The sequence below is a fragment of the Chamaea fasciata genome, unplaced genomic scaffold (genome assembly GCF_029207755.1).
Source record: "Chamaea fasciata isolate MVZ Bird 193981 ecotype frontalis unplaced genomic scaffold, bChaFas1.0.hap1 SCAF_30, whole genome shotgun sequence".
Classification (NCBI taxonomy): Eukaryota; Metazoa; Chordata; class Aves; order Passeriformes; family Sylviidae; genus Chamaea; species Chamaea fasciata.
In genome coordinates, this window is record NW_027094115.1 from 1,582,244 (window position 1) to 1,830,740 (window position 248,497).

General features: G+C 48.9%; 13 protein-coding genes and 2 long non-coding RNA genes across 26 annotated transcripts; 7 read left to right on the plus strand and 8 right to left on the minus strand.

Annotated features, from left to right (window-relative positions):
* Window positions 1-11,850: 11,850 nt before the first annotated feature.
* Window positions 11,851-15,918, minus strand: LOC136302735 (uncharacterized). Its single transcript, XR_010724125.1, has 7 exons — window positions 14,954-15,918; window positions 14,834-14,875; window positions 14,604-14,743; window positions 14,417-14,495; window positions 13,264-14,339; window positions 12,433-12,655; window positions 11,851-12,271 (listed from the first exon to the last, which is right to left on the minus strand). It is a non-coding gene; the product is annotated as an uncharacterized lncRNA (long non-coding RNA).
* Window positions 15,919-24,270: 8,352 nt separating this feature from the next.
* On the minus strand, window positions 24,271-25,394 carry LOC136302816 (uncharacterized). Its single transcript, XR_010724144.1, has 3 exons — window positions 25,179-25,394; window positions 24,655-24,877; window positions 24,271-24,493 (listed from the first exon to the last, which is right to left on the minus strand). It is a non-coding gene; the product is annotated as an uncharacterized lncRNA (long non-coding RNA).
* Window positions 25,395-25,514: 120 nt separating this feature from the next.
* Window positions 25,515-35,334, plus strand: POLB (DNA polymerase beta). 2 transcript variants are annotated; one of them, XM_066206243.1, is made up of 15 exons: window positions 25,515-25,670; window positions 25,748-25,805; window positions 25,880-25,946; window positions 26,468-26,542; window positions 27,015-27,073; window positions 27,796-27,845; window positions 28,265-28,316; window positions 29,276-29,354; window positions 29,442-29,514; window positions 30,008-30,078; window positions 31,124-31,210; window positions 32,147-32,211; window positions 32,727-32,866; window positions 33,477-33,587; window positions 35,098-35,334. In XM_066206243.1, exons 1-14 carry the CDS (start codon window positions 25,610-25,612, stop codon window positions 33,569-33,571), a joined length of 1,032 nt encoding a protein of 343 aa, XP_066062340.1. In that variant the 5' UTR covers window positions 25,515-25,609; the 3' UTR covers window positions 33,572-33,587; window positions 35,098-35,334. The 2 variants fall into 2 exon arrangements, with proteins under 2 accessions (XP_066062340.1, XP_066062341.1); XM_066206244.1 differs by having other exon boundaries at window positions 29,300-29,354.
* A 695-nt stretch (window positions 35,335-36,029) lies between these two features.
* On the plus strand, window positions 36,030-49,100 carry VDAC3 (voltage dependent anion channel 3). 3 transcript variants are annotated; one of them, XM_066206247.1, is made up of 9 exons: window positions 36,030-36,121; window positions 38,620-38,691; window positions 39,819-39,868; window positions 43,883-44,035; window positions 45,108-45,160; window positions 46,432-46,659; window positions 47,557-47,707; window positions 48,598-48,655; window positions 48,903-49,100. In XM_066206247.1, the coding sequence occupies exons 2-9, from the start codon at window positions 38,625-38,627 to the stop codon at window positions 48,992-48,994; spliced, it is 852 nt and encodes a 283-aa protein (XP_066062344.1). In that variant the 5' UTR covers window positions 36,030-36,121; window positions 38,620-38,624; the 3' UTR covers window positions 48,995-49,100. The 3 variants fall into 3 exon arrangements, with proteins under 3 accessions (XP_066062344.1, XP_066062342.1, XP_066062343.1); XM_066206245.1 differs by lacking the exon at window positions 36,030-36,121 and adding an exon at window positions 36,488-36,727; XM_066206246.1 differs by lacking the exons at window positions 36,030-36,121; window positions 38,620-38,691; window positions 39,819-39,868 and adding an exon at window positions 40,873-40,970.
* An 88-nt stretch (window positions 49,101-49,188) lies between these two features.
* On the minus strand, window positions 49,189-60,023 carry IKBKB (inhibitor of nuclear factor kappa B kinase subunit beta). Of its 2 annotated transcripts, XM_066206241.1 has the most exons (21): window positions 59,909-60,023; window positions 59,742-59,836; window positions 58,910-59,027; window positions 58,120-58,189; window positions 57,614-57,702; window positions 57,059-57,148; window positions 56,548-56,672; window positions 56,111-56,218; window positions 55,671-55,800; window positions 55,034-55,228; window positions 54,667-54,781; window positions 54,189-54,312; window positions 53,784-53,935; window positions 53,609-53,670; window positions 53,083-53,192; window positions 52,776-52,825; window positions 52,190-52,289; window positions 51,856-52,003; window positions 51,525-51,652; window positions 50,716-50,806; window positions 49,189-50,193 (listed from the first exon to the last, which is right to left on the minus strand). In XM_066206241.1, the coding sequence occupies exons 1-21, from the start codon at window positions 60,011-60,013 to the stop codon at window positions 50,125-50,127; spliced, it is 2,274 nt and encodes a 757-aa protein (XP_066062338.1). In that variant the 5' UTR covers window positions 60,014-60,023; the 3' UTR covers window positions 49,189-50,124. The 2 variants fall into 2 exon arrangements, with proteins under 2 accessions (XP_066062338.1, XP_066062339.1); XM_066206242.1 differs by lacking the exons at window positions 49,189-50,193; window positions 50,716-50,806 and having other exon boundaries at window positions 51,572-51,743.
* Window positions 60,024-60,107: 84 nt separating this feature from the next.
* Window positions 60,108-77,620, plus strand: PLAT (plasminogen activator, tissue type). Of its 3 annotated transcripts, XM_066206409.1 has the most exons (15): window positions 60,108-60,221; window positions 61,841-62,053; window positions 66,183-66,284; window positions 67,314-67,353; window positions 67,756-67,887; window positions 68,271-68,384; window positions 68,757-68,931; window positions 69,480-69,571; window positions 69,831-70,005; window positions 70,352-70,437; window positions 70,878-71,073; window positions 71,569-71,705; window positions 71,794-71,934; window positions 73,322-73,470; window positions 74,328-77,620. In XM_066206409.1, exons 3-15 carry the CDS (start codon window positions 66,222-66,224, stop codon window positions 74,484-74,486), a joined length of 1,659 nt encoding a protein of 552 aa, XP_066062506.1. In that variant the 5' UTR covers window positions 60,108-60,221; window positions 61,841-62,053; window positions 66,183-66,221; the 3' UTR covers window positions 74,487-77,620. The 3 variants fall into 3 exon arrangements, with proteins under 3 accessions (XP_066062506.1, XP_066062507.1, XP_066062508.1); XM_066206410.1 differs by lacking the exon at window positions 61,841-62,053; XM_066206411.1 differs by lacking the exon at window positions 67,756-67,887 and having other exon boundaries at window positions 60,109-60,221.
* AP3M2 (adaptor related protein complex 3 subunit mu 2) lies at window positions 77,608-85,292 on the minus strand. Its single transcript, XM_066206412.1, has 8 exons — window positions 84,960-85,292; window positions 83,480-83,651; window positions 82,812-82,949; window positions 82,187-82,272; window positions 81,521-81,654; window positions 80,515-80,722; window positions 79,667-79,811; window positions 77,608-79,232 (listed from the first exon to the last, which is right to left on the minus strand). The coding sequence occupies exons 1-8, from the start codon at window positions 85,230-85,232 to the stop codon at window positions 79,132-79,134; spliced, it is 1,257 nt and encodes a 418-aa protein (XP_066062509.1). The 5' UTR covers window positions 85,233-85,292; the 3' UTR covers window positions 77,608-79,131.
* Window positions 85,293-87,955: 2,663 nt separating this feature from the next.
* On the plus strand, window positions 87,956-124,691 carry KAT6A (lysine acetyltransferase 6A). Its single transcript, XM_066206413.1, has 18 exons — window positions 87,956-88,045; window positions 89,752-89,794; window positions 89,936-90,679; window positions 101,597-101,705; window positions 102,256-102,371; window positions 102,621-102,702; window positions 103,489-103,624; window positions 105,395-105,708; window positions 106,894-107,012; window positions 108,509-108,624; window positions 109,488-109,629; window positions 110,076-110,237; window positions 111,146-111,239; window positions 112,498-112,729; window positions 113,821-114,031; window positions 114,697-115,389; window positions 116,097-116,415; window positions 119,650-124,691. The coding sequence occupies exons 3-18, from the start codon at window positions 90,077-90,079 to the stop codon at window positions 122,232-122,234; spliced, it is 6,033 nt and encodes a 2,010-aa protein (XP_066062510.1). The 5' UTR covers window positions 87,956-88,045; window positions 89,752-89,794; window positions 89,936-90,076; the 3' UTR covers window positions 122,235-124,691.
* Window positions 124,692-132,875: 8,184 nt separating this feature from the next.
* ANK1 (ankyrin 1) lies at window positions 132,876-185,779 on the plus strand. 6 transcript variants are annotated; one of them, XM_066206349.1, is made up of 44 exons: window positions 132,879-133,105; window positions 156,938-157,039; window positions 160,789-160,887; window positions 161,928-162,026; window positions 162,695-162,793; window positions 162,896-163,081; window positions 163,218-163,316; window positions 163,853-163,951; window positions 164,277-164,375; window positions 164,825-165,022; window positions 165,099-165,197; window positions 165,552-165,650; window positions 165,880-165,978; window positions 166,166-166,363; window positions 166,535-166,633; window positions 166,717-166,815; window positions 167,919-168,116; window positions 168,320-168,418; window positions 168,957-169,055; window positions 169,235-169,333; window positions 169,447-169,539; window positions 169,698-169,770; window positions 170,168-170,191; window positions 171,088-171,190; window positions 171,474-171,621; window positions 171,831-171,928; window positions 172,017-172,241; window positions 172,639-172,793; window positions 172,968-173,179; window positions 173,298-173,502; window positions 173,670-173,766; window positions 174,142-174,370; window positions 174,553-174,678; window positions 174,759-174,878; window positions 175,091-175,175; window positions 175,414-175,488; window positions 175,964-176,095; window positions 176,299-176,445; window positions 178,074-178,626; window positions 179,327-179,585; window positions 180,852-180,935; window positions 181,182-181,349; window positions 181,651-181,772; window positions 183,531-185,779. In XM_066206349.1, exons 1-43 carry the CDS (start codon window positions 132,980-132,982, stop codon window positions 181,747-181,749), a joined length of 5,904 nt encoding a protein of 1,967 aa, XP_066062446.1. In that variant the 5' UTR covers window positions 132,879-132,979; the 3' UTR covers window positions 181,750-181,772; window positions 183,531-185,779. The 6 variants fall into 6 exon arrangements, with proteins under 6 accessions (XP_066062450.1, XP_066062449.1, XP_066062446.1 ...); XM_066206351.1 differs by lacking the exon at window positions 132,879-133,105 and adding an exon at window positions 149,321-149,432; XM_066206350.1 differs by lacking the exon at window positions 181,651-181,772 and having other exon boundaries at window positions 132,880-133,105.
* Window positions 185,780-186,424: 645 nt separating this feature from the next.
* NKX6-3 (NK6 homeobox 3) lies at window positions 186,425-188,702 on the plus strand. Its single transcript, XM_066206068.1, has 3 exons — window positions 186,425-187,003; window positions 188,020-188,189; window positions 188,264-188,702. The coding sequence occupies exons 1-3, from the start codon at window positions 186,622-186,624 to the stop codon at window positions 188,492-188,494; spliced, it is 783 nt and encodes a 260-aa protein (XP_066062165.1). The 5' UTR covers window positions 186,425-186,621; the 3' UTR covers window positions 188,495-188,702.
* A 3,745-nt stretch (window positions 188,703-192,447) lies between these two features.
* Window positions 192,448-199,144, minus strand: GPAT4 (glycerol-3-phosphate acyltransferase 4). The gene is made up of 12 exons (XM_066206066.1): window positions 198,979-199,144; window positions 196,360-196,429; window positions 195,738-196,035; window positions 195,580-195,654; window positions 195,073-195,162; window positions 194,865-194,958; window positions 194,613-194,728; window positions 194,329-194,384; window positions 193,915-194,000; window positions 193,567-193,695; window positions 193,410-193,489; window positions 192,448-192,831 (listed from the first exon to the last, which is right to left on the minus strand). The coding sequence occupies exons 1-12, from the start codon at window positions 199,141-199,143 to the stop codon at window positions 192,723-192,725; spliced, it is 1,368 nt and encodes a 455-aa protein (XP_066062163.1). The 5' UTR covers window position 199,144; the 3' UTR covers window positions 192,448-192,722.
* A 735-nt stretch (window positions 199,145-199,879) lies between these two features.
* GINS4 (GINS complex subunit 4) lies at window positions 199,880-208,420 on the minus strand. Its single transcript, XM_066206069.1, has 8 exons — window positions 208,317-208,420; window positions 208,065-208,151; window positions 207,671-207,784; window positions 207,108-207,205; window positions 206,707-206,795; window positions 206,266-206,356; window positions 206,072-206,176; window positions 199,880-199,962 (listed from the first exon to the last, which is right to left on the minus strand). Exons 1-7 carry the CDS (start codon window positions 208,401-208,403, stop codon window positions 206,080-206,082), a joined length of 663 nt encoding a protein of 220 aa, XP_066062166.1. The 5' UTR covers window positions 208,404-208,420; the 3' UTR covers window positions 199,880-199,962; window positions 206,072-206,079.
* LOC136302605 (protein phosphatase 1 regulatory subunit 3C-B-like) lies at window positions 201,674-203,059 on the minus strand. The gene has a single exon (XM_066206067.1). The coding sequence runs from the start codon at window positions 203,057-203,059 to the stop codon at window positions 202,196-202,198; it is 864 nt and encodes a 287-aa protein (XP_066062164.1). The 3' UTR covers window positions 201,674-202,195.
* Window positions 208,421-209,163: 743 nt separating the features above from the next.
* Window positions 209,164-213,934, minus strand: GOLGA7 (golgin A7). Its single transcript, XM_066206332.1, has 5 exons — window positions 213,749-213,934; window positions 212,694-212,846; window positions 212,320-212,421; window positions 211,278-211,341; window positions 209,164-210,418 (listed from the first exon to the last, which is right to left on the minus strand). Exons 1-4 carry the CDS (start codon window positions 213,857-213,859, stop codon window positions 211,294-211,296), a joined length of 414 nt encoding a protein of 137 aa, XP_066062429.1. The 5' UTR covers window positions 213,860-213,934; the 3' UTR covers window positions 209,164-210,418; window positions 211,278-211,293.
* Window positions 213,935-223,810: 9,876 nt separating this feature from the next.
* Window positions 223,811-237,293, plus strand: SFRP1 (secreted frizzled related protein 1). The gene is made up of 3 exons (XM_066206329.1): window positions 223,811-224,476; window positions 229,533-229,610; window positions 235,162-237,293. Exons 1-3 carry the CDS (start codon window positions 223,942-223,944, stop codon window positions 235,482-235,484), a joined length of 936 nt encoding a protein of 311 aa, XP_066062426.1. The 5' UTR covers window positions 223,811-223,941; the 3' UTR covers window positions 235,485-237,293.
* Window positions 237,294-248,497: the final 11,204 nt, after the last annotated feature.

Here is a 248,497-nt window from a genome sequence, read left to right on the forward strand (position 1 = left end):
CAGGGCACCCCCAGAGACTCCTAGGGGACAGCCAGGGCACTCCCAGGGACACTCTGGGCACCCACAGGGACACCTTGGGGACAGCCAGGGCACCCTAGGGACAGCCAGGGCACCCGCAGGGACACCCAGGGCACCCCCAGGGAAACCGAGGGGACAGCCAGGGCACCCCCAGGGACACCTAGGGGACAGCCAGAGCACCCCAAGGACAGCCTGGGCACCCCCAGGGACACCTAGGGGACAGCCAGGGCACCCCAGGGACACCAAGGGGACTGCCAGGGCAGCCCCAGGGACACCTACGGGACAGCCAGGGCACCCCAGGGACACCCAAAGCACCCCCAGGGACACCCAGGGCACCCCTATGGACATCTAGGGCACCCCCAGGGACACCTAGGGGACAGCCAGGGCAACCCCAGGGACACCCAGGGCACCCCCAGGGACACCTAGGGGACAGGCAGGGCACCCCCAGGGACACTGACGGGACAGCCAGGGCACCCCCAGAGACCCCTAGGGGACAGCCAGGGCACTCCCAGGGACACTCTGGGCACCCACAGGGACACCTTGGGGACAGCCAGGGCACCCCAGGGACACCCAGGGCACCCCCAGGGACACCTAGGGGACAGCCAGGGCACCCTAGGGACAGCCAGGGCACCCCCAGGGACACCCAGGGCACCCCCAACGACACCTAGGGGACAGGCAGGGCACCCTCAGGGACACTCGGGGCACCCACAGGGACCCCGTGGGGACAGCCAGGGCACCCCCAGGGACAGCCAGGGCACCCCCAGGGACACCGAGGGCACAGCCAGGGCACCCCCAGGGACACCGGGAGGACAGGCAGGACACCCCCAGGGACACCTTGGGGACAGCCTGGGCACCCCAGGGACAGCGAGGGCACCCCCAGGGACACATAGGGGACAGCCAGGGCCCCCCCAGGGACACCTAGGGGACAGCCAGGGCACCCCCCGGGACACCCAGTGCACCCCCAGGGACACCGAGGGGAATGCCAGGGCACCCCCAGGGACACCTAGGGGACAGCCAGGTCACCCCCAGGGACACCCAGGGCACCCCCAGGGACACCTAGGGGACAGGCAGGGCACCCCCAGGGCACCCCAGGGACAGCAAGGGCACCCCTAGGGACAGCTAGGGGACAGCCAGGGCACCACCAGGGACACCAAGGGGACAGCCAGGGCACCCCCAGGGACACCAAGGGGACAGCCAGAGCACCCCAAGGACAGCCAGGGCACCCCCAGGGACACCTAGGGGACAGCCAGGGCACCCCTAGGACAGCCAGGGCACCCCCAGGGACAACCACGGCACCCCGGGGACACGTAGGGGACAGCCAGGGCACCCCCAGGGACACCTAGGAGACAGCCAGGGCCCCCCCAGGGACACCTAGGGGACAGCCAGGGAACCCCAGGGACACCAGGGCACCCCCAGGGACACCTAGGGGACAGCCAGGGCACCCCAGATACACCCAGGGCACACCCAGGGACACCTAAGGGACAGCCAGGGCACCGCCAGGGCACCCCAGGGACACCCAGGACACCCCCAGGGACACCTAGGGGACAGCCGGGGCACCCCCAGGGACACCTAGGGACACCCAGGGCACCCCCAGGGAGACCTAGGGGACAGCCAGGGCACCCCCAGGGACACCTAGGGGACAGCCAGGGCACCCCAGGGACACCAAGGGGAAAGCCAGGACACCCCCAGGGACACCTAGGGAACAGCCACGGCACCCCAGGGACACCATGGCACCCCCAGGGACACGTACGGGACAGGCAGGGCACCCCCAGGGACACCTAGGGGACAGCCAGGGCACCCCAGTGACACCCTGTGCACCCCCAGGGACACCTAGGGGACAGCCAGGGCACCCCAGATACACCCAGCGCACACCCAGGGACACCTAAGGGACAGCCAGGGCACCGCCAGGGCACCCCAGGGACACCCAGGACACCCCCAGGGACACCTAGGGGACAGCCGGGCACCCCCAGGGACACCTAGGGGACAGCCAGGGCACTCCAGGGACAGCCAGGGCACCCCCAGGGACACCTAGGGGACAGCCAGGGCACTCCAGGGACAGCCAGGGCACCCCCAGGGACACCTAGGGGAAAGGCAGGGCACCCCCAGGGACACCAAGGATACAGCCAAAGTAGCCCAGGGACACCTAGGGGACAGCCAGGGCACCCCAGGGACACCTAGGGGACAGCCAGAGCACCCCAAGGAGAGCCAGGGCTATCCCAGGGACACCTAAGGGACAGCCAGGGCACCCCCAAGGACACCTAGATGACAGGCAGGGCACTCCCAGGGACACCGAGTCGGCAGCCAGGTCACCCCAGGGACACCGAGGGCACAGCCAGGGACACCTAGGGGACAGCCAGGGCAACCCCAGGGACACCCAGGGCACCCCCAGGGACACCTAGGGGACAGGCAGGGCACCCCCAGGGACACTGACGGGACAGCCAGGGCACCCCCAGAGACCCCTAGGGGACAGCCAGGGCACTCCCAGGGACACTCTGGGCACCCACAGGGACACCTTGGGGACAGCCAGGGCACCCCAGGGACACCCAGGGCACCCCCAGGGACACCTAGGGGACAGCCAGGGCACCCTAGGGACAGCCAGGGCACCCCCAACGACACCTAGGGGACAGGCAGGGCACCCTCAGGGACACTCGGGGCACCCACAGGGACACCGAGGGGACAGCCAGGGCACCCACAGGGACACCTAGGGGACAACCGGGGCACCCCCAGGGACACCGAGGGCACAGCAAGGGCACCCTAGAGACAGCCAGGGAACCCCCGGGGACACCTAGGGGACACCCAGGGCACCCCCAGGGACACCTAGGGGACAGGCAGGGAACCCCAGGGACACCCTGGGCTCCCCCAGGGACACCTAGGGGACAGCCAGGGAACCCCAGGGACACCCTGGGCACCCCCAGGGACACCTAGGGGACAGCCAGGGAACCCCAGGGACAGCCAGGGCACCACAAGGTACACCTAGGAGACAGCCAGAGCCCCCCCAGGGACACCTAGGGGACAGGCAGGGCACCCCCAGGGACACCTAGGGGACAGGCAGGGCACCCCCAGGGCACCCCAGGGACAGCAAGGGCACCCCTAGGGACAGCTAGGGGACAGCCAGGGCACCACCAGGGACACCAAGGGGACAGCCAGGGCACCCCCAGGGACACCAAGGGGACAGCCAGAGCACCCCAAGGACAGCCAGGGCACCCCCAGGGACACCTAGGGGACAGCCAGGGCACCCCTGGGACACCCAGGGCACCCCCAGGGACACCTAGGGGACAGCCAGGTCACCCCAGGGACACCCAGGGCACCCCCAGGGACACCGAGGGCACAGCCAGGGCACCCCAGGGACACCTAAGGGGCAGTCAGGGCACCCCCAGGGACACCTAAGTGACAGCCAGGGCACCCCAGGGACATCGAGGGACAGCCAGGAACCCCCTGGGACAGCCAGCTCACCCTCACGGCCCCCTCCACCTCCAGGAGCTATCAAAACCCTCGTCAGGTTCTTTGATGCCTCAAATGGGCCGCCCAAACCTCCCGAATACCCCCAAAAACACCCAAAGCAGCCCCCAGGACTCCCCCCAGACCCCCCACAACCCAAAAACCCCCTCCATGACAACTCAGGACCCCCAGGATCCCCCCAAATCCGCGCCCCCCTCACCCTGAGGTCCCGTTTGAGCCGCTCCACGTTGCGGACAGGCACCAGCTCATCAAGCCCCAAGCACCAACACCTGCGGGACTGGGATGGACTGAGAGCACTGGGAGGGTGACCAGAGAAACCTGGGATGGACGAAGAGTGGACTGGGATGAACTGGGATGAACTGGCAGGCGTGTGGGGGTTCATGGTGGCCACTCGGTGCCTTACTGGTTGTTGGTGGTTAGGTTTGTTCCTTCTTTCTCCAAAGAATTTTTTCCCCACAAGTTACCAAGGAGACTAAGTGTTGGATACTTGAGAGTACTTAACCGAAACAAAGAGGTGGACAAAAGGTGGAAGGGGGAGATAACGCAGGTCAAAGACAAAGCTTGAGGCAGCTGCGTGCTTTTTCTTTTTCCGGCGTTCGGGGAGACGTGTGTCTGCCGCTCCTCGAGGAGCTCAGCCGCCGCAAAGCACGCCGAGCGGAGAACGGCTGTTGCTGGCTGGAGGAGTTTCACTGCGGCCAAAGGGATCCAGTCCTGGGAAATTACTATCACCGGTTCGACCTGAATCCTGAGTTTTCTCTGCCACTCGCGGAAGCTGGGCCGCGTTCTGCCTCGCCTTCGGCTTCTTCGGCGCTGCTCCTCTTGCTGCAGCGTGACCCTGCACCCCCTGCGCTGCCGGGACACCCTGCCATCCCAGCTACCAGCCCAGGACTTTTCCACTGTTTTCAGCTTGGTGCTCTGAGGATCCTGCAGGGACACCGAAACCAAACTGCCCTGGGTTTTGTGAAACAAAGCCCTCAAGGTTCTTGGTACTGTTGTCGTTTGTCATTAACGCTGTAGTTGTTTGGTGGGGGGGGGAGTTTTTTTTTGTGTGTGTGTGTTTGCTTTTTATTACATACTAGTAAAGAACTGCTATTCCTATTTCCCAAATCTTTGCCAAAGACCCTCTGATTGTAATTTTACCTAGCAGATACCTGTCTTCCTAAACCAAGACACTGGTCTATACGGGGATGGGTCGGATGGCCCCAGGAGAGGGGGTGAGGCCACACAGGTCCAGACTGGGAGGGGTGTCACCATGGCGCCGGAGGCGGAGTCGAGGATACGAGCGAGGCAGGGACACCTAGGGGACAGCCAGGGCACCCCCAGGGACACCTAAAGGACAGCCAGGGCACCCCCGGGGATACCTAGGGGACAGCCAGGGCACCCCATGGAAAGCCACGGCACCCTCAGGGACAGCCAGGGTACCCCAGGGACACCTAGGGGACAGCCAGGGCACCCCCAGGACACCTAAGGGACAGCCAGGGCACCCCAGGGACACCTAGGGGACAGCCAGGGCATCCCCAGGGACACCTAGGGGACAGCCCGTGCACCCCAAGGGACATCTAGGGGTCAGCCAGCGCACCCCTAGGGACACCAGAGCCCCCCGAGGGACACCTAGGGGACAGCCAGGGCACACCCAGGGACAGACAAGGCACCCCTAGGGACACCTAGGTGACACCCAGGGCACCCAGAGCTCCAAGTGCTCTCCAAGGCAGGCTCAAAACCCTTACCAACGATTGGCTTTAATAAAGCAACTCACACAAAGTCACCAACACCACACGGACACAGCACCATTCTTTTGGAGTGGAGTTCTAGAGAAATACGGAAGAATAGAAAAGCCTTCCTAAACCCGGAAACTCTTTGAAGAGATTGACAGGGCACAGCTGCTGACAGTGCCTTGGGATTCAGGGGGGAAACCCCCAAGTTTTCAGTCTTTAGCGTCTTCCACTCTGCCATCGTTGACAGCAAACACGGCTTCAGCCTCAGGGAGACGCGGAGAACTCCGAGATTTTGCAGATTCTGCTCTCACGTCTCGCCTGATATTTTTCCTTTCTTCAAAAACGATGACAACAAGAAAAGTCAACTATTGCATTTTTGCTTGCTTGATGTATTTTTTGGTTTTACTTACACGTGACTTTCAGATCCCCATCCACACTCAGAATCATTCAAACCTTTGAGCACAGAGCCTCCAGGCACCGCTTATTTCTTCTGAGATTTGATTCAAGAAGACCATTTTTCAGAACCTGACATGAGATTGGCAACTAAGTTTCATTTCACAGCTCTTCCCCTTTTTAAACTGTGTTTCCTCAAAGCTTCCCAACTGTGCTAAGCTTAGAATTCACCACAAGGAAGACCTGCAAAATGCCTTGCCATTTCCTTTCCTCCTCCCTCAAGCTCCATCAGGCTGGCAGAAGGCATTAGTACTGTTTCCAGAGCAGTTGGCCTCACTTGTACTGTTGGTCTGTAACGGCTGCAACAAAATACGCCCTCCTGGAAGCAGTTCAGCACTTACTGATCACTTCTTTGTTTTGGCACTTCCCAGCCAGGGCCTGCGGGGCCTCCTGCAGATGCAGGTCTTCGCTGACAAGGCTCCACTTGTGCAGCAGCAGGAGCAGCTCTCTGAAATTTTAGAAAATATTAGAAAAATACAGGCAAAAATCTCACCTCTGTCCGCCCCTAAGGACATCCCCAGGACATCATCCCAGTTTTTCCCAGCTAGGAGCTGCAAGGAATTCAGGCAGGGGAAATGACATCAGGGAACAGCTTTGTAAAGTCAAAGGCAGAAAGAGAAGATCCACCAGCAAAGGGCAGGAAAGGGGAAAGGTTTCTGAAAACATTTCTGCAGTCTAATTAATAATTATTTCTGCTTCCCCAGCGAGAAGAACACAAACTCACAGCCATTCAGGCCTGACAGTCCCCTGCAGCCAGAGCTCAGCACACATCCACAGAAGCAAGTCCAGCATCTGAAAGAAAAAAAAACAAAACAAAACAATCAAACCAGAAGGAAAAGGTGATCTCTTTGGCTTCAAAGTTATTTCAAGTTCTTAAAGCCCAACACAGCTGATAGGAGAAACAGAGTCAGGGCTCCTGGCAGACAGAGGGTGTTTTCCCCCCGAGGGGATTGCAGAGGAATTGTCTGGGACTTGGACTGTCCCTCGGGGTGACACCAGTTGCTGTGACTTCTATCATTCCATATGTTTGACTCCCAAAACTTCCCAGCCCAGGGGCTTGAGCTGACAGGGCAGCACAAAGATTGTTCTCTGTGTGGTGCCCAGATTTGGGGTTCACTGTCACCTTTGCTAGTTTAGATGAATTATACCCACGGCCCCGAATTCCCTGCTCAGTTCCCGCTGCAATAACCTCACAGTGCCTCACAGAGCACGAATATTCCCACGCAGAGCTGCTGCTTGAATGCCAGAAGTGTCAGGAACCAGCAGAGCTTCCAAGGAAGCTCAGCAGGATGGGGACAGGATAGGTTTCTATTCCATAGATTTGGTTAATTATAACCCTCATCCCCTGGGGGTCACCTGTCAGATTTCCCTGGAATTCAGCCACCCCCTGAGCTCGGGCTCCAGGTGATGTTTCAGAGCAGGAGAAGGCACTGGCCAGCCTGTGCTGAGGCAGCCCCTGTGCCCTCGGGAGGACACAGCTCCCTGCAGGAGCTCAGCTCCTTTCCGAGCCCCAGCAGTGGCCTCTGCAAGTGCCTTTCCCTCAGGCAAGGGATGCCCATCCCTGCCTTCAGCACACCTCCAGTGGGACCCACCTGCAAAAGCTTTCCATCACTTCTGCACTCCGGCTGGCTCCCTGGAAAAGTCCAGACTTCATCCAAACGAAACTCCATCCCACTCAAACCTTTGATTTTGAGGCATCTCCGAGGGCCGTTGCTCTGGATTTAATTTCTGTGAGGGAGGAGTACCTTGGCTTTAATGCTGCCGATGGGTGATGTCCTCAGGCTGAAAGGGAGGGGATTTGGGGTGGCCAGGACATCCCTGGCAACTGTGTGGGAGCTCCGGGAGGTGGGAATTGCTGTCTGAGCCCCTCTGCAGACAGCCCGAGCCGCCGTTCCCGGGCAATGCCAGCTGTTCCCTGGGGAGCTCTTGGGCTGTGGGTGCCTCTGTCCGGGCTGCAGCATCTCCCCGTGCCCGGCGGAAGCAGCCCCTGGCCGAGGAGCCGCGGCAGCCCCGGGGCCGTGTCCGTGCCAGCCCCGAGCCCGGCCCCGGGCCCTGCGTTTGGCCGCCGCTGCCACGGGCGGGGCCCCGCAGGCACAGCTCCTCCCCTGCACATCATCCCAGGGCTGCTGGCCCCGCTGGGGCTGCTGGCCTCCTTCCTCCCTGCGCCTCCGGGCACCCGGGACACCTGCAGGAAACACCGAGGGACACTGCAGGCGGCACGGGGGGGCACCGAGGCCTCCGGCCAGAAAAGCAGCCCCGGCCTCAGCAGCTGCCATCAGTTTGGCCCGGCAACACTCACCTGCAGGAAACGCCCCTGTGCGGGTGGGACCGGCCCTGCCTCTCTCCAGAACTTTGGCCGTGGAAGAAGGGAAGCCTCAGGACTTGTCCTGCTCCTTTCCGCCCAGAAAGAGACTTTGTGTAAGTACTTTTACGGCAGCTGTTGGGAAAATCCTGGAAAGGACAGGAAATCAGCGTCACTGGAAGAGCTTTGTGCTGTCGTGAGCTGCCAGCCAGTTCTGCCCTCGAGCCATTCCAGGGGCTGCTGTGTGAAGCAGCTTTGGCAGAGAAGGCGGCACTGCACTTACCTTAGTGGGGCCAAGCGTTGCCATCCTATGGAGGTCCATCCCCATAATGCAGAGATTGGTTCAGCTGCTTGGAGCAGAGTCCGGGTAATGCCAAGGTGCTGAGTTCGATTCTCAAACGGTCCGTCTGCTTGAGAGTCAGATTTTAGGATCCCTCTCAGCCTCAGTATATCCTGTGACCTGGAAATAAGAGGAAAATTCTCGGCTGAGTTTTAATAAAACAGCTTTTGCCATTGCAGGGTGTGAGTTGGAGTCGGCGATTTTCGGCCGCGATGAGCCCCACGAGCCTTCCGCCCTTCCTTGCCGCCATCTTGGTTGCGTCTGAGGCCACTTCCGGTCCCGCCGGCATCTTTTTTGCGGCTCGGCATAGGCCCCCGGAAGGTGTTTACACAGACGCCTGACTAAATCCACGAATCCGAACCCGGAGGCGGCGCGGATGAGCACATGGCCGGTGTCTGCACACCTGGAAACGCCGCGGAAAATTGCGCCCCGGCGGCGCCGTAGTCGGGGTTTCGTGCAGGCATCTGGCTAAACGCCTATAGGGTCCTTATTTTTTCCCGCCCTTTTGGCCGCCCTTTTTGGAAGGTCAGCCGCCTCGCGCCTCGGCGCCATTTTGTGAGGGGCGACGCGTGACTTCCGCTTTTCCTTGCCGCCATCTTGGTTGCGGCTGAGGCCACTTCCGTCCCAGCCGCCATGTTCTTTGCGGCTCGGCATAGGCCTCCGCCAGGTGTTTACACAGACGCCTGACTAAATCCACGAATCCGAACGCGGACGCGGCGCGACTGAGCACACGGCCCGTGTCCTCACACCTGGAAACGCCGCGGAAAATTGCGCCCGGGCAGCGCCGTAGTCGGGGTTTTTGTGCAGGCGTCTGACTAAACGCCTATAGGGTCCTTATTTTTTCCCGCCCTCTTTAGAAGGTCAGGCGCCTCGCGTCTCGCCGCCATCTTGGTAGTGGAACCCACTAAAATGCCCTCTCGGCTGCTCGCACAAGCGCCTGACTCAATGGACTGCCGCCCGCGGCGCCGCTGCGCCCCCATCCCGTGTCCGCACACCCGGAAACGCCGCGGAAAATCGCGCCCGGACGGCTCCGGGGTCCGGGTGGCGCGCGCAGGCAGCCGGCTGCCACGGGCCCGGGCTCCTTGCCTTTTTCCCTCCCTTTCGGCCCCGAGCTGCGGGCGGGCGGGCGGCAGCGCCGCCCCCGAGCTCACAATGCGGGGCTGCCACGCGCGTCGGGGACGGGCGGGGGGGGACAGCTGCACTACCGCTCTTTGCCCACAGGGTGGCAGCACTGCCGCACGGCTCCGGCGGGACGGTCATGGGGGACAGCTGCACTACCGCTCTTTGCCCACAGGGTGGCAGCATTGCCGCACAGATCAGGCGGGACGGGCGGGAGGGACAGCTGCACTACCGCTCTTTGCCCACACGATGGCAGCATTGCCGCACAGATCGGGCGGGACGGGCGGGAGGGACAGCTGCACTACCGCTGTTTACCCACACGGTGGCAGCATTGCCGCACAGATCGGGTGGGCCGGGCGGGGGGGAAGCTGCACTACCGCTCTCTGCCCACAGGGTGGCAGCACTGCCGCGCGGCGGCGCGGAGCGGAGCCATAAACGAACGTGCCCAGAAATGCCCTTGCGAACAGCCTCCGGAATAAATGGCCCAAAAGACCCCCGAGCACACCTGCGAGAACCCTGCCAGCAACCAGACCGAAACAAAAAAGCCTTTCGTTCAGGCTCTATTTCAATATTTTATATCTTTGTGATTCTGATATTTACATTAATCATTACAATTCATCTTTTATATTATGTACATTATACATCATGTATCATGTTTATTATACTATTATATTTATTATATATATTAAATATAGAAAATTATATATAAAATAATTTATTATTTATTATGTAATGTTATAAATAATAATACATTTCATTGAAATATCATGATTATGTACATTATAGATGTTTATATTATGTATATTATATATATTTATAAAACGTGTAGTATGTAATAATATATTGTGTATTTATTATTTATATTATTTTTCATATCCTATACTTTTTGTTATTTTTCTGTTTCATTATTTTTTAAATTCGTTTGTTTATATTTTAAACGATATTTTACACTAGATGAATTCATTAACCTAACACATCAGAAACACAATTAATTTGAATTAAATGAGCCTGGTTTTCTAAGGGGTAAAGTTTTAATCTTTATTCAAATAATATGGGCATGTTTTCTCTTTCTCTATGGTTTTTTTTTGGTGGGTTGCGGGGGAGTTTAGTTTGTGGGTTTTCTTTTTTTGTTCGCTTTGTTTTGGAGTTCTTTGCTAATAAACAAGCAGGGTCGGAGAGTTCAAAATAAAACGTCTACTTTGTTTTTATTGCCCCCTCTGAAATACGCCTCGACAGCCTGGACAGCAGGCTGCTGCTGGTAACACTGTGCACGGGTAGGAGGAGACCTGGTCGGGGCTGGGAAGGAAAAAACGGCACCACGGTGGTCACAGCTTTCTCCCTTCAGGAGTTTTATGGAGCAGAAAATACAGAGCTTTTGCCAACTGCGCTCTCTATGACATCCCGACGTCCAGCGGGCACGGAGGTCATTTCTCATCTTTCTTGCCAACAGCCAAACCCCCAGGCGCCCGGGGGAAGAAAGAGTATGGGGAAAAAAAAAAGGAACAAAGAAAACATGAAAAAATAAACCAAAACTATAGAAAATAATAAATAAAATTAAAATACCAAAAGAAAAAAATTTCAAAGTAACAAAAAAGTGGAAAAAAAATTTAAACAAAAAATTAAAATCAAAAACTAAAAGTAGTTTTAACAAGTAAATAAATAGCTAAAGAAAAAAAATAAAAATTAAAAAAGGAAGAAAAAGTCTTTGAAAAACCACAAAACGCAACATGAGAAACCACAACAAAAGAGCATAAAAAATACAAAAATAAAAATAAAATACAAAATTAAATAAATGCAGCTCTCACCTCCTGCCACTGCCTAAAAAAGCGCCATGGCTTTCCTCAATTATGCAGCAATAAGGGAAACAAACCCAGTGCCCCCCAGAAACGAAGGTTTTCTAGACAATTCCCACTTTTGCTTGGAAAAAAATTCTATTTTAGTGGGAAGCTCATTTTGGACGAACATCCAAATGTGCCAAGGTAGGAAAGAACCAGCCCCTTGTGTCCAAGGAACAGCAGCTAGGCCTGGATTCAGGTTTTAATGGCATTTATGTAATTAAAAATGCAGTAAATTGAACTTTACAAAGAGATGAATCATGGCAAATAAATACTTCAACGTTTTCTTGGGAATTCACAGAATTTTGTGGAGATGGTGCTGGACAATTCCTGATTTACCAACATTAATTGGGTAAATTTCCTTGGAAATGTGCTCTACAAGGTACAAAAATTCCAATTAGGATGGAAAATTGGAATAAATAAATATTCCTTTACTAGAAGCAGAGAGAGAAAAAACATCAAATAAACGGAAGGAATAACATCTAAATCCCAGCTTGCCTGGAAAACAAGCTCAGGAATTTCTAACATTGAAAAGTTTTGAAACAGTCATCAAGTTGGTGGAAGTTCATGGAATGATGATTTAAAATCTGCTTCCTCTGCCCTAATTTTAAAGGGAAGTGGAAATTCAACAGGTCCAGTTACTCCTATCCAAGAATGATCTGTGTTTTGTGGGAGTAACAATGCAAAGAAACTCGAATCTTACTTGTATTTGACATCTGAAACTCTCAGCAGAGTTGGGAAGTTTCAGTGGAACAAAAGCACCACACTTCCTGCAATAACAAAATTGGACTCGGCAAAAGTCAGGAATTTTATTTACAAATCCATGGATGAGGAGGGGGATGACACCAGGAATACACTCCAGCTGAAAGCAAGGATTTATTGGAAAAGGCAGGAAATCAAACTGACAGTCTCTGCCCAGTTATGGCCAGGCAATTATCCAGGAGTCAGAGAGAAAAGTGGGAACCTTGGACTGGGATAAGGCCTTCCAGTGGCTTCACTTCCTACTGGCTCTCTCCTTTTTGCCCACAACCTGGAAGAGGAAAAGCAACAGGAATAAAGTCTCAAACAGGATGTCCTTGGTCCAGGCAGACTGAAATGCAGCTCCCAGGGAGGGAGGCCAGGCTGTGCCTCGGGGAGCTCCGGGAATCTGGGATTGCCCGTGGGATTAAAGGGCTGGAAAAGCACACCCACCTGCCAGGTTCAGTGCTGGGACCGAGCAAGGCCGGGGCTCGGGGGCAGCAGTCAGAGCTGGGACTGCAGGAGAACACCCCAAACCCGGGTTAAACATCCGGCATGACACGCAGCACGCTCCGGGAGAAACTCGGGTGGGAGAAGCCCCGGGATGCTCCACGTTCCTTGCCCTTGGCAGCTGTGCCAGGGCCTCCCTCAGAATGCTGACCTCACCGTGCAGCTCCTACAAAATAGGAGAACTTATGGGAATCGCCCAGCAATCCATGGACTTCCAGTTATTAAGAACCACAGCTGCAGCGAAAGGTGCCCAAACTCTACTGCAAACCAGTAGGTCTGAGGAGACGCAGGGATTTATTCCAGAGGTGGCATGTTGGTGTTACTACTTTAAGCTCCTGCCGCTAGAACATATTTGTACAATAAATTCATTATTGAGGCAGCTAAATTGAAATTAGATTTTTTACAGTAAAGTTGGCCAAAAAAGAGAGTCTCAAAATTAAGATACAGGCCGTACAGTTACTAAAATAAATAGTTCTCATTCATGAGCATAACCTGCCAGCCTCTCATGTTTTCAGTCCTTACCATTTATTTTTACCAAGGTGATGATTAAAACCTTGTCAAAAGCTCAAAAAAACCAATCCAGGACAAGGCAGGTGTTTTCCCAAGTACCCCCAGTGTGGAGCTGTGTCAGCCACAAGTGTTTGCTCCCTCAGCCCAGCCCGGAGCAGGCTCCAGCTGCTGCCCAGGGGTTACCAAGGGACTCACTTGTTTGAAGCTGTAAACGCAGGTGGCCTGCACTGGAGTGCCAAAAAATGTGAAATATGTGACTCTCACCTTGAATAGCGATCGATCTTCTCAGGGGAGCCCCTCACCCAGGCTGGGGGGCTCTGCCATGGATTTCATCCCTCTGCATCTGAAACAAAGTTCAGACAAAAGTCAGAGTGCTGCAGGATACCTTGACAGCTCCAGACATCTTGTGGCAATCTAGGAATACCCTCTACAGTCTAACTACACCCCACATCACAAATTTCAAGCCCCCGGCACTATTACCCTTGTACCCCTACACCCAGACTGAGCAGCAAGGCAGAGCAGCTCCGGGCCAAACACACACCAACACCCGTGACACAGCACAGGACAAACGAGGGGACACAACAGGGACAGAAAACTCTGGGCAAGAAGAATGACCCTGAGGGTCCAGAGAACTCAGAATGAGATGACCGAGGTAAGATGGAAGGTGAGCTGGCCAGGCTCAGAGAACCCTGCAGGAACAAGATGCCATCGGGATGACTTATCCCAAGAAATGCAGAGATGGATGCCCGAGAATCCTACGGTCAGAATCCTCGACCTGTCTTTGCATTCTCACAAGACCTAACCCGCCGGAATGGATCAGGGCGGTGCACGGCTGTCAGTACAGCTCAGAACAAGACCTGAAAAGGCATCGGACTGGATGCTTGTGAAGAGAGATGGATTCTCATGAGTGTCCGAGCACCAAACTCAAAAGCACCTGGCTGAGGAATGCAGAGATCAGAAGTGCTAAGACTGCTGCCAGGATTTTTGATACATCCCGCGAAGGGCTAAGAGAAAATACATGAAAGACACGACACCTAAAAGACACAGAGTGCACAACAGACAAGTAACACAAGACATGCCAAGACTGCTCTGCCCTGAACCCTTCAAAATGAGATCCAGAATGAGACTTTCCCTTGATGTAGCCTAAGGGGTCACATCTTGGACATCCCCATCTCCCAAACCGGACTCAAGTCCCTCCCAGTGACCCCCCCCTCTGTAGCTCCAAGCCTTCCACTTATCTTTCAGATGTCCAGGCATGAGAATCTGCGTTGGGTGCCAAAGAAGGCCGCCTCTCCCTCAGGGAAACTCCTGCTGCCGCCGGGCTGTTGTCTCTTAGCCAGCTGCAACAAAGAAAACCAAACACGAATGCGTGATCTTAGCAGCCCATCACCCAAAACCCGACAATTCTGCTACTCACTGTCTCCTAAGCTTGCCTGTGTCCTCGGCCCCGTGCTTCAGCTGCGCTCAGAGGCCAACGCCGGCGTCGCAGGGTCTGCCTGGGTAAAGAGCAGACAAGGTGACGTGGCAGCGCTGGAACTTGAGGGGACCATCCCTCCTTCTCCTCCCTGACTCACCTCAACTCCTCGCCCATTATCCAAGCCTACCTGGATGGGGCCTTCACAAGGAGAAGATCAAGGCTCCATCACAGACTCCTGGAATGCTCCCGGAGGGCTCACGGGTGAGGTGACCCGGGTCTGTCGTCCGGTTGGTGAGAGGGGAGCTCGGCCTCCTGCGAGTGGACTCCCTAAAACACACAATAACGGAGGCTTAGAGTTGCACCAGCGAGTGAGGCTTGAACAATAGCAACGGCTTCTGTCCACCCATCGCTGCTCACCTCGCCCACGTCAGCTTGACTGCTGAGATCCGGCTTTACCACCTAAAAATAAAGACAAAGAACAGAGCTGTAACACAGCCATCATTTACACCTCCCCTGCAAACACAAACAGGGACTGACCTTCTCAGGGGAGCCCCTCACCCAGGATGGGGGGCTCTGCCACAGATTTCATCCCTCTGCATCTGAAAGAAAGTTCGGACAAAAGTCAGAGTACTGCAGGATACCTTGACAGCTCCACACATCTTGTGGCAATCTAGGAATACCCTCTACAGTCTAACCACACCCCACATCACAAATTTCAAGCCCCCGGCACTATTACCCTCGTACCCCCACACCCAGACTGAGCAGCAAGGCAGAGCAGCTCCCGGCCAAACACACACCAACACCCGTGACACAGCACAGGACAAACGAGGGGACACAACAGGGACAGAAAACTCTGGGCAAGAAGAATGACCCTGAGGGTCCAGAGAACTCGGAATGAGATGACCGAGGTGAGACTGAAGGTGAGCTGGCCAGGCTCAGAGAACCCTGCAGGAATAAGATGCCATCGGGATGACTTATCCCAAGAAACACAGAGATGGATGCCCGAGAACCCTATGGTCAGAATCCTCGACCTGCCATTGCATTCTCACAAGACCTAACCCGCCGGAATGGATCAGGGCGGTGCACGGCTGTCAGTACAGCTCAGAACAAGACCTGAAAAGGCATCGGACTGGATGCTTGTGAAGAGAGATGGATTCTGATGAGTGTCCGAGCAGCTGAGACAAAGGCACCTGGCTGAGGAGCACAGAGATCAGAAATGCTAAGACTGATGCCAGGGGTTTTGACAGGCCCCTCAAAGGACTAAAGGAAAAGACAAGACACCAAACAGACAGAGTGCACAACAGACAAGTGACACAACACACACCAGGACTGCTCTGCCCTGCACACCTCAGCACTGAGACGAAAAATGAGACTTTCCCTTAATGTAGCCTAAGGGGTCACATCTTGGTACCCCCAACTCCAAATCTGACTTAAAAAACCCCTCCCGGTGATCCCTGCCCTGGCATCCTGCTTTCATCCCCTCTGTGAGCCATCACCCTCCACTTATCTCTTAGGCATCCAGGGAGGCAAATCCCTGCCAGGTCCAAAGAAGGCTGCCTCTCCCTCAGGAAAATTCCTGCTGTCGCCGGGCTGTTGTCTCTTAGCCAGCTGCAACAAAGAAAACCAAACATGAATGCGTGATCTTAGCAGCCCATCACCCAAAACCCGACAATTCTGCTACTCACTGTCTCCTAAGCTTGCCTGTGTCCTCGGCCCCGTGCTTCAGCTGCGCTCAGAGGCCAACGCCGGTGTCGCAGGGTCTGCCTGGGTAAAGAGCAGACAAGGTGACGTGGCAGCGCTGGAACCTGAGGGGACCCTCCCTCCTTCTCCTCCCTGACTCACCTCAACTCCTCGGCCGTTATCCAAGCCTACCTGGATGGGGCCTTCACAAGGAGAAGATCAAGGCTCCATCACAGACTCCTGGAATGCTCCCGGAGGGCTCACGGGTGAGGTGACGCGGGTCTGTCGTCCGGTTGGTGAGAGGGGAGCTCGGCCTCCTGCAAGTGGACTCCCTAAAACACACAATAACGGAGGCTTAGAGTTGCACCAGCGAGTGAGGCTTGAACAATAGCAACGGCTTCTGTCCACCCGTCACTGCTCACCTCGCCCACGTCAGCTTGACTGCTGAGATCCGGCTTCACCACCTAAAAATAAAGACAAAGAACAGAGCTGTAACACAGCCATCATTTACACCTCCCCTGCAAACAGAAACAGGGACTGACCTTCTCAGGGGAGCCCCCTCACCCAGGATGGGGGGCTCTGCCACAGATTTCATCTCTCTGCATCTGAAACAGAGTCAGGACAAAAGTCAGAGTACTGCAGGATACCTTGACAGCCCCAGGCATCTTGTGGCAATCTAGGAATACCCTCTACAGTCTAACCACACCCCACATCACAAATTTCAAGCCCCCGGCACTATTACCCTCGTACCCCTACACCCAGACTGAGCAGCAAAGCAGAGCAGCTCCCGGCCAAACACACACCAACACCCGTGACACAGCACAGGACAAACGAGGGGACGCAACAGGGACAGAAAACTCTGGCAAGAAGAATGACCCTGAGGGTCCAGAGAACTCGGAATGAGATGACCGAGGTGAGAAGGAAGGTGAGCTGGCCAGGCTCAGAGAACCCTGCAGGAACAAGATGCCATCAGGATGACTTATCCCAAGAAATGCAGAGATGGATGCCCGAGAATCCTACAGTCAGAATCCTCTACCTGCCTTTGCATTCTCACAAGACCTAACCCGCCGGAATGGATCAGGGCGGTGCACGGCTGTCAGTACAGCTCAGAACAAGACCTGAAAAGGCATCGGACTGGATGCTTGTGAAGAGAGATGGATTCTGATGAGTGTCCGAGCAGCTGAGACAAAGGCACCTGGCTGAGGAGCACAGAGATCAGAAATGCTAAGACTGATGCCAGGGGTTTTTATAGGCCCCTCAAAGGACTAAAGGAAAAGACAAGACACCCAAAAGACACAAAGTGCACAACAGACACAACACACCCTGGGACTGCTCTACCCTGCACACCTCAGCACTGAGACGAAAAATGAGACTTTCCCTTAATGTAGCCTAAGGGGTCACATCTGGGACATCCCCAGCTCCAAACCCGACTCGAAAAATCCCTCCCGCTGACCCCTGCCCTGGCACCCTGCTTTCATCCCCTCCCTAGTTCCGAGCCCTCCACTTATCTCTCAGATGTCTGGGGAGGTGAATCCACGCAGGGTCCCAAAGAAGGCCGCCTATGCCTCTGGGAAATTCCTCCTGTCACTGGGCTGCTGTCTCCTAGTCAGCTACAATAAAGAAAACCAAATATCAAAGCATAATCTTAGCTGCACATCAGCCAAAAACCAGCAGCTCTGCTACTCACCGTCTCTTAAGCAGGACCGGGCCCTCGGGCCCCGTGTGTGCTTCAGCTGAGCTCGGAGGCCGACGCTCGCAGCGCCAAAGCCTTAGAGGCATTACTGGCACTGAGCCCACCCACCGTGGCCTCCATTAGGGCTGCGAGCATCCCCGGTTAGAGCAGGACAGGAACGCAGGGTGGACATCCCCGGTGAACCTCAACCCTGTGGACTCGGCCCCACCACTGTCACTTCCTGCCTGGCCCTAGCTTAGGGTTACTGCCTGCACCTCTCAGGACTTCTGGCATTGCCTTGCCATTAGGATTGCTGCCTGCACCTGCTCTCAGGGAAACAGTGTTGGCAGCAGCGCTGTGAGGACCGGGATACCTGTACTCTGACTTGTATCCTAGCCTGTACCCCTGATTTTCACTGTGTGTTCTCTAGTCCTTCAGTCCTTTACCTCAGCCTCTGTGTGTATCACTGTAACCTCCCCCCTTCTGAACCCTGCTTCTTCAGAGCCCTAGACCTTGCAGCCGGGGACGCTCTGCACCGTTAGGGTCCCAAGAGCTGTCCCGCATGCAGGACAGGTACATCCACAGTTGTTCCCTGCCTACCCTAAGAAACGTGGCCCTGAGACAGGGCAGAGGCTGACAGAGCCGAACTCTTTGCGGTGGCAAAAGGCACGAAGCCTTACCAACCGCCGCCTCGAGAGGGAAATCAGGAGCACTTCCACCGGCTGCGGAGAGACAGGGAATCCCAGGGTGGGTGGGGCGGGAAACCCCCGTTATCCCCAGCCCTGCTGGATCCTGCTCCCCACTATCGCTTCCTGCCTGGCCCTAGCCTGACAGTGTCTGCACAGGTCAGAGCTTCTGGTGTGTTCCTGCACTAGGGCTGCTGCCTGCACCTGCTCTCAGGGGAAGTGTGCTGGTAGCAGTGCTGTGAGGGCCGCTACACCTGTACTCTGACTTGTATCCTAGCCTGTTCCCCTGGTTTTCACCGTGTGTCCTCTAGTCCTTGAGTCCTTTACCTCAGCCTCTGTGTGTGTGGCTACACCTCCCCCCTTCTAAACCCAACTTCTTTAGAGCCCTACACCTCGCAGCCAGGCCTTCTGGCATTGTCCTGCATAAGGGCTCCTGCCTGTACCCGCACTCAGGGAAACGGGCATGTCTTTAGGGCTACTCCTTCGGGTTTGGGTCGGGCTGGTACACCTGTACTCTCAATTGGCACATCTTGGACATCCCTATCTCCAAACCTGACTCAAAAACCCCTCCTGACAAGTCCTGACCCAGCACTCCACTTTCATCCCCTCTGTGGCTCTGAACCCTCCACTTATCTCTTGGACGTCTGGGGATGAGAATCCATGTCGGGTGCCACAGAAGGCCACCTCGCCCTCTGGGAATTTCCTGCTGTCACCGGGCTGCTGTCTCTTATTCGGCTACAAGAAATAAAACAAACATCGATGTATGATCTCAGCAGATCTGTTGGCCAATCGGTCAGGGCGTAAGACAAGTGGACCACCTCAAACACACAAACAATAACATAAGCTGAAGAGTTACACCGGAAACACCACTACACTTAACTGCATAAATACATAAATTTTCAAACAGACAACCCCAAAAAAATTCCAGCAAAAAAAGCCAACTCTTATCACCCCCAGTCAAACTACCGAATATAATAAAAACAACCCCATGTCCAATCCCCTCAATAATACTCCAGAACATATACTCAGAGCCCCCCCAAAGTTAAAGACCTCCCGCTAGCCAAATAAAAAGGAAAAAGCCCCTGTCCTGCAACCTATATTAATTCATTAACTTAAAACTTTAAAAACAAACATTAAAGTTTAAACCTTTAGACAACACTAGCACACCATAGACGCCAATCCCATCACTACATGCCAAACCAAAACTTATTTCAACCTTTTGTGCTGCTGCTGCTTGGCACAAAGGTTTGTCCCTCAGCACCTCCTGAAGTAATGTTCCACGCCCAAGGCCTCCCCCAGCCCCTGTGAGATGAACTCACCATCCTTCCATGAGCCTCACCTGGGAGCCCAGCATAAACCCCTCTCCTCCCGCAGCTCCGTGCCAAACTGAGCTCGGGCTCCCCTCTTAAAGCAGTGCTGGCAGGACCCGCCCCCTCGTTATCCTTTACAGCTTACACCTGTCCCCTCATCAGTGTGACAGCTCTCACCTGGGGCTGCTCTGTCCCCTCATCAGTGTGACAGCTCTCACCTGGGGCTGCTCTGTCCCCTCAATCAGCCTGTGACAGCTCTCACCTGCAGCTGCTGCCAGTCCCTGCTGCTCATTTCCTGGACATTGCACTGTGTGCACTGACACGCTGGGGCACCGGGCTTTCCTTGCTGTGAATAAGGATCCCTCTTCTCCTGCACGTGCCCAAGGCTGAAACTGGGATTCCACCTCCTAAATTCCGTATGTGTGAGGTTCACAATTCCTAAGGAAATTTCCCAGCAATCGTTACCCTTCATTTACATTTTCTCCTTTGGAATCATTACTACCTTGTCTTTCTGTGCAAGGGTTTCCAAACGTTCATTGGGAGTTCAGTAGCCGGGTTGGCTTGTTTATAACATAGCTGACAATCCCAGGCTCAATCCAAACACCCAGAGATACAGGGAAATATGGAGACAGTTTATAAATACTGCCCACCTCTGACCCTGAATTCTTCATCGCACATCCTTGGAGCAGATTTACTCCATCCTTTCTTCCCAGCAGCACCTCTCCAGCACAAATCTCTCTTCTCACACCTGTTTCTTCCCACAAACCAAACAGAAATCTACTACAGGGCGAGGCGGGGAGGGGCAAGGCCGGTCTCGGCGCAGAGCCCCCGGGCCCTCAGGGCGGGCCGGGGGGACCGGAGCAGAGCCCGGGCCGGGTTGGAGCCGGAGCCGGTCTGAGGGCGGAGGCCCCGGGCCCTCAGCGCGGGCCGGGGGGCGGGGGCGGTTCCCGGGGCCCGCTGTCCAATCAGCACTGCCGATGCCTCAGCGAGCCCGCCAATCGCGGGGATTCAAAAGGGTGGCGGAAGTAGCTGCTGCTCTATGGGCTCGGTGAGGAACGCCCCGGTGGGGTCCCGGCGCCTTGCACTTGGGACCCGCCCCGCGCCCCTGAAGCCGCGCCCCCGGTACTGCCCGGCCCCTGCTGCCTCCGGCCCCGCCTCACAGAGCCCCGGCTCCGCCCCGGCTCTGCCCCTGCTCCGCCCCGAGCCCACCCCGAGCCCGCCCCGGCTCCGCCCCGAGCCCGCCCCGGCTCCGCCCAGAGCCCGCCCCGGCTCCGCCCCGAGCCCGCCCCGAGCCCGCCCCGGCTCCGCCCCGGCTCCGCCCCGAGCCCGCCCCGGCTCCGCCCCGGCTCCGCCCCGAGCCCGCCCCGGCGCCCCGCGCTGCCCGGGATGGGGGCGGGACCATCGCCCGCGGCCCCGCCCCGCCCCTCGAAGCTGAGCCGAGCCGAGGTTGCTCGCGGCCCTGCGCGGAGCCAGGCGGGGCCGGGAATGGGAGCGGGCGTTCTGGTTCGGGTCCTGTCAGTGTCGGCTGCGGCTCCCGAGCGGTGCGGTCCCCCCCGGCGGGCGGGCTGTGGGTATCGGGGCCTGAGGACCGGGCTGGCGTTGCGGTCGGGATCGGGACCGGGATCGCTGCGGGCGGCAGGAGCCGCTCCTGCTCCGCCTGCAGCCGGAGCTGCGCTGGGGTCCTGCCGGGGCTCTGGGCACGGGAGGACGGCGGCGGCGATTTCCTCGTGCTGAGCGGGACCGGCCGGGGCGCGGGGAGCCCCAAACCCCGCCGCTCCCCGCGGTGCCGGGGAATTTTTTTTCAGCACAGGCAGAGAATTCCTTATGAGAGAACTCAGAACTCAAGGATACGGGGTCGGAGGGGAGAGGAGAGATTCTGGTATAAATTCAAAACGCATTGGGAAAAATAAATCTATGCAACAGCTCATTTCCTCTCCCAGACTGGCTTCTGTGTGATCGTCTGTGATTTCAACTGCTACGATGGGCTTTTCGACCTGTGCGGCTACAATGACCTGCCAGGTTCTAAGCACGACAGAAAATAATGGGAGAGCTCTCTGGGTCAGGCAGCCGAGTAAACGCCCCCGTGGTCCTTGCAATTTTCCCGCCCTTTTTGCCGCCGTCTTTAGAAGGTCAAGCGAGTCGCGCCGAGACGCCATCTTGGAAGTGGCGACACGTGACTTCCGCCCACCCCCGCTGCCATCTTGGTTGTGGGCGAAGCCACTTCCTGTCGTCCCGCCATCTCTTTTGTGGCACTTCTAAGGCCCCTCCCGGCGCCTGACACAGGCACCTGACTAAATCCACTGCCTGAACACGGCCACGGCGCCGCCGAGCCCACAGCCCGTGTCTGCACACCTGGAAACGCTGTGTAAAATCGTGCCCAGGCGGCGCCATGGTCGGGGTCGCGAGCAGGCTGTCGGGTAGACGCCACTGGGGTCCTTGCCGATTCCCGCCTTTTTGGTCCCCATCTTTAGAAGGTCAAGCGCGTCGCGCTGTGCCGCGGTGCCATCTTTTTTGTGGCACACCTAAGCCCCCCTTCCCCGGCTCATCACAGAGGCGCCCGACTGAATAAAACGCCTGAACACGGCCACGGCGCCGCTGACCCCACAGCCCGTGTTAGCACACCTAGAAACGCTGCGGAAAATGGTGTCCAGGTGGCACCGTGGTTGGGGTCGCGCGCAGGCAGTCGCCTGCCACGCACCCGGGGTTCTTGCATTTTTCCCGTCTATTTTCCCACAAGCTTTGGACAGTCGGGCGGCAGCACTGCCCCCGAGCTCACAGCTCGGGGCTGCCGCGCGCATCGGGGACGGGGGATAGCTGCAGTACTGCCCTCTGCCCACACGATGGCAGCATTGCCCCACAGTTCGGCCCGGGGCTGCCGGGGCTCGCTGCAGTACCGTTCTTTGTCCACAGGATGGCAGCATTGCCCCACAGTTCGGCCGGGGCTGCCGGGGGACAGCTGCAGTACCGCTCTTTGTCCACAGGATGGCAGCATTGCCCCACAGTTCGGCCCGGGGCTGCCGGGGGACAGCTGCAGTACCGCTCTTTGTCCACAGGACGGCAGCATTGCCCCACAGTTCGGCCCGGGGCTGCCGGGGGGACAGCTGCAGTACCGTTCTTTGTCCACAGGACGGCAGCATTGCCCCACAGTTCGGCCCGGGGCTGCCGGGAGGGCAGCTGCAGTACCGTTCTTTGTCCACAGGACGGCAGCATTGCCCCACAGTTCGGCCCGGGGCTGCCGGGGGACAGCTGCAGTACCGCTCTTTGTCCACAGGACGGCAGCATTGCCCCAGAGTTCGGCCCGGGGCTGCCGGGGGACAGCTGCAGTACCGCTCTTTGTCCACAGGATGGCAGCATTGCGCCACAGTTCGGCCCGGGGCTGCCGGGGGACAGCTGCAGTACCGCTCTTTGTCCACAGGATGGCAGCTTTGCCCCACAGTTCGGCCCGGGGCTGCCGGGGGACAGCTGCAGTACCGCTCTTTGTCCACAGGATGGCAGCTTTGCCCCAGAGTTCGGCCGGGGCTCCCACACGCGTAGGGGACAGACAAAGAGCAGAGGCAAAAAAGAACGTGGCCAAAAGTGCCCTTCCAAAAATCCTCTCAAATAAATGCCTCAAAAGACCCCCTACCACGGCTGCAAGAATTCTGCCTCTAACCAAATTCAAACCAAAAAAGCCTTTACTTTACGCTATGTTCCAATATTTTTTATATTTATTATTTTTATAATTTATCATTACCATTTATCTTTTATATTCCTATGTCTACTATATATAATACACCTCACATGCAATAATATGTATTGTATTTATTTATATTATTGATTTTTTTTGTATTTTATATTTCTATCTTTGTTGCTAATGTTTTTCTATTTCTGTATTCATTTTTAAAATTTGTGTTTGTTTATATTTTAAACTTTGTTTTATTGCTACCTCTGAAATGCACCTTGACACCAAGTTACTGCTGGGTATACTGTGCATGGATGGAATGAGACCTGTGTGGGAGCTGAAAGCAAAAAAATAGCACCATGGTGCTGAATGGTGCTGAATAGCTCCTGATTTACCAACATTAATTTGCTAAAGTTCCTCGGAAATGTGGTTTAAGATGCACAAGCATTCCAATTAGGATGGAAAATCGGGAAAAAAATATTCCCTTAATAAAATCAGAGAAAGAAAAAACATCAAATAAAAGGAACAAATCCCAGTGTGCCTGGAAAACAAGCTCAAGAATTTCTAACATTGAAAAGTTTTGAAACAGTCATCAAGTTGGTGGAAGTTCATGGAATGACAAAATCTGCTTCCTCTGCTCTAATTTTAACGGGAAGTGGGAATTCAACAGGTCCAGTTACTCCTCTCCAAGAATGATCTGTGTTTTGTGGGAGTAAGAATCCAAAGAAACTCAAATCTTACTTGTATTTGACATCTGAAACTCTCAGCAGAGTTGGGAAGTTTCAGTGGAACAAAAGCACCACACTTCCTGCAATAACGAAATTGGACTCGGCAAAAGTCAGGAATTTTATTTACAAATCCACGGACGAGGAGGGGGATGACACCAGGAATACACTCCAGCTGAAAGCAAGGATTTATTGGAAAAGGCAGGAAATCAAACTGATGGTCTCTGTCCAGTTATGGCCAGGCAATTATCCAGGAGTCAGAAAGAAAAGTGGGAACCTTGGACTGGGGTAAGGCCTTCCAGTGGCTTCACTTCCTACTGGCTCTCTCCTTTTTGCCCACAACCTGGAAGAGGAAAAGCAACAGGAATAAAGTCTCAAACAGGATGGCCTTGGTCCAGGCAGACTGAAATGCAGCTCCCAGCGAGGGAGGCCAGGCTGTGCCTCGGGGAGCTCCGGGAATCTGGGATTGCCCGTGGGATTAAAGGGCTGGAAAAGCACACCCACCTGCCAGGTTCAGTGCTGGGACCGAGCAAGGCCGGGGCTCGGGGGCAGCAGTCAGAGCTGGGACTGCAGGAGAACACCCCAAACCCGGGTTAAACATCCGGCACGACACGCAGCACGCTCCGGGAGAAACTCGGGTGGGAGAAGCCCCGGGATGCTCCACGTTCCTTGCCCTTGGCAGCTGTGCCAGGGCCTCCCTCAGAATGCTGACCTCACCGTGCAGCTCCTACAAAATAGGAGAACTTATGGGAATCGCCCAGCAATCCATGGACTTCCAGTTATTAAGAACCACAGCTGCAGCGAAAGGTGCCCAAACTCTACTGCAAACCAGCAGGTCTGAGGAGACGCGGGGATTTATTCCCGAGGGGACACAAGGATCCCTCAGCCAGCCAGGATTTCTCCCAGGCTCTTCCCACTGCTCTCTGAGGACACAAACAGCACCTGGTGCTCCCCTTTCCATCAATGCGGAGACTTCTGTTCTCCTCTAGCCCCATGTTCAGGAAGGAAAATAGGAATGTTATCCTTACACAGACGCTCCAGGAGGACGTGCGTTAGGCAGGATCACCAGCTCCCAATCCACTGCTGCTTCTGGATTTCTGAGCAGTTTCTTCCCATTCTGCCCTTCCCAGCACCATTCCCTGGGTGCCATGTCCACAGAGACCTTCTCCATGCAGCTGAAAAAGCCACAGAAACCAAAAGAAAGAAGGTAAGAAGTCAATCCACGTGTTTGTAGTCTGGGGAGAATGAGGGAGGTGTAAAATCTTTATTTTAGAACAGTCGAGCAATTTTTAACGACCGCGGCATCGGCGGCCCCGCCCGCGCAGCGAGAGCGGACGCGCCGTGACGCCGCTGCCGGAAGCGCCTCCCCGCCATCGCCGCCTGGAGCTCTCGCGGGCGCTCGGTGCCGGTGCCGGTGCCGGTGCCGGTGCCGGTGCCGGTGCCGGTGCCGGTGCCGGCCATGAGCAAACGCAAAGCTCCCCAGGAGAGCCCCAACGAGGGCATCACCGACTTTCTCACCGGTAGGTGTGTGCGCTCGGTCATTTCCGTGGGTGCAAAGGGCCGCGGCCCGCCTGCTCTCACCGCCGTTCTCCCGCAGAACTCGCCAACTACGAGCGCAACGTGAACCGGGCCATCCACAAGTACAACGCGTACAGGTACCGCCTCCCACCCGCCGCGCCCCCGTCCCGGGCCCCAGCCCGTTCGGGCGCTGACCGGCACTGTTCCGCAGGAAAGCGGCCTCGGTCATTTCTCGGTATCCGAGCAAGATACGGAGCGGGGCTGAAGCCAAGAAGCTGGTAGGTGCCCGTGCGCGGGTTGCCGGCGGGAGGATCTGGGGCAGGCGGAGACGAGGTGCCGGAGGTTCGTGGGAAGCGGGGGGCAGCCCCGCTCCTGCCAGCGCCTCTTTCCGCTACCCGAGTCAGAGTTCGGGGACGGGGCGCGACGTGTGGCCGCTGTGGGGGTCTCAGAGCTGGAACTGGGCATCCCATCTGAGTCTCTGCCTGTAAAAATATATTTCCCCTTTGCTCTTACTCCTTTGTTAATTCAGCGATCTTGAGCAGTAAGAATCAAAGCCTTGTTCAAACTTACAGCTTCGGGGAAACTTGATATAGCCCTTGCAGTACAGTGTTTATGCCGTTTGTGTTGTACCCTTGAATTCTTGTGCTCTTTTACAGTCCAGTTTTTTACTGTGGTCTTGGGTGTCCCATGATTCTTTCTTCTGGACTCTAAATTTTAGGGAGTTTTCCTTGCTTCCCACATAAAATGACTTTAAGTGACTTTGACGTTGACTTGTTTGTACTCACCCCCCAATATTTAGGATGGAGTAGGTGCTAAAATAGCTGAGAAGATAGATGAGTTCTTATCCACTGGAAAACTACGCAAATTGGAAAAGGTGGGTTTCTTTCTTGTGTTCTCCGTTTCTCAATAATTGCTTTTCTTGATAACTTGCAAAGTAGCCCGCTTGCTTTGCGCGTTTCTGCTGTTGTCCCTGGAGAGTCTTAGGAGTGGTGAACACAAGACTGTATGGTAAGTAGAAATCCAGGATTGAGAAGCTCAGCCAAAGCCTCAAAACTGTCTATTTATGAAAATGTTTTAGCTAACATAATCAGCATATGCAAGTCTTATGTCAGAAGTGGAATTCTGTCACTGGAAGGCTGTGGAGTTTTGTGCTTTAGGCCTGCTGTTTGCCTTAGCGTGGCTAGTTGGGTGGTTTTCAGGCTGGTACCCTTGGTTTTGCAGTGACTTATAGTGAACCTCCAAACCATAGTCTGGCTAAGCTGTTTTATCTTCTCAAGGCTTATTTTTGTTTGTTTATTGCAAATGGAGTAAAGAAGGATTTGGGTTGCATTGTTTTGTTTTTGTAGATTCGACAAGATGATACAAGTGCTTCAATCAATCTCCTGACACGAGTCACTGGCATTGGGTAAAAGTTTCTTGGGGTGGTTTTAGGGTTGTTGTTTTTTCTACCTTCTCTTATTCGTTTGATAGACTTATAAGCAGAATTTGTGTGATTGCACATAATGAAGAGAATGAGCCTGAACTGATGATGTAATGCCCACGCCGACACACTGCAGTCATGACCACAGGACTGAATGAGACAAAAGGGTATAGGATCACGAATTATGGACGTTGTGGTACGGGAGTGGAAGTGGGAAGCTCCTGTGTGCAAGCTGAGAGGGGAAGGAGAGAGAAGCGTGTCAAGAATGGAACTGTGAAAGTCCAACCAAAGTGGAAGTGAGATTCTGGCCTCGGGGTTTTTGTAAAAGGAGAAGCAGAGCCTTGAAGCAGGCAACAAAACAAAAACAAGCGAACAAAAAAGTCCATCAGAAGTCTGCTTCAATGTTCTCATGCATTTGGTATTATTCTCTGAAGCAGTATTGCCTATTTGGTGTGATTTATTTAATTTTTACAGTTATACATCGCTGTGTAGTTATACCAACGCTAAAAAATGTGCAGGCCAAGCTTTGGATCTCTGCTGACCAAAAGCATAAACTGAAAATGAGTATGCTGAAAAGATGTAAGCATCACAAGCAACCTCAGTCTTGGCCTTTAAGAACCTAGACAGTTACAAATAATTCAAATGTCCTGTTCAGTGTTGTAAGATTCTTGCTGATCCTGATGCCAGATTGCCTTGTCTCTTTGCAGTCCTGCTGCTGCTAGGAAGTTTGTTGAGGAAGGAATTAAGACTTTAGAAGGTAAGTGTTAGTATAGGGCCTCGGTTCACACACCAGTAATCTTTTTTTTCTGTCGAGCTGCCTCTTCTACAGTGGTACTCTGGTAGCATAAATGCTCTAGGCTTTGCGGAAGGTGTGTGAGATGCTGAAGCTAGTACACAGGCTTGAGGCATTTCACGTATATTCAAAGTAAATACGTGCAGGTTATGTGGAAGGTAGCAACGATTTTGGCTCTTTGGTGGTCTATTAAGTCGTTATCAGAAGTGCTCTGTGCATTTGTGGTCATCCTATCCTTTGTTGTGTTGGTAGTTTGAAATTCCCTCCTTTGAGGTTGTATTCTCTTTACGTATTCTTTATGTGCATCGTCTTTGCATTGGTGGAAACTTACTCTAAGAGTTTTAGTCCTCAGTTAACTATTTTGTTTGGATTTCTTTTTCTAGATCTAAGAAAAATTGAGCACAAGCTGACCCATCACCAGCGAGTTGGGTTGAAGTAAGCTTTCTTGGGTACAAGTGCTTGGTGTTTTTAGTAACTCCCTCAGACACCAGGGTGTAATGTAAGGTTACACATGCCAAGTAAGGTTCTCTTTGCTCTGTGCTCTACGTGCTTTTTGGCAGTTGTTTAGAGCTTTTGTTTCATTCGGGTTGGACGGCTTTGTCTCCATTCAGAGGGAAGTTAATAGCAAGTGACTTCCTCAGTTAGCTCATGCAGAATCACTTTAGCGAGGTGGTGGTGTTGCTTCTTCACAATCTGCATAGAGGTGTGGCCCAGGCTATTTTTTTATGTGCTGTGAACAAGACCTTTGCATGACTGAACTTGAGAATGCTGTGCAGAATGTGTTTGTCCCTCCGTATTCATCAGCTTGCATGCTGCATGTTGAGTGCCTCTTTGGTGTGGTAGTTCCGGAAGAACTATAGCTGTATTTGTCAGAAACTGCGAGTGAACCAAATAAAGCCAAATGGTGTTTCACTTGCCCTCTTTTTGTCCACAGTCAAGCAACATGCTGACAATCTTAGTTTTACAGTTGAAGGCAAATATATCTGGAGCTGGATTTGAGTTGCGAGCTACCATTTAGCTCCTTCCAACATAGATCACCTCTGACCCCTGGGTGAGGGACCTATTCCTCCTGCTCGCTGGAGGGCTGAGTTTTGTCAGGAACCTTCCGTGTTTCCAGAGGGCTATGTAAATATTAAGCAATTGGTTATATGGTAATAGTTCTCCCACTTCATAGTGGCTATTTGTATACAGTGGAAATACTGAAACCATGTTTTGAACATTGTCAAACTCGCCGTTGTGGGTTTTTACTGTCACCTTGCAAGATATTTTCTAAGATGTTTGATGACAGTCTGGAGCTTTTTGTGATGCCTCAGTAGTGTAAGTTAGTACTCTCTCCTCTGAAATACATTTAATTGACTAAAACTTTTACCTTGCTGTTCCTGCCACTCTTTCAGATACTTCTATTTTAATATTTGCAGATACTTTGAAGATTTTGAGAAAAGAATCCCAAGGGAAGAAATGCTGCAAATGCAGGTAAGAATCTCCTTCTTGAGAAAGTAAGGTACTGATGGCCAGGGAATGGCTGACACTTCTAAACACGCTTCGTTCCTTTTTACATAGGAAATTGTGCTGAACGAGATAAAGAAGCTGGACTCAAACTATATTGCTACCGTCTGTGGCAGTTTTAGGCGAGGTTGGTACTCTGTGATCTCGTATCTTTATTTTGGGATAAGAAGCAAGACAAGTTACTATGTATGTTGTTCTTCTTGACAGAGTCTATGCTGGAACCTGGCCTTTCCTGTTAGTATTGTCTTGACTAGCTTGTTCAGTGATGAGACATCCACATAAATCCTTGCTTCTCCACCCTTCCCCCATAAAGAGTAGTCTGTTGTAATGTGAATTGTTTGCTTTGTTTTTACATTAACAACATTTGCGCTTCATTGCTATAGAGTACAGCAAGAAATTCTTGGATATTTTCTTAGGTATGGGGAATATAAACTTTCTGAGGAAAGCGCAAGGTTCTTTTACCTTAGGATTATTTTTTTGTTTTGCTAATGTTCTCGAATAGTGACCGTTTTCTGCTAGAAAAACATCTTTACAAGAAGTAAAGGTAAGTTGTATGTTCACTGACATTAGTATACTTTGCCATATAAGGAAGGATTTTTCTCTGCTTCTTTCTTGCCTAGGTGCAGAGTCAAGCGGTGATATGGATGTTCTCCTAACCCATCCCAGTTTCACATCTGAATCACCCAAACAGGTGTGTTTCTCAGATGCTGTGCATCAGTACTGTACATTGCATATAGTGTCAGATTTATAGTACAGCTTTTTGTGGTTTTGTATTTACTCTAATAGTAAACTTTTCTTTTGGATCACCATGTTTATTTTGAGGAGTTACAATTACTTCTCAAGTCCACATATTGTGTTTCTCTTGTGTTGTAATTCTTTAGGGGAATGGTTTCTCCCCTTTGACCTCCTAGAATTTCCTCCCTTTGACCACATGGAATGACCCTCCATACCTTCCTTGACCTAATTGGCTGAATGCCAGGATCCTCCCAGAATGGGAGACTAGATAAGACCCCTGTACTTCTTTGTTCTCTCTCTTTCCCTCCTGGAATTTCGAAGAATAAACGCCTGGGACAAAGCTCCTGGGGAAAGGGCCTCTTCTGATATCTTTTATCTCGTCCTTGGTAAAAATTCCCACTAAAGCCTCCTAATAACTGAGTTAGCTCAAGCCCACAGAGGCGGGCTGGGGGTAATTTTTACACTCTTGCAGAACTAGTCAATATGCTTATTTTTACCCTTCTGTCCTTCCTCTTCCTGTCACACATATTCGCCCACCCCCTTCAATGCATGTGCTTTTATAATGCAGAACTGTAAAGCTAGCTGGATTAAAGATAGACTGAGTATCTCTTTATGTAGCCATAATCATTTAGATGATAGGAAACTGCCCTGCTGCCCTCGTAATCTTTTGGGACTGACTCTGAAGCAGTATTAATGACAGTGTTTTTTTTTTTTCTTGTGTTCCTTTTATAGATTCATTGTTTAAAAGCTGAATTAGGTTTATCATTTCCAGCTAAAGGCAATCTCGCATGGAAATTGTTTTTATGTTGCACAACTGTAATTTTATTAGCTTTTTCCCAGTATTACTGTTAACATTTTTTCCCTTTTGGGTCAAATTTCCCGTAGAATAGTACATATAATTATGATGATGTCCTGTACTTACAGAAGCCTCCGTCTAGTAAATAGGTAAGACATTCTTCTTATTTGTGAAGTAATTTCTTCTTTGTTATCATTGTTCCTAGCCAAAACTTTTGCGTCAGGTTGTAGAACAACTGGAAAAAGTCCACTTTGTCACAGATATGCTGTCTAAAGGTGACACAAAATTCATGGTAAGAGCTTTTTGGTGGTGAAGGATGATGTGGGGGGGATTACTCTTCCTGACAGAAGCTAGGATGAATACAAGATGCATTGCTTGGACTGCTGGAATTGGGGGTGGGGGTGATATTTGTTTGTTTTTTTATTTCTCCTGCTTGCAGCTCCTAAGAACTTCCTGCAGTTAACTCTTAGGGAATACCTTATGATAAGATTTCAGCATTAGAAACTGTACAGATATTTGTGTAGTTCTGATTCCTGCTGGCATAACCTTCATCACATAATGTCAATTGTGTCTACATTGCTCAGTGTTTCCTGGAATCTCAGCACAACATCACTTTTCTTCAGTTGCACCAGTGATTATGTCTGTAATTGTGTCCTCAGGATCTTGGAAACGTTTAGCTTTGATCTCGGAACCGTGTTTACCTGATTTTGTCTAATACATAATATACTTTTGTCTCCTTTTGTGTCACTTTTCCTGCAGAACAGATTTAATGGACAAGCTACTAGACTTAGGATATAATAGGGATTATGCAGGATGCCTAAACCAAGTAATGAATTACAAGAATATCAATTTTTTTAGATCCCATGCTGACAGTGCAGGGCTCTTTTTGTTTTCTTTACCTCCTGATACTCATGCATACTGAAAAGCCTGTTAATAATTAGGACAGGGAAATGATGAGTCTTGTAATCCTTCCTGGTGCACTAACAATTTAAGAAACAGTTATACGCTACACTGAACAACAGTTCTCATAAAGTGTAAAATAGTCATTCACTGTATTCTGATATCTGGCTGTTCTAGTAAAGTATTTATTCAATTCAGCAGGGATTTAACTTTGCTTTTCAGGATGACTGAGGATTATTTAGAGGTTGTTTATGGGTGGGGAGGTAAAGATGGTTCTTAAATCTGTTTGATTTCATTTGAATTTCTCACTTGCCTTATTTCCTCACAGGGTGTCTGTCAGCTGCCAGATAAAGAAGATGGAACGGCCTATCCACATCGGAGAATTGATATCCGGTACACGCATCAAAACCCCCAACCCAAACCCCTTGTTTAGCTGTCTGCTACAGAGTAGGCATTTGCATCAATTTTTCCATTCAGATGTCTACTTCCGTATTCAGAACACGGCATTTAGTAGGTCTCTGATGCCTTTGCAGTGTAGCAGCCTCTGGACAATTGCCAGTAATTGCAACATGTTATTAGCAATAATGTTGTGCTTCAAATCATGATATTCTGTTCGGATTCAGAATTGTGTCCTATTTCCTCATCCTGCTTTGACATTGATTCTTGGCAGGAACGCAAGCACCATAATGAGTAACTTCTGGGTAAGGGTAGATATGCTGAAACTTTCTTTCATATGCAGTTATTTCACTATTGCATCTAGCTTGTGGGAAAATTAAATGTACTGAGTTGCAGAATGTAGACACATAAATACAAAGTAAGCCTGCGAGTATATGAATGATTGAATTCTAAATGGTTTGTTACTTTGTTATATACTTGTTCTAAGTCTTCGCTTCTACTTTTTATTCTAGGCTTATCCCAAAAGATCAGTATTACTGTGGGGTACTGTATTTCACAGGAAGTGATATATTCAATAAGAACATGAGAACCCATGCTCTGGAAATGGGCTTCACAATCAATGAATATACGATACGCCGCTTGGGTGTTACTGGTCAGTCTGGGCCTTTGCACAGAGTATTCTTCCTAGTTATGCACTTTGTTTGATCTCCTTCAATTGGTTGCAACGTTTCGGAAATACTTCTGATAAATGCTATAGTTTGTGATTTTTTTCACAGTGTCCTTTTTGCTACTGGGCACCATTACAGCAAGAAGGGGGAGCCTACTTACAGGCAGCTCTGTGGCACAGTTACCTCTTTGGGCCTCCTAATCTACTTAAAGTCTTAATGATTTAAAGATTTTCTCTGTGCCATGCACAGCACATATTTGGTTTCCTACTCTTTTCAGAGGGGAGGTCATGTCCTTCAGTTGCTTTGCCTTGGAGGAGAGCTGTGGGTATATATACCCACACACAATTATAAATTTATTTATCTGCATAACCACATGGCCCCAAAGTTAATTCATTACCTTATTTCTTTTGACACTAATAAGAATCGGTATGTAAACACTGTGAAAATTTTGCGGAGGGTGGGGAGGTCGTTCTGGGTGGGTTTTTTAGGTTTTTTACCTACAGCAGTTTTGTCTTAATTTTGCAATGCATTTGGCATTTCTGAATAGTACAGACTTTCCACCTTTCAAAGAGCCTGTGTGTAATTTGCTTGCAGGAGTTGCTGGAGAGGCCCTGCCAGTAGAGTGTGAAAAAGACATCTTTGACTATATCCAGTGGAAATACCGAGAGCCAAAGGATCGGAGTGAATAACTAACTGCTTATCTAGGTTTGTAACCTAGAGAGATATTTTCATAGCTTCTTATGAACATGTGAAAGTGCATAGTCTTACTTTGGATGTTACTTGAAAAACTGCCTCTTACTGATGTTTAAAGCATATCCATGGCACTTGAACAGAATGTGTCATGAAGATAAATCCTGTCAGATTTCATTTTCAAATAGTCACAGAATAGTTTGGGTTGGTAGGGATCCCTAAATGTCATGCAGTCCAGTCCCCCTGCCATAAAGCAGGGCCATCTGTGACTAGAGGAGATTGCTTACAGCGCAGTCCTATCTGACCTTGAATGTTTCCGGGCATGGGGCATCCAGCGTCTCTTTTTGTCTCATATATATCTGTAGATACCAGAATGAAAAAGCGGGCTATATCATGAAGCACTCCTAAAGAGTACCATTTTCAACTACTGTCTGTATCTCCTCATACCTGCGTTGTTTTGGTGCAGTGTTGAAGCTCATGATGAGTTGTTCCTGTGTATTTACTTCTAAAATCTTTCAATATGGGCTAAGGTGGCCATTCTCCTGTAGCATGTGACCTGTGAATTTTGTTACTAGACATGTTGTAGTACTATTGATTGAAGTGCTCCGTGTTTCATTCAACTTATTCAGCTGGGTCTGATTAATTGATGCACTACTACCACTCCTGTAGATTCAGTCTGCCCTTTTTTATATGCAAACCTCTCAAATCTTATTTTATACTTCCCCTTTAATTGCTGGGAAAGGTAATGAGGATTTTGGATGTGAGACAAGGTCTAGGTCTCTTCAAGAATACATTACTAGTTGTATTTGGGACAGGGATTCTCTGTTGGTTAACTTAAAACTTTTCAAACTAGTAAACTACTAGCTTCCATGTGTTACAGAGCATGAGCATGGAATGTGTTGCTGATACTGTATTTGAATACCTTGTAGCAGTAAGGCAGCTGTATTACAGAACTGCAAGCTTGAAAAGATGAGACTTTTGTACATAGTCGAATTGACTATTCCTAATATATAAGACTTCTCTTGGTTTCTTAATGCTAAGGTTGTCTATCAGCTTTTATGAGGGCAGAGAGGATTTTGTGTAGTCAGACCACTTAACCTGACCTGAATCATGAAAGAGACATAATACTATTTCTTATTTTTATCTCACTTAAGCCTGCAGAACAGCTACATTTTAAGCTTATACAAGAAGAGTTGATCAATCTTAGTAATGGAGATTATAGGCTGATGCTCTTACTTACCCATTTATTTTCTTCCATTTTTCTAGTTAGGAGCTTTAATTATTTTCTGGGATTGTTCCCGTGCTATTGCATGCAGTAGTATGTAAAGAAACTAGAAGTTAACTTGGTGCTATGTGCAGTATTCTGATGCCTTATTGTAAAAATATATAGAGCTGGTATATTTAGTATTTTCTTCAGTAGTCAGTAGGAATAAACAAATTGAATATTCCATCATGAATGTGTAATGGTGTTTAATTATTATTTTAGAAGATCAAAAAAGCAGTAACACGTTTACCATGTTTACAGATGGTTCCTGGACAGCACACAGCATTACACTGATGCATTTTCCATCATCTTCAACGGGTCACCCGCAAGACTACTTTGTCTTGGGCCTTGAGACAGAATTTCTTGGCTTTGCAGTCTCTCTTCATAATACCGTGAATTCTGTGTGGGGAGAAAAAAAAAAAAAGCTTCTTCAGAGAGCTTGCTAGTTTTTTTGTGAATGATATAAATAAACATTGTGCGTGTGGTTTTTTTCCTCTCCTTTCTCTCCCCACTCCCTATATCTCAATTTTCTTCTAGACTTGTACTAGGCTGCAAGATGTCTGGTAATCATGGGAGGCAATAGCTGTGAACCTTGTCACAGGGAATCTCTGTAATTGGGCGTGTACTGTACTCTTGTTTGGGTGCACGGACAACCTGATTTGCGTGCAGAATAACAGTTGGGCTTTGTAAACTATGCTGGCTCCACCATTCTGTCAATGTTTGGTTTTGTCCCAGTAGCCGAGTCTTACCTGAAGATGGCGTGGGCCTGTCTCCTTCCTTTGATTCAGGGCTATAGTGACCCTAGGGGGTTTGTCTGTGCAAAAGTTCCAAACGGGGCTGACAATGACTTACAGGAGGTTTTGTTGATAACGTAGGTGAAGGATTTGAGAAGACCTTTGATGCCCGCAGGAGTCACATACCGACTCTGACAGGCTGGGTGAGGCAGAGCTGCCCTGCAGCTCCGTGGGCGCGGGGCCTGAGGCACTGAATACCGCCGCAGGCCTCCTCCGTCCCTCCGAAGCACAACTTTGTACCGGCCGCCGACACTGGAGGCGGCTCCGGCTGCAGCGCCGCCTTTTCGTCGCACCGGCGGGAGGCCGCAGCGCGCTGCTGCGCGCTCCCGAGACGCCGCCATGCCGTGACCGCGCGCGGGGCGGAGCGGAGCCGCGAGGCGGCAGCCGGCCCAGGTGGGCGGGGCCGGAGCCGGGGCGCGTGCGCCGAGGTGGCGCCGCGCATGCGGACCTGGGGGCCCCGAGAGCCGTACCGGAGGCAGCGCGGGCGGCAGGTAGCGCCGGGGCCGCGGCGGGGGCCAGGGCCGCGCCGGACCGGGTGGGGTCGGGTCCCGCGGCGCTGTCCGGCTGAGGCCCGGTGCTGTCCTCTGGGCCTCGCCGAGGCGGGCGTCCCCCGAGTCACCTTGCCGCGGCGGGGCTGGGCTAGAGGCCCGAGGAGGCGCCGGCCGCTCGCTCCGGTGGCAGTTCCTCGTCAGCAGGCCCACGGTCTGCCGAAAGGGCAGCCCCGGGACGCGGGCCGGTTCTGTCTCTGAGACCGGGCGGCCGGGGGTCTTGCCAGCCGCTCCGGTTTCTCGGCCGGGAGGCACGAATTTGTCGGGCGGCTGCGACCGAGTGTTGCCACGGCGCCGGCATTTCGCCAGGGAGAGGAAGAGGCGCCGGAGCGCGCCCGCTCCGTTACCCGTTGCGTGACGCGGGCGGTGCCGGGGCAGGGGCGGCGCTCGCCCTCCCGGGGCCGCGCAGCCGCCCCCGCTCCGCCTCCGCCGCCAAAGGTGTGTGGCGGTGGTCGTGGGCAGCGCCCCGCCGCATCCGTCAGGAAACAAACCGGCGTCACGGTTACTGCTGTTTCTTGTTCAAGGTTTCTTTGAGGGGGATTGTTTAAGGTTTGTTTTGGGGTTTTTTTTTTTTTTTTTTTTTTTTTTTTTTTTTTTTTTTTTTTTTTTTTTTTTTTTTGTTGTTGGTTGGTTTTGTTATTTTACGCTTATTCCACAGACCGATGCGTGTATTCTTGGGGTTTTTTTCCCACTTCACACTGTATTTCTTTAGCTGTTGCCGTTGCACCTGGTTGATTCAAGTTTATGTTAAGAGTTGTGAAACCGAGCTCGATTCCTCTAGACAAGTCTGTTGTGCAAGTAGAGATGCTTGTTGTTAGCAAAAAATTTACGTGTTTCAGTATGGGCTAAACTCGAGGATGTCTTTTAATACTGTTTAAATGCTTGCATAAAATTTAACATACACATTTAAACACACAGAAGATGTAGCTGCATAGTGTAAAGAGAGTGAACAAGCTCACAGTGTTCAAGATGTCTCAGTAGCCTTATTAAAACGAGGTGTAATCACAACAGATTGTCACCCCAAAAGGTGAGATTTCGGTTGAGAAGGTGCTGAACAGGATGGTAAGGTCCTCATTTACTTCAGGTGTTTTCAGTGAAGCTGCTGTGGACAGCCCCCAGACTACTGAGCACTTGTCATTTGTCTCTAAAGCCCGTACCCCATCTGTGCAGGGAGGCAGAAAGACTTGGGAGACAGCCAGCAAAGCGTGAATGAGGTAGAGGGGTAGCGTGAGAGGTTATTATTGTTTGATGTAAAGATCTCAATGTAATTTGAAAGTTAGAATAGGCTGATCTCTTTTGAACTGTCAGTCGGTCAGTCCCAACTCCTGGAGTATGTTGTGGCTTACCACCAACCATTATGAAGCTTTCAGGCTGTGTGATTTAGAGGCCAGCTACAAATCCATGATCGTGGAGTGTTCTGTAATGTTTCCATGGGCTCCAGATCCTCTAAACCCACAGGTATGTTTAGAACCATAGAATATCCTGAATTGGAAGGAACCCACAAGGACCATTGAGCCTGTGTACTGATAGATATATATTGCAGGTTAGTTACTAAGTCACTGAACAAAGAGTGTTTGAGTAGTATGCTGTGTAAATTGCCCAAGTGCTTCATTTTAGAAAGGGCTGGCTGTCTGAAAGCAGGACAGCGGTGTTGCATTTGTGACAGGGAAACTGAGTACACTGGTAAGCGACTAAAATGGTGGAAGGCAAGTGATAACTCAAGTACTTCCACTGGGGAAGAGTTTGCCTGCTTCTTTACTGTGGGCTTTCTGATGCAAAATCCCTGAATTGTGGTAACTAATAAAATGTATCGTCTACGCTGCAATTTTACATACCTATCCTTTTGAGCTATATCCTCCGATGTAGTTGTAACAGCCTTAGGAAATGTATCCCTATTAGCAAATTTAGTTTTTGCTGCTCTGTGTACGCAGTGCAGAAATACTCACTGATAGCTACTGGACAGTATACAGAGATCTCTTATATTTTTCATATCTCTGAAAAAGCTTTCTATGAAGTCACAAGTGCAGATGGAAGTGAGACCTGTTTTCCTTTGGGATTGTTAAGTGTTGACATCATTTGTCATTTGGAGACCCTTTCACAATGTTCTGTCACAAGAGCAATGTTTCCTCGTAAGGCTCCCATGAGTTCTTTTTTGCAATGTAAGACCGTGAGGCCAGCATACGTAGTTGAATGTAATAGCTGGGGTTCAGAAATTCTGAATAATGGATTGGCTTTCATAAATTCTTTGAATCAAAACTTGTTTTTGACAAAGCAACAAGGATGTGAGGATGACTTTGATGAACACTCTTCAAAGATCTGACAGTTCTGTAGTGGTCGTGTACTCGGAGACTACTAATCATAGGCATTCATTAATGCTTTGGCTGTAGTTTAGACTTCATGCTGTTACAGCTAAGATTCTTACAGCTTCCCGTATGTTTCAGATCCAATGGCTGTCCCACCGTCATACAGTGACTTGGGGAAGTCTGCCAGGGATGTTTTCAACAAGGGATATGGTAAGTAAGATGAGCATAGTTTGATCACTTTTGATATTTTTTCCTTAGGCATCTTGAAAATGCCTGTAAGAACATGAATACCTGAGAGATTCCCTAATACCTTATGGCAAAAAATCAGCAGAGCCCTGGAGCATCTAGCCACTTCTGATTCTGAACTTTGGACATGCGCTATGATAGTAATGCAGCGGCAAAGAGTTGGAGGGGAAGGTTACAAGTTTCACCTTAATACGCACTCCAGAACAGTCTCTGAAAAATGCTGCGCCCTTCTTTTACCTTCTGATTTTTCTGTTTAGGGTCATTAAATCAGGGATACTGATGTAGATTGCTGTAGGAGACCATATGTGGCAGTAAACAGGTTCCTGAGGTAGAGTGATCTTTATGTTAATCAGAACAGCTTGTTGTTAAAGCTGGAGTGCAAATATTTTCACAGTATTTGCATTTGTCCTTTTTCTGGAAACAGTATGAGAAAGTGTTGATGTTTTAAAATCTGATTTTGTGTGCAATAAAGATTTCATTTGTATCCCAAATCCATATGCTACATAAAACTAAAATGCGCTGTGGTCTGGTCTCTCCCACCCTGGAATTCAGGCTTTGCTAAAAATCAGCTCAAGTTCCCTGCTTTAGTGTCAGTTACTTCAAGCTTTTCTACTTAGTGCAAGGCCTGGATATTTCCCTAGCTTCAGAGCAGGCAGAAAAGGAAGAAAGCAATAGTACTTCTGCATATGGCACTGACTGAAGTAAGTTGAAATATATGTTTCTTGGAGTAGGGAAGAAAAAAATTTCCTGCCCTGCAATCAGAAATAAAATGTGAACTAAGTAAATCAGAAGAGATGGTTAATTGTATTGATGAGTCCCAGACTGCAGGCAGCTACAGAAGGTGGAGATACTTGATGGTCGGTGTCTGTTATGACTATAAATTATGAGGCAACGTACTCTGAGTCATCAGAATTCCTTCAGTCATTCTTCTCATAATCCTCGTAACCCTCACTATGATCAACAACTGTTTAAACATGAAAATACCCTGTTTCAGGTCAGCATACCCTACCTGGCATACTTTGGGTATGTTGAAAATAAGCCTTGTTTGTATCTTTCAGTAAAACAGGTGCTGTGTGCTATTTCATTTTCAGGATTTGGATTGGTCAAGTTAGAGTTGAAGACCAAGTCTTCCAGTGGGGTGGTAAGTATTGGGGGCTTTCAGCATCACCAGCATAGCAATGGAAGGACAAATTCCTGAACTGGTAACAAGTATTAACTTGCTAACGAGTGTTCCTTCTCTCTTTCATTTCTCATTTTAAAACTCATAGCTGACTGAGATATGTCTGCAATAGTATGAAGCCGATGTAGCAGTACTTCTTTTCCTGTGGCACGCAAGAATTTTCACACGCCGTGTTGTTCCTTTCCTCCCTGTTCCATTGACGCATGCCACACGAGTTTCTTCACCTTACATAGCTTTCATTTCTACTTACGAATGCAATTGAGTTTCCCTGCTGTTACTAGTTTTCCTCAGATTTTTAGTCCAGAGGGACTTTTATCCAAAAGGTCCAGGGACAAATAAGCACCAGAGTTTAACTTAACTGTGTTTTCATTCATTTCCACTGTGCTTAAAATTCAAGACTTGAATAAAACTGAAAACGCTCCTTCTGCAGTACCCTATACGTAGAATTTGAAAGTTTAAGTAAACTTTAGCATTCCAAGTAACAAGAATATCCTGTGATCCCCATTTTAATGATGGAGAAGTGGAGCTTCCTCACAATTTCACAGGAGAGCTGGCAAAACCAGGAATGGGTGTCATAATTTCGATCTTTAACCACAGGCATATATTATTTGCTAGATAATATTTTTCTTACGTTGTCTCTGAGTTCTGCACATCGTACCGCTCAGTGCTGTTCTGATTAGTAAGACAAGCTGCTTTTCAACCTACTTTGTAACTGTATTTGCCTGAGCTCCCTCCTCTTATTGCAATCTTATGGTGCAAATGGTGTAAGTCGTTAATTTTCTATTACTGTATCCTGTCTCAGTTGCGCTTTTGATGATTACTTGCATTGTGCACTGGGAACGTGTGGGCACGAGGAACTGTGTGGTCTCTGTACTATGGCTGCCTCTGCTTACTGACATCTCTTGACAGGCAGTTTTTCTTGCAGGAAGCTTTGATTCTCAAATAATATGCTAATAGTTAATTATGCTGTCTTCTGATTGTGATGGAATGTGAACAACTGTATTAAGTTCTAAAATGGGCTTTTTCTTTTCCATGCAATTTTCTTTGGATGTTTATCCAGTTGGTAAGAATAGTAACTGTTTTGACATGCTGGCTCTTTATTGCTTTGTCTGACAAGGCTTTCTGTGCTGCATGCTAAGTCATTTGTAAACTGTTGAATTGTTTTTAGTCGTGTTATTATTCACGTTGTACAGTTTGACTGTGTCCTTAACTCTCGATCTGCTGTATGATCCATGTATGTAAAGCCATTTGCAATCTTTGTCCAACAATCCACTACAAGAACACTGTAGAAACAGCAAGAGGGAAAACAAGATTGATATGGTATTGGTACTTTTGTCTGTTGCTTCAGATTTTGAGCTTGTAAGTGTTTCTGATGAGGATTCTGATGCAACAAAATAGAGTTTTGGGGAAGGAAATGAAGTTAGGAACAAAGTGTGAGATCTAATTCATGCATGGACACTAACAGTACCTCCAGTTGTTAGGACACAAAACGCTTGGGTGTTTTTCTGGTGGACTTAGAAAACAACAGTGATACCTGTAGACTTAGAAAACCTCAATGACAGTGTCTATTGATTATAACTGTTTCATAGATTGCAAGTGGTTTTGCCTACTAAGTGCATGGCATTCCTGTAGATGCCGGGCACCGTGAACTAGAAGTACGATGAGAAGATCCGCTTAACTGCTGATGCAGACTGGCATGTGACATGGAGCCAGAATGAGTTTGATTTTTCAGCAGAAAATTCAAGAAATTATGGTTTGGTGAGATGTTCTGGTTTACACAGATAAAGACTGATGACAACAGACTTCGGTGTCTGTGGCTTCTGCTTCCAGAAGCAGATTGAGTTCTTGATGCCTGACAGAATGCTTTGGCTTTGGATCATATGACAAAGTAGGGGGTTTTATTTGCTTTGGCTTTCAGACAAGTGTTTACAATCTGTCCTTTGCTTGATCTGAGAAAGAAACTGAGCTTTTTTAATCACTTACCTGTTCTAAGATTAGAAGAAAGTTACTTCTGAATTCTGATGCAGGTTTGAGATGTCTTTACACTGAATTTGTGGAAGTGACATTAGAACACTGTAGAGCAATTATGTCTTAAAGTAGTCTTAACGCATCCTGACTTCCGTCACGTTTTTGTTAGCTGGCTAGATGTGTTACAACTGCTGTGCTGTTGCAGTAGTGCATTAGCTTAAGTAAGAGTCCCATTCTCCCCCAGCAGCATCCCTCACCGCCCCAAACTGTGCGTAAGGAATGTGGCTCCCTAGCACTTTACAACCATTTTTCCAGTCTTTGTGGCCTTGTATCCTCGGCAAAGTCCAGAATTGTCAAAGTAATGTACATCCAGGGATACCAGCCTGGAACGAGAAGTATCTGGAAAGTCAGGGTTCCAAAGCTTGGATGTGTTGGGAATGGATCCTGCTCTCTCTTAAGCACTGTATCTTTCAATATTTAAACTTCAAGAGAGATAAAACTTGTAAATGTAGTGACAGATTATTTATCTTCCTTCAAGGGAAATATTTCAGAGATGATGATAACAAATGAGAGCAATTCTCAGATGCTTCTTAAAACCTAACTCATCCACCTTGAGCTTACTATTGTGGTAATATGCCTGTTCACTGCTTAATATTCAGCTGTGCATGAAACACTGAGTAGACTGTGTCTTGAGCTATTCCAGAAGAGATATATATTGAGACTTCAAGTCCACCAAATAACAGGAAGCTCTGACGTGTGAAGAACTGACCGAATAGCATATTACAAAATACATGTTATACAAAATTCAAAGTTGTTGGTTCCATTACACTGCTCAGTGAAGGACCAGCCTGACAGACGTCAAGGTGCTGGGGTCAGGTTACTTTCTGATACTGTAAAGGAGAAAAGGTCTGCAATTTGAAAGTGCCTTATGAAGGGTAACTTGCCTTCTGAAGTGGGGTTGCTGGCTGAGGTAATGAAAGAGAAGTTGTGGGGGAAGGTACTAAAGTCATCACCACAGTATGTGAAGAGTCTAAATGACAATAGCATAAATGGTAGGGGGAACCACAATGTTAGGGTGCAGCAGTTGGTATGAAAAGCATCAGTTCTCCAGAAAACATTTTCACTGCTGAAACACGGGGGGAAAAATGATTGCAATGAAGAAACACAAGAGATGTTTGGAGAAATGTGAGAAATAACTCTTTTTTTCTTTTTGCTATACACCTAACTTGAATGTAGGATTGCTTTTCCTAAGGGGGAGAGGATTTCCAGGACTGCAATAGGTGCTTTTTCATCCACAGTTGGGACAGTAGTAGTAAGATGATAAAGGGAATTAGAGGAGATTGTGGAGAAAAATCCAGGAATATATACAGCTTTGTATCCCAAGCATCTTTTTACATCTGGGTATGGAGTCACGTGATGGTACAGAGCAAATTGTGGAATGTTGAAATAACTGCCATTTTGGCAGTGAAAGTCAGAAAAAAAGATTATTTTGATGCATAAGCTTGGGAAAAAGTGCGGTGAAGTTAAGATGAGGGGTAGCAAGTAATCAAACCCCCATGATAAAAAGTAAATCAAGGTGTCAGGTCTTTGTGTAATAGGGCTTTTGCCAACCTAGGCAAGTTCCAAGGCTCTATCAGTACACCTCAATAAAAGAAACATTCGGAACAGAGCTGCCAGAAGGAGTAGCATTTTGTGACGCAAAAGAAATTATTTAAGGTGGGGATAAGGAAGAGGAGGATGATGATTTTGAGGGTTCTGTCAAAAGGCCTAAGGGTGTGAGTACTGGCACTTGACAAGTGGAAAAACTGAATGTAATTAAATATAAAGAGTGCTGAAACTCCTGACCCTGTGATTAGCTCAGTAGATCAGAGCATGGTGCTAATAACGCCAAGGTTGCGAGTTCAGTCTCCGTATGGGCCATTCACATAACAACTGGACTCGATGATCCTTGTGGGTCCCTCCCAACTCAGACTGTTTTGTGATTCCGTGATATTGTGCTCTTGACAGGAATTCACTGCAACCGGTTCTTCCAACACAGACACAGGCAAGGCTTCAGGCAGTCTAGAGACCAAATACAAGGACAAAGACCATGGACTTACATTCACCCAGAAGTGGAACACAGATAACACACTGGGAACAGAGGTTTCTGTCGAGGATCAGGTAAGAGCAAGGAGATAATTTGGAAATGTTTCTGCAACGGGTATGAGACAGTATTGAGTTGAACAGGAAGCACTGGAGAATGAAAATTGCAGAAAAGTATCTGGAGTGTCAGAATTGCATATATTTGCTGAACATGCAGGCTGGGAGTGGGGTTGCTGGCATTCTCAGTCATGTGCTGCTAGGTAATGATTTGGGGGTACAGTCACTGCAGTTACAGGTGTGTGGAATTACTTAGCTGGCTGAATGAATCTAGCTCTTTAGAACTGTCACTGCTGCAGTCAGGCTGGGAAACCAAAGATGGGTCTCATCATTTTAAATGCTTTAATGTGTAAGAACTCAAGTTTGGCTGCCTTGAGATTGAATATATTTTATAAGGTTGAAGAGAAAGATGAGTGTTCGCAGCTTGGCACTACTTACACAAAGGGTTGCTAGTGTACAGCACTCTCAAAACACAGTTCTTTTTGACATTAATAGGTTTGTGCCTTTCACATAATGCCTCAAGTATAAACTAACGATGCCAATGATAAAATTCAAAGTAAAAATTCTGTGGTGTTGTCCGCAATGTATGGCCATTCATGTCCGTACTTTTACTTGTGCTTTAAAATGGAAAATGCTGTCTAGCTAGTAACAAAGGTGGAGGAAAATGAGTGGGTTTGTGCTTTGGCCTGTGAGAGGTACTGTGTCTTAACAGAGTACCTGTAGATTATGTGAGAGATTTTTGAACTACTGTATGGACTGTTCGAACTATAAAGAATAAGCAAACGTGAACTGAGTAGTTTTCTGTCATTATTCTGTGAATAACTTTCTTGTTGTCAGCACTAGGTGTGTCATTTTCCTGTGTGTAAAAACATACCTACAAAGTCTATGCTGTTAAAGGGCTTCATTGTGGGAAGAAAAGGTCCTATTTTAATCCGTCATCATGCAGCATCTTCAGATTTCGTTGTAAATCACGAGGGAGACATTATGGTCCTAGTCTGTTTTCTCATTAGACAGGATGTAGAGTTCTAGTAGTGGAATATTAACAAATCATGATTCAACTGATTTTTGAGCAGATGTGTATTTTTCTTTGCAGGTGGCTCAAGGGTTGAAGCTGGCTATTGACACTACGTTTGTACCAAACACAGGGTAAACATTTTCTATTACCTTTATTTAAGGAATGCTAGAATTTCCTGTAACTTCTAAAAATACTTACTCTGCTCATTGTGTAAAAGCTCAGCATTTATTGGAGAAGATTCTGCAGTCGCTCTAGAATCTTCTGCAGGCAGTGGATAATACTCTGCTTGAAAGCATTCTTCAGCTTTTTGGCCAGTGGCAAATTTACTGTTTTGCAGTAGGTACTAGATCTCTAACTCTCCCTTAAACAATTAGTCTTCATGGTGTTGGCAGTCCTAAGGCTGTCAACTCCGTAAACCAATTTTTTTTTTTTCTGATGCTTTTGGCCAGATGTCTGTGCACAGTTGAATGAGGAGGTAGAATGGGCAGTGGAATAGCACTTAGATGTCTTTCTCAATTCTCATGTACTTAAATTTGGTAAGTAGTAGAGCAGAGGAGGGGTGTTTATGTCTGAATAATGCACAAAGATTGAGACTGCTTTGCAAATAATGACTGGTATTAATTTATTGTTGGGGAGGGCCTGTCAGAAGAATCTTGCGTTTGAAATACTGCTTGGATATGAGGAATTAGAAGCTAAGTGAAAAATGTGATCCTGAGGCCTAGGTGTGAGTGACAGGCAGCACAAGTGTTCTGCTGTGTCTTGAGTGGAAGACAAAGGAGGTTGGGGAGAGAATTAGAGGTGGTAAAGTTTTGTCGTAGTTGTGTTTGAAGTGGTAGCAAAATCAACAGAGACGTGCATTGGAGAGAGGAAGAGGTTCCACTAGAGGGACAGAAAAAGGCAGACTAAGTGGATGATGTCTGGAGGATGAAGAAATCTGTTTTCAGTAGATGAGACTGGTACCCAGCAGTGCAGAAAGGAAAGCAAGCACTGCACAAGGAAGGAACAGTGGAGAGAACCAAATAGACAAAAATTCATTGACAGACAGCTGTTGGTGCAGGCTTATCGATGCTCCTGGAAGAAAATTATGATGCCATAATGCGTTAGACTCTCAGAGAAAAAAGATTTGAAACCAGATGGGTTTTAAAGCATTAAGGAGAAACAATTTTTTCTTGCTTCTTGAGGATTGTACAGACTTTGAGATGTTAGGGGGAAAAAGTGGCACCGTGTGAATATACGTAACACTGTTAACCTTATCCTGTGCCCTCTTCAGCAGCCATTAAGTTTTGAGTAGGAGTTACAGTAGTTTCATTAGGTGGCCTTACGGGAACTACATATTGGAATAAAACTACATATATTGCATACTCGTATACTACTGTGGATAAAACTGCACATTTCTCTGCAGGAAGAAGAGTGGAAAGTTGAAGACTTCCTACAAAAGAGATTATGTACATGCAGGCTGCAGTGTAGACATCGATCTCTCTGGACCAACCATTTATGGCTGGGCAGTGTTGGGCTTTGAAGGCTGGCTTGCTGGCTACCAGATGGCTTTTGATACAACCAAGTATAAGCTTACACAAAATAATTTTGCCTTGGGATATAAGGCAGGAGACTTTCAGCTGCACACTAATGTGTAAGTATTACCTGAGCCTAGAAAAACATTATCAGAGGAGCCAAACGATAGGAATAGTTAACAGTAATGGCCTTAGGTCAAAGGTGGGTGGAGGGAAGGGGATACTGATTTGTTTCCAATAAATTTATATTCGGTGTTTTCCTTTCCAGTACAACTAAATAAGGTGCAACTTCCCAACTCTTGGCTGTCTTGATACCTTGTTTTAGAGAAATTTTGGGGTCTGTATATCTAAGATGGTGATGTAAAGGCACTTTATAATAATTTGTAATTAAAAGCTCTGAGCTTAAACTTCTGTTATGGCACAAGACAAGAAACCTTCCATTAAACTACTGTACCTTCTCCCCCTCTCCATCAGACAGAAACTTTCTCCCTCAGAAATGCCCAAGGTGAAGGAGAAAGGCATGCGTGGCATTGTGTTTGTTTCCAGCTGTCATCGCTGCGTAGCCCTAATCTTGGCATTCAGGTGGCCTGAGATGCTTTGAAGATGGTGTATTTAAACGATTATAATGCAGCAACATTGTTTTCAGTCTTATTCTCATAACTGAAGTCTCCTTTATGTGTTACTGCACACTGGCTTACTTGAGACAAGCAACCAGGTTATCTGGGTGGGTTGGTTTTGTTTTTGGTTTGTTTGGTTTGGTTTTTTTTGTCAGAACCTTAAACTGTAGGTCTCTGGCAAGTCTTGTTCCGTTCTGCAAGCAAAACATGTTTTGTGCAAAAAAATATAGGAGCAGGAGTCTGCCAGCTCCAGCTAGGAAGTAGTGAGCCTGGGTTCAGGGAAGTATTGGATCTCTTGGTTCATTTTAGGAGATAACGTCAAATCATTGTGGGGAAGGGTTAATCTAAAGAGTTACTAAACAAAGCAAGGCCTGACACACTTGCATCTATTACAAACAGGAATGACGGCACTGAGTTTGGTGGGTCTATTTATCAGAAGGTTACTAATAAGGTTGAGACATCAGTCAATCTTGCATGGACGGCTGGCAGTAACAACACACGTTTTGGTATTGCTGGAAAGTACCAAATGGATGAGAAGACTTCCGTTGTGGTAAGAATTTTGTTACAGAAATGAGTATTTCAAGCTCCCCTAAATACTGAAAATTTGTAATGAAGCAGTTGCTTTAACTAGTTACTGAGGAAGTATGGTAGATTGCGAACTGTGGCTTCTGTTGTGGTTCAAATTTAAATTGGGACCTCACACATCGTACTTGTGAACTTATGGAGGAAAAGAAATCTTAAATATAATTTTGTCCATAGTGAAATAGTCTGACTAGTGTCCTTGGAATAGCATGCTACTGTGCTGAAAAATGTCTTTTAAAAGACAATGAAAGTGTCCTTTTAATTCTTAAATCCATAATGTAAAACCATATTATAATTACAATGGTGGAAGTTTACCTGAGCTTACAGCCTTCTCCTAACAGTAAGTTAACCGTTGAAAGCCAGCTGACGTATGTGTTTTAATACCAAGAACTGAAGTAGCAAGCATTTATGTTTCAAAACAACAGTGAGTTCCAGGACCACTGAACCAAAATTGAAAATGAGAAATACTGTTGTTAAGAGCTCAAAACTTAGTAATGCAAAAAGGGGATTGCATATTCATGTATTTCTTGCTCATTAGAAAAAAGAAAATCACTCCTGAGTGATGTGAACAAGACAGGCTCTGAGGGACTGCAGTAAGTAGCTCTTTAAAAGATATAAAGACATAATAGAGGAGGCAGTGAAAAGCAGCATGGCATTCTCTGAAGGCAGAATTCGCACCATTTGCTTAAGCTGAAAACTCCTGAGAAAAGGAAAAGACTGGAACATGCTTCTAAGAGAGGTTGGTCTCCAAGTAGCTCAAGAGTGTTAATGCATAGGCCACCTTCTCAGGGGACTGGGATACTTCTGTATGAATACTTACACAGTTTATAAATACTGTGATTTTTTTTTTTCTTATAGGCTAAAGTGAACAATGCCAGCCTCATTGGAATTGGTTACACTCATGCCCTTCGACCTGGTACGTAGTTCTCACTGGTAGCAGCAAATTGTGTTAAGTACTACACTATGGTTTAATTCACTGTCATCTTAAGAACAGACTAGATGAACAAAGGAGCTAGAAGTCTACGCAGACTCAGAGAACTAAAGGATGTCTATGGATGCAAGTTCCTGTGGCAACTGAGCCACATTAGTGAGGTCAAGGACCTGAGGAAGAGCACTGTACTGGGATGTCAGTGTATGATGGTTCTCATGACTTGCTTTTATAGGTGTAAAGCTGACCCTCTCGGGCTTGATTGATGGCAAGAATTTCAGTGCTGGAGGTCACAAAATTGGGCTGGGATTTGAGCTGGAAGCCTAACACAGCTTTAAGTAAAACAACTGGTGGTGCTCTGGAAGATGAAGGAAAAGTGTACCCGGTGCATTTCAGCCTTAATATTACTCTGAAATTTGAAGAAGTGTGAACTTTCTACTCTGCCCAAGAATGACTTTAACCCAATGCTGAAGTCCAGAGTGTGCCAGCACAACAAAGGAAGACACTTGAAGGCATGCATGGAAGTTGTGATGTTTGTGCCACATTTCAGTTTCCTGTATTTTAAATCTGTTCCAAAAAAACCAAAAGAAAATCCAACCTCTCCCCATTATTGTATTGCATTTTGCATGTCCTATACTTCACAGCCTTTTATAAAAGGAGGTCTCTGTGTTGTAGTGGAAATTTGGGGTTAGAACAGAATGAAATAAATTGGTCACAGTCAGAACACAAGGTTGGTGTGTGTTGACTCTCACCAAGGTTCCATCCAGCTGGGTTTTTTGGTCTTTTTTTCATCTTTTCATGCGACCTTAAGCATGGTTAGTAGATAATCTGCAAATGCTTTGTTACACGATACCTGTACACTGAAGATTTCCTTCTTTGGTTTCTAGGCTAACATTCTTACACCTCTCACGTTTTAGAGACCTGCACAGTGAAAGCAGCTTTTTCCATTATAGTGTTATTGAGCGCATCAAAAAGAGCAAACCAAAAGTTTACATGTTTTAGATAATTTCGTTCCCATACAGGAAACAAGTATTAGGTAAGTACAACCATTACACTTGAAGAAAAAAAGTGCAAATCAGCAAAGTTAAGAAATTAAGTTCACAGTTCATTAGGAAGGTGACATCTGCCAGTGACTGGGTATACCTTGTCCATTGTTCATTAGAAAGCCTAAAATGCAGCAAAACAGCCACAGGCGATGCCCAAGGGAAGACATATCAGGACAGAGATCTGCTGTCTTAAGGCACAATTAAGAACATTCTCCAAGCAGTTAGAACAGGCATTCCCTAATGTATCTTTGTGAAAAAGTGTCTGAGAAGTGGATACTAAAAGCTAAGCCATATGTATCACATAAGCAGTTGGTGACAGTAGAAGGCAGTTGATAATCCCTTCTCAGAGGCAGCAGCTTTTCACAGTTGGCTTCCCGAAGTAGCATGGCTTCAGAGGCAACCAGAGCGATTCTACATCTGGGTTTGTTCTGGATTGTTTGTTTCTTCTACCTGAAGCTGCAGCCAGCTCCAGTCTAGAGCCTAAAGAATAAATGAAATTCAACACTAGGTTACAGTTGAGCTTTTTCTAAAATAAAGGTAAAGTGTGTTAAGAGTTATAAAAAATTTACTGTGAACAAGTTGGTCAATTTCCTGATGAGCCACGTGACTGCTGTCAAGGAAACAACCTACTTGCACTCTCCAGTATTTTACTCTCTCTTCAATATTCTGCATTGTTAAATTAAGGATCCCTGACACCCGCTCATCCCAAATTTGTGTGCAGTTTTGCAGTAGTTTTGTACAACAGCCAAGTGCTTTGCCCCATCCTTTACTGTTTAGCGCAGCAAGTTCCCAGCATGTGGCTCCCAGTTTTGGCAAGCAGAGTAAGTCAGGCGGCAGATTATGAGGGAACCGGTGCTTCCTATCTCTGTGCATCTCCTACTCTCCCCCTTGGCCACGAGTAAAATGCAGATTTCATTTAGCTGTGTTAGTGGTTAGTTGCACATTCAGAACTTCGAAGCCAGGCACTTCCTTAGTCCATTTACAGAAGAGTGAATACATTACCAAGAAACTCTGCTCTTGATCCTTCATTGTGTCATGCATCACATTTTCTAGTTGGCTACAAAGTTCCCGAGATTTCAGCAGCAGCTCCTCACTGAAAGGGGCAATTATTACACTATTAATTTCTGTGGCAGTTTAAAGAGATGCTGCCTCTGTCATCAAGAAATACTTCTGGCAGATACGCTGCACAACACTGAAGTTAGTCAGGTCATAGGCTTGTAATTCATACTGCAACTTGAAAAGTTGGTGGCAGCCCCTGATTTACTAAATGGGGGAAAGGAAATGTATTCCAAGATGGAACTGGGTTCTTACTAGGTGGAACCACTGTTGCTAGAGGAAAAGCTGAGAAGCCTATAAACTTAAGGATGGGGCAACAGGCAAAAAAAACAAACCAAGGTCTTTCATTCCAAGTGGTAACCCAGTTCATTTAAGCAAGCCGGAACTACGCATGCAGCAGTCTCAATGACACAGCTCAGCTACTGTGACCTTACATGACAATACTTCAACAGTTCTTGCTGGCAGTGTACTTCCAAGTGAGCCCAACCATCTCAGATTAGAGGAAGAAAACCAAAAAACCACTTTTGTTACTGAGGCTGGGGGAAGTGAAGCCATACATGATACCCAATTTTCATATGGAAGATCTGAAAGCCCCAGGAAGTCTTAACTACCAAGTAAACTAAGGCTGCTGACAATGCAAGCTGAACACAAAGTGTAAAATATGAGAAACCCTGTGTGCCATTATTTCACAAAGCAGGAAGCCTAGCTTTGTAGTGGTGGCATTAGCAGCCGAAGAACTCCAGACTTTGCCTCACCTTTTTCTTACAGATTCTGATAAATTGAATGTTCCAGAAGGGACTTGCAGCAGCAGTTGACCTGAGCTACCAAGACGGGATGTGTTCATGCTCTCTGGACTGCCAGTAACAGGACCACGCACTTTACTCTGAAGAAAACACAGAATATTCAGAGTGCAATTGTTCCCACTAGTTTTCAGCAGCCGGGAATATGAGGCAACCTGGAACTTGGCTTTAATACTGATTCAAAATAAAGAAAAGAACCATAGGATACACTCAATTTACTATTGTTTCAGTAGCCTGTGCTACAAACCATATTCTCAGGTTAAAGGGGAGTTCTTATTTTACTTACACAAGCAATTTTCAGCAAGTTCCACAGTTCTTTCTGTCGTTTCTCCTGAAGCCTAACAACTGTTTCCTCATCTTCGCTCATCAGATTCATCACTTTCTCTACTCTGGGGAACAATTCCAATGCCTTCTGTTTGCAAACTACAGTTTTACTATTAAAAAAATAAAAACTAATCAGATCACACATGGGCCACTGCAGTAGGAGAACAGTTCTGAAGTTAATTATTTTCTGTTAACACTGCAAGATCTCAATAGCCATATGCAATGAGTTTTAAACCTTCTCTTGCTGGAAGAGAAAATACCTTCTCTCAACTCTGAATAAAATGTACAAAGCTCACCTGAGCTGAGCATAAATGACTCGAACTTTTTTTTCAAAGGTCTGGATTGCCTGTAGAAGCAGTCGTACTATTTCCTGGCTGTCACCGCCTGTCCTCTGATCTGGAATGAGAGCCAATATTACACAGAAAGGTCGGTTTATAGGACAGAGTGAGAAGATTCTTAGCGGCTCATTTCCACTACTGCTTTAATCCTGAAACAGCCAAAGTTCAGGATATGCGAGTTTGAGTGGGATGAATTACACTGAATTTTAGCCACCTTCTTCAGAATTTAAAGAACTTGAAAAGGAGAGTTGGGACTGTATCAAAGGAACAGTCGTGTCTTTCATCCTTTCTACCCAGAAAGGTTGTTTGTTGCTTGTGGCAACAGCCTGCTCTGAGAAGAGCTCACAAAGCACCAAGAAAGGAAGGCTGGCCCAGTGTGAAACTGACTCCCTGACTTCCCTCTCGAGAAAAGGCAATCCAGGAGAGCCCAAGTGCTGCTAGTGTCTGGGCAGGCCTACAAGTCAGATAGTTTTCTCAATGATCGTTACTACATCTCCAAAGTTACACACAAAGCAAGCTGACCTTGAGCTAAAGCGTCTTTTACCTCTTGGCTTCTCTCTGAGTCTTCGGTACAGCTCTCTGGCTTGTTCTTCTCTAGAAGAAAAAAAACAGGAAAGAAAAGGATTTCCAAAGAACCAAAACATGGAACAAATAGTTTGAGAACTCAAATCTTTTCTAAACCTGTCTGCCATTTCAGAACAATGACAGATGAGTCAAAAAACATCTTTAGTGTTAAAGTGCTCCCAGTCCCCCACAATTTGGGTGGAAGAAACAGCCCTTTCACTGTCCTCCAGTGAGTAAGCTTAGCCAGAAACACTCCTGCATCTGAAGCTCAAGGTAGTTCAACTCACAAATCCTCCAGTGTTCCTCCTTGTTTACGACCTAGCGGGCTTCTCTGCAGGTCCACGATGTCTGTCTGCAGGGCCATCATCCTCTTCACTAACTGCTCCACATCATCTTCCTGAAAGCAGGGTAGAACATAAGCAACAGAACAATCTCATACCTAGAGACACTACCACTCACACTCACACTGGTTCTTCCTTTCTCATTCTTATTTCCAAACAAACCAACAAGATGCAAACAGCAGCCCTGGCCAAAGACAAATGAGTCGTTTCAATTCAAGGAAATTCCAAGATGTTTCTGGGGCTTCGCCAAGATATCCCTTTTCCCCCTAAGCCTTACAACAGAATGAGCTTCATGTAGTACTAATAATGGACAAAAATTGTGCCACACAAACCAAGGCAATGTGAAATCTGACATCAGTGCAGATACAAGGGGCTTCTATTTAAGGCAGGGACAATGAAGCTAAAGGGGGAGGAGGGGAGAGAGAACAAAAACAAACCTCTTTATGATTAGCAGTTAGATTTAGAAACATACCCGCCCACAAAGTTCCACAGCTTGCTCCATCTCTTTCCAGGCAAACAGCAGCTTCTCAGAAGCTAGAGGAATCAAAGAAGAGTGACTGGCTTTCTCAGGTTCACAGAGAAGGAGGCAGGTGTTTTTGTGAGGATAAGAGTCATGAAAAGACCCATTTGCCAGATGCTATACTCACTAATTCCAAACTCAATCTGCTCTTTATACTTTTCCAGGTCAATTTGGATGCTTGTTTTAAAGAAGTCCAGCTTTGCTTTCAGCTGCTGAGAAAGGGAGGCCATAGAATTCTTCATCTTCGAGAGGGTACTATTGTAACGCAACAGATTCATCCTGCAAGGACAAGAAGGTCCTATTAGCCTCTGAAAGTAGAAATCCACCAGGCTTTCATTTACATCCAAAACAGATACTTGAGATAGCGGTGAGGACAAATGCAGTTGTGCCAAAGGGCTAATTCTCCACTCTTCATGAATTGCATACAGCTCCAACCACGGGCTTCCCCATTCCAATAGGGTCCCATTTCTGTCTTCCCTTCCACCAGCGCACAAAGACAGAGATAAGTATTGTGGAGAAACGGCCACCGTACATGGCTGCTCGCTGCCCCTGCTGAAGCCGATTACAGTCCTCTTTCAGCATCCGGATCGTGTGCCAGATCTGACCCCACACTTTCCGCAACTGGAAAAAGTGGAGATTCTTCTTTGGATCCTGAACTGAAAACAGAGGAGGTGGGAGAAAGGAAAATGTACATAACAACGTGAAGCAGGAATACTGTGTTATCACAAAACAGACCAAAACATTGCTCCTTTGAGGGGCATGTTACTGCCTGCAAAGCCTAGAGCTGGATAACCCCTGTGCAGCTCCCCTAGCATGTCAAAATCAAACACCTCCCTTTTTTAGTTTTTCTGATAAACTGAATGAATGACAGTCCATTTTACTGCTTCTTCAGTCCCAATACGCAAAAGCTCCCTCTACTCTTTGTGCACGATACAGACCACAAAACACAGACGCCCCTCTCAACACTGACCCCGCCCTGCCCTTCATATTCATGCCAGAGGAGTCCTTACGGATGCAGTCAACACTTTCTGGATGAGGACGCAAGGCCACCTGAGCCTCATAGGAAACTTTCTTGTTATCAAAGAGGAAGAGAAGGTCTGTGTCTGCTGCTGCAGTATCATTCACCTGCAGAAGACAAAAGACCCAACCAGGTTTTCTTGGGAAGAGCAAGCCTTGGCAACACCACAAACAGAAGAGTCCTCCTCAACCAAACACAGAGCACCAAAGGCAACAGGCTGCCTACGCTACAGTGGCTGTTAGGTCTGTGAGGTTACCATGACAAAAGCATGCCACAACAGCAGGGAGTGCTGTGATCCCAAAGCGAGTGCAGTGACTTCTGATTCACTCAAACTTAAGAAGGGGAGTGCTGAGACTCACCTTGCCATCAGCTGTATGTTTAGTGACCAACTTCTGAGAAAACAATTCAAGTCCTGCTTCCTGCAGTAGTTCCTGGTCCTGTTCTGGAATTCCTGTATCTGACTGAATCCTGGCCTTCACACTCTGCAGAGTCTCTTCCTCTGTCACAGGGTAGGTGTGCACAGTTCCCGTAACCATGTTCAAAACGTGAAGCAACTACCAGAAGAGTAGCATGGCATGAGAAAGGCTGAAGATACATTGGTCATGTTAGAGCAGAGATTGAGGGACTGAAAAAATGACCACCAAGAAACTGTTCAAAGCACTTGGCAGAATCAAGAAGTCACTTTACAGCTACTTCCTAACATTATGGCAAAGTTCTTGTCCTCCATCAAGTGGAAGAGAGGCCACATGGCAGTTAAATACCTGTAGAATCCTCTATCAGAATATGGAACCAAGCATGCACAGAAGCTATTCACTACTCCCAATAAGCTCAGGGAGTATTTGTCCTCAAAGAAGCAAGAGGAAAGCACCTGTCACTAACGGTCAGGAGACAGTTCTATGAGTTTCTGCCTCACTCTTCCTCCTTAGTCTATGATTCATAGGCTCAGGAAACTGCTCTCTGGAAAACTTTTTAGGGTAATACAGACATATTGCTTACCTTCAAGTTCAAAATGTCATCCAATGCTTTGAAACACCCATTGGGTCCATAGGTAGGATCTGTACCTCTCTGGCGTGGGTGCCACATTAACATGAGCTGCAGCCATTTCTCCAGCCTCCCAGACAAAACACTGAGCAACAAAAACCAGGAGATCGGAAAAGGTAAAAGTGCATTTGCAGTAACGATATGGCCTGTTCTGTGTGGGACGACTGACAAAACTGCCCCCCTCCTTCTCCCTCCAGCACTCCACCTCTCCCCATCACAAACACAGTGTTTAGAAGGCAGAAACCAAGACTACACAAGTCTGACACGCGACAGTAGTACTGCCTGTGTCACGCACTCAATGTATTCACAGATTAACACAGTAAGGCATATAACACAAACTTGGTCCTTTTGCAGAAGAATCAGTTTATCTCAGCACAGCAATTTTTAGTACTCACCTGTTTAGATTGTTGGGGCGGGGCAAACTGCTAGAAAACTTGACTTCTCCGGATAAGTCTTCTGAAACAACAATATCCAGCTCACTCTTCTGACGCACTTTAGTATGCCTAATGTAAGCGAGTACAATGGTGAAAAAATTGCCCGCCTTTCCCAGCCTGCATGCTAGTAGGCTCTTAAAAGCTACTCTTGACATATAATACAGATGCCACTTTGGTTTCTGTTACCTGCCCTGCGGGAGTCAGCCCTTATCCCATAGAGCAAGTCTCAGGAATGCTGAACTTGCTCAGGTGAGTCAAGCCCCTGTGAAAGGGGTCACTTTCCAAAAGGGCAAGAAACATAGGGATATTATCCTCAGAATCAAGGGACCACACTTCTGCTTCCTGTAAACAGGAAAGTCACATCATGCCCACTTATCACCCAGCCACTGTTCACTCACCATTGCACTGGCTGCCAGTTGGGTAGGAATGGTCGGAAGCCTGTAATGCACTCAAAGGCAAGCGTGCCAAAGCTCCAGTAATCCACTGTCACCGTATACTTCTGCTGTTCCAGCAGCTCTGGGGCCTGATACAGTTTACACGCATGAGACAAAGCCAGATGGCTTTGGCCAGAAAGCTCTTAGCTTTCTCTGTCCCTTAACATCTCATTAACATTTGTACAAATAATTAAAGACATTACTGAACGCTGCCTCTCACATGCTTTAAGACCCTCCTGGAGTGAGTAGCATAGGTTACTGGCACTCCTGCTTATTTATAACAGATGCAGGTAGCACAAAACCCAGTCTCAGCAAAACCCAGTCTCAGCAAAAAAGCAGTCACCTTTGCTAGCTTCAGCACCACAAACACACCCCATACCGTGCAAGTACCTAATCCCAGCCCAAAGCTTGGTAACAGTTAATTCTATCCCACTAGAAAGCAGTAGCTGCTCTTCTAGCTGAATTCCTTTCTTACCAAGTACTGCAGAGTCCCAACAAAGGATGTGCATAGGCTCCCCTGATCCAACTCCTTAGCATAACCGAGGTCAATGATTTTGTGTATTAACTGAAACACAAAACAGAGAATAAGAATGCCAGACTGAAGTCCTGTTAAAAGCACATCATACAGCAGAAAGAAAAGGTTCGGCTCTTCAAAGTTATGCAGGAAAGGTGCCAGTGAAGAGATAGAAGCAGAAATGGGAGGCTACTGTAGATTTCTAAAACCACAATGAATTTGAAGGTGTTGTAGCACACTTAGCAGTTACGCGTCTAGCTCCTTCCGATCTTTGGTCAATCAGTATAGTCTGCTTCTTTCCTTAATAGTTGAAAGTCAAAATGTCAGGTGTTAACAGACGTCTAATACAACGTCTCACCTCAGCTGCACACAGAATACTATGTGACAGTGACCTGAGACAGGTGTTATCCTGGGCTGAGTGCTCTTGTAGAGGGACCATGTAACTGCATGAAGCACATGCAGGTTCCTTGTAAGTTTACTTGTCTGTGCAGGTCGAGACGACTGCTTCCTGCTTACCCTTTGCTCTCCTTGCTGCAGCACAATGTTCTCTGGCTTCAAGTCCCTATGGATGATCCTGTTCTCATGAAGGTATCTGAGAGCAGAAGCTGAGACAGAAAAAGCCAGTTGTTAGAGCTAAATAACAGTACCTAGCATGAGCTCAGTAAGGATTCATCTATTCTATCTAGTAATAAGCATGGCTTTCACATCAGACCTTGCACAATCAAACATACAATGAAACACTGAGTGTAAGGGGTAAAGTCAGCACCACAGAACTCTGGACACAAATTGAGTTCTCTCTCTGGATGTTCCCTCACATCCTTCCTGTAAACTGTAGTAATGCTGGCTAGCTTCCAGTAGGCAAGAACCTCCCCAGGCTCCCAAAACTTTTGGTAGATGATCAAGATCATAAAAGGTCAGTCTGAAATGGAGTCACTAAGGTCACTACTGTATATTTGGAGAGTGGACTCAGGACTAAAAGGGTTTCCATAGTTCAGACAACTGAAGGTACTGCCACCACTTACCAATGTCAGATAACAAGATAAGAATAGCTTCCTCCCGCAAGCCACAGCAATTCTCCAGCTGGTTCAGGTACTGCAAGTAAGGAACACAGAATGTAGTCTTTCCCTTCTCTATCCCGAGTGAACTCCAGAGTTCCACAAATTCTCAGGGATGCAAGAAGTTTCAGCAACAGCAATTAAATTCTCCAGAAGCACAAAACTCTATGGACTGTGACCTGCGGTAGCAGCAATTACAGCTTTGTGCCTTGGTTTAATTGCATGGGAAAGAAGATGAAAGCAGTCACTGTCATCCCGTTTTCATCCTTCTATTTGTTCCATCCCTCTTTGCCTGACAGTATCAACTCCAATCTGAGGCCTAAGGTCTGTGTTTTAGCTATGGGCAGATTATAGCAAAGGTCAGAAAAGCCTTAGAATTAGAACTACCATGTGTTATCTCTTCCTGTGACAGACAAGAGTTCATCCCTTTCAGGAAGGGTACAGCCTACAGATGCACCTACCCTACAGTGGTCTTGGCCATACTCAAATACTGTTGCACGTCCCCTACACTTGCCCTCATTCTCTGTGTGCAAACTCCTCACAGTGTCACTTGCACCTAAAAAAATACAAAGCACTTAATTCTTCAAAAGCTGAACATAACACCAAGGACCAAGCCACCAACACTTGTTGATGCCATGACTAGAAATAGGAAACATCAGGGTATGAAAGCAAAGGTTTGAAGGGAAAACTTCAGTAGAAAATCCAGGATCAGATCAGAAGGTGATCCATTCCTAGGTTACCATCCTAGGGACCCCACCTTGCGGAGGTCTCCACCTTGGCAGTACTCCATGGCCAACAATGGCAAGTCATTTGGTGCGAGCTTCTGCATCCCTTCAGGGACATCGCGGGCAGCCACCACATTGGGATGGTTCAGTCTGTAGAACAAAAATTAGGCAAGTATACACGATGTTCTGAAACTGCTATACACTTTCATGTGCTCACGGTCATCACACAAAGCCCAACATGGTCACAAATGCTTTTAGAAATTGAGTTAGTGAATTCTAAAAGTTTCCATCTTTCACGGATCTAGACTCATTTTAACTCCTGGCACTTCATACGGAAGACAGTGTGTTTCTTCAACATGTATGCATTACAGATCTGTACAGGAGTGCAAGGGAGTCTGTTGCTACCGTCCAGAAAAGACCCAAACTGCAATGAGACTGCTGCAGCCGAAAATGTTAATCCAACACCCCAAGGGACTGCGGCAGCACAGACGTTAAGTCAGGCAAAGCGGCGGCTCTAGGTAGCAGCGTTGTTGTAGCGCTGAGGGCACGGCAGACGAGCCGAAGACGGCAGTGTGAGACCCAAGAGTCTCACGCAGCACAAGGCGAAGCTTTCCTACGCGTGAACTGCCACGCACTTGCCGCCGCAGCCGACTGGGCACCTCCCGGAAGAGAAATCCTCGGCGGCCGGCGGCCGAAAGCCTCTCCCCCCCGTTTCCCTCAGCGCACCCGTCAGATCCGCGCTCCAGGGCCGTCTTGGCCAAGCGTCCCGGGGCACTGCCGCCACACCGCGCAGCGAGCCCTCCGCCCGGCCCGGCCGCAAGCGGGCACCGGGCTCGGCCCGGCGCCGCCGCCTCCCCGCCTCACCTCTTCATGATCTGTATTTCCAGCGCCCAGCGGTCGCGGTTGCGCGGGCTCAGCTCCTGCCGGCACTGCTTGATGGCCACCTGCTCGCCGGTTTCCTGCGGACGCGGCAAGGGCTGGGCTAAGCGCGGGTCCCGAGTCGGGGCGCCGCGGGCCCGGCCGCCTCCTACCTTGTTGTGCCAACGGATGACGTTGCCGAAGCCGCCGGTGCCGAGGCGCTCCCGCATCTCCCAGGGCCCGCAGGTCAGCGCCTGCAGCGCGGGCGGGCGACTCATGGCGGGCCCGGCTCCGCTCCGCGGGACCTGCGCTTCCGGCTCCGGCGCGCCTGCCCGCCCGCCCGCCCTTAAAGGGGCCGCGCGGGGCCGGCGCTGGGCCCGGTCACGGCCGCCCCGGCGAGGAGCGCGGGAGCCGCGATCTTCGTGGCCGCCATGCCGCGTGAAGTCATGGGCTCGGAATGACAGGAGAGTACAGCTCGTGGGCTGCGTAAGTAAAATTGCAGAGTTGCCGTCTTCTTCCCACGGCATCTCCCAGACTTGCCAATCCGGGATGCGCCGTTTGCGTTTCCCGCCGCACCGCCCGAACCAAAGCGCTCTTCTGGGCATTACACCGGGTTCGGATAGTTCCTCCTCCTGGCCTGGCTTGGCGTGAGGGGCTTTAATGCCACTGCAAAGACGCGCAACGGTACGGGGATGGAAAATACACTCCAAGACCTACCGCAACTCCAGTCGCCTGCACTGGACCCGCCAAAGCCACCGAGCACAGAGGGTCCCGTCTGGGTGACATGGGGCGGCTGTGGCATGTCATGATGTCACACTTCCTCACTGACATTAAACAGTCCTGCTGAAATTATCCCGAGGATCAGCTTAGAGAAAAGCCAGTAGGTGGTGTTTGAGAGCAGACACTTTTATTGCTGGTTTTCCTAAAATATGTTAAGCCCTACAAATGGCACCGTACTCCGTAGACAATTATAGCTGTCCTTAAGCTGTTTAAAGTCAGAAAAATAATTTCTGAAATCTTCCCCCAAGGCCATTAGTTTGTTAGCATCTTTAATATAGGCTGTTATCTTTAAAAATAAAATAAATTAGCCCCTGTTCACTCAGCAGTGTTTAATCTCAGCAACTGGAAGTCCTTTCTGGAAATGGTCAAATGCAGCTACACTTAAATCAGATTTATGGCAGTAATGTTATCACCAGCACCATGACTCTTGGGGAAATACATTTGATAATCTTGACATAGATCTCCATGCAGAGAAGAGCTAAACATATAGAGTACGCAGTGTAACATCTTTACCATTATGCAAAATAACCAGTGCCGTGCTTTCCAAAGGAGGACTCCATACAGCTGCTTCCTGAAAATGAAGTCACTCACATACTAGTTCTTATGCCTTACGCTAAATTCTGTCAGGAGCCTGACTGCTAGTGACTCAGTCCCAAGTAGGTAGGACACATTCATCGCTGTAACAATTGCACCACTGACTGTTTTCATAACAGTGCCCTAAGATCAGCTCTAAAACTAATCATCGCATTTGTCTGCCACACTTTGATAACTGAATACCTCGTGACCACACCCCAGTGAGTAGATCTCAGTTTTCTAGGATGAGTAGCATCAGTGAACATTTAGCTCTGGTCCTCAACATGCTGTTCCTTATTTATATCTAAAGTTCATTAGAAGTTTTGTTCATTTAACTTGCAAGCTCCCCTGTTTCTTCTCCCATGGCTCTGTTCAGGGCATGCTTTGCTCTACATGCGGGTCAGGGCCTCTCTGCCAAACATCTTAATTAGGAGTACAGCACACTACACTCGTGCATGAAACAGGAGTTTCTCGTTATTACTACTAAGTCTACAAACTGCAGACTTCTGATTATATTAGAAAATAATACAGCTGTGCATTCATTCACTCACACACCCAGAAGCATAATGGGACAGGACAGTTCACTGTAAGAGATAAGTACTATTCTGTCACTGAACAGTAAGGTATTCAGTGGGGAAAAATTGTTACGAAGGCTGAATCTGCTCTCTGACTGGAAAAGAGAGAGAACAAAACAAACTGGCCGTAAAATCCAGCAGCACGCCAGCAAGGAGCTTTCCTCCCGTCCCTCACAGGCTCCCCCCAGCCAGCCGCCTGCCTGGACCATCCCCTAGATGCTCGGGAAGGGGTGGGATGTGGACAGCACGCCCCACGGCCCAGGGAGTCTCCACCCCCTCGAGTGGCGCTACAAGTAGGACAGAGATCAGAGCAGAAACGCAGGAAACACAAACCCAGCCTGGTCTGGAAAGCAAATCATCAAGAGAATACAGAAGAGAAGAAGCAAAAAGGTAGGCACTACTCTGCACCTGTTTCAAAACTGGCATTTCCTGTTTTCAACATGAACGGCATTGTCATTAAGTACTATTAAATATTATTATTTAATAAATCCCACTGAAGCACCATGATAGTTAACTAACTGAGCTATTGCCTTCCAGTTTTTTAAGAGATTCATAGTGTGGGTAAAGCTGCTAACTTTCAGTAGTTTCAGGAAAGCTGAAGCTTTCCAGGGAGAGGGCTGACAGCCTCGGGCTCTGACCAGTTAAGCAAGGAGGAGTCCCCCGCACAAAGGACATTAGCAGAAGAACTTAAAGGGAGAGTTGTGGACGAGTATCTTGATAGTAAGGTAAGGAGACACAGAGAACTAGCTGCAAAAGGAGAATTTATCTGATCTTCCCAGGAGATCAGACTATGCCTTTCACTCCCGGTTCCAAAGCATGATAATGAGGGACAGGGAGGAGGAGGAGGATGGGTCATCTTCAGTTCTCCCTAAATATGCTTCTCCTTAAATGTGGCCAAACCCACAGGAAATACTGAGAATGACTCCAAAAACAAAGACTTTGAAATACTCATTTCATCCAATGTCCTAAAAGACTACAGCATCTTACTTTTGTTTCCTTTTGGGTTTTTAGCTCTTTCCCCCCAAAACAGAGGTCTGTTTGTTATATTTTTAAGGAGAAATAGTTCAATTGTGCTATTCATCTGCTCAGTTCAGAAAGGGGATGCAGAAACACTTTATCCAGAAGGCAGTCAGCTGCTTCAACTACGTCAAGATAGCTGATCATCATCAAGAAAGCTATTAGTGCTATAGATTCAGAAACAATGTATGTTGGAATGGATGCATTGTGTCATTGGGAGGAAGGAGAGCTACTTTTAATATCTGCATCTATAGATGTCACACTTAGGGACATGGTCTGGTGGATTTGGCAATGTTAGTTTTAAGTTGGACTCAATGTTCATAAAGGTCTTTTCCAACCTAAATGATTCTATGATTAAGAACTTTTTGTTCACACTTGATAAGTTACAGCTCTTTTTTTAGGTCTTACTCCACATTAGTAAGATAATGCACACATCATTACTGCTTAGAAAGGCTGTTAGTAATAATAAGGTTAATATGTGGGATTTTAAGCGTTCCCATTGATGATGCTTCAGCCAAAAGAGACAAATGTAGGGAATCGCACATTGTTATGTCCTAATGTACTTGAAAGTGTAGAATCAAAATGGCAGAACATCGCATCTAGGTCTTTGACTTATTGTCTAGTATTTTTGACGTAAAGGAAGTACAGACTGAGATCAGAAGGCGCACATGTTTATGAGAGCCCTGCCAGATGTGCATTGCTTGCAGGTTTCTACTTGGAGCTTTGTAAATACACTTTTCAAACAGACATAAAATTCCAATTTGACGAGGCTTATCATTCAAGACATTCCAATTGACTGGCTTAAGTTTTACCTTCCCAAAACTGAAAAGAAACATAGGGTAACATCTGTTACCAGTTTTCCATGCATAGTGGGACAGCAGCCATCAGTGGATGGACAGGTATCCCACAGGGAGCTGGGGGGAGATGGGGGAAAGGCTGCAGCATCATAAGCTAAGATAGCCTGAAGAGGGGCAACAAAAATCCATGGAAGACAGGGTGTGGCATCTGATGCAAAACAACTTTAGAGAGACTATCTACAGCATTTGCAGTATAAACACATGCTGTGTAAGGATAGAATCTACTTGTACAGATGAATATATGAGATAAACTTGATTAAGCCATGCAGGTGCTTTTAAAATAGAGACTCCTCATGTCAATCTTCCAGGCAAAGAAAAAATAAAAAGACATTCAGCTACCCCCTGAAAATGGTCTGCAGTTTCCTGCTGGTTTCAGGTAGCTAAGATTTTTTCCAAGATATCAGTTAGGCCAGGGAAAAAAAAAAAAAATCACTGGTGTTTCCTTGTTTTGGGGGCATCTTAGCAGGTACCTCAGAAATAAGATCTCAACAGTTCTTTACCGAGCTTCCCAGGCAGAAATTCTAACCAGGCAGCTCAACTCAGATCTAAGTAGTTTCACTGAACAAAGCTTTCTTTGAAAGCGTCTTAGCTACCGGAATCTTGTTTCTAACAGTTTTAAGAACTTCAAGCCTTCTCTACAGATAACAACAAAGATCACCAGTGATACCAACAATTAGCAAGTTAAAACATTGCCACTGTGGGATTCAGAACACAAGCCTGCATAGCTGTAATAATGAGCCACAGCTGCGGGGAGTAAGGATTCTATAGCACAGGGTTACAGCAGAAACCAACCGACTGGACAGCGGTTCAGATCATTCACTTCGGCTTTGGGAACGCTGCTGATTTAGTTCAGATGCAATTGAAGTTAGTGTCTATTTGGGAATTGCTTGTACCACTTTTTTTGAAAAGGCTCACTATACAGTGTTTCCTAAGAGGTGAAAAATGACTTGAAAGTATATAAAAAGTGTACTGTGAAATCTATGGACCAATACAAGTCACTGAGAGATGCTCCGAATTTTAAGGATTTTATTGTCAAGATGTGACCTAAAGATAAAGCATGGAGTAATTAAGGTTCTCGGAAGATGTTCTTGTGAATCTTTTCAGTCTGACTTGCAACTTAAGTCCCTTCTTTTTGCAGCCTAATGATGAGAAATCACATCCTAAATTATCCTGCTGTACTCCTGGTTCTGCTTCAGAAACGGGACTATTTATACCTTTTGCTTTGAACAAATTTTAAAACAAACAAACAAACAAAAAAGCCCCAATGACAAAACTACTAAAAACCCAGAGTCTTTCTCCATATTAGCCCTGAATCCAAATTTATGACTCATCTATCATACTCCAGTTTCACCAGCTGTTATCCAGCTGCCTTCTTTGGCTTTATATAAACAGAGTCTGAGCTCATGATTTCTGGAAGTAGTAGTTTTTTCAAATAATTGAGTTAGCTTTCTGCATATAACATAGATGATAAAAAGGTGATAGTGTGGGCAGCGGTGCCTGAATATTATTTCAAGTATTTGGAACTTCAGGGCAATCCTAGAGACTGGAAATTAAAATCTATCTTCTTGCCTGTATCTTGTGCCTGCTACTTTATCTTGCTCCCAGTTCTTGGTTTGTATAGGAGGTATTATATTTTAAAAGGAAGAGAGAAAATGGACTTGTGGTGCAGGACTTGTTCAAAGCAGGCAGGGTCCACCACATCTACATTACACCTTACAATCTTCCACCAGGGATCAATGAAGGTTCTCTCCCAAGAGTACTGATAGACGAGTCAGACTATGTAAATCGATTTGGAGAAAGCAGAAACTCTTCTTGGTGGATTGAAGAGGGCTTTGAAGTGTAAAGCTGCTGAAGAGGTTAGAGGGAATAATGTATAGTTGTGACTGCATAGAAGGGACATACAGAAAGATGCTGCAACAAATAAATGAGACTATGAGAAAAAAAGCTAGCCTGCCAGACCATTGCCATAACTCTGCCTTTTTAGCAAAGGCGTATGATACTAGTAAAAACTAACGGCTTAGTTGGGAAGAATCGGTAGAAATATTGAAAATAAGTCCTCACCTATCATCAAGCAAAGTCATTTTGCCTACACATTCTCTACACAAGAGAGAATCTTCACTCTCACCCAAAGTAGCAGTCTACAAGAAATGCAGATCCTCTTAAACCACTGTTAACACAAACTGACCCTTCAGCAGACCCTCTGCAAGAGATCTCTTAAGTAGGTGTCAGTAATCAGAATCTCAATTAACGCATTTAAATCACCATTACACTGCATCATCAGATAAGCCCATCTCTCTAATAGGGCACATGGTACTACTGTTGGCATCCTACAATTTAGGGAAAAAGTACTTGGAATTTACTTCTGTATTATTCCCCAGGAAGCACTCTCTCAGTTTCCTCCAGATGTAAATGAGTGTGCTTTAGCTTACAAGTTTCTAAGTTTATCAAGTAAAAGCACATCTGGATCCAGCCTGGCAGTTTCCCTAGGAAGACCAGGACAGTTAGACCAGACAGCTGAGAAGTGATGGGTTGAAAATGTATAAAAAGAATTTTCATAATTTAAAACTTTCATTTAAAGTTACACCTTGAACTCCATTCACACTGTAAACTTCCTTTGTTCAACATCCTATTTTTTGTCTCTACAGATAATTTGATATTTAGAGCTGATGTGAAAAACACTCAGAATGGAAGGCAAGCTCCCATGTCTCCTTGTGCTGGTAGGAGCAATCATGACTGCCCAGTGCCAGGTAAGAGGCTAATGCATCAAATAATTCTCTTGCCATCTTCCTGTATTTTCAGCAGCATTTCTTTGCCATTGGCTGCAGCTGTCTGCATCAGACAGAATGAGAATCTGCTTAGCTCACTACAAACCAGAGGAAGAAAAATGTTACAAAGTAGTCTATCATTGTGGATGTGTTATGTGTTATCCTGGCTCGTTTTCATTTCAAGACTTGCAAGTAAACAAGTCTTCTCCGAGTATTCTTGGTGTATCTGTTCACTGTCACCTTTCACTGTTAATAAGAATTCCATTGTAACCAGCCTTCCGTTTTCTATGGTCATCATCTTCATCACTATTCTCACTTAAAACTGCACGTCAGTGGTTCCCTTGTCCCCTCACTTTAAGCCTCACACCACACACAGCTTGAGTAAATGCTACACAATTCCAGAATGTTTACTCCCTTTCTCAAAAAATTGCTATCCCACCCTTCCTCCTTCTTCTCTTCTTTCTCTTGTGGCCTAATCAAAGAAGCTTTCTAAATTGGTTTCCTCCATTAAACTTTATCCAAAATATTTCATTTAACTGGCTGCAAGAGATATATCTCTTAAAGATAATCAAGCTACAAAGTCTCATGGGGAAACTGCATGTCAGTGAGCAAAAGTAACTGCTTGTTCACTGTACCTACCTTGGAAATTATTTGCCTGAACCTCCTTCAAATAGCAGAAAGCTGGCAAGCTTTAGTTAGCGTTTGCAACGCCCCAAGAGCACATAATGACTTCACACACAATGCGAGCACAGCATATCCCAAATTCACATCACTCAGATGACAAGCAATCACCTGGTAATCTGTGGAACAAAATGATCTACAATTCTTAGGAACCCATACTGAGGTACTAGAGGCACTTTTCACTCTACTGTCTGACAAGAGGACAGACAATTCCTCAGAGCTTCCTGATTTACATGCCCTTAAGAAAAGGACTGACTCTTTGAAGGTACTTGTTCTCTCATCTTTTTTAAGAGAGCAGTTACTCACAGAATTAACTTTCTTTGCTTGCAGGGCCTACACATGCGTTTCAAACGAGGAGCCAGATCTAGAGGTAAGCCAGGCTAACTAAAACCATGTTAGCTGGAGCATTATGAACATGGGAGGGGAAAGCAAATCATGCTGAAGAAACAGAGCCTGAGAGCTTTTTGTCATGGTTATGTGGATGAGAGATTCAGAAGGCAAAATACCAGAGCGTTAATACCATCCACAACAAAGTTTTCCCCTCCCTCTGCTCTTCTTGAAAGAAAGAGAGACGAGTCAATAGTGGAACAGTACATTTGGCAGCACAGCAGCGAGAGAGATGGGACAGTTGTGGTCGGAGAAGGAAAAAGGGCAACCCATTAGACAGATGCTCCCATCACAGATGCTTTTCTCCTGGAAATAGAAGGGAGTCCTTTTGCTCAGCCAGGTCTTTTCCCTGAACTAAAAGAGGATTTCCTTTCTCCGATTACAGCCATTTGCACAGATAATTCATCTGCAGAAATTTACCAACACAGGGGGACCTGGCTGAGGCTTTCAGGGAGCAGAATTGAATACTGTAGGTGTGACAGTGGTCGGAGTCACTGCCACACTGTGCCTGTCAGAGGTAAGTATGACAGAGAAAAAGGAAAGGGTGAGAGCTTGTCCATCTAATCATCCACTGTCAGGGCCAGAGTTACTGCACAGAAAATTTGTCTGGGAATAGAAGAGGATAGAAAAGAAAATACCCGTATACACTGTCATGGGCGGGACTAAGTGGGAGTGGGCATGGAGCTGAGAAAGTCTGATAGAATATGTGGAGAGAATGAAACAGAGAAAAAATTGAAGCGCTACACAAAAAGGCTGTAAGCCCATGGCAATAACAGGTGGGTAGGGAAAAACAGAACAGGCTAAAAGAGACTGACAGGAAAATGAAAGGTGTGTATACATTTCCAGCTTCTTGCTTCTGTGAAATCTAACAGTATTTCCTGGCTTTTGCTTATTCCACAGCCTGCACCAGAAATAAATGCTACAATGGGGGCCAGTGTTCACAGGCATATTATTCCCCACAGCTCTTCATCTGCCAGTGCCACCAAGGTTTCTCAGGGAAGCAGTGTGAAATAGGTGAGTATACCGCATCAACTGCTGTGAACAATGCTATTGGGGTTAGCTGTGCAGTACACAAGGATGAGATACCCTGAAGCTCCTGCTGTAGGCTAGGCTCTCTAGTAAGTTGTCTTTTTTTATTCTAAAGCTAATACTACAAAGAACTTTTAAGCACATCTTGGTTGTTCTGGGTGTCTCTTAATAAAACTCTAAAATTTTGTAACTGAAGACCTTCATATACACTTACAGACTGCCTGACAGGGCATTTTCACTGACTTACTAGACAAGACATTTGAGAGCCAAGTTTAAACAGAGCAGAGACTGGGGAAACTGTCAGGGAAAAGAATTGGTATGCTGTCCTTAGATTTTCAGATCTTACCTTTTTTTCAGATACTGAAGTTAAATGCTACAAAGACACTGGAGTAACATATAGGGGTATCTGGAGCATGACAGAGAGTGGAACTGAATGTCTAAATTGGAATAGCAATGGCCTGGTGGACTGGTTGTACAGTGGCCAAAGAGAGGATGCTGCTGAACTGGGATTGGGCAATCACAACTACTGCAGGTGAGGGGCTGATGGCACACAGGATCAGAGCCACAGGAATTAGCCCAAGTTCCCTGCTTGGTATTGTCTGATACCAAGCAGGGAACACTCTGCACAGGTGCAGATACTGTGCAGCCCGTGAGCAGTAATTGCCATGTCTATAGACATGTCTGCACTTCAGGTCTTCCTAGACTGATGTCTGTGGCAGACTACAAAATGCAAGTGTGTCTCACCCCAGAGTCTTTCTCTTGCCCCTTCTCAGTCCTCCCTAAACTCCACTTCTGATTCAGCTTTCTACAGCTTCAAATCCTGATCAAAACTGTAAGAATACAGTGTTTCCTGTACATGACCTAAACTGCACAAACATGCTGTCCACTCCTGCTAGCTACTGGCCATCTCATCTTCACCCCAGTGTACTCCACAGTTTTATAATTAAAATAGGAATTCTAGCAACTTCTGATGGTTCAGACCACATCTTCACTGCAGAGCAGGACTAAGCGAATTAGATGGCCTACATGACACTACTGACAATAGCTTTAAAATGATGCATAATATTGTAACTCTTTCAGAAACCCAGATGAGGATTCCAGACCTTGGTGCTATATCTACAAAGGGGGAAGGTACACCTGGGAACACTGCAGTGTGCCCTCCTGTTCGAAAGGTATATGCAGGGGACAGGAAATGGACGTTGGAATTTCCATTATTTGCTGCATATGTAAGGGTTCTCTGTGAACTTGGGCTATTTTTGTAGCCTAAAAAGTTGAAACTCTCATGGTATATCATATTTAGGCTTTTAGTATTTAAGACACTGAGAGAATGAGATACATAGAGGTAATATATAGATGCCTTGACAGAAATCACACCTAGGAACAACCGACAGTTTTGCATCAATCGGTTAATGTGCAGCTTTCTTACTGAAGTTAGGAACATCAACTGCAGATCTGGAAGAGGCACAGATTACCGCGGCAGCCACAGTGTTACCAGTTCTGGAGCTACCTGTTTGAAGTGGAATTCTCGAATCCTTGTCAACAAGCTATATACTGCTTGGAGAAGAAATGCTTACCAGCTGGGCCTTGGTAGTCACAATTTCTGTAGGTATGTAGTTGATGATAGAATAACAAAAAAAAAAGAAAAAAAACCCACCAAACTGTCTTGCAGTATTGTTAAGGCAAGGCTCTAGTCTTATACACAGATTAATAAAGCACATTACTGGTGGCAATGAAACTCACTTCCAATAGTAATTTTATTCCACCTGGCCTATTTATACTTCCCTAAGATCAGACTCTGCAAGTGCAAATTTCATTTGCACTTAGGGAGTGCCCCCTTAGGGCCCCCCGTATCAAAAAGAATGCACTCGGGTCACAGTCTGACACCTTGAGGTGTCTGCAAACTCTCTGCAGATCTGATCATACAAATAGCTCTTCTCTTTCCTATCCTGCAGGAATCCTGATAATGACAGCAAGCCCTGGTGCCATGTCCTGAAAGGAAATCAGCTCACATGGGAGTACTGCAATGTGCCTACTTGCTGTAAGGATACCAGCACTCCTGGTTCTACTCTTTCTTTGAAGCATTACAGTCCTGCATGTCATCTGTATTAAAATAAGATCTGGAGAAAAAAAGCTGTATTACACTCAAGCATCTTCCAGCAAAAAAAGGGCTGGAGTTAAACAAACAAACAAAAAAAGTTGTTTGGAGCAAAAAGAGATTCTGTAGCTCCACTCTCATGGAAATGCCTCTTGCTCTGCCAGAAGGGAAGATTACAGAAATGGAGGACAGGAAAAGGCAGGGTTTCCTTACTGTATTTCTCAAATCAGAATACAAGTTTCCTAGGAAACAGCGATGAGTCAAATACTAAACAGTTTGTGGCCAGCTGCCTCAACATGGACGGGTGACTCGCAGGCTCTTAACCTTAACTCAAAGCAAGAGTGCCCAAACAAAAAGCCTGTTTCTGGGTTTGTCATCCACAGCCACCTGTGGATTACGGCAGCGCAGAGTACGCCGGTACAGGATTAAAGGTGGTTCCTACGCAGACATTGCAGCTCACCCATGGCAAGCTGCCATCTTTGTGAAGTATCACCGAGTGCCTGGAGAGCATTTCCTCTGTGGAGGAATTCTGATCAGTTCCTGCTGGGTTTTGTCAGCAGCTCACTGTTTTGAGGAAGGGTAAGTTGAAGACTGGGGGTAAAAGGTCTGGAAAATAGAAGCATCCAGTATAGCTTTACTGGAAGGGTATAAGACTTGGAAAAACCCCTCTTTATCCCAGTAAGTCTGCACTAAAGATTATAGTTAATTGTGCTGAGCATTACAGAGAGGCATTTAATTGGGCAAACTAGCAGGATGGCATTAAGGTACCACAGGAAAGTATCAGTTACCTTAAGAACACAGTTGTCAATACACATGCAGAACCATCTGAAACTTGAGAACAGCAAGGGGCTGGCAGAGGAACTTTGCCCTGATGGCTGTAAGTATATAGAGCAAAAAAGAAGGCAAATAGGTCACTTTGAAGTCAATCTGCCTGGGTAACGAAGTAGTAATAGAGCTAAAAAAAAAAAAAAAAAAAAGAAAAAAAAAGAAAAAGAGCAGCCTTTCCAACAGCACATCTACAAGGGAAAGGTGCGCCCTAGTTAACACAGGAATACAGACTCTCTTGTTCTTCAGCTTTAGTACAAATCAGCTGAAGATTGTACTGGGTAGGACTTCCCAAGCAACTCCCGAGGAAAATGAACAGAAGTTTCAAGTAAAGAACTACACTGTGCATCAGAGATTTGACTCAGAAAATTTCAACAATGATATTGGTAAGAAACTTTTCTGACTTTGCGACTGGAAGGTCATGACTGGCTCAAATTTGTGGTTAATGAAGTGGGGATATTTTTCCTTGTTCAGCTCTGTTGCAGTTGAAGTCAGATGCAGAAGACTGTGCTGTTGAAACAGGCACTGTACGTGCTGCCTGCCTCCCCATGCCAGAACTGCAGCTGCCTGACTGGACTGAATGTGAGATCTCTGGTTATGGCAAAAATGAAGAATGTAAGTAGAAGATACATGTCTATACATCCAGACCTTGAGTCCTCTGCCCTCAAAGAATTCAAGCCTTTAGCACCACTGAATGTGTAATGTATCATAATGGCTTATATGAGCACTACAAAATGTATGTAGGAATTACTCAAAACCAAGTTTTACTGTAAGTTATTCATCTGAGTTCTGTCAGCCCTATGGGCTAGTAGAGTCTTCCCCGATACTCTCCACAGTACAAAACTAAAAAGAAAGGCACAATGAGTAAGGTAGGAAAGACATAAGATTTGCAGTCAGGGCTGCCGCATCTGCTGTACTCAGTACATTTAGATACTGTAATTTGGACAGAAATTCATTTCTCTCAAGGCTTGATATACCATACAGTTGCAGATTGACGCATTATTCTAAGAGATGCAGAGAGTAGCAAAAAAAAAGGCTAAAGAAATAACAATCCCAGATATACATTAAAAGGCTGGTTAAATTGCTTTTAAAGTGAGCTGTAACAAACAGAAATAAAAGGTGTGTGAAAGTGTACACAGGTGGACCTGTATTTAAAGCAAACAAAAAAAACCCCAGTTCTTATTTTACTTTCTTCCTTTTCCGTTTTCTTTAAATTCACTAACTTGTAAACTTAGTAAGAGAAAAACTGTGAAGCATCCATCATACAAGACCTAATCACAGTTTGGACCCATAGGGGTTTTGGAACAGACCTCAAGACGTAGCATGTAAGTGTGGCATTAAGTGTTTTTAAGGTACTTTTAAAGCTTGTCCTCAGCATTGCTTACAGGGAGTACAGGATAAATTCTGAAAGGGAAAAGATGCTGCAACTGTAATTCAAAACTCTATTGAATAACAACAATCCTGCCAACTTCCAGTTTTGTGAAATTGTAGCTGTACAGGAGAATAAAACCCACGTCCAAATCAACCATGCAAATCTCTTCCATTCCAACGTAAGTGTAGCAGTTACTCAGTATTATGTATGACAAAGCATCTAACTTTTGTTAGTACAAGTCTAATGTTAAAAAGTTAGGATCCTGTTTCATACGGTTAAGGCATTTTCATAGACATTTCCTGTTACTTCATTTTGATTGATGTAACTCTGTGAAGATGACTTATCCACCCAAGAAACCCAGCAGTCTTTAATTTGGAGCCTGCATAAAACCTCTCTAGCTTGCTGAAGAAACAATATTCTTTCTCAACGAGATTTAAGCGGTTCTGATTATTGAAGTGGAACACCCAAGATATAAAAAAAACCCTTTTGCAAGGAAATTTTAGTTTAGCCACAGAGCTACTTCAGTTCACTCTCCCCTAAACTATGGAAACTGAACTGCAACTTTTAGAAAACATATATATGCACATACAGAGACATATGTATGTATATATGCTGTCATTTTTCTTCCAGTTTCTCCGTTCTATTCAGAGCACCTGAAGGAAGGCCATGTCAGATTGTTCCCAGCCAGTCGGTGCACAGCACAGTATCTAGACAACCGGACAGTAACGGACAGTATGTTATGTGCAGGAGACACAAGGAACCTTGATGATGCCTGCAAGGTAAACCCTATTCTGTTCTTTTTTCTTTTCCTTGTCTCTTTTCTTTCCTCTGTACTTTGAGCTAACTAAACAAAAAGCTTCACAAAATTGTTTAAAGAAGTTTTTTGCCTACATGGCAGTCCTAGTAGGCTTTTGATGAACAGAATAGAACTGGTGGCTACTCTTTAATTTCTCTTCCCCCATCCCTCATGGAGGGGAAGGCAGGGAACACTTAAGCAGTCAAACCAGAGCAACACAGACTGAAAATCCCAAATACAGGAAATACCACAAAACTGAACAGGAAAACCCACCCCATCATTTCCTAGTATTTTCTGTTATGTGAGCATGCAAAACTCAGCAGGAGGTTCTGTAGAAGGAAGGGGGTGCCCCTCTACTGAAAAGTAGTGCGAAGAAGGATAAAGGCTGAAAGATGGTAGAGAACAAACAGCTATGACATGAGGAAAAAGGAAGGCATGCGTTCAATTCACATCCTTTCTGTTTAAACAGCTAGTTAATAATTTTGCCTTACTGTTACACACAACAGTATAAAACCCCTTGGATCTTTATAGCTTGAATGAGGGCCTTCCTCTCTTTGTTCTTTTCAGCATTTTACCTGCATTTCATAAATGAGCTCCATACAAAGTTAGACACCTTGGTGTTGTATTTTTCTGTATCTCTCCCCATAAGATGAGCATTGAGGCAGTCTGGAACATGAAAGTGACTTAGGTAAAAGTACTGTTACTAAGAGCTCATGATTTGTGAGCATACTGCATGGGGTATTTCTGTAAACACTAGTGAACCCTTAAAGCCAGTGGAGGTGGGAAAAGCAATGCCAAACCAAACAAAGAGATTGTTACTAATCTGCTACTTCTCTGTAGGGCGACTCTGGAGGGCCTCTGGTCTGTGTGAAGGACGATCGTATGTATGTGATTGGAATCATCAGCTGGGGAATAGGCTGTGGCCGCAAAGACATACCTGGTGTTTATACAAATGTGAGTCGTTATCTTGACTGGATTCAGGACACCATGAAACTCTGAGAAAGAAAGAAAGATGAAACCTTTGCAGTCTTGCGGCCATGCCCTCACAGCTTCCTTCTGGGTGCTTTAAGTATGCTGACAGGGCTTCCCATTCGTCCGGATGCTTATTACTTGTAGTACAACAGGAAGACAAACTGCAGTGTGTGGGAAGGTCATGTTCTTAAAATGCTCTCCTTTCCTTATTACAGGTTATTAGAAGCTAATCATCCTTTTCCCCAACAACACCAAACTTTCACCTTGCATCAAATCACATAAGTACAATAAAAATTAATTCTGGCCCTGAGTGAATAAACCAAGAGAGAATATCATGCATCTCTTTAGCAGCTGTATTGTTTTAGGAATGTGTGTGAACTGAAGGGGATATTTAATTTCCTGAAAACTTCATCTCCCTCCTTATTTGACTGTGCAATTGAAGACATTAAGCTCTGTCCTTATACCATTTGACTTCGCTAATTTAAGTTTGTTTCCAGTAGAAAGAACAAAAGCCGTAGGCATGGGCTGCGTATTTCCAGAATAATATACTACTTGTTTCTTCAGTTTGGAACCAATTAATTGAGTTTAAGCTTAAACTCTCTGAGCAAATCCAGGATGGCATGCTTATTAGGACATTTTATTCCTTCACTTGGTTTTGCTCCTGATAATGGAATGTTTAAAAAATTTAACACCAGCCTGATCTACCACAGAATCAATGCATATTTCTGACTATTAAATTTCTATGCATTATCATCTGATATGATGCAAAAGGTGTATCTTCTGTGCAGCAGGGCAAAACAAAGGACAAGTGTACTGGTAGCTGTTTTAAGTGCCTGCTAGATTTATATCCACCAGTAAAGGCCAAGTCAGATATCATAAGGCTGCCTTTGTCCTTTAACAGAAGATGGGACAGGGTACAACCAAGTCACCATGAACCAGAATCCCAGTAAACAGCGTTACTTCCTTGCACTGCAGCTGCCACATGATGCTAAGTGCCATCTATGCACATCCTAAGAGAGAAGCCTCTCTGAGAGCTTCTCTTTTGTCCCATTGCTTTGTAAAGAGAAAACAGGTGTAACTACTACTTTACAAAAGGAAACACTTGTACTGAGGGTACAAAAGGAGTTCAGTTCTAGCATGAATTTCTAGCTAGAAAACTAGCCTGTTGTATTTGGGAAATTCAAAACATTGTAACTCGAAACGTTTACTCCCAGTGTTTTTAAGGAGCTCTCTGATAAGCTCAGATACTAAGTAGTTGTACAACAACTACTCAGATAAAGAATCTAAGCAGGTATAGAAACAGAGATTTGGCAAGATGGCCATTACTCTCTCAAAGGGGTTTTGCAAATGGCAACTTTACAATTGGTCTAGCTACTGTTTCTAGCTACTGGCTTAGAAATTGACCTTCGAGATCTTCGCTAATGGCCTCAGAGAAACAGTGATAAAAGTCCAGTTAGCTTCAGCAACAAGGCTCATATTCCAGCCACTGGGACGAGAAAATGTGTTTTAATGAAGAGTCACAGTTCAGGTTTTTGGTGATTTTTTTGTTGTTGTTGCTGTTGCTAGTTTTATTATTAACCTTGAGAAAAATACAAGTTAATTTCCCTTCATTTCCCCTAAGCTCACTTCCAGGCGCTCTTGTGCCTCACTATCCTGGCATTCCCCAGCCTGCCGAATACCTGAAGCCTGTAAAATAGTCTAAATTATTTCACTGAGTAACGCAAGTCAGAGTCCCCAGGAAGGCAACTTCTGTTTCGTAATTCAAACAGTCTATTAAATACAGTATTTGAGCAAAATGAGATCTAACAGCCACCAATAAAATGTAACTGAACCACACCTAACACAGATCTCTTTTAGAAAAATAGAACCTACAAAAAGGTAGGCTGCAGAGAAGACTTGTACTTCGCAGCTAATACCAATTCTTGGAAAAGAACATGACATGAAATATCCAAGTTGACAAAGCATGCTGGATAAGTCCTAGCTGCCATCTCTGCACTTGTTCATTCCTTTCATCCTGGTCTCTCTTCTGAGACATCTTCTCTGTAGCTGACTAAAAGAATGGCCCAGAATCAACCCCAAAGTTTTACAAATGCTTCTTTAACCTTCATTTTGTAATAGATCCTTAATCTGGGATATATTACCAAATCCTTGTCCAATAGCTAGCATCTAGTATTCTCCAGCCTTACTTTACCTTGCATTGCATTTCTCAGAAGTTGCTGCCACCTAGCTCAGTGCATTTAACTGCCTTTCTCTGGCTTCTTAACCCATTACATCCTTCCCTGATTAAAAAAAAAAAAATCCCTGAAATGGTTTCCATCTTTACATCAACTTTTCCACTTCTTACACGGTTTATCCCTGTTTGTCCTCTTCCAGCACACAGTAGCACCATCTTGAGACAAGGCCTTAGAATAACATCTGTCATCTGCCTGCTTGTTTTCATCTGACTTAGCAGCTGATATTGTCATGCTCAAGTTGTTTCAGAACCCCAGTCGACATCAGCATCTTTTGTAACTGAAGTGCACACCTGCACCTCATGTTTCCCCCCCAGAAGTCCTTCTTGCGTCCAACTTATGTCACTGATGTTATTCCCTATTTCCCCTTTCTGCCCTGCTTCATCTTCCGTAGGAACTTGCAGCCATCTCAGACTGGTACGTCATAAGGGCCTGATACCCTTATGTATATAAGAAACCTTTCAGTATGTCAAGTAATGTGAATCACTTCAGCAGTAAATAAAAGATCCTTTAAAAATCAAAGCTACAAAGCTGAAGGACAGTATCAATACTTAAGGAGCAGAGGGGTGATGAGGTATTTAATTGTCCTCATAATCAATGCACTGCCCCTTAACATAATACCCAACCCAGTAAACAAAAACAGTTCAGCTGCATTCGTAAGAACATTTTCACTTGAGGTTCTAGGAAATGCTCAGCACTCGTTTTGGGAAACACTAAGAAAAAATAGCAAGAAAGCAACTAATTTTAGTTTTTCAGACAGCGACTTAATCACAGGTTTACAATGCCAACTGCATAAAGACATTTATCTCCCTAAGGTACCCACTACACACAATCCAATTGGCATAATTTACCTTCCTCCTCAAATACCAACATTATTTCTTGTAAAGCCTGCACAAACCACTCTGAAAGGACATGGATGACATGTAAAAATTAATTTTATTGATGCCCTTGTTGAAGGTTTTGTTTGCATTGAACATGCTCAGCAGTAATGTCACCTCAGCAGAATGCCACCTGCTATGGGATTCTTCAGCTGCACTGGAACTTGCAATCCCACAAGCAAGATGCCACTCATCCACTGCAAGTGTCCACCACATGCAAGGCAGAATGAATGCTATCCTTCCTTTAGGGTCACTCTGTTCTGTTCACAAGCATGAACTGTACATGCTGGACTCCACAGCCACACGCATGTGGTCACATGTACATAAGCTTAGGTGCAAGTTCTGCTACCAAGAGAAAACACATTTGCATGTAGTGGCCAAAGAGCCTATTAGAGACAACATGAACAGTGCAGGTGCCTCTCATTTCCTATTTCTGCTGTACAGAGGGATGTACCACAGGCTGGAATGGGCAGATGTAGCAATAGCTCCTGAGGAAGAGATGATCCCAGTGAAAAATCTGGCATAGTTTTGAATTCATCTGCAGAGCGTCTGACTGGTACAGGAACTGAAATGAGGTAGGACAGAAGGAACACTACAAAGGTACCAGGTCACAATTATCTCAAAGAAAGACATCAGTGAGCAGGAAAACAGCAGTATGACCTTCATTTGCAATTGGCAAGGAGAGGCAAAAAGAGGTTACAACAAGTTACTAGGACAGTGGTTATCTTCATGTAGCTACAGCTTCAAATTCCATCAGTGCTGTCTCCACAAAAATTCCTTTATCTGTTTCTTCTGATTCCCCAAATAAGCTGTTTGAAGGTAGGAGAATTCCTACCTTCAAACACTGATGAAATAAGAGAAGCAGAATTACATGGAGATACCACCACCCATCAGTTAAAAGATCAGAATGTATTTCCAGTCTGTATTCAGAGACTCAAGATCCTTGATGACAAGGATGCCTTATGAAATATCTAGAGAAACAATGTACTTCTTCCCTTCCTCCCTTTGTGGCACCATTCCCAATCTCAGGCTTCTCAACTTCCCATCCTGGGTGGAACAATCTACCCTTCCGCTTCTTCCAGTTCTTTTGCGGCAGAAGAGCTAGATGTTCTTCCTGGTGGCAAGAACTACACAGCTCTCCAGAAAGGCAGATGCTGGATCATCACACTGAAGTTTCTGGAAATTCAACTTTGTATCATCTACAAAGGGACAAAAGCCAAACAAAATACAAGGAAGAGAAGCTACAAAAGGTCATAAATCCCTGGAATTTCCTCTAAGACAGCAAAATGAAGGTGATACAAGCTTAGGTAACTGACTCACTAATCCTAAGGGACCTGAACAACTTTATTTGCCATTGTTCCAAATACTGTAGACTCAGGTAGGGATGAGGTGGTTTCAGGTCAACCTTACTTTTCCCTGCTTTCCAGCACTCCAAGCACTGGCTTTCCTGCTTATGCTACTACAGACAAGGGAACAAGCCTAAACAGATGAATGGGATAAGAGGCTGCATCCAACAGGGACAGGGGAAACAGGGAAAGTGCTCTTCCTCACTATCAGGAGCCTCTAGGTTCGGACTTGGAACTTGCCAGCCTTTGTCATGTATTTTATCCCCTTGAATGGCTTGTACTTCTCCCCATACATGTCCAGGCGATTCACCTTCAGTCCTAGAGGCAAACAAACACAGCATAAGACTGACTGCTGCCACAAACAAAGCTGACAGGCCTTTGGGATAAAGGGACAGAAGATCATACTAGTGATGCAGAAAGCACAGGGAAAGTTTTAGCAGGCAGTAGACAGAATGGAGGAAAGCTGACAACTGCTAATTGGTAGACTCGTTCTTTACAAGCACACCCATACCCTAAATGTCTTCATAGGTCTGTAAGCACAAAATGCAAGGAAATGTAGCTAAGTTGTTTCACAGACCACCAGAAAGAACAGATCCATGTATCTGTAGTCAAAGCAAGACAACTTTTTTGCTTGAAGAACATGTTTCAGGTAAAATGTACTTCAGAAGGTTTGCTAAGTTACTTCACCTACATGTAGAATGAGCACCAGCACAGCAGAGAACATTCCCCTTCTTCACCTCACAGTCACTTACCAGATATAGCCAGCTGCTGAATTTTAAACTGCAGGTTAATGGTGGGGTTTTCATCTGGTTTCGATGTCCCGGCTTGGAGGCTCACGCTCCCCTTCAGACTTGGCAGTTTCTGAGGGTTTATTTTCCCAACATCCCAGGACAGTAACTTTAAGGAGCAGAAAATGCAGCAGTGAAACTCAAATGCTGCACCCTCCAAAGAAGAGTCCCCTTCCAATGACAGTTTTAATGTTTCTATATGAAAAATGTTTTTTTCTCAGTACCTTGCCTTTCATATTGGCCAGACACAGGATTAAGGAGCAGATACCTCAGAATCTTTGTTCTCCCTCTCTTTCCATGAGGCTCCCCAAAAGCCTACTATGAATGGTATTTCCACTACTTGTGCTAAAGGCCACATGGGTAAGCCCATCAGATTTAAAGTTTGCAAGAAGAAAAAGTTAACTCCTCAAGTTCAAACAATAAAATCAGAACACCCCAAACCAAATCAAAACCATTAACCAACCCTCAGTGTTTGCAAAAGACCAGCATGCAGCACTGGGCATGACAACTAAATATGCAGAAGTTTGTAAGCCATCCACCAGACTGATGTCCCATCATACAAGACCAGTGCTTGGATTTTCACACACCAAGTAGCCAGAACTACAGTCCACTCAGACACCAAGGTATTTGTTCTGGGGATTAAGAAAACTCCTAATATGCAGCTGTTCAGAAAAAGTTCTCACCCCAACATACTGCCTTCAGCAAAGCAGTGTTCATGGAAGTGTTCACATAGGCATGAACAGGTTGACTGCATTTTCTGATAGATAAGAAAGATTAAAAAAAAATTATCTAATTTTTCACTTTCCTCTTACCTTTGTAACTGGATCGAAGACATGTGTTCCCTGGGAGGGTGTAAGAGTCATATTTAAGACACTTTTTGGCATCTGGCTAGTGACCATCACTCCCTCTACAGTCTTCCCCATAGTCTGCTTTGGCCCCACTGTGATCTCAAACCGTCCCAGTGAGCTGCTATCACGAAAACTGATGTTGTGCTTAACATAGACAGGAATTGCCACAAGACTAGAATAAAGACACAAACAGAAAGTCCTTGTTGATCTCTTGCCTTCATATTTGCTTAAAAGAGAAGGAACTCCTACACCCCTTTATTTAAGCTAGGAGGAAAGTCAGGATTCCATTCTCAACTCTTCATTATGCTTTTTCTAATTAAGCTTGCTGTATCCTATTTTCTTTATCAGAACAAGGAACTACATCCAATAAAACAGGAGACCCGAGCAAAATATAAGAAATGGTTTTGCATGTCACAACCAGGCTGACAAGTAGTTCCTGGCAGTGCAGCAGCACTTGAACTTCACGTTTGTGTTTTTGGTTGCATTTGCCACACCTTTCACCTACTAGAGATCAATCTGACAAAGGTCTAGCAAAATTCTTTAGCAAGTGTAACCACAAATAGTACTTGGCAAGCTGCTTCTAGAAAAAAGAGTAAATATGGACAAGAACTTGTGGTTCCATTAAGAGAGATGTCAAACAGGAGCTATCTTGTTTTATTCTAAAATGTTTTTATAAACATATTAAATCAATAGCTTGATAACTCCACACTGTCTACTTCTTTCCCTATCTAGTTTGTTTATCTGCTAGTAGTATTTGAAAAATGCTGGCTGGCCAGAAAGAAATTACAGAATCACTGCTCCAAATAAGGAGAAAACATGTAATTTAAAAAAAGAAAAATGCAAGTCACCATGCACCTCTACTTCACTTGGTGCAACATGCCACCTCATCTTTAAAAGTTCCTTCTTTTATCCTCTTCCTAGCCAGACGGATCCAAATTTCGTAATTCACAGCACCAGACTCATCACCTACTTTTGAGCACTGACATGGTAGGACAGCAAGCGGAAATTTCCATCCGGTGGAATGAAGGAGAGTATTCTCTCTGACTCCCAGCGCTTAAAACGCACACATGGGTGAAAGCTGACATCATCCAATAACCGAGGGTTCTGAAACAAAAAGAAAGTCACAAGGTTTGTGTAGGCAGTACAACTTAAAATTACCTCCACTTAGAAATCTTCTACCCATGAAGAGACTACCATTTGACACACTCTTGACCACTTGAAGATGTCTACATTCAGACGTGTCTGATGCTATTATATCCATGTCAAAGCAGTACTCAATAACCTCTATCCTTTTTTGGATATTTTTAATCCTATTTTAGAAACTTAGTCATGTCACATAATTGCACTGGTGCATACTCATAAGAGATGTGGCCCTTCAGGATATCTGCTTAAAGCACCACTGTATCTCAAAAACTTATTCACAGCACACATTACCCGTGCTTTTAAACAAAGAATCTGAAAAAGCCCTTTTAGGCTCTAAGCTGCTGAAGTTCCTATTGTCATTTCTTTCTCTTTTCATCTGGCATACCCAGATTCTGATGTACTAGGGTCCCTCATCATGAGACCGTGATCTTAGCAGCAGGGCTGGGTAACCCCTTTCAAGATATTTAAATAAAGATACATCCTCGAGCTTTACCATAAAGGAGAGAGTAAGATCTGGCATCCCAGTCAGCTTCACACAAGCATCAATCACTCCTTGGATTTCAGCAGTAATCGTGGAACCTGTAACAATAAAGTAAACACAGGTGGTTATGTGAACCTGGTCAAAAAAATCCCAAAGTGGAAAAACTATCAGTGAGGAGGAATGAAATCTATTTTCTTAATGAAATGCGATGGCTCATTATGTTCCCTGCTCAACATTTGTATCATTCCAAATGACTCCTCTAGAAGATTCATTCAATTAAGAACCATGGACACCAGCAATGTCCATTTTAATGGCCAATGACAATAGCTCCCAATTCTAACAAGACTAAGAAGCACAAATACTAAAGAGAAAGTACTATGCACAATTTTTACTCATCTTCTAATTTCCCAATACAGAATTTCTTATGAGACCTCAAGAACAAAGACAAATTAAAACCTTGGTGCCTCTGTAAATTTTTTGACTGAACAGCACATACAACTTAGCGACATTCCAAAGTAAAAACAGGGACACAGCTTCCCACACTTGGATGAAGGTGCATCTATTTCAAAACCTAACTCTCTCTTCAGGCACTATCAGGACAAGTTATCCTATTCTTAGCCAGGAGCAACTTCCGTACCCGATTTGTCAATGATTGCATCTATCTCCTCAATCACATCAAAATAGGCCTCATTGTTGGTATATTTTACACCAGTACGTCTCCAAGGCACCACTGAGAGCTGTCCAGTGGGAAGCTGGTCACCCACATTAGTGCTTCCTGGAAAAAGAAAGGGAATCAACAACCACAGAAGTTAGGCAATGCTGCAGAACAAGTCCTTGGCCTTACAGAGCTTAATTGTAATTAATCCCCGAGAACCTCTGTTTCCTTGTAGGAGAGCAATTACTCTCGCAGACTCCCTGTACTCCAAAAACGTACATCTCTCTTACACCCAGCTCTAAAACATACCACAGTAATGCATGGGGAAGCGTCTACACACGGGGATGTGTAAACTCACATCAAACTAATTCATCCTAGAAGTCATGTCATGTCTGTAACTGGAAACGTAATCTGCCTTTTTTAGGTTAAAAAAACCCAAATCAGATCAAAAGCAAATGCAAAACCAAAGTGCAACTGGTGCTGAAACTGGAAGTAACCTCAAAGCAAAGCACTAACACATGACTCCCTCAATAACCTGTGCTGCATGAATGGTATGGGACAACATAAATTTTCTTCACCCATGTCCTTATTTACTTATGCAGGAATATTGCCACCTGGACTCCCCAGTTTATCTTCTTGTTTCCCTGTACCTGTGATGGTGTTGACGACTGTTCGCAGAATAGTAGGAGGCTTTATCAGTTCCTTAAGAATATTAGACTCTGTTGCCAATGGAAAGCCATTGTCCAGCATCTCCTCCAGCACCTCATAAACCACCACAACATTGTCCTTGATTATTACCTCTGAACAGACACCAAAATAATCCTGTGCAAAAGAAAGAATTACTCAATGATCTCTGAAAGAGAATCTTAGTGATCATTCAGTCCAGTGCTCTCCCACACAGGAATAAATTGAGCCTCTTCTTGGAGGAGGCAAAAAAACCACTGAAATTCCCTGTACTACTACAAGCACGTCAGACACGCCACTCCCACATGTACATGTACATAGAGACATGTACAACTCTAAGCACACCTCAGCCACTGCTCCAGTAAGGTGGCAAATTCCTGCATCAGCAGCCCCATCTAATTCAGCAATTTTTAAAACTGAATATTTAATTTATTTATTGTCTTATTCTACGTGGACTTCAAGCGTCTTTCAGGAGAGAGCAAGTGCACATGCACAAACACAAACCCGAGCTTCTAGTTACAGCAATTAAAGAGATCAGGCATTTTGCATAAAGAATGAGTATATGTATACTGTGACAGTAGAGAAATCCTAGTTGTGCATTATAAACACTCTTTTTCAGACACGTCAGATTTTAATATACAGCTAAGCCAATGACGACACACTCGTGCCTCATACCCTCACAAAAAAAACAAGACCCAAGGGTCTGACACAATCCACTGCTGGCTGAACGGCTAATCCACTCCCTGAAGACAGAGAAACATAACTAAGAATACAGTCGGGTTCTGACTGACATCTTGGAAGCAAAAGCTCCCAATGATACTCGTTTGGCCAAGCACACACATTTCCTGTATGCTGGCAAGATGCTGGTCACAAGACATTTCAAATCCAGACAACACAATCCTATTGTTGGCAGGCGGAAGACAGACATCTTTACCGTTTTCCTAAACTGATCAGATGTGTCAACCACAGTACAGAGGGAATACAGCTACTCTGGGGCAACTCCTGCAACTCACTGCTTTAGGAAGCTTCCGAGAAGCATCACTAGATGTAAACGCACGGGTAGGTTGTCCCTAAATGATTAAAGCACGTGGCTATGAACTGCAAAAGCTGCTTGTCAGAACAAGGCCAGCTTGGTCTTAGTTCACAGTTCCCAGAGCAGGTAAGCCTGTAGAACAGAAATACTGATGGCTGAAAGGCTCATCCTGTGAGCACAGGTAGATCCCGAATCCATCGTAATCCTAGGCAGTAAATTCCCGACCACGGCAAGCCCTGTCTACATCCTCACAAACGCAGAATGATAATTACGTGACAGGAAACAAACGAAAAAACTCTAATAGCTGCAAACGAGAGGAGCTCTTTGCGCCGCCCGCCCGTTCTTCCCCGCAGCGCGGCCGTGCCGATGCTCCTGGCGCTCCAGCCAGCGGGGCCCACGCCCCTCGGCCATACCTGGAACGTGTCCACGACGCGGTGCAGGAACTCGATGACGAAGAGCGGCGGCACCTCGCTCTGGATGACGGCTACGAAGAAGATCTTGTGGCGGTAGACGCTAAGGAGGTAGTGGTGCGGCGTGGGGATCACCGGTGGCACGTTCTCCGCCTCCGAGGCGCGCTCCTGCGCCTCAAAGAAGTAGTCACAGACGGAGCGGCTGACAACGCTCTTCCAGTGCTTCTCCAGGAAAATGTCCCCCGAGGCGTTGATCAGGAACAGACTGTGGATCATGGCGGCAGCGGGGCCGGGCCGTGCTGGAGCGAAACCCCCGACAGCGCTCCCCACACAGGCCCCGCCCCCAAGCCCCTCCCGCGCTTCCCCGCTGGCCCCGCCCCTCGCGTGCGCAGCATGGCTACCGCAAGCACCGCCCCCGGCGCGCGGACAAACGCGCTCCCAGCACTCGGGACGTGTCTCCGCAGCGAGCGCTGCGATTGGGCGACCCCGCCCACGCCCGCGCCCCACGGGCCTATGAGGCGCGCGGCTCATGACGCAGCGCAGGGACGCGCTCACGCTCCGTAACTATCCCGGCGGCGGCCGAACGGGGATCCAGGCGGGCGCGGGATCGAAGCCGGCAGAGCACCAGGCGCCACGTGTCCCACGTCTCTGCCCGCGAGTGATTCCGTCCCCTTCCCGCTCCCCGCCCCGCGTTACACACCTGACACGGCAGGGAGCGACGCGGCGCCGGCCCGCGCTGGGCCCTCAGGCCCGGAGCTACGCAGGGCGCCCCCGCCAGGCGGCCCCATCGCGACTCGGGGACGTCCCACACGGAGGCCGCTGCACGTTCCCCCTCGTTCAGCGGGGTGCGCTCGCAGCGCAGCTAACCCGCCCGCTCCTCACCGGCGTTTAGGGGTCCCTTTGCCAGAGGAGAACTTGAGTATAGTCCATGAAATGGGGAAATAACCCAGCCTTTGCAGGGAGGAGCAGCTAGGGGAACGTTTTTCACTGCATTATTTTGCTGGTTCGTTCACCACGGAGTAAAACCCCAGAAAAGATCCAGCTGGCGCGAAGACAATTGTCATGCCAAATTTACCTAAATTCTCTAGCAAATTATTCCTTTGCACAATTAGAACTAGCGTTTCTTGCTCATATAGTGGATCCCTGGACTTCTGAGTAAGACACGTCATGACAAATACTTTTCCTACTACACTGCTGGGAATATACAAAAACAACAGAGAAGCAGTCCTTTGTATCCCATTAAATAAGCTGAGCACACAGCTTTTCTTACATGGCAGGAAGATTGGACTGCTGCACCAGCACGGAGAGACTGAGGTCTGAGATTTCACACCCCACTGTGATTCATAATTGTGGGCAAATCTTTTAAGCGGTGATATTCCTAAGTCTGGAAGCTGTGACAAATTATGTCAGGCGCAAACAAAAGCCCAGTTCAAAGTTGGTATCTTTAATTTCTATTGATTCATTGTCGCCGTTTTTTCCCAAAAATGGGGCACAGGTCAGTTCACTTACTCTGACACTACCTTTCGATACTACTGCATGTATACATCCTTATTTAAAGCATTAGGTAATTCTATATGGGCTAGATGAGGTTTTCGCTATAATTTATTGGGAGAATCCAGGTATGACAAGGCCAGACCTCTGCCGTCTACATGGCAGAAACTGAACTGTACAGTACCTTGCAAAATAGCACCTCAAACTCCATTTGCTTCAACTAATAAGCAACTCACAGGGAACATTTAACATTCACACTGAAAAACTTACTGTTAAAACATCAAAATAACTCCTCTTGCTCAAAAGAGGAATTTCTCACCTTAAGACACTAAACAAAGCCTTTCAGAAAACACCATACTTGTCTTATCAACTCTGTCTCTGTAACATTTCTCAAAATTTTATTTTTTCTTTTCTAAAAACAGAAGCTCACAAGAAACTTTACACAAGTCGTCCTTTAAGGCAACGGTGAAAAGGTCGATGATGTGTAAACAACAGGTAGGCTGAGGCAGAGGTTACCAAAGGTGAGAGAAGTGCATAAAGCACAAAGCCACACAGAATGCATAACAAAATTAGACTCTTGCAGTTAAATATAACCCAAGAGAGAAAAGTGTTAAATGAGAGTCTGCACTTTGCTCACGTTTGCCAAGGCTCAGCACATGCCAGTGGAATGCTGTGCCTCCGCAGAACCGAGGAGAACCTGTGGTGTGAGCGAGCCAAGGCTGGACCTCTAAGGGGCCCTTCTGGTGCCTTCGAGGAACAGCCAGCTCTGCGCTGCCAGACCGAAGTACCTAGAGAGCTCCCACGGTACTGTAATGTGCGACAGCTAATGTTTGGACAGTGTATTACTCGTTCCTATACAGAGTAAAATACGCCAGAAAGTTACACAAATTACCTGACAAAGATAGCCAAGAATAGAGCAACCCTTATTTGCACATATGAAGAGGCACAGGCAAAGAGTACCCGCTCTCAGAACTAAATGGTATCGTTATTTCAGAATTCCATACCGTATCAGAAAAAGCCTAGAGTCGCAGTTTCAAGCCTAAGCTTAACTGAGCCTAAGAGAGGAATTTCATTCTTTTCAGGGTATGGGTATCTATCACCAGCGCGCGCCCTGCAGCCCCAGCCCTCTCACCATCCTGCCCCTTTCTCGGCGGTGGGAGCCTCTGGCGGCCGCAGCCCATGTTCCCGGACCGCAGGAGGTCGGCACAGCCGCAGCAAGACACCCAGGTCTGCAACCGCTACCCTCCAAGTACACTTCCAGCCAGCCTTAACCGAGCGCCGCCGCCTCGCCGCGCGGCCCCGCTGGGCCCGGCCGCGTCCCTCGCTCACTGCCCGCTCCCCTCAGGCGGCGCCAAGCGCGGCCCCGCCTCCCCGCCCGCCGTGGCGCAGCTGCAGCTCCACAGCGCCCCCCGGCGGCCGTCTGTGCCCCGGCGCGCTGTTCCGCCGCCTCTGCACCCCCCTCCCCCCGCGGGCTGTTCCACCTCGCGCCCCCCCGCCCCCCGCCGCAGCGCGCCGGGCCCAAGATGGCCGCCGTGTCAGTTTCGGGCTTCGCTGCCGTCCGGCCTTCACCTCCCGGGTCCCGGCGCTCGCGGGCCTCGGTAAGTAACGCTGGCGGAGCCGCGCCGGCTCGGGTGGTTGATGCCGAGGAAGTCGGGGATAGGCGGTTGGCGAGCTCCGTGGCCTGAGGAAGGGGAAGGCCCGTTGGGCGCTCCAGGCTCGCGGCCTGTTCCGGCCCCGCCGCCGCTCTGCGCCAGGCCCGGCCCCGCCGTCCGCTCCCGCGGCGCTCGCCAGGCCCACGCCTCGGGGAGGTGGCGGTCTCGGCACGGCACGGGTGAGGCGGGCGGAGCGGCCGGGGGTCCGCGGGCTGAGCTCCGTTCCGTGTCTGGCGCGAGAGAGCGCGGCTGAGGCGGGCGCGGGCCCAGCCGTACCAGTGCGAGGAGCTGGCCGGGCTGTACTGCCCGTGTCCGAGAGGACGGAGAGCTGCGTGGGGCCCGGCTGTTTGCCGCGGCCTGCGCCCCCCTTTTCCTGGATTCGCCGGTGCGAGTCTCTGTGCTGAGGCAATGCGCTCCTCGGGGTGCCGTGTGCGGGACCCACCGCGGTAGGGATGGGGACGAACAGTAGCAGGTGCAGGGGTCGCTTGTCACGCAGAGAGCGAGCGAGTGACCCACCGGCACTGGGACCGTCCCGGTGTCGCCTCGGCCTGGCCGGACGGTTGCATAACGCCCTGCGCACGGAGCTTGGCTGGGGACAGGGAATCCTTCGGGCATAGGGATCCAGGCGGGCAGGGGCACCGCAGAAGCGCATCTCTGCTTTACGAGGAGAGCAGGTGTCGAGGACCATATTTTCCTTTACATCTGCTGTTCACAGGATAAAAGAACTTTAGGCAAGCACTGCATCTTTTCTGGTTTGAGCAGTCGTTCAGAATTTTTCCAGTACTGGCCGTGTGGAACTCTGCTATTGAGTCTGATGTTTGTATGCAGATGTGTTCTGTGTGTTGATAAATTCTTCAGTACTTACTAGAAAGCAGAACAGGATAACTCTGTTGTCGACGTAGCTCGTGTCTAAAACCTCCCTTGGAGAAATTAGTTATTTCTTGTGATAAACACTTTACAGATCCTTCTTGGTTAGTGTGCTAGTGTACTCTAGAAGTAGAACTTAAGAACTACAGACAGTTATTACACCTAGAAAAAGCTATTTTAAAGATAACTAACTACAGGTTCTGAAGTACAGCCTCATACCCTTTCACCAGCATCGTTAATTAACTGTGCCATAGGCGTTCCTTTTACACTGTGTATGATCACCTGTTACTTTGTCCTCAGATGTTTTCAGTGAGCCTCATCAATACTGAAAATTATGTTGTATTTTTTTTTCTATGGTCTCTGGAAGTAGAGCATTTAATTACAATCTCCAGCTGTGTTTCTTCACTTTTTTCCTTTACCGAACAACTACCGTACCTTTTTTTCGCAGAAGGGAAACCCATGATTACACTCTGAAAATGCTCTGAAAGTTTCTTGCTGTTTGCTCAAGGGTCTTGGTTATTCCTGTTTTCTATTGAAGTTTCAGGCAGTGTCTTCCATGTGTAAAAATTAAGAGAGCTGCTACTCTTTAGGTTGTACAGAGTAATTTTAGTGATAAAATATGCTTTTATTAGCAGTGAAGATAAAATCTGAAATATTACTTCAGTATTTCAGAACTGTAGTGGCTTAAAACTCTGTTATGTATTTAAATTAATAGCATTGTCTGCTACTTGTTTTTCTTTTCTTCATAACTGTTTTTGTAAAATATCTCTCTTGTTTTCTTCCAGGCCTAACACTAGAGCTCTTTTGATTGTGAGACCAGAAGCTCAGGTGAGAGAATGCTGAAATCTTTATACCTTTGTGGAAAGCCTTTCTGTGAAGCTGTTATGGGATATATTGGAAAGGGTATAGAAGTTTCTAATTGTTTTGTTTTTTTCTCTTCGGTGTAAAAACGAATTATGTTTGAGAAAGAAGGATTAATTCAGAACAGAAAACGTATATGCTATGGTTAGCTGGTTCCCATCATTCGAGGATCTGTTTTCTCATCGTTTGAAACTCGTTCAGCATCAGGATAAAGGATAACGACTCTATGGATATACAGAATTTTTCACCATGGTAAAACTCGCCAACCCGCTGTATACAGAGTGGATTTTGGAGGCAATCAAAAAGGTAAAGAAGCAAAAACAGCGACCTTCAGAGGAGAGGATATGCAATGCAGTGTCATCTTCACATGGTTTGGACCGCAAAACTGTTCTGGAACAGTTAGAGTTGAGTGTTAAAGATGGAACTATTTTAAAAGTCTCCAACAAGGGTCTCAACTCCTACAAGGATCCTGATAATCCTGGGAGGATAGCACTTCCGAAGCCTCGGAACCATGGCAAGTTGGATGGTAAACCAAATGTGGACTGGAATAAACTTATTAAACGGGCAATTGAGGGCTTGGCTGAGTCTAGTGGCTCATCCTTGAAGAACATTGAGCGCTTTCTGAAAGGTCAGAAAGATGTGTCTGCATTATTTGGAGGTGGTGCTGCCTCCATTTTTCACCAGCAATTACGATTAGCTGTCAAGCGTGCTGTTGGCCATGGTAGGCTCCTTAAGGATGGACCTCTGTACCAGCTCAACACTAAAGCAACCACTAATGCTGATGGGAAGGAGAGTTGTGAGTCTCTTTCCTGTCTCCCTCCAGTGTGTCTCCTTCCCCATGAAAAGGATAAGGTAAGACTTTTTTTGCATGGTCGTTTTCTTGTGATGGATGGAATGTGTCAATACAGAGTTGCAATTTGAGGCCAATGATCTTGAATCTGGTGTGTTAGAAGTTATTAATATGTGTTTAGGAAGTGCAATGGATTGTAATATGTACTTTGGAGCAGAAAATTGCAGATGAGCTACTGTGGGGAATTTACAATGCTTCTGTTAAGTGGAACTGAAATTATGGTAACAGCTATGGTTTACTGTAGGTGTGTCAGCAAAACAAAGGAAGTAAGCCTCCTCTCTTGAAGGTGAGGTGGATTTGCAAAGCAAACTTGAGATGATCTCTTACTGTCACATTTTTATTTGACTGCCATTTCTTCTTTCTGTTTGAATTCAGGTAACAGTGAGGGGCTGATTAGCAATTGCCATCTAATGCTGTCTTAGAGGCTTTCTATATAATGGACAAAGAACTTTCTGTCCCAGAACCTCTTTGTTGTGAAATAGGAAGAAACCTGGTTTAGTGGAAGGTGTTCTTACCCATGGCAGGGGGTTGAGACCCAGTGATTTATAAGGTCCTTGCCCACCTAAACCATTCTATGATCTAGAGAGCATGGAAATGCTGGAAAGGGTACTCAGGGACTTCGTGTTCTTTATAAAAAAACAGAGTATTTTTTTCTGTTGCTTTCTCTTAATTTTTGTGGTTTTCTCCTCCTTACTGCCACCATACTTCTGCATTCCTAAGGTCTAGTTCCTAGTTCTGCACTCTAACCTCAAGATGAAGTTGTTGGAGTGAAATTCACACACAGTCAGTATCTTTTTATCTTTTTATTTTTTCTGTTGCTGTGAATGCAGAGTAAAACAGAAGCTTGTCTTTGTTTCCTGAAGATCAATTTGCCAGTGATTTATACATTTGCAGTACTTGTCTCTAGGATGTCTAGAATGTGAAAATTAATCGTTTTATCCTAAAGAGATAAATTTTTCAGCAGAATGGGAAATTTTTGGTTGTTACAAATATCCCGTTCAGGGATGAGTTTTTTGGGTGTGTCCTACTCATAGTTTTTGAAGTCAGCCTCCCTCTCTGGTGAGAGATGCTTTAATGATCTATTAGGATTGGAGGATTTAAAACTGCTGTAGGAGTCTTCTTCCTAAAGAAAATAGAATCTGCACAGCTGCTTTATCACCAGTAAAGTTTCTCTGAAGTTCTAATTTAACTGTGGGAGCTTTACGGTGGACACAGTACTAACTTGTCAGTGTGTTGTGCTGGCGTGGGCTGGTGTAATGTAGGAAATATTTCTATGCTGAAAATTCCAGTGTTCTGTCTACTAATGTTTCCTATGTAAGTCTCCAACTTTATCTATAGTGAAGTCAGCATAGCTGTAAAACGTAATGAAAACTGGATATAAACAAACCTGGCGCATGAGGTGGCTGGATTGAGAGTATTGGTAACAGTGGATAATAGTGTCTGTGCATATTATTAACATAGTATGTTTCATAGCCTATTCAGCCTTCTTGTAATGTGCTGAAACTCAGGAGCAGTTTGATATTCTTTGAGATGTATTGTTCCCTGCGCTTTTCTTAAAATGTTATAAATCAGAGTGGTGAATGGTATGAGCGACTGTAAATACTGAATTTAGTCTGGGAAATACAATTTTTGCAAGGGATTCTTTCAATAAATTCTTCTGAGTTTTTGTGTCTGTGTTTAACCCTAGATTTCTGCTCTTCATGTACCATCTCTGTGCTGTGTAACTCAGGCAGAGTTTCAGACTATTTTCTGAAGTAGTTTTGAAGATTTGACGTTAAAGCATGTAGGTTCTGCCAGCATTGATTGACTGGCATGTCAGCGGTAGCTAATGGTTCCTGTTCTCTAGGACTTATAAGATAGCTTATTTTTTGGTTTTGGTTTGTTCTCAGTTGTTTTTTTTTTCCATACAGACAGTACAGTGACCTTCTCTTGACTGCTTTGTGTTAAATCTCAACCAGTTTATGCAGGTGCAGAAGACATACTGTACTATAGTGATTTTCTTAACTTAGTGGGTTCTTGAGAGTGGTGAGGGATTTTTCTCCTCTCTTTTTTTTTTTTTCTTTAATGGAGTATGCTTGGTACAGATTCTTTGGGAGTATTGTCACAATGTTTTCTTCGACTCTTAGAAGAGCCTTTGCAGTAACATGACCAAAAATTCAGCCTCCCACCTGCTAACTGATGGTCTGACAGTCCCCCAGCAGCAGCCCCCAGACAGCTTCTCCCCAGTTTATGCACTGAGCATGACACCATATGGTCTAGAATATCTCTTTGGACAGGCTGAGTCAGCTGTCCCAGCTGTGTCCCATCCCAGCATCCTGTGCCTGCCGGCATCATCACTGTGGGTGGGGTGAGAAGCTAAAATGTTCTTGACTTGGTGCAAGCCCTCTTTGGCAGCAACTGGAACATCAGTAAGTTATCCAAAGTATTCTCATCCTACAAAGCACAGCGCCACGCCAGCTACTAGGAGAAGAATTAACATGATCTCAGCCAAAACCAGGACAACTGTTCAATGGTTAATATAGTATTACTACAATGCAATAATTACTGCATTACTTTGAGAAACTGCTACAACACAATAATATTTAATACTGTTTAAGAGCAAAGAGCTCTTTCCATCGTGAGGAACTTAAGCTGTAGTAAGTTGCAGGTCTTAAGGCTGGATGCCTTAAAGATGGCTTGCTCTGCTTTTGTTTTGTTGCACTTGTTAGGGAAAGAATCTTTGTAAAATCGTTACTATTTAAAAAAACAACAGTAACATATCAGCTAACTGAAGGAGAAGTGGAAATAATTGCCATACATGTTGGAAGTTTCCAGAGCATCTGAAATTTGATCTCAGGACAACAGTAGGACTGTTTCTTCCTCAATTAGAAGGAAAATATGGGTGGTATTATTTGATATCCATTTCCACTGTCCTTGAAACTGTCTTTTATGTCAGTTAAAACTGGCTATGGCTGCAGCAACCTTTAAGTAAATGTCTTAGTAATATCCTGCAGTACAGGTGAGATTATAAAGCCAAAATTCTGGAAGGGCTTCCTGAAAAAAAAGTGAGAGGAACTTCTGTGACTGAAAAATAGGAGTAGTATTTAAAGCAGATACCCGGTGCTGCTGTCTTCATGTTCCTTATGGCATGTCTATTTCCTAGTTTTGTGTTGCTATTTATATCTGTTGGTACTTACCAATCAGTTTAACTGTGGACTACTATAGATGCAGCATTCTTCAGGCCTTCCCTCTTTCCAGTAGTAGTTCTAGATCCCAGTGTGTGCTGGTAAACTCACATGAAGCCAAACTACTTGTATCTTTTTAGAAAATTCGTATGCTTTGAGGGTATCATAGTTGTTCTGAAGGCCTTTAAGCATACAATAACTATTGCTGTATTGTGTCTGTTTAAAGTTAGTAATTATTAATTCCGTGTCTTAAATGAAAGAACTGTCTGGTTACTGGTAAAGAGGTTATCTTTGGATTGATTCATGTGTGGTGGAGTACATAAATGATCTGCAACCAGAATACTTAATTGCATATTGAGAGCTCACCCATCTCTCCGAGGGCGCTGTCCAAGCTTGGGCTCCCAGCTGGAAGAGGATTAGGATTCACTGTCTTCCAGCTGGTTCTGGGGAAGAGAAGTCTGTAGTTCGGTCTTGTGGTTGATAACAGATGGCCTCCATCTGTATACTCTGTAACTCTGGAAACCCAAGTGTTAAAAAATTACTTTGATCTTTATTCACTTGATTAGTGAACAGGTGAAGTAGCTCTTAAAAATTGAGCGAATCTAAGCAGGTCCTAAATACTATTGCCGTGGGCACCTGTGAATGGATGCTATGAACTGAGGCGTTTAGTGTGGAATGGGACTGATCGGTTCCAAAAGTGGCGCTGGCAGTGTCTGGAGTCATGATCACTTAGAGGCAAAGTTGTCTGTCACTGTGGGAGGACATCAGATGTTATGATGAGTACCTGGATCAACGAGTACTACTGTGGAGGAAGTCTTTTTAACAGTGTTCTCTGACACAATTTCAGCAGAAACTGAGTACAGGATAATGGATTAAAGAGCAGGAGACTAGTCCAATATATTGGCCAGATCCCTGTTGTCAGTCCTTTCTGTCCAGTAGATTATTGACAGATATGGAAATGCCATCTCTCTCTAAAGTTAGGTTAATAAAGGAATTGTATTTACTACAGAGCTTTAAAGGCTAGTCAGACAGGGAAGAGAGTGGATGATGGAGCATGTTGATAAAGAGACAACAGCTTGATTCCGGTGTTAGCTTTGTTATGTAGGAAGGGAAGACACAGCTGAGAGGATGAGGACTGGTCATTCTGTCCCTGCTTTTCTTCTAGTTTCCCAGCAATTTTATCTTCAGTCGTAGTGATGGTGGAAAAAACATCTTAAAAGCAATAGTTATTGAATCAAGTAGTGCCATTTTAGTTGAAAAGTAGGTTCCATGTTCTTACATCCAAACATTCAGTCGACAAAATATGGCGAACAAACACTGTGTGTGACAGATGGCTGAGTCCTTCAGTCTCTGTGAAGTAGGTGGATATTTGCTTGTTCAAGGATTTCAAACATTTATCCTAATGAGTTGTGATTAAGTCATGTTGGCCTCTAGTCCACCTATTTAGGTTTTCTCTGTGTTTGGTGTATAAATCTTAATTTTTCTTTCCTCACCAATATTTTTGTGACTGTATGAACACCTTTCCTCGGAGCAGCAACTAATACTGCTTCTGGCATTGGATGAGAGGTTGTAACCTTGCTTGTTTAAATGTTCAAGAATCTGGCAGCCCATTGTTACTGCTATTGTGGTAAATCTGGACTTGTAGTGAGATGCAAAAGAAAGGAGGGAGAACAGTGTCCAAAAAGAATGACCCTTGAGTAGGAAACAGAATCCCATTTGTAATGTATTTGCTTGTTTTGAAGGTACTTTTGAAGGTCAGTTAACCTGTCTGTGGACCTATGCATGAACAATGATTTCTGGTTTGAAAATATGGAGTCTTTCAAACATGTTTCTGTGAAGACCTATGAATTACTAAAACATCTAATTACCAATACCTCTATTAGTTCACTGTATTTTGGAAAATTGTATAGAACAAATCATGGATCTTGGTACATAGTTAAATACCTTCACAAGTGCTATTAAAAATATGAGACTGGACCTCTTCATTTCCTCGAATCTTTGCTTTTTTTTTGAACCTTTCGCAGTAAGTTGAGTCACCATTCTATCTCCACTTATCAGTGGTTAAAATGAAAATTTTGTCAAAACTAAAAGTGTTCTGAGCTATAAAAGAAATCACCACTTCTGCACATTTCTCCCCATTTCTGCTGGACTGTCCCATCTAATCTTGAAAGTCCAGAAAAATTTGTGTCGGATACAGCCTTTAGATGAATGTGTGTGTAGGTTTGACCTCATTTAGAATTCATGAACAGTATACAGCCTCCCCCAGGCATTAGGTTTCTCCTCCGTTTTTGAGACTAAGTTCTGGATATTTAGTAATGCATGTTTTGATTGTAGTGCTATATCTCTGAACTTGTCTGGACTCATAGTGAATTGCTTGAAGGTATGCATGGAAGGAAAGAAAGAAATTCTGCTGCTGAGCATTGCAATGACTGAACTTCAGAAGCTGCTAATCATTAAGCTGTGTGCAAAATCTTTAGTGCAGTCTCAGGGACAAGTAGATGCACTTGCTTAGTGCTGCCACCAATGTTTTTTTTTCCTTCAAAATGTGCAACCATAAGGGGTTCTGACTGACTTCACCTGGCTTTGCAAATTCAGAATACCTATGTATGGGTAGTCTCTCAGCAACAGACCTATTTGGAAGAGGGTTTATCTGCATGTGTTTGGGTTTTTGCCACACTTGCTGTAAAAGGCTGCTCACGTGAGAATGGTCTGTGTCTGTGCAGACAGTGCAGGGAGAGAAAATAGCATGGAACGACTGTGGGTCAAGAACATGGGACTTCGTTAAATCTTACTGTCAAGAGCATTGTACTGAACAGTGAATTTTGATAGTGAAGACTTATGTGCACAATGTTTCTTTTGTTCTCTCCATTTTGTGCTCAAGGTGGTAGAATTTCAAAAACTGAGTAGAATTTGGTCTCCCAGTTGAACTTGTGTGGGTATCCTCAGTAAACTACTAGTAGCAGCCTTGGATCAGGTAGAGATCTTCAATGTGCATGAAACGCTCATTGACAGTTCCTTTTGTTTGTTCTCCGGTGTCATGTTTATGTGGGGCTCTGCATTCTGTTAAATACTCTTCCATTTTCTAACTGAAGTATTTTCCATTCTTTTAGGGATGCTGCTAATCTTGAAGTAAGCAGTGTGCGGTATTTAAAGATAGAATAATTGCCTCTACGCACAGACGTTACTTAGGTTTTAACAAAAAATCTCATCCCCAAAGTAACTTATTATTTTTAGAAATCAAAGTCAATACTGAAGTTCCTTATTTTTTTGTGACAATCTAAGTATTGTGGAATTCAAGGTTTTTTTCAGTGAGAGGAATTAAGATTTTAGCTTGCTCTTGATTTGAGGGGTGTGTTTTTCTTTTGCAGCTGTGGAAGTCTGTGACTTCTTAGAAATACCTTTTGATCTAAAATAGAGTAATACAATCATTGGTCACTCCAGAAACAGCATCCTGTATATTCTTGAAAATTATTAAGGTGGGACAAAGTGTAGGTGAGAGCTCACAGGATATAACTTTGGGTAAAGAAAACTTCAGTAACTTCAACTGCTAGGTTCCTGAATCAGTGTCAAATAAAGAGACTTCCTTTATACTGCAGGGAAGAAAATCTGAGCCTCTCTTTCCCCTCACTACCCTGAGTTTGAAGTCAGGATGTCTTGGCATGTCATTCTGATTGTGAATAACAAATCTTGAATAGTTTTAATCCTCTGATTAGAGAACTTGTTGGTTCTGGGAAGGTTATTTAACAATTGACTGTCGAAGCATTTTCAGTTGACATTCTGTGAGGTTTACCATGTGCACTTCTGATAATAAGATATTTTCTTGACTTTGAATGTCAGCCCGAGATAACTATTCATATTGCTTTTTTGCATTGGTTTCCAGATACCAATAATCACTGCAGAAAATTCAGCCTGTGTATACCTCACTAATATCCAAGCTACTGGCCTTCGCACTTGACTCTACTCTCGTAGCGACATTTCAGATTTTCTCTGTTGTATTTGCCTTCCTCAAACAGCAGCATGTATTTTAAATGTCCTTTAATTTTCCTATTTAAATGAACCTATATCTTTCTCTTAAGAAGAGGTACATATTTCATGCTTGTTCTTTTCTTCTGTATGCTATTTTATCTTTTCTCCCTTGCATGTTTTAATGCAGTCTCATGTTTTAGGCCATCGTTCTGCCATATAAATGCTCTTCTTCCTTTCAAGTGAGATTGAGAAAGTGAATTAGAGACAATATACATTTACACAGATGAACATACATGTGTGTTTTACGGTAAAAGCTTTTCTTGGGTGTATTAAAATATATTTAGCATTGTTTTCATGAGTAAAAACATATTTTAAGGGATTTCTGTTTTTACGCTCAGTTGCTTCATTTTCTTTTTTCACTATACGGTCTGGAGGGAACATTAAGAGTTGTGATTTGCTAACTTATATAGAAGGGGGGTTAGTTACTAACCATTGCTGCTACAAGTTGATATTATTGAATAGTATTTCCTAAACTCTGCAGTTTTCTCTATATACAGCAAAAAAGCCCGCATGATTTGTAAAATTACTTTGACAGTATGAAATTCATTGGTTCTGATTTTATTGAGGCATGGAATTGAAGCAGTTTTCCTCTCCAGCCACTGATCCAAAAGGCATGGAATCCAGGCTTTGTGGTGCTGTGCTCACTGAAACATGTTTCCTCATGTTTTAATAATTTTTCCATGTGGTGTAGGTTGTACTTTCCCTCTGTCTTTTCTGGTTCATCTGCTCTTGCCAGGAGCTACAGCTTTTGAGGGAGATCTTTGTAACAGAATGGGCTATTTGAAGGGAGGTGTAATGATTTGTCACTTGTTTAAAAACAGACACACAAAAAAACATTATCTAGTGTGAAGCCATCATTCTCAGAAGCCATCTACCATTGCTTCTAGGAGGCTCACATTTAGGGGTTCTTAAAGAGCAAAGCAAAAAAAATAGTTGGTGTGAGTTTATGTGTTTCTTCTATGCTGGCTTAAATTCTATACCCACCCGATTCCAACCACAATGACTACCAGAAGCATATATGTGATGATGGGACAAAGCTAGTCCTGGTATCTAGTGAGCTCCAGATGGTATTAAAACATCTGTAAAGTGCTTTAACATTACTGGTAAGTGACTGTTGTGACATCGTGCCCTGCAAACTTGACTGTGAGTTTTGAGGCTTTTTGTAACCTCACTTTTCCTAACCTCACTTTTCCTAAATTAAGAAGACTACAAAGCAGATGGGTTGGCCAAAACTGAGATTGTAAAATTACTGCACACACACACTTTTTCCATAGGCATTTCTCCTTAGTTGCCTTTAGGAGAGCATACAGTCTGTGAATCTTTAAGGCACATTTGGTTTCTAGAAACCCTTTGTATAGTAACAACATGTGCTGAGAGGCTGGCAGGCTGTAAGACACTGTCAGTCCAATTTGTTCTGGCTCCCTCCTTCACTGAATCTGGTGACATCACACAGATAGATGTACTTGCAAGCAAAACAGCAGAAGGAGTTGAATGTCTGCCAAAAATTTGCAGTATGAAACTGAGCGGCCTGCTTCCAGTCTTGTTTTCACGAATCTTTCATTGTGTGCTTGCATTTTTCACTTGCCAGGATGTTCTTTGCTGAACAAACACAGCAGCAGTGAAATCTCTCCGTGCTTAGCATAACAGTCTCACACAGAAGCTTTGGAAGAGTAGCCTGTTCTCCACGTTCAAAATTGTTCCAATTAAATTAATTATTCTGAAACGTTTAGAGTTCTAGTAGAGCCTTCCCCCAGACTGTAAATGTTTTGAGGTTTTTTCTAAGTGTGGTAAAGTGTTTGCTTACATCTTGCCAGGGGTGGTGATTGAAGCTGTGAAGGATAGTCTTTGATCTGGTTCTTCCAAACCTGGACAGTGTTTACATGTGGGCTTCCAAATTTGAAGGACTGTGGGGATGAACAGGGTATGCACAAATACTGGCTAGAATAGAAAAGAACGACTGTCTTAGGTTGTTGAGTGTCTTTAAAACTCTCTTTGATGAATTAAATTCCTCATGAGCTTCCTGCAGAGGATACATGATATAATTTTACTTCTCCCCTGAAAAGCTGCATGAGTGTTACAGCTTTCCTTTCAAAAGGCAGGAGGTAAAAGTGAGTCCTGAAATCTTCCCAAGATATTAAAACACGGACTGGCCCTTCATGCGCAAGGTTTTTTTCCCCAGTAAACCTGATACTGACAGGAAGCAGCTAGCTGCCTGACACCTGGAGTCTGGTCATGAACAAAAAGAGAACAATTTGTGTACAGTAGGTCCCCTCTTTCTGTTAAAAGAGGATGGGGAATCCCTGCATAGCTGATTTCAGCTAATGTTGCTGTGGTGACTGTGGCTGGAAAGATACTGCCTGGGGGCAGTGAAGATGCTAACTTCCCCCTCCCACTTGGATATTAATGATTTGTATGCTTGGCATAACTATCTACAGTTGTCATGTTTTCTCTGTTTCTCAAAAGGAGCTAAAACTGAAATCCTTCAATTAACTAATCCTGTGAACCTATTCCAAACTGAAGTAGTTTGATGGGCAGGTGATTTCATATTGGTTTATACTTCAGCATCATTTGGGAATTACCCAAAAGCTAATATAAATACTTGCATTCTAAATGAAGAATGTCAGGCTTTCATTTCTGTTGTGTGGCATGATTTTGAAACAGCAAATTTCCAAGGTGTTTAGTTTGTTTCCATCTAGTGGGTGCTTTAAGGACCACACCTCAGACTGAAAGTGTACTGTGTGTGCTATGTCTGTACACTGAGCGAAAGGCAGAGCTTTCAAATTTTCAGTTTCTGTATTACAGTAATATAAACAAACCTGATTCCTATTCTGGATACAGCTTTGGCTTTGACTTAGGCAAGAGTAAAGGTGCTTGAAGTTCTTCTGGCATATACTTCCATGCAATAATTAACAATATGCACATATGTACCTGCAGAATAGATTCTGAAAAGGTATGTTCGAAATCACTAACTGTAACTTGATACAGCTTTGCAAAGAATGTTTCTCAGAACTTGCCGTAATCTAACATTATTCCCATTTCCGGTGATTTTAGCATATTTTTATTGTATTTTTAAATTAAATTTTGTGTATATCTTTGCACTGGAAACTATAAATCACAGGATTTAAATGCAGAATTGGATTAGAAAGAATTTGCTAGATAATGAAATCCAGCACTTAATGTTAAATTAGGCCATCCTTTCACTCTTATTAGTTGATCAAGTACCACTTTAAAACAAACAGTTATTGCACTTGATACGTCTTTGATGAGGCTGTAGAATGTCAGTCCTTAAATTTAAAAATGTCCTGCTTATTCCAGTCCAAATGTATTGTTGGATAGTTCATATCTATTTCTTACTTTGCTAGTGCTGTGCCTCATCTTAACTGAGTCTTTTTCACTTCACGATGTCTAACTCCACCCATAGCTTTTTCGGAGAGAACACACCTTTTTATCTGTATGTCATTTCTAAATAGCATACTCACATAATTTTCTGCAGGAAGATTTTATTTTTGTTTTTCATAACAGTGTTAATAGTTGTACAGTTTTTGTACTTTGGAGTACTAACTTCTTTTCAGTTAATGCTGTATTGAATGTGAGAACCAGGTAAAATCTTTGAGACATGATGTGTGTTACATCATGTTTACGTGATATATAAATATTTGTGTCATTTTGTGTATCACAGTTTGCTCCCTTGAGATACCCAGTGCTCTTACTGTCTTGTTTTCCTCACAGCCGGTTGCTGAACCAATTCCAATTTGCAGTTTCTGCCTTGGTACAAAAGAGCAAAATCGGGAGAAGAAACCTGAAGAGCTCATCTCTTGTGCTGACTGTGGCAACAGTGGTAGGTGACCATTTACAGGGCTGCTGGTGTTATCCCCTTCCCTTGAGACAGAAAAGCTTGTACACTCTGTGGTGCTGCCCTGTGCACAGAGGGAGTATGCATCTAGTCAGAATCTTGCCACTTAAGACAGAGAAGTCTAGCGTAGTCAATCCTGCTGACCTGGACATGTGAGGAATATGCTTCTGTGGCATACAGTACAGTTCGTTCAGCTGAATCTTGGGCTTCCAAAGGGGAGACAGCTAAGTTTACGTAGCACAAATAATTCATTTGGCTCCTGGGAGTTTTTTTTAATGTGGCAATGAAGACCAGTTTCACCATGTTTCTCAATTCAGTTATGAAGAATTATCTTTGGGTTCTTGTGGGTCTGCCATTTGCTATCTAGGGCATTGGTTTGTGTCATAAGTAGGTAAGACTAGAAGGACCTAAAAATAGGAGTGTCTGGATAACCAAAATTCTGCATGGGAATACATAATTGATAAAGTAGTCTCTATGTGAGCTATCTGCAGAAGTATGCTGATTTTACCAGTAAAATTTTCTCTTTTTTCTCTAGGTCACCCGTCCTGTTTGAAGTTCTCTCCAGAGCTGACAGTTCGAGTGAAAGCCTTGCGATGGCAGTGTATTGAATGCAAAACATGCAGTTCCTGTAGAGATCAAGGAAAAAATGCTGTGAGTATAGTGGAGTATGGATTGAATGAAGAGGATGCCAGTTTTGTGGCTGTTAGTGTTAAACTACAAAATGAAATTACTTTAGAGGCAAATATCTGTAGCTTTTATTTTAGTCTGGTAGTCTTTCTGAGACCTGTGAAATACCTTGAATTGTCCATAGGTAAAAACTATGTGCCTGTTCTCTGAAATGGTGACGAATGGAGGTCTTGATGCTGATGCATATATAAAGAGATTATCTGTCTTCAACAGGATAACATGCTATTTTGTGACTCCTGTGACCGTGGCTTTCACATGGAATGTTGTGATCCTCCTCTTACCAGGATGCCAAAAGGTGAGGACTTTGTGGTGAAAAGGATGATTTAAGATGGTGTTGGAAGAGATCAGTGGACAGGCAGTGCTCCCACTTATTTGGTCCTCTTTTAGCTACATTTAGCTCATTTTTGTATGGAATTACCTTTCAGGTATTAGAAACCAAAGAAGGTTCAGAACTTCACATCCAGATTTTTTCACTATCTCCTGTTTCCTGTACATTACTCTCTGTGAAGGGTTTGAAAAAAAAATCTTGAGGTTTGAAGGAATAGAAGTGATCCCTACAGATTGAGATGATCAGCTTTCATTTGTATGAATAGCTTGTACAAAAGAAAGAGATGACTCCTATGTTTCTGAAGCAATAGCCATTTGGACAGTAGAATATTCTGGACAAATTAACTTCTTTTTCCAATCAGAAAGCAGATTATCTATGGAAAATTCTTCCTTGGTCGTTAAAAGAAAACTTTGTGTAGGATTGTTGAAAGTAGTATAGTTGTAAGCGGATAATGGGTATAGTTGTAAGCAGATAATGGGATAATTAGCCATTAAATTATGGTTTTCTGATGATGTACTGCCAATTAAGGACACTTCCTTTGTGTTTGGAACTCTTTGGGCGCTGGGGAATATTAAGGACTTGAACTTAGATTGTTGAGGCATACGCATAATTCTTCTTACATGTATATGTGATAATCGGTGCCTTTGGTACTGTTCCTACCCTTAATCTCAGAAGGCCTGTGGACTGTATTTCTCCCTTTTTGTCCTATATAGATGTCTCTTGCATTTGGTGATGGGGACTTGTGTCTTATAGGTATGTGGATATGTCAAATATGTCGACCACGGAAGAAAGGAAGAAAACTTCTACAGAAGAAGGCAGCACAGATAAAAAGACGCTATGCTAACCCGATAGGACGTCCCAAAAACAGGTTAAAGAATCAAAATGCAACGTAAGTCTCTACAAAGAAGGGTAAATATGTGAGATTCTGTAGGACAGTGGGTACTTCTGAAATCTCTAGTCTACTTTGTGAGAAGTTATCTTTTACGATTAAGAGCTGTTCATTACAGATTTTCTTAAAAGGGCTGTGAAAGACAAGAAGTAACGTTAGTGCTTCTTTTGACCAAGATTTTTTACTCTTTGTAGTAATGCATTATTTATTTTTTATCTATTCCTTGCAGTCACAGACAAATTTTGTTCATGTAATCTCTTTTGCTAGATAGCTCCTTCTTCCAGCATAATTGCCGTGCTTTGCACTTCCCAAGAACTCTTTCTGTTGTTTAAAGAAATTAAGTAATCACAATAAAGCATATGAGATTGTTTGACATACATTCAATCTGATACTGCTGCCTGAAAATATTTGGCCCCTTTCTGCTTCCACATGTTTCTGCATTTGTGGCGAACTCTGCTGTGCTGAGGCAGATTGTGTTGCTGCAGTATTGTCATGGTTGTTGTGGGGCAGCTAGCTAGTTGTCAGGGAATTGGGTTTGGGTGGGTATGAATTCTTTGGATAACTGTTCAGCCAAAGCAATTTCCTTGAATTAGGATTGCTGTGCAGTGCTGGTTGTGATGCAGCACTCTGGACTCTCCAGAGTGCAAAACAGTGAAGGAGCATGTCAAAAGAACATCTGTTTTGGACATCAGATCAGCTGAAAAAGACAGCTGAACCACCAGTTGATTCATACCACTAGCACCAGAGGATGTTCTGGAAAACAACCTTACAAAATTTAATGCTTCTAAAATATAGAGGAAGCGTCTCTATTAAACGTGATTTTTTTTTTTTTCAGTCACTACAATAACTTTGCATAAAAGAGCTCTCAGTATAATTCAGAGGAGCAAAAAGAAAACTAGCCATCTGCTCCTGCTGTTTTTTTCTCATTTATTTCATGACTGATTCACAATTTTTTTGCCTTTTTTCCATCATTTCACTTGCAAAATATATCAGAATTGGGCAAAGATGTGTAGTTTGTCTTCTTGGGAAAAAGCTGCCTGTTTCTGTCCTCTGTAACTGGAAAGACTGTAGCTGAAAATAGTCAGTCAGTCTAGGACACTCCTTCTGAGAAGTGTTGAATACGCAGTTATCTCATAGGATCATGGGATCATTAATTTTGAAAAGACCTCTAAGATCATTGAGACCAACCATTAACCCAGCATCCCTGTGTTCACCCCTACCCATATCCCCAGGCCACATCCACACACCTTTTGAGTACTTCCATCTCAATAGTTTTAAAATTTACAATCCGAAAGATGGCAACTGGTTGGAGAGCAGTGCTGTTTTCAGCTAAGGTGATCGTCATTGGTATTGTTCTTAGCTAATAGGTGCATCCATCATGTATTAACTTTCTGTGAATTTTTTACAACAATTTCCTATCAGTACAAAAACTTTGGCAAATGACAAGTGTAAGTGTGTAATGATTGCATAAATTGAAGCCTTCTCTGCAATGTATTCATTCTGATTACTGATTTATAGAATTAATGTGTTAAATTTGGTGAAAAGGTATTGTTTATACTCAAATTAGTTTGACATAGTGTTCAATGTAGAGAAAAATAGTCTACTGAGATGTTTAAATCCTGTCTCCTCTAGCGTACACAGACTTTTGATGACTCCTGTATTATTAAGTTCTTCAGCTCACATTCTGCATGGTTGATAAATATGTTAGGGAAGATGGTGGGCTGTCTTACCACATCTTCTGACCATATCTTTCCCCTTCTCATCCTTTAGATCAAAAGGTCCTTTCAGCAAAGTTCGCACTGGTCCTGGTCGGGGTCGGAAGCGTAAGATGGCTCTGTCCAGCCAGTCAGCGTCATCAGATGGGGGATTTCTGGAACAGACGGATGTCTTGGACTTCTGCAGAGATGGTAGCAACACCTTGAAGTTTAACAAGAAAACCAAAGGGCTTATAGACGGCCTTACTAAATTCTTCACTCCCTCCCCTGATGGACGAAAAGCTCGAGGAGAAGTGGTAGACTATTCTCAGCAGTATAGGATCAGGAAAAAGGGTACCAGGAAATCTAGCACTTCAGAATGGACCACAGGTAAAGATTTTTCACCCTGCCAATGTAAATATCCTGTATACCAAGCAAATGTTCAAAGGCTGGGATGTTGAAGTGACTGGAATTGGTGGAGGCTGGAAACTTTGAGCTGAATGTTAACACTGGGATGCACTTATCTTTGGTGCATTGAGGTCAAATATGAGCTGGAAAAAGGAAGTGATCCTAGATACCTTAGCCTCTTTATGTATAATGGCAAGGTGTGATGAGGGGTTAAATTATTATAGTGAGGTAGAATGCCCATTGGTAAGGAGACATTTGCAAACCGCCTAGGAAATGGGCTAAATAATGCCACATTTGAAAGCAATAACATAGGCAGTGGTTCATGAAAATTAAGAGCAACAAGGTAGAAGTATGAAATGGAAAATAGATAACTGAAACCAGTCCAACAGACCTGTGAATTTCCAGTCTGTGGATGCATGTAAATATTTCTTAATTTTCTCAGCCATAGAGGAGCCTGTCTGTGCAGCTTAGCATCCTCTTGTGGAAAACTATCCCTTCCCTTTGGAATGCAGTTCTGCTTTCCTTGTTTTTTTTGCTTTTCTAGTTTAAGGTATTATCTATGCCTGGACATTTATTTAACTTCTGTATTCAGATATTTGCAGTTTTGTTGAATGGATCTGGATTGTTCCTAAGCAGGCAGTGGGAAATATTCCACAATAAAATAATATGCTTACAGCTTTAGAATAGTTACCTGCATTAACCTTGGTGGTGCTGGAAGAACAGCAATGTGACTTAATGCTTTGGGAGGGAGGTGAAGTGTCTAGAGGGTTTTGTTCGGTTTTTTGTTTAGGTTTGTTTTTGTTGAAGGGGTATTTCTAAGGTGATAAATGTAGGTGTCCTGGTTTTGGTCTTACTAGATCAGGCATATAAATGGTTGTGATCCTTGTTTGTGAAAAACAGGCTTAGTGGTAAGCCATTTATGCCTTCATGGTACTAAGAATATCTAGGTGGCGACGTTTGGACTTGCTTAAATGTAGCACAATACTACTTATATGGTCCCAAATCTAAAATCTGTTCTTCCTTTGTGGTCCCAAATCTGAATTGAAAATCCCGTCAATAAAACCTAGCACAATGTGTGAACACAGCCAGGTGATTTTTGTCACTGCACTAAAAAGCAAATACTTTTTTGTAAATATAGGTGAAGAAAATTTTCTCTCTCATTTGCAGACAATCAGGATGGCTGGGATGGAAAACAAGAAACCGAGGAGCGTTTTTTTGGAAGCCAGGATGTCTTAAATGAAAAAGACATGGAGTTGTTTCGAGATATTCAGGAACAAGCACTGCAGGTAAAGTTAAATTTTCAGTGTCTGGCAGTAAGTACCAAGTCTGTAAAAGAAATTTAAACAGATCTAAAAACACCACCCCAACAAGAAAATAACAAGAAATACAGACTTCAGATGAGTCTGTCTGTCACAGAAGCTAATGTGCTTCATTTCTGTTGCTTGAGAGTAATGGAGAACTGACCTCAAGAGAGCTGAAGGACACCATAAAAGTGAGCATAAGACTGTAAGAGGTTAAGGTGGCTAAAAAGCCTTGAGCGCTGTGGCTTTAGTCCTCTCAGAATTATTAAATATCTGGTAATATGTGGACTGTGAAAACAATAAAATGTGGGATGGTTTGCTAGCAGCATGGGTCACGTAGAGTGTCTGAGTAGTTAAAGCATACTTTTTCTAGATACTTTAACTCCTTATGGAACAGGATAGAGCATTGCTGTTTGTGTCTGTGTACACATTGGGAGATGTTTACCAGTAGAGGTTGCTGTTCCTTTTCATCTACAGCTCCATGAAATATGGATGCCTAGGATTAGATCCTGAGGTGACTTTTGCTGATACCAGTCCCACTTAGGAAGCTTAGAAAGATGTTAATTTGGAATGTTACCTTTCAAACACTAACCCATTGTCCTGGGTTATAGCTGCCTCATTCTGCTAACATATAGGTAATTCACTGGTACACTTCACATTAGTTACTGACCTCCTGCATGAAGTGTTTGCATTTGTTAGTAACTTCAGTCCAGGTGGTTCACACTATAATGCAAGGCTAATGGCAATACTTGGATTTCTATAATTCTGTGAGTAACAGTCTTTTGAGATAAAATCTTCATGAGTTGAGAAAGCATTTCTTTTGTAGTAGAGTGTTTAGTATCCTTATTTTTAGTTGCTATAAAATACACAGAGGGACGGGGAAAAAAGGTTGTATAAGTAGTTTAAAATGCTCTATTTTCCTTTTTTTTCTTCTAATAAATGTGAGTTTTTTCTTTAATTCTTCAGCATTTGTGATGATAAGCAGGTAACTGCATCCTGAATACTGGTTTGGTAGCTGCTACATTGATGGTAGTCCATCTCGTCTCAGAGCTGGGAAGACACTTATGTGTGATGTTAAATACTCGCATATTCTAGTTTTTAACCTTAGGAGCAGTTTATGTTTCTGTTCTTCACTAGTGAAATAACAAGAAAGAAAATGACAGTGAGACTCAAAAAAGGTTGTGTTAAACTTAGCCTTCTACTAATTTGTATTTAAAACTGTGACATGCAACACCGTGAATGGTAGTGGAGATACGTGGAATGATAATGTTTATTAATTCTTTCTTTTTGTGAATTATATGGTTCCGTGGGGTGTGACTGGTACTGGTTTTTAGTGTCAGAAAGCAATATCTGCATCTTCCTAATTACCAGTGAGTTCGAGCAGGATGGACTGTGTAGATAAAAATGTTTTAATTTATTTAATCTTGGAAGTCTTTCACTTGGAAATTCATGGAAACTTCGGGTTTTTTCCCCTTGCATAGAAAGTAGGGGTGACTGGGCCTCCTGATCCACAAGTCCGCTGCCCTTCTGTTATTGAATTTGGCAAGTACGAAATCCAAACCTGGTACTCCTCCCCATATCCACAGGAATACTCGAGGTAAGACTTTTCTTTGTTCTTCTTCAGTGTTTGTGGGAAAGCTGTACTCCAGCAGGCATCGAAATCTGGTGGTTTCTACATTTTCGTGTCTGAAAGACTGTTCTGGTGTGCTGCACATGTAGTTGCTTTGCTGTTCTCTTCCGTAAGAGCTTTGCAAATTGTCTAAACTGCAAACTCTTTGAACTTTATTCAGAAAGAGGAATGACTTGTAGGAGCTATAGCTAGAGAAAGAAAATTAAGTAAAACTCTTTATTCTGCCATTTAATAAGAACATGTGGTCTGTCATGAGGAATTATTCGAGCTGTACAAAATCTAGAGTTTATATTCTCTAGCCCAGGCTAGAGTATATAAATGGAGTTAAATGATAAGAATTTGGGGATACTTGCATTCCAGTTGTTCATGTCAGTATAGTACGTAAAAGAATTTTAAAGCGAATGGGTAGGTGGTGGTGATGTGACCCATCACTCAAGGGTATGTATACAACTGAGACGTCGTCTGTGATAACAAGGAAAATAAGGAAATGGGAATTATGTATCTCATCCATCCTAGCATCATTAGTGCAAAATTGGGAGGGGTTACTTGTTTTTTTTCTTAGGATTTTATCTGTTTCTTCTGGCATAACTTCATAATGTGAATGTAATTATGCAGGACATTAAGGGCACATATTTTTCAATATACATTTGTTACAGAATAAGTGTCACAACTTTAACTGTGGTAAGGTGGTTTTGCCATCATTAGCGCGCACACACAAGGTCAGCGTACATTGGATTTGTTTTCATCAAGTTCTTTATTGGCAAGAGTGAGGAAATTTATACAAAAATCTCTATCTTCAGTCTCTGTTCTTTCTGTATCTTTGCTTTCAGGCTACCGAAGTTGTACCTTTGTGAATTCTGTCTAAAATATATGAAAAGCAGAACTATTCTCCAACAGCATATGAAAAAATGTGGCTGGTTTCATCCTCCAGCCAATGAAATATACAGGAAAAATAATGTATCAGTCTTTGAGGTAAGTTAGAAAATGAAGCCGCTCACTATTATCTATAAAATAGGGTCCTCAGCACCTAATCATGTGATAAATTTTTCATAGTCCTAAAAATCTTTGTTCTTGAAACACTGAGTTTCCAAGAGTGAAAAACAACAAGCAAGCAGCCAGTAGGAGCTGACCTTGTGTATAGATTATTCCTCTGTAAAACACAGAGGACTCATTTTGTAAAAATCTGTGGTTTTTATTTTACAAAAATTAATTTTAAGTTGTGTCTTATGCTATTGATTGTAACAGTGACTTGGTCACAGCCTCTATTCTGTGGATGTTTTACGTCTTTTGAGATGGTACTTGTGACAGAGAAGCCTTCTCTCACGTTAAGACATTTCAAACGTATGGGGTTACTCGGGTGAAGCCTGTCCTTGTGTAACAGCAAATAGAGTGACAGAACTTTTCCTCGTGTCTCTAAGGTTGATGGCAATGTCAGCACTATCTACTGCCAGAATTTGTGCTTGTTAGCTAAACTCTTCTTGGATCACAAGACACTCTATTATGATGTGGAGCCATTTCTTTTCTATGTGCTGACACAGAATGATGTTAAGGGCTGTCACCTTGTTGGCTACTTTTCCAAGGTAAGTATTTGTCTATGAATTGTTTGGTATGATGAGCAGTGCTGCTTTGGATTCTATAAATTGCTGTAATTTAGAGTCTTGCATTTTATATAATAAATTATGTAACACAGGTATAGACGTCTGCTGTAACCAGATTTTATTTATATTACATTCGGAGACCACCAGTTAGTAAACCCAAGTTTCCTGTAATGTTGAATAGCATATACTTGCTAAGGAACTTGTACTGCAGCTAGTGGTTAAAACACTTTTCAAATTACTTCCTTCTCTTGGTGGAGATTGGGTAGTACTGTTTGTGAGCTAGAACTGCTTGGTAATTCTGTTTATCTCACCTTTTGTACTGTATATACAATGTTTTCCAAACAAGTTTGGCAACTTTATACCTGATTTGAAACCTTTTTTTTTTTTTGAGGGAACAGGGCCACGATTTCAGATGGGACTTTCCTTAAGATTTTTATCCTTAATTATTTAAATTACTTTTAAATAGTTTTATTTGAAGCTTTTTTCTTTAGTATTCAGAACAGCAGATATGAGACTAGATTTTGGTGTGTTGGGCTTATAACTTTTAAAGAATCACTGGAATATTGCAGTCTTTTGCAATGAATTTAGTTGCCTTCAGATTTATTCTTAGAATTTATCTTCTCTGCAGCCCATGTTCTTTACTGTATGCTATCTAAGCAGAAGGTTATGTCAGGTTTTCATTGTTTTTGCTTTTCTTATCTGAAATGATGGTAGAGTTTTAATATTGTCTCTTTGAAGTCGTTCCTTGGCGTTATTGTTCCTAAGAAACTGACTGTGGCTTCCTATCTCACTTTTTGCTGTAGAACTACTTCAGCACTTTTACAGAGCAACTTACTCTATTTCTCACTGATCTGTTCTTTTTTTAATGTGATGCCTTTTTTTTCCAACAGGAAAAACACTGCCAACAAAAGTACAATGTTTCCTGTATAATGATTCTTCCGCAATACCAGCGTAAGGGCTATGGCAGGTTCCTAATTGACTTCAGTAAGGAACTTTTTCTTTACTTTTTTTAGCCTGTCTTTTCGTATTTTAAATCACTAACAGTAGAAGCAGATATTTTTCAAAATAAAACACATCTCAGGACAAAGGCTTCTAGAGCTCACAAAATCATCTGAACTTCACCGTTTACTCTTTTTGTTGGAACTTCAGCTCTAAAGACAAATTGATCATTTTCCCTTAATACCACTGTTTTCTGTGTAAGCAGCTTAAGGTAGAAACTAAAGGCATGTGTCAGTATAGTGATTTCAGTGGAAGCTTGTCTTGTGCATGTACTTCCTTATGCAGAGAGCCAGCTGTTAGACTGCATGGTCTGAGGAAATCTTCAGCAGCTTGATTAGGTGAATGAGTGTCTTATGCAGAAGTGGCTTACCTTTTAATTTTACTTTGAGAGCAATAAAACCAGACACTTAAGTTCTGAATACTCAGATAATTCTGAGATTCGTTCATGTATCTCAGTAATGTCATGGGAAACTTCTTCTGTAACTATACACTGTTTATTATGCCTAGGGCAATTTAATACAGCCCTCCCTGTGGGCATACAAATGTTGGAATTCATGTTCAGAGGAAAACTCTACTGGTAGAATTATATCAGAATGATATCTTTGTAGATAAGTTTTTGTTCTCCTGAAAATACTGGTGAAGCGAAAGAACTCAAGGGTGTCTTGAGAAATCAACAAATGCAGGTTATGGTAGAACAGAAGTGAGAAGGCACATTTTTCATCTCCTTCCATCCATCCTCTTTTGTCTCACTGGATAGAATATCACCTCTCAGCCTTTATTGAACCTGTGCAATGTATCACAGTCTTAAATTAATGAAATCTCTGCAAATAGAGCTTGATGCTCTCGGGTATGGTCCTGAAGTTTGACAGTAGAGAATTTTCAAGAAAATTATTAGTCATATTAGTTTTAGGAGTGTGTTTTTCCTTTGTCATTTCTAAAATTGCTATTGCAGTTGTGCTTCAGGCTTGGTGTAGTTTCTAGGTAGGCACCTGCTGCCATCTCGTGGCATTACCTATAGTCAGTTGTCTGATGGCAGCAGAGTTCAGAAATCTCATACTTGATCACTGAATAACAGGAGTTTAAACAAGCAAATAAAAAATTGGCCCGACAACTTGAAGTATCCTTCACAGTTGTTGTCTACATCTTGTAGGCAGCACTAAGCTACAGTTGTTTGAGGCCTTTGTAGAAGTCAGGGTAGAAACAGAAGCTAATATTTTGAAACTTTTTTCTTGCTTATCTTTAGGCTATCTGCTTTCAAAGCGTGAGGGTCAAGCAGGATCACCAGAGAAGCCCCTGTCAGACCTGGGACGCCTGTCATATATGGCTTATTGGAAAAGTGTAATATTGGAGTGCCTTTATCATCAACGTGACAAGCAATTAAGCATCAAGAAATTGAGTAAGCTGACTGGAATCTGCCCTCAAGATATCACTTCCACTCTGCATCACCTACGAATGCTTGACTTCCGTAGTGATCAGTGAGTACAGGAGTCTCATTGTAATCCCAAATACCTTCTGATGTATTTCATTGAAATTTAATGGTGTTTGAAGACAAGTCACATCTAATAAGCTTGATTCTGCTAAAGACTTCAGTGTCCAGATATTGAGACTATGGTACTCATGTGCAATGCAAGAATCATTCAGTGCCAAAGCTGGCTCAGGTGTCCAGCTGTGTAGCACTGCAGATGTGGAATTTCGAGTAATTTGCTGCTGTGAGAGAGAGCAAGTTGGCTTCTTGGTTATGTTTTCTTGGGATCCCTCAGCCAAATCAGTCTAATACACTCACAAATAGAGCAAAGAACAGCAGCTTCCCTTCTCTAGAGGCAGATCTGCTCCTTATTTTCAGCCAATGACAGACAGTTGTTTCCTTCCTTTTCTCTATGTCTCAAAAATGCCATAAACTGCGTGGATTAACATGGAGTGCTTAAAGAGTGGTACAGATCACTGGGAGAGATGAAGTGTGTTGGTATATAACAGAGGTAGCCTGCTCGCTCAGCCCACAAGTCAGTTGAAATACTGGGAATTAGTCTTGTTTCAGACCATAGCGGTTTGGTGAGTGGGGTTGTATTCTATCGTGCTTGTGTTAAAGTTGAAACTTACTTGGAAAACTTGAGAATAGTTTTATGTCCTGATCTCACAGCACACCTTTAACGAGTGATACTTCTTTCAGACCCTTAAACAAAATGTACTATGGGAGTGCAACTTTTCTCGAGCAATCCTTTTATTTCTTTTCAGTAGCTTTCACCTTATATTGCCCGTTCCCCAAATGGCATACCCCTTGTCCATAATAAAAATGATACTCTGCAGCTAAATTTTACCCGTGGAAGGATAATGGCTTCACCATTAACCAGAAGTGGAAAGACTTTTAATATTTTCTCAGTTGTGAAATGCTTTCTTTCCTAGTCAGATGGTACTGCAAGTTGTACTATTTTAATGAGTTTCTGTTCTTTCTGAAGTTGCTTGTGGCAGTACTGATTGAGAGTAATATATTTTCTGTATTATATCTGTTTTGTGTGGCAACATGTACAGTTTGTCACCTGCTATTGATCAGAGTATTATTGCTGTTCAGATTTGTGATCATTCGTCGTGAGAAGCTTATCCAGGAACACATGGCAAAGCTTAGAACTAATGTCCGACCTATTGATGTGGATGCAGAATGTCTGCGTTGGACACCTGTTATAGTTTCCAACTCAGTTGTCTCTGAAGATGAAGAAGAGGAAACAGAGGATGGGGAAAATGAAGAGCAGCAAAAGCAGAAGGGAAAGGATCCGGAGACCAGTGTAAGAGTGAATCTCTTATTTCTGTGTGGCATGTAGTTTATACTTAATGCTTTTGGAGGCAGCGCCAACAAAATTTCAAATGTGAAGATTGCACATTTGTCATAATCATAAAAAGCAATGCAGTCATGGTTAGTTTATGTATCTTTATGGTTTCAGATTAGAAAATAGAACTAGAGAAAACATCAAGGAATAGTCTAGAGAACAATCCGTGAAGTGGTTGCACTCTTGCATCAGGTGGTGAGTGCTGAGTAGAATACTAAGAGGCAAATTATCCGTCATTACCATATTTACATTAAACTAATTGTGCATTTTAATGGAAAAACAGCTTCAAGTTTTTCTTGCTTTTTTCTTGAAAATTATACAAATACTGTGTTTGAATGTAGCAAGGTAAAGTTAGCAGTCTGGCACACCACTGAATGGCTGACTGAAGTGACTTGTTGGGAAGCTAAGTGAGGTATATTATCACCTCTGAGGAAAGAAGTAGCAAGTAGCACTACAGGAATCTCTTAAAGGTCAAATCTTTTTTGTAATCCCAGATTTTTAAAAAGTCACTTTTGTTAAACTTTTTTGACGTTTTGCTCAAATGCTTTTGTGGAATCAAATTCAGGATAGACATTTATGCTGAAATAGGAGGTGTGAAATCTATTTGTTTTTATTTAAATCAGATGGTAAAATCTATGTCATGGGAGAAGAAAGAGCAAGAGCCTTACTCACCAACAGAGAGTGAAAAAAAGCCAGACATTGTTGCTCCAGCCAATTCTGCACGACCAAACAAGCACATTTTTCCCCTGGATAGTCTTCCTGCAAACAGTCAGCCATCACGAAGAGGTCGATGGAACCGCAAGAGCAAAAAACTTCATGAGTCCTTTTGCGAGAAGGAGCAAGCATTGCCCGTTGAGGAAAAAACAGCAGTTCCCAGTGGGCGATGCAGTGAATGTGAGGAAAAATCAACAGCCTCACGAGGCCGGTGCAGTGACTGTGAGGAGAAGTCAGTGGCCTTGCAAGGAAGATGTGGTGAATGTGAGGAGAAATCTCCAGCCTCGAGAGGCCGGTATGCTGAAGATGAGGAAAAATCTGCAGCTTCCCAGGGACAGTATGGCAAAGGTGAAAAATCTGCAATTCCCCGTCGGCAGCACAGTGAGGGTATGGAAAGGTGGAGGGGGCAATTGAAAAAGAACACAGAGCCACTGAAATGTAGATTCGCAGAGGACTGCGACAGATTATCCCGGCGCTACAGCGATACAGATAGGGCACTTCTGAGGTGTTTTAGTGAGAGTAGTGAAGAGGAAGATGATGAGCCTCTGAGTCCTCGATCAAGCTCTCCACCAGTTCTCACCAAGCCAACACTGAAACGAAAGGTGTGTGCCTTATTTCTTGTTTTTTCTGACTATGTTATCCGGTCAGTTTTGTTAGTATGTTGGGGCTTTTTGAAGTATGGTGCAGTTCACAAGGTCTGTATTAAGTGTACAGGTAGCACGTGTTCAGTGTTCCAGAACTCTCTCTGCAGGGTTCTTCCTGCTGACTTTTTATAGTGATGGTTTTTGGTGAATCAGAGGTGGGAGTTTGCAGGTTTTTTGATTCTAGCTTCTATTTTGTGCTTTTTATTTTTTTTCTAGCTTAGTTATTAAAGTTTTTCTCAGTCATGCAAAATAGAAACAGATACAGTATACTTATGAAAGAAGCTTGCAAAACACATATGCTCTCTAAACAACTGAAATCAGAGTGTAAACTCTTTGAAATTATTTACCATGGAGATGTGAATTCTATGTGTCTAAGCAAATGCTTTCTTCATGGGATGCTGCACTAAAAAGTTTTTTTCTGTATCATTTTTGCACCTTATTCTGAGCTATTCACATCTGTGTTGTAGTGTGTCTAAAGTTCCAGCTGTTATGGATGGGCTGTTAGCTTCAGCTGTTTAAATTCTAACTAGTGGCAGATGCCAGACAGTAATTTCTAATGAATTCTGGATTCTAGAAGGGAGCTCTCTGCTGTTCATGTTTTGTATTTATCTAGTGTTTCATTTCTACTGCACATGATAAAATATCTTCTCTTTTCCCACTTTCAGAAACCAATTCTTCATCGGAAGAGGCGGGTCCGCAAGCGTAAGCACCACAACAGCAGCGTTGTCACTGAAACAATCTCAGAAACCACAGAAGTGCTGGATGAACCATTTGAGGACTCAGACTCTGAACGACCAATGCCTCAATTAGAGCCTACATTTGAGATTGAGGAGGAGGAAGAGGAGGAGGAGGAGGATGAAGAGGAAGAGAGTGAGCTTTCATCCACTGGATACTTTCGGCACTTAGCCCAACCAGACACACTCAGGCATAGACCTTCTTCTAAAAGGAAGTCCAGAGATGAGGAGGAGTCTGATGACAATAATGGTATGTATGGTGGTACACTGGTGTGAGTTTGACAGATTGTGTCGGATGATAACAGTTCATTACAGAACCAGCTGCTTTCTTTGACTTGTAACTTCCAGCTGAAATGTAGGTTAGGCATAAAATACCAGATAAACTAGCCTCAGACATTCCCTGGTTTGATGAAAATGTGGTGCGTACATTTAACTATCTTATTGGCCATGACCTGATCCCAGGCTATCCTTTTGATTCAGCTTTCCTAATGGAATTGGTATCTGTGATTGTGGAAAAACCTATGCAGCAGAGTCACTTACAGAAGTAAAATGGAAATGAACTGACAAGCCCCCAATTTTCCACAACAAAGGGAAATATTAAATTGTCTCTTCTGACATCCTCTTCTTCATCACATTGCATGTTCACCCTCTCAGCTTCTCATATCTCCTTAAAGTTCTCTGAACCTTCAGTTCATAAAACAAAATAATTTGGTTGTGACTGGTTGCTTAGAGTCCGCTGACAATTCAGAAAATGCAGCTGTCGTTCAGATACTCCATTAGCAATCTTCTTTTTTGGCTATTAGATGTCCTGTTGTTTTGATGGGCTACACAGTGCAAAGCAGTCAGTGAAATAAAAATGAACAACACCAACAAGTATGGTGCCATGATCCCACAAGAAGATATTGTTGCCTCATTAATTGATGACTTTCAATTAGGCTGTGGTTACCAGAGAATAGGTTTTCTTTCAAAGTACTTTAATGCTAAAAGCATTAATACAATAATAGCCAGGTTTACCATTTATTTAGCATCAGTTACCCTTAAATCCTTACCAAAGCATAAAACTAGATTTAGTGCATATAACTAGATTTAGTGCAAACTTGTGCAGACAGCATTAAGTTTCCTTGGTGGGAATACATGCACAGTCATCTTACACCATTAGTTTTTTAAATTTTTGTTGTGATTAGATTACTCATTACATACATTTTTGTGATACTCCAGCACCATTAATAAGACTATGGAGTCGGAGACAGATCTGTTAGATCAGTTGTTTTAAGTCCATTTCATTTGTGCTCTTCTGTGTGTTTTATGGCGGAGATGCAGTGGAATCCCCATTTAGAGATTCCACTTATGCATATTTTTATAAAATAAATCAGTGATTTTTAACTATCTTTTGCAGACTACAAGTAGTCCTTTAAGTGCCCAGGGATCAAAAATGGTACTTGGAAAGCCACGGTTTTAACTCACACCCTTTTTATGCTACAGTGATAAATTTCTGGCTCACCTACTTTGTAAATACTTGTCATTTAGTGCTTTCTGCTCCCTTGTCTCACTTCTGTTGCTATTTTTTTTTCCTGAACTTCTGCAAATTGGTCATAACTTCAGAAGTAATAAAGTAGTAACCATATTATTTCAGGGTATTGCTGGTCCTGACATCCCACTGTATCTGGTGGCTGCTTTTGCCTTCAGTGCAGATGCCTTTGCATATACAAACTAAAACTGTAATGCTTTTAGAGAAAATACAATGTGCTGTCAGTTACATAAACATGTTCATCATAAGCAACTGGCTTTTGATAAAAAATTAGGCTGGGTGAGAGGGACAGCACTGCCTTATGACAATTCAAAAATACAATGTTGCAGCAATTAACAAATGGCTCAGATTTAGACTATTTTAATCATAACTGTGAGGTAGGAATGTTTATAGAAATTAGAAAAATTTTGGAGGTTTTCCCATCACTACAGAAACCTGCTTGTGATTATTTTTTTCTTTTTCTTTTTTTTAACTTTCTGATTCAGGGCCAGATTTTTCTGCTGAGAACTTGGTGTCTAGCTGAGACAATGCATTGAAAGAGTTTTAAGATTTCCCTGAAATGCAAAATTGCAGTTTCTTTAATAGGTGTCTGATGAAAATTTGGATTGGTTCTGATTGCTGTCAGGACAGCAGTGAGAATGGATAGTGTAGGGTGGTGACTTGAGGCCAGTTTTTATTAAGGGTTAGGCATTCTGGAAGACAGAAGGTGTTCTGTGGTGTCAAAAACCAAGTTTGTTTTCCTATAGTCTACCAAATCTGTGCAATTTGACTAGTGTTGTGTAGGGGAAGATGAAGCTTGGTAATGGCTGAGCTGTATTATTTTGCTTTTCCTAGCTTTTCATGTAAGTTTTACTGTGAATGTGATAAATCTGATCCTCTGTAGTAGATACAAAATGTGGAAGACAGGAAAGAGAAATAGTGATGAGTTTTTTTAAGAGGTGGATTTTATTTCTAGGGGTTTAAGTGTTAATGCTTTAATAAATATTATGAAAATAACGTTACCTTCTTCCTGTACAACAGTAGTTTGACTGACTGTGACAGATCCTTTCTTTTCTTTATCCACATTCCAAATATTTATTTTTGGATGACATAAGAAGCTGTTGATTTTTCAATTCAGTTTTCATTTTTTAATACCCAGAATTTTTTCAGAATGCTTATCATTGGAGGGAGGTATTTAAAGTAAATGCCTGTCTGAGCAAAGGGCAATAGTAACTCTGCTTTTTACAGTTGTATAAAATGTCACTGACTGTCCTAATTGATAGATTCAAACCAATATTAATTCAGGGAATGCCTTATACTAGTCAGTAAGTTCTCAGTACGTGATTGCATTCCTTTCTGACTATATAAGCTCTGAACCTATTTGAGTGTTTGTAAAGTCACTGAAATGCAAATCCTGCTCCATCAAATAAAAGATGTAAGAGAAATTCAGCTTCCTGTTAATGATTTCCTCAATTAAAAAAATTACTTGCCAAATTCAGGAATCTGTGTATTTCTATTGGCATTAAAAAGCATAAGGCTATGAAAAAAGTGAAAATACTTCCTTTCTTAAGCAGATGCACAGATCTAAATGGAAACATGCTTTTATTGCAACTTCATATGTTCCTGTATGTTGCAGCACGTTCATTTGTGAACGTATTTTATAAATAAAATTTGTGTTTTCAGGACTTTATTATATAGCTGAGAGCTTAATTTGAATTGTGCATTAAAGGCTCAGAGCTTTGAACATGGAAAATCTTGAAAACAGTGATGTTCTTAGAAAGTAATGTGCAACGTGCTGCTAATGAGCAGACCTTGATCCTTCTAAACTGATATTTCTAAGCAAATAAATAAATACTAATAAATATCTAAGCTAATATTGAAAGTTGATAAACATATTGGGCATGCTTGGGAAGGCTTCCATGAATGCTTAGGTCAAACAAAAATGTTTGAACAGTGTCTTTAAATTTGTATTTTCAGGTAATCCACCCTTGAAACCGTTATCCATGCTGAGGAATAGTGATGCAAAAGATTCTTCGCTTGAGCCAGATACTTCCACACCTATGAAAAAGAAGAAGGGATGGCCAAAAGGGAAAAGCCGAAAACCAGTCCACTGGAAGAAAAGACCCGGTCGAAAACCAGGTTTTAAACTGAACCGGGAAGAGATGCCACTATCAGTTCAGGATGAAATAGTTGATGAAGTGGTAGCTAATTCAAAACCAGGGCGTAAGGCCAAAATTTCAGATAAAGAGGAATGTGTTGAACAGAAAGACCTGCCTCTCACTGAAGAAAGGAAAGAGGAAGATGTGAATATGGAAGCAGAAGAGATAGGAGAGGGAGAAGAGGAAGATATAGCCAGCAGTGAAGTAAGAGCAGTTTCCCCTGTGGACAGCAACAGCAGTCCAGTGCCGGAAGTAAAAGAGCCTGAGATAGAAGAGGAAGTAGAGGAGAAGCCACGGATTTTAGAAGAGCAGAGGCAATCAGAAGAAGAGCAGCAAGAATTAGACGAACCTGAACATGACCATGAGGAAGAAGAGGAAGTTACAGTAGTGACAAATCAAAATGAAGATCATGATGCTGATGATGAAGATGATGGTCATGCAGAATCTTTGAAGAAAAAAGAATTGGAGGAGCAGTCTGTTAAAGAAGGGGTGAAGGAGGAGCCTCAGGTGCAAGAATGTTTTTTAGAAACAAGCATACCAAGCAGTAGAGAAGATGCAAAAGAAAAAGATGAAGCAGAGGCAGATTCTGAGGAAGAGCAGGCTTCCAATGAGACATCAGTGGGTTCAGAGCATGTCCCTGGGTCTGAAGATGATCATGAAGAAGAGCAAAGTAATAAAGAGGGGTTAATTGAATTAAAGGAAGAGGAGGAGATTCCTCATAGTGAACTAGATCTTGAAACTGTTCAAGCAGTCCAGTCCTTGACACAGGAGGAAAGCAATGAGCATGATGTAGCTTACCAGGACTGTGAGGAAACTCTTGCAGCTTGTCAGACTTTGCAGAGTTATACCCAGACTGAGGAGGATCCTCAGATATCAATGGTTGAAGATTGCCAGGCCTCAGAACACAACAGTCCAATATCCTCAGTTCAGTCCCACCCCAGCCAGTCTGTGCGTTCTGTCAGCAGCCCAAATGTGCCTGCTCTGGAGAGCAGTTACACACAGATAAGTCCTGAACAAGGATCCCTGTCCGCACCCTCTATGCAGAACATGGAGACCAGCCCCATGATGGATGTGCCTTCAGTATCGGACCACTCTCAGCAGGTGGTGGATAGTGGCTTCAGTGACCTTGGCAGCATTGAGAGCACTACAGAGAATTATGAAAACCCCAGCAGCTATGACTCCACTATGGGAGGCAGCATTTGTGGAAATAACTCTTCCCAGAGCAGCTGTTCGTATGGAGGACTGTCTTCTTCTAGCAGCCTCACTCAGAACAGCTGTGTTGTCACTCAGCAAATGGCAAACATTGGCAGCAGTTGCAGCATGATGCAGCAAAACAGTGTCCAGCCTGCAGCAAACTGTAATATCAAGTCACCTCAGAGCTGTGTAGTAGAAAGGCCCCCAAGTAACCAGCAACCAACAACACAGCCACAGCAGCAGCAGCCTCAGTCCCAGCAGCCACAGCCCCCACCTCCACCCCAGCAGCAACCTCCATTATCTCAGTGTAGCATGAACAACAGCTTCACCCCGGCACCTATGATCATGGAAATACCCGAATCAGGCAGCACTGGTAACATAAGTATCTATGAGAGGATTCCAGGGGATTTTGGTGCTGGGAGCTATTCGCAACCATCAGCCACATTCAGTTTAGCCAAGTTGCAGCAGCTGACAAACACCATTATGGACCCTCATGCCATGCCTTATAGCCATTCTCCTGCTGTGACTTCCTATGCAACCAGCGTTTCTCTTTCCAACACAGGGCTGGCGCAGCTAGCTCCCTCTCACCCCCTGGCTGGCACCCCACAAGCACAAGCCACTATGACACCCCCTCCAAACCTGGCATCCACCACCATGAACCTCACGTCACCTCTGCTTCAGTGTAATATGTCTGCTACCAATATTGGTATTCCCCATACCCAGAGGCTGCAGGGGCAGATGCCAGTCAAGGGGCACATTTCCATCCGCTCCAAATCAGCCCCCCTGCCCTCAGCAACCGCACACCAGCAGCAGCTGTACGGCCGCAGCCCCCCCACCGTCGCCATGCAGGCTGGGCCTCGGACCTTGGCTGTGCAGCGGGGCATGAACATGGGAGTCAACCTGATGCCAACCACCCCGTACAACGTGAACTCCATGAATATGAACACCCTGAATGCCATGAACAGCTACAGAATGACACAGCCCATGATGAACAGCAGTTACCATAGTAACCCTGCCTACATGAATCAGACAGCACAGTATCCTATGCAGATGCAGATGGGAATGATGGGGAGCCAGGCCTATACCCAGCAGCCTATGCAGCCAAATCCTCATGGAAACATGATGTACACTGGCCCCTCCCATCACAGCTACATGAATGCTGCTGGGGTGCCCAAGCAGTCTCTTAATGGACCATACATGAGAAGATGAGCAAGATCAACTTGCATCCTAAAAACTGAAATAAATATAAATAAAGGAACCTTTTATACTGACGAACCAGAGAAAATGGACCTTTTTCCAGTTAAAATATTGCTGTAGATTTAGAGGGATTTTCTTTGGTTTATTTTATTTTTTAGGAAGCCTGTCTTTATTTTTTTGATTTTTGTTTGTTTGTTTTTCTTTTCTTCACAATCGTCAAACATTTTACAGCTAAAATCACTTACAGATGTTTTTTAGAGGGGAAACATGCACAAAATCTTCTCATAATTTAAAAAGAGCCTTACTTTGCTAACAAAGTGGACAGACTATGTGTAACGTGAAATCATCTTCTAAATTTGATTTTCAGTGTATATCCTTTTCCCTCCCCTGTGCCCCTCTGTATGCAGTTCCTAGTGCTGCAGCCATGTAAAATGTTTGACATCTCAAAGAAAAACAACCCTTCCCTCTAAACCCCACCTAACATTTCCTACTTCTAGCAGGAGGCACTTATTGAGAGATTTGGAAGGGGACACAGAGGATAAATGAAGATCTTTATTTCTGCAAGTCAGGAAAAATCTTTAATTTTCCTTGACTCCCTCACCCTCAGTAAAATTTGGAGTTAGGTGTAAACAATGAACCATTCACATTGGTGTTTTTGTAGATGAGTTAATTGAAGTTGTATGTTTTATGCTGAAAATATAATGTAACTTTAAAATTATCCCATTCACCACCCAGACATGCACATGAACACACGTGTATGCATGCACACATTCTGTCACTGAACTGCTGGAAGCATCTCAAGAGAGAACTTGTTCTGTATCCCTTCAGCAGTCGTGAAGAGGACAGGGTGAGTAATGGTCTGTTAGCACAAGAAAATGGTTACAGGCTCTTCTGGTGACCTGCGGGTCAGCCACAGCTCTGAGATCCCAGACTGCTTTAGCACCTACTTGGAAATGCTGAGGGTTTTGGTTCTGAGCCTTTGAGTCAGACTGAGCTCAGAAGCAGCTGTTTCCAGTTAATCTCTTGGCTTGGGAAATGCTGGAAGAAAAGGTGTGCATTTGGTTACTGGGATGAGAACCCTGTGGTGGTGCTTGTCACTCTTCCATTCCTGGTCTGGGGCAGGAAGTTGCTGAATGTGCCGCTTTCTGGGGGTCAGTGATGTTTTTCCTGATTCTCTTACTGTATTTGATATCCACTTTATAGGAATAGCCACACATTGGATCTAGTGTGGGAAAAGAAGGGAATCGGCCTCTTTTACAGCAGTGAAACCGTCCCAACACCATAGCAGGATCTAGGCGGCAGGATTTTGCTGTTTATTACTGCAAAATCCAATTTACATTAATTTTGGCTACACTGCTGGCATGTCACCCAATACAAAAAGGGACAACCCTTTAATGTAAAGTTCTTTTTTTTATTGTATATGAAGTAGAAATGCAGACACATTAATAAGACTAATTCATTTTTTTTTTAAACCAAAAGAATCTAAAAGTTGGGGTTTCTTCAGATGCACTAAAATGGACTTTCCTCCAGTAACTGCTAACCCTAAAAGGCAGAATTCAAAGGACTTCCCCTTTTTATTTCTGTTTAGTTTTGAGCATGTACAAGGCTGTGTAGGACCCCATTTCTCTGTATATACTATTCCAGTTCCAAATAACCCGTGTAGAAAGCGCACTGTGCTGCCCTCTCTTCTTAGATCTTCAGCTGTGTCGCTGCTTCCTGGGGGTGGGGGTGGGTCTGAGACAGGAGGAGAAGCTGTTGAAACAAGGGCCATGAATTTAGTTTGTTTGCCTTTATGTTTGGTTTGGTTTTGTATGGGTTTTTTTATCAATTGGGCAGCTCCCTTTTCCACAAACCTTTGTGACTGTAGAACTATTGTAGAAAAAAAAAAGTTCTTTTCTATATATAAAAAGAAATTATCCAACGCAGTAATATTGGTACCTACCATTTTTTCACTTCTGTTTAAAAAAAAATGTATTTTTAGCAAGATAACTTGGGTAATCTTCTAAAAGAAATTAAAAACTCACTGTTAGTGACTTCGATGCCTTTTAAAAATAAGAGCTTTTTCATTTCATTCCATCTTAAAATTTTTTATCTTTGTTGTAGAATATTAAAAACTATTTTAAGAAAGATAAAATTCTCTTTAAAGAGATCTCTAGAGTGTGTGAATAGGAGCTCCAGATGCCTCTAAAAGCCGCATGTACAAATGAAGCTGAGTCTATTCCTGTCTGTTTATATTTGCTTTTCCTGTTTTGTAATCTCTTTGTACTTTGTTCATGGTGACTTGTAAGCTAAGGGGAAGGGGGTGCCTAGATGCCTTTGTAATTCTCCATGTCATACGCTCCTGGCTGGATGGTCTCCCTTCCTCTCCTTGTATGTAATATCACTTTTTTTTCCCTTTCTAGCAAGTACTTTCAAAAGAACTCTGTACATTTTAACATAAAAAAATAAATTATGTTGAGCCATTTTGGATGTCAGTTGTGCGTGTAAATTTTTTTTCTTCCATTTGAGTGGTGAATGCTGTCCCTGATACTTGGTCCTGGGAGTATGATTCCCTGTGGGCCTGCTCAGCTAAAAGAGAATTCACTTATGAGCTCTCTTGTTCATGTTAATTTTTGTCTAGAATTTCTAATTAAAGAAAAATTAAGAAGAACAAACTTGAAGCTTTTCCAGAAATCACCAGCTTCAAATGCGTCTCTGCCAAGGCTGGCCAAAACCAAGTGTGGTCCTGGTTTTTGTCAGCTTCTGTTTGTGATTTTGACTTGCGTGCTTTAAAACCGGCAGTTTGTGTTTGAAGTTTCCCCCATCCCGTTCAGGTGCTCTTTCATGTGGAGTGAGAGTCTCGAATAGGAGGAGAACGAGACATTGTACCCAGGAACGTTTGCCCAGCAGCTTTAAGGCACAGTTGGATCATTGGGGCGCCATCCCGCTGTGTCACTGCGCGTTTCTCCACAAGCTCAGAGCTCTGACAACGCTAGAGGGAAGCACAGTTCCAGCGTGTGTGTGGGATCGATGCAGGTACGAGTTTCCCCGTGACAAGCACGATAAGCCTCGGGGAAGAACCACTGCCTGGGGCCTCCTGTGGCCCGAGGGCTGACCCGAGCCATGTAAAGACCCAGTGGCCACTAGAACCTTCCAAAGGCTTTTCCACAGACGTGTTGTCACAAGGTTGTCTTCAAGAAGGCAAGCTGTTTATAAAAAGCATTATTTGATTAAATAGGCTGCATTTTTAGCTGGTTGTTCATTAAAAAATAACAACAAAAAACCCAGCCTCAGTTTGTGTAGGCCAACTTGGTGACAACTACACTTGGGAGCCATGAACAAGGTGACCTCTTTTATAGAATCTAGTCCAACAAACTATCAAATCCAACCATTAGAGAATGACTAAATAGGGGAAGGGGGCAGGGGGGAATGTTGAAGGGGTTTGTGTTGGGGTTTTTTTTTTGGTTTGTTTTTCTTTTGAGTGAGTTGCCAAGCCAAAACGGGTTTGAAATCCGGCTGTCTTGAAGAGCAAGAACCTTTGGTACCGCAGAGCACAGTGTGAACAGCTGCTCCTGCAGGTTCTGCGGTGCCATGGCCAGGTATCATACTGTGGACCGGGGGAGAGTTGCTCTGTTCAACACTGTCAGGTTTGTTCTAAATCAGTTGATAGGTGAACCAAAATGTCTGCTTCCATGCTTCTCAGTGTGCAAGGAAGAGTTTGAATGCAACTTAGAGCAACAAACTACTGTCTGGGACACTAGAGTTGTGGTTCTTGAAAGATACTAACTGAAAGGAGAATGATCTTAAAGGGTTACGGCCGTTCTGAAAGCTCATCAGTGAGATAATTCAGAAAAAGCTAAAAAGAACTGAACCATCTTAATTAGCTCAGGGAAAGAGCTCCTTGCTGAGATCTGATCTCTGCAAGTAACAGAGGAATGCAGATTGACTGAGGCAGACCAAGTTTACAGCAGCTGAGGTGAGGTCTGCAGCATCTTTTATCTTCACAGCTTGTCAGCCGGAATAATTTACCTAAAAATAGATGCTTGAAGTTGAGCTTTGAATGTAAAATTCTTTTGCCCCGAATACAGAGAATCTCAGCAACTTCACCAAACATTCATTTTTTCACGTAGAGCAAGGCAGGACTCCAGCTACATGCTTAATCTCTTGAAACAACTGCAGTACCTTGCGGAGAGTCAGGAGTGCGTTCCCATGCTTCCTTCCTTAAGGGAGGTTCTATTCTGTTGGACAGCTCTGTATGTGAAACTGGCACATAATGACCTTGTTCAATTTGTGTCATAATTTTCCTAAGGGTTCCTCTGTCAGTGTTTGTGTGGTCTCCCTTGCCAAATACTTTGCCCTTTGAACTCTAGATAGTGACTGTTGTCAGTGTTTGTCATTTGTGTCACATAGTAGAATCCCTGGATGTGACTGAGGTAACAGACTTATCATAGTCAAAATAATCTATTTTCAAGGGGAAAGTGATAAATATGGTGCTGTGTGAAAAATAATTAAGTAAAATTCTTGAAAAATTTCTACTAACATATTAGCTAATACATGCACATGGTACATTTCAGCTAAAGGAGAAAGTCTGTTTACTGAAACTCAGTCATCCTGTATTTCCCTATTTTACCCAATAGCAACAAGCAGTAACAAGAGGTCATCTGCAATTCTAGATACTTCCCAAACAACTTCTCCAAAGAAGATAAAAGTCACTGTTGGACAAAAAAAAAAAAAAAAATTATGTGGTGAGTTAAGTGGAATGACTAAGTCCATTTCCTACTTTTCCTGTCCTGAGTCCTGCATGAATGGTGAAGACAATGATCTTTTGTTTATGTGCAGCAGATCTCTAGGGTCTCTTTTTTTTACCAACCATATACCAACAGCACATAGAAGCTTGATATCAGTCATAGGCCAAATGCTTCCTAACTGAGCACGTCCTAAGCATAAGACCCTGCTCAGGACAATCTTATGTGTATGGCAGAGGTACCTACTTCCAGTTAACTTGACTTTTAAATCATGCTGTCAAAATTCAAGACAGATGTTTGAAAAACAGGCACCACTGCTACCAAAGACCTTTCAGTTGGCATGCTGCTTCCCCCCATCAGAGAGCTAAGCATCAATTCAAATCCTGGCAGCTAGGGAGGTACCAAGACAGCAGCTCTGAACCTAGAATTTGGTAGGGATTAAATCCTCTCTGGTATCTTGGGGGAAAGGTAAAAGGGTGTCACATAGGAAGAACTGAATTGTGACTGGTCAGCAGATTTCCTGGACCAGGGCATCAGCCAGTCCTGCTGGGAGGAGCTATTTCTGGGGGAGCAGGTTCCAGTTGCTGTGTGTCCCCTTCTGATAAAAATCTTCTGCAGTCTGAAGTAGGCAAGACTGCAGTTACTTTAGGAGTGTCCTTGTCCTCCTTTGCATTGTGTTAGTGAGCATGCTCTTGAGACCAAAGCAAATCACAGAAGTTGGTCTGCAGAAAGTGATCAGAACTGCCTGAGTATATACAGCAAGGGGTCAGCAGGTGATGGCTGAAAGGCTGGGGACAAAGGAGAGCACTCAAAAAAACCCATGTCTTTAGAGGCCATTGCAGACACCCTTGATCATCTCTCTGTCTATCCAGCTGTGAGACAGGCTCTTTGATCTGTTTGGAAACCTGATTGCTGTCCACAAGAACCTTCACCATGGATTCTGCACAGGGCTCAGGAAGTCCAAGCAGCAAATATTGGTGCAGAAGGAAGATTGAAGAAGGGAATTGAGATGTTACAGGGTAGCACTGTCTGGAAGCTCTGACAGCTTATGTACAGCTGCACATAACTGCGTTATAGCCAGGGTCCGAAAAATACAAAATTGCTCTAGGTAAGGTGATAAGAAAAATGAGTTTAAACAGGGAAGTATTTCTAGTCTTAGAAAAGTGCAACTATCTTTCTCAGCTGCACTGGTAAAAGCTATTCATCTACTGAAGTTCACCTTTTCTGAGGAAGGCAGATAATGCTTTTGGTGTCTTTCAGGCTATATCTGAAGTACATTAGATCAATAATCCCCCCCTCTAATTTACAGATGGAATCTGAACCTGGGACTGTCTGAAGTCCTGCTAGCTAATTCTCTGCTCTGCTTTGTGGGAGGGCAGGGACTTAGTGGTATTTTGTAATTCATGTGTCTAGTGGTTTTCCAAGTCATGATTAGTTATGCAGTAATGCACCGATCCACAGGGGCAGGAGTTTAGGATCAATGCTATGGCCAGGAACAGTATTTTGAAAAGTTCTCTGCATCTCATCTTCCCTTCAGCACCCCTTTCCAGCATTCTGATGAGCCTGTGCTTTAAGGGCCTCCAGAGGAGGAGACTGGGCCCAAACCATAGAATCATAGAGTCAGAATAGTTTGGATTGGAAGGGACATTAAAGATCATCCTATTCCAACTCCCTGCTGTGTACAGGGACACCTTTCACTAGGGCATGTTGCTCCAAGCTCCATCCAGCCTGGCCTTGAACATTTCCAGGGATGGGGCAATCACAAATTCCCTGGGCAACCAGTGACAGTACCTCACCACCTTTACAGGGAAGAATTTTTATCTAGACCTATTCTCTGTCAGTGTGAAGTCATTCTCCCTTGTCCTGTCACTACATTCTCTTGTGAAACATCCTTCTCCATCTTTCTTGTAGGCTCCCTTCAGGTACTGGAAGGCTGCAATTGGGTCGCCCCTAAACCTTCTCTTTTCCAGGCTGAACAAACCTAGTTCTCAGTCTCTCCTTGTAGCTCCATCATATTCAATAGTCTGCGATGGACCTATCCTTCCAAAATTTCTCTGCCTCATTTATTTCTTTGTTTTCACAGCAGTCCATAGGAGTGGATTCCACAATTCATTTTTATGTTGAATAGAAAGATATTTCTACTCAACATAAAAATGTTGATAGTAAGAAAGATAGTAGAAACCCTCCACGGAGGTGGGTTTTTTTTTTTGGTTATTTTAAATATGCTCTCTCTGATTCTGCTTTGTGTGTAAAATAATGATTTTCTTTTTTCACTTTGCATCTTCTCTGTATCAGTCACAATTTTCTGGGCTCCATTATTGCCTTTCTTTCAGTCTGGAGTTTCTCTGCTATCATGTTCAGTCCCTTCCACGTATCACAGAACTGCAGAATGAGTGAGGCTGGAAGAACATCTGGCAGTCATTTGCTCCAACCCCTGCTCTCGTGGGGTCACCTAAAGCAAAGGGCATACAATCCTAATGCAATTCTGTGGTGATACAGAACTGCCTCCTGGACTGTCTGCCTGCTAGTACGTGGGAGATTCCTTCAAGCCTCACCAAACGCAGTTTGTGCTTCTTGGTAGAATCATTAGAATCTTTTCATTATTTTTGTTCAAATGAGTGCCTCATTGTGCATTAAACAGAATGGCAGCCAAGCATCTAAGTAAATGTGTCTGGAGGCTGTATCAGGTATAAGCCTGCAGGCAAAGCTGAAGAACATTAGGCTAGCTATGCCTAAGCATATCCAGACTCCAAGACTAGAGTCAAGATGTTCTTAGGCATAGTCCAAGAGTGGCACTCAACTAGTTAAAGAGTCTGCACTTGCAGAATAGCCTGCGAATGGCATGAGGCTTTCTTTGATTTGGCAGCTAAGTACATCCATATTAATGAGACTTGCACCACCTCTGAAAAGTATGTCCCACTACAGTTCAGAAGCTACAGTTCTGCACTATGCTGTTAACTTGGAATATTATAGTCCATGCTGGTTTTGTGAGTAACTTCTTTCTTAGATGGCTTTTAAAACTCTACCCTTTGAGTTCATTAAGTGTCCCTATTCTTTAATGCTGCTGCTTTTTATTCCAGCCCTTTGGAGTATCTGGTAACTCTGCACAAGGCTGTCTGGAAAAGGAAACGAGAAATAGAAAAGTGAGGTCTCACACATTCCCCTTCACATGCTTTTACTGTGCAGAAAGCGCACAGTGCCTGATGCATAAGCCAGCAAACAGGTTAGCAGGTTAAAAGCAGCAGTGACAAAATAAAAAGCTTTCCAAGAGACTCCTAGGCTCAACAAACTGGTTGAAGTGCCCAGAGCTGGTGGGGTCTGCTCCTAGTTCCCAGAGTAAACTTAGGAATTTTGCTTTTTATCAGCTGAGGCGTTTCAACTGCATGCCCACAGTGTCCTCCGAAGCTGCGAGCATGCAAAGCCTGACTAGCCTCAGCATCTCGTTCTTCAGTTCCAGGTTACTCGCCTGCTCCCTCTGCCCTGGCTTATAAGGAGTTAAGAGGTGGGATCTGTGTGTAGGAGGAGGCTGTGTCCTGCCGCAGACAGGCAGAGGGCGGGGGCTCCTGCTGACTGATGCCGTAGAGAGGAGTCTGCGGCGCGCTTTCTTGACATCGGGGATTAAAAAAAAAAAAAAAAGAATGCCTGTGCCAAAGCCTGGAGTGCAGCACAGCCATCCCTTGGGTGTCCGTGTGCCGGCCCTGGCACGGAGTGAGCCTGGATTCTGAAGTCTGACCCTGCTTAAACCTTGGAACCTGCAAGGCAGGACTCGAGCAAAGGCTCTGACGTCCTTGCTGGTCATGCAAGGAGCTCAGAGTGGCCCCTGGCACTGAGCGGTTGATGCCCAGACTGGTTGAGTACATCTGCTGGGAAACCAGGCTGTGGCATATAGCAGAACTTGGTGTCATTCCTGAGTTCCCTGTTTTGAAAGATTAGGAAATTCCACAGGAAGAATTGCAAACTAACAGCTGATTTAGGATGCAAAGTCCAACGTCTAGAAGTGAGGCGCTCCCAGTGTGTTATGGTTAATTTTGACAACTGCCTCCTGTGCACCTGTTGTTGAGCAAAGGTAATGTTTTCTCAGCCTCATACGGCCTGTGAAGGACTAGTGGAGGAGGCTCAATTAGGGTGATAGTCCTATTGTGCTCCCTGCTCCCTTCTGTCTGTGGTGCGTTTTAACTCTGCAGCTTCTATTTAATTTTGTGGGTTATTTTGTTCATGAGCATGGACAGAACACTGCTATAAAAAGATGTGCAGCTGTATCTAGATTTGAGTGTATTATTTATCAGTGTGGGTAAAATATACAGAACTAAAGCATTACTAGGAAACACATTGTAAAATTTTACAATTTCCTATTCTTAATATTTTATGAGGACCTTCTCTGTATTATCAGTCATCATATTCTTTAAAAACTATATGATGTGCCAGTCGTTTTTCCGTATTTTAGCACACTCCTTGGTCTATGGGTGAAGCAGCAGAACTGGAGAAACTTCAAAGGGAAAAGAAACAAAGGGAAAAAAATGCAAGAAAACTTACTCTACCAGAAAAATGATCTATAGTGTCTGTACTATTAAGTTTGCATCTCAGCTTCTTGCCAGTCTAAATAACCTGTGACTGACAGGTAGTTGCTGAGGAATTGACATTAATCCCTGCTTTGCCATCTTTAAATGCAAAGGGACCATTGCTGCCTAGAATCTGGGGAGCTGGTTCCAGAAAAGTGCAGCATTTGCAGAGCTTCCACCTGTGCAGACAGTTTCCCCATGGGTTTGCACCTTGGCAATGTTTTTTCCAAGGGACAAGAATTGAACTGATAAAGGCAGGGCTGCCCAGAAGTGCCTGAACAGATAAGAACACTTTGCTGCAGGTGATGGTGTGGTCCCACACTGAAAACCCCATCCCACTGTTATCCTGGCCCCCTTACACACTGGTGCCGTTTGCAGGAACCAAAGTCGCTCCTCCAGGCCTCACCCCTAGATTCCAACATGGAATTGTTTATTGTTTTGGAAGACAGCTGCAGGTGAAATGTGGGGCTGTGTGTGGAGAAGGGATAGCTGACTCTCTAGGTACCCTCAGAGAGGATTTGAGCTCTGGTGATGCCTGGGTGGGCAGGAGCTGGTAGCTTGGGTTTACTTAGCTGCTGCTGTGTAAAGAGCAGACTGAACCCTTCATTTCTATCTCCTGTTCACAGCTAAGATCCCTCCCCTCCTCTTGCTGCTCACTCAGCGGAGAGATGCAAGGAGGAAAGGATGCTGCTAAGCTGCACTTTGCTCCAGTACTTGGCACATCCTTTGCAGTATCGGCTGTTTTCTGAGCTGAGATGCTGCCTTCCTGCTAACGGATGCAGCCATTCCCTGATTGCTCCCTTTGAAAGAAGATGGAATCGTAACCCAGAGAGTGAGTGAGTGATGCGGCTGCTGCACAGAGACTGACTGTGAGGAAGAAAATTGGAGAGACTGGAATATGTGCCTCCCTCAGCAGCACTGCAGTGGTAAAGCCCCTGACTGAATACATGCAGGTTACTGTTCTTTAGGCGTTTCTACAGAGAACTCAGGAGTCGGTTGAAATGCATCGGCCTCCTTTTTCACTGCTTCTCTATTGTCATCATGCATTAATTGCTGGGAGTTATTTTCCTTCCTGTAGCTGACTGCCTGCATCTCTTCTCATACTGCAGGAGAAACAGTGAGGGAGAGAGCACAGCACCAATCCAGTGTCCTGTCCCACAAGAAGGCTTCTGCATGATGTGCCAGCGCAGTCAGGGGCTGCTGCAATGGTGCATAGAACCTCTGGAACAGCTGGATTTGGGATTATTAATGGTTTATAAAGGTGTCCCAGACTGCATCTAGCAACTACCTGGAGACATCGGCTGTCCTCTGGGGCTTACTGATTGCTTTCAATTTTCCTCCCATTACTGCTTTCACACTCATCTGGGTCGACAGCATTTGAGTGAGGGGAACGTACTTCCTTGGCCGGGAATTGGAGGGTGCTGCACGGAAAGTGCAGTTGTAAGCTCTGGAGGGGACTGCAGTCTGACCAGCCATGGCTCAAGCAGCTAAGCAGCTGAAGAAAATCAAAGATATTGAGGCTCAGGCTCTGCAGGAGCAGAAGGAGAAGGAAGAATCCAATCGCAAGCGCAGGAACCGTTCTCGGGACCGGAAGAAAAAGGTCAGTGGCAGTGGGGCAAGCAGCCCTATGTCCAGGTGTCTGTGGTTGCGACAGTGAGTGCTGTTTGTGTTTGGGGGGATTGGAGGGTGGGGAGAGAATGACAGAAAGGAAGCCTGGTCCCTGTACAAACCTGTGTGCAGTCAGCACAAGAAACAGTTTGTCAAACAGAGGACAACTTTCGGGACCAGAAATCTGCTGTTTACCCTGACAGCTTGCAGGGAGCGGGGGGAGGGAGGGAGGGAGCGCAGATATAAAAAAGCCCAATGAAGGGGAAAGGGAAGTGAGGGGTTTATCAGTGCAGCTTAATGGACTCACTCAGCCCAGTAATAGATTTGATCTCTCAGATAAAATTGCTGGTTTCTAGCTTCCTTCAGTTTCCCACAATCGCTTTTTGTGTTCAAAGCTTAGGGACAAGAGACCCCCACCCCTTTCTCTAGTGAAGGACTAGTTTTGATGTCCACTCCATCCCTTGCTTAATCTGCACCAGAATACTGAAACCAGGGCATAGCAGGAGCAGACCCCTAACAGAGAAGGCATTTTTGTGCAGAGGTCTGTGGGTTCTGCTGCTCCTGAGAGCAGGCTATATTTGTGCATGGGATGTGGGTCATCCTTCTCTGCTGGCAGCAGGTGAGGGGGATCAGGGGCAACGAAGAAGTGTCTGTCCCTTCTGCTGACACCAGCATGCTGGAGCCTGGGGTCTGCCGGCTGTTTCAAGCTGTAGCTCCTCTCTGGAAAGTCGCTGCCAGTTTTTTCTTGCTGCCAGCTTCCTGCACGAGTGGGCATGTTGCTAAGATAGCTTTGCTGCCCCTTGAAGACCTCTTGAATCTGAATGTTCTTCTCCCAGCAGGGTCTGAGGGTATATCTGCTATGCACTAGTGCAGAAAGGCAGTGAGGAGAAAGGTGAAACCAAGGATAATAAAGGATATATCTGATTGGAGGTTATGATACAGGAATTCTTAGGTGGGCTTCTCCTCTGCCTTTATCCATAGAGTTGGAGACTTCCATGTGCCCCTGTGAGCAGGAGCGTCACAGTGGAGCTCTGCTGTTGGAGCATCTTCGTAGCTGGACCCTGAGAGTACTGAGGAGAATCTTGCTTTACTTAAAGCTGGGCCAGGATTGCCTGGAGAAATTTGTGTCCACAAAGAGCAGCTCCTCAGGAGGAGATCAGTGGACATATCAAGACAGATGTGAGGTCTGCAGGCAGCAACTGGGGCGTTGAATGTGGGGGTCATTCAGCTGCCACACTGTCATGTTGGATGCCGCCTTCTCCAGTGATAATAATTGCTCGGTGCCTTCAGGTCCATGGCTGTTCCCTGCAGGGCCTCTTGTACTGGAAGCTGATAGAGCAGCCTGCCTCTCACATTGCCAGAGGGCATTAAAGGGGATCTGATGTGAAGAACCATCAAATCAGGACATTCTTCTATTGGGCCAGCTGTCTCTTGTTAGCCCCTGCCCCAAAGCCTCAGTGTGAGGGTGACGAGAAATGAGAAAGTGACAATGTTTTTCCTGTGCAAGTCTCCTTGGGGCCAAGCAGAGGCCTACCAGGATGTATCGGAATCTCTCATTCTGTTTTGCTGCAGCAGTTGTGGGAGTTTGGTTTGGGTTAGGTCAGTGTCTGTTCGTGCCGCGTGAGCCTGCATGGAACTCGTGTCATGTCCATGCCAAGGGCCCTTGCACTGGCTGTTGGAATGTACTGAAACCACTGTGGTGTCACTGGCTCCTTCTGTTCCTCTGCTAGTGCCTGTCCGCTGTATCTTGCTTTGTACACAGACACAGGCTCTTTGGGGCAGAGGCTGTTCATTCACTTGATGTTTGTACAGTGCAGGGTATCAGTGTCTTGATATCTGGTTGAGCCCACCAAGCATAGCTGCAATGAAGGTTAGTTGAGGCATGACTTACGATTCAGGGAAGTCTTAGCATGACACAAACCAGAGAAGATGGCCAGAGGGAAGGGGATGAGGGTCTCAGAAGAGGTATCTTCTCACCCCAATCCATGTGAGCTAGTGTTGTGAGCTGTTATGTCTTCAGTTTAGTACCCATTAGCATTTCCTGGAATTTTTGTTGTATGTGTTGTATGTGTCCCATGAACTGCACGGTTATATCCTGCAAGAACCTTGTATTCTGTGTTACTTGGAGGCAGTGAGTTCCGTTTTTTAATGCTGTGTTGCCGAAAAACCTTCTCCTTGGACCATGATTGTAATTGTCACTTTCCAGTTTCCGTAGAAATTTCTTGGGTTTTTTATTAAGGGCATGTAACGATAATCTAATTGACCTTGTACTGTCCAGTTTTGTGTTCTCTACCTCTTGTTTGTCTCTTGGCACAAGGACAGTCCAGACGTATAACCTTGTCGCTCCTCTAATATTCCCTGCACCCAGCCTTTGTAACTCAAGATGATGACAGTTGAGCTTTCATTTGACAGGGGCTGCATCAAGGATTTAAGGAACAGTACCTAGTCACTCATCCATGCTTTCTGTCCAGCCCAGGGCGTACTTCTGCCTTGGGCAGAGCTGCCACATGAAACAGCCAGGCATGTCCTGAAGTGTTCCTGCTCTGTGTGCTCTGCAGAGTGGCAGGAGGTTGTCTGCATCTTAGGATGATCCCAGAGAGCTAGTGTTCAATAGTCCTGTGTGTTCCCACATTTAGTGCAAGTGCTGAACTGTGAGGACTTATCAGGGCTGTGGCATGATGTGTTAGTGACTTCTGATGATGCCCTGCAGACAGGAAGGTGTGAAAGAGAGCAGAAGTGAGCAGAAGAGAGTGTGAATTAACAGAAGTTCACTGCTATTAGAGAATGTGCCAAGCATCATCTGGGTTGGCTTCTTGCTGTTCCTGCTGCAGGATTGTAGCTTCAAATCTCTGTGCATTTTCCTTAGATGGGCGGCTTATAGGGGACCAGAGCTGTTCTGTCATCACGGCAGGGCTGCACGTGGAGTTTCTGATGTGACCATCTGCACTGACAGGCACGATATCTGTGCTGTGGATGCAGCTATATGTTTCTTTTTTTTTAGTTTTGAGAGGCAGTGATAGTCAAGAACACTTCCTTCCTTTCCCTGCAGATGTGGTAAGGCTACCTTGGCAGGAAGCCCTCACTGGGAAGTCATGCAGAGCACTTCAAAGACACAGTCCTGTCTTTGCCAGGGTCAGTGGGCAGCAGCAAAACACATTGGGAAAGTGATGTTCTGACACTGATTATGAGGCAGCTCTGTAGCTTGTTATGTGAACACAGTTATCGAGTCTTTTTTGAGTTGCATGTGACTTACTGTAGTTATGTATTAAAGATAGAAAATGAACCAAATCCCTTGCCAGGAATTCTGGAAGCATTGGCAGAGTCACCAAATGGGTTGTAAGAAAGGGCCCAAACTGTCCAACCCCCAAACACAATGGCTGGTGGCACTGTAACCTGACATGCTTTGACTGAGACTGATAAATAAAAGTTAGTACTTCTATGAAAGTCTTTCTTTCTGTAGAAGTGTACTTATTCTGGTACTGAATCCAGCCAAATATTTAGTCAAGCATAAACAGGGGCAGACACCTTCATCTGTCTCTCCACAAAGATGCAGATTCCAGCTGCGCTTCTCAGTGGACATACAGGATTCATGGAGCAGGAGGCTGGAACCTCTAAAATGTCTATGACAAGAGTACTCTACAGAAAATAGCAAGAGGACTTCAGTAACAGCAGCAGTGCCAATAATGTCCAAAGAACTCGTCAAGTGCACATGTGAGCATACTCAGTCTGTGTGCAGCATAACTGGGGCTGCAGTATTGAATAATAATCTAACCAAAAGCTTGAAGGGAAATTCTTGTGATGATTCCTATCAGTGTTTAAATTAATAGTATGAAAGAGGCAATACATCCTCTCAGTACATTCAGAGCAAACTGAAGGGAAGGTACAATGTGGAGCAAACCTCTTTTTCTGCTTCTGTCTACTTTCTTTGTCTCCCAAGTGTTCAAGGGTAAGACAATCTCTTGTTATGGATTTGTAGAGCATCTCCCACAATGCATTCTTGAATAGTAAGTGATTCCTAATAAGAAACTCACTGCATAAAACTCCTTGGCTTTTTCCTAGTTGATAGTTTCCTGAAAGCAGCACGCAGACCAGCCTGAGGGCTCATGGATCTCCACATTACACTCTGGCACCTATCCTTAGTGCTGTTTTGCTTCTGCATGCTGCAGCAGGAAATGTTTTAGTGCTCAGGATTACACACTGAAATACGTCCTGCCAGGAGAGGCTGGGAGCATGCTTTGGAGAAGGGAGACAAGAAATATGTGAGAGTGGGTTTGAATTTTGTGGGAAAGCGAGAGCAAGGTGTTTCCATTTGGCAGGAGCCCTTCCATTTGGCAGAGTGAGAGCTCTTCCTCCAGCTGCAGTGAAATGGTGGGAAAGAACTAAGGGAGGAGAGAGGATCAAGTGACCCCCTTCCTACATTCAAGCGTGGATAAGAGATAAATGTGGGAAATTAAATGGCTGATAACAACTGCCAGAAGAAACTCCAAGCTGAGGTGTGTGAGGTGACTGGGGAGGGGCAACACTGAGATAACTGCGATGATGTGGAAGATGCCGATGAGGATGCTTTGACATGGATTAATTTTTCCATCCTTTGGAAGCTAGGGAAATGTGGTAATTAGAACAAGTCAGGAAGGGTTTGGACACAAACTCAATCAGACAGAGGAGCAATTGCGGATGATTCCTTAGAAGGGCAGTTTAACAGTCATACAGGGTGACCACACTTGTGCTTGTTGTGTGACAAGCAGAAGAGGTCACTCAATGACTGTTCACTGATAGGGTGTATCAGGGTGGTCTGAGCTTAGGATTCTGAGACAGAAAATCAAGACACCTCTGTCAGAATTATGCAATAAGCACACGAGAAACTGGGGTGAGAAATCGCTGCTGGAGTGCTGCCAAGGAGCAGCCACTGGGTCTGTTCTCTCTGCTCGCCTGCATCCTTTCAAATGGCTGTTTCTTTGCAGCAGCCTTCAGCTTGCGCTGGGTTTAGAGAGCATGCAGAGAAAAGAGTGATGGACAGGAGGGCATAGGATTTCAGCAGACTCAGCTGCAGGTGACTCAGAACATCCCCATGATAACTGGACTTCTGAGCTCCACTGTGTCCTGCTCCCATGGATATCCAGCTACTGTACCATCGCTGGATTAGGCTGCTGAGATTCTTGCATTCAGTGGCAGTAGATCCTGCCAGAGATGTGACATGGCTGTCAGCCACCGGGGTCTTCATTAGCTGCTGGGAGGTGTGCTGGTATCTTACCTGCAAGCTGCAGCTCAGCAGCAGGGGAAAGGACCATGCCGCCTGCAGAATCTTAGAGCACAAGAGCTGCTCTGTCTCCTTTCCCCGTGATGGGGGGGGGTGAACAGGAGCAGAATATGGGCATCTGTATGTGAGGGGTGTTGGGTAGGAGCAGAATCCACTGCTGCAGGGATTTGCTGGTGAGAGAAAGTGCTGGGGGAATGTTGGTGCTATTCTGCACTGCTGCTCTGCAGGCTCTTAAATTATTCAGGTAATAACAGCATCTGTATGTGCTTGGTGAGCCCACTGTGCTGAAATGAGGTGAGCAGTATCTGAAACCTTGTAGCATTTAGAAATATGCTCCAGGAGCAAGTTCTTTCAAGCTGTGCCCTGTCCTCTGTGCCTGGCACCTCAGCCAGGATGTCTGCCCCAGGAGGGCACTGGCTGAATGCAGGGATGAACCCTGCCTGGAGCAAATACTTGCAGGAGGGTGAGCACAAAGAACAGTGCCTTCATAAAAGTCCTGCATGTGACAGCCTGATGGGCTTAGTCTATCCACCATAGGAAACCGCTGGCAACATGGTGAAGCTGAGGTACAGCAAGCTAGATCTGAGCTCAAAGGAAAGCAGAATTACAGAGTGCTAAAATTAGAAGTTTAGTCTGAATTATGCTAATTTGTTTTAATTGTCTAAGTGTGTCAAGGTTCTTCAGAAATGTAACTTTTCTGTGGTGGTCTGGAAAGGTACAGCATCACTGGTGGTAGGATGGAAGGATGGATCAAGGGTGGTAGAGGTTTCTGGGTTCCCTGGCCTACTTATATCTTTCTTGCAGTCCTCACCTCCAGCTCTCAAAATGCCACGAGGGTAGGTTCTGAGAGCTTTAGCTCTGGATTGAATAGACCAGCCTTGTTAAGACCTTCAATGAGTAGAGGGCAGCTTCCTAGGTGGAGGGAAGTTCCTGACACCTTCTGTCTCTAAGGGCACTTCTCGGCATGACAGTACCATCTGAAAATTCACATTTTCTTTCACAGATGATTATGTCATGTTTTGAGCCTCAACTCTGCAAAGCAGCAGCAAAAATTCAAGGTCTCTTTCTATTTGCAAACCAGATTTTGCTGACTGGGTGAAACTTTAAGCCGGAGCCTTACATCTCTGTGTAGGGGCTGCGAGTGTAGGGGACTGTGTTAAATCTATGGCTTCAAAATGTCACGTCCTCAGTGAAAAATCTACAGCACAGACAAAGCAGCAGGTATTCACTGAAGTGTCTTGGGAGGCGGAAGGAGAGAACGCAGCAGCAGGAGAGCATTTAGAAAACAGATGAGGTTTCTATATTTATACAGAGATGAGGAAGGAAGGAGAGAGTGTGCGCGCGCATGTTTGTGTGTGTGTGTGGCCAGGCCACCGGGAAGATTCCTGTTTAAGAGAAAAGGTACTCCAGCAAGATAGCAATCAGAAGTGAAGGCTATGGTCCGTCACTACGCTGTGACTGCGGTGACAGGACTTTGCAGGCTTTGTAGGATGCATTCATGTGCCTATGCTGAAACTTTTAAATGGGAAATGCAGAGAACAGCACACTGAAACCCTTTGCAGAATATAAACTATGTTTGATTTTTAACCAGTGTGATAGTCTCCGCAAAGGAATAATAAACATTGTCACCTTCTTACAGTGTCATTTCTCCAGCAAACTAAGGTGTCCAGATACTCTGCAGGAGATGCAGTGTATTGAGTCCATTCATGATGCCATGCTTGGACTGAAGAGCATTGTGTCTTTCCCAGGACTTGCTGATTACAACACCAAAGAATATGATAAATACTATGAGAATGTGCTTTGCTAGGAGATGCCTGCATGGGATCAGTATTTGTCCTAAAGGCTTTAATTTTCTATACTTTTTCATTCTTCAGCTCTTTTCCTGGCAGAATCATCTCAGCTCACAGTGACAGTAGGTTTGGTCCAGGCAAGAATTGCTCAGTGGAGCATGGCGTGGCAGCTCTCTTTACATGCAGCTTGGACGTGCCACTGCACTGATGGATAGCAATGTGCTCCTGTTAAAGAGCAGCATGATGGTCAGCAGGCTGACCCCCTTTCTGTGAGGACTGGGAAAAAATGCTTCCTGTCAGCCTGCTGTCAAATGGCTGTGGAGCTGAGGTTCCAGTAAGAGGAGATGCAGTGTCACAGGGCAAAAGTATAAAATATCTGTTGCCCACCAGTACTGTATTAGCAAAACTGCTTTTCAAAACTTGTGGACTCATCCCTGCTTGTTTTGAGACGTGCTTCTCAGACCTGTCAGGGAAGTCCTCCAAGGCCAGCAGCAGTTCAATTAGGTGTAGCAAAAATACCTTCTCTCCATTCAAAATGTGATGCAGCAGCATTTGCTGTCTCCTGACAACATTTCACAGGGATCAGCAGCACTTGCCTACAGGGCCTCTCAGCACGTTGTGTGGCACCACCATCATTTTCAGCACAGTGTCAATGAGGGACATTTATTCTGCCTTTCCTGTATAGCCAGACACTGTGGGTAAATTGCAGATATTTGAGAAGAGGAGCTGACATCTTTCACTGATTCACTTTGCTTTAAAGTCATGCCTTAGAGCTAAGAAAGCTGTGAAGACACTTGGAGCAGCTGATTGAGAGGCTCTGCTCACAGCTGCAATAGTGATGCAACTTCCTCATGAAACTGGGAGATAAGGTTCATCACTGAGAAGGGGCATTGCATGTTGAGAGCTTTAGTCTGAACAGACTTTTTCTCTGTAGAGGTGGTGTGGTTTTTGTCTCTTTTGTTAGGAATAAATGCAGCATTTTGCCTGGAGAAAATGCACCATAATAAGATATGGATCTGTAGTTTGTTCTTGACAGTAAAAACCTATTGCAAAACACTGAGGGGAAAAAAAAAAAAGAAAAAAAAAAGAAAAAAAAAAAGAGAGATCAGAAGAGGAAGAGGCTTCAGAGTTTCCTTTACTGTTCTTTGGAGATTTCTGGGGGAAAAAAAACAAACACCACAAATGAAGCACGTAACACGATTTTTGTCCTCTTTCTGGAGCTGGAGCTGCAGCTGCTGCAGTCAGCTCTCCACCCTCAAGCTGTCTGCTGTTTACTGCCAAGCTTTGCCAGCAGGTTGCTGGGATAATATTAGGCTTTTTAAATGACAAAAAGTGCCTGGAAAATAGATATATATACAATTTTTCATTTACATTAAAAGAGGTATATGAGTTGCCAGTGATCTGATTGGGAGGTGCCAAGAAACAACAAAGAATCAAGGAATCTCTTTAAGTGCCCAACCATGAAATCACGGACCTAATTTTGGTTATGTTTTTAAAGACCAGCATGAATAAACATGTTTGGAGGATGTTATGCCTCTGAAGGAGCACTAAGGGTTACAATAAAGTAGGAGGAGAGAGAGTAAAATGCTGGAGGCTTCCAGCAGGCCCATGTTCCAAACTATGGTCAGCAGGTAACACAGCAAAGCACCTGTAATAGAACTGGTATTCTCTCATATCTGCCAGAGGGCATCCTAGCTAAAGTGGTTTCTCACTCTCTGCCTGCTGGCAGGTGAGAACGGCTTGTCTTTTCTGTTGAAAAGAACTTGAAGAAGTCAAAACAGGAAATAATAGGATTTCTTTACTGTTTAATTCCATTCACAGACAAGCACAGCCTTAGTAGTCCCTGTAAAGCAGATACTTAGACTCTCTCAAGAAGAGGAGGAAATCTAAAGTTTTAGGTTGAACTGCTTTTGTGAGCCTGATATCCAGCATCCTCTACAGTTGCTGCCAAAGATGCCATGATGCTTCTCACAATAAAGTGTTTGTGCATGGATTGACTCTTCTGTTCAGCAAAAATCTTTCTTAGGTAACTGCATGCTGTTTCTTTCAGGCCACTTGTTTCCCCAGCTCCTAGAGCTCTCTGCAGCATTTATGTAGTCTGCTGAAGGCTGCCTCCTCTTACTCTGCAATGGGACCACTAGTTTAGCAAGAGGGCGAAAGAATACAAGGAAACTTTGCAGCTGTGGACTAGGCTGAATCTTCAATGAAAGTGGTGGGAATGACAGAGTGCAGGACACATGTTCTCTATGTAGAAGAGAGACTACTCTCCGAAGTAGGAAAGTACTTCAGGTTTCTGTGTTTCATATTGTAAAGCAAATTCTGGCAGAAGTCTGGCATAAAAATCCCTCAGATCTGTCAAATCTTTCTGCCCCTACACTTCAGAGCCTCTTGGCTTGTGGTGAACCACCCTGACCTGGAGGCTCAGTAAGGTAGGTGGATGCAGGGTCAGTGTCAAGCAGTTCCTGGCACTGGCAGCATTGTTTTTTTGCAAATCATCAGAGAATCATAGTGCTAAATGCTACAAGTGTGTTAATTTTGTAAGGTAAGCGGTTTTGCAGTCATAAGCTTGGAGGTGTCCTTGCCATGCCAGGGGATCTCTGTGCAGTCCTGGAGAGGGGATCAGACTGCCAGCTCCTCCTGTGGTTGGTACAATTTGAGTGTCATGTGGAATTACTTCCTCCTCTCTGCTGTGATGCAATGGAGGATGGGGACCACGTTGTTCTGCATCTTACTTGGCTCTGCTGGCTGTTCCGGTTGTTCTGGCTGTTCATCCCTTCCCAGATTCCCTATTAATGGCTCTGGGGCCATCACTGATAAAATGGAATACCAACATCCTGTTTTCTATCATTAGGGGGAAGCGGAACTCTTTTATTAATAACCCAAATTACCCTGTGAAACGGCACTTGTCTGATGTTAAATATTAAACTCCTTTAAGTGGGTGAGCTGGGGCACAGAAGCAGCAGTGTGCTGGTAGTGACGGGCTGTGGCAGAAGATGAAGTGGCGCCGGACACCATTAATACTTTCTCCCTGGAGGGCCTTCCATCTTCAGGGCAGCCAGGTGCTCTTCCACACAGCTCCCTAGTTTCCAAATGGCATTTTTCACACTTGAAGCATTTTGCACGCTTTGAGCAGATCTGAACATCAAAGGCTGGTGGATCCTGGCTCTGGCGTTACCATGGCAACAGCAGCTGAGAGGATTTGGATGTTTCTGGGATGGGATTTTGCTGCCGGGTGTTTTGGGCAGAGGGGGCTCCTCTTCTCACATCAGTGCCGTTGTGGGCATCCTGCTGTGTGAGGGCATGGTCTGCCCCAGCCCAGGACTACTGTGATGCAGACCCCTGTGTCTGAATTGCTCACCTCAGTTCCCTTCAGTCTGGGAGAGGAGGAGGGAGTCCTTCCCATGCTATGCCACATGTGGAAATAGGTCAGCTGAATTATACCCCAAGATATGCTCGTTTCTCTCCACTGGCTCTCGAGGGAGCTGAGCATTGAGCCCTGCTTCAACCGTTGGCTCTGCAGGAGCCCAAACTGCTTCAGTGAGCCTACCCTTGGATGTTGGCTTCAGGTGCCTCTTCTACCCCCCATGCAGCTGCAGATATGCTGGATACAATGGATTTTCAGGAGTGAACATAAAGCAGAGCTTTAAACACTATGAAAATACGATATTGGTCTGTGTGGGTAGCGTGTTACAGCAGCACAGTCAAGGAATGCTGCTGTTGATCCTCACTGTGAGTCTGTCAAGCTGTGTGTCCTGGGCAAAATGCCCCATTCTCCTCCTCGTGTGCTGTAAAATGGCCCCTGGGAATTCATTGCTGTTCTGTGAACATTACTCATTTGGGTGACTCTAGCATCTCCGGCCAATATCTGCTGAGGGGACAGGCACTTGTGTGACTTATTTGGACATGCACGTAGCAGATGTCCTTCGCGGGGTGGGAGGAGTGGAGGGGTGGTGTGTGTGTGTGCAGATAGGCACTTGAGACAGATGGGTGGTTTGATGAAGGAAAGCAGGTAATTCTGAGCACCCTGCCTGTTCCTTGGGCTGTCATAGCAATAGACACAAAGTTGTAAATAGCAAATAGATACAAACCTTCAGACTTGTGATCTCAGTGCTGCTGGCCGCTGCATACTAAAGAAGAAAATATTTTGTCAAACTGCCTGAACTGACAGAGCAAGATCGTTTTGGTGCAGTCTGTGGTATTTAAGTACAGTGCAGACCTCAGAGACTGGGTAGCTGAGAATAAAGGTACACTGAAAGTGTGGGGCAAGATCTAAGTTCTTGCTGTCTGGCTTGATGCTCAGGAGCAGAGCAGATTTCTTTCCAAGAGGAGCAGAGTCCAGCCTGCCAAGTGGGGACTGTGCATTCATCTTTTCTCACAGGAGGTCAGTCTCTGCTGCCTCCAGGCATGCACTGCAGCCAAGTGATGGAAGTCTCTTGGTCTTGAGATTCCCAAACAGGCATAACATTTAGGGATCTCTCAGTTATCTGTAGACTTGCAGTTACAGCAGGACCAGTGAATCCAACAGGATCAATAGCTGGGGTGGATTAACTGCAGCCTGAGAAGAGTCTTGCTACGTCTTTCAGATTGGTGCCTGTCTGAATGAAAGCTGAAATCTGCACCCTGAGCAGTAATTAAGAAGTGATTTGCCCTTGGCCCATATTGTGGGCATAATGCCAAATTCTGAGTTCCCAGAACTGGGAATTTTCAGATTCAGGCTGAGTTAGGTGATGCTTTTTGCTCTCAGCACTGCCTAGTCTCTAAGAGGGGTCAAACATTGAGTGCTAATCCTGTGGGTGAGATGTGTTCTGGTTGACTGGATAAGAGAGCTGGATGCAGAGGTTGCTGAACAATTTCATCTGTGCAGATATCTTCTTTGCAGCCAGGATAGCACAGTACTAAGCGGTGGCATAAACAATGGGACATGAATATTCCTTTCCTTTGGGAGCTTTGCAGCTCTTTCTTGTCTTCACTCTGAGAATCTGATTTTCTGAGTTTTTATGCTTGAATAAGTATAAATAAGATAAATCAGTGTGATGGCATTTTCAGTTGTGTTGCCTGGCTTGTTCAAATGATGAGCAAAAAGAGTACTTGATAAGTCGTGGTAAGATGCCAGAGAGGCACACGCTATGAAGCTGTCTGTCTGCTCAGTGTGTGCGCAGGGAGGGGCAAAAGGCTGCTGAAACATCATGGTTTGGGGCTTAGACTGCTTCCTCTCCAAGAACCAAATTGTGATTGTGCTGGTACAAGGCAGCTGTCTCTTGGAGTAAGAGAGCAGTGTGCTTCACCTCCAAAGTCATGCCTTTGGAGGCAACAGTGCACAGTTCAAGAAACACAGCCTTTAAAAGATCTATTCAAGTTTCCTTTGGGAATCTCACAGATTAAATAGTTCTGAACTGATAGATGACCAAGAAATAGTTTCTTAGATCAAGGCTATGACAGGAAGAGATTTCTTATTTCTAATAGCTGCTGGGCTTTGCACACCCAGTCCATTGGGTTTCCTTTCATTTGTTCTGTGCTTCTGCGTGCCAGTTTTTAGACTGATTTGGGAGAAGTACCTGTGAATTGGCTTCCCTGTTGTCCCCCCAAGAACAAAGGAGATGGAGAGGCAGCTAGAGAGTGAGGGCTGGAATATTTATGTACAGCAAATCTTTGTCCCCCTCCCGCCACATCGCATTGCACAGCTTCTCCCCGGATGGAAAGGTGAAGGGCAGATGTCGGTGTGGACCCCTCACATGGTTCCTCTGTTGCTCATGGCTGATGATTCCAGCACTTTGGAAGCTGAGCACCAGCGGCACCTATAGACTTCCTGTGAAGTCACAAATCGTCATGCCAGAAAGCAAAACACCACAGGAAAGCAAAGCCTCAGCTGTGTGATGTTCTGAGGGCTGGCTGCTGTGAGCTGCAGCATCTATCTCAGCTCTGCAGAGCATCCTTATCCACTTATTTATGCCTGCATCACTGCTGCTCTTTCCCAACAGAAAGAAGTTGCCTGACAGTGCCACTGTTTTTCTGTGTACCTGCTGTTATCCATGGCTGGGCAGCAGCAGCAGAATTGCTAAACATTTAAATTATCCAGCTTCTGTTGTTGACTCAGCTTTAAAACTACATTGACGTTTCCTGAGATAATAGCTTGCTGACTGGAACCTGGGAGCCTGGCTGGTCTTGGGAGCCTCAGCAGGTGACAGGAGCACAGGGAGTGTTTTCCTCCCTGAGGAGAAAGGGGACATGCTGGAGTAAGGTGAACCCATGCGTATCCATGTCCTTGCACCAGGAGGGTACTGCAAGTGCTCAGAGGGGAGCAGGTTCCTTCAGTGGCTGCGGCCCTGGACTCATCCTGGTATCATTTCTCAAGCGGCTGAGTTCAGGAGGGGCTGTGTTTCCTTCCCTGGGCAAAGGCACCTACAGCTTCCTCAAAGTATTAAAGCCCATTTTTATGTTATTTACTCTTCTCCAAGGTGATGTGTTTAAGGTTCTCTGCTGCACACAATGTGCTCCTCATTCCCTTAAGTGAAAGGAAGAACAGCTGAGGATAGACTGGCAGCACCAGCAAGCGCCTCGTTCTGGGCAGTCACTTCTCTGGTTACATGGCAGATACCAAAACCGAGGAAGGAGCCTTGCATTCCTTCACAGCTACATCATCACACAGCTGAGAGTCTCCAAAGGTCAGGGGCAGAACTTTGCATCTTGAAAAAAAAAAAAAAAAAAAAAAAAAAAAAAAGGCTCTTTCTAGATGAAGGTCTAGTTCTCTTCAGAGACCTCTGCCTTCTCTATTTCTGACAAAGCTTCTCCTCACCCCTGACTCTGTCTGCAGTTGCTGCTGGAATTCAACGTTTTCATCTCGGGTGTGAACCTGGAATGCAATGGCACTGAGGCACCAGGGATGATGAGCCTCATCCCAGGAGCTGTCTCAGGACAGCAGAGGGAGAAATCAGTTTTCCTGTGGGTATGATAAGTATTACAGCATCCAGGGAACAGCACTTAAGAGAATACTGGAACCCTGGCTTGCAAAAAATCCCTGAAGCCCACAGGGGTACCCAGAGGTTGTTATTTGGTATTATTCACTGTAATTCTTGATCACTTCTTCTGAACATGAATTTGCTCTTTTTTAGACAATATTCCTGTTTTTTCTAGCATAAATAATGTCCCTTTGCAGAGCTCTGTGTTAGCTTTTGTGAGTACAGTATGACACTGAGTCCCCCTTCAGTTGTCTCTGAGGCCTTTATGGTGACAATCATATGCTCAGATGTCACTAAGTAGAGGACACAGAATAAAATTTTGGGGAATGAGCAACCCAGACAATCTCAGTTCAGCATCTGGGAACAGGTAAGTGTTAAGGAACTGCCTGAGATATTTTTTTTTTGAGGTGTTTTCATGAAAACGGAGAGAGCTTTTGTAATTAAAATCTGTTCATTTATTAGAGTTGTATTTGTTATTTTTCAAGCTCTCACAGGCTCTGATTTCTCAGACAGGATTGTGACTATAGTGTTGGTTTCTCCAGAACTGCCGAGGTGTTCCTGTTAGATATAACAGGCAAGATAACGGTGACAACTGCTAGTAAAGCAGGTTGCTCTGAGGTACGACTTTTCAGCACTGATACATGCCACTCACCTGCCTGCAGTTAGGGGGAACTTTTGGAGATGCCTCAGGTGAGGTACTAATGGGTGAATGAGACGTATTGGAGGCACCAATGGGAAGCATTCAGGAAATTACAATGAACAAGGGACAACAATTAATGGAATAAAGAGGCCAATTCTCTTATAGATGGAGGCTGCACCAGCTTCACTAACATCCTGGGAAATAAATGGTTTTTAGTGTGTTACATACTCAAGGCAAAGTGTTCTGTTCTCCCCCATCTTCAGCAAAGGCAGAAAACAGACAGGTACCTCCCACCTTTGCACTAATGCTAAACTTGATCTTTGCTCAGTATAGAAATCTCAATTTCTGTGTAATGCAAAGCATTTTGCCATCCTAACATCTTCTGTTGGTCTACTTTTCCTGCCTCTCAGCTCATATAACGTTTTCTGGTGGTGGGCTGGGCTGTTTTATTGGAATTCCCTAGAGACACACATCTGGCAAAGCAGTGGTTTCTTTCTCAAAGCTGCAAATGTCACAAGCTGTATTTATCTGACTACTACCCAGGCCTTTCCAAGTGTGATCACCTCATGACTGTGCATTCACTGGTTTGGCCCTAGTGCCTGGCTGGAAGCACCTTGGCCTTCTTGACCCTGTAACTGGAAAAAGGGCCAGGTAAATGGTAGCTGGAAATAGAAACCAAGCTGTCTGGCTCCCCTGCAGCACCCCAAGTCCTTTGCCAGGCTGGCCCCAGTGTAGCATCTGGAGCCAAGATGGGATAGGCAAAGCACTAGCAAGAGGGATGGCTCCTGCCAGACAGGTGGTCATAGCTCTGCAGGGTCACCCTAAGCTGGAGCACAAGGAAAGGGTGGGGACGGGAGTGGTCTCCAGGAGGTCTGTTCCTTTGGACAACTGGTGTGACTCCCTTGCGTGTCTTTCAGAGAGGGCATGCACCAACCACTGTGGACCCCTTGCCTTCTTGCTGCAAGCAAGGATCTCCTGAAGGGATGCTGGAGCAGGAGTCTGCTGTGCAGGTAGAAGGGGGAAAGGGGCGGGTTCATTGTATCGTAGTGGGCTCTAGGCCCTACAAAGAGCCTGGAGCTGCTGTCACTAGACCTCATTTGCCACTTCAGTTCCATCTCGGTGTCCTCCATTTGGGATGGTGCCCAGCCAAGGTCTGCAGGGACCTGTGAAAAACCTGAGGTCTTCTGCTCACTGTCTCCAGCCCACCCTGCTTTGTGTGGCACAGACCAAGAGACAGTGTGGTTCTGGCCACAGAGATGTTTCATTTTGCTTTCTATTGCTGAAGTTTCACCTTCCCTTGTACTATTTGAAGAGAGGGCTCATGCACATGGGCTCCTCTCTATTAACAGCTCATAGACGTGTTTATGAAGTGTGGTTCAGGCATGACATCCACTAAACACTGTGCCCAGCCTGGCAACTCTCCCCAGCTTCCTGACGTGGGGCAACCCGTAATCTCCAGACTCCAGACAGGAGCTTCCTTGTTGTGCTGGCTTGCAGTCAGGTGTGCGAGTGGTGATAGGCTGCAGTCCTGCTGCTGATAAAACCTCTTCCAGCCTGCTCATGCTTGGTTTGGCTGCAGCATTCATCATAAGTGGGTTGATCAGAGCTGCAGACCCTGGCTGTCCAGGGTGAGCTGACCTTCTCCTGCAGTGATGACGTGCATGCATTACCTGAGGGTGAGTACTTGGGCATGGTTAGGGGTTCGTTGAGCAGCAAAAGAAGAGAGAAATCAGGTCAGCTGGTTTGCACGAGGGAGTTTAGGTATATTCCAGCTGGTAATATGAACTTCAGTCCGAAGATATCGCCTCTTTTCCCCAAACAGTTGCTGCTTAATGGACTCAGACTGGCAGGAAGGGTTTGCTGCCCTTCTTGGGTCATTGGTAACTTGCCTAAGGTCATCCTTGGAGCCAGTGCCAGTGCTGGCATTGAAATCTCCATGCTGTATTTACCTTGTCCTTCTCACCACTGCTTTACTGGGAGAGGGGACGTGCCCCAGGTGTTGTTTTTTTTTGCAGTATTGTGACAGTAAATGTTGATTCCTCTGTTGTCACCTTTCTTGTTTTACCCCTGTGGAGGCCTGGGACAGGTGCACAGGATGATGTTTCTCTCTCAGCACAGTGCTGCGCTAGCTCTGCTGGAGCAGGTGGCTGTGCTGCAACGGCTTTGCTCGCATTTCCTCACCAGGGATCTGCTGGCAGAGATATATTACCAGGCCTGTGCTTCTGGTGTTTTTCTGTCAATGCTTTCTTCCCTGCATGGCTTCCAGAGGCTGCATCCCAAGTGCTGGCCAGGCAAGCCTGGCTTAAGGTTGAAAGTCTATGGTGGCCACAGCACGAGGACTGTACTGTAATGTAGTACCACCCAGCATGCAGATCCCAGCAGAAAGCCCCCTTTCAAGTGCTTCTGTTCATGCAGGCAGGCAAAGCAGGTGTGGACTAATCCTGCTGGAGGAGAGGTAGGGAATGAGTCAGAGCACACTGCAGAAATCAGGAGCAGTTTGTAAGTGTCACTAGGAAAGAAAAAGAAGCTTCTCCACAGGGCACCAGGGCAGACCCTGATGGTATGATCTGGCCTTCAGCACCTAACCTGAGCATGAGGGTGCTGGCAGAGCCCAGGGCAGGTTGAGGCTGGCCCAGAAGCTGTGTCTTAGTCCCAGGCTGACATCAGGTAGGCTCAGAGCATGTCTCTGACTCCCCCCTTGCACTGGCAGCATGCTAAGATCCTCTCAGCTCCCCAGTGTTTATTGCACAGACCTGCTTGAACCATGTCGTGGTCTAAAAAAGGTAGTGCATCACGAAAGTAGGGGATAAAAAGCAGTTGTTGTGCTGCTGCATCTCTCTCAGCAGCTGTAAATGCTGTTATGTTATTAGAAGAGGTAGACTGCCTGAGCAAAGAGCTCTCATGTATTGTCTTCAGTCACAGTCTATATATTTTTTGATGAGGTAAAAATAGCTTTTCTTTTTCAGGATATGCAGAGAGCACAGGCTCCTGCTAACAACAAAGGAGAGTGACAGCTCTCCCCTGGGTGTGCATGGCCTCAGCTGGCAGGAGCAGTAGCTGTGTTAATTCTTTCCTCGCTTTGGCTCTGTGTGAAAGGAAAGATGTTCTGGTCTCCTTTTCCTGTTCAGGTCTCTGGACCAGCCCGTTTTGCTCTCCACTCTCCGTTGCTGCTGGACCCAGCATTGTGCTTCAAAGGGAAAGTGATAGTTTGCAAATGACAGAACGAGATCTTGAACACGTTACTTAGAAAATCCATTAAGCAGCAGACAGGCACTGCAGGCTTTCACAGTGCTGTAGGCTGTAGCCCACCAGGGGATCCTTATCAGAAAGATCAGTCTGCTGTGTAGGGGCAGCTCCTTGCTGCCTTGCTCTGTGCAGATTAAGCTGTTTGTGATATCTGCCCTCCTCACAGTTCTGAACCTGTTCCAGCTGGAGCAGCCAGCAAAGGGGACCCATGAGCGGGGAAGGAAGGAGAAAAATGGCAACACAGATGTCATCTGTATCTGAAAATGCTCAGCAGGGATGGAGTTAACCTTGACTCTGACCTGTACCACCAGTGACAGTCCAGAACTCTCCTGTTAAGGGTGCACAAAAATGGGCTTTCCAAAAGCTCATTACTCATGATTATGTAATGGTGGAGGGTTGTGCATGGGAGAGAGGCCAGTCTGAGGCTGGCACCAGAAAGCTTGCCCTCTCTTCAGCACTGGAAAAATGCTAATTGACAGGTTGCTTCCCTTCCCACACACCTGCCAGGGGCCTTCCTTCCCTCCTTCTTCTGCTTTGGGATTTGTCCTTTGCCAGGATGCCAAGTTCTTCTCCAGCTCTATCATTTGCATGGGGACATGAACAGATCTTTCACTTCCTGCATGCTCTGATTCACCTGCCGTGCGATAGTCGAGCTCCCCATTGCATCCCGCTCTGGGGATCTCTGCTGGTCGTATCGGCCGTCAGCTTCTGTGCTAAGTGCTTTGGGGCTGTTGTGAAATCTCCACTAAGAAGAAAGGAGCATGGACAAAGGGTTTACTCAGGCTGGTGCATGAAATGAGAACAAACTCACTTGGCAGATGCCTTCCAGAGATGACTTCTTGTGCCTTGACTCTCATCAGTCCTGTTAAGATCTGCAGACCTGTGCTAAATCATTTGGGCAGAGATGAGGTTGATGGGAGAATAGAACTTGGGCATATGGATTTATCTGTCTTGAATCATGTGGATAGGGGTAAGGATGATGAAAGAAAAGAATTTAAGCATTTGGATTTATCCTTTCATCAGATGAATTTTCCCAATGCTTTTGCTTTTCTCTTTCTTCTGGGTTTGCAGTATCTGCCTGTTCTCTGTGTTTTGCTGGCTGACTGCCTGAGGCATTGCTACTGTGGCCTCTCTGGAGATGCTGTATTCTGCTGAATGCTGCCTTCTACTCAGAAGGCGAAAACCTGCCAGTAGGTTTTGTTTCTACTGCAGGGCCCACTGAGAGCATCCCGTTTCTGTTAATACAGATAGGGGAGAAAGTTCCTGTAAGACAAACAGTGTGGCTTCTGTTTCTGAGCATTTTGAGTTGAATCTCCTGATCTTCCCAGATTATCCTATGAGGACCCTAAGTGTTATCCCTACCTGCTCTTAATCTTAGCAGCTCTTTTAGTGTGTTTTGAGGACTGAAAAATTCTTCACATCTGATGAGAAAGGACTGAGTTATCACCGACAGTACTGTGTACTTGATATCTGCAAGGTGGAGGGGTCCAAATGAGCATTGGCTCCGGAGGTATTCCTAAGTTGGACCGTTACTTAAAAATAAACCACTACACTGATGTGAGGTTTTGGTGTTTCTGCTGGAAATAATGCCTCAAAGGTGAGGATCATGCCCACTGTTGGACACAAGCCCACATGAGCAAGGAAATGTCCAAGCAAATGGCAAGGGCTGTTGCCCTTGGCAAGGGTTTATCACACGTCCTCAGCTGGCAGCGCTGACTTTATGTTCCAGGACACTGGCACTAGTAGCTGGAAGTAACTGGATGACCTCTGAGTCATGTGAGTTGGACCTTTCCACAGTATCTAGACAGGATGCCCATAGCAATATATGGCGTGGTGCCAGGATTCCAATTTGCATTTCACTGCCAGTCCTGGGGTTCTTTGGCTACTGGGGTGACTGTGTGCTGCCCAGCCTTTGGGTGTTTCCTTGCTGGACCTCCTGTCTGCTGCTCCATGAGCTTTGTCAGCTTGGCTGAAGAAACAAGTGGGCAGACAGGGTAAAGAGGGCAATGCAGCAGGATGCGTGTGTGCCAGGCTAGAATAGTGTGGTGAGTTGCTTTTTGACTGTCTTTTTGTCCCAGAAAACGCTGTGAGATCAGCACAAGTCCCTGGACTCATTTCTACTTGGAAATCACCTACTTACAGCACTTAGCAGCTCATACAGAGTGGGCTCCTGCCAAGTGTGGCCACCTTTAACAGGAGGAGGCAATGCTGAGATCCTCCCTTTTGTTATCAGTGATGAGCAGCAGGAGCTCGTGGGAGCTCCTCCCTGGGTGTGAGTGAGAGCAGGCACTGCCAGAAGAGATTAGTGCAGGACACTGACTGCGGCCAGAGACACAGCAAGCTTATGAACCTCTGACTGCAGCCCTTGAAATTCAGCCTGAGCCTCTGGTTTAACTTCCCCCTTGCTTATGGCCTTGGCCATGGCTACAATGCAATGGGCTCATGTGGTTCCAGGCTACTGGCATTAATGTTCTGAGAGCAGGAGGAGACCTGGGAAAAGGAACAGAAGAAGCCTCTACTCAGGGCCAGGAGAGGGAGTCATGAGAAAAAATGTGCCCTGAAACCAGGACATAGGGAAAGGTAAAAATTTAGATTGTCAACAGACCAGGGGAAATTTTTCCTGAAGGAAAAGAAAGGGATGGAGAGTTAGAAGCACAGTCTGGTGTGCTGTGCTATATTTTTGACTTTAGAAGGTCTTGGAGCACTTAACAAAGTCCAGATCTGAGGCCTCTCTCTTGCAGAATTGCTGGCAGCAGCCTCCTGACGCTTCACAGCTTGGATGTGTGCAAGTCTGTAGAGCATGACGCCTGTGTACAGGATTTAGCAGCCACCTAAGAGTGCAAGAGGTGCACAACAGCAAGTGAGGCAGCTTTTTTTCTCCCCTGGAATATCTCCTTCCTGGAAAATTGGTAGGAAGGCAAAGGAGAATGGAAAGAAATTCTGCGAACTCCAAATACAGGAAAATCAGCAGAGGCAGTTTCTGCATCTGGAGGCAGTTGCTATATGTTCTGGGGCACACAGCGAGTGACTGTGTGCACATGAGGCACGGCTGTGCTGCGCTTGTGCTTGTTAGTGGGTGCTGAAAACTGCAACGCGTGTGTCTGTGGCTGGGAGAGCTGGGATGGTGCTCAGTGGGATATGTGTGTGTATCTTCTCCATGTGCACATCTACTTGTGTTCACGGGGTCTCTACATTTCTTGCTGTCAGTGCTCCCTTTTGCTGAAATTCAGGGGACGGCAGTGACCCAGCCTGTGCTTCTGTTTCCTGGGGAGTGAATTGCAATAGGCAATAGGCAATAGGCAGGCAGTCCCATCGTGCACCCTGTCATCAGCAGCACAATATGCCTGTGGATCTGCTCTTACCGTTTGAGGCGAGCTATTCCATCTTCTCTGGTGGAATGTGTGGTTGGATTGCTGGTCTCTGCTGCCCTGCATCTCTCTGCATCTCTGGAAGGTACGTGCTGAGCATGGGGAGCAAAAGAGCAGTACCTCTGACACACACCAGCCCTGGCATGTTTTCCAAGGCCTGGGCCCCAGCATCCAGAGGGTCAGGAGGGAACCCCAACCCCTCTCCTCTGTGGCAGGAGTTACCTGTGAATTGCCAGGCTCCTGGGCATATCTGTGGGGCTGCTTTTCCTCTGCTGTTCCTGAGTTGATACCTGCAGCTCTGACTCCCTCCCTGCACTTGGCAGCAGTCATTTGCTTTCCGGAGGTGGCTTGGTATTAAATATCCTGTCTGACACAATAATGGAGAGAAAATGAACAAATTCCATTAGCAGTTGGCGATCCCTGCAGGGTCTGCATTGGAGAGAGGACGGAGCCTGTATTTTTAGATAGAATGCAATGTAACTTACTGGCTCTCTCAAAGCTGGGGAGTAGATAACCAAGGAGGGAGAGAGGGGACACCAGGCTCAGGTTTCAGCCGAAGTGCCGGACTATGGCAGCACGAAAGGGCAGGTCCGGTCCAGACATGGCTGTGAGTATTCAACACACTTCTCCTTCATGCCCACGGAGACCTCCGCTTTGCTTTTCCGCTTGCTTTCTGCTTGTAGTCTCTGCTGCTGGGTATGCTGGGGCTTTGGGAGCCCCTTTACTGCAGAGCCATGTAGAGTTTTACCATTTAATCTTCAAAGCTCCGTGTGTGTCCCATGGATGACAGAGCCTGGCTGAGCTGTGCTTTGATTTTTCAAGGGTTTGCTGCCTTGTTGATCCTGACCTGAGAAGCAGAGGCTTCTAGCAGTGTCTGGAGTTGGAAAGAGCTTTTTGCATTCAGCCTGTTGCTTGAAGCTGTCAGTATTTCCTCACTGGACCTCAGACAGCACGCAGAGCTCAGAGCGTGAATGTGCACTTCTAAGCACAGTGCTGGTCTTTCCTTCTGCCTCTTGCAGTTGATCCTTCTGTGTGGGCAGAGCACTGAGGTGCTGTGTCTCCTCTGTATTCACAACCTTCCAAAGCCACAGCTCCGCTGTGAATCTGGGGCCTCTTCCCTGATAGATGGGGCTGTCCTCTGAGGTGGAAGCAAGCAGAGCCAGCTGGCACAGGAGGTCATGCGATCAGCACGTGTTCCCCCTGCACGCGGAGGCTGCGCACCGTGATGGGGCACGGTGGTGCTGCCCTCCACCGCCTGTCCTGACCCGTGGGCTGCCCCGGAGGGGCCATGGCACCCTGCCACTGTGGTGGTAGCCTGGCCTGAGCTCTGTGCCTGGCCCAGCAGGGCCGGGTCACCCTGTCTGTGGGCCTTACCTCTACAGCAGGGAACAGCGTCCTAATGGGCCCAGGGCATGGCTGCCTTTCTCTGTGGTAGGAGTGTCAGGCAGAAGGGATGAGCTGGGGGAGGCAGATGGAGGAGACCAGAAAGCATCTGAGTATTGCTGCTCCAAAGTCCCAATTCAAATATCTGAGACTGCAAAGAGAAGGGAAGAGAGGAGCCCTGACCCTGTGTGGTGCATCATCCTCCCTAATATGCCCCCAGTGCTTTTGTATCTGGCTGTTTTGCTTCCAGCTCCTGACCAGGAGCTTCCTGATCCTGGATGCTCCTCTGCAACCAGGCTGTGGGAAATACAGGATGGCTTGGGGTGGAAGAACAGAAGCTCTCCTAGGACAGGAGGTCCCTTGGTCAGTCCTGATGTGAGTGGTACAAGAGAGGTTTCGCTTGGAGCTGAAGACAGAGAACTGTGTCCTGCACCCATGCCATGGATGTCTTGTGGCCCTGGGCTGCAGAGAGGCCTTTGGGCTTGCCTGGGCAGGCACATGCCAGCTCCAGTTACCAGTCCAAGTTCGCAGACTCACAGACCCACATCACTGCATTTCCACCCTGTTCTCCAGCTTCTAGTGAGCCATGCCATTGTCTCCATTTGCTGCCTCACACTGCTACGTAGTGTTGCTAAAAGCATTGCTGTACCTTGCCTGGGCTGGCTGTGGTGTAGCAGGGAGGCACCGTCAAAAAAAGAGCTGTGACTTTCACAGCTGTGAGGTGTTCAGCTGGGGTCATTGTCCCTGGTGCCAGTACCTGAGCTCACTGCTGTTGCTACCCCGTGGCTTCTGGAGGAGGATAGGGGTGGGCTCACTACAGCTCCATCAGTGTAGTTCTTCAGCCCAGGCACAGAGGGGTTTCCTGGGCTAAGGGAGGCTGTCGTGGTGGCAGGAGCTCCCTCCCTACTGTCCCCATAGTGTGATGGGACGAGCTGCAGACCTTCTGCCCCATTATTTGGATGCTCTTCACTTTAAGTCCAGGTCCCAGCCCTTCTTCTTCCTGTCTGATTTGGGGTACCTCAGTCTGTCCCAGCAGCTTCCAGTGTGACTTGCCTGGCCTCTGTCTTTTCTTCCTGGTCTGTGTAGTTATGTTCTCTGCAGCTGAGTGAAGAGTTGACCCAGTGCTGGTGGTGGGGGAGAACAAGAAGGCTCTGAGTTTCATGCTTTTTCTTTTTGTCCCCAAGGCTGATGCTGCAACCAGTTTCTTGAGAGCTGCAAGATCTGGGAATCTGGACAAAGCCTTGGATCACCTCAGGAATGGGGTAGATATTAACACCTGTAACCAGGTAGGTGAAACACACAGGGCTTCTGGTACTATCTCTAGTTCATGTGAAAATGTGGCTGACCAGAAGGCAGACCTGGAGAAGTTGCCTTTCTGGCCAGGAGGGCAGCAATAGCTATAAGGATCTGGGGAGCCTGGACATACTGGCTGGAGCATCGCAAAGGACATTAACAGGTAAGCAGAGAGGGCTCCTTTAGTGTGACAAGCAAATGGGACAATTGGAAGGAGCTCAGCTGCATCTCAGAGGGCAGAGCAGATAGCTGTGAAGAGTAGCACAGTGGCTGGAACATCACAGGAATGGCTCTTGGGGGTTATCACTCTTGCCTGCAGTGGTGCAGTGCTGAGGCTTTTGGATTCCTAGAAGCTGCAGTTTATCGCAGGCGGTGAATGCTTGCAAAATGCCAGTTGTATGGTTTGGGAGGCATTGGGCAGGAGCCCTCCTCGTCCTTCACAGAGACAAGTTTGTACAGAAGCAAAGAGCTGCAGGCACCGAGGAATTGTTTGCACATCATCATCAGAACATTTTGTATCTGTGTAGCTGCCAAATGCAAGTAGCTGAGCCTGAATTGGGGCAGATGCTGTAGGGACAGATTCAGGGGGCTTAGGCTGAGCAAGAGGAGCAGACAGGTTGTGCTGTCACTGCTTTCTGGAGCAGGGATGTTGCTGGGGAGGCTGACTCAGCAGGTAGCACAAAGGCACACTCATCTGTTTCAGTATCAAGTCCCCAAACCAAGTGAAGTTCAGACCTACTGATTTGTGCGCTGCGGCAGCCAGTGCAGTCACTGGGGACAGTTCCCACAGGGCAAGCAGAGCGCACCGTGGGTATGTACTTATTTCCGATAGCGAGCCTAAAAGCAGAGGGAGGATTTCTATGTCCACTGGTCCTGTAACGCGCTAGCCCAGAGGGTTCTGGGGTTCTGGAGAGGACTCTCTAAAGAATTACAACGGAGTGACTCATCCACAAGCTAAAGATGATGGCTTTGAACTTCTTTCTCACCAAAAGAGATGGTCTGTCATCAGCTATCTCCACTGACTGGCTTCAAGTCCTGTTTCCAGCCAGATTTCTGGTGCTGGTGAGAGCATTTAACACTTTGATGGAAAGACAGTGGCTACAGCAGTATGAGGCTCTTCTCTCAGTGATGTCTTTGCACTGGTTCCTGCCATCTCCCTGAGGTTAGATGGCACTTTGGGGTTTCCTTCTGAGGAATATCAGACCTGTGGGAAAGGTCCAACCTCACATGTCCTGTATAGAATAAAGAGGGATATATGTGGTCAGACCTATCCCACAGGCCCTGTATTCTTACTCAAGTTCAGAGACCTTGACATGCCATCTGATCTTCACCCCACCAATTTCACCTCCTTCATTGCTGCGTCAGTGTCTTCATCATCCACCTTTTGTGTTTCAAATTACGGCATGGTCCCATCTCATCCACGAGGAGCTGGAGGACTGAGGATGAGTGCACCCTGCTGCCAGGACTCTCACCAGCTGGGAACAGCACTGTGATGGCATGTGGTGTCCAGGAGATGGTCTTTGTTGAGACGGACAGTCCTGATGGGCAGCCCAGAGCAGGTCCTTGCTTTGGGACAGGCTAAGTGTGAAGTCTCTGTGTTATTCTGTAGGGCTGCATTTGTCGCATTGATAGTCAGTGACTGGGATTTCTGGGAATTATTTGCAGCATTTGGTGAGGAAAATACAGCACCTTTCAAATTGCGGGCATCCTGTGGCAGTTTTGGGTCAGATGAGCTGTCAAGCCAAAGCAAATGTGCAAAACAGCCTGTACTGTTCCTGGAGCAGAAATACTGATGGGCCATCAATGGAAACAATCTTCTGTGCTTATTGCACAACTATTTGTTACAGGTTAATGATTTGTCACAGGTTTATAGAATTTGAAAGGTTATTTATGAATCCTTTGCATAAAAGGGCTTATGGGCTGAGGGGAGCAGCTGAGCATCTGTGGTCTTGCTCTCCATTTGTTGGTTATGTGAGTGTAACTGAGAAAAAGCTTGCATGTCTGTGGCCACTTATCACTTACCCAAGTTGTGGGGTAAGGGTGTCAGTGATTATCTGTGTGGAGTTGTGTAGGTGTGTCTTCATCAAAGAAACGGGGCTTGGCCAGAGAAGACGGACTCACTGTAGCCAGACATGACTGGGGAGCATTTCCTTTCAGTGGCACTGTTCTGTGGGCATTAGAGCACTCCCACTTCATTTCCCCTTCGAAGCAGACATTTTGTGGCTGAGGCTTCATAGAACTCTGGAGTTGGTGTGCTGAGGAAGCCTGTGGGGTTTCAGATTTTTGCTCTTTGTGCTGTAATCAGAGTTGAGCAAAAGAATCTGTGACTCTTCAGCTATGATCCTGGGCAACTGGTGCTTTGAGTGAGAAAGAGTAGAAAACCCTTTTCCAGTCTGACAACACTATCGAAGAAGTTCTGAGTTTAACTGCAGTGTTGAGGGCTGGAACTGAGCTTCCCTGGGCATTTTCTGCTCCCCTACCAATATTTAGATGGGGATAAAGCATTTCTGTGAAGTGACCTTCCAGTCAGGAGTTGAAACACATGACTGGGAGGTGGAGTACTTGGGCAGGAGCAGGCATCCCTCTGCCATGTAACAACACTGTATAGGGTGAGTAAAGCTAGCATATCCACCCGGAGAACTGAGGGACAAGGAGAAAAAGTGGCATCTGAAAATGCCTGCAGGTATTTAACCTCTTTTCCAGCAAATATCCCAGGCCTTTTGTTCACATCTGGGAAGTGGAAGAGGGTGTCAGAAATAACAGAGCAGAAGCTGCCTTAGTAGCCTTGAGGATGCTGTCTGGCCTGGCACCCTTCCGTCTGCCCCGGGAAGCTAAAGGGCCACTGGCCAGTCCTCTGCTCTTCAGGTTCCACATGTAGGAAAAAGGCAAACTGAACTGGGGCACAGGCAGAGATGTTCCTGAGAAGTGACTTTAGCTCTTTGGGAGCTTCCTGAAACTGGCAGAGCTTAACAGTGACACAGCCAACACCTTCTCTACACTCTGCTGCAGCTGAACTCTGGGGGAGCAAAGCCCACCATGGGCTGCAGGATAGGGTACGGGTGGGCAGTCTGAAAGCCAGTCTGAAAGCCTGGCCTGGAAGCTCACAAACTACTGTGAATTGAATTTGGCTGCTGCTTGATAAAAATCATTGTCCCAAACAGGGCTACTCACTGCATGTCTGTCTGTGTAAACGTTAAAGTTTAAAGTTTGTATGTGCACTTACACAGCAGTTGTGGTGCATCCTTGCTCTGGGCTGGGCACAAAGCTCAGCTCTGTGCTTTAGGCGTGAAAAACCTGACTGTGAGGAGGGGCACCCTGTGGAAAGTCACTTGAGCAAAGACAGGAGTTGACATGAGGGATGTGCCATGAACAGGGAGGACTGAAGCAGTCCCTGTGCCTCGAGCACAGAAATACTGAGCTGTGGTACCACCCATCCGTAGGAGATCGCCTACGTGGGCTGCATGTTTTGCTCATGGAGAAACCTCCAGCATTAGTCAGCAACTCAGCGTTCAGTTGTGTGAAGTTTTCCTGGCAGCATGGAGCTGTTTGTGGCATCACGGCTGATGTGCTGGATGTCAGTGCAGAGCTCCAGGACAGGGCAATCGCTCTGCCCCCACCAGCCTGGACTTTCTCCAGCACGGGCCAAGTGCCTGCAGTCATGTCTACACAGGAGCTCAGAGTAGGATGCTCCCCAGAGCTTCATCCCCAGATGATGGCTAATTCCCACCTTTGCTTCCTCCAGAATGGGCTGAACGCCTTGCACCTGGCCTCCAAGGAGGGCCATGTGAAAATGGTGGTGGAGCTGCTGCACAAGGAGATAGTTTTGGAGACAACAACCAAGGTAAGGACAAGGAAGTCTGGCCACACTGGTCAGAGCTCTGCACCCTGCCATTTCTGCCAGACACACCAGCAATAGCTTAGCAGCGATCATGCTGTTTGCTCTCAGCCCCCAGAGAGACTGTGCCAATGGCAGTGCTGCTGGGCTGGTCCCTAGGACCAGGCTCTGGTTTTAGCACAGGCTTGGCATCTCTAGGAGGGTGGGAGCTACCTCTCCCCGCTGGGGGCCATTGTGGACTTCAGAGGGGAGTAACATAAACCACATGTGCTCATCCTGTCTTACTAAGATCTCCTCCCGGCACAGGCTGCTGCCCCAGGGCAGCCCCTGCAAGTTCCAGGACTGAGATGGCCTCGATACCATTGTCACAAGCCTGGAGAGCTTTGGTGCTCCGTAAATAACATCTTGTTCTTTCATGTATCACCACAGCAGGTGTGGCTCTCGCGTGATGCCAAGCAAGACAATGGCACAAGCAAGCAGGGCTGACAAATTAGCAGCCTCCAGCACTAGCTGAAGGGCTGCGAGAACAGGAGGAGGCCTCGGTTGCCACCTCCCTGGTGCTCTCACAGGGTTCTGGACACAGAGCAGGATCTGGCATTCTGCCACACCACCCAAAGGCACAAGTCAGAAGAGCCTGTGTGTGCATTTTCCAGCCTGCTCATCATCCGTTATATCTGCTGGGATGCCTTGGCTACCAGGGCGCACACTGCAATTTTGCCTCAAGAGTGCCAGCTCAGCTCCCCCATCCTCCCCCCGCCCTCATCTCTCAGTGCTGAAGATGCACAGCGCCTGACAGTGCATACAGCTCCTGCTGCCAGTAACTTCATGGGAGAGATGAAATCACTCTCTTTCCTGGCCAGCAAATGGGAAGGGTGTCTGGTTGGTCCACAGCAGGGATGGAACATGGAGTGAGAGCTGCATGGCCTTCTAAAGGTTCTCTTGGCCAGCTGCTCTGCTTGCATGCCTGTTAGCACATGTCAGGCCCATCTTTCCCTGACATCCTGGGTTGCTTCAACCCCTGAGCACTATCCTGTGGTGTCTTTCAGAAGGGAAACACAGCCCTACACATTGCTGCCTTGGCTGGACAACAGGACGTGGTCCGGGAGCTGGTGAACTATGGGGCCAACGTCAATGCACAGTCCCAGGTAGGGTGCCCTGGTCTGAAACATCATGTGTGCTGGCAGTGTCCTCGTGGGAACTGTGGCCAGTATGGGTATTTCAGCAGCCCTTTGTGGTTTCCCTCTAGTCTTGTTCAGGAGCGAGGACTGCCAGACTCCTGTAAAGAGACAAGTGTGCAAATGGTGTGGAGAGAGTCTTGAGGCACATGGGGAGGCCAGAGTGGTCCCTGTCAACACAAACAAGCATGCTGAACTTATCCTGGGAGGACTCATGGCTGATGCCTCCCTGGCAAAGCTTTGAGATCTCCAGCAACCCCTGCAGTTAAACACACTGTGCTTCCTTCACTCTCTCTTCCTTGGGCCTGGTAGGGCTGAAAGTTCTTCAGATTTTGCCTGATGGGTGAATTGTCCTTGAAACTGGGGACAATTCTGGCAGTGAGCAGAAGGCAGTGTCTCCTGGGTTGACTCTTATGAAGCATTGCCTGCTTTTTACTGGATATGTGGAGCCTTGGGCTCCATCTCCCTGTGATTGTTCCACTGTTGCCAGTTCTTTTCTCTTTTTCACACCCACAATGGATGCTTCTAGCCCTGTTCACTGACCTGGGACTGTGAGTGTTGATGGGGGTGTAGGTCTTCAAAGAACTCAAGAAACACAAGGAAAGGTTGTGTTGATGTGCATGGCCCTGTGTTTGCAGAAAGGGTTCACGCCTCTCTACATGGCAGCGCAGGAGAACCACCTGGAAGTTGTGAAGTTCTTGCTGGAAAATGGAGCCAACCAGAATGTAGCCACAGAGGTGAGATCCTTGGGGAGGAGCCTATGCCCCTGCTTGTGGGGGCTACTGAGGGATGTGCTGGGTCCTGCCATGGCTCCTTGATTCTCTCCCTCTCCTTGGCAGGATGGCTTCACTCCCCTAGCTGTGGCTCTCCAGCAAGGACATGAGAATGTGGTTGCTCACCTTATCAACTATGGGACAAAGGGTAAGGTCCGTCTACCTGCCCTGCACATTGCAGCCCGCAATGATGACACTCGCACAGCTGCTGTGCTGCTGCAGAATGACCCCAATGCTGATGTCCTCTCCAAGGTGTGTGGTTTTCCTATGCTGTCTCTGGGAGCTTCCCCACATCCCCAGGGAGAAAAGCAGCTTGGTATGCTGTATTTATCCATAGTTTCATCAGGGAGCATGTGTCTGGCTGGCTGATCCCTCCTTCTTTCCCTAGACTGGATTCACCCCTTTGCACATTGCAGCCCACTATGAGAATCTCAGTGTGGCCCAGTTACTGCTGAACCGTGGAGCCAGTGTCAACTTCACACCCCAGGTGAGTGCAGGGTGGGAAGCTACTGGGGCTTGTGCTGCTCCAGCACCAGAGGAGGATGCTGGGCCTCCTATCCATGTAGGGTGCAGCAGCAGCTGCCAGGGCATGCTGGTGAGATGGGACTATGCAGAAAGTAGCACAGATGCACAGGGAGTTGCAATTGATAACCAGCATGGGGCTATGTCTCCCTTCTGTCAGAAGGAGCCATGCACCCCTGAAAGCTCTTCGGGACCTTGTGTCCAGGCTGAGGGAAAGCTGGAGCAGTTGCTGCAGGGCAGAGCTCATAGAACCTGCAGTTAGGATGCCTTTTCCAGACCCACAGGTCCATGAGTTGGTGCTTTCCTGCAAGCTCTGTATAGCTTCTGTCTGCAGCCTTTAGCTGCACAGCCCTCTCTCACAGCCCTGTTAAACAAGCTGTTCCCCAGCGTTGTCCCTGGGCAGAGATGTAGCTCTCCCTGCCATCTCCCCTCTGTTTGTCCCTTGCCTCCTTGAAAGAGAAGGGGCTGCTCCTTCTGACAGACTGTCGTTCCTCCTGACAGAATGGGATCACTCCCCTGCACATAGCTTCCCGCCGGGGCAACATCATCATGGTACGGCTGCTGCTGGACCGCGGGGCCCAGATAGAGACGAGGACCAAGGTGAGAGCGCTTCTGAACACAGCCCATCGTTACACGGGCCATCTCCCTCCCTGAGCTCCTTATGCCCAGTGCTTACCTTGCAAACATCTTGCTGGGAATGTCAGGGAAGGTCTCTGGTGCACTAAGGGGATGGACAGGGTTTCCTGCTGGCACATGTAGAGGTGAGAGGAGGCTGCAGGGCTACAAAGGTGTGCCCTGGGAGCTGAGGCCAGGCTCAGTTTCACATTATTTTGAAGACAAGTCTAAAGCCCCTGTTAGTCCTCTACCTGATGGAACCTTACACTTCCATGCCACACCGAGCCCTTGAACCCTTCTCTCTTTCCAGGATGAGCTGACCCCTCTCCACTGTGCAGCACGCAATGGACATGTGAGAATTGCAGAGATCCTCCTGGACCACGGGGCTCCCATTCAAGCCAAAACCAAGGTACCCAGGTGACTTGGTGGGGCTGTGATAGGTGCAGGTCCCAGGGCAGCGCAGTGGGGTAACAAGCTGTGCACAGTTGCTGGATGGCACCCATGGCTGGCATGGGGCTCTTTTTGGCCTGACAAGGGGTAAGAAGCTTCCTGCCCTACTTGGCCCTAGCTGGAATCCTTTTCCTGAGGGCTTCATCCTTCAAAGGGACCAGTCCTGAGAAGGGAATGGCCTGGGTACAGTCTGCCCCATGGCAGCAGCTCTTCAGGCCTGTCCCTCCACTCGATATTGCTCCTCCGTAAGTCTCCGTGAGGGATTTTGGGGCTCCTCTCTGGTGGCACCCTGGGGAAGAAGCTGTCTCCTCTGGCCTAGAGTAGTGTCTGGGGGTGCAAGGCAGGGGCTGGGTGGGGTGCCTGGAGCCCCTCCCGGCCCAGCCCTGAGGCCCTGCTCCACGGTCACAGAACGGCTTGTCGCCGATCCACATGGCAGCACAGGGCGACCACCTGGACTGCGTCCGCCTGCTCCTGCAGTACAGCGCCGACATCGACGACATCACCCTGGACCACCTGACGCCACTGCACGTAGCTGCACACTGTGGACACCACCGGGTGGCCAAGCTGCTGGTGGAGAAGGGGGCAAAGCCCAACTCCCGAGCCCTGGTGAGGAAAGGCGGGTGGGCTGGACCAGGGGAGAGGGAGTGTTCCTGCAAATGACTATCCATCTGTCTGTCTGCAGAATGGCTTCACGCCCCTCCATATTGCCTGCAAGAAAAACCACATCCGTGTCATGGAGCTGCTGCTGAAGACAGGTGCCTCCATTGATGCTGTCACGGAGGTAGGCGGGCTGAGCCCATCCTCAGCTCTCTTGCTTCTGCATGTACAGTGTGGGCAGCATGGCAGGATGTGATGTCCCTGGTGCTTCTGCCATACCCCAGGGACCTTTCTTGGTGCTCTTTGCAGATCAGAACCTATTTAGCCTGGCAGCACCTTCCCAAAGGGCAGGGAGATGCAGGGGAGTCAGCAGCTCCCTGTGTTTCCTCCACACTCACCTGCCAGGCTCCTAGAGCAGACTGGGGACTCAGATTTTGCCTGTGCTGGGACCTGTCCTGGGGAGAAGGAGGAGGGGACAGTAAGAGTACTGCCAAGGCCATAAGTCCCATCTTGATTTCTGGCCCCTTTCTCTTCACAGTCAGGCCTGACCCCCCTGCATGTGGCTGCCTTCATGGGACACCTGCCCATTGTCAAGACTCTGCTGCAGCGTGGAGCCTCTCCTAATGTGTCCAATGTGGTGAGTTCCACCCTGGCTAGGGCTTTGGGAGCTTAGCTTATTGGTGTGCAGCAGGATATTTTGCACCCTCTGTTCACCTGAACAGTCCCTGGTGCCCTCTGCTTTGTGCTGGCACAAGGAACCAGTAGGGGTTGCAGGCACTGCTCTCCTCTGTTCAGAGCAGAGGAATGACTGCAGGAAGGCATTTTCCCTCCTTTGGCCTTACCCCTTTATCCTGTCTTTGGTGCAGAAAGTAGAGACTCCCCTACATATGGCAGCCAGAGCTGGGCACACAGATGTGGCAAAGTACCTGCTACAGAACAAAGCCAAAGCCAATGCTAAGGCCAAGGTAGGTACAGAGGACTTGTGTGATAATCAGCTCTGGCAACAGCTGGTGCTGGTTTCTTTGCTGTCATGTGTCCAGAGTGCAGCCTACCAGGGGCTGTGCGACAATGGGAGCAGGGCTGGGACCCCTCTGGCATCGCAAAAGGGACTGGTCCAGGTCTGCCCAAACAGCTTCTTTGCCACCCTCACAGGACGACCAGACTCCTCTGCACTGTGCTGCACGCATTGGCCACACCGGCATGGTCAAACTCCTTTTGGAGAACAACGCCAATCCCAACCTGGCCACCACAGCAGGGCACACGCCCCTGCACATCACTGCCAGAGAGGGGCACATGGACACAGCCTTGGCCCTGCTGGAGAAGGGAGCCTCACAGACCTGCATGACCAAGGTAGGCTGCTGAGTCCACTGCTACGGAGGGCATTGCCCAGCTGGGGCAAGGCTGGGCAGGCTGGTGGCACAGTGTCCCTGTCGCAGGAGGGGCAGCCTCCTCCTGTGTTGCAGCAGGCGCCAGCACTCTCTTCACCTCTGCCACTCTGTGATGGGCTGCCTTTCTCCTCAGAAAGGATTTACCCCTCTCCACGTTGCAGCCAAGTATGGAAAGGTGGATGTGGCAGAGTTGCTGTTGGCACATGACGCTCACCCCAATGCAGCAGGGAAGGTGAGTGTTGCTTCTGTGGGAGGAGTGGTCTAGTATGGGGAGAGGCTCTGTCTCACCTGTCTGTACTCTGTCCCCCACTACAGAATGGGCTGACTCCACTGCATGTGGCTGTGCACCACAACAACCTGGAGATTGTCAAGCTGCTGCTCCCCAAGGGGAGCTCCCCACACAACTCGGCCTGGGTAAGTCTGAGCTGGGCTTTGCTGGGGATGTGGGGATGTGGTGTGTGTCCAGTGCCTGCCAGTCTGGGGCCAGCACTGCTCCTCAACCCCGGCATTCAGGGAGTGTGTAAGTGACTGATCACCACCAGCCTCTCTCCATGTCTGCTGCTCATGCCTGCCTGTCCTCACACCACGTGGAGCCGGCGGGTGCCAGGCAGTGGTCCTGTTCCAGCAGATAGGCTGTGTCAGGGATGGTCCCTGCTAGCAGCGGGGTGGTTGCTGCGTGGGGAACGTGTTTCCATGGCAAGTCCTGCAGAGCAGCGCTGCGGTCTGGCAGTTTGGGAAACCACAGGCAAATGTTTGCATGCAGCTATGAAGCAGTGAGTCAGAAAACCCACAAGCTTGTGAGTCACTCAGCTCTGCCTGAGCATGGGGAGCATGTCCCCACAGAGCACACCAGCAGGCGCCTTGCTTCCTATGTTGTTTGCAAAAGCTGCATCCTCAAAACAGCCAAGTGGCTGGTGGTGCCAGCCCTCCCCATCTGGCACTTTCCTGTCCCTTGTGCAGGCTGCCGGCAGACATGCTGGGCAGGCACCGGGAGCAGCCGGTACCAGCGCCAGCCCCCCGTTGGTCTGCGTCACCGACAGCCTGCACGTCAGCCTGGGCAGCGGGTGTCTGCCAGCTGCTCTGCTCCTGCAGCGTGGCAGCAGAGGCAGGACTCAAGGCCCTGCAGTCTCTGCCTGAATACTGATGCCATGTATTGGGAGTTTAGCTCCACACCTCAGCCAGGCACATTCCAGGAGGTGTGTCTGCCCCAGTTTTTGCAGCTCCCAGAGGCTGCGTACTGCTGAAGAAATTAATGTGTAGAAAACTCCAGGACGGTCCATACCAGTGGAACCTGAAGCAGGCGGTCTTTGAAACCCCCGTGCTCTCTTGGGCAGAAGAGAGGGATTTGGTGTCAGTGTCAGGGCTGGTCGCTGTCAGAGAGATGTGTAGGGGGCATCCCTGAGCTCTGGAGGCAACTAGGACGGGCAGACCTTGCCTGCGGAGGCAGGGTGGCAGCTCTTGTCCCTTCTGGTCTGCTTGGCAGGGCTGAGCACTGCAATGAGCCTCTCTCCCTGCAGAATGGGTACACCCCCCTGCACATCGCTGCCAAGCAGAACCAGATGGAAGTGGCCAGCAGCCTGCTGCAGTATGGGGCTTCTGCAAATGCTGAGTCTGTGCAGGGAGTCACTCCCCTGCACCTGGCTTCCCAGGAAGGGCATGCAGACATGGTGGCACTGCTTTTCTCCAAACAAGCCAATGGCAACCTAGGCAACAAGGTAAGTTGTCCCAGCACATTGTGCCAGGCTGGAGGCAAACCAGCTAGCAGAGAACAGCGGTCTGGATGGTGGTCCTGGCCCCTGTGCCTCCCTGTGTTTGGGTAACAGTACACAGTTTGCCAGGCTGGAGACCTGACAGAGTTTCTGCTGCTGGACCTTCAGTGATGGCAGTGCCGCTGTGCTGAGACCTCCTCTCTTTGCAGAGTGGCCTGACTCCTCTCCATCTTGTGGCCCAAGAGGGGCATGTGCTGGTTGCTGATGTTCTAGTGAAACACGGAGTCACAGTGGATGCAATGACGAGGGTAAAGTAGTGCATTGACCATGGCTTTGGTGAAACACTTGGGGGAACTACCTCTAAGCTTGCTCAGGGAAGAGCCTTTTCCTTTTCCTTTTCCTTTTCCTTTTCCTTTTCCTTTTCCTTTTCCTTTTCCTTTTCCTTTTCCTTTTCCTTTTCCTTTTCCTTTTCCTTTTCCTTTTCCTTTTCCTTTTCCTTTTCCTTTTCCTTTTCCTTTTCCTTTTCCTTTTCCTTTTCCTTTTCCTTTTTGCAAGAGACTCCCTTCTAGCAGGCATCCTTATCATTTTGCCTGTGTCCTGGGGACTCTTCCTCCTCTTCCCCCCACCTCTGGCGGGGTGATTCTTGCCTGCTCCTAGAGCTCACCTCTGTACCCACAGGTACAGCATGGTTTGAAGCCCTCTGCTTTGGTCTTGGGCTTTTGGGAAGCCCCTACATGTGTGCCTCAACCTTCACACACGGGGGCTTGCCTGTGGGATGAGAATATCCAAGCCAGAAGGACAGTAAGCAGTGGTGAGGGCAGACTGAGACCTGATCTTGTCTTTCAGATGGGGTACACCCCACTGCATGTGGCCAGCCATTATGGGAACATCAAGCTGGTGAAGTTTTTGCTGCAGCACCAAGCGGACGTCAATGCCAAGACTAAGGTACGGAGGTGTCCTGTGCTCCAAGGACCCTTCTGCCCTGGGCAACGGCATGCGGATTGATGGGGAAGTGGAGCTGTCCTCATGCTCCAGGCATGAAGCACGGTGTGTGAGGCCTGGGGGCATTTCTGGGGCAGCAGACTTCCAGAACTAATTGCAGCATCCTCTGTCCTCCCCTGCAGCTGGGCTACACCCCCCTGCACCAAGCAGCACAGCAGGGCCACACGGACGTGGTGACGCTGCTGCTGAAGCACGGCGCGTCTCCCAACGAGATCAGCACAGTGAGTACAATGCTTCCCTGCACATCCCCACCCTGTGCCAAGCTCAGGCAGCTGTCTGAGCTGCCTGAGCTGCCCTGTGGCTGCTGCTGACCTCGTCTTTCCTCTGTGCTCAGAATGGCACAACTCCCCTGGCCATCGCAAAGCGGCTTGGCTACATTTCTGTCACAGATGTGCTCAAGATTGTCACAGAGGAAACTGACCTCCCGGTGAGCCCCTGGGACCAGGATGCTGTGGAGGAGGGCTGGGACTGGGAGCAGCCTGGGAAGGGTCTGCAGCTGGGTGCCTAGCCCAGGTGTAAGGAGGGGACTGCAGAGAGCTGTGCAGCAAAATGCTGTCTTCTTCTGACTCTGCTCTGCTCCCACAGTCAGTTGGCGACAAGCACCGCATGAGCTTCCCAGAGACTGTAGACGAGATTCTGGACGTATCAGAGGATGAAGGTGAGGGGTGGGAGCTGGGTCACACCGGCTGCTGGCTGGGTCAGTGTGGCAGGCAGCAGTCATGGGGATGGCACTGGTGTTCCTGCTGGAACAAGGACACTCCCAGGGCGGGGAGCCGTGTGGGCCCTGCTGTGGTCTTGCAGAGGACGAGGGAAGCCCAGAAGACTCCTGAGGTGGCACCTCCTGGCATGGGTGCTTCCCTGCACTATGCAGGAGGGATATGTCTGGACATCTCCGTGATCCCATGCCCCAGGGACTATGCAGGGAGCCCTTGGGCATGCAGAGCCCACACTGTGCCTTGCTCTACTGGAGGGTACCAGCTCCCAGCCCAGCTAAAGCTGGTTTGCTCCTGCACCCTCCCACCAATACCTCACTTTTGCCTCTTCTTACTTTGCAGGCACTGCTCATGTCACAGTAATGGGTATGAAATGTGTCCTCCTGCCCCAGCTCAATGGCCCCTTTCACCCCATGGCCACTAACCATCTGCACGCCATATCCATCTGCTAAGACTTGCTGCCGGTCTGGTGCTCTCCAGTGCCAGCCCTGCCATCCTACCCTGCCAATCCATGTCCGTGCTGCTTGCTGTGGTGTGACTGCATGAATGGGCATCCTCCCAATCAGGAGGACCCTGACTCCCTTGTCAGACCCAGGCCCTGTCCATGGCAGGTGGAGGAACCTGGAACTGTGACAAACACAGGTGTCCCTCCACAATTCCCCCGTGCCATCCTGGCCAGAGCAGGGGTTAACCTGAGAGCTCAAGGGTCTCTGTGCTGCTGTGGGCCCCTCCCCATCTTTGGGGCACTCCTTCTGCTTCAGGAGGTGCTGGACACCTTCCCACAGTGCACTGGCCAGAGCCAAACTCTGATGAGCTAATTAGCAGGTATTAATGGGACCAGCGGTCAGCGTTAGCAGAGCTCTGTGCCTCCAGTGGGGTGTAGTGTTAGGGCAGCCTTCTGCACCCCCAGTCATGCCTATGTCCCTGTCCCAGATACCAAACTGTAAGGTGTCTCCTGCAGTCTCTGCACTGTGTTTGATGCTGTGAGAAAGAGGTTAGTGAGCAGCCAAATTTTCCGATGGCTCCCACAGCTCCAGTCCCGCTGGCCTGCCACATGGGCCTTGCTCTGGCAGCAGACCCATTCTGGCAGACAGCAAAGCTCCCTGTGTCTGGCTGAGACCCAGGGGGCAAGTGTGTGTGTCAAGCAGTGGGAGCAGGGATGGGCCCTGGCTCCATCCCTGAGGAAGGGTGGGGGCAAGGGCTGGATATCTGTGTTCCCTTGTCCGTCTGCCTCTGCTTGCTGAGCCAGCTCTTGGTTTCAGAGGAAGAGCTGGTTGCACCAAAGCCCAAGACACCTGATCTCAGAGACCAGGAAGGCAAAAGGGAGATACTGGAGTTCATGACCACAACGACACTGGAGCAAACGTAAGAGACACTGTATGGTGGGGAGGAAGCGGGTACAGGGCACAGGACCAGCCTTATGCTGGGCTGGGCTTCCTGTGGGACACATAAGGCTCCAGGCGAGGAACAGACCACTGAGCCCTCACTGGCTGGCATGGCAGGCAAAACTGGTCAGTGCTGTTCCTGCACCAGGAAATGGGACTGCTGCTTAATTCGCTTTTGTCCAGTAGCCCCAGGACTCTGTGGTGGTGGGCAGGGGCTGAGGTACCCTACCACTTCTGTGGCTGTCACTACCCTCTCCTGCCAGGGTGGAGTCTCCAGCTGTCCTGCAGGTCCCCTGCATCCCACCTGAAACTGTGGTGACCAGAGCTGAGGAGACTGAGCAGGTAGGACCTGTGGAGACAGAAGCTGAGCAAGTCAGCCTGCTGCATGCACCCTCGGTGTCCCCACAGGAGGTGAGCATGAGATACAGCCTGCCATGGCCTCCCCCAGGCATTCCCTGCTGGGCCAGCTCCCCCGTCACTACAGGGCTCAAGTGTGTGATGGGTAATGGGCACTGAGCCGGTGGTACAGGACTGTCCAGCGAGGATGTGTAAGGGTGGGCAGGCTCAACACCCCCAGATAGGACCCTTTGCCCACAGGGGCTCTTCCCTGCTTTACACAGCCCTCCAAAGAGTTCGATGAAGACTCCCTGATCCCCAGCAGCCCGGCCACTGAGACCTCAGATAACATCAGCCCAGTGGCCAGCCCCGTGCACACAGGGTGAGTGCCCAGCCTGTGCAGCACATGCATGCTCTGTTCACGAGCTGACTGCAAGGTGCCTACACGCCCATGCCTCTGTCCATTCCAGGTTCCTGGTGAGCTTCATGGTGGATGCTCGTGGTGGCTCCATGCGGGGCAGCCGGCACCACGGTCTGCGCGTGGTCATCCCGCCCCGTGCCTGTGCTGCACCGACCCGCATTACCTGCCGCCTGGTGAAGCCCCAAAAGCTACCTGCACCCCCACCACTGGCTGAGGAGGAGGGTCTGGGCAGTCGGATCATTGCACTGGGGCCTGCTGGTGCCCAGTTCCTCAGGTGAGCACAGCTGGGAACAGAGCAGATTGGACTGGCTGCCCACACCAGGGTCATCCCTCAGGACTGGAAACAGATCCAGGCTCATCTGGAGGGCTTTACCATCCAGGACAAAACCTCTGCCTATCTCTGCTTGGCAGAGGAGAGATCCCACCTCCTGTTGGGTGCAGCATGTTTCTGGCATGGGTCATTCAAGAGTAGCAAACAGTGGCAGAAAAGACCTGAGCAGCCCTGTCCCACAAGGTGCAGAGCCCTCTTTCCCAGAGAGAGGGAGGTCAGCAGTCCTTCTTGCCCCAGCAGCTGCACAGCATGGGCAGGCGCTCTGCCTGGGGCCATCCTGCAGCCTGCGTGTCCTTGTGGCAGCGTGTGGGTGCCAGTGGCCTTCCTCTGCTATCTGCAGCCCTGTCATTGTGGAGATTCCACACTTTGCCTCGTATGGACGTGGAGACCGTGAGCTGGTAGTGCTGCGCAGTGAGAACGGCTCTGTCTGGAAGGAGCACCGCAACCGCTATGAGGAGAGCTACATGGACCAGCTGCTCAACGGCATGGACGAGGGTGAGTGTGCCAGGAGGGCGGGGGCTCCACACCTCACAGCTCCCTGCAGGCAGGGCTGTGGTAGCCTGGGTGGTGGAACGGGGCTGGGTGGTGTGGTCAGTGTAGCATGGAGGGGTGTGGAGTAACAGCCACAGGCTTGGTGTATGAGCACTGACGGCTGTGCTGCCCTTGCAGAGCTGGAGAGCCAGGAGGAGCTGGATAAGAAGAGGGTCTGCCGCATCATCACCACCGACTTCCCTCTCTACTTTGTGGTCATGTCCCGGATTTGCCAGGACTGCGATATGATTGGCCCTGAGGGAGGGTGTTTGAAAAGCACACTGGTGCCCATGGTACAGGCCACCTTTCCAGACACTGCTGTCACCAAAAGAGTGAGGCTGGCCCTGCAGGTGAGCCTTAGAGAGCCTGGCCGGGGGCCCAGACATGCTTCTGCGATCAGGGGATTGCAGACTGTGTCCCAGCCTGGGGAAAAACCATCCCTGATGCCCATCCTTGTGCTACCCACAGGCACAGCCTGTGCCTGATGAGTTGGTGACTAAGCTGCTGGGGAACCAAGCGACCTTCAGCCCCATTGTCACAGTGGAGCCACGGCGGAGAAAGTTCCACCGCCCCATTGGCCTCCGTATCCCGCTGCCACCATCCTGGAAGGACAATCCCCGAGACAGTGGTGAGGGTGACACCACCAGCCTACGTCTGCTCTGCAGTGTGATTGGTGAGACTGCAAGCATGCTCTCCATGGGGATGGGCTGAGCTGCCTCACAGACATGCAGTTCTGGGGAGCTCAGTAAGGGGCACAGCTGTGGGGAAAGCAAATGCCTAGGGGGTGCAGACCCTGGGCTTATGGAAAGACAGTATGGTCACCCTTGCTTTCTGCTGCAGGAGGGACAGCCCAAGCCCAGTGGGAAGACATAACAGGCACCACAAAGCTGGTCTATGAAAATGAGTGTGCTAACTTTACCACCAACGTGTCTGCCAGGTGAGTCCTGGACAAACGTGTGCCCATCTGAGGATATCTGGTGCTCCTTGGGCCTTGCTACAGCCTTTGCCAGGAGAAGCCCCTTACCCCTGATGCTGTGCTGCCCTATTCCTATATGCAGGGTGGTTTCTTCTAGCCTTGAGACCCCCATGCTGCCTGAGCACACTCCAGGAAACACTCATGACAGCTGGGTGTGCAGAAGGAAGGGGGCCATTATTTGTACTTGGGTGGATCCCCATCACAGATCCCCATCTGGGCTACACCTGTGTCCAGAACTCCTGGGGCTTCCTCTGCAGTCCAGTTGGCTGTTGAGGGGGGTGCGGGCAGCTCCCTGGTGCCACCACCCAGCAGCACCCTGACCCAGATCTCCCGCAGGTTCTGGCTGGCTGACTGCCCACGCACAGCTGAGGCTGTGCACTTTGCCACCATGCTGTACAAGGAGCTGACAGCTGTGCCCTACATGGCCAAATTCGTGGTGTTTGCCAAGATGAATGATGCACGAGAAGGCCGACTGCGCTGCTACTGCATGACTGATGACAAGGTTGACAAGACTTTAGAGCAGCATGAGAACTTCACTGAGGTGGCCCGCAGCAGAGACATTGAGGTTTGTCCCCAGCAGCATGTGTGGAGGGCAGCAGGGAGTGGGATAACAAAGTGAGGGGAGACTGGTGCCAGTGGAAAGGCCTGGCCCTGGCCTGGCTAGGAGAGTCAGGGTTACCTGCCCTGTCCAGGAGCAGGAGAAGCAGCTCTGCACAGGGTCTGAGCATATTTTCTGCTCCCGGTCAGGTGGTGGAGGGAATGCCTTTGCACGTCGAACTCTCAGGGAACCTGGTGCCTGTCAAGAAGGCCACTCAGCCCCGCACCTTCCTCTTCCAGTCCTTCCGGGAGAATCGTCTTGTCATCCCCATCAAGGTAATGTCAGGGTACAGGATGGGGCAAGCAGTTAGGGCCCTTGCTTGTGCCAAGCTGCCTAACTGGGCTCTGACACTCAGGTGCGGGACAGCAGCCGGGAAGCCAGTGGCTCCCTGTCTTTCTTGCGCAAGGCCATGAAATACGAGGACCTCCAGCATGTGCTTTGTCACCTGAACATCAGCATACCACCTTGCACCAAGGTCAGTGTAGGGTCTTTGGCACTCTGGTAGGGGGCAGTGAGGGCCCATCCCTTCCCCAAGTGCAGGCAGGGGACCGCCCTTGATGTCAGCTTTCTTCTTCACCTGCTCCATGTCATGCCACTCTGGAGCCGAAGGAGAAGCAGTTGTGTCAGGGCAGAGCTGCTGCCCTCTTTTCAAGCTGTTGACCCCTTGGTTTGTCACCACTTTCACAGGGAAGCGGCAGTGATGAGCGAAGGAGGACACTGACGCCATTGTCTCTGCGGGAGCGATACAGCATTCTGAGTGAGACCAGTTTTGGTACGCAGCCTGCTGGGGCCATTCCAGCCCACTCACTATCTGCATTTGGGGTGCCCAAGCCAGTGGAAAGGCTGGGGTGATCCTGTCACAGTTGTGCTCACAGCAACTTCCCTTTCCCTGAAGGTTTCCTTGGTCCTGCCTGCAGGGCAGTGCTGTGCCACGGCCAGCACCCCATTCCCCACACCACTCTGGTGCTGGGCCCTGTGCGGCTGAGCTATGACTCCCTCTTCTCCTCCAGGCTCTCTGAGCAGCACAGACAAGGCAGACCAGAAGATGGTTGACATAGCAGAACAGCTGGGCCTCAGCTGGGCCGGTGAGTCCACACCTGTCAGTTCTGAGGATGCGCAATACTCCTCAGAAAGCTGACACTTGGGGAGGCTGGAAGTGTGCTGCCAGGTGTAGTGACTGCTTTGCATTGCACCCCTGCTGCGAGCATTCCAGGGCACTGAAGTGAACCTATGAACCTTCCCGTGGCTGTGCACATAATCACATGCATGAGTACCAGGCTAGGGCTTTGTTATGAGTTGTACATATTGCTGCTGTTCATTGCAGCCACACATCCCACGGCAGAGCCCACACTTCTTAGCACAAGACCCTCTTGTGCTAGTGACAGCCAGCCTGAGCAGAGGGGCTTCAACCCCTGCCCCATCCCAGCTCCTGCATGTTCTGCTGTGTTCAGCTGTATGTAACAGAGGGTCTCTGCGCTGGTCCTGGCTGAGCCCTTCATAATGTCCCTAGCCTTGTGGTGGGCACCAGAAGGTGTGATACTGACATGGTGTTTTCCCCAGAGCTGGCACGTGAGCTGCAGTTCGGGGTGGATGACATCAACAGGATACGTGTGGAGAACCCCAACTCCCTTCTGGAGCAGAGCATAGCCTTACTCAACCTGTGGGCCAGCCGCGAGGGCAAGAATGTCAAGAGTGAGTAGTTATGGTGCCGTTTTACAGGCACAGAGGTGGCACGGCTAGCTATGCAGAACAGTGTGTGCATCTTCAAGGATCTCTGGCTGGCTTTACAGTGGTGGTTCATGCATATCTGCTTTCCCTGCCCACCTGGAGGGTGTCTGGGGCATGGCTGTGTCTCCCCAAGTGACTGGTTTGCTGACACCATCTTCCCCCTGCAGTTGAGAACTTGTACACAGCACTGAGGAACATCGACCGCAGTGAGATTGTCAACATGCTGGAGGGCTCTGGTCGGCAGAGCCGCAGCCTGAAGGGAAGCTGGCGCTACTCGGACAGAGACTACTCCCTCTCACCATCCCAGATGAATGGTGAGCCCCAGCTTCTGGCAGCGAATGCAAGAATGTGGGGGCGCAGTCTGTGCAGAGATTGGGGCTGGTGTCTTGCCTGACCAGGTTGCACCCACTGAGAACTGAGTGGGCACGAGGCACTGCTGACAGATGGCCTCTTCACTGGGGCTTATGCTGCAGAAAGCTTGGCTCTGCCATACTGCTTTCTCAGAAACTCTCCAGGTGGGATTGACGTGTGTTCCTTATCCCAATGTGCCAGTGAGAGGGGCCTCTGGCTGTGCAAGCTGATCAGTGGCCAGGGAGCTCACTGAGTCCTGGCTGTACAGCTGTGGTGGTATGCCTGGGCTGGGTCCCAGGCAGAGTGTGCCTGGATGTGGGGAAACAGCCAGAGTCAGCTGTGGCATATGATGCTGGGGAGCCAGCACACCAGACAGGGGCAGGGCTTTGTGCTGCTATAGCCCTGCACTGTGGCTCTGCCCCTGCAGCGCTGGCTCATCGCTCTCTCCCTCTCTGTCTCTCCTCTTGTTCTGTTTTCTCAAACATGCCACCTAGTGCTGCCAGGTGCGGGCACTCCTGTGGGTCACTTCTTTTCACCTTTCTCCTCTGAGCTCATCCTGGCCTCTCCTTCTCTCATCTTCCACTGCCTGTCTCCACTGTCTCCACCTCAGCTAAGCCCTCTGGGAGCCGCATCCTGCTCCAGTGACTGCATGTCATCAGGGACTACCCTTCTAACAGCTGTCATGCTTGCCGGCAGCCATCCCAGGCCTTCTCCTACTGCACAGTCCCGTGCTCCTTCCCTCGCTGGCACTGCACTGCATGCCCCAGGCCAGGCACCTGGGTGCCCATGGGTGAGGTGCCCTTTCTGTGCCAGCGGTCCCAGCTGTACCCTGTGCCTTGGCTGTGACTGGCATTCCCTGGCTGCCAGGGGAGCAGAACAGGTTCACTGCTGATCTCCAGGGGTGGAAAAAATGGCTCAAAGCATGGGTGGGAGTGCCTGGCTTGGTTGTAGTTCATATGGATGTGCCTGAGCTGTGCGTATGGCCCTGGGCGATGAGACATAACAATTGCTTGTAGCCCTGGAGACACCAGCAGGGTTGTAGGGCCCTGGCTGCCCTCTGCAGGGCCTTGGGGTTGCATGGCATGTTCCAGGGCCATCCTTCTCTGCTCATGGTACTTCCAACCTGCTCCTCTGTGCTGTGGAGAGTGTTTGGCTTTGAGAGTTGGTGCCTGCCAGACTTGGCTACTTGAACTCCAGGCTAACTGTCAGCCAGCTGATGCTGGATGGGGGCTGTGGGCAGGGACCAGGGGTCTGATGGAGCAGGGTAGCAAAGAGGACACTGTGTCCTGCAGTGTGGATGGACCATCGTGTGAACACCAGGCCGGTCCTCCTCACAGGAAGGAGGCAGTCCCAGGACCTGCCCAAACCAGCCCCAGGACTTGAAGGGAGGCATGGCAGCATTTGCAGGGACTAGTGAAAGCAGCCGCTGCTGTGAGCACAGCCCTGCTCAGCCTGGCCACAGAGGGCTGTGGCATGACCATTGCTGTCCTTGGGGCAGTCATCCTCCCAGAAGCTGTTTCCCTTTTTCCCTACTGTGCTTGTGCGTGCGTGAGATGGCTGCTGGACATGATGCCTCTGTCTGCCCATATAGGTTACGCTTCACTGCAGGACGAGCTGCTGTCCCCTGCCTCCCTGCATTACACACTGCCATCCCCGCTGCGTGCCGACCAGTACTGGAATGAGGTGGCCATCATGGATGCTATCCCCATGGCTGCCACTGAGCAGGATGCCCTGATGGAGATGTCCGACATGCAGGTGTGGTCCTCGGGGCTCACCCCCTCGCTGGTGACTGCTGAGGACTCCTCTCTGGAGTGCAGCAAGGCTGAGGACTCGGACGCCACAAGCGAAGGCCGGTTCCCAGGGCAACTTCTAGCAGATGCTCATGGCCCAGACCACATGGGCTCTATGGACCTGGTTGAGGATGACACAGTGGACTCAGATGCCATGAATGGCCTGATTGACCTTCTAGAGCAGGAGGAGGGGCACAGGCCAGAGGGGAAGATGCCATCTGGTGATCATCAACCAGGGACTGGGGAGCAGGACCCGGAGAGTGAAGTCTCTTTTGTTTCAGTTCAGCAGAAGGTGCAAGCCAGGATCATGACATCACCTACCTTTAGCCATGCTGTGGAGAAGAGTGCAGACAGGTACTGCAGCCTGGGGCACCAGGGTGACTGTGGTAGGGGAGCACAACTGCTTTGCCAGCTACTGCCCTGTGCTGGGCCAGCTGCAATAATCTCCCTGCTTTGCTTGCTTCCCTGCTGGTCTCCAGCTCTGGAGCCCAGGCACGTGCAGTACATGGAACAATGGTTGGGCCAAGTGCCTCACACCTTTCTGGCAGTGCTCTGGAGGGCTCCCTGCAGAGCACCCGGAAGGGACCCCAGTCAGCCAGGCCCTGCATGTAGGCTGTACTCAGCAAAGCTAACCCTAACCTGGGCTGCCTCCTCACACATTCCCAGTGGCACTGGACCCTTGGGGTCCCTGGCAGCACCCAGAAATGCTCCACAGCATTAGACCACATTAGAGCTAGACCACACTAGACCGTGAGAGCAGAGCATGCTCTTGCCTCAGACCCTGGCAGCCAAGCCTTGAGGCTGTGGGATGGGCAGGGAGTATGGCATAGAGGTGGCCTGTGCCTTTTGTGCATCTGTGTATTTTGTGCTGCTTCTGCCAGGCGCCCAGCAGTGCCGTGAGCTGGGGAGTGGAGCCAGCGCCTGTGGGGTTCAGGCTGCGCCGGTGTGCCTGCCGGAGCTCGGCTGGTGCTCAGGGTGCAGCACTCCATGCAAAGCTGACTGCCTCTCTCTCTCTGTCTCTCTCTCCCTATCCCTGTCCCTCTCTGGTGCCCAGGCTGAGGGACTGGAATGCAGAAGGCTCCTTTATCTCCTGCCTACAGGACCTGACAGCGGGCTCCTGGCAGGAGGGAGTCACCCGAAGGCTGCTCCCAACGCACACCACAGCCTCCGGGGCACAGGGCCAGGAGCAAGAGCAGGTCCTGATGCCAGCCATGGAGCTGATGCGGATCAGCTCTGCAGAAGACAGCGATTGGCAGCCTCAGCACCCCACAAGCGGCTGGCAGGAGGAGGCCGACAGCCGCTTCTTTGGGCAGGTGAGGGTAGGAGCAGGGGACTCAGCCCCGCAGGAAGTGGTGACCCTATGGAAAGCCTTTTTCTGGAGCCTGCTGCAAGGCCAGTCAGGCAGACCAGGTGCTAGCTCCTCAACTCTTCTGGCATACTTCCTGCCCCTTGGGGTGCCTCTCAGCCCGGAATAGCCTGCTGTGGTTGATACCTGAGCTCTTGCTCTCCATTTATAACCCAGTCACCCTCACAGACTTGTTCCTTATTGAGTAGCTGCCCTGACTGCCAGCCCAACAGCATGCTGGAGCCAGAAATAGAGTTGGACTAGGGGCCAGGCTGGGTGGTGGGTTGATGCCACGGTCACACGGAGCCAGCAGGTACAATGTGAGGAGGGCAAGCACCTTTCCCCAAGCAGGGCACGCACAGCTATCCCGGCAGCACGGCCACGCTTGGAGGTGGCTGTTTAGCTCTGCCATGTGCGTTCCCTAAGTCACGTGTGGTTCCAATGACACCCCAAAGCCCTGGCTTTTGCCCAGGGCTTCATTTGTCCTGTGATAGAGGACAGTAGGCTCCCCCCCCACCGCAGTCTGGAGGACAGGCTGTTGGGCAAACTGACAGAGAAGAGGGACAGAGCGGCCCTGCTTACTGCCTGGCCGGGGCAGTCCTGGCCACATGACTCGGAGCGGAGCTGTCACTGCAAAGGACGCCCCACCTGCCCGCTCCCTTCTCGCCGCCCACAGCCGGCAGAGCCGCGGCAGCTGAGGTGGCGGCGGCTCCCGCAGAGCCGGGCGCTGCGCGGGCAGGCCGCGGGCCCGCGGGGCCCGGCCCCGGCGGGCGGCACGGCTGCGGTCTGACAGCGGGCTCCGGCCCGCGCCACACCTGCAGCTGTGCGGCGCAGGCAGGATGTGGGCTTTCCTGGCCCAGTTGCTGATCGCTCTGGTGCTTCTGGCCTTCTTCCTGGTCAGCTGCCAGAACGTCATGCACATCGTCAGGGGCTCTGTCCGCTTCCTGCTCAAACACGCCCATCGTGAGCTGGACAAGGAGCTCGGGGAGAGCCAGGGGCTGGCGGATGACGAGGAGGCTCTCTCCGCCAGAGTCGTCCGCCGGCGCGTCCTCCTGAAGGTAACAGCGGGGGAGCTGAGAGACCAGCCGCAGGGCAGATGCAGAGGAAAGCAGTGAAGGGACAGGGTAGGGTGGGAGACGGAGGCTGTGGGGTGCGTGTCAGGTGTACCGTTCTACCTGCTAAACAGCTCCCCTCGCCGCCCTCACATGCCCTGGTCTCCCTCCTGTTCCTGCAGGGGAATGAAGCCCTTCATCTCCCTGGAGAGCAGGTGACTGAGGAACAGTTCACAGACGATCAAGGCAATATCATCACCAAGAAGGTGAGTGATCAGCGGCAAGATATGGGCAAGGGCATGCCGCAGCCTTTCTCTTCTCCCCTCCAGCCCCGCAGCCCGGGGCCCATGTAGGGCAGTCGCGTCCCGCTGTCTTCGGTTACAGTCACGGCACTTCTCCAGCTCATGCGACAGAGGCTGCACACCACGTGCAGTTTAGGACCGGACTGGGTGAGGAGGGAGTCATGGTGCCCTGGGGCTAGCTGTGACACCCAGCTGTGTCGGTCTCCACAGATTATCCGCAAGGTGGTGCGTCAGCTGGGCCCTGGTGACATGGGTGACAGGCAGGAACAGGAGGAGCTGATTCTGGAGGGTTCCCTACAGGAGCCCCAAGACCTGGAGGCTGAGGATGATCACTTCATGAAATACTCCATCTTGCACCGGGATGGTCTGGGCACCAAGGTACAGTGTGGTTCATAGCCCTGCCTTGCAGGCAGCCTGCCTGGGCCAGCACCCAGGACCCTCAGGACTTCTGCAGGACTCTCAGGCTCTGGGACGATGTCACCCTCTATCCTTTCTTCTGCCCTGCACTCCTCTCCTGTTTCCCCTCTAAGACTTCCAGGGGCAAATCTTGCCCACTGCACCAGTCTTCTTTGCTTGGTGTTTTCTGCCTGCCAACTGACTCTACCTTTCCCTCTCCTGTCCTCTTCTCTATGTCTGTCTGTTCACCTGGGTGATGTCCTGCTTCCTGCCCCTTCCTCAGGAGGAGGTGCGAGTGCGTGTCCCGAAACCAGAGGTCTCTGGGGGCAGGATGGGAGCTCAGATAGTGAAACGAGCCAGCCTGAAAAGGGGGAAGCAGTGACCCCTCAAATGGCCTCTTTTGAGGTAACCCTACCTTTGCTCTTCTTTCTGTTCTGGCTCTCCATACTGCTGCCTGCACTGAGCTGCTGGTCATGCACATTCTCCTGGGGAAAGTGTGCTGGGGCTGTGCCCAGCTCTTGGCCTGCAGAGAGGGTTTGCAGCAAAAGACTGAGGGTGGGCAGCAGTGTGCCCCTGCTGATCACCTGCTCCTGGGTGCTGTGGGCACAGGGTGCCCTGGTCTGCAGCAGTGCTGCAGCCAGCTGTGTGCACAGCACCCCACTGCAGCCACAGTGACAAGGGCTGCTGCTGCAGTGACAGCATCCTGGGTGCTCAGGGTGGTGGTCCCCAGTGACAGGGTCACAGAATTGTTACTCCTGGTTACGCTGGGCTGCAGACAGAGGGATGGACTTTGTCCAAAGCCACTCCAGGGACTAGATTGCATTTGCATGGGGTTTTAGCAGAACTACTCCCTTCATGAATGAGCACTAACTGTGCAGCCTTGTGGCAGATGAGACCAGCCCTTGGAGCTGGTGCCTTAGTGTCCCCCTTCCCAAGGGGCACAGCTGGGCACTGGCAGAGTTGTGGGTCAGATGAAGGGTGTCCCAGTTCTGTGGGACTGTGGCCTACTGCCTCTGCTCACAGCACTGTTCTGGGAGATGTCGCTGCTGCATCTGCCAACCATGTAGAGGAAAGCATTGAGCTCCTCTGAAGCCAGGATGGGGGCAGGCCTTGGCAGAGTGCTGCTGGGGAATGTTGGGGCAGTAGGGATGCAGGAGCGGTGGGTGCAGGAATGTGACACTTGTAGGGGCTGACAACAGGGCACCCGTCTTTGACCTAGTGTATTTCTTCCATTGATCCCCATTGAGATCAGAATGACCCCTTAAGTCTTGTGCATTTCCTGATGCTCCTGCCTTCCCTGTAGAGTGAGACTAGACCGGGTTAAAGGCAGGGTGCTTGGCACAGCACACTTGAGCCTAGCTGCATCATTTTTCTCCGCACAGTCCCTGCTGGTCTGGCAGTGCAGCACTGGGGGAAGGTGTTGCATGTGTGCTCCCCAGCTGCCTGACACTACCTCCTGGTAGGAGGCTGATGAGCAGGAGCAGTTGGTCCTCTAGCCTCTGCTAGAGTACATGCATGACTCGCTCTGTCCTTCCTCTCCCTTCTCTCTCCACTATGTTAGTTGGCTCTCTGTGGGTGTATGAAAGTCAAGAGGCTTATGCTTGTTCATGTTCATGCAGACTCTGTCCCCCTCTGCCTGCTCCACTCCCCAGACAGTCCCTGGCTCTGCTTCTTTCTGGGGCACTGCTCCTGTTGCTTTGCTTTTGCAGTTTTCCATGGTGTGAAAGTGGCATAGGGTGTGCACTGGGGAAGGTTTTCCTCGCTGCTGGGAGAGTGGGGTGCAGTCAGTCACCTAGCTGAGGTGGGGGGCTCAAGGCTGGCCTCCTCCATCCCAGAACCCAGAGCAGCCGTCCCAGCTCCTTCCCAGTGCCATGCTGAAGTTGGTGCAGTTCAGCTGCTGGTTACTGCTCTCCGCAGATGGGGCACCACCGTCAATATCATTGATGCCATTGCTCCTAATTCCAGGCCTGCCACTTAGTAGTGCTCTGTCACTGTCTCTCTGACACCCCCCAAAACTTGTCTTATGGTTGCTTGGCAGCATGGGTGCATGTGGGACAAGCACAGTGTACACAAGGGACTTCCCAGCCATGTGCCTGGCTGCCCCCAACATTCATCCCTGAGTACCTGGTAACCCCATAACGGTGTCTCTCTGTATCTCTCCAGGATCACACCTCGACACCTAACCACTGAATTTCACACACGTTCTGACACATACCTGTGAAGAGAGGAGAGCAGAGAGTGGAGGGGAGCAGGGCTGGCTGTACATGTTTCTATAGGCTAATGGCATGACTTCTGTATGAGACATACTTACCGTCCTATCCGCATGACTGACTGACTGCAAGACGCATGAGCTACAGTACTTAAAACTGATGAGGGGCCTCCATCCCTGCCCTGCTGCTGCCAGGAGCCCAGAGACAGCACCACACACCAGGAGCATGCTCTCAGCTCCTTTGGGAGGCAAGAGCTGGAGTAGAAGAAAACGAGAGGGAAGGAGATTCCACCTCCGTGTCACTGTGTGTGTAGATGGATCCCCACGTCTGTGCTCCAGCTGCAAGAGGAAAGCTGGGACAGCATGGTGCTGCTCACCACGGAAGGAGAGGTGCTTGGCCCCCCTGCAGATGCCTGTGCTCTGCCTCTGCTGGACTTGCTTCTCATCCCTCCCTGTGAGTGTTGGGTTTTGGGGAGGACAGCAGTGGCCAGAGGGTGCAAGGGGAGGCTGCAGGGAGCACAGCTGCCCTGGGCAGAGGGACTGGTGCAGGGCTACCCTTCCTCTCCCCAGCACATGCAAAGTCTCCCACCAGGGCAGAGCTCTGGGCTGAGCACTGAGCTCGTTGCTTATGTTGAAAGTGTAAACTGTACAGCAATCAGCCTTGTGTATATGAACCAATAAATACTATGCAAACCCCTAGGGACACTCTAGCAGTATGTACAAAGCACTAACAGCTCTGCTCTCAAATACCTCTTCAGGCTGCAGGATGGGCAAAGCCTTTGGAATATATGAGCAGCTCTGGTGAATGGAGCAGGAAGGCTACAGGAGTGGGAGGGCAGCAGCCCACCCCTGTCCTGTGCCCCTCTGCCTGAGCCTGGCCCCTTCCTGGTCTGAAGAGGAGGGGCTAGAGGTGCAGTCCCATGGTCCAGCCCCAGTTTGTGTTGGCTCCAGCTGGGCTGAAGCTATAGGCCTGCATTGAGGTGCTTGGGGCCCAGGGAGGATATGCAGTGAGAGAGAGAGCAGGGGTTGCTTGTGCCACACATGGGGTTGTGCCTAGCTCTACTCAGCACAATATCTGCTCAGGAGATGAGCCAGGATGAGCTAGCAATAGCCAACAGCCACGCAATAGGCACCCCAGGCGAGGGCTTAGCAGGGACCCTGGCCTCCCTGCAAGGGGGGTTTATAGCCTTGGATGCTGACCCCCCCGGGACCAATCCCAGAGACATGGGGGCTGCTGCCCTGGTGGCTGTGTTTTCTCCAGGTGGAATCTGCTGTGGCAGCAGCCTGAGCCCTGGGGGCTGGGGCAGCCTCAGACCAGCTGCTCTAGCAGGAGAGCAGCACTGGGCAGAGCTGCCCAGGCCACTCAGGGTCAGGCAGTAGATTGAACCTGTTGTAATACTTGACCCCAGGAGCGCAGGGTGCAGGTAGTGGCACTTGGTCCCAGGTCCCTGACCCTGTCCCTTACCTAACTTATGTGGGGACCTGGCCTTTGTAGCACAGTGATGTGGGGACCCCCTGCTCTTTCTCCTGGAAGTGGCCATGGACCTGCTTTGCAGAGTCCGAGTTTGTTCTCTGTGGCCAGGTGCAGAACAAGTGCACCTCCAGCTTCAGGGCGTGTGCTGGTGGCCTTGGCAGGGCAGCCCTGCCTTTCAGTGGGTGCACATCTGCTGGGCGAGCCCCTGGCTGCCTTGCGGCTGAGAAGAGGCCTCGCTGCAGAGAAGCGACTGACCCAGCTTAGCCTTGGAGAGCAAAGCAGTCCCCTCCCCACCCCAAAGTTGAGCCATATAGGCACAGACTCTCCATCCATCACCCTTGCTGCGTACAATAACCTCCCTAGACCCACTGCAACAGCTGACTCCGTAGCATCACCCTAGAGTTGTGTGTGGGTCCAGTGCTTTGGCCTTGTGTATGCCATAGGGAATGTGCTGTGCTGCAACCGTGCCAGGCACCTGCAGTGACATTGCTTCGCGCTCAGATTGCTTGTAGGGCTGGTAGGAGGAGGCTGCACCCAACATTGAGCCTAGAGAATGCTGCAGTCTGCACACTAGAAGCTTTTTAGAAGTTTTAAAAATTACTTTTATTTTCTTTTTTTAATTGTTATGGAAACAAGCCTTTTGGATCTCCCTGTCTTAGGCCCTGATGTATAGATCATTTCCCTGTACACCAGCTATCAGATTATGAATTAATAAATAAATCAACACAGTGTCTCGTGTCTGCTTTTCCAAAGGTGGGGAAGATGGAGACCCCGGGGAGGGGGCGGCCGTGGGAGTGGCGTCTTCTTGTGCTCTGCCATTCCTGAGGGAGTTGAAGGGAGCAGGAACGTGCGCACCCCCGACGGGCTGCGGGGGCCTCCCCCGGGGTGGGCCAGAGGGGAAGCGTCCGTGCAGCCGGTGCCAGTGGTACCCCCACGGCTGCGGGCGCTCTCCCGGGGACAGCGGCGCTACTGAGGCCCCGCCGAGAGCACCGGCCCGACCGGCGCTGTCCAGCGTCCGCGCCGCCCCGCGCTCCGGCGCTGTATCCCGTCCCTTCGCATCCCATCCCATCTTCGTGTCGTGTCGTGTCGTGTCGTGTCGTCTCCCGTCCCGTCCCGTCCCGTCCCGTCCCGTCCCGTCCCGTCCCGTCCCGTCCCGTCCCTCCCGCCGCCGCCGGTGCTCAAAGCGCAATTTGTCTGGGCCGGACCAATCGCGCGCTGCCGCTGAGACGCAGCCAATGGCGGCCGCGGCCGCCGAGTCCCGGCCAATAGGCGCCCGGCGCGCAGCGCCCCGGCCAATGGGTGCGCGCTATTCTAATGGCCCTCGTCTTTATCAGAGAAATGTTGGCGCTGCCCGAGCCCAAGTTGAGGGTCCGGGGCCGGAGGCGCTGCGAGGTCACCGGGCGCTTCCCGGGCTGCCCGCGGCCCCGGCCCCCGCCGGGATCGCAGTGCCGGCCGGGCGCCCACGGGCCAAGGCGGACTCTGGGGCTCTGTAGCCCCCAGGCCATTGGTAATGGGCCGGCCATCGCACCTCCGGGGTTCCGGGCTCTGAGGGTCGCCTCGGTGCTAGAGCCATGGATGCCAACCTGCCAGGCACCTTTCTGCTCAACGGCCCCTCGCTGGGCCCCTTTCCCGAGGCCAAGGCGCCTGTTTGCCAGTACTCGGTGCAGAGCTCCTTCTACAAGCTGGGACCCCCCGGACTGGGTGCCCAGCTGGCTGCTGGCACTCCCCACGGCATCTCCGACATCCTGGGCCGGCCAGCGGCGACGCCGAGCAGCAGTCTCCTCCCTGGCTACCCTCACGCGGGCGGATTTAACGGACTGAGCTCCCCGGGCGTCTATTACGGGCCCCAGGTGGGAGCCCTCCCCAAGGCTGGTGGCGACTACCTGCCGCGGGGACGGAGCAGCTGGGCGGAGGCGGCCCCGGAGTGGCGGGGCGGCCGGCAGTGCGGCGGCCGTAAGTACGGTGGACTCGGAGCGGCTCGGTGGTGGGTGGTTGGGGGCCGCAGGTGTCGGGCACCTTGCGGAGTCTTGACCCATCGCACTAGGGCAAGGGCATGGGGCGGGCTGTGTCTTCTCCATTGCCCTGCACGAGGCACAGCTGGTTGGCCGGCAGGCTGACCCAGGACAGTGGGAAAGACCGCAGCGGCAGAGCTGCTGGACCTCAAACTGTGACAGGACTTTTGGCTCAGGGGCAGGAGCAGCTCTAATGGCAGATACCATATTCTTTGCCCCCAGGCAGCCACAGCTGGCAAGGACAGGCAGAGTGCTCTGACTCACAAGATCTCCCTGTCTCTCAGGCAGTCTCACTGTGGGTCAGTGCCTGGTTCAGTTCACGGCAGAGACAGGCAGGATGGCCAGCCCCAGAGCCCCGGGCTGGCAGCGCTGCCTTCCTGGTGGAGAGCTGTCAGGGAAATTGCAGAGCACGTTGCTGCTGTCCCAGAGGGTAGGTGGGATGGGTGCATCCACTGTCCCATGGGAAGCCCCCGGAGACTCTGTGCAGCTGCTCAGAACCTGCAGCTCTGGTCCCCTTCACCCCTTTGCAGGTGATGATTTTGGAGCAGATGAGTTAGGCAGTTTGGCCGGTCTGCTCCTGGCACAGTTCCGAGCCAATGACCAGCTCTGCCTGTCTTCTCTCATGCCGCCTGCAAGGTGTGGGGCGTGCGGACAGTGCTGCATGGCTCTGGGGTCAAGCACTGTTGATAGTGACCCTTACCGTCTCACCACAACCATTTAGCACTGTCCTTGATCAGCCTAGCCTAACTCTGGCTCTGTAGGACGTGCACACTGGGCAGCTCAGCCCGCCTGGGATGGCGCTGAAGCCCTGAAGCAGGAATACAGTTTTAATTTGGAGGGGAGCAGGTGTGGAGGGACCCTTTGGTCACTGAGGGCTGGTGAGCGTGGACGAGGGGAGAGCTGTCCAGGGTCGTGGGCTGCCAAGAGCTCACCCACTTCTCTATTCCTCTCCTGTAGCCCCTGCTCACTTAGCTGACAGCGTCCACAAGAAGAAACACACGCGCCCAACCTTCACGGGACACCAGATCTTTGCTCTGGAGAAGACTTTTGAGCAGACCAAGTACCTGGCGGGTCCAGAAAGAGCACGGCTGGCCTATTCTCTTGGCATGACTGAGTCTCAGGTGAAGGTGAGTTGGTCCCTGTGTGGCATGGGGTGCACAGCGTGTTGGCTGCTAACTGAGCTGGGCCCATGGTGCAACAGGTTTGGTTCCAGAACCGACGGACCAAATGGAGGAAGAAGAGTGCCCTGGAGCCCTCCTCATCCTCGCAGCGGGCGGGGGGCTCTGGCGGAGAGCGGGCGGCCTCTGAGACCGAGGACGATGAGTACAACAAGCCCCTGGACCCAGACTCAGATGACGAGAAGATCCGGCTGCTGCTGAGGAAGCACCGTGCAGCCTTCTCAATGCTGGGCTTGGGCACGCACAGCGGCTGAGCGCCCGCACAGCCTGCTCCTCTGGGCCAGCCACCTGCATCCTGCTGGGGGCTGACTCCCGTCAGCAGCAGGTGCCTGGCTGTTGGGATGGGGTGGCTGACAGCTGGATGGGGAGCGCGGCTTGCAGGGCTGGGAGCAGCACTTGCGGTAGTGTCAGGTGCAGCCGTGTTGTCGGCATTGATGAAATAAAGGTCCCAGTCAAGTCCCAGCACTTGTTTCGTGGGTTGAGGGTCGCCTTGTGAGGCTGGCCCAGAGAAGGGTTGGGGCTAGGATGTATGGGGCAGGGTCTGCATGCCAAGCAGGGGAAGAGTCCATGCTGTGGTCCTGTGTGTGGGGCAGGAAGTGCCCTGGAGCTTTTCCCAGGGTTTTCTCTAGTTTGGGCGTGTACCAGCAGCAAGAGCTGCTGGTTCAAAAGTCACTCATTGGGGCCTCTTATTGGAAGCTCTTAGCAGCAAATAAATATCATTTATCTTAACAGTGTGAGTGAGAGCCCATTCACCTGTCGGGGCTGCAGGATTGATGTGGCATCAATAGCCCCAGTGTGTTTGCCTGCCAACCTGTTGGGTCCCCCCCTGCTCTGTGCTGCACCCCGGTGCAATGGGGGCTGCACATACAGACGTGTGCGTGCACATGAGTCTGCACACCCCCTGTTCTGGCTCCCCCATGGCTCACCAGTGGCATGCCAGCTGTGGGTGCTGTGCGGGGCCAGCTGTCCTTACCTGCTAAGGACGCCAAAGGAGCTCCAGCTGGCACACACACTGAAGGCCAGGCAAGCTTGGCAGTTGTTCAGCCAAGAGCCAACTGTGTGCCAGCCAGGTGTGAGCAAACACGTGGGCTGTGTCTTGGAAGGAAATCGATAGCAGATAAGGTGCTGCCGGCCTATCAGGCACTGATTAGCAGCGTGGCACAGGCACGGAAGGGGGTAGGAATGGGGCTGGTTGAAGGGGTGCCCTTCCCTGCAGCTGCAGGCAGTGCCTGCAACAGGCTGGTGCCCGAGTCCGTGCCTGGGACAGCTGAAGCTCCTGAACCACTGGGACCTTGCAGTGGCCCTGAGCACCTGCCTTGCGTAGGGCTGCAGATCATCACCGTACAACCTGCCAAGGCCCACCCTTGGCTTAAAGCCCCCTCCAGTCTCTCACTGGGCTGTGGGCACTTTGTGAGGAGACCTGGCTGCTCAGTGCCACTTTTCCAGCACTTAGGGGACCGCTGTCCCCGCATAGGTCCCTGTCCAGCCCCTGCAGTGAGCAAGGGGATTGTAATGCTCCCCCCTCAGCCATGCAACCCCTCCACTGCCTCCATAGGACAGATGCTGGGCCAGGCCAGGGCTAATGGACCCTTTGCAAGGACGTGGGATGGCAGGTCCCGTGGAAGCATGGTGCACGGGGCTGGTGGCAGGGCCGGAAGAGACACATCACTGTCTGGAGAGAGCCAGCGCCCAGCGGGAGCAGCTTCCACATGGTGGGAGAAGTGAGGGGCTGCTGGTGGGATATTTTTTTAACATTTTCTAAGCTGCCCAGCTTGGCTGACAATTTTTAATGTACTAACTGCCTGGTCCAGTGAGCTGATTAATTGGTGCTGTGGAGATCAATACAAAACAGAAAATTAAAACAATTTTAAAGTGATTAAGTAGTTTAACACCTGTCTGATGCCACGTCAGGGCTGGGAGACAAATAAAGCAGGTGGCAAAGGGCCTGCTGTAGCCAGGGAGAGTGACAAATGGCTGCTGCAGCCTGGCTGCCCTCTGCATCCCCACACTGAGACAGGACCCCAAGCAGTGCCGATCCATGCAGGCCCCCAGCCTGGCAGCCAGGAATGATCCCCTCTCCTCCCTATGCTGCCCACGGTGGCTCCCGCTTTCCCACTGGCTGCTTGATGCTGCGGCAGAGCGGTGCCCCATCAGTGTTGGGGTCTCGACAGGATTAGTCAGCAGTGAGCACCAGCTCTGCCCACCCTGTGCCTGGTGCCAGGCAGCCTCAGGCTGTGTGGGCAGAGCCAGGAGCCAGCTGTGCCGGGGGCGCGAGCACAGGCAGGCCGGCCTGGCAGGCAGATGGATAGCAGCTCCGCTTCAATTCTGCATCCCTTTTCTCCCAGACAAACCCCGTCGGATTTTCATAAATCAAAGCGCCACACTGTTTAATAAAAATTTATTGACTTACAAGTGATTATTTATCAAAAGGCCATTAATAGCAGCTCCGGGAATGATGTGCTACTGGGTGGTGCGTGGAGACTAATAGCAAATCAATGCCAGCATCTGGGCAGAATGCATATGAGGGCTCCTGGCCCCAGTGGGGTACACGGCTGCTGCAGCCGGAGCCAGCAGCCCCTACCCCATGGGCCGCCCAGTGCTCCCCCCCTGGTTATTTATCGCTTACAAATGAAATGATCGATACTTTTAATCTAGAGCTAAATTTATTAACTTTCTCATCGGAGAGAGACATATTGACTGGGGGCATGGGGTGGGAGAGCCAAGGAAAGATAGATGTGTGCCTCCTAACCTGTCCAGCCAGCTCCTTGCCTGCTGTGGAGCATCCTGAACGCTGCTGGGGATGGTCCCTGAGCACAGTGGCTGGACTTCCCACAGAGCTGAGGGTTCTGCACATCACCACGGCACCAGGGATAGGGAACCCAGCTGCAGGCAGGAGACTTGTGGGCACATGCAGCTGGGTCCAAGCATCTGAGGACATGGCAAGAGGGTGGGGGAGGCCTGTGGCCTTCAGCAGTGCCCGAAGGGAATGTGGGTCCCACTCACAGAGAGAAGAGCCCTGGGGGCACAGCCCTTGACAGGGCTCAGAAGCAGCTGCTGAACAGGGAGAAGTGAACAAGAGCCTGGAGACGCAGGGATCAGCAGGCAGTGATGTCCACGACGTAGCAGTTGTGTCCCCAGCTGCAGCTGGGCACAAGGGGAAGGGCCATCCACAGCACCCAGCGAGAATGGCACTGCCTCAGCAACCCATGGCTCACTGTGGCTCCCTCCAGGGCTCGCCAGGCCCTGCATGGTGCAGGGGTCTTCATCCAAATGACCCCTGAGCGCGCAGCCAGAGCAGCAAATTTCCATCAGGCAAATAAAAAAAAAAAGAAGTGCAAGGAAATTCAGATTTAAGGTCACTTACACAAACAGCTGTCCTCACCTGACATAGCAGATGCCCTCCCCAACAAACACTTGAGGTACAAAGGAAGGCACTTAGGTAATTGCCTTCTCCAGAACTCTAGAAAATGCAAACAAGCTTCAGCAGGTAGCAGTGAAACAGCCCTTGCTCGTAAGAGCAGAAAACCCAGTGTAAGTGCTCAAGTTTGTAGGAATGTAAGGAAAATGGGGAAGTACATGGGACGAATGCTCAAATGCAAGCTGTATTACTGAATAATTGACTTGCAGAGCAGAAAGGGGCACCATCTCCAGCACCAGATTTCAGTTTTCTTGCAACAAGTTGATACGATCCATGTGTGTGCATGACAAGGTGAGACGTTTCCCTCAGGAGACATTTGAAAACGGATTTGCTGCCCTAGCCATGAAGTCTTGGGCACACCCTAGGCTCTGCTATAGCATGTACAGGTTCCTCAAGAGCCCCACCTGCCACTCCAGTGACACCTGGCAGCCCCAGTGGGCAGAGGGAGGTTTCCAAGGAGTATGATCCTTACTGCATCAGGAGCAGCAAAGAGGCTGTTACTGACACACTGTAGAAGCAACAGTCTGGGTCAAGCTGACAGGAAGGTGGCAAAAGAAAAAGATTTCTCCTGGAAGAGGATCTGGAAATGGCCTGAGAGGCCACATTCTGCTCCTAAGGGGTTTATGCCTCACACACGAGGGGCACAGGCTCATGAGGATCCCCCTGGTTGTCAAGGCAGCCCATTTCAGCACAGCTCACCAGCCACTGAGCTGTGGGAGCCCTGTGACTGACACACATGCACATCACACCAGTCCTTCCCTGGGGCTGGACACACCAGATGGAAGCATATGACACCATAAGAGTTTCATTTAATACTGCCCCTGCAAGGGGCTTCACTGTAACAGTAACAAGAAGGCATCTTTGCCATCAGCTGCCAAAGGCCTAAAGACTCCAGGCAGCAATAGTGCCTCCGGGAAACAACAGCCGGAGGATGAAAGAGCAAGTCCAAGCAGCGCTGGAGTAGCCCAAGTCCAAAGATTCAGAGTTGCTCCAGACAAGCCCTGGTTGGTGCTGGAGGCAGGGGCCTTTGGCCAGCCCCACTGGCAGTGCTGGAGGCAGCAGACTCAGGAGCGGCTCCGGTCCTCATGGCTGCCCACAATCATTTTGCTGTAGAGTTTCTGTTGCTCCTCTTTGAACGCGTCTTTCACCTTCTCCCTTTTCAGCCCTCCATCCCTGGGGAGAGAGTCATATCAGAGAGGCTGCAGGCGGCACCATCTTTCTATCTTTGTCTGGGACTGCTCAGGGTAAGACAGAATTCCAGTGAGTGCTGACAGCTGCCCCTGTACCGCATGCTGCCAGGACACACTGCAGACCACCCGTCCCCAAAGGACAATGCTTTCTTACCCGGTTCTGTCAGGAGCTGCCCCCATGGCCCTGCACTGTGCTCAAAACAGCAATTCTGCCAGGAACATGAGTTACTCTAGTACCCCTACAGGAGACTGCCTGCCTGCCTCCTGGGCTCTGAGACCTCAGTGCCTGGGAAAGCAAGTTCCCAAGCTCAACACACCTTGCTGAGTAGAAACAAGTCAAACCCAGGGCATGCCAATGCAAGCTACAATCACAGAATGAAGCCCTGATGTCCAGCATATAGAAGAAGCAAAGACTTTGGTCCCTACTACAGAAGAACATTCCTCCAGAGGCCTGCTCTACCCTAAGCAAGAAACAAATGGAACTCTACAGCCCATGAGCAGATGCCAGGACCAGAACAAGGAATTCTGGCACTAGGAAGAGAAAAGCCTGCTTGCACTCACCAGAGCAGATCCACAAGGCCCCCCTGCCTGGCAATGGCTGACTTCACTCGGTTGGCAAACTGCACCGCGTCCTCTTCAGGCTGTGGCAAAGTAAGACTGTTCAGCAGGAGCAAAGGGCCAAATAGGAAAGTGATCAGATGGGCTGGGTTCACCTTACCTGCCTGGTCATTGGGGGCAAGTACCAGACACTGCAGACAATGGCCCAGCTGGTCATCATCCTGAGGAGGTAGGTCACCATGCCGTATTTGCTGCTGTTCCAAAAGGCATCTCCAAACTGTGGGTCATACTACAAAGGGAGAAGAGTTCATGGAAGTCAGGCAGTGGCTGTACCCTCTCTGAGGCTCCAACTTCCACCCCAAACTGAGCTACAGGTCAGCTCTCCCAGAGCACTACATGGAGTGACCTCAGCTTTCCTGTGCTCCCAGAACAGGCTGGCCTGGTCTGCCAAGACAGAGATACAGAGGGACAGACAGACTTGTGCCCTAAGAACGTTGCCTTGTCATACCTTGATGGCTACAGGGTAAACTGTGGCTCCAATTTCAAAGCTCCCCTTTTTGAACATCATCACAGATGTGTTGTTGATGCATGTTCCTGTAAGAAGCAAGCACAATCTTAACTTTCCTCTGCAAATCAGTCCAGAAGTCTAAGCTACAGGCTTAAGGGCAGGCCCACAGGAACCCAGTAACTCTCCTCTGACTCTCAGTCCAAGCCCTGTTCTCTGTGTGCACAGAATGGGTCACTGGGACATCATGTGTGACTCCTGCATTCTGGGCTCACTCAGCTCTAAAGACACAATGTCCCCTTTGTCTCAGTGGAGAGTCTCAAGCCCTTGGCTGTGTAAGAAGGAAAGGAACAGAAATGTGGTGCTATCTCAAGGTACCTTCTCCACCTGGTGCTTCTCTGGCCTTGTTGCACTCACCTTCTGGAAAAATAAGAATGGGCAGTTTGCTTTTGTCCTGGACATGTTCTGTAAGCCTAAACAGAAGAGTGTCAAAATAAGCAGAAGGGACAGATGCTCTCAGTAGCAATCCACACAGCAGCAGTCCTTAACCTGCAGTCACCGGGGACTATCAGGGTGCCAACAACAGGGGCACAACCTCCCAGCACTTACGAGGCCATGCAGCGTCCTCATCCAAGGGAGGTGAGCAGCCCTCTACCTCCCCCAACCTTCAGACCCACCCCTGCAGCCAGCGACTGTCACACCTTCTGGCGACGAGGTGACGATCTTTGACCTCAGAACGTTCGAACCAGACATGGGGACAAGCTTTCACCATGGCCCTCTGTATCACACCCATGAGCCCTCCATGGATCTGACCCACCTGAACAGGGCAAGAAGACACAAGTTACAAGACTTGGGCACACCAGAAAGTCAAGGCACTGCCCAGTTTCACAGCCAAACTGAGGTTCATCTTCCTACTCCTACCCTGGAAAGGGTAAGAGGAAAAGGTTCCTTACCATTGCATAGTAGCCATCACTGGCCAGGATGATCACATCAATGGGGGAGGTGTGGTTGGCCACACAGATGCCTCCGTTCCGGGGCCTGTTTTCTCTAGACACAGAACAAAGGTAGAGGTGAAGAAAGAAGAAGAAAGCACGAGACCTGCATAATGCCCGGCATGGAGCACCTCCTGGGCAGGGGCAGCCTGGCGCAGCCAGGCCTTACCGGTCGTGGTAGGTGATGATGGCTGTGAGGGCACGCACGCAGATCCGGTAACACATCAGGTGGACGTGTTTGCTCAGGAAGTCCTTACACCTGCAGCCCAGGACAGAGACCAGTCCGACACTATCCCCTCTAACAGTGCCACTCAGCCCAGTTGCCCCAGGCTGTGACATCCAGCCAAGCCTTCACATCTCTGCTACAGAAACACAGCATGTACTGAGCTTTGCCATCAGCTTATGATCACTGATTTCTAACTCATGAGAATAAAATTTTGGCCTTTGCTCTTTTCTTTTATTACTCCTTTTAGAGGCCAGGGCTGAGTGCTCTGCCACCGGCTTAGTGCTCACATCTAGGCCCTTTGTTGAAAATTACAGGGCGTCCCTCCCTGAAAGACACCTGCTGTGTCTGCAGGTGGTAGAACAGAAAGCTTTGCAGGGAAATTTCAGGATTATCAAGTCTCAAACTACATGGAGTGCTCCCCATCTGCTCCTCCCTAGAAGATGAACTCACCTTCCATTTGGCAAATATCCCACCACTGTGGTACCAGTCACCAACAAGCTGATGCCAGTAAACGCCAGGGCTATCCTGCAGAAAGAGGGAAACTACATGCTAGCAAAACCAGGCCATCAGCACCTTCTTGGCAGGCAGGTCTCTGCACCAGCACTCACCTGAGGGGCAGAAGGAAGCAGTAGCGGATGAGCACACCAAGTCCCCAGAGCACAGTGAGGCGCAGGCTGATATACTGGAAGTTGTAGTTGGTTCTGCTGAGCAGGTTCCAGGACTCCAGCTCTTCAGCTGAGAACCTCTTGGTCACTTCATCATCCATGATGGTCTCGATGCCTTTGCGGCAGAAATAGAAGATATCTGAGAGCTCAAACTCAGGGGTGTCCAGGGCTTTGCCACTGCCACTCCGGCGGATCTCCTTGATCTCCTCCTCCAGTGATGTTGGCTCCTTTGCAATGATACCTGCAGCACACCATAGGCAGCTCTGGGCAAAGTGTGACTTGGCCGCTCAAAGAGAGACAAAAGCCAAGGCCCTTCCTCACCCACCCTCCTCAGGGTCCCCTTCCTTTCTCCAGTCCAGACAGGCATAAACCAGTCCGCCCCATTCTCTAGAAATTAAGCACTCCTGGGGTGCTTCCCTGCCCTTCCTAGTGAAACAGAGCTCTCTAGAACTCCCTCCTACATGGAAAGGATTTCCCAGCAGACCTCAGCTGCTCAGAGACACATTTACCCCACCTCCCCAAAAGAATTTTGAACCCCATGTACCCATGCAGGGCAGGATCTCACCATTGACATAGGGCTTGTACAACGGATGGTTCTTCTCCTTGGCACCACGCTCTATTCTCAGTGTTGCCCACTGCAAGACACACAGGACAACCAAGATTTGCAAGGCCTATAGCTCCACACCACTGCCCATTTTAGAGCTGACTTTCAGGAAGGACTATAGCTCAGGGGAGAAGATGAGGCTGAAGCAGGAGGCTTCCATACAGAACTGAAAGAGTGAGTAATGAACCCAACTGATCCGAGGTGGAAGCAGAGACTGGCCTGGGAACAAGGAGTGCCAGAGGGAAGAAGAGTGCTCAGTGGTGAGATGGCACAGTAAGATTTTCTGCAGTTTCCATGACCTCTCAGCTCTGTTGCACCTTGCACGTGGTTGTCACTGCACAGCTTCTGGCTGAGCTGTGCATCCTGCTGGGGTGTCTGCACCACAGTGTAGGAAGCTGGTCAGGGGACCAGTGCTACTTTTCAACCCTTGCTTCTTCTAAATTCAAAGCGCAGACTGTGTTTTCAGGTTGCTGCTGATGGAAACGTCAGGCTGATGATGGGATGGGATCCTTGCCCCTCTGATTCAGCTAATGGCTGCTGCCGCTGCTCAGCTCAGCAATCTGCCCAAAACAGCAGCAGCAAGCACCCTCAGACAGCTGGTTGCCAAATCCTGTGCCAGGACTACTTGTTCTCTCAGCTAATTTTCAAGGGCACCAGCACAAACTGCAGGCTGTATTTCTGTGCAGTTTTCCTGCCTGCCCTCCAAATAACCTTCACAGCCTGTAATTCATATAGGTCCGGAAGGAAAAACTTCTGAAGGAGGAGAACTTGTGTACAGTGTGCTTATCTGTGAAGAGGGGAAGTGGCTGGGAACTCTGGCATCCTGACCTCAGCCCATACCAGATCAGGAGGCAGCAATGAGGGAATGCTGAATGCACATGGAGTGTCCTGTTCACCTTGCAGCTACCTCTGCCAGCAGCTAGAACGCCATGACTGCAGAAGATTGCCTAGATAGCGCTATCCCAGAAGCCAGGAGAGGAGCTCTGACCTCGCAGGAGCTAAGCAGCCTATGGAGCCCATGGAGAAAGCAGTGCTTGCAAGCCCAGCACATCTCCATCCTGACTGCGGCAGCAGCAAACCCAGCCTCCCACCTGAGAGGCACCAGGCAGGTGCCCTCCCTCCCCCCCAACACAGGTGTGCTGCTGCCAGCCAGGCCCTGCAGCTCGGGCTGTGTCCCACAAGCTTCCAGACTCTGCCACACTCCCATGTGCTGCCCCTGTGGGTTCCCAACATTAGCCTCGAGTGCTGGGAAAATATTCTGAGTAAACAGTAGCCCTCCAAAATACAATTCTGAATGGTCACATTTAATGAGTGAATTTTCCACCAAATCAGTGACCAGTTGTGCATGAATGCTCCTCTATCCCATCACTAAGATTGTTTAATTAAAGCTGAAATGGACTTCCAAGTCTTTTCAGAAAAATAGTTTCAAACACCAATATAGGTGCTGAGAGTAAATATTCCTGAATTGAAGGCAGGGGAAAAAACCTGAAAACATTGTGAAAAGTCCCATTTAAAACCTTTTTTTCTGCCCACTTTAGTCAGTAAATTTGTAGTCAGGTCTTTGGATATCTGTGTAAATGACACCCCTCAAGGAGCCCAGGGTCTTCCAGATTATAGTCCAGGCTTTTGGGAGGACTCGAGAGTTTAAAGAGCTGAACACTCTGAGCTCCAGGGCCATGTTCCCAAGCCAGAGAGTACATGGACACTCTGGGGACAATTGGTCCCATTCAAACAGCAGGAGCTATACCACACATCCTTTAGCACGTGAACTCCTTATTTAAGAGCCTAAAAACTCCCTAGCAAACACTTTGCCTTTCACCTGGGCCACCAGGGTAGGGTGGTATAGGCTTTACCTACTACTCTTAGTAGATAAAAAATTCTGGCCTGGTCAGGAACTTGCTTCAAGAGGTGTTGGCTCAGAGACAGCCCATAAAATTAGTCCACCAAAGGCAGGCAAGGGAACAGCATGACAACAAGCTGGAAAATTCCACTTGGCCTCTCTGTGCCAAGAGGGTCGGCAAGGGCTGCTGGTTGTCCTCCAAGGCGGCAGGTCCAGACACGGCTCAGCAGGTGACAATCCAGGGCAGAAGCATGTTGAGAGCTCCGGGCTCTGGCCACAGACCACTCAGGGCTTGCAGCACACAGTCCTGCCTTACCTCTGCTTTTACTTCATCCAAATGTGTCCCGGAGGAGCAATCTGATGGCTGCAGCCTGGTCCCTCCCCATCGCACCTGACATCAAGCTGTAGCAGCACTCTGCCTTGCCTGGGACACGAACCCCTCCAAGCCACCCCTCAGATCCTGCTGTACTCCTGCCGAGGCTTGCTAGACTATTGCTTTACTTGAAGGCTTACTAGATTAATTACAGGGAAAAAACAGCCCACAAACAGAAGTCTTGTAAACTGCATTTGGCTGAGATGAGTCAAAAAGGTCAACTGGCAGCAGCACAACATCCACAGCCCAACCTTCCACTCCAGTCACCCACAATGCCCTCCTGACGTGAAAGCCTCTCTTCCTATCATGACCATGCTTGGACAAACCTCTGCAAACACACAGAGAACATTCTGAAAACATGACTTACCTGAAAAATCTTTAATAAAGTTTTCATGTAAACCTTGCGGATGCCAAAGGAGACTCCAAAAATTGCTGGCACGATGATGAAAACCAGAAGCAGAGTGAAGAGGACAGTAATGGAAATCCCCAAAAGATTAACCACTAGGCTGTCAAAGGGGAGCAGGAGGAACATGGTGAAGGGCCCAGGCAAGGCTGGTGCCCTGCAGCCAGACAGAAGGGCGGCTCGCAGCAATGAACCAGTCCTCCTGTTACTCAGCAACAGTCTCACACATGCACAGAGTCTGCAGCGTGCTCAGAGACCCCATTCCAAAGTTCACATCCTTTGGGGGCTCTGAGAGAGGGAATGAGACAGAATCAGGGAAAGCACTTGGGAAAACAAGCCAAGAGCCTGCCAGGAGCTCGGGTGAGTTCAGACGGTGCAGGCCAAAGAGCTCAGAGCAGACGGCGCACACACACTGGTTTGTCCATGGGCAGGTGGTGGGCACGGCAGCAACACGACTGCAGGAATGGATCCCCTCCCAGGCTGCCACTGAGCAAGTCCTGGCGTGGGGCAGCTTGTGGAGAATCTGGCAGCAGAATCCCCTCCTGGCTGCTGAGAGCATGCAGAGTCTTTTCAGAGGGACAAGGTGGAGTCCATCCCTGAGCCTGCATTGGAGGAGATCGAGGGAGTTGGCACTCAAAGGAGCCTACCGTACGTGGAGCTATTATTGTTCTCCCCACGAGGACATGCGCACCCGCACGGGTCCTTGTGTGACGCCTGGAACAAGTTTAATTCTGGAGGCCCCTGGCATCCACTCATGCTGAAGGGTCATTACAGACACGAATGAAGTTTGTGTCCCGGGAAAGCTTTCAAACAGCAAGTTGGCTTCTTGGCAGATGTGGCACGCACACGCCACCAGCAGCAGTGGAGGAGAGCAACCGAAGTCAGCAGACTGGAGAGATGTCAACGCAGAGAGCGTGGCAGGAGGCCAGAGACAGTGGGTTCTGAAACCTGGAAGGCAGTACTTGGGCTGAGGTCACACCATTCAGAGCAGCTCCCGAGACACAGCAAGAATGAGACTGATACTCTAGCTACTGCCTGCCACTGTCACAGACTTGGGAATCACCTCCTGCTGCCATTCATCCTGTATTTTTATACCATGCACACCTCAGATGGAGCAGACTCATCCAGAACCACACCTACAGCACAGGATGCTGCAATCAGGTGTCAAGTACAGGAAAGGAGTGACAGAAAACCCTTCCTCATGACAAAGATCTTATCATGTCTCTCATTTCAGGGGCATCTGAGGGAACTGAGGAAGCCAGGTACCCAGATTCCTGGGTAGGCATCACTTCCTATACATCTCATCCCCAGTGACACAAGGCAAATTTACAAACAGTTCAGGACAGGAAGTGAGCCTAAGGGAAGAATTACTGCTGATGATTAGTCAAAGAGGAACTTGCTGCGGCACAGGGACCAGTCAAAGGTCACGCACCCACAGGGCCAACGGTGGCTTGTGATAAAAAATGAGCCTGCTCAGGGAGATTCCCCTCTGGCCACCACCTTCACCAGCCTACACAGTCTCAACCCGAGGATGGGATGTCACAGGTACCTGACAGGCACACAGGGCAAAGGAGAGTCTGTAACGATCCTCTTGCTCCTCTGTACACTATGTTCCAGCTGCTGGTTAAACACCGCTGTGCCAGTAATGTGACGAATAGTGTTAGTGCTTCAAAGGCATATACACAGACCACGCACTGGGAGACGCAGCTCGTCAGCCGCACGTGCAGCTGCCCATTATGCCACGGCTGTCACCCATCAGCACCAGGACTCGTGCTGGTAAACTGGTCAGACCGGCCCCCGAGCCGGCAGCCGCGGTTGTGAGGGGCTCAGCTATGACTCCCGCACCGTGCCACCCGCCACGGCGGAGCCCACGTGTGCTGCAGTCCTGCCCGCGGGCTCCCGGCCGGTCGGCCCCGTCAGCCGCCGGTCCAGCCCCGCCGCGGCACCGCCCCGGGGCCGGGGCACAGCCGGGCGGGCCCGGCGGGCACACAGACCGCAGCCCGCGCCGCTGTTTCGGGGCTGCGGCGACTCACCGCCGCCCGCCCGGTCGGCAGACCGGCGTAACGGCCCGCCCGAGGCCCGGTCGGCTGCAGCGACACGGGGGGCGGCGGCGAGGGTCGCTCTCAGCTCTGTTCCCCGGGGCGGATCGCGGCAGGGCCGGGGCCCGGCCCTCCCGACGACCTCCGTCCTCGGTGTGCGCGGGGCGGGGGCGCGCGGGGGCGGCACGGGGGGCACTGCGGCGCGGCCGCACCGCGACAGGGAGGCCGCGCTCCCGGGGATAACGGTGTGCGGGCGAGCCGGGCCCTGTGCGGGCGCCCCGGCCTCGCCGCGCGCCGCGGCGGTGCCGGGCCCGTGCGGGGCGGGAGGGGGCGCGGAGGCCGCTCCGGGCGGTCACTCACCTGCTGCCGCCGCCGCCGCCGCCGCCGCCGGGCCCCGCTCCGCCCCGCCACGTGCGTGCGCGCCCCCGCACCGCGCTGCGTGCGTGGCGTCAGCGCGCCGCCCGCGGGGACGCGCCCGCACGACAGCGACGTTCCCCCGCCGCCGGCTGAGGGCGCCCGCCCGGCCCCGGCCCCGGCCCCGGCCCCGGCCCCGGCCCCGGCCCCGGCCCCGGCCCCGGCCCCGGCCCCGGCCCCGGCCCCGAGGGAGGCGGACGAGGAGGCAGGAGTCGCGAAGCGCCGTCACTTTATTAACTCCCCATTACAGCACCAACGACCGGAGGCACGCCGCCGCTCCTGGCCCAGTAACCCGGCGCTGAGCCCTTCTCGGGACCGTGATTTGGAGAGCGCCGGCAGCAGGAGGCCCGGGCAGCGCCAGGATCGTGCCCTCGCCCCAGCAGCTCCCTCCACACAAGGCACTTGGGCAGCTCCGGCCCCCGCGGCTCCCGGGGTGGCTCAGAGACGGCCGCGGGTCCCAGCCCACAGCCCTTCCCTTGTCACTGCCCTACTCTTGGGTTGCCCTGAGAGCCTACACGCAGGAGTTACTTCAGGCAGCAGCTTCCAGCCTCTAGCAGCAGCAAGAAATGAAGAAACTTCTGCAGAGACTGGCAGCTGCTCATAGAGCAGCAGGCCATGAAGGAGCTACCAAAACCGAGAGCAGCATCTTCTGCAGCTAACCACTCCCCAAAAACCCCTGTACCAGTTGGGACAGGGAGGGGACCTCCGTCTCTTCCCACACTGGCCTCCTACCAATAAGGAGCTTGGGTCTCTGAATGCCGCCAGGTCTGCAGGTGAGAAAGGACTAGAGCAGCAGCCCCAGAGGTGCCAAGATGCTCCCAGGCCCTGCTGGCACTCTTCACAGCATGGGAGGCAGGGCGGATCATGCCCACATGGCAGATCTTGTAGTTTTTCCCATGGTTATTGTCCCAGTGGGTCTTTTGTCCACACTGGAAGGAGATGCAAAACTCTGTGCCCCGATGGGAGATGGATGGCTTGGGCAGGGTAAGCTCAAAAGAGAAGATGTCTGTGTCAGCTGAGCCGTACGAGCTGTGCATGTACTGGCAAGGGATGTCCCGGAAGCTCTTCCAGCCATCAAAGGTGATGCGGACTTTCACTTTCTTCTCGTACTCGATGTTTCTAACCTTCACTGTCCCTGACAGAGCACGGTTCTGGATCACACAGCTCTCCAGGCAGACAAAGTTGCTCTGCAGGCTATTGCGGAAAGCCACATAGTTTGCAGACGGCTGTGGGAAGTCCAGCACATACCTGCACACTTCTGGGCGTAAGTCCCACAGCCTAGGTCGGAAGCAGGCAAGGTCTGACAGGGCATGCTGCAAATCACAGAGGTCCTCCTCAATCTTTGAGAAGAAGCGGACAGCTGTCAGTGAGAGCCCCTTCATATCAGCAAAGACGACCTTCTTCTTCTTGCCCTTGGAGCTCTTGGTACTGTCTCGCTGCTCCGGCTCAGGTTCTGCACTCAGCTTCTGGTTGAGACAGGATCGGAGGGGTTTGCGGCCTCGGTTGCCCCGCAGCTCCTCGTAGGAGTTCAGCAGCTTGCGGATGGGAGGCGAGTGGCTCAGGCAGAGCCGCACGGCCAGGTCCACGGGCATGGCTGGGGGGGCCCGCCCGCTGCACACCTGGAAAAGCCTAGAGGCGAAGAGGGGGTCAGGCGGTGCGGCCCCAGCCGTCGGCCCCGGCGAGCCCCCCCGCCCCACCCGCGCCCGGCCCCGCTCACTCGCCGCAGCTCATCGCCTCCTGCCCGCTCCGCTCCGCTCCCGCCGCGGCGGCTCCGCGTCAATGGAGCCGTGGGAGCGCCCGCGGCCGGGACACCCCGCGCCGGCCAATCAAGGCCGACGCCGCTCTCCGCGGCGGCCAATGGGGCCCGGGACTGCCCTCGCCCCGCCCCCGCGCGGGGCCGCGCTCGCCCCGGGCCCGGCGGCAGCGGCAGCGCGCCCCGGAGACCCGCCGGTACCGGGCCCTACTGCGCCAGGCAGGGGCCAACAGGGGGAGCAGCACAGAAATGGGTCCTGGTGCCAGAAAAACACCAGCGCTTTTGGATAAGCAACTATCAACGCTGGGAGGTAGCTCTGGGAGAAAGAGGAGCACGTTCCTCTTACCTAGTCTTAGAGGGGGAGGTTTGAACTGGTTTCATACACCCCTTTTCAGATGCTTCTCCAAAGACAGCTGTTTCCAGGGTGTCTACGCAGAGAAAACCCCAGACCCCCAGCTCATCCTCTACCAACTCGGAAGCTTCTTACCCTATGTGTGTGGACTGAGAAGGAAATTTGCTCACACCCAAGCATGCAAGAGACACCGTGGTGTCCCTGACATCTATATTCAGAATGATCCTCACTATTCAGCTCACATGTGACTCCTTGACAGTAAAGACTGTCACCTAAATCAGATCACCCCTGCCTTGTACTCCTTGCTAATCTCCCCAGAGCTGTCTAGCCATTTATGTTAAGCAGCCCTGATTGTTCCTGCTGACAACACAGATTTTCATCAGCTCATGACACAGCTGACTGACCTATCAATACTTCCACATGGCTCTACACCACCATCATGTCTGAATGTCTGTAGCACAATGCAAGATACCTTTCACAGGATGGCCAAAGTGAGCTTGAACCCAGTGCTCAGCTCTCAAAAACAAGATGCAAAACCATCCTTTAAACACATCACCTCAGGCAGACAGTGCAACCCCCCCCCTCCCCACTTCAGCGACCTGGCGTAGCCAACACAAACATGAGTCTTCCTAGCAATGACACCAGTTGTCCCACCTTTCTCTGGCCCCCAGGAGAGCAGTTCTGTCTCAGGCAGGGAAATTGCAGCTCACCATCAGTGCCCTCCCTGTGACCTCTCCCACCATCCATCTGCTTTGTGTTCAGAGCTAATCACTAAATAAACCCAAGCTATTTCCACCCGGGGGAGAGCAGAGAACAAGGAACATATTTGATCCCAAGTTTAACACCAGAACCCATGGACACTGAAAAAGCTGTTCCTACTCTACCCATTCTCTTCCAGCAGCACAGATTAAGGTGGATGCACTGCTGTGTCTTCTCTGTCTAAAAGTACAAGCCAAACCTATCATTTTCTCAATAAAGTTGTGGACACTTCCCTTTTCCCCAACACAGACAGAACAGAGGTGCAGTGTTAGCAGTTCCCACAGATGTCTGGGTATTTACTCATGGAAGGACACAAAAGCAGGTAGCATTTTCAGGTGTGCCACAAATGACTCTCACTTGTAGCCTGACTGATTTCAGCCTACTAGCAATCTCCACTCCCCTGCCTAGCCTTGGAAGATACAGCCGTGTGCCAGCTGCCAAGCTCCAGAGACAAGCTGCACCAAAGGCACTCCGGAAACCATCAGGTCAGTTAAAGTTCAGCCACTAGAAGAGGACAGACGCCCCTCACGCTCACACTGCTGCAGACATGTGACACACAGCTGTGTGGCAAGTACAAGCTGCCTGGACAAGCATTCAAACAGACTGAATAGGGCCAAGGAGAAAGCCTGCAGACGTGCCACCTACACAATCCTCGGGCAGATCCTGTGGAGCACACTTCCACAGCAGCAGATTAACAAGGATTTTGTCTGGAAGCTTCAGTCACCTCTGTGAAGCTGTCTGGCTGTAAATACGGGGAGGGCACAATTCACAAGCCCTTCCTGGGGGGCTGTGGAGAGGAACATACTACTGATTCCTAAGGATTAAACCCAGCCCCCTCTTAATGTCTGTGCTTTAAAAAATCTTCTTTACCTAAATGGATTAATTAGGAAGACTATAAACCACACATGCAAAGCCACTCACACTACAAGATGCCCTGTGTCACCCCCAGTGCTGCAGAGGAAGATGCTCCCCAGATACCTCTCATGGAGACCATGCAGGGAAGAGACACCGCCCTGATGAACACAAGCCCCTTTCTGCCCATGCACTTGACAGGTTCTGAACTGAGGTACCTCAGAGGTACCAGAATACCCTGGCTTCTCCTCCAACTAGAAGAGGCCTGCATGGGGCAGCAGGGCCAGAGGAGCTTTTGCTTTGTGTGACTAGCAAAAATGAACTGTGGGTCCAACTACCCTTAGCAGTGGTTTCTGCAGAAGAGAGTCTGACAGTGTCTACTCTCACAAATGCAACCTGAAGCTGCACCAGAACCTCTCACCCTCTGCAGGGAGGTTATTCAGATGACACATAGCAGAAATTACCTTCTCCTGAGTCCATGACCACAGTTGTTCCGTTTTAGTGATTCTGTCTGCCAGTGCTCTTAAACAAGGCATCCCAGCAGCTACCTGCTGAACCTTTCCAGACACTACCCTGTGACACAGCCTGCCCTCACCCACGAATGCCAGAGTAAGGACTGTATGGCTGTATGCTGGGCCTGTCACAAGCAAACAGGAGCTTGATGAGCTGTGGGGGTAACAAACACCTCTGCGGTACAACACTGTGCTACTCCCCCCCAGTGCCAGTCTGCTCTGCCTGCCATGTCAGTGGGGACCTGGCCCTGGGAGGGGACCCAGCCCCAGAGGGGACCTGGCCCAGGCAGCCCCACGGGGAGCTCCTGCCAGCCCCGCTGTGGTGGGGTGGGCAGGGGAGAAGGTACGGTAGCTGCTCCTCCCACCATGCACTTACCTCTCCCCTCAGATGAGCTGCACGGCTCCTGAGGCCACCAGAGGGGCCACAGTTCTGTAACGGATCAGGTGCTGCGAGCCCTCCTCCAGGTTGATGGCATATTCCCTGCAGAGACAGGCGGGACATGAGCTGCAGCTCACACCCATCAGTGACACGGACTGATTCCTGTGCCATGAGCAGAAATGCCCACCTACCTCTGCTCATCTGTCTCTGGCTCCACTAGGATGTTCTCCTGCCGCTCCAGCACCCTCAGAAACACAAAGGAGTCCAGGTTGGGCTTTGGAACTGCAGACAACAGATTGAGAGCACAAGCTCAGCCCTCATTTATGTTCCTCTGCAGAACACTGAGGGGTCTGATGGGTAGCAAACCTATAGCCAGCAAAGGGAACACCAGAGACTTCTAACCAGATGCGTGTGCTCAGCCTCAGTGTAAGACAGGACTTGACAGCAGGGGCTAGCATGATCCCCCGGCTGCAGCACAGAACCATGTTACAACATTATCATCACATCACCTTTGCTTCAACTGAGCAGCAAGTGGAGCACCGGCCCTTACATCTGGGGCTCCCTTGAGCTTTGCCCAAACTCCCCCCTGCTTCTACAATTTTCAGACTACCCTGGAGTCAGGATGGACTCACCTGACTTTAGGAGAGACACTTTCTGCAGGTTAGGCGGCATGTGTTTTAGGGCCACATTTTTCAGGTAAGCCTCTGTGTTTGCCATATACCTGGAACAATTTTTGAATTGACTTGGTTAATGAAATACAAATCTGCAGGGAGAGTATTGACTCAAAACAAGAGTAAGCAACAGCTCCTCATCCCAGAGGCACAGCCAAAGACAGGCCCTTGACCTACCCTGGTAACTGACTCAAAAGTCACCAGAGTTCCTTTGTTGCCCATAAGGAAACCTCCTGGTAAGACACACTGATTCTTACTTCAAACCCGTCTAAGACTCACAGTATCAAGAACTTCAGCAAAACACAGAGGTAAGTTTCTAGAATCTATAAAAGGGGAGGAAGATACACTGAAAACCTACTCACTCTTTAGCAAAAGCAAACTCCTCTGGTGATAAAATGGAGGGCTCCCCTTCAGCTCGAGACTTCTCCTTCTCCAGGATGTGGGGGAAAAACTTCTCTATCTAATATTGGAACACAATCCAAAATAATGATACAGATCTCTCCCAAGAGTTCAGAGCTTAAACCCCCACTCTCCACTGGCTCCCCTACAAGCTGTAGGAGCAGCCACAGGCCTGCCCAAATCCCTGCTCCTGAACTAACTGTGACATCACATGGGATCACCAAACTATACAACCATGCATGCACACAGCAGGACTTGGGCAGAATGGGACAGCATTCAGCTGTGCCACTCCAGGCTTAGATTAAGCAAACAGCCCTCACAATGTTGTGATCAACATTGCTGTGATCTTCTTTCACTACAATATGAAAGTGTGTCCAAGAAATTAATTTCTTTGAGTTACATTTCAGACAAGAGAGAGAAAAGATGCTTTAATTAAATGCTGTGCTGAGGCAGGAAGCTCTGTGCAGGCAAAAATCTCTCCTGAAATTACCCTTTTTCACCCTCTGGGCTGCACAGCAAGCATTACCTTCACCAATCGACACCGCAAGTAGCTGCTGAGCACGTAACGGATCCTTTCGATCTCCATGTGGTGAACACTGACCTTCAGGTCTCCTCTTTTTGCCCGTTTCAGGTTTGCTTCCTGCACGGAAAAACAACGACAAGAAACAGAGAGGAAGACAAGTTTTGTATATACAACCCACAAAACCAGACTACAGCTGCTTTTGATGACCCAAAGCACACTGCTTCCTTGTACCTCAGCCCCTCTCCAAAGGCAAGCTCAAAGAAGAAACCTGGAGAAGCTTTGTCCCAGAGACAGGGAAGCAGACAATCCCGGCACTCTCAAAGAGACTCAGGCATGTACCTGCCAAACCAGGCAACCAGGGCCTGCCAGTACCACCGCCCGAGCCAGGAGAACCTACCATATGGTCCAGCTGCTCCACAACACACTCGATGACTTCAGGTTTACTCTCCAGCAGCTCTGGAGCAAATTTCTCATTCAGCCAGGCCTGAAAGAAGGCACACTGTCAACGAAAGCGGCGAAGATCTCAGCTATACACCCCCACCAGCGAGAGGGAAAAAACACGGCCAGGGCCCGCTCCTCGGCATCTGCTCCAGTGCGCCCAGCAAGCCCCGCTCCGCCGGCCCAAGCCCGCCGCTCTAGCCCCCGGTACCTGCTCCAGGCTGTGGATCAGCTGTGCTGGGGTGAGCACCAGCTCCTCGCTGTCGCCGTCCGAGTCGCCGCCGGCCGCGGCCGCCATCGCTCCCGCCAAGCCACCCACCCCGCCCGCGAGCGGCGCAGGCGCAGCAGCCCCGGAACATGGATGAGGAATCACGCTGCGGCTTTTTGGCCAGTCGGGAAACGGACCGGGGGCGCCGCTTCTTCGGCCAATCAGAAGGCGGATTGAAAAAAATCTATTTTTTCGTCCAATCAGAATGCAGATTGAAGATGCCGCTTTTGCGGCCAACCGGGAGGCGGGTTGTAATGAAGCTTTTTCGGCCAATCACGGTGCAGTTCCTGGCAGCTTTTTCAGCCAATCAGGAATCGGGGTGAATCTGGCCAATGAGAGGGCGGATAGGAAGTACAGTATTTTGGAAGTCAGGGGTTGGACCAGGCTGCAGGCGTCTCGACCAATCAGAGAGCAGCGTCAAGCTGCACCTCCCGGGCCCATCAGGAGGCGGAGCGAAGCGGCAGCTGTTTCAGCCAATCGGGGCTCTGCAGATTTGACACACGGACACGCCCGGACACGCCCGCCCGGACACGCCCGCCCGGACACGCCCGCCCGGACACGCCCGCCCGGACACGCCCGCCCGGACACGCCCGCCCGGACACGCCCGCGTGTCCCCCGGCCCCAGGCACTACGCGGCCGCCGGCCCTGCCCCAGCCGGAGGAGGGCGCCCCGGCCAAGCCTCTCGTGCGCCGCGGCCAGGCCCCGAAGCGCTGCGGTTCTGCCACGCCCGGCCCGGCGCTCCAGAGCCACCCTGTGCCCCCGGCCACGGCGCTGCCAGAACAGACCTGGACACAGTTTAAGAAAAGGTTTACTGATCCATCAGTACTTCTGCCAATATTGCAACAGCTGTGAAAGGCAAACACTGTTACAGTTTAGAAAAAACAAATTTTATACAATGAAAATATTAATTAGATCTCAAACCCCCAGTGGCTGAGGAATGAGCCTGGAGTTCCATATCCAGTATTAGCACCTGCAGCACCACCAACCAATCCAGCCCCTCCACTCCTGCCAAGCGTCTCTTCTGAACTCCTGAGTTCTTTCCACAACTGGACACTGACACTCAGCCCCTACACCAGGACACCTGGGCTTTGATACGGGAACAGGATGGAAGAGAAAGGATTCAGCCAGCTTGGATCATGGGGAACTTCACTCGTGCAGGTACTGCTGAGCAATGCACGGGGATGCTAAGGAATGCACAGCTCAACTCCTCAACGTGTGCCAGCAGACAGAATTAAGAAATCCATCTTACGCAGTATCTTACAGTCTGTCAGATCAATGTTTTCCTATAAATTATATATAAGAAATCCATAAAGAAACAGTTTTACACTTCACATATTAATCAGAGAAGGGTGGGAATCATTATTTTTTTTGGCTCAGCATCCACTTTACTGTGCTCACTGTTTCATGACTGGCCAGGCCTCTCTTGGTGAGCACTGACGAGGTCAAGAACAGCATAGACACAGGGGCAGAAAAACCACCAGGGTTAAAGTCTGGCTACAACCTCCCCATCGAGGGATAACAAGGACATTAATACAAGGAACACTTCGCCTTTAGGTTTTCCACAAGGATCAGCACAAGTGATGTTGCCTTGAGTCATTCTCACTGGGAAGAGGCACTGTGTATCTCGGCACTCTAACACTGAACTGGAGGGAAATTCCCAACTTTGAGCCGGAGCTTTCCAAAGCCCAACTGACACACAGAAGGGTTTTAGAACCAGGGAGGAACAGCACTGCACTTACAGGACTAAAACTAAACCTCTGTTGGGCTGAGGGTCCCATTTCTTTCAGGAGAGAACACAGTTTTACCACTTCTGCCTTTTCTTGAGAAAGAAAACCCCAAACCAAACAAAAACTAAGTGATCCTGTTGCTTCCAAATCTACTGCAAAGTGGATGCTGACCAGCTAGGTCACCCCGTGGGGAGCAGTTTGAGGAAGTTAGTCCTTGTAGTAGATGGCACTGTGGATCTGGCAGCAGAGAAAGGAATGATGCTCTAAAGTAGGAGGTAGGGGAACCTTGGTACAGCAAATCCACCGGTGAGCTATCATCTGGAAAAGAAGTTTCATATGGTTAGAAACTCTTCCTGAATCAGACCAAAAGCTCCCCTACACAAACCTTTCTGCAGCTGCAGGAAGAGTATGGCAGGAGGAGAAAATTACCATGTGCTATGTTGAACAGCATAAGCAGAACCCAGAACTCTTGATTTCATTTGTCAAAAAAAAAAAAAAATTAAAGACCTTTATTTTTTGTTTCTTTTTACATAACAGGCGTAAATATTTCCCACTCTTTTCTGTATACACTGCCAACAATCGGTAATTAACACTCCCATCCAGGACCTTCAGAGCACCTGACACAAGGGAGCCAGTCCCAATGTGAGGTTTCCAAAAGCAAAGTCACGGATAGTAATTTTGGTGGCCTGTATTGGATACAATAAGCATGAGCCCATGTCCTGTGATTTCTCTTCATTTTGTGACTTGCCCCAAAGCCTCTCAGCAGAGCTTTTCAAGGCTGCTGGCCCCTCTTATCCAAAACCATCACAAGTAAAGGCATCAGCATGATAACTAGAACAGCAGCCAACTGACAGACTGCAACAAAAAGGCTCTGTATGCTAGAATACACCCAGGGACAGAGTCCATTTTCTACTGACCTGAGAAGAATTTTGGACATAATATAGCAGAAGTTACCATATTTACACAATCGAGACCCAAATTTCTCCAAGTTAACGTTCAGCAACATCATGCCCAGTACTGGTATTTTTACTTCCAAGAAGAGCTGGTCCACACAGGATTTGTGTGAACACAGTCTTTGATTACATACAAGGGTGGGATAAACTCTCAGCATGACAGCACCCAATCCTCTGAGCACAGAAAGATGTCAAGATTGAGCTGAGCAAAGGGTAACACGTACCTGAGACTCCACAGTTCTATCTTCCACTGGTCAAACCTCTGTCTTCATAAATGGTAATTTCAATCTGCACAGAAAAGCTGTTAGGGAAATACACTATAAAGAGACTATGAAAACATACTCAGAAAAAATCAGAAAACACTATGACGGGACTTTGGATATCTTAGCTATTTTAAGGCAGATCCCAGAGCTCCAAAGTAAGGGAAGTGTCCATGTGAGATGCCTCATCAGGTAAGAGCATTGGCTCCCAGCCCAGGGCCTGCACAGCAACTTGGTGCTGTGTACAGAAGGTTTGAGCCCTGCCCCACTTCAGCTACATTTTGGGGAAGGCTGTGCACCAAGCAAAAAAGTTAATACTGAGAAAAAAGGAGCCATGCAGGTGGCATCTCTGAGCTATGTGGACAAGGACACGAAACTCACCTGCAAGGAATTTGCCTTAACAGACATTCAATTGGCATTGGGTTCCAAGTTGCTGTGGCTCCAATATTTTCACAGAAAGATGTGCTACTCATTCTACTCCCCTATTTGCTATGAGAGGTCTTTACAACTTCAAGCAATAACCACATAAAATGTCTGCAGTGTTGCCCAATAGCTGAAGAAAAGGAGTTGAAATAAGCCACACCAGAAGCAAGAGCAAGTGCTGGGCTTGCAGTGATGTTGTATGTCAAAATCTTCACCAGAACCTGAGCTGAAGCTGGCAAATTAATTAACAGCCAGGTCGTGTTCTCACAACATCAATTTCTGCCCTACCAACACGGTCACTTCTTTCCCCAGTCAGAAGAACATTTCTGGAGGTCAGTGGAATAGAGGAAGGATCTCTAGTGCTCTTTCCAGGCAGTCACAAAGGTCAGGTTCCACATTTTCATGGGCTTTCCAGGTACCAAATCTTAACATACTAAAACCTGACTGGAGACTAGGACACAACAAAGCGCAACAAGACTAATCACCAATTCTGTACCACAGATCAAGCATGAGCAGAGCTGCCTCACTGAGACAAATGAGGAGCACAAGGCGGGAGACAATGTCAGAAGCCACAGAAGGATACAACTCTTAATCCTCTTTCAATGGGGTCTGTCAGCAGAAGGCCCTGAGGAGCATAGATCTTCTCATTCTGTTCCTGAATGAACTTAGCGATTTTCTTTAGAACCTGGTAATGAAACAGCACAGGAGTCACAACCGTTTCCTTTCCAACACTAGCACAGTTATGGCAATGTGAGAACTAACACAGCTGCTCTGACGGCTCCACGGTGTGGGCACTTGCCACAGGATTCAGGGTGACCCCCAAGGGACCCAAACTGACCAGCACCAGCATGTCTGAGGTACCTCTGTACAGGATCTGTACCAAAAGACTGCAAGGCACAGGAAACCCACCAAGAACCAAGTACTTGGCTGCAGGCTGAAGGGGAAACAATCACATACCTTTTCATAGTGTGTCTCCATGCACAGGAAGATGGTGTAGGCAGTCAGACAGGCAAGACAACCCTCAAGATAAGATTGGCCCCCAAGTTTCTCAGCTTCTGCATAGAGGTTGTTCAGTGTCCGGACCGTCTCCTCAAACTGCTGCCTGTCAATCTGCAGGAAGAGCAAGTGGGGCTCTCAGCTGCACACTTCAGAACTCACCAGGACCCCTGTACGTCCACTTCCACCCATGGATCATCTGCACTGTGCTCAGAGCCCCAGCCTGAGACACACGGAGTTACAGACCTGCAGCTCTTTGTTAGGTACCTGTCCTGTGCTCAGGCTGAGTCTGAATTCAAACATAATATGGACACAAAACCATTCAGAGCAACACACCTAAGCAAATGTGTAATTCAACCATGAAAAAACCAGAATTAACGCACAAGGATGTGCTGGGTTAAAGTGAACAGGCAGAGAGTGGATGGACACTCCATACCCACAGTGCCTCGGTGCTGCTGCAGTGCTGACCAAACACACCCTCAACAAAACACAACAAAGAAACGAGGAAGGGAAAAATGCCGGTTTTGAGAAAGAAAATGGGGTAGGAAGGTGTGTTTGTTTGACTGTCAGCTTAAGATACCACATCTGATAGCACTGACCATAACGAAAGTACTTGAGACAGCATTTGTGAGGCCTCCAAGCGGGTTCGGCAGGACGGGCAGGATTCCAAGGGAAAGGACAATGTTAACACCTGAGTACAGAGTCGGCTCTGTTCCCACAGACACAACGAGTACATTCTGCTCTACTGCTGCAAACCAGCCGCCTGCCCCAGGACTGACCACAGTGGACACGGGGGAGGAACCACGTCCGCTCCTGCACCTGAACGGCCTCGGTTAAAGATTCGTGCGGGAGGAGCTACCCCGCCCTCGGGGAACCCGCGGAACTGGCTCCGACCCGGGCAAGGCACCTGCCAACGCCCCCGGGGCGCAGGCCCGTACGGCCCGGCCACGGCCCTGCCCGGCGCGCCGGTTCCGTGCGCCGCGCTCGCCGCGAGCCCCGGGCCGACCCCGCCTCACCCTGTTCTCCAGCTCGGCCGGGAACTTGCTCTGGAACTGGCAGCGCGTCCCACCGCTGTAGTCGCGCTGGATGAACACCTTGCCCGACACAGGCGCCTGCTGCGGCCTCATCGCGCCGCCGCCCCGGTCCCGTCCGCTCCCTCCGGAAAGCCGGCCGCCCCGCGCACTTACGGCTGTCGCAAAACCGCCGAGGCGACGCCGGGCGCCGGGTGAGGGCGGAAGTGCCGCCGGGGGCCGCGAGGCGCGGCAGTGCGCAGGCGCAGCCCCCGGAGGCCGCTGAGCGGCAGGAATGCGCGCCCGCGCAAGCCGCCATGTCCGCTCGGGTGTGCGGCCCTTCCCGCCCCGGGGCGGTCAGCTTACGGGACAGCCCCCCGGCCCCCCGGCTGTGCTGGGTACCGCCCGGGCCCCGCGGGCACCGGCAGCCGGCGCTGGCCCGGGCCTGGGGCTGGCCCGGGCCTGGGGCTGGCCCGGGATCTGGGGCTGCCCCGGGCCTGGGGCTGTTCCGGGGTCTGGGGCTGTTCCAGGGCCGCCATTCCCAACTCGGGGATCAGTTCCATGGCTTTTCTTAGGAACCGGAGCCGCTGCGAACAGACCACGCTGCCGCAGCTTTATCCCAGCCGGTTGTGCTGACGCACACGGGATCCGTTGGCGGCCCCTTAACCTTTGCCCGAGAGCTCCAAGCTGCCAGGCGTCAGCAAGGGCACAGGTCAGTCAGGTTAAGGAAGAGCTGGAAACTGCCGTGGCGCAGCCCGGGTAAGCAGCAGAGCTTAGGGACAGTCTCACACCAGAACTGTGTCCTGGGGCCGCAGTGTGGGGTGGGAGAGGTATTGGCCCCGCTGCTGTCCCTGCGCCCCGCGGCCACAGTCCTGCTCCGTGCCGGCCGAGCAGCCAATGCTGGGATGCCAGCATATTCATCTGAATATAACGGGAGACCTGAATCAAGAAATTAGATAATTAGAATTTAATAGATGTTCATTACTGTTGTGCTTTTGGAATAGAGGAGGTGGCAAACACTGCAATCCCTGGAAATCTTCCAGGTTTGCCATGCGGACAGGAAGACCAGGCATGGAAATGGTGATCCTGCAATCCGTCCATTTCTGAAAGATCCATGTATTGTGTTACAGTATTTTATGATCCCATGCCTAAGTTCATAATTTTAACAGGCTTATTCTGATTCAAACCAGTGAATTAGCATAAGCCTGTTAAAGTTATACAGAGAGTGTCTCTGAAATCATAAAGCGAGGTAGTAAATGACTTTGTTCAGGAGAGAACCGGACTCTGTCCCCATGCTGCATGCCCTCAGCTGACCTGGAGAGGCTCAGGCACTTCCCACAAAACCAGGGCTGTGTCTTTAGGAGCTCATCCTTTGGGATCCTGTCCTTCAGGAGGGGCATTTGGGGTGCTTGTGCTGAAGGTGCCATGGGGCTGCACGGTCCCACTCTGCTCCTGCTGAGACCCACAGGCAGATCAAGGTGTTGAACAGCCACTGACTCCTTGTTGTTCATGGGCACAGGGTTTTCCAGCCTGGCCAAGCACAGACACTTGTGTCTCCTGGAGAGGACAGACACACTTGGAAACAAAGAGTCTTTCAGGCCACCTAATGCAGTATGGATGCAAGAGGACAAATCAAATTTACAGGCATGGCTTAGATTGGGAGATACACTTGCAAAGCCAATTTGTTTCATTTTATGGGCTTGAAATATTCTAAGTTAGAGATCCTTGTATAGTTTGAATTAGTTTGGGACAGGGGTATTCTGGAAAGTCAGATCTGGAGGAGTTTTCATTCAGGGCATTTGAAACTGAGTAGGGGCCATCCAGCATTTCTGTAATGCTCTCAAAATATTCCATGTCTGCCCAAAACACAAACTACCACATGACAAAGAAAATGATGAATACCCTGAAAATGGAGATATCTATCGTGTATTAAATATTCAGGAATAGGATTTCATATGTGTATCAACAGAGAAAGTGAGAATTTCAAACGGTGCTGCTTTCAAAAGAAAAAAAACCCAACAAAACCAAAACCAAAAAAACAGAAGAAAGCTCTAAGTAGCACCAAAAATGAAGTTGGGTTTTTTTTTTTTCACTACCAGTTTGTGCTATTGACAAAGTTATCAGTTTTATTGTCTGAAGAGGAGCATGAGTGCAGGGCTTGGAACTGGCAGGTTCGTGTCCTGACAGCTCAGGTGACCCCACTAGGATGTTCCCCGCACCCTGCCGTGCATGGGGCTGCCCAGGCACCCCAGCTTGTGCTGACCAGACTTGAGAATCAGGCAACCAGCAACTTCCTCCTGGGCTGGCTGGAATCCCGACACCCTTCCTCCAACACGAGGAGCCACTGAGAGTCGCAAGCCCGCGGGCTCTGCAGTGCATTTTGTGCCCTGCAAGCCAAAAGCAGCAAGAAGACCTTGGCAGCACTGAGTTAGTTAATGGTTGGACTCAGTGATCCCAGAGGTCTTTTCCAACCTTAGTGATTGTGTGATTCTAAGACTAGTTCGGCAGAGGGATAAGCCCCTGGCTCCCACTGCTGAGCTCAGCTGCCAGAAAAGTTCCCCGGGAAGTAGCACAATCTTTGTTTGGTCATTAAAGCAGAAAAAGAGAGAGGGAATCTTAGGAAATGCTTGAAACGATTAGGTGATCTTAACTCTAAGGAGCTAAACAAATGCAAAGCAATTCCCCCCTCAGCCCCTCGTGCTGCTGTAGAATGTAATCTCATTTCTAAACACACAATTACAGAAAATAAAAAGAAAAGAAAAGAATAATTAATTTCTGCTTCCTCATGCAAATCCTCTGACCAATCATTTAGGGATCAGGGGCAATTCAGCTTCTTGTGCAAATTCCAAACTGAAGGCCTGAAAAAAACAAGTGAATGGATTTACTTTTCTAAGAACCAGAATTAACAAAGGTTCCATTTTCCATGGTTATGTGCCTGGCCAGACAGCCCTTGCTGACAAGCTCTCAAAAAACATGTGTTGGCCTGTTGAAAAGGCCCCAGTGTTGACTGACAGACAATTGAAGTGACAAATTGTTTCATTGTACTTGGCAGGGAGAGCGCTGTATTAGATAATTATGGCGAGGAGGGAAGCGACAGGTCACAGGTCAGAAGACACGTCTGACCCTGTTTTCTGAAAGCCCTGAAAGGAGCCCATGCCCGGAGAGCAGCGTGATGCTGCTAGTGGCTTCTCCTTCCGCTGTGGTGATTAAGAGCTAACGAAGATGCAGTGGGATGAGCTCGTTCTCGCCCCAGCCGTGGCTCCTGGGACGGGGCTGTGTGGCTTCCCAGCAGCACCCACCGCACGGAGCATCCTTGGCTGCCTTCAGCACAGCACTGGGACACTACCACCTTTCCAGCAGCACCACACCCCTGCCAGCACCTCGGCAGTCCATGTTCTGAACCGGCAGGAAAAAGCACCGTGTCTGGCCCTGAGTCCTGTCCCAGGCACTTGGGCACAGACACCTTCCTTTGCCAGCCTGCAAACACCAGCAGGAACAGCCCCTCCCCGCTGAGGTCTGGGTTTTTTGCTGGCTACAACAGAGTACAACTAATAGTTATTGAAGCTTTTCTCCTGCCATAGAAATAAAATATGGCATGGAATCACAGCACAGCTACTCCATTGAGAGCAATGCTACACTGAGTAATACCAATAATTCAAAACAGATGAGCCAAAGGCTCGAGCACTATGGGCTCAGTATCCCAGTCTGCCCTGACCCCTGGAATTCGCTGAAAGTTACCTTGAGACTCGCCAGAACTCTTTTGTAACTTCTGTGAGGGTTATTTATTGCAAAGTCATAAATATTTGCTATGGATTTTCTCCATCAATCTACAAAATGAATTAGGTTAGAAAAAATGTATGTACTTGGATTTTGGGCATGTGTTTCCCAGGCAGGGGAGAAAGCGTTGGATCTCCATTGTGCAGAAGACAGGCTGCTGCAGAGTTTTGGGCTCTGCTGCCTGTGCTAATTAATTCCCTTCCACAAACAGTTTAAAATGCACAGTACAGTTGAGAAAGGGGGAAGGGAGGGAAGATGTACTTCTTTAAATCTCTTTTTAAATCTTTCATAAAATTATTTATGGGGAAAGGAAAATTCTGTTTCCCTCTCCTCCTTCCCTGCTACTCCATTAAAACCCTGAAGTTAAGAGGCAGCATATTGTGCCCCAGGGAATCAGCCTTAAGTCAGCATGTCGCAGTCTACCTCAGAAGCCAGCACTGTCACCAGCTGGATGTCGGGATGGAACGAGAGTGCCCAGGCTTCTCTCCTTCCATCCCAAGGCAAAGCTGCCTTGGGGCAAAGCCACCCATTTCTTACTGTTAAAAAGAGGAGGGAGAGCAGGACTGGCCTTGCCTTGCAGGCATTTCTCTTAACAAGTTTTTATTCAGGAAAGTGCTTAAGTGAGACCTTAACTTTGAGGATACTACAGTAGGATTTGAGCACACGTGGGTGCTGTACCTGTTGGTGAAGGGGTGACAATGAGAAGTGGGGCAAGTTCTTCCCCCAGAGGGTGTTCAGGCACTGAACAGGCTCCCCAGAGCAGTGGTCATGGTCCCAAGCCTGCCAAAGCTCAAGCATTTGGACAACAATCTCAGGCACAGGGTAGGATCCTCAGGCACATGAGCAGGGCCAGGAGTTGGGTTTCCATGATCTTTGTGGGTCCCTTCCAATTAGGCCTCCAAGATCCTGCACCTTTTCAACAACTGCCGAGTGACTGCATGGGACCTGGCAGCCTGTGTGTCCCGACAGCAATTCACACGCAGGCAGTGAATCCTGTACTCCTGTGTCTGGTCATCCTGACACCAAAAGCTCCTGAAAAGGTTTGCATGAATGAGCTGATCTAGCTTTGTTTCTGCTGCCATGGTTTGGCCTTTACCCTTTGGCCTTTGCCCAGCTCTGTGGCCACAAGAGCGAGGGTCTGGCCACAGATGACTGCACAGCTGGCCAGATGCTTATTGTGCGTGGCACAATGAGCCATGGTGGGGGCCCTCAGCTCCTGCTGCTCCTCAGCCCCAGCCACTGCCATGCTTGGTAAAACACTAAACCCAGCATTTTTTTTCCTGCTGCAAGGAAGGCTCCAGTGCAGTCCGTTGTGTGGGCTGCGTGCAATGCTTCCTGGTGCCAGGGAAAAGGGATGTTGTTTCCCCTGCAGTTGGAGCTGTGCCCTGTTTCCATCCTGCTTTTCTTCCACTGTACCTGTGCAGCAACCCCAAGCCCTGCCAGCCCTGGCTTTCCCTCCTTGGTGAGAGCCCTCGGTGCTGTGGGGACCCAGCAGCCAGGGCTCTGGTCAGCGCTGAGAAGCTGCATGTGGCCCGTGCCAGCCGGCTGGCCCACTGGAATGCAGCTGACAGGTTGAAAAAGGCCCCCGATTTCCTTCTCTTATGAGTGTCCCAGGAAGGAACAGCTGCCTCTCTTGTTCATTGTACACCCACTTGGGACTCTGCCCTGTGCAGGTGATTGGTCTGGCCAGGTTCGGAAGCAATGTGACCAAGAGCACTAAGGGATTTGGATACATGCTGGCAAGAATGTTAGCAAGAATACCTTTCCGTGCATGTAGGTACGGTCAGATCAGCTTGCCTTCATGCTGAGGATCTGCATGGGGCTTTTTGTGTAGGTGTGTGTCCAACAGCATCTAGATGTCAGTGACAACCCAGGCTACATGTGCAGGTGTGGGTCCATGTGTCTGCCTGCTTGGGCAGCACATGCACACCTGCCATCAGCTGGCCACCACCACTGGACACAGGCTCCAGGCTGGGCACCAGAGTAGTAGGAAAAGTTGAGAGAGGGAGCATGACAGGAGAAGCTATTTGTTCAATCAATGATTTACCAGATGTGTACACTGTACTAAAGACTTGTAAACATACTTTAATGGCCAGCTGTAAATCCAGGCAGTAGCAGTGCCAGCTTCATCTTCATCAGATGTGTCTTAAGAACAGCAGAGGAAAGGCTCTGAATCACTTTGTTACAGGCTCTGTCAACTCTGCAATTATGCGTGTAAATCACAGAACCAATATCCTCAAGTCAAAATTATTTGAGTGTCAGGAAAGGTTTTATAACCAGCAGACTCTCCTTTGCTGAGTTCCCTGCAGTTCCTTGTCTTCCACAGCGGGCATCTCCAGAACACTGGGTTTCCGTCCCAGTGCCCCAAGTGCATGGCTGTGTTTTCACTGACTATGCTGGAAGTCTCTTTTGTTAGTCACTGAAGCACAGCGTCATTAGTGAGAAGTGCAGAGTGTACACAAAAAGGAACTTGCCAAATTACTAATAAGCAGAAACTCCATCCATCTTAATGAGACAGGGTTAAGAAAATAGCAACCTAGAATATACACAGTGGAACCTTTCCAATCTGCTTATTTACTCCTGTAAGAAAGTAGTTCTGTGAACTCCATCTCTGCTCCAGCTTATCACGTGGTTTACAAACCACAGGCATCTTATACTCTTGCAAATCATTTAGCATGAGAAGGATAAATAAATAAGTGGATGGCTCAAAAATTTTTAGAGGGAAGAGGGCAGATAGGATTGCTGAAGAGCAAGAAGCATGAGATGTTTCCTCATGGTGGGCTAGTCTCCCGCTCCCCTCCTTTGGGGTCCTCACAAAAGCAGCCAAGAGCCCCATGTTCTCAGGCAGCACGGGGCCACTCTTGGGCCGAGACTTCCATCATGCCAGCCCAGCACTGGCATTTATACCTCCCCAGTGACTTGCAGCCCTTCCCCAGGTTACTCTGGCAACCCAGAAAGGGTTTGCACCCACATCAATGTGCCTGCACACCTGTGCTCCCCAGCCACATTTTTCTTTTGTTGGGTAAGGAATGACTTGCAGTGCCTTTCACGCATGCAGCTTGGCTGCTGCTGTTTTATTGAACACCAGCACTTGCTGTATGTTATTCAGGCAAACTTTATGTATGCCACAGACCCTCTCAGCAGCTTGCACCTGGTCCAGGGCAAAGCTGAGCCTTGTGGAGAAGAATGTGCTGTAATGCAGCAAGTTATTACAGGATAAATATTTATAAGCCCCTGTAAACATTTGCCATCGGTTCCCTCCTGGGACTAGGGGCCAGACGGTCAAGAGTTTCAGCAGTGCTGACGGCATTAGCCCTTGTAGTCCTTTATATGTTAGCTAGTAAACCTGTTGTTGGTCATGTATAGTTATAGCATTTATTGGTGCTAATTTCACACAAACAGGAGACATTGCCTGAATGGTTGGGTGCCTTCATCCTGGCCCTGCTGCTGGCCAGCTTTTGGTGAAGGTGTCTCCTGCAGCCCCAGGGGTCCTAGGCACCTGACTGAGGCATGGGACCGGGCCCCTGCAGCTGCAAAACGTCCCTGTGCAGATTCCCTTACCATGGGGTGAGCGAGTGTTCCTGGCTGCATCAGTGTTATTGGAGTCTTGGACCAATCTGCTGAGAAAACCAGAAAACAAACATGGCTAAACCGACATCCTCCTCAGACACTGACTCTGACAGGGGCTATCAGCTCTCGGTGGGCTGAGGGAGGTTCTAACCTAAAGCAGATATTCCCTGGGGGTGTCCAGCAGCTGTCCTGCTGCAGGGGTGGCATGGTGGGTTCTCCATGTAGGGACATGTTAGGTGGGCTGCCTCTGCAGGTGCATGCCATCTGCCCCCAGAGAGGTGGCATGGGCACCAAGGGACAGTGTGAGCCCTGGGACAGGGACTGTGGGGACCCATGGCCAGCTTGTCTCATCTCCCTCGTCTCTGCTGCCTCTGCTGGGGCTGAGACGGGACTAATGCACTGGTGGGAAACTGGAGAAGAAATGCCAGGGCAGGCAAGGCCGTGACTCCTCCATGCCCTCAAGTGCAGGAGTAAAACAATGAGCCCTGGGCAATAGCGCTTGTTGCATGGGAGTATTTGGAGGCTCCACTTTGCTGCTCATGCAGGAAAGCCAGTCATTTGGCAAAAATCAGCTCAGTTAGCAGGCTTTGTTCATAAAGAGCCAGGGCCTGAATGGACTCAGGGCTAATATATTCTATTATCCCGTGCCTGCCTGTTTCCCCAGTGCAGCACGCAGGGAAAGGCGCATTCCAGCACCAGGTGGCCAGGGCAGGGTGTGCCCAGTGTGGGTAGGGAGGATGGGACAGGCGGGAGAGCACTGCTGCCAGCAGCACGGGGACATGTCACCTGCCCCCTGCCCTGTCACCCACTGCAGGTGGACATGGAGCAGAGTGGGATGCCGAGCTGCAGATGAGGGCAGAGTGCCTGGTCCTGCAGGCTGCTGGGATGAACAATGGAGCCAGGAATAGGCATGGTTAATTGGACTGGGCTTTTTACAGGGCAGGAGAGGTCTTGGGACAGCCAGAATGGTGTGTGGTGCAAAGCGTCTCGTTATTCAATAAGAAAATGTTAGCCCCTGTGGGAAAGGCAGCAAAAAATGGCTATGACATTAGAGCCAAGGCAAAGATTTAAGAAGCAGTGGGCTACATAATTATGAAGGGACATGGCTGCACAGGCTTCACTCAGAAAAGTTCATGTGCAGTCTGGAAGAGGTCTGTTGGAAGAGAAGCCCTTCTTGGGCAGCTCCTTCTAGGAGGTTTTATATTGTGTATTAAGCAATTGGCCTAGACTAGAGCTGGCATTTTCATTCTTCCTTCTCCCTGGTTTCTTATACTTTTTAAATAAAAAATGGTTTGCCAGCAATTGTATTTGCTGGTCAATTGTGCTTCAGTTTACAATTTACTCTTGGATTCCCATTCAGGCGCTGTTGTCATGAATGTGGATATCAGCCACAGAAGAGAGAAGGGAGCCAGCAAAGACCTTCCCTGGGCCAAGTTCAGGAACTGTCCAGCCCATGCATGTGGTCAGATTAGCAGCCGAGTGGCTCTTTCAGGCTTCCAGGCTGCAGAGCCTCTTCCATTTACTTCTCAATGATGTGTAGTTCCTGTTTTAAGTAGTACAAGTTGTTTGAACCTTAGGCAGCAGCAGGAAGGGCATCTTTGGAAGTTTCCAGAGGAGAGAGCTCAGGAGAGGTTCCTGGGACAGGGACCTGTGGTCACACAGGGACAGAGCTGCTCAATGGCCAGATGTTGTGCACAGGGACTGAGCCCGCTTCTCCTGCCTGGCCTGCACCAAGGGGCACCGTGCTGTGCATCCCTGTGCTGGCACCTGGGCAGCCCAAGGGCCTCCTTCCTCCACTACCCAGCTCTGGCCTTGGAGGGCAGTGAGTCTTTGCAAGCCCAGAGGAGCACAGCAAGGTAAGGGTGGCAACAGGCTGGTTCCCTGGAGGAACAGGGAATGCTCCTCCGGCACATCTGGAACAGGGCACACAGATGCGACACCACTTTACAGAACAGACTCCCTTTCTCTCTCCCTTTTTTTCTTTTGTTTGATCTGTTGCTTTTTCTTTTTCTTTCTTTCAATATCATAGTTTCTCTTGGAATTTGTCAACTGGGAAATGAGTTCTGCACGGTCCAGTCCAGGTTCACAGAAACATCTGCAACCTTGGAACAGCCGTTCAGGAACGCCGGGACCTCCCAGAGCCCCCCGGCTTCAGAGACCGCGAACGGCTCCGGGGGATTCGGGCCGCCCCCCGGGGATGCAGCCGAGCGGTGCTGCGGGGCGAGCTCCCGCGCCCCGGCCCGGGGGGCCCTCTCGGTAGCCCCGAGCTCGCCTGGCCGCGCTCCGCCGGGCCGGGCCGGGCCGGGCCGGGCCGGGCCGGGCCGGGCCGGGCCGAGCCGAGCCGAGCCGAGCCGGGCCGGGCCGAGCCGGGCCGGGCCGAGCCGGGCCGAGCCGGGCCGAGCCGAGCCGGGCCGAGCCGAGCCGGGCCGAGCCGGGCCGGGCCGGGCCGGGCCGGGCCGGGCCGAGCCGAGCCGGACCGAGCCGAGCCGAGCCGAGGGGCCGTCGGGGCGGGGCGGGGCGGGATTGGCTCCTGCGGCCGCTGATTGACAGCGGCGGGCGAGCGCGCGGCGGGCGGCGCGGCGGTGATTGGCTGCCGTGGGCTCACAAACCCGCGGCGCGGCCGGAGCGCGGCCAGAGCGGGGCCGGGGCCGGGGCCCGGGCGGAGGGAGGGCGGGCGGCGTCCGGCGGGGCTCTGCGGGCGGCCGGCGAGGGGAGCGGGTAGGGGCGGCCGAGGGGCCGTCGGCGGGGTGCGAGGAGGGTCCCCGGGGGCGGCCGCCGGCAGCGGGCGCCCGGCGGGGAGCGGCGTGCGGTGCCGTCGGGGCCACCGGGGCCACCGTCGGCGGGTCGCGGTGATGGGCAGCGTGGGGGGGCCCGGTGGGGCCGCCCTGCGGGCGCTGGTGTCGGTGGCCGCCGGGCTGCTGGCCTGCGGCGTGGCCAGCGAGTACGACTATGTCAGCTACCAGTCAGACCTGGGCCCTTACCCTGGCGGGCGCTTCTACGCCAAACCGCACCAGTGCGTGGCGATCCCTGCCGACCTGCGGCTTTGCCACAGCGTGGGCTACGACAAGATGGTGCTGCCCAACCTGCTGGACCACGAGACCATGGCCGAGGTGAAGCACCAGGCGAGCAGCTGGGTGCCACTGCTCAACAAGAATTGCCATGTGGGCACCCAGGTCTTCCTCTGCTCCCTCTTTGCCCCCGTGTGCCTGGACCGCCCGGTCTACCCCTGCCGCTGGCTCTGCGAGGCCGTGCGTGACTCCTGTGAGCCTGTCATGCAGTTCTTTGGCTTCTTCTGGCCAGAGATGCTCAAGTGTGACCAGTTTCCCCAGGATGACGTCTGCATTGCTATGACAGCTCCCAATGCCACCGAGGTCTCCAGGCCCAAAGGTAAGGCATAGCTAGTGCTGCAGCCTTGCTCCTGGCGCTCCTCTCTGAGCTGACAGGGCAGTGTTAGCCTAGGAGGGGCCACATGGGACTGAAGGGACTCTAGTTGCAGGAGGAGGCTCACCTGAACTCTTCTCGGCAGCCACCCTCCAGCCTCTGAGCATTCTCTGTGCCCTCCTGTCCCAAGGAAGGTGGATGCCCTGCTAGCTCCTCATCCCTGTCCTGGAGCCTTGGGACAGGCTGTTTGGGACATGGTGGGGTTGTGCCTGTTCTGATGCCTGCACAGGTACTGGGGCTGGGTTCCAGCCCTGATAGACCACGGTGTGACACTCTGTCCTCCAGTACTGCACTGCCCCGGTTCTGCTCCCGAGCCAGACTCCTGCAGGGTTGCTCTGGGCAGCAGGAGGATGTGTGGTCCACGGCAGAAAGTGCTGGCTGACTGGAGTCAATAGTGAGTGTAGTGCTGGCAGGATCCCCCGTGTCCAGTGTAGTCCTCGGGCAAGGGACTGGGCAGCTGGTGGCTGGGCATGCAGTGGAGATCCAGCCCTGCCCTCGGGTGGGCTGTGAGCTGGAGAGGGAGCAAGAAACCTGCCCGAAAACGACTAGGGAAACTGAGCGTGGTTTGTGTTTGTTTCCACTGTGTGTGGCACGTTTCTGTGGTGCCAGACTGGCCTGTCCAAGTTGCAGTGTGTCTGGCTTGTTGCTGCAAACTTGAAAATAAATAAATATCCTGGTGTCGCTTCGGCGTCCGCTATTGGAGCGCTGTGAAAGGCTGGCAGGAGGAATGTTTGTAGAAGGAGATGGCAGAGGGCTCTTAGACCAGCAGAGCCTCATTGAAAGGAATTGTCACTCCTGGTTCCACGGAGGCATAGTGCCAGCACTCGGGGACAGGTGAGGAGGGTGGCTGAGTGGTTTCCGTGGCTTCTGCGCTGTCCGAGCTCGTCTGCAGGGACGTCTGCCCTTTGCAGTTTTCTGTACAGACAAAGGCTGTCTGTGGCGGTCGACTGGCAGAAGTAACCCAGCCGATAGGGACTGTGCAATGTCTTCTTCCCCATCTTGAGAGAACTCATACTTCAGGGAGCCCTTCTGATACAGGGCAGGAGCAGAGTGCATCCTGCAGCAGAGGGGTGACAGCTGAGGTGTCTGTAGGAGCTGTGTGGGGGCATGCAGAGGGCAGTGCAGAGTGACTGTGGGATGGCGGGCACAGGGGGACGCCCAAGCTCAGTACCCAGAGGAGCTCTACAGGAGCCCGTGTCACGTCTCGGCAGTGATACCCAGAGGCAGGTAGAATGTGAAGCTTGTTCCAGTGCTGGGGAGGTCGGGGGTCTGATCTCTGGCTGACCTCATTGCCGGGGACCCAGCCTCTCCCCACAACGACAGCAGCACAGCCATTCTGGCTACCTTGTCATGGCTTGCCCTTCCTGATGTGACTGCTGGAGAAACCCTATTGTTTTCCAGGAATGCTGTAAATTAATATGTCTTATGTGAACCTGGACCCTTGGTCAAGATCGCAGCCATGTTCTGTGTTGCAGGTACAAAGGTTGCTTTTATTTCCCCAGGGAATTGCAGCCAAGCATGCTCCTGGGGCAGCTGGATTTGAGCTGCCTCTTCCAGGGTCTGAAAGAGAGTCTGAACTGTGTGCAGGTCATTCATTTTACAGATATTAATGAGCCAAGACCGGGGAACAGTCTTCTGAATGAGCAGCATCTGCCAGGTTTTCTGTTGAGTAGTTTAACGACTTTCTCTTCACCTTTCAGACCTGTCTTTAAGGCAGCACTGGGGTGGGACACTACTACTTTCTTGTGGTGCCTCAAACAGTTTGGAGTGAAAAAAACCAACTCCAAGTTAATTGCAACCACTGCTGTGATGTGAACCAGCACCGCAGGATCTCTTGCATGCCACAGAGGATCTGTTAATGGCCCATAAGGCACCCATTGCTTCAGCTCTGGTACTTCCACCTCCTGCAGATGTGGAGTCATCGTAGGTGACCTGCAGCTCGGTCCTTGTCTGTGTGCTGGCTGGATACTTTCGTCTGCCTGGGTTCTGCTGTGTGCACCCTGTCCATGGTTTGTCTGTGTTTTCTGTCAGCACCAGCTCCTGGAGCCCCTTTGCTCTTGGGCACAGGAGTGTTTCCTGTTGATTCAAAGAGGGTCAGAACCAAGCTGTGTCCCCCCTTTTCTCTTGGTACTAATAAGAACAAACCCTTTCAGTATTTTCCCCCATTAACACCTTGAAATTGGAATTTGTTTCTGCCTCTCAAAGAGCTGACCTGCTGAATTCCTTTCTCCTTAAGCACAGGCAGTAAAGCCTGCAGGCGCACAGGATGCATCAGGGGAGTTGCAGATTAATACAGCATTACACATTCCTTCTCTTGCCCCTGGAGTAAGCTGGCTCTGCAGCCAGGCATTGGAAAATGGTCAGCAGGGAACAAGCGAGCTGGAGGCAGGCTGAGATGGTGCTTGGAGCCGAGCCGTCAGCTGCAGCAGATGGGCCCCAGCCAAACCTGCAGTGGGCCCCGAGGGTGGACTGGAGATGTCTGCTGTAATGCCTCAGGAGGGGTGGGAGGGCTTGCAGTCTGGGGTTAGCTGTGGCTCCCCAGAACAGCGATTTTCCTGGGGCACAGAGCTGTGCAGGAGCTGGCTGGGCCCCCAGCATTTGTGTTCCTGTCTGTAGTGTGATGTGGTGACCCAGAGCAGAGGTCAATTGTTCTTCCCATTGACAGGGGACAGTGCCTCCTGCAGTCCTGTTGTGCTGTGAAAGGGCTGCAGGAGGCAGGACTGGAGGATGGGTTGATTTAGATTGGATATAAGGAGGAAATTTTTTGCAGTGAGGGTTGTAAAACACTGGCACAGATTACCTAGAAATGTGGTGGATGCCCCGTCCTTGGAAACATTTGTGGTCAGGTTTGATGGGACTCTGAGCAACCTGCTCAAGTTAGGGCAGTGGGATGGTGCATAGGGGAAGCTGCTGCCTGTGGAAGGGGCTACCCAGGGGCTCCCAGGTCCAGCCCACAGGATGGCTGTTGGCTCTGGGCCCTGGCACAGCAAGGCAGGGGTCTCTGCCACCTTGGGTGTGTTACAGCCAGTTCAGGGGCTGCTGGAGCATAGCTAGAACAAAGCCTGTATTTGCACCAGGAAACAATGAGTCTTAGTTTCCATTTTTGTTTCTTTTTTTTTTTTTTTCTATTTTAATTGGTTGCCTGGAAAGCTCATAGAGTGGATTCGGCGGTAGCTTTCATGTTTGTCTGGCTGGTGTAGGCTTGGCCAGCCTCCTCGTGTGCACTTTGGCTGCTGAGGCAGATTGTGGTACTTGGCATGGCAGGTACCACCCGCTTGCTCCTGACGGTGGTCCCCAGCACAGTGATGAGCTCCTGGCTCTGCAGCAGATGGAGGGCTGGGCCTGTGTCACCTTCCTGTGAGCTCCCTCTCTCCCTTGTCATGAGCTCATTAAATGTGCTGCCTGGAAAGAGGTATTTTGACTGCTGATTTTAAAAATAAAGTGTAAGGGATGTCATCATATCTCCGAAGGCTGACTTCCGCCCGTGTCACTCTGAGTGAGATGGTGATAGTGGCAGTTGCATGTTAGGATTCAGGAAGAAGCGGTTACCCAGGTGATGGACAGCTCTCAAAGGTACAGAGAGTGTGGGACTGTGGAGGTGGATGTTGGTGCTGCGAAGGCTGACTTGTGACTTGCACAAAGGAGCGAGCGGAAGGCCAGTTGCTCTGTGTGTGTGGTTAATAAAGTCACGGTGCGTGTCCCCAGGAATTAGCATTTAGCACAGAAGAGGTTTGGGGGTGGCAGCAGGGAATGAACAAGCCACAGGAAACAAATGTCTGGCCCTAATCCCTGTGGGACATCTGTGGCTGAGGAGACATGACATTATGGTCATGGCTGTGCCTCCTTTGCCAGCCATGCTGGCTCTGCCCCCCTCTTTCTGCGTCACACCTCTGCTCTTTTGGTCCAGCAATGCTGTGGGTTTGCTGGCCTGGCTGAGGGCTGAAAGGCCATGAGTGCTCTGTTTACGTGCAGGGACTGGCAGATGTTTTGCTGCAGTGTTGTCCCTGAGAATAACTCCCTTGTGTGGGAAGAGCCCTCCGTCTTGCTGGACCAGGAACAAGCAGCATCTCCCAGCTCAATAAATTCATCTGCCAGTAGCTCAAGTCTACGTCTCTGCTGCTGGGTGGTCTGCTCCAGCTGCAGATGAGAACCTGAAAACAGATTCTTACTCTCTGGGTGAAGTGAGCTTTCCTCCCCGGACAGATCCCAGTGAAATCCCCTGGGCTGGCATTTCCCAAGAGGCAGATGATGTCGGCCACTGCCAGCGACTGACAAGCAGAGATGGCTCTGCTCTGCTGGAGCCAAGAGGCTGCCCTGGGCTCAAAACAAGAGGGGATGACCGCTCTTGGTGGTGGCAGCATCCACAAGAGCTTTGCTGGTCCATCCCCAACCAAGGCTGCTCTGGGACAGGGCAGGAGGGAGGGTGGCGAGGGGCTTCCTGAGCACTGCCTGGGCAGTCTGTGGGATGGTCCCCAGCACTGAGGGGAGCACTGTACTGAACTGGGCTGTCCCAGTCCTGAACCCCCTTCCCTGGCACCAGGGTGGCACCTTGGCACTTGAGCCATCTCTGGGCAGAATCCTCCTGCTGGGCTGGGGTTCGGGCATTGTGTGCCTGCCTTGGCATGCCACGGGGAGGGAATGTCAGCAGGCTATGGGCCATGCCCCTTGGCAAGTGGCTCCCCTCAGCTGAGTGCCTGGCCCTGAAAACGCCTGTCTTTGCCAGTGCTGTCCTTTTGCTCTTAGCAGCCGCCTGTGCCTGCCCTTGGGGCCACTGACAGCATTGGAGTGGGGCTGGCAGAGGGCTGCCTATGGCCAGTGCTGCCTGTGTGCTGGTGGATGGTTCCTTACACCCAGTAGGGTGTTGTCACACATGAATGGGAGCTCGGAGCCCATGGCAGGGTGCGTGGGCATGGATCCCCCTTGAGGGTGACGGTCTGACAGCATGGGTGCTACTTGTGCCGGCTTCTTGCCACCTCTCAACTCTCTTCATTTCTCTTGTCAGGAACGACTGTGTGTCCCCCTTGTGACAACGAGATGAAGTCAGAGGCCATTGTGGAGCACCTGTGTGCCAGCGAATTTGGTAAGAAGGAGCACTCTAGGCACAGAGAGGCTTCCCAGTTGGTCATGGGGCAGCATGACTCCTGTGTGAGGTAGATTGGGACTGCCACCTTTCCCTGCCCACGGTGGTGCTGGTGTGTCCTGCGATGTGTCCCCAAGGCCAGGCACGTGTGCCTCTAGATGTCAGTGTGGGTATGTGGAGGTGGGCGTTCTCAAAAAATGCAAAGCTACTTGAAAACTTTGTCCTAAATGAGTGAGTGAGTCAGTCAATCAGGGGTAAACTGAACTTCATTAAAAAAAATAGATTATCACAAGGAAATACATTAGCTTTCTCAGATCAAACCCAGAATTAACTGATTTTGACATCCTTGCTGTATGTAACTTTGTGTATATAACTTTCCCGGAAGATTATTAAAGGCATATTGAACAAGGTGTGCATTCCTGGGGGATTAGCACTTGAATGTGCCCTGTACTGGAGCGTGCTTATGCAAACCCAAACCTGCTCTGCATGCTGGTGTGTTACCCTTTCTGCTGGAAATGAATTCTCAACTCTCCTGCAGATTTGGTATGCCAGAAGTCCTAAATTCAGTGCAGGCTTTTTCTAATAGAGAAAAGCATCAACAGAAACACCCGTGGAACAGTTTCCCAGGAATGTACATACCTCTGGCTTGGCTGGGGAATGGAGGCAGACTTTCAGTGAGTGGGGAGTGGGAGGTGCTGAGTGCTCAGAGCTCTGTTCTGAGCAGGCCATGGGAGCTGGATCAGAGCTGCCCCTGCCTCACTGCACACACAGGAAGAGGCTGGGCAGGGAGAAGCAGCCTCTGGGATCAGCACACCTGGTTTGGGTAGGAGCTCGCTGCCTGGCCTTGTGGTACTGCCCCAGTCCGGGGGTTGGGGGACCAGAGGAGGAGTGAGGGGCACTGGCCAGTGACAGCAGTGGATCCGGTGCTGGTGGGTCACTGCAGTGCCTGTCCCCTTGCCAGACGTGTGCACGGGGTGAGCTGAGGTGATGTTCTGCTGATAAGGGAAATATGAACTTAACCGCATGCTTGTCATCAACTTCTGCTACTAAATATCCTCCCGTGCTCTGGGACAGTTAGACCGGGGGGAGCAGAGGCCAGAATTCCCTGCCTCAGCAGAGTGGCTTGGGACAGTGACTTGCTCACAGTGTAAGTTGTTATTGGGGAAGACAGTGTCCAAAGGATGGAATTATTTCCTGGCAGATGTGGCCTGTCTGCAGCCAGCTGGGGAGCAGGAGCACGGGATAGAATGCAGTGCAGGTCCTACCTGTGCCCTGTGAGGAGAGGCAGCGTAGGGGTGAGAAGGACATCTCAGTGGAGAGAGTGGCTAGTGGAGGAGGCATTGGCTTCAGGAAGTTTTCCCAAAGCACAGTGCCCTTGGATCTTTGTTTAGTCTTGGGGGGTTACTGTCATGGGGTGATTTCTCAAGGAAAGTTGTTTATCTGGCACTATTATAAACTCCCAAACCTTCAGACTGAGGTTTCTCATGCACGTCCACCAAGGTAAACACTGGCAGCTGACAGGTTACAGATCCTCATCAAAGCCAGACATGTACAATAAATGTTTAAACTAACATGTGCTGCACGGGGCAGCTGTTGGTAGGTCTTGCACTGATTCCCTCTGTGTCCTTACTGCAGGTTTCTCTGACATCCCAGCAGCTTCTTACACAAAAGAGGTGAGGAGCACTTTGCCCACCACAGATGCATGGCTGTGCCAGTGTAGGAAGTGACTGTGTGGCAGCCCTGGTGTCAGTCTAGAGCACAATGCAGGAAGAGAGCTGCAGTGAGCTGTGAAAGACAAGGCAGGGGAGGATCTTGGACAAGATGCTGGGGGTCAGAGGGGTGCCAGGGGACGGCCAGCCTCGTGGTCCAGCCAAACTCTGCGTTTGCCTTTGAGCAAGGATGAATGTGGACTCTAGGGTGCTGCTATGAGGCAGCTTGGCCGCTCCTCTGAGAGTAAGGCAGCTTTGGGGTGGGGGTCACTGAGGGGTGCCAGAAACCTGGCCTGAGCACAGAGCAGCAGAGGGGCTGGATCAGGTGTGTGGGGTAACTGCAGTGTAGATTTTAGTCACACACATTGCTGGTGTGCTGAGGCAGCAATGGATGCAAGAGGAAGCAAGAGGTTGGCCTCCAGTGTCCCCACAGCCGCCTCCCCCAGCTGCCCTGGGCTGCAGCCAGCACTTGTTTCTTACTGCAGGAGTTCATTCCACGCTCTGTTTCTCTTAGTGATTTTATTTATTGTTTCTGCCCTTTCTCTGGGGTCTGAGGGGATCCTGCTGAACGGGCTCTGTGGCGCTGGGGACTGCAGAACAATCAATACATGCTGTTTATTTTTTCTCTGTGACTGACAGGTCCTTGCCTGCAGCCTTCTCCTGTTACAGCCCTAATGTGTCTTCTGGCAGGTTTCTTCCTTCTCAGTCATTTCTAAAGGAAGGAAAAACGAGGCTGTAGCAACAGCGGAGCTTTCCCTTCTCTCATGTTCCTTTCCTGCACATGAGGTGCTGGAGTGGGGCCCCTGCCCGTGCAGCAGAGACAGCACCCTAGTCCTCGGCTGTTCTGTGCTGAAAAAGAGGGGTGGAACAGGAGTAGTGCGTGGTTGAACAGAGCACAGGGGGTCCTGTTCTCAGCTGGTGACTATCCTGGTACGTGCAGTCCTTGGAGAAGGTTGTGCTGGAACGTGTCCCATGAAGGTAAATGGTAAGAAGGACTTGTGGGTGGCAAGTTGATCCTGCATCCCTCTTGGGCAACTGTGACATGCAGCGTGGCAGGGACCAGTGCCACAGCTGATGCTGAAGCTGCCTGTGGTCACAATGCAGCTGCTGGACTGGAAAAGTGGCACATGCTCCTGCTGTGGATAACTCTCCTGGGATCAGCTCCTGCCTGGCAGCCGCAGTTGAAGATTGTCTGTCTGAGCAAGCGTGTCCTGGGATCTCAGGGGTGATTCTGGCCCTTCTCCGACTTGGTGCTGGGACAGATTTGGTGCGGCATGGGGGGAGTGGAAAGGCCAAGGTTGCCAGTGAGGAAGCTGTTTGCTTTGGCAGCTCAGCTGGGTCCTGGAGCCAAGACTCCAAGCGTCCCGCTCGAGCCTTTTGCCTGCTGCGGCGGCGTTCCCAGGGCTGGGGAGATGCCAGGCGAGCACCACGGCCCCCCTGCCAAATGCCGTGTTCTAGGAAAGCCCGAAGCTGGAGGCTGCCTCCCACGGTGTGGTGGTGAGCTCTCAGAGCGGGATGTGCACTGGAATGAATGGACCCTCTGGCCCCACTTTTCTGGTGTTTGTGGGACGTGCCAAGGCTGTGTGTCTGGCCTGCTGCTGTGGAACACAGCTTTCATACCTGGGCATCTCACCTGGAATGCGGGTTGGAATTTAGGGAATGTGGCCCAATTAAGTGAACGGGGGGAATTTGGGGAGCCAGGTCACTGCAGAGGTATGAGGGCTGAACAGAGATCATCGTGCTTGTGTGACAGCTCAGCCTGCAGCACCAAAGGCAGATGAAGCTTGGTGGTCCCTGAGCCAGGCTGTGTTTACCTGGGCAGCACCGCAGGCTCTTGCTGGTTACAAGGACATTGCTGCTGGGAAGAACAGAGCCTCACACAAACTATTTGCACCCCTGGTCAGCCTCCTCCTTCATCCCCCTTAGCATCATCCCATCTTGGCTCTCTGTGCTGCTCTGCACGAGCAAGGTTTGGATGAGGTTTTGATTTACATCTGGATGTTTGGTTCCCCTGGGCAGCTTCCATGAACCTGCATCGCTGGCTCACAAACTGCTGCGTGCAGGGAAGGGAGCAGCTGCGAGCTCCCACAGCACAGGATTACCAGGCCTTCTTTGTCTTCCATGGCATGTGATACTTGGAGGAGATCAGCACCTCCACTAGCTGGCAGATCTTTTTCTTCCTCTAGCAAAAAGGATCAAACTTTTTGGTGGTCTCAGCAAAGCAGTTTGCAAACAAGCCATTTTGCAAAAGTCTCTTACTGTGCTGTTGTAATGGTGGCTTAGCATCCCTCTTGCCCTGGCCTCCTCTATGTTTAGTGCAAGGGCTCCAGTCAGCCTGAATAAAGGAAGTGAGGCTGACACTGAGGGCCATTGCTGCTCAGTTGATGTCATAGAGCTTAGAGCTGCTTGAAAACTATATACTTCATTTTCCAGATTTGTTGCAAACTCATCTGGTTCAGCATTTTAGCTCCTTAAAACTGGAGTCTCTTTAGCTCCTGAATTTGGAAAGCAGGTGGAATGAAAATTTCACTTAGGTTTCCAGTCCTAGATTGCTTTCTTATACAACAGCAGTGTAACATGACAAGGCTCTTGGCAAACCTAGGGGATGTTTTTGGCACAGGGGCAGACAAACACCATTGCTCCTGTTGCCAGAGTAGTGGCTGGGAGCACGAGGGTGATACCGTCTCTGCTGCCAGCTCGGAATTGTCATCGTGCTGTCCTGCTGCCATCTGTGTCTGGAACGGTGAGCAGTGCTGCTGTCCAGGGAGCAACACGTGTTCTCTGCTGCATGTGCCAGCAGAGCAGGACTTCGAGGAATCGTGCTGTGGGGACCCATCTCCCTGCCAGAGCCAGAGATTCTTGTGGACTGCCTGCAACCAACCTGAGACTCTAATGAGAAGGGACAGCAGCCAACAAGTCACCTCTCTGAGCACTAGTTATCTGCAGCTCTGAAGTAAACTCCTAAATGATGAAAATATGTTAGCAATTTTTGGCCATATGTGCTTTTCCCCAAAAATGAGGCAGAGCCAAATGGCACAGAAATGATGTTTTAATGTACAACACATTTTCATCATTTTTCCCATGTATGCAAAATTCTTCTTCATGGTTATGGCAAAACCCCTTCTTTTTTTTTTTTTTTTTTTTTTTTGGGGGGGGGAGTATTGTGAATAACTCTAGAAAATGCTGAACCCAAAGAGGGGAGAGTATTTTCCATGGAAGTTGTATCAGACCAACTTCCCTTCTCCAGGGGAAGGTGCAGGCACTTGACTGTATGCTGGGGTCTCCACAGCTCTGATGCAGAGACATCCAGTCCTTGGAAACTTGTTTCACAGGCACCTGAGGGCTGGTGTGACTGCAAACAAATACTTGGGAAGCCAGATTGACCTTCTAAATGATCCTTTCAAGAGTCTCTCCATGCCTCTAGAGCAGGGAAGTCACCTAATTTACTCAGCTAACATTTGTGCTTGGCAGCTGAACAAGTCCCCTCTCAAATGGAAAGTGCTGGGTGCTTTGCTGCAGGAAGGGGAACAAAGATGTCAGTGTTCTACCTTGCTGCTCTCCTGGACATGGGGCAGCTCCACCTCAGGTGCGAGGGTATGAGTGTCATAGTGGGCCAAGTCACGGCCAGGGTGATGGCATGGAGCAGGAGCATTCAGGAGCAGAGTAGGGAGAAGGGGAATGCAGGGGAGGAGCAGGGCACTGTGTGTCTGTAGTGGGACAGGGCATTGCCACTGTCCTGAGGCCACAGCACTGCTGCCCCCTCAGCTCACTGAACAGAGGCTCTGTGCTGGTGAAGGTTGCTTAAAAGTTTTGTTTTTCCCTTCTCCCATCTTGTTTTGCAGCTCTTAAGATGACCATAAAGGAAGTGAAGAAGGAGAACGGGGACAAGATGATCATCCCACGGAAGAGGAAGGCACTGAAGCTGGGGCCCATCCGGAAGAAGAACCTGAAGAAGCTGGTGCTGTTCCTAAAAAATGGGGCAGACTGTCCCTGCCATCAGCTGGACAACCTCGGCCACTACTTCCTCATCATGGGCCGCCAGGTGAAGACCCAGTACCTGTTGACAGCCATCTACAAGTGGGACAAGAAGAACAAAGAGTTCAAGAAGTTCATGAAGAAGATGAAATCACCCGACTGCCCAACGTTTCCATCCGTTTTCAAGTGATGCGGTGGGTGGCGGGAGAGCCGCTCTCTGGACCTGTGCAGTCGGCTGCGGCGGCTCGGTCTCGCTACTCTGCAGCAGGGATGCTGGAGCCAAGCCCTCCTGCTCCTCCACCCTGCTCCTCAGAGCTCCCTCACTGATCTCAGCCCTCCCACGTCCCCGCTGCCGGCGTCGGCCTGATCGCCTGGGCGCGCGATGCGTGTGCACCCAACAGGCGCTGAGGGCACACACGATTTATGCCTGCATTGTCTAGAGACCTGTTCTTGTACAGATATGTACAACCATTGCAATAGCAGCTGTCAGGTAAAGAGGGCAAGCAGAGGGGTGTGAGGTGATGTTAAGAGCTTGCATGCTTGCAGAAAGGATCCTTGTGACCATGTCACTCCTGTCTTCATGGCTGCAGGATTGCCCTGAATTCCTGTATGAACTGGGGCTGGCTGATTAGACAGAGATCCCGTCTTCATGATCAAAGTTAATAAATGAGTAGTGGGGAACCCGTTACAACCTCTGATAAGAATTCCTAATAGCTAATTGCCCTCACTGTAAAAATATCCCATTATAGTCTTAACCTGCTTAGTTTAAGCCTTAACCCTGGTTCCTTGTGGTGCCTTGATGGGCTGGAGCCCTCTCTCACCAGCATCTCTTGCAGTGTCTCTCTGGGTGCCTGCCTCGGCATCTGCTGCGCCAGCTGAGCCCCTTTTGCCCAGTGCTGTGCTGCTCCCAGGTGACCTTTGGGTCTCCGCACTGTGCCCAGGTTGTTGTTGCACTGGTCGTGGGGACCAGGGGCAGAGAGGGCTCTCTGCCTACACCTGTGCCTTTGGCCTTGTTCAGGCCCCTGTCTGCAGCAGCGTCCAGCTGAGGTCCCCTGCCCTCGGCCTGGTGTGGCAGTTCCCATGGCCTGAGCTGCTGGTGCCCGCACCTGTCAGTCCGTTTTAAGCCCGTGCAAAGGTCCAGTTGCTGGCCTGCCCTGGGCTTTGGCTGGGGGGAGCTCATGGCCTGCTCCTCCAGCTTGTGTCCCTCCCTCACTGTACCAGTGATGTTTTTTAGTTCCTTTAGGCTGCTGGCAAAGTACCAGAGTGCAGAAGGCCGAGGACTTGTCCCTGTGGAGCGCTGCAGGGAATGTGTCGTCTCTTCTCTCCTTCTTTGCTGTGGGACCCATCAGTCTGGGGTTTTTCTGTTTGATCTATGACAACTTGGCTCTCTATCATTATGTCTCTTTTGCCCTAATCGAAATGTCATGTTTGTATGATTTCAAATAGTTTATGAAAGACAAAGAATATCTTACCCAAATGATTACATTTATCAACCGAGCTGAAATTCATTATTCTGTTAACTGCGCTAGTTCTCTTTTTCATAGACCCATGCCACTCCGTATTCATTATCCTTCCTCCTTCCGTTTAGTATGCTCATCCATCACCAATACTAAGAGAATGAATATCTGACATCTGAGATAATCCTGTTGTGTCACAGTTAAGTGGAATAACAAATCCTCACTTTTGAGGTTTGAGCCAAACCCTCTCAAAACTGATAAATTAATTATTCCTTAGCTTGGGAGTGGTGCTTATTCCCCACGTGGGGACAGAGCCACAGACTTGGTTGTAGAATTCCTTTAACAAGCCAAGTACTCTGAGGAATGATGTTTCACAGCTATCAGAGAGATGGATTTAGGATGTGAACTTTGTAGAGTCCCCCTAGGTTGTCTCAGACCACCATTTGTAGTAGTGTTGTTTCTTTATTGCAAAATTAATCATTGTAGATAATGTGCTTTATTAGTGAAGTAAAGAAATAAATAAACCATGGGCTTTAACATCACAGATTGATGAGGTGAAATGATGAAGAGGGCTGACAAATCCAGCTGTGTGGGGAATGGAGTCAGGACACGATGAGCGGAAAGTCTGGTTATCTGTGAGTGCCCACAGTGCCCCAAAAAGCCCCACTGGCACGGGGCAGGGACCCTCTGTCCCCGCTGCCTCGCCTTCCTGAGCGCAGCACAGCAGAGGGTCAGCTGCGGCAGAGAGAATGCTGCTGCTAAAATTGCCAAATTAATCCAATAAATGATTCCCCCAACCCCCCCTTTTTTAAAAAGAGACTGTTTTCTAACCGTTTTGGGGCTTTTGGGGCTGCTGCAGCATGACTGGCTGTGGGTGTGCTGGGGAGCCTGGCCTAGAGGCTGTCAATGGTCCCAGGGCATTGCAACAGGCTGTCCAGGGAAGTGGTGGAGTCATCTTCCCTGGAATGCTTCACGAAATGACTAGGTGTGGCATGTTGGTTTAGTTGACATGGTGGTGTTCAGCCAAGGGTTGAACTCAATGATCTTGGAGGTCTTTTCCAATCTTATTTGATTCCATGATTCTATGATTGCATGCTCACTGGCATGCAGCAGCTCTAGCAGGTTGCAGGGAGAGCAGGTGCCCTTCCTGAGAAGCTCCTGCTGCTTCAGCCAGCCCTGGCTGCAGCTCACTGGTAGTTTTGTTTTAAGTGATTTTTTACCCACCTGTTGGATGAGGAACTGCTGAGAACGTGCTGCAGCCCCAGCTGGGTCCTGAGTGCACGGGAAGGTTTCAGCGCTCGGGGTAAGCAACAAGTTCTTTCTGTAATGCATTTGGCCTGAGACATTGGCTGCAGCAGTGTTGTCACCACGAGACCAGGTAAGGTCAGTGCTGTGAGGCTGCTGCTTGGGGTCTCCTTTTCCCAGCTCAGAGCTGGTGCCTGGGACAGTTTGGGAGCTGACTTGGGGCAGTTCAGGGCCTGGGCTGAATCTGGCGCTGCTTTTCGGGTCCCTGCATTTCACCGTTGGTTCACCTGTGGTCATTCGACAAAGAGAGCACCAGATCAGTTTGAAGAGATGCAGGAAGCCAGGCCTTGTGTTTGCTGAAAATTTACAGAATCAATTCCTTTCCTGTCTTCTTGTAACTGGCAACTCCTTGAGTATTTTTTGGTCATGTAAAAAGTGAGACTTGCAGTCAAACTGCTGCATGTGGGTGCCTTTGCTGTCTTTAGTTTTCCTATACTGCTCTCCAACAACAAAAAAAAAAGGTCTATTAAAACCTGAAATGAGCTAAGTGTAAACTATGGAGAAAGTACCCAAGGTCCTGGATTGTGCTTGTGTGGAGTCGTGTGGAGCAAACAGATGTTTAGTGACATGAGAAAGCACAAAAGTCTCCTTAAATCAGGCACCATGTGTCGGTGTAGTGTTCCCAGAACAGAGATGGGGTTTTGTGCAGTTCACAGATCCTCTTTACATTTTAAAATGTCAGATGCTGATCGTTGTAATGAGTTCTGGTTTAAGTTACAAACGTGTGTATAAATGCTCAGTCTAAGACATACTTTGTGCTGGGAGACACCCTCAGTTTTACCCTGCTGAGGGCTGTGGGGTGTCTGTGGGACAGGGATGTGCCACCTCTGGGACACTCAGGCTTGCTGCAGCCTGGGCTTGTCTGAAGTATGAACCTTAAATCCTAAAATAAAATATCATCCTTTTGTGACTCGGTTTATCCTCCCAATAATGTTCATCTTCTTTGCTCCAGCATTCCTTTTGTTGAGTTACACCTGTCTGGCCTCCAGTTTGTAGTTCAGTTACAAACTAAATACAGTTTTCTTTCATGCTATACAAAAATTTATCTTCCATCCCTCAGTAAATTTTTTTTTACGTTGCTGGCAGTGTGTGTTCTGCTTTGACCGCTACGGGGAAATGTAAGGCTGAGCAGCTGGGGAGGATTTGTTCTGGAGAAGAGAGGATGCCCGCCTAGTGTGTCTGCTGTGGAGCTCTGTGAATGCTGTGCAGGATGCGTGGGTGATGCACCAGAGCTGTGCCAGACTGAAGCTGGCTCATCACAGGCAGCAGGTCTGGGGTCATCAGCCAAATATCTGCCATCTGGAGCGGGGTCCTGCTTTCGTCAGCTGTTCCATAAACAGGCAGCCCAGGTATGCAGGGAGTATAGCACAAATAACTGAAAAATAAGAGTAAAAATGGAAATAACAAGCTCCTTCCCTTTGCAGGCAGATGGAGCTGCCTTGACTGTGATCACTGCTCTGCGTGGTGCCGGGGGAAGCAGTGGACGGACCCCTGAGCTCCCTGTGGCTATGGATGGGCACAGCAGTGAGGGGTTGCTGGGTGAACGTGCAAGGTCTCAGCTGAAACGTTCTGTAAAGCCACAGTGAAACTCCTTCCCCTGCCCCAACACTAGAAATGTTGGAGAGAAAATGCTCCACTGTGTTTCAGAGGCTGCTCCTGTTTTCTCACTGCATCATGCCGGATGACCCTTAAAAAAGGACACACATACACACGTAATTAAAGCCACCCTCCACCCCAAGGCCAGAGCTGTGTTTGGAAACCACTGCTCCCTGGCGCAGAGGCTCTTTTTTCCATCCCAGCCAGGCTCCACATGCCGCAGTGGCACTGCCAAGGAGAAAGAGCTCCCTCAGACCTAGTGGGGAAAAACGTCTTCCAGTGTCTTTAGCAAGTGCTTTTAAAATCCCTGTTTTGCAAAGGAACAGACATTTTTTTATTACTGTTTCTTCCCCAGTAATCCCATCTGAGCCTCTGAGCGTGCAGCCTGTTGGATAACCTCTTCCTTTGGGCAGCCTGTAGGTGTCCAAGCATGCTTGAATGTCTTCCTTGGAAGGGGAGTGTGGCAAGCTGGCGGCTCCTCTGCTCTTGGGAGCTTCTCACTGCAGACAGACCCCCGTGCAGGGTCTAGGAGCTCTGCAGCACGTGGTTCCCAAAGCAAAGGCCCATCCTGGAGAGCCTCGAGGGAGGGAGTGCGGCTCAACCTGTCAGGGTGGCCGGCTGCGCCACGGTGGCCTCACAGCCTTGGAACAAATGAGGGCTTTGTTTCAAGGACTTCCCGTCAGAGCTGAAATCTCCTCTGGGCCAGCAGCCTGCCACGAGAATGTTGGCTGCAAGGCGGGAGCAGGGTCTGCTGCGCCCCTGACGTTGGCAGAGAGTCTGCCGGTGCCCGCCAGCACCAGGGGAGCCCTGGCTCTGTCTCCTCCCGGCACATCAGAGTGATGAGTCTGTCTCCACTTGCCAGTGTGAGGGCACGGGCACGCTGCAGCACAGCGGGCTCCTCTCACAGCCTGCCAAGATCCCAAGAGCCATGAGCAGTGGCCAAACTGTCCCTCTTTTCTGAAGACGTGTGCTAGGATGGGGAATTCACTGCTGCCTGAAACATTTTTCCTTTAGAGACAACCAGGAGATACTTGCCAAGCCATTCTGTGGAGAGGAGGAGGGAAGCCAGGACATGGCTGGAAGGAGCCGTACCTGATGCAGTCAGTCCAGCGTTCTTTGGGATCCGGCTCTCTGCTATTGTTCTGAGGTGTGGGAAACAGCTCCATGGGGCTGCTACCAAAACTATTCCTTTTCTTTAGCTCAGGCTGGGGCCTGTTGTGCTTTTGGCAACCTATGCTCTTGGCACTCCACTGCCTCAATCTGATTTTTCCAAACCCTTGAGTTACTGATGTAACTCAGGCGGAGAGGCTAATTTACTGGGAGGTATTGGATATTGGGTGGTATTGTATATGAATACATTAGGGCCCCAGGAGGATGGTAGAGTGTGAGCATCTCTGCTGTTGGAAGGAAATGAGGAGATACGGGCATTTGCCTTGGGCAGGCTGATGAGCATGTCTGCTGCCATGGTGCTCAGAACTGCATTAAACCCTGAAAATAACAAACTGCAGCTCCTTGAGACAAATGTGACATCTCTAGGTCGGTCATCCTCAAGTGGGGGCGAGCACACCCAGCACAGACAGACTCCTCAGTTACTGTACAGCAAGGGAAAATACGGATTTGGAGAAGGTTGAGCTATTTGTGGAAGCTCTGAGGCAATTTAGCATGTGTGAGGCCATGTCTTCTTGCAGGGCTTGTGGAACAGTGATGGCAGCATTGGCCTGGCCAAAGTGGTGGTGTTGGCTGACATGTTCAGATTTGTATGTTAAATGGTCTTTAATACAATGATAATGTCAGGCTAAATTTTTATCCAAGTCCCACTCCTGGATTAACACTTGCCGAGAGTTGAGGCATGACTATGTGTGACACTACGTAAGTGATTAAACACTGTCCTGCACAGCTGAATCTGTGCAGCCCCAGCTGCCTGCTCCAGAGTGTTTGCAATTTCTTCACCATTTCATAGTCTTTCATTTGTCCTAAATGTTTATTTAATAATCCTGGAAGACCTTTTAAGCTTCCTGGGTTTAATGTTTGCTAAACACCCTGTCACTTCCACTTGTATTGATAATTCCAGCGCCTGTGCTCTGTGGGACAGGACAGGTCTGTGCTAACACAGACCTCAAAAGCCCAGGCAAAAGTGCTGCCCGGGCAGGGTCAGTGGGAGCTGAGGTGGGCGCTTGTCAGCTGGATCATCTCCCCTTCGGGTTACCTCAGCCCCCGTGCTCTCCATGGGCCCTGGCAGTATTAGTTTCACAAATTCATTTTCCTGCACAAAAGCTTTTGGTTTCTTTGGGATTAGGGACTGTTTAGAGTTCATTGTTTTTCTGAGCTGCCTTGTTTTGCTGTAATGCTGAGAAGCCTGGGCTGCAGGAACCTAATCCCCCTCCTCCTCCAGCAGCCCCGCTCTGTGAAAATCTGTTCTCTGCTTAAGTGCAAATTGTTGATGGGAGATAGCAGCGGGTCTTTCTGCTTCCATTTAACGTGTCAGCAGAGAAAGACATCTGCTTGCAATTATGGGCATGGCCTTGCTGAAGGATTGGCATGGTAGATTTTATAAGGTAATAGGAAATCTTTATCAATTCATAATTCCTGGTGTCAAAGAAAGGAATATGTTTCATTTAAATTTTTCATCTTTTATTTTACAAAATCATAGGGTAGAACATGAGATTGATATCAAGGGAAGAATCCATGTGCTTTCTGCAAAGAGCGAGTCCTGGGTTTCCCATGCAGAAGGCTCTGAGCAGACGAGGGCCAGTCTGGGGAGCGAGTGGGCTCTGCTGCCGGTCCTTGGCTGCTCTCTGCGACATGCCCAGAGGCAAATAATTTTGGAAATTATTTGCTGTTGGCTTTGCAGCATGATCTGAAACTAGTGCTGTTGGCAGTGCTGGCTGCCTGCCTGGACCAGAGACACACAGCAATGGAGATGCTCCCACCCTGCCTCTGTGTGTGCCCAGGGAGTGCAGCTTGGGGGCTGGGGAAACACTGGGACAGGATTGTGGTCACGGGAAGAGCTGCCCAGTGGGCTGGAGGAGGCTCCCCCTGCACCCTGCTCCTTCCAGCTGTGTGGGAGCCTCCTGCCTGGAGCGTGGAGAGGGGGCTGCTCCCTGCCCCAGTCCCTCCATTTGCCCTTGAAGCTGCTCCTGGCAGGACACACAGTCAGCGTGGCTATGCTTGGCCGTGCTCAGCCCCTTTTGTCAGCCCACTGACAGTCTGCTGTAATTTCCTCTGTGATTAAGGGTCTTAAAGCATGTTCAATATCATTAAAGAAACGAGAAAATAATAACAATAATGATCCATGCTCAGGAATGCTCCCAAGAGTAGCTGGAATTGCATTCAGTGCCTTTCAGCTAAGAAAGCTCCTTACGCTTCAGCCTTGGCAGATTCACAGGGACAGCATCCTTGGCTCTGGGAACTGTCTGTGCTCTTTCGTCCATCAGCACCAATTCCTGTTCCCTGCTGTACACTTCTGTGCTTGGATGTGGAGCTTCACCTCTGGGGAGAGGTTGAGAAGTGTGTCAGACTGCAGAGACAGATCTCCAATGAATGGTAGGCAGATGCAGATGCCCCTTTTCCAGAGAGGTTGCGAGGTCCGAGTTCTGGCAGCTGGTCTTGCTGATAGGGAGATTCTCTCCCCTGTCACAATATCACTAATGTTTGGCATTGTTCTGCCACCACATCTGGTCTGCTCTGAGGATGGGAAATATATCCTGGACTCCTGGGCTGATGGCACTGCCTGCACACACGTGTGTGAAGCGTTCACATGATGCTGCCAGCCTCTGGCCATTCCCCAGCCCAGGGAAATCTAGAGAAGCTGCATGGGGTTCAGACAGACTTGAGGACAAAACAAAGAAATGAGAAGGGTGGAGAAGATTCTGGGCTGATTTCTAAAATGCCATGAATTTCTGGGGGCAGCTTGTAGGGCCAAATCTTTGTTAAGGCAAGGGGAAAACATGTGGCCAGGGATGCAGTGTCCAAGGCCTTGTCCCACAACAGGACAGCAGCCGTTCTCTTTGGGTTCCTGTTGTCTGTGCAGCCCAGGGCCCAGCTGTGTGTGCCAGGGGCTGCTGGCTACCCAGCCGGAGCATGTGCTTGCTCCTTGCTGAGGAGAGACAGTCTGGTTTAATTTTGAACTCCCAGACGTTGCATTACCAGCATTTCTTTTTACTGAAGTGAATTCAAACTATTCGTCTTGAAGTTCTCAGACATGAGACTTAGGGAGGTTTGTGTCTCTACAGCTCCCAGCTGAGCCCTGGCCTGGTGGGATGTGCTGTGGCACCCCGCTGAGGGCAGACCACTGTTCTGGTGCATCTGCAGGGTTTCCACATCCAAGCTCCCCCAGTGTGGGATGAGCCTCTCATGATGCCCACAGCCATCTCCATTTGGGTAGCACATTCTGATGGGTGGGCTGGCTCTTGACTCTGCAGCCCCTCAGTGGAGGAGACAGACAGACAACCATGCCCCCACTGCTCCCCTGGAGTGGAGCTCCCCAAATACCCCCATGGCTGGGCCCCAGGCTGTCAGTGTGGATCTGCAGCTTGGAGCTTGACTGGAGCTGTTCCCAGACTGTGGGGTCTCCCCATCATCTCTGTCCACCAGCTGCCCTCCAGCAGCCCCAGGAGCGGGAGGAGAAGCCTGGTGGGATGGCACTGGTGTGTCTCTGATATTCCCCTGTCACCTGCAGCACTGCTCTGGTGGGAATTCACCTGTCTTGGTCATACAGTGGGAAAATGTCCCAAGAGCTCTGGTCTTTGCACGTCGTTGCAGTTCTGGGGATGCTGCTGGTCATAAAGGCACAGGAGAATCTCCCGGAGTCCCCCAGGGTGCTGTGGACTCCCTGCGCCCTGGGCTGGCAGCCTCCATCTGAGATCTGCAGGTGATGCACCCAGGGAAGGTGCAGGCTGGTGGGCTTGCTAGTCATCTCCTGCTGATTTGGAGCATTAGACTATACAGGATTGGGTTTGGTTCCTTCCCCTCTCCCCAGTTTTTTAGTAGCTGACAGTTGTTACCAGCATGAGGTACTAACTTCTTATTTTGAACACAAGAGTTCAGGCTCGTTAATCACTTCCAAATGTCCCCGTCTAAGGGCGATATTGTTTCAGCTTTCAGCCACTAATTTTTTGAAATCTCTGAAATAAGACTCTGCTCTTGAACATGTGCTGGAGAGTTGTTCCTTTCCGCTGTATTTTAAAAATATACATGTGGTTTAATTCAACAAGAGGGCTAGAGGGGACATTTTTCCTCCAGTTTTTTCCCCCTTTTTTTCTTTAGAGCTATGTCTGCCAAACCACCCAGTTCTGTGCCAGCAGCAGCCCCTGGATGATCCCAAATGCCTTTGGGGGCTAAGGAGTGTGTTTCTGGGCAAGCCCAGCGCTGCTGCCCTGCAGTACAGACTGAGATGTACCGGGGTCAAGGACAGCTGCCACAACTGGGGCCATGTGTACCAGACACGAGCACAAGGATTGGGCTTCTGGCAGCTCCGGAGCACGGGGGCAACCCTGGAGTTGTGCTCCCTCACTCCTGCAGCAAAGAGGGCTGTGCTTGCTTTGTCGTCTGCTGGACAAGACAAAGCCCGGCTCTGATGGGGATTCAGGCTGCTGGGCTTGGAAAGTCAGTGAGTGCTGCAAAGCCATAGGAGAAGCGGCAGTGAACACTCACGGCTCCAGCAGACACTGAAAATCTGTGGATATATCAAAACAATGGGATATGATTATTCAAAAATGTGAACTGCAGGAAGGACTCCTGCCAGGCTTAAAGCCCTCAAGGAACTCGGTTGTGTCTGGGCTCCGAGATCCCAAGGAAACATTCATTTCTGTGACTAAACTGGCTTTTATGTGTCCTGGTTTTGGTAGGACTCTTGAGGAGATTTGGGCCCACCATAGGGTCTGGCAGCTACAGGAGCTGCTTCAAACCCAGACTTTAGTCAGGGACCTCTGGCTTCAGGGAGAAAGAGATAATTTAACATTATTTCCACTTGATTTGTAAAGAAGAAAAATGGTGGGGAAGGGAGACAGGGAAAAGCTGTTGGTGCAGTATCCAGTAGAAACAGACCAAAGAGGCCGAGCCCTGGTGAGGACTGAGCTGGGCTGCGTTTCACCTGGGCAGTACCCTGGCTCCCTGCTGGCCAGCGTGGCCACTGACCACAGACATCAGAGCTGTGTCCCTGTGCCAGGGCCGTGTCCTGTGCAATCCTCACGGCGCAGCACAGCTGGGGCCACCACGGTGGCAACGCTGAGCCAGGTCTGCTGCGCCTGCATCCACGCTCCAAACCACAAAGCCCTCTTGCCTTTGCTGGGGCATTGCTGCTGGTGGAAACCCTCTTCTGTCTCTTGCTGAGGCTGTTATGTCCTGTGGTTTTGTTGATATAATAAATAGATGTAACTGAAAATGAAAGAATTTGTGCTGACCAAGGGTTGTTCTCATTAGGTGCAATGAATGAGGAGGGGATAGTTCTGTCAGGCCCAGTCCCTTGGGTCATGGTGTCTCTGATGGCTCTGACACCCCACAGCGTCCCTGCAGGTGCTCCCTGCACAAACAGCCAGGTGGCAGGTCTTCCTCTTAGGAGGATGGGATGCTTGGCTGTGCATGCTTGGCATTTCTGTGTTAAGACAAAGATGCAGAGAGAGATCCAGTTTAAGGGCTAGGGTATCAGTGGGGCTCCAGCAGAGCAGAGGAGCTTTGAGCAGAGCCTTATGCAGTTCCTCTCCTGAAGAGCACATCCAGGAGCCAGAACACGCAGCTCCCCGCTGGCTGTAACCAGAGGAACAATGAACAAAGGCACCGGGGGGGCTCCGCGCTGGGACAGCGCGTCGGGCTCGCAGCTCCCGGGGGCCGTCGGGGGCGGCAGGGAAGGTTCGGCTCCCGCAGCACCGGCCGACTGCGGAGCAGCGGTTTGGGTTTGCGGGCAGCGGGGGCGATGCCCGCGGCGGGGGCGATGCCCGGGCGGCGGCGGGCGGCGGGTGCCACCGAGCGGCGGCGGAGGGAGCGGGCGGCAGCGGGGACGGGACCCCGAGCGCGCCGGGAGCCGCCCCGAGCCCCGGGGGCTGCCCGGCTCCGCCTCTGCAGCCCCTCCGGGACTCTCCCCCGACCCGAACTCCCCGCGGCTTCTCAACAGGGGCAAACGGCCACGGAATCCCAGAGCAGTTTGGGTTGAAAGGGACCCGAAAGACCATCCGGTTCCAGCAACCTGCCATGGCCAGGGACACCTGCCGCTAGACCAGGCTGCTCCTACCCCGTCTGGCCTGACCTGGAACACTTCCAATGATGGGGCATCCACAGCTGTCCCTCGAGGGTGGAGATGTGCCCTACAGCATATCGAGGGATGTCGGTGGATGTAATCCTGGGGGATCTTTGAGTGAGGAGAGAACTTGGCTGACAACGTGGTTTAGCAGCTGAACTTCTAAGTGGTGCAGCAACAGCAACAGTTAGGATTTTAACTGTAATGTCAAGACAAGCAAAGGGTTAATACAAAAATCTCCTCTGTATCCCTTCCTTGGAAATGACCTCTGCAGGGCCCTCCCAGAGATACAGCTATCTTGTGTCCACGCTGCAGGAGACAGTACTTATCCTGAGCCTGACAGTTTGCTGCTGTCTCCAGACATTTCCTTGGCAGTTGGTTTTAATTACCGACACTATGTGGTACCTCACCTGCTCCTGCAGGCTTGGCACGAGCTACGGAGAGACCGATGGAGAATCACATGGTGTCCCCACTGGGCTGGACAGGAGTTACTGCTCAGGGTGTCAGCATGGGAGGCTCGCCCTCATCAGCTCCTCTGGGCATTGCTTTGACTCATGCCAGGTCTAGGTTTGGCCCAGGGACCTAGAAACACTTGCAGGAAATTCTCTCTTTCCCTCCTGCAGCACTAGAAGTGCAGAGGGGTCTGCAGTTCACTCTTGTGGGTTTTGGAGCTGTTTGTGCTGGTCAGCTGGGCAAGGCTCTGCTTCATCTGATGGACACACACAGCTCCTTCCCTCTGCCTTGCAGGAGGCAAAACTGGCCGGGCACCTTCTGCAGGCCCAGAGGCCACTTGTTTCCCAGGTGAGCCCGTATGAGATGTGCGATCCAGAGCTCTGGCTTTCCCCCCATCTGGATGCCGGAGCTGCTGATGGGACACGTGAGGAATCACGGCTGTGATCACTGTGGAGATGCACAAGCGCCGCGTGTGCTGGACACAGGCACCGCTGTCTGCTTGCACTTTTCAAAATGTGTGTTTATACCAAACTGACAGTTAAAAACAGCGTTTTGAGATAAAGCAAAGCACCCCAAGGAGAGAAGGGAAGAACCCATTCAGTTAACAGGTTGTTTCTACTCCCTGGAAAAGAAACAAAGTTCCAAGCCACAACCAGTGCACTCTGAGGCTCTTGGTGACAGACTCCAGATCACATTTCTTTTGGAAGAGAAAACCTACTGAGAGGTTAGAAAAAGTATTACCAGAATGAAACTACTCCTCACAGACTCTCAGACTGCTGAGGGTTTCTTTACACTGCTGAGAGCACTCCTCTCTCTCGGAGTCCTACACTTGAAAAAGGACTTTCTCGGCGTGCTGCAGGGTCTGATCAGCTGAGTATTTCCAGACTGCATGGGGTCTACCCCGCTGCACGGAGCTTGCATGAGCAGCCCCAATGGCACCCTCTGAGCCCGGTCCCAGGGATACTGCTCTGGCTGTCCTCACCAGCAAGTCCTGCCAGTCTTACCTCTACCTGCCAAAAAGGGTCATTGGTGTGAGTCTCCAACCAAATTCTTTTTTTCTGGCCACAGAGAGCAGCCAGGGAAGCAGCCTTCCCACCCCCATGCCCCGGGGCTGTAGCTGAAAAGGGCTCTGCTGTCCAAGTGAAAGCTGGATGCAAGCTG

Bases quoted from the DNA above. Each gene is read 5' to 3' on its own strand.
- VDAC3 (XM_066206247.1), top strand. From the start codon at position 38,625: ATGGCTGTCCCACCGTCATACAGTGACTTGGGGAAGTCTGCCAGGGAT. The intron at 45,161-46,431 runs GTAAACATTTTC...ATTTCTCTGCAG, and splicing joins ACGTTTGTACCAAACACAGG to GAAGAAGAGTGGAAAGTTGA. The intron at 47,708-48,597 runs GTAAGAATTTTG...TTTTTCTTATAG, and splicing joins ATGAGAAGACTTCCGTTGTG to GCTAAAGTGAACAATGCCAG.
- GPAT4 (XM_066206066.1), bottom strand. From the start codon at position 199,143: ATGTTCCTCCTGCTCCCCTTTGACAGCCTAGTGGTTAATCTTTTGGGG. The intron at 196,430-198,978 runs GTAAGTCATGTT...TGTGTCTTGCAG, and splicing joins CTTTATTAAAGATTTTTCAG to TGGGCAACACTGAGAATAGA. The intron at 194,385-194,612 runs GTGTGACAGTCG...TCTTCTGTTTAG, and splicing joins CGTCACCTCGTCGCCAGAAG to GCTTACAGAACATGTCCAGG.
- GINS4 (XM_066206069.1), bottom strand. From the start codon at position 208,403: ATGGCGGCCGCGGCCGGCGGCGACTCGGACGGCGACAGCGAGGAGCTG. The intron at 207,206-207,670 runs GTAATGCTTGCT...TTCCAATATTAG, and splicing joins TGCGGTGTCGATTGGTGAAG to ATAGAGAAGTTTTTCCCCCA. The intron at 206,357-206,706 runs GTGAGTCCATCC...TGTTGTCTGCAG, and splicing joins AGTGTCTCTCCTAAAGTCAG to TTCCAAAGCCCAACCTGGAC.
- KAT6A (XM_066206413.1), top strand. From the start codon at position 90,077: ATGGTAAAACTCGCCAACCCGCTGTATACAGAGTGGATTTTGGAGGCA. The intron at 102,372-102,620 runs GTGAGTATAGTG...TGTCTTCAACAG, and splicing joins GAGATCAAGGAAAAAATGCT to GATAACATGCTATTTTGTGA. The intron at 116,416-119,649 runs GTATGTATGGTG...TTGTATTTTCAG, and splicing joins GGAGTCTGATGACAATAATG to GTAATCCACCCTTGAAACCG.
- GOLGA7 (XM_066206332.1), bottom strand. From the start codon at position 213,859: ATGAGGCCGCAGCAGGCGCCTGTGTCGGGCAAGGTGTTCATCCAGCGC. The intron at 212,847-213,748 runs GTGAGGCGGGGT...CTCTTCCTGCAG, and splicing joins CGGCCGAGCTGGAGAACAGG to ATTGACAGGCAGCAGTTTGA. The intron at 212,422-212,693 runs GTATGTGATTGT...TTTCATTACCAG, and splicing joins TGGAGACACACTATGAAAAG to GTTCTAAAGAAAATCGCTAA.
- PLAT (XM_066206409.1), top strand. From the start codon at position 66,222: ATGGAAGGCAAGCTCCCATGTCTCCTTGTGCTGGTAGGAGCAATCATG. The intron at 70,006-70,351 runs GTATGTAGTTGA...CCTATCCTGCAG, and splicing joins GGTAGTCACAATTTCTGTAG to GAATCCTGATAATGACAGCA. The intron at 73,471-74,327 runs GTAAACCCTATT...ACTTCTCTGTAG, and splicing joins ACCTTGATGATGCCTGCAAG to GGCGACTCTGGAGGGCCTCT.
- LOC136302605 (XM_066206067.1), bottom strand. From the start codon at position 203,059: ATGCCCGTGGACCTGGCCGTGCGGCTCTGCCTGAGCCACTCGCCTCCC.
- AP3M2 (XM_066206412.1), bottom strand. From the start codon at position 85,232: ATGATCCACAGTCTGTTCCTGATCAACGCCTCGGGGGACATTTTCCTG. The intron at 82,273-82,811 runs GTACGGAAGTTG...TTATTGTTACAG, and splicing joins TGCAATCATTGACAAATCGG to GTTCCACGATTACTGCTGAA. The intron at 79,812-80,514 runs GTAAGAGGAAAG...TGCTCCTTAAAG, and splicing joins TCTTCGATCCAGTTACAAAG to TTACTGTCCTGGGATGTTGG.
- POLB (XM_066206243.1), top strand. From the start codon at position 25,610: ATGAGCAAACGCAAAGCTCCCCAGGAGAGCCCCAACGAGGGCATCACC. The intron at 29,355-29,441 runs GTAAGAATCTCC...CTTTTTACATAG, and splicing joins AAGAAATGCTGCAAATGCAG to GAAATTGTGCTGAACGAGAT. The intron at 32,212-32,726 runs GTACACGCATCA...TTTTTATTCTAG, and splicing joins CATCGGAGAATTGATATCCG to GCTTATCCCAAAAGATCAGT.
- NKX6-3 (XM_066206068.1), top strand. From the start codon at position 186,622: ATGGATGCCAACCTGCCAGGCACCTTTCTGCTCAACGGCCCCTCGCTG. The intron at 187,004-188,019 runs GTAAGTACGGTG...CCTCTCCTGTAG, and splicing joins CGGCCGGCAGTGCGGCGGCC to CCCCTGCTCACTTAGCTGAC. The intron at 188,190-188,263 runs GTGAGTTGGTCC...ATGGTGCAACAG, and splicing joins TGACTGAGTCTCAGGTGAAG to GTTTGGTTCCAGAACCGACG.
- ANK1 (XM_066206349.1), top strand. From the start codon at position 132,980: ATGGCTCAAGCAGCTAAGCAGCTGAAGAAAATCAAAGATATTGAGGCT. The intron at 171,191-171,473 runs GTAAGAGACACT...CTCTCCTGCCAG, and splicing joins ACAACGACACTGGAGCAAAC to GGTGGAGTCTCCAGCTGTCC. The intron at 173,767-174,141 runs GTGAGTCCTGGA...GATCTCCCGCAG, and splicing joins ACCACCAACGTGTCTGCCAG to GTTCTGGCTGGCTGACTGCC.
- SFRP1 (XM_066206329.1), top strand. From the start codon at position 223,942: ATGGGCAGCGTGGGGGGGCCCGGTGGGGCCGCCCTGCGGGCGCTGGTG. The intron at 224,477-229,532 runs GTAAGGCATAGC...TTCTCTTGTCAG, and splicing joins CGAGGTCTCCAGGCCCAAAG to GAACGACTGTGTGTCCCCCT. The intron at 229,611-235,161 runs GTAAGAAGGAGC...CTTGTTTTGCAG, and splicing joins CCTGTGTGCCAGCGAATTTG to CTCTTAAGATGACCATAAAG.
- IKBKB (XM_066206241.1), bottom strand. From the start codon at position 60,013: ATGAGTCGCCCGCCCGCGCTGCAGGCGCTGACCTGCGGGCCCTGGGAG. The intron at 52,826-53,082 runs GTGAGTTGAACT...TTTTTCTTCTAG, and splicing joins GGAGGAACACTGGAGGATTT to AGAAGAACAAGCCAGAGAGC. The intron at 51,653-51,855 runs GTAAGTAAAATA...TGTTTTCTTCAG, and splicing joins ACTTGCTGAAAATTGCTTGT to AGTAAAGTGCGTGGTCCTGT.